Source organism: Macaca thibetana, chromosome 5 (genome assembly GCF_024542745.1).
Source record: "Macaca thibetana thibetana isolate TM-01 chromosome 5, ASM2454274v1, whole genome shotgun sequence".
Taxonomy (NCBI): domain Eukaryota; kingdom Metazoa; phylum Chordata; class Mammalia; order Primates; family Cercopithecidae; genus Macaca; species Macaca thibetana.
In genome coordinates, this window is record NC_065582.1 from 171,212,056 (window position 1) to 171,459,184 (window position 247,129).

Consider the following 247,129-nt stretch of genomic DNA (forward strand, 5'->3'; position numbering starts at 1 on the left):
GAAATGTAAAAGATCTAGTATAGCCAAAACAATTTTAAGAAATCAGAACACAGTTGGAGGATCTATACTACTGTCTAATTTCAAGACTTACTATAAAGCTACAAAAACAAAGACATCATGGTATTAGTGTAAAGATAGATGTATAGGTAAATACAGCAAGAAAAAGTTCTACAAATAGACCCACATAAATATGGTCAATTGCTTTTCAATAAAGACATCAAGGTAATTCAGTGGAGTTATAGGTAGTTTATTTATTTATTTATTTATGAGACAGTGTCTCACTCTGCTGGCCAGGCTGGAGTGCAATGGCATGATCACAGCTCACTATAACCTGACCTCCTGGGCTTAGGTGATCCTCCCACCTCAGCCGCTATCCCCACCCCAGTAGCTGGGACTACAGATGTGTGCCACCACACCCAGCTACTTTTTCTAGTTTTTGTAGAGATGGGGTTTTTTCATGTTGCCCGGGCTGTCCTCCAATTCCTGGACTCAAGCAGTCCACCTGCCTCGGCCTTCCAAAGTGCTGAGATTATAGGTGTGAGCCACAGTACCTGACCAAGATGGTCTTTTTAAACATATGGTACTGAATATCTGCATAAAAAAAGAAAAAGAACCTCACACCATACATAAAAATTAACCAAAAAATATGTTATAGGCGTAACATAAAATCTGAAAATATAAAAACTTATAAGCAAAAATGTCTTAGTTATAACACCTATGAACCTAAGATATCTAAGACAGGTCTCAGTCAATTTAGAAAGTTTATTTTGCCAAGGTTAAGGACAACACCAGTGACACCTGTCACACAGCCTCAGGAGGTACTGATGACATGTGTTCAAGGTGGCTGATGACATGTGTTCAAGGTGGCTAAGATATCTAAGACAGGTCTCAGTCAATTTAGAAAGTTTATTTTGCCAAGGTTAAGGACAACACCAGTGACACCTGTCACACAGCCTCAGGAGGTACTGATGACATGTGTTCAAGGTTGCTTTTGTACTAGGGAGACATAATACATCAGTCAATACATGTAAGATTTACATTGGTTCGATGTGGAAGGGCAGGACAATTCAAAGCTGGGGAGGAGAATTTCCAGGTCATAGGTAGGTTTAAAAATTTTCTGCTTGGCAATTGGTTGAAAGAGTTACTATCAGTCGAAAGGAATGTCTAGGTTACAATAAGAAGTTGTGGAGAGGTTTTATTATGCAGATGAAGCCTCCAGTGTTAGCAGGCTTTAGAGAGAATAGACTGTAAATGTGTCTTATCAGACTTAAGGTCTGTGTTGATGTTAATGCTGGAGGGGTATAATGTCCAAGCCCCAGATTTTCTAACTCTGCATCATGGCCTGAAAACCAGATTCCTCCCATCAGAGTAACTCTGGAATGCCCTTCGGGCTAGAGCTCGAAGGTATCCTTGTATTCCTTGATGGTTGAAGGCCTTAAAATTTAATTTTTGTTCTACATACTAAAAGCCAAAACACAAATTTATGTATTGACATTCATCAAAGCTAAAAAATTCTGCTCTTCAAAAAGCACCACTAAGAAAATGAGCAATCCACAAATTGGGAGGTACTTGCAATACATGTATCTGACAAAGGTATGTATCCAAAAAACAGGGTTGTCCAATCTTGTGGCTTCCCTTGGCCACACTGGAATAAGCCACACATAAAAAACACTAACACTAATATAACACTAACTTCAGCCACACATTAAAAAACACTAACACTAGCTGATGAGCTTAAAAAAGAAAAAAAAGAAAAAGTTCTGTGTGTTACATGTAATTAGGCATGAGTGGGGCAGGAGAGGGTTCTTCCCCTGCCCACTAGGAATGTTGGGTGATGGTCTGGCGGTTATTACATTTATTACATTGCCTCTTTAAAAGTGATAAATTGGCAGCTGACACCAGGGAGAGGCCATTTCCTGATGGTCCACACCTGCGGCACTAAACTGTTAATTGAATGCAGAGACCAGGGAGAAGCAACTTCCAGGTCATGTACATTAAGAGACAAAATGGTGGAGTATGACCTTCCAGGGGCACTCTCCTGGAAAATGGAAGAAAGCCTCAGATGGCATGCATACAGCTTCCTAAACACATTGCGCATGCTCACCTCCCAAGCACATTAAATAAAAGCAGTTGTTACGCTTGTGTGCACGGCTAGCTGGAGGGCCAGAGAGTCCCCTTTCCACTTGCCCCCCAGTTGACCAGGAATGGGCTGCATGGTAGCTCTCTTCCAGGATTCTATGGCTTGGGGCAACAAATCATGCCAAGCTCTCTCTCTGCTATATCCCGAAGTCCAACACCCTGCAGATCAGCCCCCGAGGACCATTCAGCTTCCTTTTCCCAATGTCAGTTTCACCTTGTGTCTGTCACGACAGGGGGATAATGTTGCATTCCTTGGAAGCTTAACAGGATGCCATGAGCTTAAGAGTTTCCAAGAGCTTGCCCATCAGTCTGCCCTTAGTCATCCTCAAACAGATGTATGGTGGTATTGTGGTGGACACTTACTGGACACTCTGCCAGGTAATTGGAGAGTAGTACTTATGCTCTTATCCAATTGGCTATCCCTTTAACCCTGGCATTTCACCAACCAGAAAAAGAAAAACCAGAACACACACAAAAAATAGACTCTCAAGTTAACATAGTCATCGGAGTTCCACAAGAAGTGCCTAACAGATTCAAAGCCCATGACCAAATAGCTGCAGGATTTAAATCCATATTTCCACAGGTAACTATTAATAAAAATGTAGCTTGGATAAATTACATCTATTATAATCAGCAGCAGTTTATTAATTATACCAAGGATGCTATCAAAGGAACAGCCAAACAATTAAGGCCTACTAGCCAAATGGCTTGGGAAAACAGAATACTCTAGATATGTTATTAGCCAAAAAAAGGTGGGGTTTGTGTTATAATTAAAACCCAACATTGTACCTTCATCCCAAACAACACTGCTCCCAATGGAAGTATAACAAAGGCCTTGCAGGGATTTACTGCTTTATCCAATCAATTAGCTAAAAATTCTGAAGCCGATGACCCTATTTCAGAATGGCTAGGAAAGTGGTTTCGTAAATAGAAAGGAATCATAGCCTCAATTCTTATTTCTCTTGCAATCATAATAGGTGTACTCATTAGGTGATGTGTCATACCATGCATCCACGGGCAAATACAAAAAATTGTACAAACAGCACTTACTAAAGCCTCCCTTAGTTCTCCTCCACCTTATTCAAGTAAGCGTTTCCTGTTAGAAGATCAAAACAAACTGCAAAGCCAAGACATGTTAAAAAGTTTGAAGAGAAAAATCATAAGAAAATTTAAAAAGGAGGAATTGTAAGATACAATGAATTTCTCTGAGTTTCTCTTCAAAAATTTAGCCTGCTAACTTCCTTGTCTTTTGTTCTCAAATTCAACTTTCCTGTTCCTCCTTGCCCCTAGTTACTGTAAAACAGCCTACCCCTTTTCCGTCATCCCTAATCAATAACTCACATCTGTTCCCTTGGTTACCTGCACCCATTGTGTCCCCGAAACTGCACGTCTCACATGTTCTACCTCTGCACCTCACGTCCCCCTCCCCTTTTATATTTAGAAAAATACGTACAAGTAGCCAGTCGGGTCAGTTCAGATTGTGCAGTCGGACCCTAGCCCATGGGGGAGGGACACAGAGGTAGGAATTGCGTTAAGGATATAAAAATCCCCTAGTCTCCTTTGTTCTCTGTGCTCTTGCGATCTTAATTGGCACAGGTGGCACCCTTCTGCAGAAGTCAATTGCCTTGCTGAGAGGATTAAACTTTTGCCCGAGTGCTGGTTTTACTTCGTGGCACCGGGCATTTATTTCTGGAGCATTTTATATCCAACAAACACAAAAATAAGAAAAACAACCACATCTTAAAATTGGAAAAATAGTTGAGCAAATACTTCACCCAAGAAGATATTCCACTCCTATGTATTTACCAAAGGAAATATGAAAATACATCTATGCAAAGATTTGTGCCTATGTTTGTAGAAACTTAATTCATAACTCAAAACAGTAAATAATGCAAATGTCCAACGAGAATAGATTAATAACTTGCAACATCATCATACAATAGAATATTATTTAGCAATACAAAATAATGACAAATCTTTTAAAAATATGCTAAATGAAAGAAACTAGATGTAAAAGAACACAAACTTTATTACTTCACTTATATAAATATCTAGAAGAAGAAATAGTAGTATGCTGATATATACAGTTGGAGGAAAAGAGATTTCAGATGGAATGAATTGCCTGAGCAAAGGCAGAAAAGGAAAAACTATGGAACTTCTGAAAACAGTTGAAAGTTTAGTTCGATTGGTAAACAGGATGCAGATGGAGATTGGACAGGAAAATTACTGTTATAACTTAAAGCAATTGAGCACAATGCTAAGGTATTTTCACTTTGTTCTTTTGATCATTATGAATTATCAGTAATTTCTGAGCTTCCTTATTGAAAACTGTGTTTCTTTTCTTGGCCAGAATTCTTGACTGCCAGAGAATGAAGAGAGATTACGCATTTAAAGGCCTTAGAATAATGTGTTCCATAGGGTGCTCTCAATGATGGTTTTGAATGCTTATCTTATATGTTCTGTATGTTTATTGTCTGTTGTGGAAGGTTGAAAAATAACCCAGCAAAGATGTCCATGTCCTAAACCCTGGAGCCTACGAATATGTTACTTTACATAGTAAGAAGGCCTTTGCAGATGTGATTAAATTAAGGATCTTAAGATGGGGAGAATAGACTGGATTATCTGGATGAGTCCAATGTAATCTTAAGAGTCCTTACAGGAGGAAGTCAGGTAAATCAGAGACACAGAGAAAATAATGAGATGGCAAAAGCAGAGAGATGCTTGAAGATATTATGCTGCTGGCTCTGAAGATGCAGGAAGGAGCCATAGGACAGGGGATGTAGGCAGACTTCAGAAGTTTGGAAGGGTAAGGAAACGTTCTTCCCTGAATAATCCAGATGTAATGAATACTGCTGACACCTTGACTTTCACCCAGTATACATTTGACTCCAAAGAAGAATAAATTTATGTTGCTTTAAGTCACTATGTGGCAATTTGCTAAAGCAGCAATAGGAAACAAATACAGATTTGGGTACCTGAAACCGTCACTCTTTCTGCCCCCTTTTCTCTTCATTTGTAAGGTTGAACTTGGCAGTCACCAGGAGTAGGACTATTATTCTTGTTTAATCCTGACCGGAGTCCATGAGGAAGGCACCCCAAAGAAAAAGCAAGATTGGAGAATAGGTGAGTTCAGTCAAGAGAAAGATTTTTCTGGCCCCAAAATTATGACAACTTTGCTGTAACAAACACTGAAGTTATAGAAATAATTTGGGTTTGGATAATCTGTAGAAAGACTGGAAAAATTCTTAGGAATGTGATAGAAGAGGCCTAAATATGCTTGAATAGGCTGTTAGTAAAAATATGGGTGTTATGAGGGCTTGGAAGTAAGTGAAAAGCATGGTAGAGAAAACCTGTATCATATCAGAAAAAATCTTCACACACCACAAACTGTAGAAATATAGATGTTAAAAGCGCTGCTGGTGAGAGCTCACAAGAAAATGAGAAACATATTTTTGGAAACTAAAGGAAAGAGGGTTCTTATTATACAGTGGTAGAAAGCTTAGATGAATTGTGTCCTATAATTGTAAGAAAACAGAACTTTTAAGCAATGAACTTGTATAGTTGCAGTTTCCAAGCAGTGATGAAGGTCTGACTTGGATTTTTCTTGTTGCTTTTAGAAAAATGAGAAAAGGGATAAATTGAGAGAACTGTTAGAAAATGAAACCATGATTTAATGATTTGAGAAATTCTCAGCCCATCCAGATTGCAAAAGATGCCAAAGCTAAGAGATCCACTGTAAGGAAAACATGCTCTGGTGAGAAAGCCAACAATGTGGCTGCATATCCTTCTTTAAAAAGTTTTTGATTTTTAAATTGTAGTAAAATATATACAATATGAAATTTATTATCTTAACTATTTGTAAGTGTGGGTAGTCTTTTGCTGCTGCTTAGGAAGCACAAAAGATTACAGTATTCTGATACACAGAGGGCTCTTTGAAGAGGCATGTGACTCACAAACCACCTCAACCAATCTCAGCAGAAGCCCCAAGTAGAGCTAGGATTATTCAGGAAACATCTGTTGAGGAGCCTCTCTCTCAATGGAGTGAATCCCTATGACTCACAATGTTTTGTTTACCAATAGAAACACTGTGAAATTCGACTAAAAGAGACAGAGTGGTTGAAATGAAAGAAGGCAATCGAGCTCCCTAAATCCTACCAGCAGGAAATGGGCTGATAAAACTATTCAGTAGCAGACATGTGGTACTCCTCATCAAAAAGGATGGCTCTGAGGGTTGGAGCCCCAGCAGAGGGCAGGGTAGGAGCCACAGCTATTCTCAGGCTTAGTAACCTAGTGGAGTTTGCCCATGGGACTTTAAAAGGGATTGGTGTTTTCTTTTTGGCTTTCATTTTCTCCCTTTTTGAATGGGAACGTCTATGACTGTCACCGTATTTCTGTCCCACTACTGTTTTACAGCACAGAACTTGCTTTCTAGTTTCACAGGTCCTTAGATATAAAACTTTGCCCCAGAATAGATTTACACTCAGAACTGCACCCATATCTAATTTAGATACAAGATTTGGGACTCTTTAGTTGAAACTTAGATGAGATTTGCACTTGAGCTGATGCTATAATGGGTTAAGATTTATGGGGACCTTAGGATGGGTGAATGTATTTTTCACATGGGATGGATGAGTCTTTGGGGACCAGAGGGTGGACTACAGTAGGCTTAACAATGGCCTCCCCAAAGATGTCTACACCCTACTCCCCGAAACCCATGAATATTACCTTACATGGTAAAAGAGATTTTACAAAGGAGACACAGAAACACACAAACCTCTGGATCAGAGACACAGTTTCTTATTTACAATAAAAACAGCAGCCAGAGGCCGGGCACGGTGGCTCACGACTGTAAACCCAGCACTTTGGGAGGCCGAGGTAGCTGGATCATGAGGTCAGGAGATCGAGACCATCCTTGCTAACACGGTGAAACCCTGTCTCTACTAAAAATACAAAAAAAAACTAGCTGGGCGTGGTGGCAGGCACCCGTAGTACCAGCCGCTCCAGAGGCTGAGGCAGGAGAATGGCGTGAACCCAGGAGGTGGAGCTTGCAGTGAGCCGAGATCGCGCCACTGCACCCCAGCCTAGGAGACAAAGCCAGACTCCGTCTCAAAAAAAAAAAACAAAACAACAAACAAACAAAACACAACAGCAGCCAGAGTAGCATTGTGTGTGTTCCCCATGCTCCAATTCCTGTACTCTGCATGGAGTGGGTTGCACTACAGAACAGGAGCCCCAAATTTTAAGTTTCTAGGCTTTTATAGGGTTGCTGACATGTCTGCCCATCTTCTCCAGAGACATTACTCATTATTTCTGGAATGTAGGCAAATTCACCTCCTGGTGTGAGAAAAGAGAAGGCTTTATCTTTACTTCCCTGGGATGTGTTTACGGGAGGTGCTATCTCTAGCTTCACTATCCTGGAATGTTTCCTTTATACATTCTTAATTTGGATGCGAACATGGTCAAACACGGGATTCAGACTGTGCAGAAATACGAGCTATTCACAGAGAATTGTTTTTTTTTTTTTTTTGAGACAAGAGTCTGGCTCTGTCACCCAGGCTGGAGTGCAGTGGCCGGATCTCAGCTCACTACAAGCTCTGCCTCCCAGGTTTACACCATTCTCCTGCCTCAGCCTCCCAAATAGCTGGGACTACAGGCGCCCGCCACCTCGCCCGGCTAGTTTTTTGTATTTTTAGTAGAGACGGGGTTTCACCGTGTTAGCCAGGCTGGTCTCGATCTCCTGACCTCGTGATCCGCCCGTCTCGGCCTCCCAAAGTGCTGGGATTACAGGCTTGAGCCACCGTGCCCGGCCGAGAATTGTTTTTCAACACTTTATTTCAAGCATCAAAAAAAAAAAATCAATTACCTTCAATAGAATAGAAAATCTGAAAAATTAAATAAGGCTAGGCACGGTAGCAGATGGAAAGGTACTGCTACGCTGTATGATTTTAATGAGAATGACCATGCCAAATGATATCACCCAGTGGGATAACGGAGTACACAGAGAAGCAGAGATTGAAATTAGTTTGAAGACTATGTTGTATATTACACAATATACATTGCTTAAGCATCAGCAACAATGTGAAGAAGTAACATCAATGTCATTTCTGGATGGTTACAGAAGTTATGTCAAAGTTAGATTTTTGAAAGTAAAAAAGGCAAAGAAAATTGCCACATATTTAATAATTACTCTTGGGAATGACTGCAAATTAGAGATGTTAGGTATTATTGATTCATGTATTCTTTAGCAAATGTATATTGAATACACACTATGTATCAGGCAAATGGACATCATCTCCCCCACTATGGAAGAATAGTAATCAAATAATTACAAATTATATACTCCAAGGTGGCAGAATGACAATTAGCAATCAAAATTATTACATATTATACACTACAAGGAAAACAAATAAATAAAAGTAATAATGGAGGATTTACCCTAGGGTGGTTAGAAAAGGTTTTTTTTAGGGAAGTAACATTTAATTTTTTTGAGACAGGGTTTCACTCTCTTGCTCAGGCTGGACTGTCGTGGTGCAGTCACAGATGACTGCAACTTCAAACTCCTGAGCTCAAGCGACCCTCCTGCCTCAGCCTCCCGAGTAGCTGGGACTACAGGTGTGCACCACCACACCTGGTTTATTTTTTTAAAAATTTTAGTAGAAACAAGGTCTCACTATGTCGCCCAGGATGGTCTTGAACTCCTGGGCTCAACTGATCCTTCTGCCATGGCCTGCCAAAGTGCTGAGATTACAGGTCTGAGCCACCATGCCCAGTGAGGGGAAAGTAACATTTAATTCAGACTTATCCTAAGCATTTAAAATAGTGACCAGAGTGTTTATTAAAACCTAGCTCAGATCATTTCTCTCCTTTGCTTAAACCCTTCAATGTTCTCTAGTCCACTGACAAAAGCCAGAGGCCCAATAATGGTCTTCAGAACCCTTCATGGTTTGGTTCCCCAATACTTCCCTGATCTTCCTTTTTACTACTCTTTCTGTAGCACTTAATAGCTTCTAGATATTATAAAGCTTATTTATTAGGTTTATTTTCAATTTCTCCTTGCCAGGATATAAACTCTACTAGGGAATTATCTGTTTTGCTCACTTTTGTAACCCAAATGTCTCTGGAATAATTCCTGGCCTCTAACAGAAATTCATTAAATTTTTGTTCAATGAACATAATTTTATTAAATACAACAAAAATTAAAACATAACAAAAGTATCACAATGTTATAGTAGCATTTAAATATAACAGAAAAATACTACAAAATAAGAAACGCAAAAACAAAAACTAGGTAAGATTTTATTTACTATGATGGGTGTGCTTGCCTGTTCATGAGTTCATTCCAGTCTGGAACACAGGAAGATAATGCTACCCGCATAGCTGCTGCACCATTCAGCCCATTTCTTTCCTTTGTTTTGAACTGGGTTAAGATGGAAAACCCTAGTTCACACAAACTAGTTGTTGTGAATGGTAGTAATAGCAGGACACTCTTTCTACTTAACAATGGAAAGTCTTCCTTTACCTTAATCCAAAATGCTGATAAACTTAAGGTCTCATAATCATTCTTCAACGTATATGAAGAACTAAGCTGCAATAATTCATTCTCTTCTTCAGGCACCAAGTTTAGCTCAATTATTGATTCAGGGTTTCGAAAAGCAAATGGATCTTTTACCCAACTGTTTTCCCTTAATGTTTCAAATTTTTCTTCTGGAAAGAAATGGTTAAAAGTTTGAGATAGAGAAGTGAGATGCAACAATATCTCTAACTTTATTTCTTTCAAAATGTTTTCATTAATAATATTCTCTTCAATATGTTGCAAAAATCTTGGAAACATGTAGTAGCTAGGACGATTACTTTTAAGTCTTACTTGCCATAACAATAACGTCTTTCGAAATCCCTGAATACGTTCAACATGTTGGAATACATCACTGTTTTTCCCCTGTAGTTTTAAACTCAGTTCATTAAGAATGCTAAAAATATCAGTTAAATATGCCAATTTTGTTACCCAAGTATCATCTTCAAAAATATTTGCCAAATGAGATTTTTTTTCAATGAGAAAAAAGTGAATCTCATTCCTGAGCTCATAAACCCTGCTTAGTATTTTCCCTTGAGACAACCAGCGAACTTTGGTATGATAAAGTAAGTGGGTATGGTTAGTTCCAATCTCTGAACAAAATGTTTCAAGAAGCCGGCTATTCAATGAGCTTCCTTTAATAAAATTAACAACTTTCACTGCATTTTTCAATACTTCCATGAGAGACTGTGGAATTTCTCTGGATGCTAAACCTTCACGATGTATAAAACAATGATTCCACACAGCACCATTATTAGTAACTTCTAGTAATTTTTTAATTACTCTGCTATGTTTTCCAGTTATGGTTGCTGTGCCATCACTTGTAATTCCTTTACAGTTTTTCCAGTTTAATTTATATTGGCCAACTATGTGTCTTTCTAATTCTGTAAAAATATCTAATCCACTTAGGTGTGAGGTTAAATTTAAAAAACACAAAAAATCCTCCATAAAATCATCTTGCCACGCATATCTGACATAAACTAAAAGTGTTGTGCAGCTTCCAATATCAGTGCTTTCATCAAGCTGGATTGCAAAATCTATACCAGACTGTAACCGAGTAATAAGCATTGTTTCTAAATGTTCTGCAATAGTACAAATTCGAAGAGATACTGTGTTATCATTAGGTATAGTTTTTAATTTATCAGCGGATTTATCATCAAATATTGTACGCACCATATCCAAACACGCTGGAAGAATAATTTTTTCAGCAGCTGTGTTAGCTATTTTTTCTTTTGCCACACGATATGCAACTAAATATGACGATAATAAGGCTTTCTCACTAACAGTAGTAGAACTACTAAGAAATTGTGTTGATAACTTTACATCTTTTTTCTTTCTTTGAAAATATTCAAGAGGCTTATCAATAAGTTCAGCATGCTGAGTTTCTAAGTGCCTTTTTAATTTTGAAGGTTTTAAGCTTTCATTTGCAAGAATATTATTACAAATAACACACTGAGGTCTGTCATTTTCAAAGGGTTTTTCACATTTGATAAAGCCGTATTTTAAGTAATCTTCATTATAACGTCTTGCACTTACTTTTTTCTTTTTGAAATGCGGCTCAAATGAACTTGAAGTTTGCAGACTGGAGTCAGTATTTTTCTCAATATTGTCACTATTCACAATTCCAGATTCAACAGATGAACTTGAACATGCTTCTGTATATTTCACTTCACTATTCCTCTTTCTTTTAATAAAGAAATGATCCATTTTAATAGCAATTTGTTCCAGTTTGATTAAAATGTTATAATTGGCATTAACTCAAAAAAGAAAAAAATATATATAGTCTAAATAACATATTTTCAAAAACTACACTCAAAGTTTGCAATTGAATCTCAACTGAGTATCTCAGACTTCACAACTAGTTGCAAGTAATTGTAATATAAAATGTGACTGTACAACATTAACCTTGCTATTATAAAAATCAAGCAAGACACCCCTGAATAAATGACTGAAAACCATTTCTTAGCCAATATACATTCTATTCATCATATCCCCTCCATCAAATAACCCTCTCACATATTGAAATTGAACTCAGCATTCCTTGTAATGTGCACAATTCAGGCAAAGGATTCAACACTTTGGTATTTTACATTTTATTTTGTTTTTTTTTTTTAAAAAAAAGTTCATTGTGACTCACAGAATTGATTTCATGCCTCACTAATGGGTCTCACATATACTGTGAAAAACACTGATATAGAGACATTTTGTGCCTTTGCTGTGTTGGTACCTTGAGTATGTCTGCTTGATGATGAAAGAGACTAGCTGATCTGCTAGACTGTTGACTTGTATAAGAACATCTTGAAGTGGTGGGAATTTATCTTAGATTTTCATTCCTGAATCATTTTTATGGTCTGATCTAGTGAGGAGCCAATGAGGTTTTCCATGGCTAGGTCAAATATCGGGTTGGAGCTGATGGTATATTTTTATGGAACTTTCCTGGAATGCATCCTTGACCTGGGAATAAGACCAGAGATAAGACATTAAAGAATCACTGTACAAAGTAATATTACTGCCAGCTATGGGGGCCTTTATGACATCCGAGATCATGGACGGTGAGGCAAAAAGTCTATAGCTCTCTTTATCACTATCTTATATTGGCTTAGGCCTATTTCTGTAAGGCAAACCACTTCGAGATTAGTAAATAGAAAAACAGTAACAGTAAAACCCAGAAGTTGGCATCAGGAGTTGGAAAGTATATTAGCAACACAGAATACCGCAAGCCATGAAGGACTATAGCTTACTCGCCATACATACTTCCTTTTTGCTTGGCTGCACCTATCTTGGTCATGCCTGCCTTGGTAGTGATGCACTGCTCTCTTGGATCATAGTATATTTCAGTCTTATGACCATAACAGTAGTTTCAACTTTTCCTTATATAGTTTTCCATCAAAATGCCTCAAATTTTTTGGGAGGGGTGCAGTCTTACATTTACTGTAGTGTTTATTTATTAAAAATTCAACATGTCTTAACTGTGTTAATACTGTATGTTTATTATGACTGTTTACATTAATTGTATTTTCTTATCTTTGTATTGTTAATGATCTGGTATCTAGGTGGTTCCTTGATGACTGCAGAGGTACTACCTCTCCCAGGGTTAGCTAATTCCTATGCAAACTAACCAGTCCAGAATCCCCCCACCCCCAACACAAGACATCTTGGGTTCTTACACTCCTGGCCAATATTGCCCTGTCCTAATCACTCCAGGACGAGCTACCAGGCAACTAGGGATATCCCCTATGTCCCAAGTCAGCCAAAATTATTTAAACTAGCCAATTTTAAACCTGTTCAAGCCTGCTTATCCAGTTTTGCCCACTCCTTCCTAAGAAAACCGAATAAAGGCTTTCCTGCAGATTCCTTGTACTTTCTCTCCCCAGTGACCCTGCTGCTTCTAGGTATGGCACCCTTGCATGGTGTAAGGTGCTATATGCTTCCCGCTTCTAGGGATCCAGGAGTATAAAAATTTCTTCTTTCATGATAATCATTTTCACATCTGCATATCTTACCATATCTGATTAAAATAAATCCTGGGTACATTTAAAAACACTGTTATTTTGTGTTATTGGTCTAGTTACAAAGTTGTACAGTTTGGCCCTAAACCTCTTTTTCCTGATCAGGTTTTTTACCTTTTAACACAATTATTTTGCGGACCATGAGTTTTTCTAGGAAATCAAAGTCCTAAATGCTTTATTGATGGTTAAATAGCTAGAGATTTATTACATATGGTACCTGATTGTACCTTAAAAGGTGTGCATCTGGGAGAGAATTCAGGACCTGGTAGATGCCTTTGACTTAATCTTGGTTAGATGCTTCCTTGAAAGATGACATGTTACAAATTCCTAACCTTGGCTGGAAAGGGAAAAAGATTTTCTTATTAGGTTTTATGTCCTCTGCCAAGGACAATAGCAGGACTAAAGAGTTTATGGTACATATGTCTTGGATGTCCCAGCACAGTGGGTGGTCATCAATATCAGAACTACACTGCTGAAGGCAAATGCATGTAGATCTCTTTTTAATGCATAAGAAAAGTTGAAGGGCAATATACAGCCTTGAGGCAGTCTAAACCAGATAAACACCTGCCTGAAAGGGAATACTGACTCTTCCTTCCATAGTTAAAAGTTCATGTACGGATGCTAACATGTTTTAATGCTTCAACTTTCCCCCAAGAAACCTCAAACTACTACAATTTTGTCCTTCTGCCACCTCTCCCTAGATATTTATCATATATAGCTCAAGAAAAACAGTGCTAAACAAAACATGCTAAACAAAACGTGCTACAAAGTCTTTTGTTTGACTTTCTTTACTTACATCTCTGAAAGCAGCTTTAATGAGAAGCCAGAGGAATTTTAGGAGAGAAGTTCAAACCTGAGGTTCTGGCCCAACCATAAGTTCTGGAACTTTAATTTAAATAGACATTCTCAATTAGTACTCAATGTAAATCAGAGCATGTTCATACCTGAACACGATCAAGTACACCAGTGTGATTCCATAACCCAGGTAGGTTCTGCTGGTCAAAAACACCAAAGACCTATAAATGTGTACACTGATGCTTAAGATGTGTGCACTGAAATTGGCTCCTGTGGCTACATGGCAATATTTCCAAGTAATAACTTTATTCAGCTATCCATCTATTTAGCCTCCCTTAAGAATTACAATTAAGGTAATCAAATATTTGTAGCTGAAAGTTTCCCATACACCAAGGTGCATTAACATGGTCATATGATTGGTTTCAGGTTAGTGATTTTCCACTAATAAATCTTATCTACTTGTTCCTAGAATAGTGCTTGCTGTATGGTAGTTACTCAATGTATTTGAAAGAATGAGAAAATTAATGACACCTGTAGTAAACTGTACAATGTACATTCTATTTTTATCACAGTCAGTAACAAATAAGTTATCCAACTATATTTGGACAATTTGGAAATATGTAAGACAAAGGCTAATACAACATATTATTTAAAATAGGATTGTCGAAGATTCTATTTCATAATAAACTGCTTATGTTAAGAAATAGTAGAAACAAAGATCCTATAAAAACATACATGTAAATTTAGATTTAGCTTTTAAAGCTTAGAACCTAAATCTACCTGAAAAAAAGAAACATACATTAAAAGAGTATCTTATTTTTACATTACTCCATATATGGATCATTATTCTCTTAGAAGCAATTGTCTTTTAACCATTCTATTCTTTCATATTCTTACTTTTCATGTTTCAATGCCCCCTTGAAAGTTTATAACACTAGTTCAGTTACTATTGTATTAAAAAGTTATTTTTAAAGGGTTTACTCTCCCTCCTAAATCAGACAGTTCACCTACAGTAATAGCAGTGGCAGTATATTAGGGAACGGATCTCGTAGATGTGGTGATGAAAGCATGGGGAAGTTCTTTTTTAACTGAATAGGATGAGAGGTATCATCTAAGCAAAAGGCCCAAGTAGAAAATGTTGCAAGTTTGTCAGAAGAAAATATGAAATATTAATAATTGTTTACGAATGTGATAATATGATGGACTAGGAGAATGTTTTAGGATTTTTAGTCTGGCTGGCTGTCTTACTTGCTTAATGCAATGATTGTTGTTATAATGCTTGATAGTCTAAAATTCCCTATCTCTAATCTTTTATATCCTAAGATATATCTCTAGTGTGCTGTGAGTATCATCTTCTGAAAATACAGCTCTAATCAGCTTCTTCATAACTGGAAAAGCACTTAATGGCACCGAGCTTGTGTAAGCTCTTCAGGATAATATCCTCTAAGGTTAAGCCTCATCTTTCCAGGTTTCTCGTTCATCACATGATCTCCATACATTCCACATTTCAGTACTAAAAGTATGGACATTCTTGAAATAGTTCATGCACTTTCATGTCTCTGCTTTTGGCTACTATTCCCTTTGCCTGGAATACTCTTGTTGGGTCACATGAAGTCCTATTTATTCTTTTTTACTTAGTTCAAATGCTACAGCAGTCATACATTCAACTAACATTTAGCTACCTACAGTCCTAAAGTATGTCAGGCACTGGAGATACTTAACAGTGACATATTAAAATAATAGAATATCCGTTCAGCTATTAAGATGAATGAGGTGGAGTTATACAACACTGACAAATCTCAAAAACATTATGTAAAACAAGCTAGCTGCAAAAAGATGTACACATTACTGATTGCATAAAGGTGGTTGGGAGAGTGGTTTCCTTGGGCAAAAGGGAAGAGAATGAGATGGGGTAGAGCTGACAAAGGACTTCAATCACTTAATATAATCATTTATTTCTCCAATTCAGTGGTGAGTACACATGTATTACAGTTTCGTTTCTACTTTTGTCTGTCTGAAATCGTCTATTTTAAAAAAGGATTTATAAGGCTGGATACCTTCCTGAAGGCACTGCGAAACTGTCATACAGCCACTAACTTAAAATTACCTTCCATCTCTTGCATTTCCCTTTGTTTCCTGTTTTGATATTACGCACACATTAGTTAGTACACTAGGCCTTAAGAGTGGAAACTGCCAGGTACCAGCTTTAGCTAGATTAAAATATGACCCTCTTCCCAGGAGACTCCTGACCGGTTTTCTCGTCCTCCAGGTACCCAACTAGGATTTCAAAGAACTTTGGCCTGAACCCCTCGGCCGACCCCAGCATAATCGCCCTTCAGGCCCGGATTGCTGCTGCTCTCACCTTCCCTCAATTCATACGGGGGGCAAAACCAGACTGTATTTCCCCGCAACGAACCCTGGAATGTTTCGCTTTAGCGGACTCCGGTCCACTCCCATCAGAGGTTGTCCTTCTTTCGCCTCACCTCCAGCCCCGACGCAGCAACCCGGCCGGGCCCAGCGCCGCAAACCTCAGGTCTCTGCAGCGGAGGTACACCTCAACTCTCCCCACAATTCCCTGCGCAACACCACTTCCGGCTTACCTCACAAATTTCACATTCCAGCCGGAAAGACCTGGATAGGCCCTCTGCGCATGCGTGAGACCGGGGCGGTGTCCGGGAGTCCAGAGAGTCGGCGGTGCACCCTCCACATTTCCACTTCCCTAGTCAATGCCGGCAGTCTCGCGGGATTTCCTCCTGTCGCGGGAGTTATTTGAATGCCTGCGCGGTAACGACTCCTTAGGGGCCTGGGGCCCTCTGACAAGAAGCCTGAGGAGACGCCGCGGAGAGCTCTGCTTCTGGATTGGTGGGCAGGTTGGCTGTAGCTGAACGCCGAGAGGGCTTGTCCGGACAGAGTCCCAGAGCCATGGGAGCGTAAAGAGACTGCTGCGGATTAAGGAGGCCTTTCGGCTGGCGCAGCAGCCGCACCACAACCAGGCGAAGCTGGTGGTTGCGCTGAATCGCTCCGGCGGCGGGGTAAGCGCTCCCGGCCCGCGCCCGCCCCAGCCCGGAGCTGGCGGGGCCAGGACGCTGGTTCATACACTCCAAGGTGATTTTCACAGTCTTTGTGGAAGAGTTAGAGAATTTTGAACTCTGATATCATTTCACCTATTTACTTCTTTAGAGAATAGCATTGTGTTTAATAATCATAGTATTAGTGTGCGACTCTTTCAGTTAGCAGGTCATTGGTTTTTTAACATAAACCTGTATTTCATTACATAGATTTAAATATGTATGTATACTTCTGTCCTCTAATGATTGTAACAGAGCACATTTCTTGGTCATTAACAAGATAGGTTCGTGCAAATAAGTGCATCTTTGTCACAAACCAAGTATTTTTCTGGAGTTTATATATATGTGTGTGTGTGTATATATATATGAGACAAAAAAATATATAAAGGAGAATATATATATTCTTATATATTTATAATATATACTTTATTTTTTGGTTTGACATGTATATGTCATATATATGGTTTTTTTGGTATTTCTACCTTAAAGAAACAGGGAAACAAATGTTAGATACCGAAGCTTGAATTTCAACTCTGAAACTTAATGCGACTTTATCAGCATTTCTCTTCCTCAAGCTACTTACTTCTTGTAGGATTACACAGTCAAATTTTTAAAAAATTTTGATTCTCCCACTGGATTTTTTTTTTTTTTTTTGAGACGGAGTCTCACTCTCGCCCAGGCTGGAGTGTAGTGGCACAACCTCGGCTCACTGCAACCTCCGCCTCCCAGTTCAAGCGATGCTCCTGCCTCAGCCTCCCGAGTGGCTGGAATTACAGGTGCCCGCCACCACGCCCGGCTGATTTTCGTATTTTTAGTAGAGACGAGGTTTCACCATGTTGGCCAGGCTGGTCTCGAACTCCTGACCTCAGGTGATCCATCCGCCTGGGCCTCCCAAAGTGCTGGGATTACAGGGGTGAGCCACCACACCCAGCCTCTCCCACTGGATTTTTAAAGCTTTTAATCAAAAGATTAGCAAATATTTATTTTACATGGCTCAAACTACATGAAAAGAAATGCAGCGAGAAACACTTCCTAGTCTCTGTACAGTACCATTTCTAATAGTCTTCAACGGGTAATCATTTTAAATTAGTTTCTTATTTATCCTTCCGGTCTTCATGCAGAGATACAAGCAGATGAGAATATACAGTCTCATTTCGCTGGGTCTGTCCTTCAATATTTTCTGCACTGTTCATGTTTTTTTTTTTTTTTCCCCCCCGTTTTACTGTATATTCTGGATATTCCTCCTTATCAGTATTCAATTAAACTTATTTTTTCTGTCACATACTCCATTTTGTAGATATACTCCAGTTTATACAGTAAATCACACATAGGTGGACACTTGAAGTTGTTTCCAGTCTTTAGATATTAGAAACAATTGTTCAGTGAATACATGTCATTTCTACATTTGCAGGGGTAACTGTCAGATTCTGAAAAGAATTAAAGAGTTGCTGGATCCAAGAGGAAATGTGTTTGCAAATATGATAGATATTTACAATTGCCCTTCATGGAGTGATCCGTTCTACACTCCTATCGGCAGAGAAGAGCATGAGAGGTATTGCTTTTTTTTTGTGGGGGGTGGGGGTGTGGGATTGGAAAGAACAGGAATATAATTGGGATTTTTTGATAGATAAGTAAAATCCTGAAAAGTTTGGGAATATGAGTTAGAATGATAAAATGTTTAACAAAAACAAATCGTTGTGTGATAGCTTAATTTTAAAAAGCAGTGTTGAATTGGGACCATTGGGTGTTGGGTTTTTTCTTTTTTTGTTGTTGTTCCTGAACTGTACCTGTAGCACATTTCTCCAGATAGATTCAAGGATGTTTAGAAAAATCAAAATCTCTTGTGATCAAAATCTGTGCCACCTTGCTCCATGACAGAAGCAATTCGAAAACAAGAGACTTGGGTAAATATTACCCAGGTTTATTTTTCTCAGTTTTTTCTACTGGATGGATAATTAATAATTATTAAAGAGTAGAGATAAGAGATTTTAGCCCAGCACGGTAGCTCAGGCCTGTAATCCTAGCACTTTGAGAGGCTGAAGCGGGCAGATCATGAGATCAGGAGATCCTGACCAACATGGTGAAACCCTGTCTCTACTAAAAATACAAAAATTAGCTGGATGTGGTGCCAGCTACTCAGGAGGCTGAGGCAGGAGAATCGCTTGAACCCAGGAGGCAGAGGTTGCAGTGAGCCGAAATCACGCCACTGCACTCCAGCCTGGTGAGAGTGAAATTGTTAAGATTCTTGAGAGTTATGATAGTGTTAGGGACAGAGACTTTTATCAGTGTAATTTGTGAAGGGTTTGTTTTTTATTTCTGCTGGCCAGTAAAACAGTTTTTTAAGAGGCATTTGTTCATTGTATCAATTAAGCTATGATGATCTGCAAATACGAACCAACAGCAGAGTGAGAAACAGAATTTGCAGCAGTTTGTTATGTCATTTCACCAAACAGAAGGAAGATAAAGAGAAAAATGAAGACAGTGACATTTCAAACAAAAGGACCTTATACATATTTTTCTGTAGGCTAAAATAAGATTATAATTAAAAGCTGATTTGTTAGGTAATAGTAGCTTACATTTAAAATAAAATTATAAGAAACCAATTTTAGGTAAATAAATTAATGCCCTACCTAGGAAGGAATGCAAAAGATCATTTTTTTTGGTCAAAAAGTTGTTGCATTCTTATTATTTAGCAAATATTTCAGACAAGGACTATTTTGAGACTATATAAATGTGTATTTAGTATACCTATGCATGAAAGTAGCATTGTAGCTTTTCTTAGTTTGCATGAATTGTAGCCCCTTTTGAGTTATTAAAGTCTTCATTCTGAACTTGGGGAAAATCAAGCAGTTGTTATAATGCCACTTGGGAATAAGTTTTCGTTTGTTTTTGTTTCAGTACTGTGGTAAACAGCAATGAAGTTTTTGATGTGCCAAATTCTGAGTAAGTTATTGGGAAATAAGCCAGAAAATGCCCACATTGATAATGTTTTGTGTAAAAAATTAATGAAGCCATTCTTATTTGATTGAAAGATAAAATTGCAAATGAGAGAATCCAGGCAATCCTGCCTCTTTTGAGACTTAAGACCTATGAATAATGACTTGTCCCATAAGTTAAAAAGTATGTGCAACTCCATAGTTTTTTGTTTGATTTTTAAATTCACAGTAGTTGAATTATTCCTATTAAATATGTCATTTATGAGAAAAGAAAGTATGTATGAAACACACCCACCTACCCATTTAGTGATACATCATTCCAATAGCAATTCCCTGACACCAGCTGGATGTCCTGCAATGCAATTCAATTTTGATACTAATTGCCTGAAGTTAGCACAGATGCCACAGGTTAAGTGCTCAGTCCCACAAGACTGCCTCCATTTCACATGCCCGGCCACAAGTCTCAGGTATTCCCAACCTACTTGGACTTCTTCCAGGCTGACCCCATATTTGGGCATTCCCATGACCTACCCCCCAGGTTTGATAATTTGCTAGAATGACTCACAGAACTTAGGAAAGCGCTATTTTACTACTACAGTTTTTGTGTAAAGGATACAACTCGAGAACAGCCAAATGGAAGAGACACATCGGGGAAGGTATGGGGGACAGAGGATGCAAAACTTTCATGTCCTCTTTGTGTGTGCCACCCTCCCAGCACATTAATGTGTTTGGAAGCCCCTTAAGCCAGATGGTTTCAAAGTTTTTTTATGGGGTTTCATTGATCAGACATGATTCATTAATCATTAATCACTAGTCACTTATTTGAACTCAGTTTCCAGTTCTCTCCTTGTCAGAGATAGTGAGATGGGCTAAAAGTTTCAGTCCTATAAATACCTAGTTGGTTTTTCTGGTAACCAATCTCCATCCTGAAGATACCTAGGGTCCCTCTCTATCTCCCAACCCTTATGAGTCATCTCATTAACATAAACTCAGGTATAACTGAAAGGGATACATTATGAAGTATAAAAGACACCTCCTATCAGGAAATTGTAAGGGTTTTAGGAGCTTTCTTCCAGGAACCAAGGACAAAGAATAAATATATTTTTTTATTATACCACAGAAGAGTAATAAGATGAACATATATACCCAGCATCCAAATTAAGAAACATAAAGGTATCTTTTAAGCCTCTTGTGTTCCTTTGTGAATATATTTCCCCTCCTTCCCAGGGGAAACCATCATCTTGAATTTCATGTTATCTATTACCTTGCTTGTCTTCAGAGTTTATTATAGTTTTAAGGCTGTCTAGCGGTATATCCGAAATAAGCCTCTTTTTGACCTTAATATAAATGGAGTTGTATTGCATGTATGCTTTCCATGGTTTATTTTGTTAATAAATATAGAACATATCATTTGTTAGATAATTATATTGGGCTGTTAGTGACTACTTTTTTTGTCTTTTTGTTTTCTTAAGATTTTGTTCTTAGCTTCGAGAATTTCATTTCCTTAACATGGACTAGTGATATATTAGGTAATGTGTACTTAATAGAATTGAAAATCATACTTTAATATACACAAAGGTAAAGAATTGTATAATGAACCCAACAACCCAACACCTAGCTCCAACCATTATCAAGTCCCCCCCTTCCCCCTACCGTAATACTCATTCACATATACACGCACTCTACCCTTCTGTCAGCCAGAACTATTTTGAAGGAAATGTATGACGCTGTAACATTTTTATCTAATATCTAATATTGAGTGTTAGGATTTTTATAATTATTGCCAAAAAATGTTTTTAAACTTGTTTCTTTGAATTAGAAGCTAAACTATGTCCACATATTTCATTTTATTGATATATCTTTGTCTCTCTTAATATATAACAGAGTCCCCCTTTTTTGTGTTGACATTTATTTGTTGTAGAGGTTAGGTCATTTGTCTGATTGAATTTCCCATATTCAGGATCTGGCTGTTTGTATCCTCATACAATCATTCAACCTATTCTCTCATGTTTATTTTCTGTAAACTAATAGTAAAATTTAGATGCTTGATTAGGTTCAGGTTTGACTACTTGGGCGCAAGGGCAAAAATACTACTTATGTGGTAGTTTATAAACATCCTATTGCATCATACCAGGAGGTTAAAGGCTTCAATAATATTTTCGAAACAGTGTCCTAATATATATGGATTAAGGATTATAGAGCAATAATGCATAATTTCCATAAGCCGTGTTCTGCTATAGTCATATCTCCTCTAACCTCCTTTCTGGTTTTAGATGGAGAAACTAAGTATTTGCCAAAGGTCAGACAGCTAATTTAATAGTAAAAGTAGGGCTCTTTTTCACCTTTTGCCCCTTTTAAAATTTTGTCTCATAAACCTTTGATATCTGTGGATCAGAAATAATTCTGTTTGATGTAGTCAGAATAGCATTTCTGCCTATTCAACTAGAACAGGAGTTTTGGCCGGGTGTGGTGGCTCACGCCTGTAATCCCAGCACTTTGGGAGGCTGAGGCAGGCGGATCATCTGAGGTCAGAAGTTTGAGACTAGCTTGGTTAACATGGTGAAACCCCATTTCTACTAAAAATACAAAAAATTATCGGGGCGTGGTGGCGGGCGCCGGTAATCCCAGCTACTTGGTAGCCTGAGGCAGGAGAATTGCTCAAACCTGGGAGGAAGAGGTTGCAGTGAGCCGAGATGGCGCCATTGCACTCCAGCTTGGGCAGCAACAGCAAAACTCCGCCTCAAAAAGAAACAAACAAACAAACAAAAAACAGAATAGGAGTTTTGTGACTGAGAAGTTAAGACACAGTGAAGGTTCATCTCCTTGAGTGGTTCTGTTTTTGCACTGCCTGTGTGGTAGCTGAAACTTAAGTTTGAAAGCAATAGTTAGAGAGGTTAGATAGGATCTAAGCCTGAAGCCTGGTAAATCCAGGATAGGAACAATGCAAGAAAATCTTTATAGACTATAATAGTAGTTGGTCATTTAGTTCTAAATAATTTTTATTTGTGGTACTTATTCACCTCATTTTTATATACTAGTATGCTTTGCTTCCCGTGTTAATTTCTACTTGTCTTATAAATGTTAAGTGTAAATTAATCTTAATTTGAAGAAAATGAATTATGGAACAAAATATAGGAAGTGAAAACTAGAGGGAGGTAGCTTTCCTCTATAAGTTATGTGACTTAACATAAAAAATCAATGATGTGGAAAAGTCTTCTACAAGCCTGGTTACACATCACAGAAATACCTTATGGTTGCTTAATCTGTTTGATGCATAAAGTGTTTTGTAGTGGCAGACGCACTGCTTTTTTTTCTTGTGATTCCTAGTGAACTGATGGGAATTTATGCAAACAATGATTGTAGGTATATGACAAATTAATTTATCATTAAAAGCCATAACTGGGCGGGCATAGTGGCTCATGCCTGTAATCCCAGTACTTTGGGAGGCCAAGGTGACCGATCATGAGGTCAGGAGATCGAGACCATCCTGGCTAACATGGTGAAACCCCGTCTCTACTAAAAATACAAAAAATTAGCTGAGCGTAGCGGCACGTGCCTGTAGTTCCAGCTACTCCAGAGGCTAAGGCAGGAGAATAGTGTGAACGTGGGAGGTGGAGCTTGCAGTGAGCCAACATTACACCACTGCACTCCAGCCTGGGCAACAGAGCGAGACTCTGTCTCAAAAAAACAAAAAAAATATAACATTGATAATCTTCTAAGATGAAAGAAATGAGTTGATAAGGAGAAAAGGTTTTAAGATTAAAATGGGCCGGGCGCGGTGGCTCAAGCCTGTAATCCCAGCACTTTGGGAGGCCGAGACGGGTGGATCACGAGGTCAGGAGATCGAGACCATCCTGGCTAACACGGTGAAACCCCGTCTCTACTAAGAAATACAAAAAACTAGCCGGGCGAGGTGGCGGGCGCCTGTAGTCCCAGCTACTCGGGAGGCTGAGGCCGGAGAATGGCGTGAACCCGGGAGGCGGAGCTTGCAGTGAGCTGGGATCCGGCCACTGCACTCCAGCCTGGGCTACAGAGCGAGACTCCATCTCAAAAAAAAAAAAAAAAAAAAAAAAAAAGATTAAAGTGAAAGTTTCATGAATAACTTTATTTTGTAAGGAAAAAAGTTATGATTACATATAATTTCACTAATTTTTAAATGTAAAATGGAGAAATAATCCCAGATAAATAACAATATATTAAAAATTGGGGAACATTTTATTTAATGTGATGAGTGTGCTATGTATTCATAAGTTTATTTCAGTTTGGGATCTCAAGTGCAGTTCTCACATACCTGGTGCAGTGTTAACTCTGTTTCTTTGTTACTACATTCATTCTACTTAGCAATGAACAATCCTGTTTCCTCCAAAAGAATGATACATCATTATGACATAGGGCTAGAAAGTTTTAAAAAAATATATACATTTGATGTTTCGTAATCATTCTTTAATATTTACAAAGAAGTAAGCTATAATATTTCCTATTCTTCAGGTACCAAGTATAAATCAGTTTTTGATTCAGAGTGGTGGAAAACAAATCTATCCAGTTTTTTTCTTGAATGCATTAATTTTTGTTCGGGCATGTAATGGTTAAAAGTTTGAGACAGGCCAGAAACAATAAAAAATGGACAAAATATATAAAACAATGTTTTCTAAGATATTGGATATCAGGCAATGAAGGACAGTGAAGCTTGATCAACAGAAAACAAAGTGAGTCCTATGTTTGCCTCAGTTTAGTGCCTTGGGAGAATTTCTAAGCCATAGTACAAGGAGAGAGGAACATATCAGCCTGATGGAATCCCTCTGTTGATAGAGCCCAGAGCCTGGTGAGACCAATGCAGCCAGAGTTTGCTAGAAGGGAGAAAGCTGCATAGAAAGAGAATTCTCGTGGTCTGGAATGAATCGCTCCTGATTCTTCAGGTAAGTATTGACCACTGCATGTGAGGAAATGACCTGAGGCCAAGGAAAGGATCATCCAAAAATATTACAGTACAGTCTTGGATCACATAAAGACATTTTGTTCAATGATGGACTGCATAAGATTATAATGGGGCTGGAAAATTCCTACCACCTACCTAGTGATGTCATAGATCTCAATCATGATGTCTTATGTGTCTGTGGTGATGCTGGTCTACTGTCTTGCTGATAATATTCTTATCTTTTTTTTTTTTTTTTTAACATGAGGTCTCACTCTGTTGCCCAGGGTGCAGTACAGTAGTACAATCTTGACTCACTGCAGCCTCAACCTTCTGGGCTCTGGTGATCCCCCACCTCAGCCTCCCAAGTAGCTGGGACTACAGGCACGTGCCACCATGCCCGGCTAATTTTTTGTATTTTTTGTAGAGACGGGATTTTGCCATGTTGTCCAGGCTGGTTTCAAACTTGTGGGCTCAAGTGATCTGGCTACCTTGGCCTCCCAAAGTGCTGGGGTTACAGGTGTGAGCCATTGCACCTGCCCTATTGTTATTTTAGAGTATACTTTTTCTACTTATATATTTTTTCAGAAGTTTACCGTAAAACAACTTCAGGCAGATCCTTCAAAGTATTACAGATGAAGGCATTGTTGTCATAGATGACAGCTTTGTGCATGTTACTGCCCTTGAAGACCTTCCCATGGGACAAAATCTGGAAGTGGAAGACAGTGATATTGTTGATTGTGACCCTGTGTAAGTCTAGGCTAATGTGTATGTATTTGTGTCTCATAAAAATAAAGTTTTAAATACAGTTTATAAAATAAGGATATAAAAAATATTTTTATACAGCTGTACAACATGTATTTTAAGCTAAATGTTATTACAAGAGAGTCAAAAAGTTAATTTAAAAAAATTTTTTAAGTTTATAAAATAAAAATTTACTATTGAAGAAAAACATTTTAAAAATAAATTTAATGTGTTTAAGCCTAAGTGTGCAGTGTTTATAAAGTCTACAGTAGTGTTATAATAATGTCCTAGGCCTTCATATTCACTCACCACTCACTGACTTACCCGGAACAACTTCTAGTCCTGCAAGCTCCATTCATGGTAAGTGTCCTTTACGGGTATACCATTTTATCTTTCATACTGTATTTTTACTATACCTTTTGTATGTTTAGATACAAAAATACCATGTGTGACAAATTCAGTATGGTAACTGAATGCTGTACAGGTTTGTAGCCTAGAAGCTATAGGCAGTGCCATATAGCCTAGGTGTGTAGTAGGCTGTGCCATCCAGGTTTGTGTAAGTACTCTATCATGGTTACATAATGATGAAATTACCTAAAGGTGCATTCCTCAGAACATATCTCTGTCATTAAGCAACACATGACTATAATTGTGTTGTGTTCAGAGACAGCTGGGAATATTGGCTGTTTCCACAAGACAGACTGGAAAGCCTCATTCATGGAGCATTGGGTAGAGTACATACAATGGGTCTTGCCTCAGTTGTGGGAAACAGCCCTAGCCTGAACACTGTCCCTGTTCTGCCTAACAAGCGTTTAAAGCAAGGCCTGAAAGCATCAAACTATTTCTAAGGAGCTTAACTGAATTCTAGAACAAACCTCAAGATTTATAGGGATACAAAAACATCCAGCACCTAGAAAGGTAAAATCCACAGTGTCATCTCCAAACTAGCAAGGATGCAAATAAGCAGTAAAATAGGACCCATAATGAGACAAAAAGTGACATGTTAGAATTCAGACAGTATTCCATATTTTCAAAAAGTTAGGTAGGGGCCTGGAAGATAGATGCCAATCCAACTTCTAGAGATGAAAACTGCAATGTGTGAAATGTAAAACATATTGTGTGGGATTAATGGCAGATTGCACATTGTGGAAGAAAAGATTCATGAGTTTGAAGAAGACATAGCAATAGAAACAAATCAAAGTCACACCAAAAAAATAGTCTATCAGTGAGCTGTACACAAGTTTAAGCACCCTAGTGTGTAATGGGAGTAGGGGAAGGGAGCATACAAAGTATTTGAAGAAATGATAGCTTAAAAGTTTGATAGAAACCATAAACCCACAGATTCAAGAAGATATGAACTCCAAGCACAAGAAGCATAAAAAACCCATACTACCCAGGCGTGGTGGCTCATGCTTGTAATTCCAACACTTTGAGAGGCTGAGGCAGGAGGATTGCTTTCAGGCTGGGTGTTTGAGACTAGCCTGGGCAACGTGGAGAGACCCTGTCTCTTACACAAAAACCCAAACCAGAGTACACCATAATCAAATTGTTTAATACCAATGATAAAGATAAAATCTTAAATGGACTAGCGGCAAAAAGGTACTGTTTTCAAGTGACTTGGAAATAGTTACAAAGGTGAGAAGTTAGATTTCTTAAAGGGAACAATTTGACAAGCCAGTAGAGCAACATATTTCAAGTACAGAACAGAGAAAAACCCTGTCAACCTAAAATTATGTGCCCAGGCCAGGTGCGGTGACTCACGCCTGTAATCCCAGCACTTTGGAAGGCTGAGGCTGGCAAATCACTTGAGGTCAGGAGTTTGAGACCAGCCTGGCCAACATGGAGAAGCCCCATCTCTACTAAAAATGCAAAAAGTAGCTGGGTGTGGTGGTGGGCACCTGTAATCCCAGCTACTCAGGAGGCTGAGGCAGGAGAATCACTTGAACCCAGAAGGCAGAGGTTATAGTGAGCTGAGATCACGCCACTGCATTCCAGCCTGGGCGACAGAGGGAGACTTGGTCTCAAAAAAAAAAAAAAAGTCTATGCCCAGAGAAAATATCTTTGAAATAAAAAAGCAGCATACTTTTTCAGACAAGAGCTGAAAGGATTCATCAGTAGATGTGTAGTACAAGAAATGTTAAAGGAAGTTAAGTAAGGCAGGTAGAAATACACTAGGGACCAGCAACCCATGGTCTGCAAGCTGCTATTTGACTGCCTGCAGGCTAAGAAAGTTTTTTTTTTTTTTCCTCCTTTTTTCAAGGGTTATAAAAGAAAACCAAAAATAACTCCTGATGTTGCCCACTGTTTCTTTTGTGGGGGGGGGGAGGGGAAAGGGGCAGGGGACATACAACTGCCTTCAGTTGAGAACCACTGGCTATATATGCATCCCAGTTAAAAGCTAGAGGTTGTTGCATTGGATAAAACAAGATCCAATTTTATGCCTCTTATAAGGCACACACTTTAAACGTAAAGACCCAAATAGGTTAAAAGGTTGAAAAAAGATACCGTGGTAACACCAATTAAAGCTGGAATGTCTGTATTATTAGACAAAGCAGATTCTAGAGCAAAGAATATTGCCAAGGATGAAGAATGCAAAACGTAGCAACCACTGGAAAATACTTTGACAGTTTCTTGTAAAGTTAAAACATGCATCTATCATATATATGATCTAGCCATTCTACCTGTAGGTATTTACCCAAGAGAAAATGAAATATTTGTTCAAGCAAAGACAAATGTCCATTGTAGCTCTATTTGTAATGACCAAAATTTAGAAACAACCAAAGTGCCTATCAAGTGAATAAACTGGAATACAATGGAACACATGAGAATACTACTCAGCAATGAAAAGGAATGAACTGTTGATACGCATGTACAATTCATTTCAAGTATACCTCCATAAAGCTTGTATAAGCTTGAGTCAGGAAGTGAGATATAACAATACAGTAGCTCTGATTTTATTTTTATTTCAAAATTTCTATTATAATGTCCTTTTCTATATGTTGCAAAATTTTGGGAGCATGTAGTACCTAGGGTGATTACTGCCTTTAACAATAATGTCTTTTGGAACCCTTGGATAAGTTGGAATGTTGAAATCCCTGTAATTATAAATATAGTTCATAAAAAATGCTGAAAATATCAGTAAAATATGTGGTATTATTAGGTATTGTCTTTGAAAATGTTTGCCAAATAGTAATTGCTTTTCAATAAGAAAATAAGTACTGACCAAGGAGTATTGAGTATTTAATAAAAATAACTTTTCATAATGTAAAATCAGCAGACTGTCTTTGGATGCCAGAGTTTTGTTGCATTTTCTGTGGGCTGATGATCATTGATGCCAGGTATTGGGTAAAAGGAGAGTATTTATTACCATTCTTTCTACTTTTATGTTTGAAATTTTTTATCATAAAGCTTTTTTTTTTTTTTTTTTTTTTGAGATAAGGTCTCTGTTGCCCAGGCTGGAATGCAGTAGCACAACATTTAAAAAAATTTATATTATCTAGCAATAGATATTCTATTCCTGAAAATACATTTCTGTTGTCTGATATATAATGACATTCTGTTAACAAAACACTGCATATATGATGGTGGTCCCATGAAGTAATACTGTATTTGTACTGTACCTTTCCTAGTTTTGAATACATTTAGATACAGAAATACTTAACCATCGTGTTACAATTGCCTACAGTAAAGTGACATGCTGTACTGGTTTGTAGCCCAGGAGCAAGAGGCTATATTTATAGCCAAAGTATGTAGTAGGCTATACCATCTGGGTTTGTGTAAGTATGCTCAGATGTTTGGGCAGTGACAATCGCCTAATGACACATTTCTCAAAATGTATCCTGTTGTTAAGTAACAAATACTTAACTGTATATCTAATTCAGTTGTGTCTGAGGTTATATTTAAACAACATGGTGTATCCTGTACTAACGGATCTTCCTACATTTCTCTACAAGTGTTATGCAGCTTATTTTCAACGAGGTGGATTATGAAGTCTGTACAGACTTATAGTAAATATTGCTTCCAAATGTTCTGCAGTGGTAAAAAGTAAATAAGCTACTGTGTTGTCACTCTGGATAGTTTTTAATTAATTAGCTGAGATTTAAAGTTGTACATATCATATCCAGACATATTAGAAGAAAATACATGAGTTGTTTTCTGTCTCACAATATGCTTTAATGATGATAATAAGGCTTTATCACTAACAATAGTGCAATAACTAAGAAATTAGTCTGGGAACTTGAATGTATTTTTTTCCTTTGTCAATAAGTTCAGCTTCTTGTGTCCAAATAGCTTTTTTAATTTTGAAGATTTTATGCCTTTATTTCAAGAATACCATTGACACATTTGATAAATGCACATATTAAATTAACTTCATTATAATCTTTTATACTTTCTTTTTTCTTTTTAGAATGTGATTTGTATGATGTTGGCTGTTGTTTGAAATAAACAAAAGAACAATACAAAAACCAAGTACAAAAAAAATTTAAAAATGTGATTTGAATAAAGTCAAAATTTGCTGTTTAAAAACTCAACACCTTTCTCTGTTTTGTCACTTATTTTACATCCCAGATCCAGCAGTTGAACTTGAGTGGTTTTTACTTCATCATTCTTGATTATCTTTATTTTTAAAAATGTGGTTCAAGTGTAATTTGTAGTTGGATTAAAATGTTACAAGTTATAAATTCGAAAATACCATACTAGATAATGTGTTTTGACAAATGAACTGACCATTTACAACTGATACTTTTTTTTGTCTTTATACTTCTGTTAGTAGCAGATGAAATCCTTCACACATGAAGTCACAAATAATTGAATTTTATTAACCAAAATTTTAATTGTTACAATCATTGGCTTTTCAATTAAGTTGATAGTTAAATTGACTATCTGTTTTTGTTTGTTTGTTTTTTAGCGATGGAGTTTTGCTCTTGTTGCCCACGCTGGAGTGCAATGGCATGATCTCGACTTACCGCAACCTCCAGCTCCCGAGTTCAAGTGATTCTCCTGCTACAACCTCCCGAGTAGCTGGGATTACAGGCGCCTGCCACCACGCCTGGCTAATTTTGTATTTTTAGTAGAGATGGGGTTTCTCCATGTTGGTCAGGCTAGTCTCGAACTCTCGACCTCAGGCGATCTGCCCACCTTGGCGTCCCAAAGTGCTGGGATTATAGGTGTGATAAATTGACCATCTTATACCAGGAAATCAAATGAGAAGACATCAGTAAAAATATTCTGGCCAACTCATGTTTTATTTATCATATCCTCTTCATTAATTGCTTCTCATAATGCCACAGTTTGTCATGGTATTTGTGGCAGCAGGCAAAGTCCTTGCTTAGACTTTGATTAAATTGCTGTGGCATTTTTCTATTAAAAAGATATCGTGGTTTCAATCTATAATTTGCCTGTGATCTGCGGGTTAAAAAAAAGAGCACTATACTATTCCATTTGATTCAGTGTTTTCAGATAATACATCATTTTGCTTAGTCTCATTTGGATGAAATGAATATTTCCAGATCTACATGTCAAATAAGAGGATACTACAACTTAGTATGTAACTCCTAAAAAATAGAAATTATTTAATATGAGTTAAACTTCAATTTTAACAGATGTTGAGTGCCTATATCATATGCCAAGCATTGGACTAGGTACTTGTACATGTTTTCTCATGGACTGCCATCAAGGTTAAAGAGGTTGCCCATGATCATGTGACTGTTTAGTGAAAGAGCCAAGAACCTAAGTACTACGACATGTATTCAGGTGCCCTTTGCACTGTCCCATGTTTCAAATCATTAAAGGTGGGATGCGATTTTCAAGATTATTTAATAGCTGCAATTTGTAATGGGTACAAATATGGTTTATAATGTTAACATTAAACTAGAAACTATGCAACATTTAGTAATTTTTATATTATGATTATTCTGATTGATAATTTATAATTGTATACATTTATAAGATACAATGTGATGTTTTGATATATGTCTACAATGTGGAATGATTACATCAAGCTAATTAACACATCTAGCACTTCATTTGCCTATCTTTTTTTTTTATGGTGGGACATTTGAAATTTACTCTTGGTTTAGTTTGTTGAGACAGGTGGCAGCTCTGTCACCCAGGCTGGAGTGCATTGTTAGGATCACAGCTCACTGTCACCTTGACCTCCCAGGCTCAAGCCTCAGCCTCCCAAGTAGCTGGAATCACAAGCACACACCACCATACCTGGCTAGTTTTTTTGATGTTTAGTAGAGACAAGGTCTCACTACGTTTCCCTGGCTTCTCTAAATATTCATTATTATTGACTGTAGTCACCCTGCTGTCCAATAGATCTCAGAACCTATTCCCCTTGTCTACCGGATACTTCACATCCTTTGATCAACAACTCATTCCCACTCCTACAGCCTCTGGTAACCATCATCCTCTCTTTACTTCTATGAGTTTAACTTTTTTAGATTCCACAAATGTGAGATCATGTGGTATGTGTCTTTCTGTGCCTCGTTTATACTAATTTCTTTTTAAATGAAGTTTATTTAATACCATTGAATGAAAACACTACCAGTATTTCAAACCATAATCTAGTCAGCAATTGGAGGGGTACTACATTAATACTACATTCCCTAAAAGTCTTCAGTTTCACCAAAACCAACACAGCACAAAGCAACAAAAGCTCATATTTATATTTTATTTTGTTTTTAGAGGCAGGGTCTTGCTCTGTCTCCCTGGCTGGAGTGCAGCGGCGCCATCATGGCTCATTGCAGGCTGGACCATCCTGGGCTCAAGCAATCTTCCCACCTCAGCCTCCTGAGTAGCTGGGACCACAGGGATGCACCACCATACCTGGCTAATTTTTTAACTTTTTTGTGGAGGCGGAGTCTCCTTATGTTGCCCAGGCTGGTTTTGAACTCCTGGGCTCAAGTGATCCTTCTGCCTTGGCCTCCCAGATGCTTGGAGTATAGGTGTGAACCACCATGCCCAGTCCCAAAATTCATATTTTTAAACTGAAAAGCCAAATCACCCTAAAAGGTTTCTATTACAAGAACAAGATAAGGAAATGGTCATAAAAAAAAAAAGGTGTCAGTAGAAAATTGAGGCAATTCTGTTTATGCATTTGGCCTCAAGGAAGTGATTCAGCTTCCTCTTGCATTAGCCCAAGGGTGTGGCTTATGGTCTTGGACAGTTCACTTGTGATCCAGATTCCTTTGGAGGGTGTCAGAACAGGTGCAGGTACACTAGTCATCGGATTCCTACCAACAACCAAATCCATCTCAGTTGAGAACCATGTATTTTACTGGTTCTTTTTTTTTTTTACTGGTTCTTTTTTTTTTTACTGGTTCTTTTTTTTTTTTTACTGGTTCTTCTTTTTTCCCCTTAAATTGAATAATTTTGGTGTAGTTTTGGACTTGGGCCAGATACTCTCATCCTATGTTTGTGTTTCTTTTCTCAGATAAACTAGTTCTGCTCAACTAGCATAGAATTTTATTTTTTATTACATATTAAAAAACACATATTGGGCTCTAGTATGCACAATGCTCTAGGCGAGGCAGTGGAGTTGGGGAGAGGAGTGGGAAAGAGTGAAACAAATATAAGCTTGGTTATATTTGAATATTAGCTGTGGATGCTTTAGCATTCAAACAATTTTAGATACATCTCGCAAGTTTGTAAGGTAGTTCCAAATTAAGTTTTACTGAATTGGTTGGGGTAACTCCTGCAAGGTAGACCATCCTAAGGGTAGAAGAAATGAGCTGTACTAATAATAAGCCGTTGTTGGAGTGAAGGAGGGATTCTGATTATAGTGGTATGGCTGTACCTCAAGTTTGCCTTGACTAAGATCCCTGACACCATATCTGATGCCCAGGGAGGTAGGGGGCTCTAAGTAAATACAGTTGAAAGCTACTTCACATAAACACATGAGTTGAAACAACCCGCCACTGGAACCCCTTTAACAATATGTCACAAGAAAGCCATTCTTTCCTACATTGGCAGCTAAGCTCATAATGGCTACCTGAAAATACAGGGTTCAAGGAAGAATGGGAGAGAGAGAGTGGCTCAGTTTTCATATGGGGTAGCAATGTAGCTGTAGCGGGAGTGAATTTATGACTGAGCACATGAAAAACATTTCTGATAATTCAGAAGCCCTTTGCATTAAGGGTAGGGAGATTTTGCTGAAGTTTAAGTTCTAAACTTCAACCTTAATGAATCATTAAGATTCACATATTAATGATATTGTGACCTCATTTGTACCTGTAGGCTGTTGGGGACTGCAGAAATAAGGGTTATATAAAGATGAGCAGGCCGGGAGTGGTGGCTCATGCCTGTAATCCCAGCACTTTGGGAGGCTGAGGTGGGCAGGTCCCCTGAAGTCAGGAGTTTAAGACTAGCCTGGGCAACATGGTGAAACCCCGCCTCTACTAAAAAATACAAAAATTAGCGGGGTGTGGTGTCAGGCGCCTGTAATCCCAGCTACTTGGGAGGCTGAGGCAGGAGAATTGTTTGAACCCGGGAGGCAGAGGTTGCAGTGAGCTGAGATGGCACCATTGCACTCCAGCCTGGGTGACAAGAGTGAAACTATCTCAGAAAAAAAAAAAGATGAGCAAAACTGTGTCCCCACCTTCAAAAAGGGCCCACTTTGGTGGGGGGAAAAATGTTTGTGTCAATAAAATAAAAAGCAGTATATTCAACTTTATAAGTGAGGTACTGTAATAGGTACCTCATCGGACGACACGTAAGAGTGTCTGAGTCCTGTTCAATAGGAATTAGTGTGCCAATATGTTTTTAACTGAGCGAGAGTCATTAGATTTTTTGTTTTAGAAACATTGCTGGCTAGCTGGTTTGGTGCAAGGATTGAAATGAGAAGCTAAAAGCAGGGAAACTAGTAGTTCAAGCAGAAGGTAAGTAGGGCCCATACTAGGTCTGTATTAGTGTAAGCAGAGAAGGGGTGAATTAGAGATGTTTGAGAGGACTATGTGTCTTATTAAGATACTGAATGATGGAAAAACGAAAGCTTTTAAGATAACTCCAAAATCTCTAGAAGCAGTATTGTGTGTTTACCTAAAAAGATAGAAGCTCTGAAGCCAGACTGCCTAAGTTTGAATCTTGGCTCTGCTATTTCTTTTTCTTTTCTTTTCTTTTCTTTTTTTTTTTTGAGCCCTTTGTAGCCCAGGCTGGAGTGCAGTGGCCTGATCTCAGCTCACTGCAAGCTCCGCCTCCCAGGTTCACGCCATTCTCCTGCCTCAGCCTCCCGAGTAGCTGGGACTACAGGCGCCCGCCACCACGCCCAGCTAATTTTTTGTATTTTTAGTAGAGATGGGGTTTCACCGTGTTAGCCAGGATGGTCTCAATCTCCTGACTTTGTGATCCACCCGCCTCAGCCTCCCAAAGTGCTGGGATTACAGGCGTGAGCCACCGCGCCCGGCCTCTGCTATTTCTTAATGGGGTAGTCTTGGGCAAATTATGTACCTTCTTTAAGTTTTTCATCTCAAAAATCACGATAAGAGTGCCTACACTTCATGCAGTCATTCTGTGAATATAAATACTCTAAAACCAAAAAGTCTTTAGAATGGTGATTTGCACTCAGGTTTGTTTGCTATAATTATGTTAGCCAGGGTAACTAAATGAACAGTGATGGAAATGAGATGAGAATACAGAAAGCTTGGCAAACTCAGAGGATAGAAAATGGTGAGTTCACTTTTGGACTTACTGAATCTGTAGCTTCTGGCAAATGATAGTCACCTAGTGTTTGTTGAATAGTGACAGAAATAAGCAGTTTTTTTTTTTTTTTTTTTTTTTTTTGAGACAAGAGTGTCGCTCTGTCGCCCAGGCTGGAGTGCAGTGGCCGGATCTCAGCTCACTGCAAGCTCCGCCTCCCGGGTTTACGCCATTTTCCTGCCTCAGCCTCCCGAGTAGTTGGGACTACAGGCGCCTGCCACCTCGTCCGGCTAGATTTTTGTATTTTTTAGTAGAAACGGGGTTTCACCACGTTAGCCAGGATGGTCTCGATCTCCTGACCTCGTGATCCGCCCGTCTCGGCCTCCCAGAGTGCTGGGATTACAGGCTTGAGCCATCGTGCCCGGCCAGATTTTTCTTTAAAAAAAAAAAAAAAAAAATAGGCCGGGCGCGGTGGCTCACGCCTGTAATCCCAGCACTCTGGGAGGTCGAGACGGGCGGATCACGAGGTCAGGAGATCGAGACCATCCTGGCTAACACGGTGAAACCCCGTCTCTACTAAAAAATACAAAAAACTAGCCGGGCGAGGTGGCGGGCTCCTGTACTCCCAGCTACTCGGGAGGCTGACGCAGGAGAATGGCGTAAACCCCGGAGGCGGAGCTTGCAGTGAGCTGAGATCCGGCCACTGCACTCCAGCCTGGGTGACAGAGTGAGACTCCGTATCAAAAAAAAAAAAAAAAAAAAAAAAATGTACCAGGTATTGTTGTAAGCTCAATCTCATTTAATCTCTACCACAATCCAGTAGGATAGGTAGTATTATTTCCATTTCACAGATGAGTGAACAGAATAGTGAACAGGTTTATGGCTTAATGGTAGTAGCAAAGTCCTCATTCCCAGAAGGCAAAAGAGGTTCTGTTTCACCCTGCTGGTAGTAAGAAAGTGGACCAGCTGAGATTTGAACCCAATCGATGCAACTCCAGTGTGCTGAACCACTACAACAGGTCAAACCATTTTGAAACCTCTGGCCCTAATATCTCAATAGAGATACTGAGACTAGAGTCTATTATGGTATGCTGTTTCATACAGTGTTAGGTGTCTAATAATAAATATACCTATCATTTATTGAATAGCTACTATGTCCCATGCAGTGAAGTACCTAGTGTATTGTTAGTTTTTGAATAATTAATGACTAGTATCAATATATAATATTACCCCTATCTTTGAAGAGGAATATCATAGAAATATTATGGTATATGCAAAGGAAAGGATATAATTTCTAGGAATTTTCAGTAAAAGACTGGCAAGAATAAACATATGTGAACTTGTAATTCTTCATGAATAATAGCATTCCTTTTTTTGACCCATCCTAAAAATACCCAAATTAGAAAGTTACATTTGGTAAATATTTTACAATCATTTCTTATTTACTCATTGCTTACCCTGCACACTAGGTCAATATGCCCTACTGTTTTATGGTCAGTTATTCAGTGACAGAAAGATTATTTTGACAAAGATCTGGTAGTAACAATTGTGCACACTTACATTTTTTAAAATCTGGGAATAATGTTTAGCCACAAACTTGTTCACTATTCTGCTGTTCCTTGTCAGCAACAAGAACACCTTTGCAAAGACAAACAAAATTACATCTTACTATAGTATCAGCTACCTAGGAATAGATTACATAAAGATAATGGATTGAATAGATTGATGCAATTTTAACTCCCTCTAGGATGATATTGAAGAAAACAATTTTTATCCTTCACCATTTCTGGGCTGGGAATGGTGATGAGAGGCTTGCTTGAATTATTCAAGTAGAGCTTTTTTATTACCAGTGATTTCTAAGCTTGACCTTTTCAAGGAACAATGCATATCTGATGATCTCTTGGGATATTCTCATTATTTAATGTATATAGCAATATTAAAAGATAGTATTGAGTGCTAAGTATGCCAGGTACTGTGAAAGCCTATTACACTTATTCAGTTAATCTTTACAACAACACTATGAAGTATGTTTTACTCTTTTTCATAATTTATTAAGTGAGGACCCAGAAACTCAGAATACATAATTTGCCCTGGGTCACACAAATGCCACCACCTTTGAACTTAGATATGAAGACTACCCTCTAGAGTTGGTAGAGCCGTGGAAGGAGCCTATGCCCCTAAATAAAGTAGAGCTGTCAAACCAGTTCTGGACCACTTACATGGTGTATATGTAAGTTTAGTAGCCAGCTTCAAAGATAGCCCTCAATTAATCCCTGAGTTTATTAGGTACACTGTTGTGTAAGTAATCCCCTCCCACACTGTACTGGGGTTGTTCTGTACCACCAATAACATAGGCATGAATGATGGGATGTTTCTTCTGAGATTACGTTATAAAAAATTGACTTATCTTGGGTTTGAAATCACTTGCTCTCTCTCTTTCTTGGCCCTCACCTTGAGGAAAGCAAGCTACCATATTATAAGTAACCCTATAGAGAGTACCATGTGGTGAGGACCTGAGGTCCTTATTCTAACAGCCTGTAAGGATGTGAGGCCTCCCAACAGCCACTTGAGTGAACCTGAAAGCAAGATCCTTCAGTCCCAGGTTATGTCATTAGATGATCGCAGCTCTGGCTGCTAACTTGACTGCAGCCACATGAGAGAACCTGATCTAGAATCACCCACTAAGCCACTCTGTAATTCCTGATTCTCAAAAACTGAAATAAAGCCATTTAAGTTTTAAAGGGTGCTTAAGCCATTCAAGTTTTTGGTTAATCTGTTATGCAACAATAAGTAACTAACACATGAGAAAAAGGAAAAAAAAGACCCTATCTTGTTTAAGGCACTGTTATTTTCTATTTTCTGTCACTTGCAACTAAATGTAATAAGTCCCTTCTCCAGTTAATTTGTAGAATTAACCTAAAGAAACAGTTTTGAAATACTATTCCTAAGGTTCCCAAACACTGAGAATTGGCAGAGACCAAAGAGAACATCATGTCCAATCTGCTCATTTTACAGGTAAAAGTAATAGCTAACATTTAGTGCTTCCTATGCCAGGCTCTGCTAAATTCCATAAAACAGTTAATTCTCAGGATACTTTGTGAGGTAGAAACTCACTATCCCTTTACAGATGAGGATATTGGTTCCACACTCCAACCCAATTTTGCTTTACTGTCTCTTCACTGTAAGAGAACACTTTTAAAACAGTGCAATTACAAGCACATGCCAAAGTTTTGTTACAACCCCGCACACAGGGGAAACACCTATAGTAGTCCAAAGAATCACCTTGGTAGAGACATTTTAGGGAAAGAGAATGGAACTAATCACAGTTAAATCGGTTACACAAATAACATAATGATTCATTAAAGGTTACCTAACTTTTTTTTGAAATGGAGTCTTGCTCTGTCACTCAGGCTAGAGTGCAGTGGCTTGATCTAGGCTCACTGCAACCTCCTCCTCTCAGGTTCAAGTGATTCTCCTGCCTCAGCCTTTCCAGTAACTGGTACTACAGGTGTGTGCCACCATGCGTGGCTAATTTTTGTATTTTTAGTAGAGATGGAGTTTCGCCATGTTGCCCAGGTTGGTCTCAAACTCCTGACCTGAAGTGATCCACCCACCTCGGCCTCCCAGAAAGTGTTGGGATTACAGGCGTGAGCCACCGTGCTGGGCCACCTAACTCTTCACTGACTTATCTGGATGACTGGTGACTGATTTCCCATAACAAGTCAGCCTGAGAAAGTCCTTTTTACACGTGTTGTAGATTAATTAATATGTATTCATAATTTAGCACCTTTTATCACTCAAAAGTGTCCCAGACCAAGTCTGCACAGTTGAGGAAATGAAGGTTCCAGAATGGCCAAGTGATTTGTCCTAGATCTTGTGGGTACGTAGTGAGAACTGGGATTAGAGTTCAAATCAATGTTTTATGTATTAGCCAGGCTATTAGTCAGTGAACACAAATGAGATGTATACATGACATCTCTATTTTTAGGTAGCTCTCCGCAGAGGTGTCTTGTGTAATGGGGGATGTTTTTGTACTCTGTTTTGAGTTTTTAAAACAATGTCAGAGGCTGGGTATGGCAGCTCATGCCTATAATCCCAGTGCTTTGGGAGGCCAGGTGGGAGGATTGCTTGAGGCTGGGAGTTCAAGATCAGCCTGGGCAACATCATGAGACCACACCTCTACAAAAAATAAAAATAAAAAATTAGCCTGGTGTGGTGGCACATGCCTGTAGTCTTAGCTATTCTGGAGCTGAGAAAAGAGGATCATTTGAACCTAGGAATTTGAGGCTGCAGTAAGCTATGATTGTGCCACTGCACTCCAGCCTGGGTGACAGACTGAAACCCTCCTAAAAAAGAAAAAAAAAAAAAAAAAAAAAAGTCAGAGGTAGGGAGGAAGGAAACAGAACTGATACTTTCCTAATACTTTTTTTTCCTCTCTGTAGGCAGGGATTAAGCAATTGCCTGCCAGATTTCATCATTACAATGAATGTAACTCTGACACTTTACAGGAAACTTATCATTTCTTTCCATTCCAGAAACTTGTGATACTTTCTCACTACATGGTGCAAACAGCTGAGTCAAGTTGTCCTTGAGAGTAGCCACCTTTCCCTCAGGTCATACACACGGAACCATTCTTTCTCCCTACAACTCAGCCCATTATAGAGCCTTTGACTGAAAATCAAGATTTTGGTGTTCACTTGGCAATATTTACTACGAGGTAAATGACACAAGGTAGGTGACACAAAGGTATATTTGGGAAATGGAAGGCTCATCTCTGTCTGAAAATGTTGCAAGGAAACTTTATGGACCACTATACACATTATATCTCCAGATTTAAAATGAAAGAAACTATGGTTTTAGCATTATTTAAACTTCTCTTCAAAAGGAGATCTAAGGAATGGGACTACTCTATATTTGAACAGTTAACGTAGTTTGTGGTGCAGCTCACATTCTCCTGGTAGAAGGAATTGGAAATCTGAGTAAAGAGGTTCCCAGAGCTGAATTTCACCCAGTACCCAGTTTAGGAATCAAGTTTTGCTTATGAGGTCAAAATGAGAACCCTTTAAAGGAGGGTAACAATTGTTGAAAGTAAGAAGGACGTTAAATACAGCTTGTTTGGGTTAGTTTTCCTTAAAAACCATATATGTATATTACTGAATAACAGGAGTATTTTGGCTTGTAAAAACTTTTCAAATTATCATTCATGCAGCAAGAAATATTTTATGCTTGCTATGTATGCCTACTACTTGTTCAGGGAATGTAGATAAGCATTATTACATAATGTCAGGTACTTAAAATGGCTAAGAAATTATTTTACTGGATACCTTTTCATTTATGACATTCTTCTGATTTTTTGTCGTTAAATATATTTAGTTAAAGCACAGGAGGGACTGGAATTAATGAGGAAGAAACATTGATCACTGCAGCTCATTCAGAATGGGGTAGATAGTATGAAACTTTGAATCTAAAAGCTGGGAGATTTCCAAGAACAGTAATCTGGATTTATTCAACTTTATATCTCAAGCTCCTGCTGCATAGTGGGTGTCCAATTTAATGCTGAATATGAGAAAATTAAGTCTCCGGACTCCCAGATGGATAATTTTTCTGAATATTTAATGCTGAGCTTAAGGGCCACTTCCACCAGAAAGCCCTCTGTGGCTATCTAGAAAGTTGATTAAGACCATCCTATATGTGCCCATCTTAGTCCGTTTTCTGTTGCTTATAACAGAATACCTGAAACTGGGTAATTTATAAAGAAAAAGAATTTATTTCTTACAGCGTGGGGCTGAGAAGTCCATGGTCGAGGGGCTGCATCTGATGAGGGCCTTCTTTCTGGTGGCGACTCTGCAGCGTCCCAAGGCAGCGTAGGACATTATATGGCGAGGAACTGAGCATGCTGGCACAGGTCTTTCTTCCTCTTGTAAAGCCACCAGTCCCACTCCTCTGATAACCCATGAGTCCTTTAATCCATGAATGAATTAAGCCATTCATGAGGGCAGAACTTTCATGACCCAACCACCTCTTAAAGTCCCCACTTCTTAATACTGCCTTATTGGGGATTAAGTTTCAGCCTGAGTTTTGGAAAGGACAAACATTCAAACCACAGCAATTCTTAAATCATCTTAGCTGGCTGCAGCAGTTGTCGATTGACTATTTTAATGGACAGTAAGGATCAACTCTGGTACTGAGAGAGGACTATGATTCCAGCTGGGTCAAAATGGAAACATTCTTTCATTGCTTGTTTTCACAACTAATCCGCTATTGGGGAAAGTGCTGTGTCACATACTCAAATAAACCGAGTTAAATGCCTTAGAATTGACCTTCCCTGGCCAGTAACCCTTTCCAGGGTTCCCAAATTAGGCTTGGAAACTACTATAGAAGAGGCCTATTGATAACGGAAGAAGTTATATTTTTAGGTTGCCAGAGACAGAGTGAGAGTAGGTAAGAGAAACGACCAATTCTACCAGTCATTCTACAATGTGGGTTTTCACTGCTCTGTTCACATGCCTTATTCAGACTTCTTGTGGTGGTCAATTGCTAGATGGTCTGTTGGAATTATCTGCTGTCATATATCCAAAGAAGTCTCAAAGAGAGTTAAAATGACAACCTTAGCCTTTATAAACGTTCCAATCTGTTGTAGTTGCAGTAACCTGTGGTAATGATACTACATTGATCAATGACCTCTCTAGAGCTAAAGTTCAGTATAAGTCAGTCATTTATTTTGGATATATCAGGTGATTAATTGCTACATCATTCAGCGTATGGAGCTAATGTTAACAGCTTTCCATGGGAAAAATTACTCACAGGGCTTACTTTTAAAATCACTTTCTTTCTTTCATTTTGTCATCTAAAACAAATTCCTTGAAAAGGCCAGTGTCCAAAGTGGCTGCTATTACTTTTCAGCTGACTATAGAGCTTCAAATCTGGGTGACAGTGAAACTGTGTGGATGGGCTTTTTTTGTTTTTGTTGCCAAATACCTTTTTAATGTGTCTGGTTCTAGAGATGGATACACTAGTGAACATCACAAACACAAACAGTTGATTGGAGAAGACAACATAGCATATTAAACGTTAGTAAAAATGAGGAAATTACACAGTGCTATGAACTATCCTCATTCTTTTTTCCAACAAGTATTTACTGCATACTCACTTTATGACAGACATCATTCTAAGTGCTAGGATAAAACAAAGTGCATGTTCTCATGGAGTTCATTTCTCTATATAACTGGTTAACCTGAGGTCTGATTCTTCATTCCAAGATAGCTGGAGTGAAAGATTAGCATGAGGTAAAGAAATAGAGGGTAAATAAGAAAATGCTCTCTGAGGGTTATTAAAAAATATAGAGGCAAAGTCCTGGGGAAAGAACAGAGAAAGAGAGCGAGAAACAGGGTGAAAGGGAGAAGGAGGAAGAGAGAGTCAACATCTTTATGAAGGACTTTATTATTCCATTTCTTAAGCATTATTCCTGCTTCTTAAGACACATTGTGTATAAGCCATCTCTGTATCCCAACTAATGCAATGCCTGTGGGGGTATTGTCAAATCCAGATTTATATGACCAGATTTTTCACTTACTAATTTCTGGGACCCTAGGCAATTACTAGAATGTCTTGAAGACCTAATTTCCTGCAGCACTACCTCATAGAGTTGCTTTTAAAAAGTATTGATAGCTTACAGACGGTACTATTATAAGTGCTTCAAATATATAAACTCAATCCTCATAAAGATTCTGAGGTAGGTATTACTAGCCTCATTTCATGTAAGAACAAACTGAGGCACAAAGAGGTCATATAGCTTGTTAACGGTTGTATAGCTAGTGTCTGGCAAAACCAGGAATCTTAACTTCATTTCCAGAGTCTGTGGTTTAACCACTGTTTACACTGACTGTCTATAATAGCATATAGTAAGATAAGATTAGAACTAAATAGGGTGCATTCCACTGCAAAGTTCTTTCTCACCTCCTTCTACTCCATTATTTGTTGAATATTTACTGATCCCCATGTTGTCTTGCAACTGTGATAGATAATAGAGAACAAGGGTGAACACAGCATATCTGGTTCTTGCTCTCCTGGAGGTTCTGGCCATTAAGCAAATAACAATTCCTCTCAAGGTTCTCAGGCTTCCCTGTTTTCTCCTGTTTCCCTGTCTGCCCAGCAGTACTCCAGCCAACCAATCTAAGACTGACAAGCGTCAGTCAGAGAACAGGGTCTCCAGGAGGTCTGTGGCGAGGGCCAGGCTATTTATGGGGAAGAGACAGACATTTCCCTGGTTTAGTGATCTTGTTTTCTCTCCGAACCTCCGCTTAAAATGGCGGGATTTGTACCGAGGTTCTTTACCGCACTAACCTTCCATTATTCACCCTTCTTCCCACCCCCAAGGCCCGTCGGGCCTATCCCGGACCCGCGTTCCAGCACTTGAGGTGCATTTCCGCACCTGGATCCCTAGATACTGTTTTTCCCCGCGTTGAGACTTCCGAATTCCACCAGGTCTCTCTCTCGCGGTCTCTGTCCCGCCCCTCGCACCCAGGCCCCGCGCCCGCGGTGGGCTGCCGCCCGGGACCGAAGCTCTCAGAGCCCGCAGCCCTGGTTCACCAACCGCTGGGCGGGAGCCAGGCCCGACCTTTGACTGGCGGGCGGGGTGGTCTGCACTTGGCCCCAGAAAAAGTCTGGCACGGGCCAATCGCAGGGAGGCAAAGGGTAGCTCTGGAGGTCCCGGCCAGACGCATTGGTCACCCAGGCCAAGCAGGCGTCGGGGCCTGGGCACAGGCAGAGCTCGCGGCCCCGACTGCGGCCATTGTGCTTGGCTGCCTCTCCTCAACGCCTGGTGGGCTGGGCAGAAATGGGAGAAGCGCCGAGAGCGCCACTGAAACGACTTTCCCCTACTCTCAGATACTGTGCTTTCATGTAGTGAAAGAGACAGGGTAAAGGTTTGGGTTCTTTCTGCTGCATAGGAAGAGGACAAGAAACGAAAAGAGTGGGGGCGGGAGGCAGAAGCCGCGAGCTTCTGCGCGCGCCCGGTCACGTGGGCCGCAGGGACCGCATGGCGGCGGCCTGCGCGCCCCCGCGTTCCTGCCGGCCAGGCTGACCGGGCGCGCGCGCCGACGGGGCGGGCGCATGCGCAAGGGGGCGCGCCGCCTCTGCCCCGCGGCGAGGGTGTCTATGGAGAGGCGGCGGCCGCGGCTGCTGAGGCGGAGGCTGAGGCAGTGGCGATGGCGCCCTTCCCTGAAGAAGTGGACGTCTTCACCGCCCCACACTGGCGGATGAAGCAGCTGGTGGGGCTCTACTGCGACAAGGTAACGGAGCGCCGAGCCTCCTGCTGTGGGCGGTGCGGGCGGCGATCGGGAGCTGGCTGGGTTACTGGGGCGGCCTGGCCTGTGCCGCGCCCGCAGCCCCGTGCCGTCGCCGCGCGAGTAGCCGCCTGCGCAGCTGTCAGCGCTGCCCGTTCCCGCAGCCTCCCCGCCCGCTGCGGGGCCCTCGCAGAGCCGGCCTCCCCGCCTGGCCGCCGCCTCGGACGTGCTCTCGGGGCGGGCGGCGTCCCCTGCCGAGGGCCTGGCGCCTGAGGAGGGGCGCTGCCGGGGTCACTGGCCGCCCTCGCGCCGGCCCCACCGCCGCCCTGGGCCTCCCGCTACTGCCTCTAAGGAGAGCGGCCCTACCTCCCCGAAGCCCTGGGTGCCCCGGCCGGCCACCTGCGGTGGACTCCCATCCGCACCGAGCAGTTGTTCCCGTTCTCCGTCACTCCCCCGGGCCTGTTCGGGGCTCTCCGTGCAGACACCCACCCATCCTCTGAACCTCTCGCTGGCTTCCTGGCTGGAACTGCGGCGTCTCCCAGCTACCGGGTTCCTTTTACCCCCAGCTTTTTTCACTGGTTTGATTTGGGGGAAAAGCCAAGTTTAGAACTGAAGAACCTTCACTCTTCATATGTCGTTATCGTTTTCTTTGCAACTTTTATTGCCTTGACCACTTACTAGATGTAGATTTTGTTATAAGACAGCAATTCTTGGAATTCTTTACATAAGCTCGATTAAAGGGGGCCTCGGGAAAAGTTGGTTTAACTGTGAGAACCATTTTGGGCTCATAATTGGTGCAGCATAAGCTGAAGAGGCACTTTTGTGGAGATGATTCAGGGCCCTTTGCTAATGATTTTAAAACAATATTTAACATTCCACATATTTGTCAGTTTATGTTGGGGAAAGTCACATGGATATCTGCAAACCTCAGGCAGTCCCGTTTCTTGTGGAAATGATCCAACTACATAAAGCATTCAAATGACTACTGTTTAAGCATAGAAATCAACTTTTAGGAATTCTCAGAAATTGCATAGCATTATGCAGAACCATTGTCTACAGAAAAGAGGGGTGTTTCATAGTTAAGCCAGGCGATTGGAGAATGCCCAGGGTGTTCACTGCTAGGCCACACTCAAGACCAGCAATTTAAAGCAGTGACGTTGAATTTCAAATCTTAGCACTCCATCTTCTCCCTCCCTCCATTCTGAAAATTTAGAAATACCCAGTTCACACGTATTTGGAAACACCAGGACTGTCTAGGACAGTGGTTTGCAACCTCGGATGCTTATTAGCCTTAACCTAAAAACTATTAGAAATCCTGATGTTTATGTGACTAAAATTAGGATTTCACCCAGACATCAGTTATAGATGATTAAAGCTCTCCAGTTGAGTGCAGTATGCAGCTGAGGGTGAGAACCACTTATCTAGGAGAAGCATGAGGAATGGTTAAGCCATTAATGGAAAGGGTATATCCCTGAATTTTTTAGTTAGCAGTATTGTTGTGTTTTTATCCTCTCTGGCTTTTGAATTTGGTTCATTCAGACAACATTCTTTAATAGCAGGAAAGAAAAAAATTGGTCTCAAAAATCGAAAGTGGAAGTTGAGACTAACAGAATCCAAGTTTTCTCTCCAGTTTAAACTGTGGAGAGGTAGCCTACGATCAACTGAAATTATATGGAGAATTTTGTGCATGTGCCCATTTTCCTAGGGGGTTTGTAGCTTTCATCGATTTCCAGATGATTGTGACCTCCCAAAATAATCACAATTTAATTTACTTGCAGACTAGGCTCACCAGCCTTATTTTAAAATTTTCAACAAATTAGTCACTCTTTTTCTGTGTCTCTTCCTGGTGGTTGAGAATATTTGAACAAATTTTGAAAATGCAGTTGCTTTTTTACAAAATATCTGAGTCAAGTAAGGTTCTTTTCAGTAATGTTCCTATTTGCATAACTAGTTTAATAAAGCATTTTCAATTTGACATAGTGTAAGTCAAAATTATTACTAATTTTGAATTAATTAGATATAGTTAATGAGATTGTTGTATATGTTTATGAAGAAGATTAAAAGTCCAATTTTCTGAACTGAGACCGAGGAGATTTAGGGAAAAAAAAAACTGCATAGGAATTTTACATCCAGATTTCTTCTTGATAATGATAGCCAATGGAAATCTCTCTTAGGATGTCCTTTGGGAGCTAGAGTGGAAAATAATTATTTTGTAATGGCTCAGTAATCTTAAAGGAATTAAAGGAAGAGTACCTTGTTTGTTTTTATTCATTTATCATCTCACGTTTTGCCATTATCCTTTGGTTGTATAGACCAAGGATATCCCATTGAACACAGTTTACAATAAAACTATACAAAATGAGAACTAGTTTTTATGCTCAAACTAAAAAGGTACAAAATAGTTATTTCACTGTACTGTAGTCCAAATTTGGGCTCTGAATGCCCAGTTATTATAAAGAAGTCAGTTACTATTTTCAATACTGAACTTCTCAAGTACAATGTATTTTAGAAGCATCCATTTATTTGCTAGCATCAAGTAAACCACTTATATGCTTAAACTAGTTAGTATAATGTGTTCCAAAGTTATCTTAGTCTACTTATTTTTTAGGTAGAAAGTTGAATAGGATGAGAAAATAAAACAAATTTTCAAAAGCTGACAGATGTATGTCTTAGACCATTTTAAATATTGCTGTCTAATACCTGATTTAATACTTTGCCCATAGATTTCTTTTTACATTTGTAAAAAGTTTTATGGAAAGGATTTTCACCTTTGTTATCCAGACAACAGTGCTTTGAGTTATGTAAAGACAAAGTATTTCTGTTTTATTGCTGGGGACTTACAGGCCTAGATTAGCTAGGCCAAGGTTACATAAGCAGCTAGTGGTAGATCCGGATGGAAACCCAAGTCATTGTTAGGATTCCTAGTTTAATTTTCTTTATATTAAATCATAGTAGTTTATTTTTTGGGGAACAATGTGCTAAAAAATCTGTTAATTCACTGACCTTTCAAACTGGGATGATGTTAGTAAATATTTATATTGAATGACATCCTTTTTCCATTTTACTTCAGTTTATCAGTCTTTTCTCCAGTTCTCCAAGGTTAACGCCATTAATTCTGTCAGTGAGCATTGGAGTTTCTACCATCTACCCTGTAGTAGCTTGTACTACAGAAAGACGTTGGCAATGTGACATGTGGTCTCTACTCTCAAAAAGTTTACAGTCCAGTATGTAATAACATCTATGCTAGGATGGAAATCCAAACACGGTATAGTGGGAGCAAAGGGAGTTAGGTGGTCAGTTCCACATTAAAGTGTCAGGAGTGGTCTCTTTGAATTGATTTCTGAGGGAAGAGTAGGCTGTGGTTGTAAGGATGTGGTTAGTTCAGAGATTCCCAGGCTTATATATAAACCAGTTATTAAAAACTCAAGTAATGGAAGCCTTAAGGCGTGCCCAAATTTTTCAGGTAAGGGTATTAAAAGTGCTATTTACTTTTATTAAAGGATTTAATATATTTATACATTTATTTATACATATAGGACATTTTGTCACCCAAAACTCTTAGGTGGGAAGAAACGTAGAGTAATTTGAATATATTCTTTTTTTTAAAAAATGAGTGAGTATAACTTTATGGTCAGTTTTCCTTCCCCACCTCCCGGCCCCCCCACCCCTTTTTCTGCATACCTGTAACAATTTATTGACTGGCATTTGAGAAGATTGGCTTAGTGGAGAAAATATTGAATTGAGAGCTGTGGAAGAAGTAAAAGGGAATTTAATGAGTTCTTACTACATGTCTACATTGTTTCTTTTAATCTTCACAAGAACTAGGTAAGACAAATATTATCCTTCATTTAAAGTTGAGGAAACAGCTTTAGTGGTTAAGTAACTTACCCAGCTCATTCAACTAGTAATTAGTAGAGCCTCAATTTTAATCTTAGGATTTTTTTTCCCCTTCAGAAGCCCATGGGTTTTGCATTACCTTACTAGTTCGGCTACTTATTGGAAGCTCTATGATTTTTATGCAGAACAGTTTACCTGTGGGTCATTTTTTCCATCTGTAAATTTGATCAGATACTTACTAAGGTTTCTTCACTAAGTATAAGTCTCCCTTGATTAAATTAAAGCATTGTCTGAGTGAGTAGACAAAGTAAAAATGTATTTGGGTGAAGAATATTGGTGTTTTTGTTATGCATTTTTTTTTTTTTTTTTTTTTTTTTGAGACGGAGTCTCGCCCTGTCGCCCAGGCTGGAGTGCAGTGGCACGATCTCGGCTCACTGCAAGCTCCGCCTCCCGGATTCACGCCATTCTCCTGCCTCAGCCTCCCGAGTAGCTGGGACTACAGGCGCCCACAACCGCGCCCGGCTAAAAATTTTGTATTTTTAGTAGAGACGGGGAATAATATTGGTCTCGATCTCCTGACCTTGTGATCCGCCCGCCTCGCCTCCCAAAGTTTTGGGATTTTTTTTTTTTTTTTTTTTTTTGAGACAGAGTCTCGCTCTGTCGCCCAGGCTGGAGTGCAGTGGCCGGATCTCAGCTCACTGCAAGCTCCGCCTCCCGGGTTTACGCCATTCTCCTGCCTCAGCCTCCCGAGTAGTTGGGACTACAGGAGCCCGCCACCTCGCCCGGCTAGTTTTCTGTATTTTTTAGTAGAGACGGGGTTTCACCGTGTTAGCCAGGATGGTCTCGATCTCCTGACCTCGTGATCCACCCATCTCGGCCTCCCAAAGTGCTGGGATTACAGGCTTGAGCCACCGCTCCTGGCTGCCATTTTCTTATCTATTTTTGAATGTGCTGTATTGTCTTTAAGTGACATACCACTTTTGAGAATCAGTTTGAAACCAGGCTGTAATACTTGATTTATCACTGTAGAATGTTTGAGACAGAAAGTCAGTTATAGGTTGGGCGCAGTGGCTTATGCCTGTATCCCAGCACTTTGGGAGGCCAGGGCAGGTGGATCATGAAGTCAGGAGTTCAAGACCAGCCTGGCCAGAATGGTGAAACCTCGTCTCTACAAAAAATACAAAAATTAGCCGGGCGTGGTGGCGGGGTCCTGTAATCCCAGCTACAGGGGAGGCTAAGGCAGAATTGCTGGAATCCAGGAGGCAGAGATTGCAGCGAGCTGAGATTATGCCATTGCAATCCAACCTGGGCGACAGAGCAAGACGCTGTCTCAAAAAAAAAAAAAAAAAAAAATCAGTTATAAATCCTTTTAAAATGTGGAAGGTACCATGTTACTATTTGTTAATTATGTGTGTCCTTTTATATATGTAAGTTCTTTGTTGAATTTGTGAGGCATCAGAGTATGTAACTTTATAGGTCACTAGGAACCTTTATATTTTACTGTAGAAGAGTGCTCTTCAAAATGTGACCTGTGACCTATTAGTAGTAGGTCATAAATTTCTTTTGTGGGTCAGGAACAGCATTAAAAATTTAAATGGAAAAGTAAGTATTAGAGTACATCACAGATTAGAGAGGGAAATACTGTTCCCTGAAATTTGTTTGAGTGTTTGTGATGGGTGTGAATCTGGATTACACTATATTTCATACTAAAGGTCATGGTTAACAGTGTTTGAAAAACAGTTTTCTAGAGCAACATTTCTGAACCAAAGCACTGTTGACGTTTTGAGGTAGATGCGTCTTTTTTATGGGGGCTATCCTGTGCCTTGTAGGCTGTTTAGCCACCATCCTTGACTTTTATCCACTAGGTGTCAGTAGTACATTTCCAGTGGTGACAACCAAAACTGCCTCCAGATTTTGCCTTTTATCTCTGGGGGATGGGTAGGGGGGTGGCAAAATTACTGCCTTGGTGAGAACTGTTGCTTTGGAGCAAATGTTCTTTCTAACAATTTACTCTCTCGGATCTGAAAAGATAGCTTTATTAATGGGACTAACGTTGTATCTGTAGAAAAGCCATAGATGTTAGAGTTTTAGGGACTTGGTCTTGGTTTTGTTGTTTACTAGTTGTATGATGTGGGGTAAGTTTTTTTCCTGAGCCTGTTTGTTAGACTATAAAATGAGGATTTTAATACCTACTCTTTAGATGTGGACGGAGTAAGTTGCCCAGGCTTTTTGGCGCGATCTCGGCTCACTGCAGCTGTTTTCTCCTGCCTCAGCCTCCTGAGACTGGGATAAAATTTTTTGTAGTAGAGACGGGGTTTCATTGGTCTCGATACCTATCTCCCAAAGTTTACAGAGCCACCGCGCCCGGCCTTGTTTTAATAATTAAATATATAACAACACTAGGGTAATTTCTCACATATCTTTGGCTTCAGTATGTCCCAGAAATTATTAGTGTCCAGGTTTTTTTCCTCTATAAAGTCTGTATGTGAAGACAAACAATTTTAAAAACTATTCATATAAACAGATGTCAAAAAAGTTAGAATGTGTATATTCTGGTATATTCTGGTTCTTTTTTTTTTTTTTTTGAGACGTAGTCTCGCTCTGTCTCCAGGCTGGAGTGTGGTGGTGTGATCTTGGCTCACTGCAACCTCTGCCTCCCAGGTTCAAGCCATTCTTCTGCCTCAGCCTCTCGAGTACCTGGGACTACAGGCGTGTGCCACCATGTCCAGCTAATTTTTGTAGTTTTAGTAGAGATGGGGTTTCACCATGTTGGCCTAGATCTCTAGACCTCGTGATCCACACGCCTTGGCCTTCCAAAGTGCTGGGATTACAGGTGTGAACCACCGTGCCGGCCCTGGTTATTCTTTTAACTGCTAAATTTACTAACTTTAGGTACCAGGTTAAAAACATTTGCACTTTTCATCGCGCCACTGCACTCCAGCCTGGGCAACAGCGTGAGACTCCGTCTCAAAAAAAAAAAAAAAAAAAAAAAAAAAAAAAAACAACAAAAAAAAACATTTGCACTTTTCATATGGAGAAAAACTGAGTTGGGTAGTATCTTTAAGGACTTTTCTGTCTGTTGCTCTTTTTTTTTTTTTTTTGGCTTTGTTTTCACTTCATCAAATCAACAAACATGTTGAGGATTTAATGTAGATAAAAATCTTATTTCCTCAACCTGTTGTACAAAATATTTTATATTCTCCACCAAGAATTTAACTTGATCTGTTAATCTGTTGATCATTTTTTCCCAGCTTTATTGAGGTATAATTGACAAATAAAAATTATATATATTCAAGGTGTACAATGCGATGGTTTGATATACATGTACATCGTATAATGATTACCAAAATCAAATTAACACATCCATCACCACAAATAATTACCCTTTGTGTGGGAGTGGTAAGGACACAGAAGATGTACTCTCAGCAAATTTCAAGTACATAATACAGTATTATTAGCTATAGTCATTGTACTGTACTTTATATCCCCAGAACATACTCATCTTAGAACTGAAAGTTAGTGTTCTTTGTTCGGCATCCCCCATTTTCTCCATCCCCCGCTCCCTGACAACCATCTTTCATACTCTCTGCTTCTATGAGTTCTACTTTAGATTCCATATATAGTGAGATCATACATTATTTGTCTCTCCGTATCTGGCTTATTTCACTTAGCTGTTTTCCAGGTTCATCTGTGTTGTTGCAAATGACAGGATTTCCTTTTTTATGACTGAATAATATTTTGTTGTATATATCACATTTTCTTTACCCATTTGTGGTCAAGCACTCCAATTGGCTCCATATCTTGGCTATTATGAATAATACTGCATTGAACATGGGAGTGCAGATATCTCTTAGAGATCTGAATTTTATTTACTTTGAACATATACTCAGGAATGGGATTGCTGGAACTTATGAAAATTACATTTTTGATTTTTTGAGGAATTTCCATACTGTTTTCCATAATGGCTGTACTAGTTTCTTTGTAATGATATTTTATTTTAGTCTGAGTACAGAATTAATAACGGAAAAGCCTACTAAGTAAGGCTTGCAGATGCCTAGGTAGTGTTTATATTCTGTGTTCTTTATATTATTAAATTGTCACAGGTAGCCAGGTGCAGTGGCTTGTGCCTATAATCTCAGCAACTCAGGATGCTGAGCCAGGAGGATCACTTGAAGCCAGGACTTTTAAGACCAGCTTGGGCAACATAGTGAGACCCCATCTCTAAAAGATAAAGGAGTAACTAGGTGTGGTGCACACCACACCTGTAGTTCCAGCTATTCGGGAGGCTGAGGCCAGCAGGAGGATCACTTGAGCCCAGGAGTTCGAGGTTGCAGTGAGTTATGATCATGCCACTGCACTGCAGCCTGGGCAACAGAGCAAGACCCTGTCTCAAAAAAATTCTCACAAGAACTCTGTGAGGTAGTTAATATTATTAGCCCTGTTTTACAGATGAAGAAACTGAGGTACAAAGAAATGTAATGACTTGCTGGCAGAATGGATTACACCTAGGCAATCTTGCCCCAGAGTCAGTGCTTTTAACTACTGTGCTAGATTAGCTGGATATAGATTCTCTCTGTAGTTTAGAATCTCTTTATATAGTTACTATAGTTAATTTGGCTGTCAGTTTGTGGCACGAAACAAATCTTTACCTTAGTGTGTTATTAGATCTAAAAGAATTTCTAATAGTCTAATGAGAATATATGCAAAATTCCCTGTATGTCTTTTAAGATATTATTTTTCTTAACTCATGTTAGGGCCTTACAGTCTTCCTTTGATATCCTCCTATTTTGTGGGAGATTGTTTTCAGGACACCCATGGATACCAAACTCCATGGATGCTCAAGTCCCTTATATAAAATAGCATAGTACTTGCATGTAACTTACACGTCTTCCCGTATGATTTAAATCATCTTTAGATTACTTATAATACATAATACAGTGAAAATCCTATGCATATAGTTGTTATATTGTTTTTTATTGTTATTTTTACTTTTTATTTTTTTCAATATTTTCTTTTCTTTCTTTTTTTTTTTTTTTTGAGAAGGAGTCTTGCTTTGTTGCCCGGGCTGGAGTGCAGTGGCATGATCTCGGCTCACTGCAACCTCCGCCTCCTGGGTTCAAGTGATTCTGCTGTCTCAGCCTCCCGAGTAGCTGGGACTACAGGCATACACCACCACTGCCTGCTAATTTTTGTGTTTTTAGTAGAAACAGCGTTTCACCATGTCAGGCTGGTCTCGAACTCCTGACCTCAGGAAATCCACTCACCTCAGCGTCTGAAAGTACTGGGATTACAGGTGTGAGACACCATGCCCAGCCTTTTACAATCCACAGTTGGTTGAACCTGTGGTTTCTGTATCCCCACGGAGGCTGACTGTGTTTACTTTTTGCCATTAAAAAAATAATACCTAGCGTTAATGGTTTCTTTTGATTTGTGCCCTGCTTCTACTAAGGCTATTTTTAAGTTTGCTTTTTTTTTTCCCCAAAAAATGATACATGATAATGTTTGTAGAGATTAGCCACTAATGAATTTTATTGTAATCTTGTGTGGCATTTCTTATGATTTAAAAAAAAAATCTATAATATGTATTTAACCAAATCTGTCTTACCTGTGTTTTTTGTGTGGCTTAAGAGCCAAGCATCACTTTTACATTTTTAAATAGTTGGAAAAAATCAAAAGAAGAGTAGTATTTTGTGACATGTGAAAAACATATAATTTTGAATTTCAGTGTTTATAAAGTTTTATGAAAATATAACTACAGTCATTCATTTACATATTGTCTATGACTACTTTTGTGCTACAACTGCTGAGTTAAATAATTGCTACGGACCACATGGCCTGCAAAAGTTAAAACATTTGTTATCTGTCCTTTTATAGAAAAGTTGCCAATTCTTGCTCTAGATGATTTACTTGTGTATTGCAGTTAACTGTTCATTGTCTTATTTGCCTTCACTGGAATGGAAACTCCATAAAGGCAAGAAATCTTTGTTTTGTTCATTGATATATCCCAAGTACCGAAGAACAGTGTTTACCTCATAATAGCTACTCAGTAAATATTTGTATAGAGTAAAAAATGTATGACTTTATAAAAAATGAATATTTAATTTTCAAAATGATAATAGCTAATGTTTATTGAGTACCAACAACCATGTGAAATACAGATGTTTTATTATACCCATTTAACATCAAGGTTAAACTAACACATTAACAAAAGTAGGCCAGGCGTGGTGACTCCTGCCTGTAATCCAGCACTTTGGGAGGCCGAGACGGGTGGATCATGAGGTCAGGAGTTCAAGACCAGCCTGGCCAAGATGGTTAAACCCTGTCTCTACTAAAAAATACAAAAATTAGCCAGTCGCGGTGGTGGGCACCTGTAATCCCAGCTACTTGGGAGGCTGAGGCAGGAGAATCGCTTGAACTTGGGAGGCAGACTCTGCAGTGAGCCGAGACCATACCACTGCATTCTAGCCTGGGCGACAGAGCAAGACTCCATCTCAAAAAAAAAAAAAAAAAAAAAAAAAAAGAAAGAAAAGTAACTTACCCAGGGTTGCACAGTTAAATAATGGTAGAACCGGTATCCCATCCTAGAGAATCTGACTTTAGAACTGGTTCACTGTAAGTGACTCTTAAAATGCATAATCCATACTACCTTTTATAGAAGATAGTTAATTCTGTTATGTATAGTACGAATAATTTTGTTTTAGGAGCTTGTATGTCATCTGTTTTGATGCTGTGTCATCAGACTGTCATTCCAGCTGATGACAGGCAATAAGCTTAGATTATGTTCCATTTTAGGAATACTAGATACTTTAGAAAGCAAGTCTAGGAGGTATGGTGTTAGTAGCTTTTCCCCTTTCATCTACTTGTTGTATTTAACCAAATCAAGTTTCCCTCTTTAAAATATCTGCCTGCCTGTATTTAGCATACATATAGAGTAATGAAATTTTAGGTTTAGAAGGGGCGTGGTTTAATCTCTTCTATTTAAAGAAACGATGATTTGTGCACGTATCGTTTTTCTGTATCACCAAGCCCTCCAGACAGCAAACCAACATCTTCCTGGCCTAGTGTACTTTTTAATATACTATTATAACTTGTTAATTTATGAATTTCCTTTATTTGTACTTTAACCAAGTGTAAGGGAAGTATCATGCTGTGTGCAAAAGTGAATAGGGATGTATTTGAATATTTTTTATTTGTGCATATTTGCACGTATTTATTACACTTTTCTTTTTAAATTTTTATTCAGCTTTCTAAAACCAATTTTTCCAACAACAACGATTTCCGTGCTCTTCTGCAGTCTTTGTATGCTACTTTCAAGGAGTTCAAAATGCATGAGCAGATTGAAAATGAATACATTATTGGTTTGCTTCAACAACGCAGCCAGACCATTTATAATGTACATTCTGACAATAAACTCTCTGAGATGCTTAGCCTCTTTGAAAAGGGACTGAAGAATGTTAAGGTAAGTTTTCAAAAATGGATATTTAACTGTCAAAACTTGTGCCATCTTCTGGTATGTCATTGGCAAAACTTGTCACTGTTTTATAGTAAATGATGTAATGTTAAAAAAAAATTATTGCCGGGCACGGTGGCTCACGCCTGTAATCCCAGCACTTTGGGAGGCCGAGGCGGGCGGATCACGAGGTCAGGAGATTGAGACCATCCTGGATCCTGGCTAACACGGTGAAGCCCCGTCTCTACTAAAAATGCAAAAAATTAGCTGGGCATGGTGGTGGCAGGTGCCTGTAGTCCCGGCTACTCGGGAGGCTGAGGCAGGAGAATGGCGTGAACCCGGGAGGCAGAGCTTGCAATGAGCCAAGATCGCGCCACTGTACTCCAGCCTGGGCAATAGAGCGAGACTCTGTCTCAAAAAAAAAAAAAAAATTGTTTTGTCACTTGTGAAAGATGGCAAGGAAGACTATTTAAAAAGAACTGCTGCAGTGGGGAGTTTGCAGTAGTGGAGAGAGAGATCAGGCCCAACATTGAATACAGTAAGGACAAGTAGGGATTTATATCCAAGTGGCAAAGTGGGAAGAGTGGGTGGAAAACTACTGAGGAAACATCAAGGCCAAGGGGATTCTTGCTAGACTAACTATAAAATTCTTGCTGAAGGCAGGAGGATAATAACATATTGAAGGATGAGTAGTTTGATCAGATGTAGAGAGTGATCAGATACTAAGACTGAGAGATTTTTCACTAAACCAATTCAGCAGGATTTTTGCTAAAACTGGACTAAGCAGGACAAGAACAGAGTATAAGGTCAGGCCTAAGTTGAGAAGAGGGCCCAGAGGAGCCTGATTCAGGTTTGATGAGAGTCTTTATCAGTTACCTCTTTATTATTGTTTAATAAAATTTTATAATGAATACTACTCACCAAGTCTTAAAGCTGTTTTTCTAAGTTGAAGTTTTAATTAGAAAATTTTTACATTCTGTTAACATTTGCTGAATTATTAAAGGAAAGCTATCAATCCAGTTAATGGTGACCAAAGGTATAATTATTACTTAGAATGAATAAACACTTTAATTTTGTAAATTGTACTTGTTTTAGAATTGAATGCCAGCCAGGTGCAGTGTGCAGTGGCTCACACCTGTAGTCCCAGCACTTTGGGAGGCCGAGGCTAGTGGATCACTTGAGGTCAGGAGTTCTAGACCAGCCTGGCCAACATAGTGAAAACCTTTCTCTCCTAAAAATATAAAAATTAGCCAGACATAGTGGCAGGCGCCTATAATCCCAGCTGAGGCAGGAGAATTGCTTGAACCTGGGAGGTGGAGGTTGCAGTGAGCCAAAGATGTTACTGGGTATAGTTTAGGATAATGATGTAGAGAGACTTTCTTCTTAATTACATTTATATATTATAGGATTTTGAAATTTGATCTCAGTTATTTCCCTTCTGGCTTGGTGAAGCGTAAGCTTAAGTTATAGCTCTTTTAAGCCATCATATACTCTTCACCTAGAGATTTATGTTCTGGAAAGGCTGTTCTGCAGGTTAGGGAGGATGGATTAAAGATAAAAGACTAAAGGAGGAAGACCATTATTAAACATTATTCTAATAGTTTCTGGAAGAATACTCAGTAGCTACTTGGTGGGGAGGTGTGGGAGGTTTGGTAGGGGTAGGGTACTAGATAGTAATATTAATAGAAGGGAGATTTACTTTTTTATTGAATATTCTTTTATATTCTTCAAATTTTTTATCATATTATGTATTGCCACATGAATGCACCTTCAATAAGATCTGAACTATAGTTATGACTAGTGGAAATAAAGGGGAGGGGATCAGACTTGAGAGTTATGTAGGAAATAAAATTGATAGAATATAGTGATTATACTTAAAGGGAGGAGGAAAGAAAAGAAATAAAAATGAGGATTCAGCCTGACTTTCTAGAGCATATAGAAGAGGGTCAGGAAATAAAAAGATTCATTCTTGACATATTAGGTTTGAACTGCTTGTGTATCCAGATGGGCATTTATGAATAGGAGGTGATAAAGATGAATTTCATGGTCAGAAGAGTGACCCAGTATGAAAAATCAAATTTGATAGTTATTATTAGCATATAAGTAGGAATGGAAGCCATGTGGATACGCTTAGGGAAAATGTGTAAAGTCATAAGAGAATAAGACATTGGATTGAATATTGGGAAGCAGTTGAATAAATTAGTTCTGGAAAAAGAGACCAGAGAGGACTTAACAGAGATGAAATATTTTCATATTTTAAGTTTTCATAGGCTGGGCATGGTGGCTCATCCCTGTAATTCCAGCACTTTGGGAGGCTGAGGCGTGCAGATCACTTGAGGTCAGGAGTTCGAGACCAGCCTGGCCAACGTGATGAAACCCCATCTCTACTAAAAATACCAAAAAAATTAGCTGGGAATTGTGATGTGCACCTGTAGTCCCAGCCACTCAGGAGGCTAGATGGGAGAATAGCTTGAACCTCAGCTTGCAGCAAGCTGAGATTGTGCCACCACATTCCAGCCTGGGCGACAGAGCAAGACTTGTCCCCAAAAAAAAAAAAAAGTTTTCATTATTTTGTAAATTTCCTACATGCTTTGAGAGTGCTGATATAGAAGTGGGAAAATGTAATTCTAGGTTATGAGGAAGAACTTTATAGTTCCTTAGAATTGCCCAGAATTAGAATGATTTGCTTCAAGATACAGTGAGTACCTTGCCTTTAGAAGTGTTGATATTGATATATATGACCTTACATCAAGTAAAATTTTTTTTTTTGAGACAGAGTCTTGCTGTGTCACCCATGCTGAGGTGCAGTGGTGTAATCTCGGCTCATGGCAACCTCCTTCTCTCAGGTTCAAGCAATTCTCCCTGCCTCAGCCTCCCGGATAGCTGGGATTACAGGTGCCCATCATTATACCCAGCTAATTTTTGTATTTTTAGTAGAGATGGGTTTCGCTGCATTGAGCAGGCTGGTCTTGAACTCCTGACATCAGGTGATCCACCTGCCTCTGCCTCCCAAAGTGTTGGGATTACAGGTGTGACCCACTGCGCCCAGCAGCATAATGTTAACAGGTACAGTTGACCATTGAACAACATGGGGATTAGGGTTGCCAACACCCTGTGCTGTTAAAAATCCATGTATAACTTTTGAATCTCTCAAAACTTATAGCCTGCTACTGTTGACTGGAAGCCTTACCAATAACATAAAACGATTAACAATTATTTCATATATTGTATGTAATATATATATACTGGATTCTTACAATAAGGTAAGCTAGAGAAAAGAAAATGTTACTAAGAACATCATATGGAAGAAAAAATATATTCACTATTTATTAAGTGGAAGTGGATCATCATAAATGTCTTTATCCTCATTGTCCTCACATTGAGTAGGCTGAGGAGGAAGAAGAGGTGAGGTTGGTCTTGCTGTTGCAGGGGTGGGAGAGGCAGAAGAAAATTGGTATTTAAGTGAACCCGCACAGTTCAAACCTGTGTTGTTCAAGGGTCAACTATATTCTGAATTTTTTAGTGGAGGAGACACTAGATGACCATAAAGGGATTCCGTAATGATACAGTCCATTAGGCTTGGAGATACATTAAGACAACTGACATTTATAAATTATATAAATATATGATTAGAAATCAAATCAATAGAAGTTATGGGCAGATACTTGCTATTTTTAGGCTTTTTGTGATATTTTAAAAATATAGGGTTACATACATTACTAAAGTAATCCAAAGCTTACTGTTTTACGGCATCTTTTATGCTAAAAGTAGAGAAACCACTTTGCAATTTCTCTATTTTTTTTTTTCCAGAGGTTTTATGTCACATTTTAAACTGCCTTCCTGGGACCAGACATAATTAATGAAGCAAAACTTTTATAAAAATGTATTTTTTTTTGGTTTCCAGAATGAATATGAACAGTTAAATTATGCAAAACAACTGAAAGAGAGATTGGAGGCTTTTACAAGAGATTTTCTTCCTCACATGAAAGAGGAAGAGGAGGTAAGCATACTTTTTCCCTCTTGTGATTTAGATTTATAACATTCTTAAAATACTATTTTGCTTCAGAGGATCTTCAAAATAATGCATAGGAAGATGTGTCTGGTTGATGGAGAGAAGAACTCAGTTCTTTTTGGGAACTGAAGAAAACCCAAGGGGGAAAAAAAAAACATTTGTTTTGTTTTCTCAGAAAGGTTGTTGCTTTTCATTGAATAGATGATTTAATTAATTTACTCAGGAAATAATTTTCTTTTTTGTAAATGGCTCTGTCTTAAATGTTAATAACTTATGCTACCCTAATGTCTTTTCAGAACCTTTAGAGGATTCTTTAAACTTCTAAATTTTTTTTACATTTTCATGCTGTGTTTAAAGATTTTTTTAAGTTTTGGTTTTTTTTTTTTTTTTTTTTTTTTTTTTTTTTTTTTTTTTTTTTTCCAGTAGTGTACTTTAGTATTTAAATGGTGGTTTTAAATTTATTAGCCTTGACTGGACATGGTGGTTCACATCTATAATCCCAGCACTTTGGGAAGCTGAGGCAGGAGGGAGGATTGCTTGAGCTCATAAGTTCAAGACCAGCCTGGGAAAAATAGCGAGACTTCATCTCTGCTAAAAATTTAAAAAATCAGCTGGGCATGATGGCATGTGCCTGTCATCCCAGCTACTTGGGAGCTTGAGGTGAGAGGATTGCTTGAGCCCAAGAAGTTGAGACTGCAATGAGCCGTGATTGCACCGTGGTACTTCAGCCTGGGTAATAGAGCAAGACCATGTCTCCAAACAAACAAACAAAGACATTTATTAGTCTTAAGCCTACTATACATGTATTAGGGTATCATTGAATGAATGGGCAAAACGTTTTCCCTTTTTCTTCTGTCTCTAAAATTTGGGATGAATATCAGAGTTAGAAATAGATAAATGATTTTATGAGGAACTGAATACCTGTTCAACTGTAAGTCAGTTATTGTAGAGATTCTCAACTATAGCTTCACCTTATAATCAAATTGATATTTAAACAAACAAAAGAAACCCCAACAGTATTTTAAGCCCTTTACAGACAAATTACATCAGAGTTAAATCAGAGGACATGCATTGACTTGGGTATTTTTTCAGGGCCCCCCAACTCATTGTAATATACAGCCAGTGTTGAAACCACTGAATTAGTAGACTGACCAGTGTTTTTGAACTGTATGATACCCATCACAATTATCTGTGGAAGTGAAAACAAAACAAAAAAAGCCTTGTTTCCAACCTCTAAAGATTCTAATTCTGTAAATTGGAGGTTGGGACTAAGCATCTGTTTAGCAGAAGAAATCTCCATGGATAATTCTTATAGGAACCACTGTTGTAAAATAAGGATTTGAGGGAACATTTCTAAAATCCAGAAACAGTATTGAAAAGTTAAGTGTTTCAGTAGAGTTCTGACTTTTATGGTTCCAATACCCTGGGAACCATTCTCATGTGAGGCAGAGGCCCAGTTTGGGTGGAGTTCGGTTACTCTAGTACCAGAAGGCAGTTAACTGACCTAAACATCTAACAGAATGATTAAGAGTGTTTGACAGATTCTATAAAGGGAAAGCCTTCTGGTCCTCATACTTTAAAATAGTTTGGGATTGATTTATTAACTGGAGAAACCATAACAAGAGGGATATATTTTATTTATTTATTTTCTTTGAGATGGAGTTTTGCTCTTGTTGCCCAGGCTGGAGTGCAATGGCACAGTATCGGCTTGCCGCAACCTCTGCCTCCTGGGTTCAAGCGATTGTCCTGCCTCAACCTCTCGAGTAGCTGGGATTATAGGCATGCGCCACTATGCCCGGCTAATTTTGTATTTTTAGTAGAGACAGGGTTTCTCTATGTTGGTCAGGTTGGTCTTGAACTCCTGACCTCAGGGAACCTACCCGCCTTGGCTTCCCAAAGTGCTGGGATTACAGGCGTGAGCCACTGCGCCTGGCCAGGATCTTCTTGATATACTTTTCTCTGCAATTTTTAGATAAACTAACTCAGTGGTAACAACTACAATTTTTATCTTTTTGAGATATATGATCATAATACGACATTTGAGCTGTTAATAATTTAAAAGGGTGTAGAGTGAAACAACACGAATTAAGCATCTTTCCTCATGAATATTTTGTTTAATTTAGGTTTTTCAGCCTATGTTAATGGAATATTTTACCTATGAAGAGCTTAAGGATATTAAAAAGAAAGTGATTGCACAACACTGCTCTCAGAAGGACACTGCAGAACTCCTTAGAGGTCTTAGCCTATGGAATCATGCTGAAGAGCGACAGAAATATTTTAAATATTCTGTGGATGAAAAGTCAGATAAAGGTGAGATTCATATATATAGATAAAGAACAATTTATTACTTATAAGGTCATTGACATCTTACTGATATGAATTGTAGATTTTGGTTGAGGAATAATTTAAGTTAGGCCTGTACTGTGGTCAGTTAAAGGCGTTATTTTCATGTATCAATTTAATTGAAGACAATGGTTCTCATTTTAGAATTCAGTGTTGTGTATGATAATTTAACATATACTTGGGACGTATTCAGTGTAGTGTTTCTTGAATGAATTTATATATGAGTGAATCCAAATTATTGAAAACTACCAGTACAGAGCACTGGCCTGCTCAAAACTGAGCAGTCAAAATTGTTGAAAACTACCATTACACAGAGCACTTTTGTGGTATCATCCTGCTTCCTGAGCTTTATTGACCATAGTGGCTGCTTTTCTCTTTCCTTGTGTTTTTTCATTGGTTTTCAAAATCAGTTATGTTTATAATTTATTTTCATCCTTTCCTGTGTATCATTTTTTCAGCTTGTATCCAGTAATATTCAGAGGAACAAGTACTAGAGGCAGAGTTTTTCTGTGTTGTTACTCTGAAAATACAGATGAGAAAGGCAAATAAAGTTTATTTTTTAAAAAATAAACTACTTCCTCAGTAATTATTTATGTTCACTTCTTCAAGATTGGCGGCAGCAATGGGATTTCTGTTAAAATAGCTTGGAGTTTTTTGAAATTGGTCCTTTTATTTTTATTTAACAATGTAGGTGAAATGCATGTTGAAACAAATAATTTTACAAGTTAAGCAATAATTAATCCCATAAAGCTTGTATGCCTTACTCTGAAATATAGCTTGTGCTTTAGTTACCAAGCTAAGACTTGTTGTGTCTGGTTTAATTGTAATTATAACATGGGATTTAAAAGCATCACACTTACTACATTTTATTTTCCCACTCCTTCAAAGCAAATTGTAGCTGTATTATGTTTAAAATATTTGGCATTTTAAAAGTGGTAGTTTAAAGAATGTGATCATAGCGTTTCTATATTTAAGTTACTTCGTGAAACAAATCAGGTATATAAAGTACTCAAATTCTTCATATGACTTTAATGATGAATCTCTTATATTTTTTATTGTAACACCTCATTTTCATTTTTATTTTGGAAATTATTACTGAAATAATAGGTTTATATATCCATAAGTACTTCCTGCAATAGTTGCTGACAAAAGATTCCTTATCAACGTGAAACAACATCAGAAATATTTGCATTTTGTCGTGTCACCTGCGACATAAATAATTGAAGTAGTTTAAAGCACCTCTAGGTTAAGGCAGTCAGATTTCGCAGACCTCTTGTATGAAATGTGAAAATCAAAGAGGGAATACAAGGAAGATTATTGACAGGAGTCATAATGCATAAATGGAAAAGGTCATGAGATTTGTGTGTGTCATTAAAAATGCCTTGGAGATCTCATAATCTGGCTGACTCTATACTTGTTGATTTAAAGCTGTATAACCTGTTTGGTTCCTTTTTCAAGTGATGCTACTTAATGCTACAAAGTGAGTATTGTTTTCTCTGTGATGCCTTTGTAAGAGGAAGTTAATTCTGTGTTCATTATTGTAGCTCCCACTGATGAAGTATGATTTGGGCCATGATAGTTTAACCCTACTTGTTCTTAACAAGTTTAACATCCCCATGTTACCTCTAATACATGTTATTTCATTTTCACATCTTGCAAGCAGGAAGGAGTTGACTTCAGGCACTGGATTTTGTTTATAGAAATGTGATTGTAATTTCTTATTGCATTTGCTCTTTAGCCTTTACTGGTCAAGTTTTTCTTTTTTATTTCAGAAGCTGAAGTGTCAGAACAATCCACAGGTATAACCCATCTTCCTCCTGAGGTAATGCTGTCAATTTTCAGCTATCTTAATCCTCAAGAGTTATGTCGATGCAGTCAAGTAAGCATGAAATGGTCTCAGCTGACAAAAGCTGGATCGCTTTGGAAACATCTGTACCCTGTTCATTGGGCCAGAGGTAGGTAAATGGGTTTTAAAAATATTTTCATTTTTTTTTGTAAATGAATATTTATTTACATGAATCAGCAATGCCAGGGAGGGAAACTCTGAGAGATTCATCAAAAAGTAGATTTTATAGTTAGATGATGTGTTTTTGGTATATATATTTTTGGAAAACTAGCAATGCTGAAATTCATGGGTAAATTATAATGGTGTCTGCAATTAAAAAAATTAGGAAAATATATTTGTGGGAGGGGATGCAAAAAGATTGACAAAATGATAATTATTGAAGATAGGTGATAGATACATGGGGATTCATTATGCTAGTTCTTTCTGCTTTTGACTGTTTTTCAGAATTAAAAGTTAAAAATAAAATTAGTATGCTTTCGGCCGGGCGCAGTGGCTCAAGCCTGTAATCCCAGCACTTTGGGAGGCCGAGACGGGCGGATCACGAGGTCAGGAGATCGAGACCATCCTGGCTAACACAGTGAAACCCCGTCTCTACTAAAAAATACAAAAAACTAGCCGGGCGAGGTGGCGGGCACCTGTAGTGCCAGCTACTCAGGAGGCTGAGGCAGGAGAATGGCGTAAATCCGGGAGGCGGAGCTTGCAGTGAGCTGAGATCCGGCCACTGCACTCCAGCCTGGGTGACAGAGCAAGACTCCGCCTCAAAAAAAAAAAAAAAAAAAAAAATTAGTATGCTTTCAAAACTGCTTTAAGTAATTATGTTTAATAATAATTATATGAATATTTTAAAAATACAGAATAAATTCTATAAAATTTAAGGGTGATATACCATTATGGCTCCATTTGGGTGATGGCTCAAAATAATTGTGAATCTGTTTCTGTCTTTGACCTATCTTTATTTGATTGGTAATGCCACATTCTCTGAATCACAGTTTCATATAATATCATTATAGTAAATTACTTTCACATGTGAACAGTTAAAGACAATTTTCTTTTCATCAGCATATAATGCAGTTATGGGTTAAATACAACTAATATAGCATACATTTTTTCTGTCACTGAATTAAACAATTTCTGCTAGGTGAGTTTTTTTTTTTTTTTTTTTTTTTTTTTAAAAGGCAGAGTTTCGCTTGTGTTGCCCAGGCAAGAGTGCAATGGCACGATCTTGGGTCACTGCAACCTCTGACTCCCAGGTTCAAGCGATTCTCCTACCTCAGCCTTCCAAGTAGCTGGGATTACAGGCGTGTACCACCACACCTGGCTAATTCCGTATTTTTAGTAGAGATGGAGTTTCACCATGTTGATCAGGCTGGTCTCAAACTCCTGACCTCAAGTGATCCACCTGCGTCGGCCTCCCAAAGTGCTGTAATTGCAGACGTGAGCCACCGTATCCGGTCCGGGGGAATATTAGCTTCCAAATTCACATAATTTTAAAAATTGTTTTCTGTTTATGACTTTATGTCTGATTTAAATTGTGAGTCTAATTTAAAAGCAATTTTATTCATTACAATAACATATAGCACTTTTTTTTTTTTTTTTTTGAGACAGAGTTTTACTCTCGCCTAGTGGAACTCAGTGGCACGATCTCGGGATCACTGCAACCTCCACCTCCCAGGTTCAAGCGATTCTCCTGCCTCAGCCTCCTGAGAGCTGCGATTACAGGCGCCCACCACCATGACCGGCAGATTTTTTTGTATTTTTGCTAGAGACGGGGTTTTACCATGTTGGTCAGGCTGATCTTGAACTCCTGACCTCAGGTGATCTACTCTCTCAAGGTGATGGGATTATAGGCTTGAGCCACTGTGCCCAGCCACATATAGCACTTTTAAAATAAGCTGTTAGATTTTTTTTTGAATGAAGCTATTTGGAATATTAGGTAGACTTATATCATCTAAATAATTAGAGTTGTTATGTGGGATAATTTTTTCTGTTAGTTGTAAGATAATGAAATATTTAGTGAAAAGTCAAGGCCAACATGGATGCAGAAAATATTTTCTCTGGGCTATTTTTAATTCTTAAGAATTATGTCATGATTTGATATGAATGTCAAATGTGATAATGCTGTGCTAACTTTCATGAATTCACCTAAATCTCAAATATACTACTTTTTTCTGTTTTTAATATGTTTAAACAAAAAATTCCAATAAGCCCGGGCTCTACTAAAAAAATTTAAAAAATGCCTGGGCACGGTGGCTCACACCTGTAATCCCAGCACTTTCGGAGATTGAGGTGGGCAGATCACCTGAGGTCAGGAGTTTGAGACCAGCCTGGCCAACATGGCGAAACCCTGTCTCTTCTAAAAATACAAAAATTAGCCAGGCGTGGTAGCAGGCACCTGTAATCCCAGCAACTCAGGAGGCTGAGGCAGGGAGAATTGCTTGAACCCGGGAGGCAGAGGTTGCGGTGAGCTGAGATGTGCCATTGCACTCCAGCCTGGGCAACAGAGTGAGACTCTGTCTCAAAAAAAAAAAATTAACAAAAATAAAAAAATTAGCCAGACATGGTGGTACATGCCTGTAATCCCAGTTACTTGAGAGGCTGAGGTGGGAGGGAGGATCATTTGAACATGGGAAGTCAAGGCTCTAGTGAACCATGATCACACAATCTTGGTGACAGAGGGAAGACTCTGTCTTAAAAAAAAAAAAAAAAAAAAAAGAACCAGTAGAAATCGGATTTTATTTATTTCTAGTATGTGCTTTGAGTGGTTCTCAATCAAATTGATTTTTCCCCCTTCCAGGGGATATTTAAAATATGTGGAAGCATTTTTGTTTGCTCCATCTTTGGGTATCATACTGGCATCTACTGGGTAGAGGCCAGGATTGTTGCTAAGCACCTGTAATCCACAGGATAGCTCCCAAAAACAATTACCCAGCCCAAAATGTCAGTAGTGTCAAGGTTGAGAAACTTTAATTTAGATGTAAAGAGTTCAGTAAATTGGCTGGGCACGGTGGCTCATGCCTTTAATATCCTAGCACTTTAGCAGGCCAAGGCAGGCAGATTGCCTGAGCTCAGGAGTTCGAGACTACCCTGGGCAACAAGGTGAAACCCGGTGTCTACTAAAATACAAAAAAAAAAACAAAACCCAGGCGTGGAGGTGCATTCCTGTTATCCCAGCTACTTGGGAGGCTGAGGCACAAGAATCACTTGAGTCCAGACGGCAGAGGTTGCAATGAGCCGAGACTGCGCCATTGCACTCCAGCCTGGGCAACAGAGTGAGACTCTGTCTCCAAAAAAATGAGTCCAGTAAATTGATTCTGCATAATCTGTCATTTCATGATCATATAATTTAGTTGCAGTACATTCTCCAGGATCTATGAATTTATAGTTTAGCTTTAGATTAATCTTTCCCTTTGCTTCTGTTCCCATCTACTTCTGACTACTGGTTGACTACAGAGTAGACAGTCCTGCTTCCTTTTATTAATTAGCTGTTACCATAATGAGGCTATTGTAGGAACCAGTGTGAAACAACAGCAGGGGAGAATGTTTGCTCGTTGTGATTTCTAAAATTTTATGCAAGACTTGATAATCATTAAGCTTATTTCTATAAAAGATAAAATTGAAAAACTTTATAGAGAGTAGGATACATAGCAGGTACATAGCAGACTCTATACATTTTTGTAGTTATTGTTCTGTTTCTATAGTTTGAAAGAGAAGGATTTACTTTGGGAAAATATGAACTATTGGTTAATTGATTATTATTGTTAATTGAAGCCACCTGTCATAGTTCTTTTCAGTATGTCTGAATGGAATCCTTTGCTGATTTCAGCGTAACTTTTTTTTAACCATAATTAAATATTTCTAAAAAATTGCCCATTGCCTGGGCAAAAACTGGAAGCATTCCTTTTGAAAACCGGCACAAGACAAGGATGCCCTCTCTCACCACTCCTATTCAACTTAGTGTTGGAAGTTCTGGCCAGGGCAATCAGGCAAGAGAAAGAAATAAAGGGTATTCAATTAGGAAAAGAGGAAGTCAGATTGTCTCTGTTTGCAGGTGACATGATTGTTTATTTAGAAAACCGCATCGTCTCAGCCCAAAATCTCCTTAAGCAGATAAGCAACTTCAGCAAAATCTCAGGATACGAAATCAATGTGCAGAAATCACAAGCATTCCTGTATACCAATAACAGACAAACTAGAGAACCAAATCATGAGTGAACTCTCATTCACAATTGCTACACAGAGAATAAAATACCTAGGAATAAAACTTAAAAGGGGATGTGAAGGACCTCTTCAAGGAGAACTACAAACCACTGCTCAACAAAATAAAAGAGGACACAAATGGAAGAACATTCCATGCCCATGGATAGGAAGAATCAATATTGTGAAAATGGCCATACTGTCCAAGGTAATTTGTAGATTCAGTGCCATTGCCATCAAGCTACCAATGGCTTTCTTCACAGAATTGGAAAAAACTACGTTAAAGTTCATGTGGAACCAAAAAAGAGCCTGCATTGCCAAGACAATCCTAAGCAAAAAGAACAAAGCTGGAGGCATCATGCTACCTGACTTCAAACTATACTACAAGGCTACAGTAACCAAAACAGCATGGTACTGGTACCAAAACAGAGATATAGACCAATGGAACAGAACAGAGGCCTCAGAAATGACACCACACATCTACAACCATCTGATCTTTGACAAACCTGAGAAAAACAAGAAATAGGGAAAGGATTCCCTATTTAATAAATGGTGCTGGGAAAACTGGCTAGTCATATGTAGAAAGCTGAAACTGGATCCCCCCTTCCTTACACCTTATGCAAAAATTAATTCAAGATGGATTAAAGATTTAGATGTTAGACCTAAAACCGTAAAAACCCTAGAAGAAAACCTAGGCAGTACCATTCAGGACATAGGCATGGGCAAGGACTTCATGTCTAAAACACCGAAAGCAATGGCAACAAAAGCCAAAATTGACAAATGGGATCTCATTAAACTAAAGAGCTTCTGCACAGCAAAAGAAACTACCATCAGAGTGAACAGGCAACCTACAGAATGGGAGAAAATTTTTGCCATCTACCCATCTGACAAAGGGCTAATATCTAGAATCTACAAAGAACTTAAACAAATGTACAAGAAAAAGCCCCGTCAAAAAGTGGGCAAAGGATATGAACAGACAGTTCTCAAGAGAAGACATTTATGCAGCCAACAGACACATGAGAAAATGCTCATCATCACTGGTCATCAGAGAAATGCAAATCAAAACCACAAGGAGATACCATTTCACACCAGTTAGAATGGCAATCCTTAAAAAGTCAGGAAACAACAGATGCTGGAGAGGATGTGGAGAAATAGGAACGCTTTTACACTGTTGGTGGGAGTGTAAATTAGTTCAACCATTGTGGAAGACAGTATGGCGATTCCTCAAGGGTCTAGAACTAGAAATACCATTTGACCCAGCAATCCCATTACTGGGTATATACCCAAGGGATTATAAGTCATGCTACTATAAAGACACATGCACACATATGTTTATTGTGGCCCTATTCACAATAGCAAAGACTTGGAACCAATCCAAATGTCCGTCAGTGATATACTGAATTAATAAAATGTGGCACACATACACCATGGAATACTGTGCAGCCATAGAAAAGGATGAGTTCATATTCTTTGCAGGGACATGGATGAAGCTGGAAACCATCAGTCTTAGCAAACTATCACAAGGACAGGAAACCAAACGGTGCATGTTCTCACTCATAGGTGGGAATTGAACAAAGAGAACACTTGGACACAGGGCGGGGAACGTCACGCACTGGGTCCTGTCGGGGGGTGGGGGGCTGGGGGAGGGATAGCATTAGGAGAAATACGTAATGTAAATGATGAGTTGATGGGTGCAGCAAACTAGCATGGCACATATATACCTATGTAACAAACCTGCATGTTGTGCACATGTGCTGTAGAACTTAGAGTATTAAAAAAAAAACTGCTTATTGCCTAGGGCTCAGATGTTGTCTCTATGTAGAGATTTTTATTGTAAATAGCTTAGTTTTCCATTATTGCAGGCAATCTGATATTATTTTGATCCTTTTACTTGTTTATTCATCGTGTAGGTGACTGGTATAGTGGTCCCGCAACTGAACTTGATACTGAACCTGATGAAGAATGGGTGAAAAATAGGAAAGATGAAAGTCGTGCTTTTCATGAGTGGGATGAAGATGCTGACATAGATGAATCTGGTAAGCTTGTTTGAAATTAAAATTATTACATAGTGTTTTAATAATTATATATTAAGTACTTATAATTAATAAGTACTAATAATTAGGTATTAGATTTATGTAGTTTGTATTTTCTAAAGAAACGTGTTTCTACGCCTACTACTTTTTAAAATTTGAAGGAATAATAATAACATTTTAAATTAATTGTTTGAAGTACTTTAAAGAGTGCATAGGATTATTTCTCTTGTTTTTATATTAAAATAAAAAACCAGAAAATGGTACCTTTTTTTCTTATGGAAATAATGTATGTTTATTATAGTGCTTTATAGTTTACAATGTGATTTTAGGGCCACTTCAGATGATCAGTTGTGCAGCATCTATTGAGTCATATGTGACTTGAGGGAAATAGGATGAAACTGTTAAGTTGACTTACTCATTTGTAAATAGTCTTAATATTTGCCTAATAAGGTTATTGTAGAATTAAGAGGTAATATACATAAATATTCTTTGTAAATGGTAAGAGATTACAAAAACTAATGTAGCCATTCATTAAACACTGTGGGAGAGTTCAAGGGTGGATAAGCCTTAATCGCCACTCCAAAGAATTCACAAACGAGAGAGAATTTAGAAAACATAATTTTTTTTTAAAATTTATTTTTTATTATTATTATACTTTAAGTTCTAGGGTACATGTGCATAACGTACAGGTTTGTTACATATGTATACTTGTGCCAAGAAAACATAATTTTTACTTTAAGGTACATGTTGGAAAAATGCTGTCATACTTGTGCAGAGAGATGCTGTTTGAAAGTGTGAGGAGGACGACAAATTCTGTCTTGGATATTCTAAATAATACTTACTAAAAGATGGTAAAATAGTAAAAAATGAACAGATGAGACATTCTTCTAGTTGGTAAAACTGAAACTATAGGAACTTTTTATAAAGTTACCTGCTTAAAGTAGTTTGATCTGGCAAAAGAACTAAATGTGGAAAAAAGAAACATGGAAAGTAACAGTGCAAGTATAAAGATTGTTATATCAGCAGCTAAAGTAGTTTATTTTTATGAAAAGCAGATGCGCTACATTTTGATAAAAAGATTCAAAATGTCATATATAAGGAAAAGGTCTATTCTAGTTATGATAGATTTGGTGATGTGCTTACCTGTGGCAGGCATTGTTTTAGGTATGAAGGATCTAATGGTGAACAAAATGGAAAAAAAAAGAAAAAACTGGCGCTTGTTGAGCTTAAAATTTAGAGACAGGAGGCAGACGATAAATACAGGTAAAATATATTCCGTATTAGATGGTGACAAGTGTTGTGGAGAAAAATAAAACAAGGAAAACATGCCAAGAAGAATTTAAAATTGTAGTTTTAAATTGAGTGATTAGTTAAAAGTCCTTTGAGAAATTTGAGTAAAGACCTGAAGGAAATGAGGTATTTGCTTAGATGTCAACTTAAGGAAGTCTCAGTTTATTCATTCTGGAAAATTAATTCATAATACCTGTGGTAAGAATTTTGAAGGTTCTAACAAATTCAGTATATTTGTCTCAATACTTGAAGATGGAGCAAAGACTGTCAATTTCCTTGATACCGAAAAGGAAAAGTTAAGGGTATAAAGATTGAGCCTTTTTAGATAATGTATCTGTTGATTATTAAAGACTAAACTGCTATTTACTTCAGTGCTTTTTTCAGTTTAGCTGCCTTGTCTTTACTTGTCCTAAGAAGTTATTGTTTTTCATAGAATGTTTAACTTTCTTAAAAAAGATTTCACAGTTCCAATTACCTTGATTTGATCATCACACATTGTATACAGGTATCAAAGTATCACATGTACCCCCAAAATATGTATAATTATTGTATATCAATAAAAAATTAAAAATTTAAAAATTTCATAATAAATAGTGTACCTTTAGATAGTGAGGGCCAAAGTAATTTTTATTTCCTTATATTTTATCTTCGTGTGTGTGTGTTTGTGTGTGTCTGTGTCTGGCTAAAGGACGAATTTAGGATACTATCTAAACAAGGAACCATGAGTAACAAATTCTTTTAGTTTATATCCTTTTGTCTGCTATACTTAGTTTTGTTTTAAATGAGACTTCCTTAACTTGTTCTGTTAAATCGTTTTATGTTTAAAGACATTCAAATTGGTCTTTAGGTAAGAATAATAACAATAGGATCCTGAGAAAGGCAATACAATACAGTTATTCATTCTTTTTAGTGTAGTTTGTTTTTTCCTTTTTTCGAATTGGAGTGTATAGTGTTTTCATGGTGGATGTTACAGTAGTACATTCTGTTGTAAACATCCAAGCTTTACAGAAGTTATTAAGTAAAACCAAAAGCCATGTCATTTTTAACTTCTTAGAAATTCTTAACTACCTTCTTTTGCTTGATTCATTATGATCAGGCTAATTTAGTTGAGTTTCAAATCTTTTCTAGCTTTGTGTCCTTTTTAGTTATGTGGAATCAATGATAGTACGTTTTACTATGGATCATTTTTCTTTTAATATCATATTTTTCTCTTGAAAACTTTTACTGTTCTTTTTAGTTTTCACATTTTTTTCCGAAACTTTCTCATTGCCTAAAAATGGGATTATTTACATAAGAAAGTATAAGGATAGCACAAAGTATTTCATATTTAACAATTTGGTGAGTCCTTGAGTTGCTTAATTATTATCAGTTTATCAAGTTCTTAGACTTTTTAATTCATGTTACAGAAGAGTCTCCGGAGGAATCGATTGCTATCAGCATTGCACAAATGGAAAAACGTTTACTCCATGGCTTAATTCATAACGTTCTACCATATGTTGGTACTTCTGTAAAAACCTTAGTATTAGCATACAGCTCTGCAGTTTCCAGCAAAATGGTATGTTTAAATTAACACTAGTTTGGGTATTAAGAAAAATTGCATGATAAGACTTTGGTTTGCTCATTCCTGAGTTTAATTAAGGGCAAACAAACCCCCAAAATGATTATTGAGTGCCTTCCTATGGGTAGGCATACACTGCTAGGTTACTTATTATTTCATTGCGGTTCTCACAACAATCTTTGTAGCATAATTATCATTACCTATATGTTATAGATGAGGAAACTGACTAGAAGAGGTTAAACATTTTATTCAGTTTCACAGATGTTAAGTGATAAAGCCCAGTTTTATGTAATTTTTAAAATAATATGTAAGACATGGTAAGATGGGCAAATGAGATGAAAACACTGTTTTATGAAAGTAGATCTTATGACTTCCTACATCAGAATCTTGAGTGTTCCTTAAAAATGTAAATTTCTTGGTTTAGTCTCATAACTGCTAAAACAGATTCTTGGGTGGGTGCGGTGGCTCATGCCTGTAATCCTAGCACTTTGGGAGGCTGAGGTGGGCGGATCACAAGGTCAGGAGTTCAAGACCGGCCTGGCCAATATGGTGAAACCCTATCTCTACTAAAAATACAAAAATTAGCCGGGTGCAGTGGCGCACACCTGTAGTCTCAGCTACTCAGGAGGCTGAGGCAGAAGAATCGCTTGAACCTGGAAGGCGGAGGTTGCAGTGAGCCGAGATCCTGCCACTGCCCTCCAGCCTGGGTGACAGAGTAAGACTCTGTCTCAAAAAAACAAAAAAAACACAAAAAGATTGTCAGGGATTTGAGCCCAGAATTTTTTTTTTGTACTCTATTCAAGTGTTTTTTTTTTTTTTTTTTTTTATTCACGAAAGTTTGTGAACTAGATTATGTTTACTAATAGTCATCTGTTACTTAGCTAACTGAAGTTCTGCAGATCTTCACAGTGACAATTTTTTCCCTCTTAGGTTAGGCAGATTTTAGAGCTTTGTCCTAACCTGGAGCATCTGGATCTTACTCAGACTGACATTTCAGATTCTGCATTTGACAGGTTAGTTATTTTAAACAATTTAAATATAATGAAAAACTATTTTGTAAGGTTTCATTTATATAATTGCAATTTAATCATACTATTATTTTTTACTATCAAATATCAGTCATGTCTGACTATAATTTGATAGCACCCTCCAGTTCTTCACCTCTTGTTCATGGGTCCCAGCTGATCCAAAAATTCCATCTGTATCATCTTACAATCTGTATAGTCCTATATTTTGTCTAGGCCCTTGAGCCCTGCTGTGCAACCATGTAGATTGGTATTATATGTTTTTAAGAAGTTTTAGTTTTAGTTGGGCTCTAAGTGCCATTTGGCAAAGCTCCCTGTTAGATTCTTCACAGTTACTCTGAAATAGTATAACTTTCTTCAAGCCACCTCCTTCCCAGAGTATATCTCTTTGACCACCAATTCTCTGTATTCTTGCTCACTCCTTCTTTCCCACCCAACCATTTATATCAGCACCTTTTTTCCTGCTGCAGAGGAAGAGGTATACTCTTCTCTGGTTAAAGCTAACCCTCTATCTTCCTAGAGCTTGTTTCTTATGGATCTTCCTCATTAACCATTAGTTATTATTCTCTTTCTTTCATGTGTTTGCACCCTTACTTCTGCTGATTACTTTTAGGGTAATAAACTTAAGTCTTCCCATCCTTACCCCTCTCACATCCTACCTTTCTGTTAGGTTAGGAATACTCTGACTTCCTAATTACTCTCATTGAGTTTTTGTATCCCTAGTGTTAAGAATAGTACGTTAACAATAGATATTCAGTAAATACTTAAGTGATTATATTAGATGTAAAATCTTCTAGTTTTAATCACATACATGTAGTCAAATGCTTTTGAAAAATTTAATAATATTCATTAATAGTCTTGTCTTTTATTTATAGTTGGTCTTGGCTTGGTTGCTGCCAGAGTCTTCGGCATCTTGATCTGTCTGGTTGTGAGAAAATCACAGATGTGGCCCTAGAGAAGATTTCCAGAGCTCTTGGAATCCTGACATCTCATCAAAGTGGCTTTTTGAAAACATCTACAAGCAAAATTACTTCAACTACATGGAAAAATAAAGACATTACCATGCAGTCCACCAAGCAGTATGCCTGTTTGCACGATTTAACTAACAAGAGCATTGGAGAAGAAATAGATAATGAACACCCCTGGACTAAGCCTGTTTCTTCTGAGAATTTCACTTCTCCTTATGTGTGGATGTTAGATGCTGAAGATTTGGCTGATATTGAAGATACTGTGGAATGGAAACATAGAAATGTTGAAAGTCTGTGTGTAATGGAAACAGCATCCAACTTTAGTTGTTCCACATCTGGTTGTTATAGTAAGGACATTGTTGGACTAAGGACTAGTGTCTGTTGGCAGCAGCATTGTGCTTCTCCAGCTTTTGCATATTGTGGTCACTCATTTTGTTGTACAGGAACAGCTTTAAGAACTATGTCAACACTCCCAGAATCTTCTGCAATGTGTAGAAAAGCATCAAGGACTAGATTGCCTAGGGGAAAAGACTTAATTTACTTTGGGAGTGAAAAATCTGATCAAGAGACTGGACGTGTACTTCTGTTTCTCAGTTTGTCTGGATGTTATCAGATCACAGACCATGGTCTCAGGTGAGTTATCAATTCCAGAATATTAAGAAGTAGATGTGTTCTCATTTCCAAATGGAATATAAAAATTTTGATCTAAGTCATTCTTTTCAGTTGATTTACTTAAGCAAAAAGAGTTAACCAAGATCTGCTCTACTTCAGTGTTGGACCAATGTAACTTCTGTTATTAGTATGAAGTTTCATTTCTGTCAGTTCAAATCCATTGTGATATATGGAAGAACATAAATTTGAAAGTTTAATAAATAGTAAATGGCTACATCACATATTTTAAGGTACTTTAGTGGATGAATAAGGTACAATTTTTTCTCAAGAACATGTAACAAGAAAATGTGCATATTCTGCTGCTGTGTATTATTTCTGTATGTTACAGTTTTATATTGAGGGTTTTGGAAAATGTAGGCTGTCTATGGAAGTCATTTAGTCCAACTACATGGCTGTTAAGTGTTTACCAAAGCCAAAGCTGAGCTACAGTTTCATATGTAGCTAGAGTTTAGAAATTTTGCTCTTTGATCATGATCAACTTACCTTCTGTTGCTTTTTTAAGTCATAAGGAGGACGTGTGGAAGAAGTTCTGCAGTTTCTTTTCTGTGTTTTTTTTTTGTGAGCATAATCTTTAGCAGATTAAACCGACTTTTTTTGTTTGTTTGTTTTTTAACCTCCTAGAGGAAAGAAGGGCTGGAGGTGACACATATATCAGCCCAGACAGGTAGCTCTTTTCAGCAGCTAGGTTCTATATGTTTTATAGGACCCACTTCAAGATTTGTTAGGTTATGAGTTACTCTTATGCACTGTTGGAGAAAATACCATGGTTCACTGACTTGGGAGCATGGCAGACTTGATGTAGATTGATCTTGTTTTTTTCTGTATAACTGGCTTTGTGTACAATACTTAACCTTATGCTTTGAGGCTTATGTAAGAGGAATACTTATAAGGCATCTAACAATGATACAGAATAGATTTTCAGTAAGTGGAAGCTGATGTGCAGTAAGCGATTATCTTTGACATGAGCCTTTGGAAATTGGATACATGTTTTTCTTTGATAATGGGATGTCAAATATTTTATAATGAAAAATTCTGCCAGCATAAAACTTAATACCCCCTACTATTATAAAATATACTTAACATGAAATTATTATAAAAGTTTTTCATAAGTCATATACAGTAACCAAAAGTGTTTTCCCTGAGGTAACTGGTATAACTGTGCTTTGACTGCTGTGAATCATTTCATTAATTTTCAGTTTTCTCAAATCCAAGTGCATATGTTGTAATTTTAAAAAATAAAGATAACTTTATTCTGAGTTTTATTCTTTAAAATAATTTTATTACAAGTATGTATTCCTAACTGTAATATGATTTTGTTTTTGAATGCAACTTGATTTTAGAAAGTAAAAGCAATTTTTAGTTCAATTTAAAACCTAGTAATTCATTTTTCATTGTCGTTTTTTCACTACCATCATACCTTATTAAAATTTATTTATAACTGTTCAGTTTGCATTTTCAATATGACCAGTTTTTGTGTTTTTTTTCAAAGAATGAAGTAATACATGTGACCTCTCAGAGCTGCAATGACTTCTGACCATGTGGCAGTTTTCTTATCTTTTAGTTTTTTAGGATGTTTTTAAAAATAACCCAGAACTTATTAAAATTTTATATAATTAATTGATTTCAAGGTTTTTTTTTTTTGCTTTCAAAGTATTTAGAAACTCTTCTAGTATAAGGTTTTGGAAAACACTAGAAGGGAGCACACTTTTTAAAAGCAGGTGACCCCAGGGCAAACTTGTATCCTCACTGAACTACTGCAGCTGATGCTTTCTTGAAAGCAGCACCTCCTGGCTGGAGGCCAACCAACACACTAAAGAAAACTACACACAAGGACCCTCACAGAGTCCACTTCACTCCTGTCCTATCTCTACTGGAGCAAGTGCTGGTACCCATGGCTGAGAGACCTGAAGACAGATCACATCACAGGACTCATCACAAACACTCCCCAATACCAGCCTGGAGTCCAGCAGCTCTGCTGGGTGGCTAGACCCAGAAAAGAAATAACAATTATGGCAGTTTGGCTCTCAGGAAGCCCCATCCCTAGGGGAAGTGGGAAGAGCACCACATCAAGGGAGCACCCTTGTGGGACAAAAGAATGTGAATAATAGCCCTTGAGCTAGATCTTCCCTCTGACATAGTCTACCCCAATGAGAAGGAACCAGAAAAACAATTCTGGTAATATGACAAAACAAGGTTGTTTAACACCCCCAAAGGAACACACTAGCTCACCAGCAGTGGATCCAAATGAAGAAGAAATCTCTGAATTGCCACAAAGGGGAAATCAGAAGGTCAATTACTAAGCTACTCAAAGAGGCACCAGAGAAAAGTGAATACAAACTTAAAGAAATAAAAAAAAAAAGTTATAGGATATGGATGGAAAAATCTCCAGAGAAATTTATAGCATAAATAAAAAACAATCTCAACGTCTGGAAATGAAGGACACACTTAGAGAAATGCAAAATGCACTGGAAAGTCTCAACAATAGAATTGAACAAACGAAAGAACTTCAGAGGTTGAAGAGAAGGTTTTCAAATTAACCCAACCTGACAAAGAAAAAAGAATTAAAAAAAAAAAAATGAGTGAAGCCTCCAAGAAGTTTGGGATTATGTTAAATGACCAAACCTAAGAATAATTTGTGTTCCCAAGGAAGAAGAGAATTCTAAAAGTTTGGAAAACATATTTGAGGGAATAATCAAGGAAAACTTCTCTGGCCTTCCTAGAGATCTGAACATCCAAATAGAAGAAGCCACCTTTTAATTTTATCCTGTTTACGTAAATACTGCTTTTATTCTTCTAGGTGTGCCATTAGGTTTTATTTTTTATTGAAATGTAATTAACATACCATAAAATTTACTGCTTTTTGAAAGTATACAATTAATTCAGTGATTTTTTAGTATATTTACAGGGTTGTTCAACCATCCACCACAGACTAATTCAAAACATTTTCATCATCCCAAAAAGAACCCCATACTTAGTAGTAGTCACTTCTCACTCCCCCTTTCCCCAGCCTCTGGTAACCATGAATCGACTTTGTGTCTATGTGGATTTACCTATTCTAGAATGATAATATTAATGGAATCATTCAATATGTGGCCTTTAGTATCTGGCTTTTTAAAATTAGGTTTATGTGCTCAAGGTTTATGCTTATTATACTATATGTCAGTACTTTGTGGCTGCAGATTATTTAATTGTATGGATATACCACATTTTATTTATCCATTTATTAATGGACATTTGAGTTGTTTCCACTTTCTAAGTGTTACGAATAATGCTACTATGAACATTCATGTGCAAGTTTTTATGTAAACATATGGTTTTAATTCTCTTGGGTATATACCTAGGACAGGAATTGCTGGGTCATATGCTAGGTGTATCTATGCTTTTTTTTTTTAGAAACTGCCCAACTGCTCATTAGGTTTTAAGCTTCAGTAATTTTCTTGATAATTTTTACTTACTAATACAATTGGGTAGGAGAAGGAACATTACAACTCCAGGGTTCAGTACTTCCTCTAAGAATTAAGTTATCATTATGTTCTTGTAAAGAACAGTTTTATAGATTTCTTTATTGAATGTCATTAGGAAAAATGTTGAACATTTTCATAAATGTATTTCTGCCTAAGGATGAGGTTAGTTATCAGTGTTTTACAGAAATTCTTACATTTTCTCATTACCATATTGAAAAGTATGTAAAATAGTGGTTCAGTGGACCATAGGAATACAAACATTTTTGTAGATGAATATCTTTTAACTGTCAAATTATTTTTCTTACAGGGTTTTGACTCTGGGAGGAGGGCTGCCTTATTTGGAGCACCTTAATCTCTCTGGTTGTCTTACTATAACTGGTGCAGGCCTGCAGGATTTGGTTTCAGCATGTCCTTCTCTGAATGATGAATACTTTTACTACTGTGACAACATTAACGGTAATGCCTTTTAACAATGCAATAATTTTGAAGGAATTAATTTAAACTTTTTTAGCAGTTCTAATAATTTTTCCATTTAGTTTTCTAGATTGCTAATTACCAGACTGCCTTACTTTCAGATTTAGTTAAATTTGATAAAATTTTAAAATTACATTTTCATTAATATCTTGAAAGGTAAGTTTTTCTTGCAGATGTATATTCTAAATATCCATTGTGTCAGACTTTTGAGGCATGTAATAGTGTAATCAAAAATGGTAACTTAATGGAAGTACTAAAATTCTTGTTTAAAAGTTTTGGATATTCCTCTAGAGTTCTGTAGCGCTCATTAAGAATTTAGAACTATTTATGTTCTAGATATACTGCTTTCTTAGGGATGATAGACTCATTTTTCTTGTAAGATGGCTTTATCAAATGTAGAAAAATGAGGACTTTAGTAATGTGGACTTCTAGAGTTTCTGGATCTGATGTCAACTCTTACTGAAGATTGAAGGGAGTTGTAGTATTGAGAAGAGGCTGAGATGCTTTAGACATGATTAGGATTCCTATAGTGTTTTGGAAATTGATTCCTGAACCTACTTTCAAAAATCACAAGAAATATTTCTTGATTTTGTTCTTTTAAACATATTCTACCCTACAGTGGGCTTATTGAACATGCTTTTTCAAAGTATGTTCAATGCCTTTTTGCACATTTGATAGTCACTGATAGAGATTGAATTTCCCAGAAGCATAAGAAGCTGCTCTTCTGTTATTAATAAGCAAATCAACCTCCTGTATTTATAACTGGAGAAAATTTTAAATGGCTCAGACTACTGTGTACTTGTCTTTTTATACTACGCCCTATTGTCTTTGAGTGCCCAATTCACCTTAAGTGACAGGAAAATCAACAAAATTTTTCTCAGGCAGAACAATTGACAGGAGTCAGGAAGACCAGAGGGAGTAATGACATACCAGAAAGTGGAGAAATGAACAAATCTGCTATTTCTCGAGATTAGATTTTCCTTAAAATATGTAAGAGGAAACTGAAGATTGCAGCTCTCTTATTTCTGGAATCACATTGTTATACAGGAGATGACCTCCCATGTTCTTGATATATCAACACTAAGTTGGACATTTCTTGTTTTCTGTTGCCTTCTGTGTATAATCAAGGGATGGCCAAAGGGAATGTCATCGTAGTTGGTTAAAGTGAATGTCACTGTAGTTGCAACATGCTAAGCCTATGAAAACAGTGTGATTGATGCAGTGAAGCTGTTACTTTTGTGGATGCTCTGGATTTGAGATAGGAGTTTTGTTTTGTTAACATAAAGTTATTTCATTGTAGGTTTAGTGCTATACTTTCTAAGGCTTATAGGACATATTATCAAGAGTAATTAATAAGCAATTTTTTTTTATCAGAAAATTTTATTTGTATGTTGCACTTGAATTTTTCATACTGATTTCAGCATAGGTTATGCTTTGGAATAAATCTCACTATCAAATTCATCATTTATTTTTGGGTACATAGATGTTACTGGGTAGAGGGAGGGGACTGGGTTTCAGATTGTTTTTATGCTTACTTGTTTTATGTTTATATGTTTTTAAACTTTGAAAAAATTTAGACGATGGGATAAAATGAAATACTTAAAATCTTTTGCACTTTGTCCTTATGCATTTCCTCTAAACTCGTTTTGAATATGTAGTTTCAGAGGAGCTACTATATTCCTATTGTTGAATGTAAAATTTTTTTGGATAAATGACTGATTTTTTAAAATAAATGAATTGTAATGAAGATATCTGACTGAAAGATTTGAAAGGAAATTGCAGTGCTTGTATAATCCAATATTAACTCTCCTTTTATAGCTTATTGAAGCATGATTTGGGGGAATGGAAAGCCTTTAAAATTTACAGATGACTTGTTATATAACTTGTGTCTGAGTTCCACATAGGTTGTTGTTAAAGCAATGCTCTCTTATAGTCTTTTCCTTAAAAGGATATGTGGACAACCTAGAAAGTGTTAGAATGTAGTTGTGTTGTATCCAGTTTTGCAAGATGACACTTGTTCCAGTATCTTTCAAAACAGCTCAGCTTGTATAGTAGATATCTAGTGAATGCTCAGGGTCCTCCTTGTTACTATTTTTATTATTTCTGAAAGTGGTCAGTGTGTTTTAATACGTGGTATTAGAACAATGGAGAAATGTATTTAGGTGACAAATTACATTTCCAATATTTGAAAGTAACATTTAACTAAAAATACATTTTTTAAAAGAAAACATGTATAGTTAACTATCAGATTACTAAATATAAAAGAAGTAAATACTGATAAACATTAGTCATTAAGTAATACATAATAAGTAAAGCAGAATGCACTAGCAGAGATTTTGGAGATGATAAGTTAGTTATCATGTATTCAAGCAGTAACTACCTTGAGCAAGACACTGTACATAAAGTGTCTTGATATAAAATGCAAATCTAGATTCTTCTGAATGATTCTTTATGACTTAAATTTATTTGATAAGATTTGAATATAAAAGTCTTCTTAGCCATAACATTAAAATTTTTTTGTTAACATTTAAGAAGTGTTAAATGAAATAGCATAGTTGTAGAGCTGTGAAGAAGGTATGAACAATGACACAAAATAAACTTTTTTACTGATTTGCATTTCAATGTGTGTATAATTTATAAATTAAGATAGATTAGCTCATAGTTTTAGAGGTGACCCAGTCTCAGATGATGTGCTCTTTTATGTTTCTAATTTAAGTTAAAGAGGAATTAAAGGTAAGTGAAGGTAAGTGCAGATATACAGCATAAGTAATATACTTAGAACCCAGTAAAAACAAGTTATTCAGTAATAAAAATCTGGAGAAATAATAGCTAACCTGATACTTCCTATCATCTGATACTTAAAAATGCTTCTTATAAGATTATTCCTTACCATGCATTTAAATATTTTAATGATTATTATATTTTTCTATTTTCTTTATTATTCTTTAATGTAATTTAGGCTTTATATATCTTAACCATTTGGGTTCTCTATCCTACACTGAGATGGAAGTTTGCTGGTGATAAGTCAAATATTTAAAGGGAACTACCTTGTGAATTGTCTTTGTCTATTAAAGCATAGCTGTCTACCTGGCAATCCATCATATCTTCGTCATATTTCTTTCTAATGCTCCCTCACCTTTTCTGTTGTCCATTTATTCTGTTGTCCATTTATTCATTTTTCTGAACAATCCTTTTGTGTTACTTTAAGGATTTTATTGTTGATGTTGCTTATACTTTCCATGTTTTGGAAGGTGCTAGTCTCCTGTTTCTATAATGTGATACTGAATTTAAAACAGTGCTTGTCTTCATTTTTGTTTTGACTCAGGCCTTCAGCAAATCCTTTAATGGATGCTGTCACTTTTATGATTATTGGGATCAAATACCAGTAACTACTCTGTTATTAACCTTATCAAAGGATTGTAGTTTTGAGTCATTTAATATTACAGTTACTGATTAAGTTCCTATAGGCTTCTTTAAGCAGATTCTGCTTTCAAATTTGAAAACAATATATTAATTCTCTCTCTTTACTCTGTACACTTAGAATCTCACTGAAACTCAATTCTAGTGAACTTAGAATGTATTCAGAGTTCTTGCTTATATTCATGTAAAATGTGCCTACTCAGTGAGTGGGCACATTTTACATGAATATAAGCAAGAACTTTGTTTTGTGATAAATAAGGAGATGCTGACAGTAGGTTTGTGCTTTTTACTTAATACAGGGTAAGAACTTTTATTCCTACATTTTTCTTCCCCCATTATCTCTGCAATCATCCCTTAGACTTCAAGAGCAAAATGACCCAGGTAGCTAGGGTAGAAACTGAGCATGTGGACCCTACATCTTTTGAGGAGGATGGTGAAAAACTGTGTCGTGTCAGGTTAGATCTGAATCTCTAGGAGAATAGCTTTTTTGATCTGTTTGCTCCTTTGAGTCTCCCTTTTACTTTATCCTTTGAAAATCAGTTGCATACTTCACTTCCATTGCTTGCAGGCATGGCGTATGATTTTTCTCAGGCTACTGTTGAAATTTAGCATAATATTTCTCCTTTATCTTTCTGTCCTTTAAAAAAAAATAGGACTATAGTAAGTCCTCAGTGTTGGTGATACGTTTTTGGAAACTGACTTTAAAGAAAACAACATACAGGAAGTCCTCAAATAGTGTCATTTCATTATAATGATGCAAACAAAACAGCTAGCTTTGTTATACGTTATTTTGCTTAGAGTCGCAGTTTCTAAGAACCTATCGATGTTAAATGAGAACTTAACGTTATGGACATTTTGAAATATTTGAGGAGTTGCAGTTTGGAAAAATTGTATGAGAGTCTTCATGTCTCTTCTTCTTTAAAAAAATTTAGAATGGAATTTTAATCTGATAAAATGATAATCAGATCCATTTTGGCAAAACCCAGTGAATCTGGCATTTCATGATGGACTATGGGTCAGAGCAGGGGAATGGCAGTGAGGCAGGGCTTGTGTCTTGAGGTGAGGCACTAGGTGATTGGTGGACAAAACAGTGAGCAGTGTAAGGGGTGAGGAAAGACAAGCTAAGAAGGGGAAAGATGGGGATTGGGTGGTGCACAGTAGGTAAAGCTGGCATTATATTCTAAGGAAAAACTTGGTTAAAGATTGGCAGTGGGAGAAGAATTTCAGATCATAGGGTTCCTTCTCAGGGCATTTTTAATAAGTATTCAATACATACTAAAACATTTTATCTTGATTGTGATTAAGATGATTAACATTGTATCTTATTATAAGGGAAAATAATTTTAACACAATGCCGCTTTTTGAATTTTAAATATTTGACATATTTCACTTTTCATTTAAAGACTAGAACAGATTGTTATTTTGATTAAATAAAAATTGGCTTTAGTAATTCAACTTTATATATAAAATAATTTTAAACTTCCTGTTACGGAAAAATTTAACGTCGAATAATGTAACGAACCCTCATGTACCATCAACTTCAGCAGTTCCCCTGTGGCCAGTCTCTTTTCATCTATACCATTGCTCATTCCCATATCTGCCCCCCCCATTAAGCTAATCACAGGTGTCATATCAACGTAAAAATTTAATATGACCGAAAGCATAAGCTGTGGTAGTTCCACATATGTGCGTAATGTTTATTAGTTTCTTTCCTAAGACTGTATGTCTTAAGAAATCTGCCCTTTGTATTTTGTATGTGCCATTTGGGGAATATAAGGAAAAGTTAAATTTCTGGAAATTAATGTGTTCTGTGTGTTTAGTTGGAAGTAATTATTATGGTGGTATTAGCCTAGTTGCTTTTTTTTTTTCTTTTCAATTGAGTGCTGTTTTAGAAAACAAAAATAAATTTAAAATGCGTTTTTGAGTTAATCTTAGATATCACACCAGAGTACTGTGATTTTTCAGTTACAATCCATTTGATATATTCTGTAGTAAAATTATATTTCATGTACAGTTTTCATTTTGTATTGTTCCTTATATCACAATTTGCAAGTATTTTGGTTGTTCTTGTTGATATGTAAAGAACTAATTAACTATTCCTTATTTGTTCATGGTGCAGACATACTGAAAGACTTCAATATAGTTGAAACAATCTTTCCCACATGTGCCTGCTTTTATGAAAATATTCATTCAGAGTACTTGACATTTGAATATGTGCTATGAAACTTCTTCTTTGATACTTTCTAATTCTCAGCTATGTTTCCTAATGGATCTTGTATCTAGTGCCTAGGTAGCATAGTGTGACTGGGATAAAATGTCAGTTATTCCACAAATGTTTTATTATTCTTTGTAAGTGAATGATAATTTTTACTATGTCTTAGATAAAGTTTAATTGATCACTCATTATATATTTAACTTTGGATATACATTTAACCCTGCCATATATAGATATTTTTGGCTGTAAATACTAAATAAAAATATGGCAAATATATTAAGTCTTTGTCCATATAGTTTATTTTGCTGTAAAATTTGAATGTAATGTTTATTGTAATTGCTCAATAGTGAATTCTTTAGCTGATCAGTTAGTTAGGGCTGTTTTTTTGCCTTTATTACATTTCTAGGGAGGATGTTCAGATTATAAGAATCTTTTTATAAGTTAGCTTTGCAGTCTTCTGTGGATTGTCTCCTTTCCATTTTGGATTTTTATATTGTAAAGTTGTTGCTAAAAATTATTTTTTTCCCTTCCACTTACCTTTTGGACCATGAAGGATATATTAATTAAAGTCAAGCTGCTGTTGATTTTTGTGTCTGAATAATTTCTTAAACACTCATCATGAGATTTACTTCTGTGATATAAGTACTGCTAGTAAAACCAATGAATATTTTGGCTCCTTCATAAGCAAAATTTTTTTTATGTGATCTCTAAGAAATTCCTCCTTTCACATTTTTCTGTTTTCATACAGGTCCTCATGCTGATACCGCCAGTGGATGCCAGAATTTGCAGTGTGGTTTTCGAGCCTGCTGCCGCTCTGGCGAATGACCCTTGACTTCTGACCTTTGTCTACTTCATTTAGCTGAGCAGGCTTTCTTTCATGCACTTTACTCATAGCACATTTCTTGTGTTAACCATCCCTTTTTGAGCGTGACTTATTTTGGCCCCATTTCTTACAACCTCAGAAATCTTAATTTACCAGTGAATTGTAATGTTGTTTCTCTTGCAAATTATACTTTTGTTTTAGAAACGGATTAGGTCTTTTCAAAAGGGTGAGAACAGTCTTATCAGTTTTCTTTTAAATGAAATGCTTTAAAGAATGTTGGTAATGCCATGTCATTTAAAGTATTTCATAGATTATTTTGAGTTTTAAAGTCCATAAAGGTGATTGGTTCTCTTTATACATTGACACTGTATCAAGCTTTGCAGATCTTTTCCGACATACATGTCTGAAGAGTTATTTTCAAAGACAGCACATTTTTGGAAACTAATCTGTTTTCTGTAATATTTCCTTTATTTCAACAATTCTCAGAAGACCAATTCAAACAAACCCACATTTAAGATTTTTAGGATTATAGAAAAAATTGGCTTCTGGGTGTTAGCTCAGTGAGCTAGGAAAGCACCAATCCATATTTGTTTCCATTAAGGATACCTTGTTCTCACCACTGTCCCTATATCGTCAAATTTGGGAGAGATTTTTTAAACTACCACAATCATTTGAAGAAATGTATAAATAAAATCTACTTTGAGGACTTTACCAAGTAATACTGTTGTGTTGTGATTTTTATTATAAATCTCAATCCAGGTTTACTTTAGTATAGAATAGGACTAAATACTTTGTCTTTGGAGCTCCCATGAACTCATTACCCTGACAAATAGTTTTAGACAGATACTGAATTTTGTTGAGCTGAATTTTCTTTTTGAAATTAGTCAGTAGTCAAAATTTGAATCTGTAAGTTTATCTACTTTGCTTTGTTAAAACATCATGAGAGTGGAGGCCTGCCACCCAGAAAGGCACATACTAGTGCCTTTTAGTACAATTTTATGTCATGCAGAAGAAAATGGCTATGTTCCTCCTATTGATATAGATGTAGGCATACGTCATTTTATTGCGCTTTGCTTTATTGCACTTGGCAGATAATGCATTTTTTACAAATGGAAGGTTTATGGCAACTCTGTGTTGAGCCTGTCTATTGGTGCCATGTTTCTGATAAAACTTGTCCCTTCACGTCTCGTATATTTTGATAATTCTTGGAGTATTTCATAGTTTTTCACTGTTATTAAATCTGTTATGGTGATCTTTGGCCAGTGATTGTTGTTACTATTGTAATTGCTTTGGAATGCCATGAAGTGTGCCCTAATAAGACAGATAACTTAACTGATAAATATTATATATGTTCTGATTGCTCCACCGACCAGCGGTTCCTATCTCTCTCCTCCTCAGACCTCCCTCTTCCTAGAGACACAACAATATTGAAATTAGGCCCCAGCTAATAACCTTGCAGTGGCCTTTAAGTATTGAAGTGAAAGGAAGAGTCATGTCTCTCACTTTAAATCAAAAGCTAGAATTGATTAGACTTAGTGAGCAAGGCATGTTGAAAACTTAGGCCCAAATCTACACTTCTTGTGCCATACAGCGAAGTTGTGAATGCAACAGGAAAGTTCGTGAAGGAAATTAAAAGTGCTACTCCAGTGAACACCCAATGATAAGAAAGTGAAACAGCTTTTTTACTGATATGGAGAAAGTTTTAGTGGTCTGGATAGATGAAACTAGCCATAAAATTCCCTTAAGCCAAAGCCTAATTTAGAGTAAGACCCTAACTCTCGTCAATTCTATGAAGGGTGAGAGATGTGAGGAAGCTTCAGAAAAGGCTGAAACTAGCAGAGGTTGATTCATGAGGTTTAAGGAAAGAAATCTTCTCTATAACATAAAAATACAAGGTGAAGTACCAAGTGCTAATATAGAAGCTGCAACAAGTTATTCAGAAGATCTAGCTAAGGTCATTGATTTGAAAGTGGCTACACTAAATATCAGATTTTCAGTGTGTGGACAAAACAACCTTCTATTGGAAGAAGATGCCACCTAAATCTTTCATAGCTAGAGAGGAGAAATCAATACCTGGCTGAAAAGGGCAGGTGGACTCATGTTAGAGATTGGTGCAGCTAGTGACTTTGTTGAGAATGCTCATTTGCCATTCTGAAAAACCTAAGGCCCTTAATTAATGCTAAATCTACTCTGTGCTCTATAAATGGAACAACAAAGCCAGTATGACAGTACATCTGTGTACAACATGGTTTGCTGAATATTTTAGGCCCACTGTTGAGACCTGCTCAGAAAATTTCTTTCAAAACGTTAACTGCTTATTGACAAGGCTCTTGGTCACCCAAGAGCTCTGATGGAGATGTACAAGGAGATTAATGTTTATATGCCTATTAACACAACATCTATTCTGCAGCTCCATGCAGAATTACTCCATGGATCAAGGAATAATTTTGATTTTCAAGTCTTATTAAGAAATACATTTGGTAAGGCTATAGTTGCTATAGATAGTGATTCCTCTGATGGATCAGGGCAAAGTGAATTGAAAATATTCTGGAAAGGATTCAATTAGAAGGATTCACCATTCTAGATGCCATTAAGAATATTCGTGATTCATTGGAGGAGGTCAGAATATCAACATTAACAAGAGTTTGGATGAAGTTGATTCCAGCTCTCAATGGATGTCTTTGTAGGGTTCCAGACTTTAGTGGAGGAAGTCACTGCAGATGTGGCAAAAATAGTAAGAGAACCAGAATTAGAAATAGAACCTGAAGATGTGATTGAATTGCTGCAATCTCATGATAAAACTTGAATGGATATAGAGTTGTTTCTTACGGATAAGCAAAGAACATTTGTTTCTTGGTCAGGCGCAGTGGCTCACTCTTGTAATCCCAGCACTTTGGGAGGCTGAGGCAGGAAGATTGCTTGTGTCCAGGAGCTCAAGACCAGCCTAGACAACATAGTGAGACCCTGTCTCTACAAAAAATAAAAAATTAGCTGGGTGTGGTGGTGTGTACCTGTAGTCCCAGCTACTTGAGAGACTGAAGTGGGAGGATTGCTTGAGCCTAGGAGGTTGAGGCTGCAGTGAGCCATAATCACACGACTGCACTCTGCCTGGATGACAGAGCAAGTACCCTGTCTCAAAAAAGTTTTTTGAGATGGCCTCTACTCCTGGTGAAGATGCTGTGAACATTGTTCAACTGACAACAAAGGATTTAGAATGTTACATAAACTTAATTGATAAAGCAGTAAGGGAGTTTGAGAAGATTGACTCCAGTTTTGAAAGACATTCTGTGGGTAAGATGCTGTCAGCATTTCATGCTACAGAGAAATCTTTCATGAAAGAAAGAGTCAGTCAGAGCAACAAACTTCATTGTCTTATTTTAAGAAATTCTCACAGCCACCCCAACCATCGGCAACATCGAGGCAAGACCCTCCATCAGCAAAAAATTACAACTTACTGAAGGCTCAGATGGTCATTAGCACTTTTGAATAGTGAAGTATTTTTAAATTAAGGTATGTACATCTTTGTGATAATGCTTTTGCACACTGAATACACTATAATATAGTGTAAACATAACTTTGCACTGGGAAACCAAAAAAATTGGTGTGACTCATTTTATTGCAATATTCACTTTATTGCAGTGCTCTGGAACCAAGTGCACAGTATCTCCGAGGTATACCTGTACATTGCAAACCTGTGGAAGATGAAGTAATCTTGCAGTCTTAGATATTTATTTGTTTTATTTATTTGGAGAGAGGAGGAGGAGTAGCAATAAAAACGGGTAAACATTCAGTTCAGGCGAAGTGTCTTAGTGTTGTCTAAAGATAAAGGAAGAATCATTTGATGGAATATAAATAACTCATTACTGCTTTTTATTTCTACTAACATTTGAATTAAACACGGCAAAGGAGGAGGAATTCTGAAGGCTCTAATGATGCTCTCTTTAAAGCTTTACCTTGCTCTGAGGTAAAACTTGGTAAGTTTCTCTCACTTTCATTCCATTGCTGTTAATATTTGCCCAAGCAAAAGGTAAGTAAGTACAAACGAATAGAGGCAGGAAGCTCATAATGTACTCTACTGTGGGTAGTCTCAATTGAATTTCAGGGTCAAGTAGCAGAGACGAGGCAGACTACTAAATAAAACACTTTGCACAGTTTGAAAACATGATAATTTTATTATTTGCCAATAATATGTTCTTCTGATGTGATGCATATAATTTAAAATTTTCTCATATCCTGTGTAGTTTTTACATGATACAAAAAGTACAGTGAAAAAAATTACCTGTTGCGTATAAGAGAGGCAACATAGATCCAAACAGACAAAACATTTTTGGGGTATGGGTGTATGTATACAGCTAAAGCAAATTCAACATTAGGAACATCAATATTATGTACTCCAGTACTATACACAGCGTCAATTAAAGGCTTCACTTCAGAATAAGGCATGTGAAGGGGAAATCCAGAGAACTGAAGGGAAAAAACATTTGTAGTCATTAGTGAAGTTTGAAGATTTAATACATTGTTTCCTATGTAAATGTATGCCATTAATATAATAAGTCTTCTGGATCTCAGTTATTTGCTTGTGTTTTTCTACTCAGCTATTTATTAGCAATACAGAAAATGGAGTTGCTTAATACCCATTTTGTTTTCCTTGCTAGCATATAGGTGTTAGTCACCCCATCAGTGTTCCCTCTTTTTGGAAGTACCTAGTACGCATAGTAACCATTCTAATTCCAGAAACATAGGTTAAACTAACAAATACATTTCTTTTTTCTTTTTTTTTTTTTTTTGAGACAGGTCTCACTGTCATCCATGCTAGAGTGCAGTGGCGTGATCATGGCTCACTGCAGCCTCGGCCTCCTGCTGGGCTCAGATGGTCCCCCCACTTAGCCTCCTGAGTAGCTGGGACTGCAGGAAAGTGCCGCCATGCCTGGCTACTTTTTGTAGTTTTTGTAGAAATGGGGTTTTGCCATGCTGCCAAGGCTGATCTTGAACTCCAGGGCTCAAGCCATCCGCCCACCTCAGCCTCCCAAAGTGCTGAGTTTACAGATGTGAGCCATGGCGCCCGACAATAATTTTCGTCCCCTTGGCTACAATGATTGATCCATAGGGATGGGCAAGAGATCAAAGGGAGTCTCAGAGGGGATCTCGGGAAACTTGTTAGGAATAATGGCACATGACGTTCTCCTGCTTTGGGTAGTATGTGTGCAGATGTGAATTCTGTAAGTGTTCCAGCATTTGCTAACATGAGGAAACCCAGTCTTAGGATGATGCCATCATACGGAGGAGGAGGGCAGAATGGGAGGACTTGAAGGAGAATGGGAAAACCCTGATAGCTACCCTCTAAGCTTTACTTAAGCTGGTGAAAGTTTTCTGACACTTGAACTGAAAATATCCTGACTGAGAACCTGCCTTATAAGTTAAAGGATAAATTTTACTCAGTGAGTGATCTAATTTGACCTTCACACTGTTTAGCTAATAAGGCTTACTGTTAAGTCTTAGTTACAAGCCTGCTTTCTAGGTTTTATTATCCAGCTATAGCATGTGAACACAGTACTACAAGCAGGCAGTAGAGAGGGTATATCGTCTGTTAATAACCACCTTTCTTAGCAATGAAAAGCAATCAGTGTAAAACCTTACATCCTTTAAAAAAACTGTTCTAGAGTGTTTTGATCCTTGTGCACAGTTGAGTCTAACATGATTTAGCCAGATGTTTTCATTTTATTTGATATGTAAATGTATTTCATAAAAGGTATTTTTCATGGGATACTTATATGAAAAATAGTGGTATTTTGCTATTTAGTGATTATTGAGGTTTAAAACTTATAATCACAGTTTTTAGTTTATGCTGCTTTAAATATGTACTTCTGGGAGCAATGTGGGTCTTTTGATTCCAGAAACCTGTTGTTGGCTAATTTCCAATTTGAAACAAGGAAATCCACAGTCAGTTTAGGATCCATTTGTAACTTACCCTGTAGTCTCCCAGCTGCTTTAGCAGTTCTGCTCTGTGGTCATCTTCTACATCTTCTCCTTGACTTTTTTCTAACAGAGGCAAGAAGTGACGCAGAGTAGAGGTACAATATCTATTCCACCGAGTCAGATGGCGTGGCCTCCAGTCCATGATTTTTTCTTTTAGTATTTTTTCAATCCTGGTCACAAAACATAAACTCCATTTTTTGGTGACTCACTTTTCCCTTGTTAAAAAATATATGTAGTATGTAGTGGGGATTCAGATGATTGTATAACTACATTTTTGTTGATGGAGTTGTGATCCTCCAGGCATAATTAATGTCTAATGGCTACTCCCTGGAGATTCAGAATTAACATGCAGTCCTGTCCTTAAGGGTTGTATATGAGTTGAGATGGGAAATAGGCCTATAAATAGAAAGTATGTGTATCCTAAGAGCTATAACAGATACTTGAAATGTAACACAGAAGCACAGAAGAGGGAGTACTGAATGACTTGGGGATAGCAAAATTCAATACATGCAGCAAAAGTTTATTAATATTAATTTTTTTTAAGGCAGGATCTTGCTCTCTTGCCCAGGCTGGAGTGTAGTGGTACAATCACAGCTCACTGCAGCCTCAACTCTCGGGCTCAAGTGATACTCCCACCTCAGCCTCCTTGGTAGCTGGGACCACAGGTGCATGCCACTATGCCTGGCTATTTTTTTTCTTTTTTGGTAGAGACAAGGTCTTGCTGTGTTGCCCAGGCTGGTCTCAAATTCTTGGGCTCAAGCGATCCGCCAGCCTTGGCCTCCCAAAGTGTTGAGATTATAGGTGTGAGCCACTGCGCGTGGCCATGAAATGTTTTTTGAAATGTTGTACAGCTATACTCATTGGTAGCATATATACGGACAGATGAATTAGACACAGGCATAAGAAGTAGGGCTTATGTTGAAAGCCTCAAGTATTTGTGGGGCTGTTAGTGTCTTGTGATTTATTCATATCATGAATAGTGAATTCTATTCATGATGATGGATTTTTTTTCTAAATTGCCTTAAAACTGCCTTTAAAATACCAACATCATGGAAACTTTATTTGTGGTAAGTACAGGTATTGGGTTCATAGGGTGTGAAGTTTAAGCATAGAATGAAGGAAAATAGCTACTATTTATTGAGCCATTATTTACTAGATACTGCGCGAAGTGCTCTTTGTAGATTTTTATTTAATCTCACTAATAACCTTATGAGGTAGGGATATTGTCCTGATTTTACAGATGAGAGGACAGTTTGAGGCAGGATAAGTGATTTGACTAAGGCAAAGGAGCTGGGATTCAAAGCCTCTTGTACATACCCTAACTAATTGCAGGGTTTAGAGACCTAGATAACTTCTCGTTGTTCAGTAGTCATAGGGATCATTTCTTTTTTGGCACTTAACACATCTTTGTTTTGGGTTTCAAGACGGTCTGCACAAGAAAGTATGGACGAATTGTCAGGCATTTTAATATTGGAGAAATAAATGACTTGGGTCCAATCAATAGCATGTTGAAGCTATCAGAAAAAAACAAAATGTTTGGAGATTAGTTGTTCTAGTTGGGGATCTTGAATAAGGCATTATGGAGAAATTGAGAGTAAATGAGAGTAAACCAATATTTTCTAGTAATAATGCCTCAAGAGGGGTCACACAGCTTAATACAGTAGAAACAGTACACATGCCTTGAAATCAGAAAGGTTGGGCTGGGCTCAGAAGCCCCCTTTAACACTTAAACAAGTATGTGGACTTCTCTGACCCTCAGTTTTCACACTGTGAAACCAGGAGAATAATTTCTATTTTACAGGGTTATGAGAATTATGGAGACTCACATAGGCTCTTACTGATCTTTTCCATGTGTTAGGTCCATAAACTAGCTGCAGTTCAATAGGACCAAAGAGGTATATTTAAGCTAAGGATTATGATGTGCCTCAACAATACCTATAACATGATGTTAAACTCATGTTTCACTCAAAGTGGAGTCTCTGTAGAAGTGTGTATTACTGGTCTTCCACTCTGGTTGGTTCCACAGCATGCTGATGCTAAAGGTTCCTTTTGAGTCATGGGATTTAGAGATCACATCTGTGTTTAGAATCTATAAACATGAATTAAAGTTGAGTTGCCTAAATTGTTTCACGTTCATTCAGGCTGACAGTGGTTTAAAGTTTGGTATTATACTCCTAGTGACAGATTACATGTGGATTTATGGATGTTACGTTACCTGTCTTGTAGCTCAGCTGCAGCTGCTTTGTCTGAGCGCTGGTAAATTAGCTCTTCAGGCTATAGAAGAGAAAATAGTTCAGAAAGTATAAAAATCACCTACAGTTAATTTGAACAGCTGTCCATCCTTTTAAAAATCTTTCAAAAAATCAATGAAATCTCAGACATTAAGATATAGAAAATAATATAATGCATGCTGATGGACACATGAACCACCATAAGTAAAACATCATAATATAGTGCTCTGTAGTTCTTTCTCAGTTTCATTTTTCTTCTCTCTTAACAGAAGTAACCATGACCTGAATTTGTTTTAGCACCCCTTCGTTCAACAAGTACTGATTACCTGCTGTGTGCTAGGCACTTTCATAGGTGAGAGGGATAGGGATTTGGCTATGAATAAAAATTCCTGTCTTCATTAATACAATGTGTTTATGTTTTTATTACAGATATATGTACCCCTAAACATTTTATTGTTTTGTATGTTTTCTAAACTTTACCTAATTGTTTTATGAACATGCAACTTGTGCTTTCTCCCTTAACTTTATATTTAGTGGCAGCAACAAACATATTTTTAGAGGGCTTACTAAGATTCATTAATGCTGATTGTTCTAACTGCTGTAAAATATTCCATCATGTAACATAATTTTTCTCTTCTGTCATTCCAACTCTTTTGCTATTTCAGGCAATGCTTCTATTAAAAATGTTGTATATATCACCTTATACACATATGGGAGAATTTCTCTAGGGTAATGTTCTTCAAAGCGTTTTCTGAAAGGTAGATTCAGAGTATAAAATACATTGTATTACAAACCTAGTACACACATACATATATCTATCAAATGAAAAAAAGTTTTAGTAAACTGCTTATGCTTACTACTTACAATCTACTACTGGTCAGGACCCTGTAAGTTAATTTTATGAGCCCCTAGTGGATCACACCCTGCAGTTTAACTTGATGTTTCATTAAAAATCATGAAATCTATTTAGTAAATTGAGATGAGCATTTAAAAAATTTAGATGGAATACATTTTGTGGTACTTTTATATGTCATGAAACTTTTTATATCAAAACTTCCACATATGTGTAAGATGTATATACTGGTCCTTTCACATATATGTACATATATATGTCCATTTCTTGTTGTGAGTTGAACTCAGATGCGTTTGATAAACAAATACTGTTCTAGACTACCCAGGAGTAAAAAATATCTTGTAAGCCAGTATAATGATTTCCTGTCTTTTACTTTGTCTACATTTAATTGTTAATAAAAGATTTATACCTGAACACTGGAAAGGCCAGGGTATGGAAGGCTTCTTGAAAAGAAAGATTTCCATAGCTTGGGCTTGGTGACATCAAAATTTATCCTTAGTGGAGAATCATATCGTTGAATATTAAACCAAATCTAAGAAATACAAGACTATATTAGCATATATGTTAGCATATATACATACACATGTGTGCATGGATGTATGTGTGGCAGAGGCAGCAGAGAGACAGCAAGTGTTCATACAGGCCGCACACTTTTTGTCATTTTTTGATTACAAAAATTGTGTACATTTTACAATCAGTGGCATCATACAGTTGTCATTGGCCATTTTTTCACATTTTTTATCTGAAGTTGGGGGTGGACCTTAGTGTTGACTATAGATTTGATAAAGTGAGGTGGTTTTTTGTTATAAAAACCAAGGCCACTTCTTTCTTAGGCTAACCTTAACTGACCCTTCTTTTCCCAGCCTCCTAATTGAATGAGTGTTCATTCATCTCTTTGCATCCACAGCAACTGTAGTCTCTGAGATAGCCCTTGTCTTGGTGAGGCAGCATAGCATGTTGGTTCTGGAACCAGACCACTTGCGTTTTAATTTTGGCTCCAACATTTACTAATTGTGTGACCTTGGATGATTTATGTCACTCTGTATGCCTCAGTTTCCTTCTCTGTAACAGTGGGTTAATAAATAGTATCTACTTCATAAGGTTGAGTTGATTCAGTGAGTTAATCTGTACCTCTTAGAAAAATGCCTGGTATGTAGTAAATGCTCAATAATTGTTAGCTATTTTAAAATTATTATTAGTTAGCATTGTTTATAATTGCCTGTCTATTCATGTCTACACTAGGCTGTTAGACTTTTGTCCTGAGGACATTCACCATGTGCCTTATTTAGCACCTAGCATAGCTCCTGGCATACAGTAGTCATACTGAAAAGCTATGTACATGTATTTGTCCATTCAGTATATTTAATCAGCTACCTACTATGTTGAGGCTCAGTTCTAATTACTGGGGATAAAGCAGTGAATGAAATAGATTTTCTACCCTCATGGAGTATCTAGTAAGAGAAGGTAGCAAACAAATAAGCAAACAGGCAGGCACTGAGGCTCACACTCATAATCCCAGCAGTTTGGGAGGCCAAAGCGGGAGGATCACTTGAGGCCAGGGGTTCAAGACCAGTTTGGACAACATAGTGAGACCCTCATCTCTAAAAAAAATGTTTTTTTTTTTTTTTTTTTTTTTAAAGAAGTAGCCAGGTGTGGTGGGGTGCGTTCCTATAGTTCTAGATGCTTGAGAGGCTGAAGTGGGAAGATTGCTTGAGCCCAAGATTTCAAGGCTCCAGTGAACTGTGGTCACACCACTGTACTCCAGCCTGGATGACAGAGCAAGATCTTGTCTAAAGCAACAACAACAACAAAAACCAAGTAAACACATGGGATATCAGATGTTGCATGGTGTGGTAAATTGTATCATTAGCCCCAATTCTACACTCCTTTCTATATGCGTACCCTTTCTCAAGTTACTTTGCAGTTCCTCCCACTAAAAGAGAAGAAATATACTTCTGCATTCCTTGACTTTTGGCCAATGGACTGGGACAGAAGTCAGTGCATGGTTTCTGAGTCTACGCTTAAGAAGCTTTGTGTGCTTCTGCTTGTCCTTTTGTGCCTCTGCCATTGTCACTACACTGCATCCCAGAATAAACACACATGAAGCTGAGCTCTCTCAGTTGACTCACAGATCTGCTGTAAGAAGCAGAGCTTGTCTTGCTACCACAACTTGCAGCAGAGTTGCCCAGCCTCAATTAGCAGAACCTCCCCAGCTGACTCAGATCCCTGAGAATAAATGTTTGAAGCCATTTAGTTTGGGGGTAGGTTTTTACTGTCTTTATTGTGGCAGTAGTTAATTGTGCAAGGGCTATGGAGGAAACAAAAATGGAACGTTTTAAGGCAGGCAGGGAAGTTCTAACTGGAAAAATGACTTTTCATCAGAAATGCAAGAAGTGAGGGAGAAATTTATGACGATATCCAGTAAGGGGGCAGTGGTCATTTGTGCCTAGGAAACAGCAAATGTAAAGTGTGCTTTGTTATGTTTGAGGAATAGCAAGGAATATGAAGTAGTTTTAAAGAATGAGCAAGCTGGAGACAGCAAGTAAGAAATGACATTATCAGATGAAGGGGGAGAGAGGTGGGTAGGGTGGGTATCAGATCATGGAGGCCCCGTGGGCCATTTTGAAGATTTAAGCTTTGACTCTTAAGTGAGATAGGAAGTCACTGGAGTATTTGGGTAGAGGAGTGACATAATTTGCCTTTTATTTTAACAGGAATTTTCTTTGCTGTTTTGAGATTAGACAAATGAAGGAGGGTCAAATGGTGAAACCTTAGTTAGGACGCTTATTTTGAATAATCTGGGTAAGAGCTACAGTGACTTGAACGAACATGCTAGCAGTAAAAGTGGAGAGATGTGGTTGAACTCTGGGTGTACTGTGAAGGTAGAACCAGTAGGATTTGGTTTGGATGTAGGAGAGAGAGGAATCAAAGATGACTCCAAGGATTTTGGTCTAAATAACTGGACTGATGGAATTGACATTTATTGAGATGGGAAAGACTGCAAAGGGGAATCAGGAGTTCAAGTTTGGGCATCTTAAGTTTGAGTTATCTGTCTGACATCCAAATGAGGATGCTGAGCAGGTGATTGGATATTTGAGTCTGAAGTTCTGGGGAGCTAGGTGAGCTGGAGATATAAACTTGGGAATCATCGGCATATATATGGTGTTTTGGGAGGAAGTATAGATAGAAAAGAGGTTTGATGAACTTTGAGGATCTCTAATGTTTCAAGTTTGGAGAATACAGAAAAAGTAGCAAAGGACATAGAGAAGTAGAAGCCAATAAGGTAGGAGGCCTTGACTTGGAATCCAAATCAGAAAATTGGCTTAAGACAAGATCTTTAAGAACTACAGTTTGGCTATAGAGTAGGGAATGTTCAGAAAAGTAGTGGGAAATTGCACTGCATACATGGGGTTTGAAATCCAAGGTGTAAAGTTTACTCTTAAATCTGTATGCAGTGAAGTTCCCCTAGTACTTTCTGAGCCAGAAAGTGATGAAAGCTTAATCAGGTATCAGTGTATCAAAAAGTGAACTCAATTGGGGGTACTATTTAGTTAGTCATTTATAGAAATGTAGGGCAAAACCATAATGGCATGACCTGGGAAACAGCAGAGATGGCATCTATAAGATTTGGCCTCTATATTTAGGATTGAAGTAGAATGAAGTAAGGGAGAGGGAAAATCAAGAATAATTCTAGGGTTTGAATCAGGATAAGTGATAACCATAGAAATAGGAAGCCAGGAAGGGACCTGGTTTTGGGGGAAATGATTTGAGTTTTGCATGTGCTGTGTTTGAGATTTTGATAAGGCACCTGGGTATCTAGCAAACAGTTGAAAATTCAAGACAAAGGTTCTGGGGCTGGTTACAGAATTATGACTTCTCTACCAGGATAAACTAGATAGAGCCACAATTAATAATAATAGGTGTGGTCCTAGAAGAATCTAAATACAGAATCTTTAGGAACTTCTATTTTTAAGGGATGGGAAGAAAAGCCAGTGAAAGAAACAACTGCAGAGTAATGAAGACCAAACTATCCTTTATCAGTAAACTACGGAGGGGGAAAGTGTTTTTTCATGAAGAAAGTTAGTGATTTTAATGTTAAATGACAGAAAAGGGGAGGAGTGAAAATGAGAAGCAGCTATTGGATTTATTTATTCATTAGCAAGACAATGGTGCTTCTCAGTTTAATTTCTGCAGTATGGTCAGGAAGGAAGAGCTAGATTATAGTAGGTTAAGGTCTGAGTGTGCTTATAAAGTGAAAGCAAGAGATATAACTAGTATTTGAAGAACTTGGGGAGGAGAGGAAAGAAAGGCAATGCAGTTTTGGGTATATAGCCAGGTTGGGAAAAGGGTATTAGAATTGTTGGACCCCTGAGCATATCAATAGATAGAGAAGGAGAGAGAAAAAAAAAGAGGAGCTAGTTGGATGGAACAGTGGAGCGTGGAATGGGAATGGAAACAAGCACAGTGGAAAGGGAAGAGACTTATTCCTTGGAAAAGGAATGAAAGGAGAAGGACTGACATCCAAAGAAGTGTGGCGGAGTAGAGGGCAATTGAGGTTTTAGAGTGCCAGGCCAACAAAGCCAGGAGGAGGTCCTCTGCTGAGTGGCCAAGGCTTAGAGCAGGTTTAGAAGAGCTACAATGGGGGATGCATAACATCATAAGCTACTATTACCCATCTCAAAGAAGAGGAGAAAAGAACGTTCTTTCTTCCTCACAAAACCTTAGCTTTATGAGAATTAGTCAACCATACAGTAATTGTTTTGAGAGCTGGTAATAATTTTGACAGATAACAGAGTTATTTGAAGGCTTTTTCAGTGACTATTAACCCTGCTTGATTACTAATGACCTTAAAATGATCCCCTAAATGTAGATCAGGCTTAGCAGATCACTTTTGATAATGATAATGGATTTAATTAAAAATAATAATTAACGTGAGAACAGTGTTCCACAGTGCTCTTTACATTTGTAATTAATAATGCTGTAGTTGCTATTTGCTGAACACTTATCAAAGACAGATATTTTGCTGGGTGCTTGGCATATATTATCTCTAATTTTAGCAGTAACGCTTAAAAAAATAGGCTGATGGGGCCGGGCACGGTGGCTCACACCTATAATCCCAGCACTTTGGGAGGCTGAGACAGGCAGATCACCTGAGGTCAGGAGCTCAAGACTAGCCTGACCAACATGGAGAAACCCCGTCTCTATTGAAAATACAAAATTAGCTGGGTGTGGTGGCATGCCTGTAATCCCAGCTACTCAGAAGGCTGAGGCAGGAGAATTGCTTGAACCTGAGAGACAGAGGTTGCGGTGAGCCGAGATCTCTCCGTTGCACTCCAGCCTGGGCAACAAGAGCGAAACTCTGTCTAAAAAAAGAAAAAAAATAGACTGATGGTCTTCAGAGAAGGGTGGATACCCCAGGAGGATGGGAAGAAAAAATTAGATTTTCTAATTATTTCTTTCTATGTTTAAAGTAGTTTTTGGTATATTGATACAAAAATATATATAATTCATAAAAATATGCATGTTGGGGATGGATGTGCAAACAGTTTTTATAGACAGAAGCACATAAAAACCATCATTCAATAATTTGCCGGGTGCGGTGGCTCATGCCTGTAATCTCAGCACTTCGGGAAGCTGAGGAGGCCAGGAGTTCGAGATGAGCGTGGTCAACATGGTGAGACCTCATCTCCACTAAATTAGCCAGGCAAGGTGGCACGTGCCTGTGGTCCCAGCTACTCGGGAGGCTGAGGCAGGAGAATCGCTTGAATGCAGGATGTGGAGATTGCAGTGAGCTGAGATGGCACCACTCCAGTCTAGGTGACAGAGCGACACTGTGTCTCAAAAAAAAAAAAAATAAATAAATAAAAATAAAAAAAAGAGTTGTTACTCTGTTAGGTGTTTAATATTAATTATCTCATTCACTTCTCACAACTACTCTATAAAGTAATGACTTTACATTTCTAAAGTAATGACTTTACTATTACCTCCATTTTACCAACGAAGAAGCTGATGCTGTGAGAGATTGACTTTCCCAAGCTCACACAATTAGTAAATGATAAAATTGGAATTTAAACTGAGGCAGTCTGATCCCATAACTCATTTTTCTTTGAGACAGTCTTGCTCTGTTGCCCAGGATGGAATGCACTGGCTCCATCTCAGCTCATTGTAACCTCCGCCTCCCGGGTTCAAGCAATTCTCCTGCTTCAGCCTCCCAAGTAGCTGGGATTACAGTGGCACACCACAATGCCCAGCTAATTTTTGTATTTTCAGTAGAGATGGGGTTTCACCATGTTGATCAGGCTTGTCTCGAACTCCTGACCTTAGGTGATCCACCCGCCTTGGCCTCCCGAAGTGCTGGGATTACAGGCATGAGCCACAGCGCCCAGCTCTGTAACTTATATTTTTAATCGCTACTTTATTTAATACCCTTCACAATAAAATCACGCAGCCCTTAAAACTGGCTGCAACCAGAATTACCTGGGGATATTGCAGGTCAGGTGAGACTTGGGACTCTCCCTTGAAAAAAGAAAGAGAGAGACAGAGAAACCCAATCTGCTCAGGTGACAAATTTGCCTCAGTTCTTAAAACACTATGAGTTAGAAATTGTAAACTCTGTTTTGGATGAGAAAACTAAGGCAGACCCAACGCAAACTCAGGTCCTCTGAATCTAAATCCTGTATTCCTTTGTTATTCTGCTTTGTCATTCTGCTTCTCAGGCAGGTCAGGTGACTAATTGAACCAAAAGTTTTATTTAGCACAGTTCCGCCACTGTGTTTGACACTGCATTTCTTTAACGTGTGTGTGTGTGTGTGTGTATATATATTCATTTATATAAATATTTTGGTACACAAAATATTTAAATCAATAGGTCAGTTATTTAAAAGAAACAACAGCTAACCATATTTAAGAAGAAATGTTAATACTTACATTATCAGGACCTATTAAACAGCCCACATTTTTCAAGGGACAGAATGTATCAAATTGTCCATAAAAATGTCCACTGCAGGGATTCCATATTAAATAATGACCTTGCTCCCAAGTTAGCACATAGGCAGTTGGACCCTGAAAGAAAATGGCCCTTAAAACTAGTTTTCAACTATTTATGCAATGAAGGCCAATAGTAGTTTGCACAGACAATTCAGTATTTTACTTGGACCCCTAATTTCTGAAATTTCATGGTTAATGGTGAAAACTACTTTGAAGTTCTAGGTTATTTTGAATTTAAAAGTAAAGTCGAATGCTTAGTTTTGCAAAATTCTTGCATCTGATACTAGTACAATGACCAAAAAATGATAGTCATCATCTTAACCAATATATCTTAAGATTAGCTGAAGAACTATTATTAGTGGAAATAAGCAGTCACTGGCGTTTTCTTCTTAGAGTCAGTAAGACTGCCATTTAAGTCTATAGAAGGCTGATTATGTCTGAATAGAAATATTTCTATTTCTACTATAGTAACTTACATTTGGTAAACATTTGTAACTATGTAAATGCATAGTAGATTTTAAAGGACATATACCAAACAGTTAAGAATGACTGTACCTGGGGAGGGGAGTGGAATTGAGGGTTGGGGAAGTAGAAGTCTTGTTAAAGTATTCTGGGTCTTCTGACAAGGGACTTCTACTTTTTACACAGAATACTTATGTATTGTTAGATTCTATTTTTACAATGAGAATTTATTCATTTATTCCCCGTGTATGATTTCACTTGATGCTTACAACAGTTTTCTGGGGAAGGCAGGGCAGAAATTATCCCAGTTTCCTATAAAACCCAGAGTTGCTGAGTGACCTACTTAGTGTCACACAGCTAATGAGGAATGGGCACAGAATCTTGAACTTCAGCCTCGTGACTTCCAAGCCCAGTGTTCTTTTCTTGGGACCAGACTATCTGGGAGATAATGATGGAGAATGAATTTGAATATGAATATGGTACTACTTTATTACCTGCCTTGCAGCAACTCATGCTATCGAATTTCCAAGGATTCCTAGAGCCTTGTGGCCTCTTTGGATAAACTGCTCTAATCCATGTGAATTTTCTAAACTTACCTATTTGTATCCCAAATGTAGGGATATTTGTGGTGGGCTAGGGAAAAATTCGAATAGTCTCCAATCTAATAAAAATAACGATGTTAATATAAAAATAAAGCTGTTAATGTTCTTTTCATTCCTCCTTATCTGGCTTGTTCCTCTTTGCATGCCAGGCTAGCAGCAGATACCTATAGAAGCACTAGGCATGAAAGGAGAGATCTCTAACCTTACCACACACACTCCTTTGGATCCTCTTCATTGCAAAGCATGAAGAATACCACATCATTAAGGGAATCTGAATTCTTGGGAACATAGCTGGGAAGAGGCCCATACTAAAATGACAGAGCTAGGTGGGGGCTTTGGATGGTAAAGGGTTCGAGTTTGCCAAAAAACAATCTGAAGTGTTGCATGGGGCCCTGAGGACCACTGAAAACCATTTCATGTCTTATCACTGGTAGTTCTCTGTGCCTGTTATGGCATCTGTGGGCCACTTTCCTAGCAACCCAAAGGATCGTTATGAAAATATGTCCTGTGTGTAATCTGGAACACACAACTCGATTAGACAAGTATACTCCTCTGTTAAAGGCAGCCTACATGATCTTACCTCAGGAATAGCGTTGCCCATCAACAGCCAGGCCTTCTTACCCAGAGACAGAAAGTAATTACACAATAGTACTGCATGTTCTTCTTCATCCCCTGCCAGGAGATCAAGAAATTGCTGACAAAAAGAAAAAATATGTCGTATAACTAAATGCTTTATTCTGGATTGGTTGTGCAGGATTCTAATATGTCATAGTTGAGATTAGTGCCTTGAAGTGTAAGACCTATAATCTTGCCCCAAATTTTGATACTATGTTGATAATTCATTTTTTTAAAAAACCACTTTTAGTGGACATGGCCTTGTCTCTGACATTGATGATATAGATTTCTAGAATCAATAGTCACTATGATTGTGGTAGGGTCGGGGAGACAAATTTCAAAGTTTCATTTTTATTTTTAATGTATATATAGTTCATTATGTACTAAACAATCTTTAAAGCATATTACTTCATTAAACTTATTTAATTCTAGAACAATCCTTTGAGGGAGGTACTCCTATTTGCCTATTTTACAGACGAGCAAGTTGAGGTACAGATTAATAAGGTAACACTTAGGAAGCAGTAAAGTCAGTCTAGCTCTAGAGCAAGAGTCCCCAGCCCCCTGGCTGTGGACTAGTGCCAGTCTGTGGCCTGTTAGGAACTGGGCTGCACAGCAGGAGGTGAGTAGCAGGTGAACAAGACTTACCACGTGAGCTCTGCCTCTTGTCAGATCAGTGGTGGCATTAGATTCTCATAGGAGTGCAAACCCTATTATGAATTGCACATGCAAGGGATCTAGGTCATGCAATCCTTATGAGAATCTAATGCCTGATGATCTGAGGTGAAACAGTTTCATTCTGAAACCATCATTCCGAAACCATCCCTGACTCTACCACTGACCCATCCGTGAAAAAATTGTATTCCACAAAACTAGTCCCTGGTGCCAAAAGGGTTGGGGACTGCTGCTCTAGAGTACATGAATTCTAGTCTTTCAGTAACTTCTTACAGATGTCTCAAAGTTGTAGAAATTTTCTCTCTAAAATTGTCAACATTTATGTTGCCAAAATGTATTGGGGAACAAAAAATGTAAAGTGCACTTAAATTTCTTCAATTTAGGGCTATACTTCAAAGGAAGTTGTATAATGCAGTTCAATTTTTTGCAAAACCAGTACAACATGAGATCCAGAAGCAGAATTAATACCTGTGATAATATATGCTTGTTTCATACTACCTATGATCTGTTTGAAAGATTATGCAGCATACATAGATTGTAAATTCCATGAGGGCAGAGACTATGTTTATTTCACTTATAGCCAGAATTTAGTACAGCATCTGGTATGTGGTGACCAAGAAGTACATACTGAATAAATAATAATATGCCATGCCTTACAAAGCCCACAAATTAAGGAATATATCATTTCTAATTATAATATAGAATGCAATTTTGGTATTTTCATGAACAAAACCAAGAAGTTTTACAGTAATACTGGGAGAGTAAATCAGCATTAAGACACCTGAAGTGTTATTTTTAAATTTTGTGTGAGTAATTAATTTTTTGTTAACTTCTGAACTTTGGGAAAATTGAATCAGGAAGAAAAAATACTTCAAAATTTAGCTCATATTACTAAACAACAGCCAATTAGATTTTTATGGCTAATGAATGTTAGAATTTAAAATTATGCAAGCCAGTTAGCTAATATTTCATTAAGTCAGCTCAAGTTAGTAAATCTGTGAAGAAGAACTACTTACATCAGATGTGCTCCAGAGGTCACAGATACCACCAAATGAGACAGTGTCAGGCAAGAAGGGAATCAAGGACACGTATCGAGCCACCAGTTCCTATATAATCAAAATGAGCTTTACAAAAATAATTTCTAATAAAAGAGAATGCTGCATCCCCTACCTCATTTCTTAAATCTCAGATATTACAAACATTTACATGTACAAAATGAAACTAATGCTCACTAAGTGCTTACTAAATATTGTATTAATAGCATCTCCATCCTCACCAAACATCCTATATGGAAGGTTATTGTTATTACCCATCCTTTACAGATGAAGAAACTGTGTCCCTTTGACAAGTCTTTTTTTTTTTCTCTCTTTCATTTGGCACTACTTTACTTTCTGATATAACAAAACTTTCTAGAATCATCTTGAATTTTCACTTGGCCCAGTCTTGAAAGCAGTCACTTCTCTAAGGAGCCCTGGTTGAGAGGATGATAGTACTTGGGAACCAAGACACGTGATTCCCAATAGTAATTGAGAACCAAAACAGTGTGACGTTTCAATGCGTTTATACATTGTATAATGTTGAAATCAGGGTAATTGGCATATCCATCACTTTAAACATTTATCATTTCTTTGTGGTGATAATATTCAAAATCTTTTAGTTAGCTGGAAATACACTATACATTATTATTAACTATATTCATCATACTGTGTAATAGAACACCAGAACTCATTCTTCCTAACTGTAACTTCGTATCTGTTGAACATCCTCTCTCCATCCCCACTCCTGCCTTCCCTCCCCAGCCTCTAGTAAACACTATTCTACTCTCTACTTTGAGATAAACTTTTTTAGTTTCCACATATGCGTGAGATCATGTTGTGTCTGTCTGTCTGTGCCTGGCTTATTTCATTTAACACGCCCACCAGGTTCACCCATGTTGTCGCAAATGACAGAATTTCATTCTGTTTTGTGGATGATTGGCATTCCATTGTGTATATACACCACATTTTCTTTGTTCATTCATCCATAGATGGGTACTTTGCTTGATTCCATATCTTGGCTATTGTGAATAGCACTGCAATACACGTGTGAGTGCAGATACTTCTTTGATATACTGATTTCATTTCCTTTGGATATATATCTAGTAATGGGATTGCCAGATCACATTGTAGTTCTGATTTTAATTTGTGAGGACCCTCTATACTATTTACCAGTATTGACTGTATTAATTTACATTCCTACCAACTGTGTATAAGAGTTCCTCTTTCTTCAGACCCTTGCCAGCATTTGTCATTTTTTGTCTTTCTGAAAAGAGCCATTTTAACTGGAGTGAGGTGGTATCTCATGGTTTTGATTTGCATTTCTCTGATGATTAGTGATGTTGAACATTTTTTTCATATGTTTGTTGGACACTTGTACATCTTCTTTTGAGAAATATCAATTCAGCTCTTTTGCTAATTTTTAAATCAAACTATTTGGGGTTTTCTGCTATTGAGTTGTCTCAGTTCCTTACATTTTCTAGATTTTAACACCTTGTTAGATACAGTTTGCAAATATTATCTCCTACAGGTTGTCTCTTGACTCTATTGATTGTTTCCTTTGCTGTGCAGAAGGTTTTTAGATTGATGTCATCTCATTTGTCTGTTTTTGCTTTTGTTGCCTGTGCTTTTGAGGTCTTATTAAAAAAATCCTCCCCAAATTTCATGAAGTACTTCCCTTGTGTTGTCTTTTAATAGTTTCATAGTTTCAGTTCTTACATTTAATTCATTAATCCTTTTAGAGTTGATTTTTGTATATGGTGAGAGATGGGGGCTCTCATTTTATTCTTCTGCCCATGGATATCATTTTTCCAGCACCATTTATTGACCAGACTGTCCTTTTTCTCAATGTGTGTTCTTGGTTCCTGAGTCAAAAATCAGTTGGCTGTAAATGCATGGATTTTTTTCTGGGTTTGCTATCCTCTTCCGTTGGCCTATATGTGTTTTCAGACCAGTGCCATGCTGTTTTAGGTACTGCAGTAGTATATTTTGAAGTCAGGTAGTGTGATACTTCCAGTTCTTTGTTCTTTTAATCAAGGTTACATTGGCTATTTGGAATCTTTTGTTATTTCCGTATGAATTTTAAGAGTTTTTTTTCTATTTTTGTGAAGAATGTTCAATCTCATTACTTGTTACTGTTCTGTTCAGGTATATTTCTTCATGATTCAATCTTGTTAAGTTGTATATGTTAATGGATTTATTTGTTTCTTCCAAGTTTTATAATTTGGTGTGTAGTTGTTCAAATAAGTCTCTTATAATCATTTGCATTTCTGTGGTAATAGTTGCAGTGTCTCATTTTTTATTTCTGATTTTATTTAACTCATCTCTTTTCTTATTCCAGGTTTGTTGATTTTGTTTATCTTTTCTAAAAATCAGCTCTTTGTTGCATTGATCTTTTGCATTTTTAAGTCTTTATTTTGTTTATTTCTGCTCTTATTTTTATAATTTCTTCCCTTCTACTTAATTTGGGTTTAGTTCTCTGTGCTATATTCCAAATAATTTCTTTGCATGTGTATTCCAGTTCAATAATTCTCTCTGTATTTAACTGTATGTAATTTACCTCCTATTTAACTGTATTCAATGTTTTGTTTAACCTGATTAATTCCTAATTTTAACTATTATATCTTTTATTGTTATAAGTTCCATTTGTCACTTTAAAAAAATCTGCCTGTCAATTACAATGCTCTATTGTTTTTTAATTATACTTTAAATTCCCCAAATTTCTTAAACATATTAAACATGTCTATTTTATATTTTATATCCAATAATTCTCCTGTCTGAAGTTACTATGGCCTGATTCTTCAGTTTGTTGTTTTTGTGAATGAACTCTTACCTTCTTTATGGTGACTTACTTCTTCATTGATGATATTTCATTGTATGTTCATGTTGCTTGGAATTTTTTTCTGTGGAATTTTTTTGAGGCTGAGTTAGAGGGGCATTCTTCTAGGAATATTTGTGGTATTTGTGTTTGCTTTTGACAGGGATCTAGGGGCATTATCAACAGGAAATACTTTCAACTAGATTTTCAGTTGAGGTTTTTTTGGGTTATACAGGTGGTATAAATTCCAGTCTCAAATGTGAGTAAATACAGAGTAGGGGTTAGAAAATTTTCTTTTTTTCTCTTCCATCCAAAGTCAAGACTGAGACAGGCAGGGTTTCTTCTGAAGACAGGGCATTTCCTAGTTTATCCATTGATGGTATTATCCTGAAGAGTCCCAACTGTGCGTTTGAGTCTCTAATTCAATCTTCCAGGCTGCTCTAGCCCCATGCATTATCCCTGTCTTCCACAGTCTTGTGGCTCATTGAAACCCAGCTGTAGTCATTAGGAATTATCAGATGACCTGAGAGCAAACATTGTTTCAAGCTTTCATCCTTGTAGAATCTTGCTTTCTTATTTCTTGTCTCTTATATTTTCCCTTTCACTTTACTTTCATTTCAGCTATGACTTACTAGATATTTTATTCATCACTCTTAAGTGTTCTCTACTGGGAGACGTTTTCTGTACATCTACTGTGCTAGGTAGAATAGAAGTCCCTATTATTGTTTTCTATAAAAATTGAGTAATATAAAAAGCAAATGAAATGTAGAACACAAAGTGGGGTTTTTTGATACATCTATATCTACAAAAAGATATATCATTACCTTGTTTCTAAATTACTATATTAGTGACTAATAGTAACAATAACTCCCTATATTATCGACTCTCCAAAGGCAGTTATGGGTTATGGTATCCATGTAAAATTAGCCTGGTTAACATATGGCTTCTGATTCACACAAGTTTGTGATGGGTATATGGTGCTCTGAAGCCAGAGAATGGTGCATACATATTTAATGGCCCAGTGTGGAAGTACTTTGGAATAATGGTCTAAATGCTGAAAATACTTAAATATTTGAAATAATTTTTGCTTAATTTGAACTCAGTGTATATATAGCATTAGGCATAATACTGTATAGTTATCTTAATACAGTTGAATGTGTATAACTTCTGAAGTCAAAGGTATCAGTTCAAATCGTAACAGAGTTATTGAGAATACACAATGAAAACATGTTTATGTAATACATTTTGGAAATGTAAAGTCCAACATATGGAAACATAGTGCCAGGGACACAGTAAGCACTCAATAATTTTTTGTTGAAACAGTGAACTAAGGATTATTATCATCCCTGGTACCTTTAGACTTTTTTTTTTTTTTTTTTTGAGACAGAGTCTTGCTCTGTCGTCCAGGCTGGAGTGCAATGACATGATTTTGGCTCACTGAAACCTCTGCCTCCCGAGTTCAAGCTATTTTTAGGCCTCAGCCTCCCAAGGAGCTGGGACTACAGGCATGCACCACCACACCAGGCTAATTTTTGTATTTCCAGTAGAGATGGGGTTTCGCCATGTTGGCCAGGCTGGTGTCAAACTCCTGGCCTCAAGTGATCTGCCTGCCTTGGCCTCCCAAAGTACTGGGATTATAGGCATGAGCCACTGCCCGGCTGCCTCAGACTTTTCTAAAGGAAGAAAACCTCATGTTAATAAAAATGTTTTAATCATTACTTTTATCATTAATGATCTTGATACAGTTAATATCTTAAGCACTATGAAATATAGTAATTAAAATGGCAATATATTGAAATGTGAAAACAGTTTTAGCACAGCACTTACTGACTATGAAATACTTACTGCAGTTGCCTGTAGATTATTGGGGTAGACATTAAGGAGCTCCTGAGGAGGGTTTAAAGGTTTGAGATAACGTGTGATAAAAACAGTTTTTCCGGTTATATCAATTACTGTTGTAAGACACTGACGATTTGGAAACTTTAAGGCACATTCAGCTTGAAATTTCTCAGTTGCTTGAAGTAATTTCTCATCTTCCTGAGACTCAAACTTCAAAAAGAAAGACTTCATGGAGTTTATATATGATTACAAGAGAGAAAGTACATGTTCAGATTCCACAGTCAACATGCATGAAATGTATGGTTTGGGAATATGACTGACCCCTTACAAAGCTGTCATGTCCTGGTGTCCCTGCAGCTTTATTTAAATTAAATTTGTAGTTTGAAAATTAGACCGACTTATTAAATACTTAAAATATATTTGACAGGATTGAAAGAAAGTAGTCAACAGGTAAGCAATAATACGGAAACTACTACATTAATGAAATTATCTGTGAAAATTAAACTGTGATGTACTAATTCCGATTGATGAGGCTAGAATCAGGCAATAGAGTTGCGTGTGTATTTTGATGGTGGTTTTAAGTGTGCAGGCTGGGGGGCGGCCTCAGAAAATCTAACATCTCAAATGCAAATCTTAAGCAACTCACGTTAAATAGGCAGCAAATTTATGGATCTATATTGATGTGTTAAAATGTTTCAAGTCCATAAGCATTGTAATAACTAGTAGTAGTGGATCTGAGCAAACAATTCCTAGACTTTTTTTTTTTTTTTTTTTTTTTGAGACAGGGTCTTATTCTGTCACCTAGGTTGCAGTGCTGTGGCACAAATACAGCTTACTGTACCCTCAAACTCCTGGGCTCAAGTGATTCTCCCACTTTGGCCTCCTAAAGCAGTGGAATTACAGGCGTGAGCCACTACATCTAGCCACCAATTCCCAGACTTTAAAAAAGTAACTCAAAGCAGATAAAACAGAACGAATGTAAATTTCCTTTACACACATATTGTCATTTCCCCTGCTAAAGCTGCTACTAACAAAAATAACATGAAAAGGAGTGGGTATTTAAATATTTTAAAATGATTTTTTTGTATAAAAATATTTGCGTAGTTGGTTACATTTTAAGGGATTTCAGAACAAACTGAAAATTTTATTTTAAAAACTAATTTTTGGGGCTGGGCACAGTGTCTCGCACCTGTAATCCCAGCACTTTGAGAGGCCAACACAGGAGGATCACCTGAGCCCAGGAGTTTGAGACCAGCCTGGGCAACATAGTGGGACCCTGTCTCTATAAAACAAACAAACAAACAAAAAAACAGTTAGCCAGGTGTAGTGATACGTGCTTGTAGTTCCAGTTGCTTGGGAGGTGAAAGTAGGGGGCTCACTTGAGTCTGGGAGGCGGAGGTTCCAGTGAGCTGAGATTGAGCCATTGCACTCCACACTGGGCAACAGAGTGAGACTCTGTTAAAAAAAATAATGATTTTAAAATAGAATTTAGAGGCAGTGATTGAAAATGTTTTTGACATTGTAGTATATTTGTTTTCTCAGTCTTTCCCACCAAGTAAGATTCCTGACTTTTAAGGGATTTTGTTTTTTTATCTCCAGTGTGGAGAATACTACTTGGCACATAGTAAGTGTTTAACAAATGAGTGAATGAATGAGGCAATGGAAAACATTTCATTACTTTTTATGACCTCAAATAGAATCTAAATTATCCCAATTGTTCTTGTCTGCCCCTTATATTGGGGCTGAACTGTGGCTTCTATTTCAAATTTGATTACTATACCCTAAGAAGTTGGAGTAGTGGTTGTAGGGGTTATTTAGGATGGAGACATCTCCAGAAGCCTCCTATATATTCTCATAAAATGTTCCTTGACATATAAATCTTAACATCATCACAATCATAACTGCCTACTGCTGAGCATAGTGCCAAGACACAGTAGCTACCTAATAAAAGTTATGACGAATATATAACTAAGTGAAAGAGGTAAGCTCATACGGCTTTGGTATAGGTGTATCACAGATTTCTAATGTAGAATGGTCAATCCAGAAGTAATTGTAATTGTGGAAAAATGGAGAATTATAAAACAAGAATGATGTGCAAAAAAGCACACAGTTGAATTCATCCCTATTCCTCTAAACTATTTCATTTACTCATTCATCCAAGTTTTGAAAAATGTTTTTGGGAGTCTGAAAAATTCCAGCACTCTGGATAAATGAGTATGAAAGAATCCTCCAAAAGAACTTTTAGTCTACAGGGGAACATTAATAAGCAATCAGGGACTTGAGACCTACAGTGCTGTGGGAGCATTTAAGAGAGGCAGCTATAGGCACTGTCCAAAAGAACAACAACAATCTTGAATCAGTACTGATTATTGGTCTTCCAAGTTAAAAAAAAAAAAAAGTGTGTCTGAAGCTTTTTCTGCCTCTTTGATTGGAATGTTCTGTTGAGTCACTTGCCTCTATAAGCAGTGCTTCTTGAGGCCTGTGTTTGAATATTCCTTATGTACACCTAGCATACACATAGTAAGCATTTAGTCTTTAATACTTGTCCAGGTCACCAAGATGCCATTTTATGGTGTGAAACAGGAATTTAAAGATTAGTAGTATGCTCTGTTAGTGATCTAAGAAGTGCCAAGAACAAGTTAAATACTGAAAGAATTTGGGTCATTTATGATGAAACAAATTAAGGTGGAGTTGACTATTCAGTTTGATTCAACAGAAAATTTGAAAGGTTCTTGACTGGTTCAATTCTTTGACCTCTAATGTAAACATGTATAAAAAACTGAATGGGTTTATGTTGCCTTTGAAAAGCTACACTGGCCAGGCGCAGTGGCTCACACCTATAATCTCAGCACTTTGGGAGGCTGACGCCGGAGGATCACTTGAGCCCAGGAATTTGAGAGCAGCCTGAGCAACAAAATGAGACCTCAACTCTACAAATAAATAAGTAAATAAATAAAATTAGCTGTGCCTGGTGGCACATGCCTGCGGTCCCAGTACTTGGGAGGCTGAGGTAGGAGCATCGCTTGGGCTGAAGAGGTCGAGGCTGCAGCAAGCTGTGATTGTGCCACTGCACTCCAGCTGGGTAACAGAGCAAGACCCTCTCTCAAAAACAAAAAACAAGAACAAAAAAGAAAAGCTGTACTGAGACAGCCCCAACCCACCAGAAATAACTTCCAGAGATATACTGTAAGAAGCAACTTGTGGATTTTACAGATTTGCAAAGAGTGGAGCTAGCTCCCAGTATGCAGGTGACATTCAGACTCATGACTTCTTAGATTCAAAGCTAACAATCTTTCTCGTAAAATGAAATGGGTCAAAAGACAAGGCAGGACATTCCTCATGGAGCTGGAGACATCTGTAATTCAATGCCCAGGCATTACAGATACATGAGGACACAACACCTCTCCTTCAGGTGGCAGTGGACAGAAGCAGCTAATTAAAGCCTAATAACTATTGACCAATAAACAGTAAAACAAAATAGTACCTTCTTAAGCATGTTACTCATCTATCAGAGGCAAGAAAGAAAGAAAGAAAAACAAGAGGCAGGCTTTATTAACAGAAATAATCTTTTTTTAAAAAACGTATTTTTAACCAAGATCATGTAAGTGATATTAAAATAAGTTTCAAGAGTTTCCACAATGAGGTACCATCTCACACCAGTTAGAATGGCAATCATTAAAAAGTCAGGAAACAACAGGTGCTGGAGAGGATGTGGAGAAATAGGAACACTTTTACACCGTTGGTGAGACGGAAACTAGTTCAACCATTGGGGAAAACAGTGTGGCGATTCCTCAAGGATCTAGAACTAGAAACACCATTGGACCCAGCCATCCCATTACTGGGTATATACCCAAAGAATTATAAATCGTGCTGCTATAAAGACACATGCACACGTATGTTTATTGCAGCACTATTCACAATAGCAAAGACTTGGAATCAACCCAAATGTCCATCAGTGACAGACTGGATTAAGAGAATGTGGCACATATACACCATTGGAATACTATGCAGCCATAAAAAATGATGAGTCTATGTCCTTTGTAGGGACATGGATGCAGCTGGAAACCATCATTCTCAGCAAACTATCGCAAGAACAGAAAAATCCAAACACCTCATGTTCTCACTCATAGGTAGGAATTGAACAATGAGATCACTTGGACACTGGAAGGGGAACATCACATACCGGGGCCTATTGTGGGGAGGAAGGAGTGGGGAGGGATAGCATTAGGAGATATACCTAATGTAAATGACGAGTTAATGGGTGCAGCACACCAACATGGCACATGTATACATATGTAACAAACCTGCACGTTGTGCACATGTACCCTAGAACTTAAAGTATAATAATAAAAAGAACAACAAAACAAAAAAAGAGTTTCAGGAGTTTCTACCCATCTTTAAAAATTTTCCATTAGTAGATATGTTTAAAATATCCTGTGGAATGGTTCCATATAGCATGGTGGTAGAGGAGAGACTCTAATCTGCTAATCCAGGAAGTATTGCTGTAAGTGGAAAAACAATTCCAGATTGTGGACCCTATAATTTTAGGATGAGAACTTCTCTCTCCTGAATCGTCTGCAAGTGAAACACTGAGTGGTGTTTTTTGCCACTGCATGTTTTGGACATAAGGGTTTTGTCAATCAACATGCCTTCCTTATCAAACAGCCACAAAAAGTCTGCCTTCCACAGGGGTTTTCTAAGCCCTCATTTTAGAGGTCTAACAGTGCAAAGGCAGAATCTGACTGCCATTTAACAGCTTTAGGGAAGGAAGGTTGCAGGACTTGAGGACTGTGGTTCAGAGCCCTGGAGGCCTCTTAAAAGTCCTGCAGTAAGAAGTCAGGGCCCGTGAGGGATGCCTAGTGTGGAGGAGTCTTGGGCTTTCATCCTTTCTGCCAGGATAGACTGCTTTCACATGTTTTAGAAACACACCCCCAAGGTGGGGTCCTAGCTGACTGCCTGTTCCTCAGTTATATATACATAGAAATAGCAAAATCATCTTTTGTCTAGAAGTATTTTTGTGTATATACATGTTTGTTGGTGTTCATTTGAATTTATATTATACATGAAGACAAACATTCAGAATATATTTTTCCCTTTCTAAAAATATTTTGAAATGCATATATCTAGAGAAGCACTGTTTTACTGACAAAATATACAATTAATTTAAATTTCCGTGCATTGCAGATGGGAGATAGTGATAATATTTTTCTCTGGGAACCAAATTGTAATACTGGAAGAAAAGGAGTATGTTTATTTTTTTCCATCTCTGTCTAAATCTTAATTATAATGGATAGACTAGAGTAAGCACAATGATCTGTGCACTATAGGTTAGTAGTTAACAACTTAGGCTTACACGTGAATGTAAGCTTGGAGGAATTTTTATCTCCTTTTCTAGCCTACTGTACCCCCAGTGCCTAAGAAATGTCTGTCACATAGAAGATGTGCAGTAAATATATGCTGAATATATACAGTTTAGAGTCAGACAGACTTGTGTTACCTCTGCCTATGTCACCCTGCATAAATCGAACCTTATTTTCCTCTTCTATAAGTTGGAAACCCCTTGTCTAAGACACCTATGCGTATTCAGGTGAGAACATGTATCCAAAGTTTGACGTAGTGCTGAGGACAGTAAGGATTCAGTACATTATGGTGGTGGTTGTAGATGTTATTACTGTATTTGTTTACATATGAATAAGAGGTCACCATCAATATATTCTCCCAAATCCAATGAGGGCAGTATATAAATGCTGTACAGGTATGTTAGAAGAAGACATTTATTTCTTAACGCATTTATGCCTGAAGTTGCAATTTTTTTGAATTTTTGCAGTCAGACCTTGGCAATGACCTTGAGAGGTAGGCTATAAATAACTCCCACATGCTTACTGTTCCAGTAATGGAAGACTAGGCATAAATGGGTTTAATGAAGGTTCGGGGACAGTTGCTAACCAGTGAAAGTTCTGGAAACTCTTTTCTAGAGCTGTTTAAAAGCATACTTGTACATATATTTATTTGTTTCATGAAATGAATTGAGGTGACTCATGAAGGTCATCTAGTCTTGTGATCCTGTGAATTGATTCAATGCATACCATAGCCAAGGATGTAAGATCAGACATGGAAATGTATTCTTGCCAATACTTGTCATATAAAAGAGCAATCTGATTTTCTAGTTTGTGATATTTTATTTTCTTCACATTGAGAACAGTCTTCTAGAAGTAGAGCATGTTTATATTTGTCTTGCTTTGACTAAAAGTCTTAAGTTTTAGGCAAAGCAAGACAAATATAAACATATTGCTGATTGACCCAATTACTGGTTCAGTGAAAGTACAGACCCACACATCTATTTTCTCACCACCATTCTGTCTAAACTGAAAGAATAATAAATGGAGATTGAAGTAAGGAAACCTCTGTTTGTGGACTACAGTCAAAGTTCATAAAAGCATAGCCTAGCAAGCACTTCTTGCATTTTATCAAGATAGACATGGGTTTCCAAATTGTAAGCAGTTACCTTTTCTCGAATGGACTCTCCGGGAACCAGCTGGGGCTCAATGGTAATAAAGAGGGTAATGTAGGAGCCTTCACTTAAGCTTCGGACAGAATCAAAACCCCGCTCAAGAATCATATTTCGCTCCTTATTGTAGCCCAGAAGAACTGGGGGAATATCTATTTTAAATGTTCCATCAATCTGTGAAGAAAATATGACTTGGTAAACATCCTGATGCTCTTTCCAACAGAAGTTCAGAGGCAAGTATCAGCTCCTCATTGTCTAATAAATTGAATCAAAACTGCTCAGACTGGCATTCAAAGCCACTCCCATCTTTCTGACCTCATCTCTCTAAGCACTCACTAGAAAGGGCTCTGTACGTCATTGCCTTCTTTTCATTGTTTAGCAGAGGGTGTACTGAATATATAATTTGCTTCAGTTCAAATCTTGGTTTAAATGCAGTTTTGGGTTCAAAACTTGGTTTACAGATGAGGAATCTGAGGCTTCCTCATTAGTAAAAAGAGACAATAATGGTATCTACTTTGTGGGGTTGTTATGAGTAGTGAGTGAATAGATATAAAACACTAAGAAAAACGTCCAGCATACGGTAAGCAATCAGTAAATATTGGCTACTGGCCATTCCCCATTTCTAGAATGCTCAGCTTCCCATCTCCATTTTTCAGAATTTTAATTATTTTCCAAAGCTGAGATCAAATGTTATCTAAGGATACAGGAAAACAAGAGTATAAAAACTATGGCAGGCCAGGCACAGTGGCTCACGCTGGATATCCTAGCACTTTGGGAGACTGAGGCAGGTAGAGTACTTGAGGTCACAAGTTTGAGACAAGCCTGGCTAACATGGTGAAACTCCATCTTTACCAAAAATACAAAAATTAGCCAGGTGTGGTGGCACACGCCTGTGGTCCCAGCTACTTGGGAGGCTGAGGCAGAGCAATTGCTTGAACCTGGTAGGCAGAGGTTGCAATGAGCTGAGATGGCGCTACTGCACTCCATCCTGGACAACAGAACCAGACTCTGTCTCAAAAACAAAAAAAACTATGGCATGGAAGGTACAGCTGAAATAACCAAGCTTGTTTATTCTGTAAAATAGATTACACAGGAGGGAATGTGTGCCATTTTTGAAGATTTGAAGTATAAGGATTTAAGACAGGGCTTCTCAGCTTGGGCACTGTGGTGGTTAAGTGTCAACTTGATTGGACTGAAGGATATAAAGTATTGTTCCTGGGTGTGCTGCCAAAGGAGATTAACATTTGAGTCAGTGGACTGGGAGAGGCAGACCCACCCTCAATCAGCACCATCTAATCAGCTGCCAGCATGGCTAGGAGAAGTGTAGGCAGAAGAACGTGGAAGGATTAGACTGGCTAAGCCTTCCCCCCTTCATCTTTCTTCCATGCTGGATGCTTCCTGCCCTCAAACAGACTCCATGTTCTTCAGTTTTTGGACTCTTGGACTTACACCAGTAGTTTGCCAGGGGCTCTAGGGCCTTCAGCTACAGACTGAAGGCTGCACTGTCAGCTTCCCTACTTTTGAGGTTTTGGGACTCGGACTGGCTTCCTTGCTCCTTAGCTTGCAGATGGCTTATTGTGGGACTTCACCTTGTGATTGTGTGAGTCAATTCTCCTAATAAACTCCCTTTCATATATATATCTATCCTATTAGTCCTGTTCCTTTAGAGAACCCTAATACAGGCACTGCAGATATTTGGCCAGATCATTGCGTGCTATGGAGGGCTGTCCTGTGCATTGTAGGATGTTCAGCAGCATCCCTAGCCTCTGCACACTAGATGCCAGTAGCAGTACCAACTCTTACTAGTTGTGACAGCCAAAAATGTCATTAGACATTACCAAATGTAGGTACACTTAAGAACACGCGCTTTGGAGTCAGACAAACTTTTTAAATGACAGAAGTAATAAAGTCATTCTCCAAAATGTACTGAAACATAGAAATCAAAAAGTTCAATAGTTTTCTCTGCTTTTACCAACCTCATTTCCCAGGGATAAGCAATGATAGTATATAGAAAGCCAGTACAAGTTGAATCTCACCTCTATTGTAAACTTTGTGATTTGAGCAAGTTCCTTAACCTCTGTAGGCTTCTGTTTCTTCATTTATAAAATGTGAGGTTTAATTGAGGTGATGTATAAACTACCTAGCAATAACATATAATATGCACCCAATAAATATTGTTATTAATATTATTATTGTTGAATCAGGTTTCTACTTGTTATGTGTGGCTCCAGAGAACTGAGCCAGGACCTAAGAATAGGAATTACAGGGAAGTATATAGATTATGGCACAGTTCAAAGAAAACCTTTATGACAGAGCTATTGGGAAGAGAACAAACTGCCTCAGAAGGTAGTGAGTTTTAGAGACATCTACACAGAGCACAGATATTACCAGAATATAGTGAAGGAAATTCACTTGTCAAGGAGTTTAGAGTAATTCTTTTTGAATACCTTCCCAAATGTGAAATTTAGCAATGCCAAACAACTATCACAGGCAGTGTGATTTGCAAAATAATGTGCTTTTGAATTTTTCTTTTTTCTGTTTAAAATCTATTCAGAGAAGGAAGTGTAAATTCTTTTGACAAACATGTCACTGTATAACCTGTAGCCAGTCCCTTTTGCTTAGGGAAGATTGCATTTCCAATTGATCCTTGGAATACAAACCAATTCAAGCCTCTCAGACTTGAGTTTTGGTCTTGGTCTTTTTTTTTTTTAGACGGAGTCTCGCTCTGTTGCCCAGGCTGGAGTGCAGTGGCGCGATCTCAGCTCACTGCAAGCTCCGCCTCCCGGGTTCACGCCATTGGTCTTGGTCTTAATGGAGAGTTTGTGGTCCAGACAGCATTTACCCTGTGTGGACATCACGGTGATTCAAAGCCTCCTGTTGCCATGGACTTAATACTGGTATGTTAAAGCGATTTCAGAATCTTTAACTGTCCTAGATTAGAGCTACTAAGTCATTCAAGAGTTGTCAACTCAATGGATCCCCTTAATCAAAACCATTAACTCTGCAGAATGGTGTCTTTGTTAAGCATGTCTCTGCACTTTTCATGTTTTAAATAGTGAGTACTTGTAGAAATATTAATGGAAAGCACTTGATTGAATAGGCTTTCAACTGACCTGATTGTTTTCTTCAAGTTACTTTCAGGCATCTATCCATTCCACCTTTGTTGTTTTGACAAGTTTCCACTTTATTCTACCTTATTCTTTACTTTTATTTAATATTTAAAAATTCTCAGATTTGAAAAGTCATACATTAACTACTAATTCTAAGGAACATAGATACTTAATGCAAATGTGACAGAATATCAATGGTTTTAGAGGTTTGTTTCTTTTGAGCCTTCTATGGGCTTTGCATGTATATTCTTCCAGTGTTGAGGATGTACCACACAAAGGAAGTTTTTTCTTTTTTTTCTTTTCGACATGGAGTCTTGCCCTCTTGCCCAGGCTGGAGTGCAATGGCGCGATCTCGGCTCTCTGCAACCTCTGCCTCCCTGGTTCACGCTATTCTCCTGCCTCAGCCTCCCGAGTAGCTGGGATTACAGGTGCACGCCACCATGCCCAGCTAATTTTTTGTATCTTTAGTAGAGATGGGGTTTCACCATGTTGGCCAGGCTCATCTCCAACTCCTGACCTCAGGTGATCTGCCCTCCTTGGCCTCCCAAAGTGCTGGGATTACAGGCCTGAGCCACCGTACCAAGCCACAAAGAACGTTTTAATAGGAAAAATGGATAGAGAAATTCCGTGCTGTCGTGGACCTCTGACTTTAGATACTCACCCTTGCTTGGAAATATATTGTGCTAAATGGAATTTTCACACATCCCAGCCAGTGTCTCTCAATACGGGTATGGATTCCACTTCCTCTTTCACGGTCATCCTAAAGGAAGGGTGGGAAGTAATAGTTGCTTAAGAACTCTAGGAACTCATTTAATTAATCTGGCAGCAGGAAAGCAGCAAGATTTTAGCTGAAAGCAAGTGAACTTACATTAGACGGACCTAATCAAATTCTGGTATAGATACGTAATGGCTTTGTGGCCCTCGGAAAGTCATTTGACCTCTCTGAACCTCAGTTTTCTCATCAATAAACTAGAGATTTAACAATCTATAGGATTATTTAGAATAAAATCAGACAATGTGTGTAAAGCACCTAGTACAATTCCTGGCACAGAGCAGACACTCAAGTGAAAATAAAAGAACTACCTCCTTCTCCCTCTTCCCTTTCCTCATTTATACATGTCAAGTTTCAAATATTTCAAACACAAGAAAGATGGAAAATGTTATCAGAGGTGTTTGAACCAAAGCGACTCCATCTTGAGTAAGGGCTAGGAAACATGAGGCTGGTACTTGCTGGGCTTTCCCAGAAAGTTAGGCATTCCTGGCCTCTAGATGTTTACAGTTAAGGGAACAGACTGATAACATTTACTAAACAGGCCCAGACTTAGGAGTGTCCTGATATCCTGATATCTTGAGAACAGAAGCATTCCTAATTTTGCTTTAAATATAATAATATAGATTCTTGCAAAATACAGTAATTTAGAAAATTAATACTTTATCACAAACTCTTGTAGCAGAGCACATCTTCCCGTGATCTTTTTTTTTTAATCCTATATCTAAACAAGGGTTCACCCAGGGTGAATGCATTCTTCCTCTTACTTTCGAGACCACCCTGTTCTGTCTATGGAGTAGCTATTCTTTCACCACTTTACTTTCCTAATAAACTTGCTTTTGCTTTGCACTGTGGACTTGCTCTGAATTCTTTCTTGTGTGAGATCCAAGAACCCTCTCTTGGGGTCTAGATCGGGACCCCTTTCTGGTAACAATGTGATTGGAACTTACGTAGTGGGTAGATGATATGAAAATGAATACAAGTGTCTTTCTTAAAACTGAGAACATACCTCTAAGACATCATGCAGTACTTCATCAAAAATGTTAATGAACACAATGTCTTTCACTGACTGCAGACTGGCTGTGCTATAATCTCCATTAGGAGCCCTGCAAGACAGCACATGACCAGGGACTGTGAAAATAGGCAACATAGAAATTATGAGCATTCAAATGTCAGCATTTGAAAAATACCCAAATATGAGCATAGACGTTAGAATTAAAAGCACTGCCTTCATTTCTAGGATTTCTCTTGTACAGGGATACTATAATACCTACATTCAAATGGACAGAGCATTAGATTAGAGACTGTGCAGAGACAAACCCTCTGCTGGCTTGTCCTGGTGAGTCTCATATTCCCCCACACCCTTGTGGTAAGCTTTTCAAGGAGGCAGCTTGCCAGGACTGAGCTGGCTCAGTGGACAGGCTACAAGGTTTCCAGCTGACACTGGAGCTAGTATATGGACTTTCTAAGCAACTGGGCCCCAGAGGGGTGCTTCTCCAGCAAGACCACTCTCCAGTGATAAACTTCCTACTGGCTGGTTAGTTGCATGGTCCCTGCCTCACACTCACTTTTTCTGTATATAAGTAAAGCAATACAAGGGTGAGGTCTCCTGTAACATAACCCAATCTGAGTCTAGCTAAGCCTGGAGCAACCATGCCTCTGCATGGCAGGGCTGGTGACTGGGGTACTAGGTGTATTTTGTTGAACATTTGCCTTTATGTTTTCTTGTTCTTTTTGCTTGTTCTGTGCATAATAGTTGTAGCTGTTATGCACAGCTTCTGACTTAACTAGTTCTTATTTATTTATTTATTTATTTGAGACAGAGTCTTGCTATCTCACTAAGGCTGGAGTGCAGTGGTGTGATCTTGGCTCACTGCAACTTCCACCTCCTGGGTTCAAGTCATTCTCCTGCCTCAGCCTCCAAGTAGCTGGGATTACAGGCATGTGCCCTGGCCTCAAGTGATCTGCCTGCCTTGGCCTCCCAAACTGCTGGGATTACAGGCATGAGCCACCATGCTCGGACTGACTTAAGTAGTTCTAATCCTTGCTCTGTCTCTAATTTACTGTGTGGCTTTAAGTAAGTCACCTTCCCTTTTTGGGTTTTAGTTTCTTCTCCATAAAGGTAGAGGTTGGACTAGATAATCTCCAAGCTTGCTTCAAGTACTGAAATAATAATAACCATTTAAATACCTAAAATCCTTTGACCAAACTTCTGAAATGCCTATTTATTTCTGGTGGGGAAGAAAGTATGATTTATGGGAACTAAGGAGTTTCAGATTTACTTGAGGGGACAGAGGAAAAAAGGAAAGCAATGTAAGTCATTGGGGTCAAGGGAATGAAAAACTTTGGACTTTAAGAAGCCAGAGCCTGGAGGAGTGTAGGATGTCCCAACAATGAACCTGGGGTTTTAAAAGTTGAACATTTTTCCATTTTTATTCTTGAAGGGAGTCAGCTGTGGTACAAGAGGAAAAGCATGGGACTTGGTGTCAGGACACCTGGATCTTGTTGCCGCTCACTAGCTACAAAACCCTTCACCTTAGCTATTTCTCATGAGCCTGCTTTCTTCACATTTCTTCAAAATGTCCTATAGTTCTTTAAAGAGGAAAATATGCTTACTTAAATGGAAGTTCTAGTTCTTCATTCCAGCTGGGGTTTGGTCCTTCAGCTGTAGTTGTATGGCAAACTGTTCGTTGAAAAGAGACTTCTACAAAGGGACGTACTAAAACCTTAAAATCAAAAGCAAATTCTGAGTTCCCAGTGGTTAGTCAAATTATTTTTTTGTTAGCAAAAATATAGTATATTTACTAAATAGTATATTTCCAAAGAAAATGAAGCAGAAAGCAGACCATCCATGAAGTTTACAGGCATTTCTTAAAAACGTAAGGGACAAGATGGAAAGCTGAAGTCCAGCATCTCTCACCTGGCCGAGGGGGTAGTCAGCATTGTGGGTTGGGCTATGTGTGCTTGGGGAAGCAGCACGCTTTTCACTGAACATCCTTGAAGACTTTGACGGCTGCTGGAATTTGCTAGGAGGGAAAATGTTTGAAGGAAATTAATGATGGGGGAAGTCTAATTATATATTGAGAAGATGATTATTTATTTATTGAGACAGGGTCTCGCTCTGTCGCCCAAGCTGAAGTGCAGTGGCATGATCTTGGCTAGTGCAATCTCACCTCACTGCAACCTCTGTCTCCCAAGCTCAAGTGATCCTCCCACCTCAGCCTCCCAAGTAGCTGGGACTACAGGTGTGAGTCACCACACCTGGCCAATTTTTGTATTTTTAGTAAATATGTGGTTTTGCCATATTGCTAAGGCTGGTCTCAAACTCCTGAGCTCAAGCAATCTGCCCACCTTGGCCTCCCAAAGTGCTGGAGTCACAGGCATGAGTTACTGCACCCAGCCTTATTTTTATTTTTATTTTTTAAATTTTTTGAGATAGGGCCTTGCTCTGTTGCCCAGGCTGGAGTACAGTGGCATGATTATGGCTCACTCCAGCCTCAACCTCCCAGGCTCAAGCAATTTTCCCACTTCAGCCTCCTGAGTGGCTGAGACTACAAACACACTCCACCATGCCCAGCTAATTTTTAAAATTTTTTGTAGGGACCAGAGGTCTCAGTATGTTGCTCAGGGTGGTCTTGAACTCCTGCGTTCAAGTGATCCTCCTGTCTTGGCTGATATTACAGGTGTGAGCCACCATGCCCAGCTTGAGAAGATGCTTTTTTCCAAAGATGTATGGCCCTGGTGGCTGTGGTGACAAACATTCTCCCTTAAGCTTGTTGACATTGCAGAAGGCTTTAGTATGCTCTGGTCCCCACCGAGTCACCTAGAGATTGCTAGAGCCTTCCCCAACTTCCATTCCCAGGCCTATGTGCTAAGAACAAAGGAAAATGTCTCCTTTCTCCTCCCCTCTAGGGGGCGCCCGAGTGGGGGAACCTGCCTTTCCCTCCATAGATGAGAGCCTCGATCCCTCACAGGTAGGAGATCTGAGCTTCCTGACCAGCCTGCGCCATCTCCATCCAGTCCAGGTTCTCCCCACTGTATGTTTTTTGTACCTGTACCCTCCAATAACCCCAAGCTACACATGTCAGGCAAGGAATCTCTTGGGGCCTGCCAAGCCTCATCAGGAAAGGGAGGTGCAGGGATTCCTAGCTTGAGTTAGGATCAGCGAGTCTTACCTTCTCCCTTCTCAACTGCTGTTCTAAGGAACAAATGAAGGTCAAATCCAGAGAGCCTCTTCTGGATACCTCCCCCATCACCGTAACAACATACTTGCATATTTGTATTGAACCTTATGGTTTGCCAAGTATTTCACATTCATTACTGGGCAAAATACAAATAGTCTCTTTCTATAGACTATCACCTTTCACAGCTAAAGTTTCAGACAAATGTAAGTGGAACATTTAACACAACAGCTACCATAGAAAAGCTCTTTTCTCTTTGGAAAACCATCAGTTACTTTATTAAACAAACATTTGTGGCTGGATGCAATGGTTCATGCCTGTATTCCCAGCACTTTGGGAGGCCAAAGTGGGAGAACCGCTTAAGCCCGGCAGTTCAAGACCAGCCTGATCAACAGAATGAAACCCCATCTCTAAAAAAATAATAAATTAGCTGGGTTTGGTGGTGTGTACCTGTAGTCTTAGCTACTTGGGAGGTTGAGGCAGGAGGATCTCTTGAGCCCAGGAGTCCCAAGTCTGCAGTAAGTTATGATTGCACCACTGCACTCCAGCCTGGGTGACATAGGAAGACCCTGGCTCTAAGAAGTAAAATAAAAAAAAACCCAAACCCATTTTTTTATTACCTGTATTTTAGGCCCCATGTTAGACTTTGGGCTTTTAAGATGAAGAAGATAACACTTCAGTGCAGATTAGACTGGAAGGCAGACACATAAACAAATCATCTCAGTAAAGTGAGATAGGTATTAGACTAGAGGGATGGTCAGAGGCTGTATGAGAACAGTGAGGGAGGCAAAAAAAAAAAAAAAAAAAAAAGAAAACAAACCCTATGTGGATGAATGCAAAGGTAAAGGGTGAAGACTTGGGCAGGTTTAATGGAACAGTTGATGTCTGAGCTGTCTCGATCCATCTGCATTGAATGTGTAGCGTGTAGGATCAACTGTGCTCCCTTAATTTAGTTGAATGAAGTGATTTAACACTTAAAAATAGTCTATGGAGGTGAAAACTACAAGAAGCACCTCTATGTTCTTTAAAAAATAGTTTTTCACCCCAGTTGAGCTTTGTGGCAATCAGTGTGAAAGGGTAGGCTGTGAGCTCAGGAAAGCAATGCCACAGCAGATTCAAGAGCTTATATGGGCATTTACAAGTAACAAAGCATTAGGAATAGTTGATGATGGTAGATGCTTTCTAATAGGTTAAAGACTTAAAAAAAAAAAAAAAGACACACACACACACACACACACACACACCCCAATATGTAGGGGCCGGGCGGCAGTGGCTCATGCCTATAGTCCCAGCACTTTGGGAGGTAGAGGCAGGAGGATCACTTGAGGCCAGGAGTCCAAGACCAGCCTGGGCAAAATTGGGACACCCTGTCTCTACAAAAAATAAAAAATTAGCCTGGCATGGTGGGGCACACCTGTAGTCCCAACTACTTGGGAAACTGAGATGGAAGGATCCCTTGAGCCCAGGAGGTCGAGGCTGCAGTGAGCTGTGATAGCACCACTGTACTCAGCCTGGGCAACAGAGTGAGACCCTGTTTCAAAATAAAAAATGTAAGGCAAAATAATGGGGTGAGAGGAAGGAGAGAGACAGAACTAAATTAAACGGTAAGAACCTAGGGAGAAAAGACGGCAAGGGCTGGAACAGTTTTCCTCCAAGGAAACAGGTAGGGCTGAATGACCTTAGCCAAGTCACTTATACTCTACTTCCATTTCCCCTTTTGTGAAATGGAGATAGTAATAGCAGGAACAGTTAAACGAAATCTTTTTTTTTTTTTTTGTGAGACAGAGTCTCACTCTGTCGCCCAGGCTGGAGTGCAGTGGCGCAGTTTCCGCTCACCACAAGCTCTGCCCCCCAGGTTCATGCCATTCTCCTGCCTCAGCCTCCCCAGTAGCTGGGACTACAAGCGCTCACCAACATGCCCGGCTAATTTTTTTGTATTTTTAGTAGAGACGGGGTTTCCCTGTGTTCACCAGGATGGTCTTGATCTCCTGATCTTGTGATCCGCCCACCTTGGCCTCCCAAAGTGCTGGGATTACAGGCATGAGCCACCGCACCTGGCCTCGAAATGAAATATTACATGTGAACCTGCCTACCATGGTGCTTGAAACATGGTGAATACATGTTAAGTGCTACTTTTCTCCCATTACACTGGTAAGGGCACCACCAAAAAGAAGTTTCAGGCCAGGTGCATTGGCTCACACCAGTAATCCCAGCACTTTGGGAGGCTGAGGCAGGAGGATCGCTTGAGGCCAGGAGTTCCAGACCAGCCTGGGCAACATAGCAGGACCCTATCTCTACAAAAAAAAGTAGTTTTAATTTTTGGTCCTTCCTCCTCTGTTTCCTCAGACTCATCTTCCCAATGGCTGAAGGCTCCTTGTTGTCCCTGGTGTAGTGAATTCTAGTAGTCATAACACATTACTCAGAACAGATGAAAGGGAAGCCACATTTTTATGTTCACGGCACACATGTTTCAGAGCCTTGGATAGACACCTTCTGTGACTCTCCCCAGCTCATACCCACTTCTCTGAGATCTGTTCCTGTCTTTGAGGCTGGTGCTTCTGACCCTGTCTCTCTGGTTATCGGCGATTAGACCATGGATCAACACCTGACCAAGTTAGCGCCTTCAGATTTCTCTGGAGAAAATGACGCTTAGTTGGTGGTACTCTGGCTGCATGGGCCACTTCCATCACATGGAGAAAAATGAAGCAAACTCAGAGTGAGGCAAGTGAGAGGCCATGGGGCCTCAGGAGAACTATCTTATCCCTGTAGTCTACCATGTAGTTCAGCTATACCTCTTGTCCTTGTCCTGAGTTATTCGAGATGTTCCTAATAAATCCCCCCTGTAGCCTGAATTGACGGAATCAACTCTATTACTTGCAAACAGTAGGGCCTTGGCTTTGCAATGACCCTCAGCCCCCTGCTGAACAATAACCATGTTAAGAATGAGAGTGAGTGTGCTGTAAAGGAGTGATTGACTTGGCTGGGATGCTGCATACTGCATCTCGGGCTGTTGGGAGGGCTCTCACCTCACTGCCGGCTTCCTCACTGGAATATCGTAAGCTCGGACAATGTTCACCAGCAGCTTTATGTCTCCATCAGACAGGTTTTGGGCTGTCACCTTCTTCCGACCTTTTCTCCTTGGCCGCAATGGTCGCTTTTGTTCTGCCAGCTTGAAAAGGCTTAGGCCCAAAATGCTAATGATTACAGAACAGGATCAGGACTCTAAGAAAAAGAAAGGTCTGCAAAATTATGAGACAACTTCCTGAACTCTGCCCCACGGTCCTGCACAGGCCCCTGAAAAACTCTTTGTCCTTTGAAGGTGGGTGGAAATAGTCTAGAAATTCTCCCAAATGGGAGAGATCCTACTGCATGGATTGTTAAAACTTACTCTAGCTGCTGCTTATCCAAGGAAAAAAAGCCATGCTCTGGCCCCTATGTTTCCTGCCTAATCTCTACCTTGCTCATCCACCAGTTCCTCAAACATGCCTATGGTCTCCCACCCTTCACATTTGCTTGGGCCAGTCCTGCAGAGGGAATGCCTCCCTGCATCTTCCTTGTCTGCCTAGTTGGTTGCAGTTTTACCCATTCCTTGGGGCCAGTGTCTTCACCTCCCCCAGAGACTCAGCTACACTGGCTAGAAGGGTTACTCTCTCTTTCAAACCCCTTGATCTCCTATTAGTCTGCTCTCTTCACATGGCAGTGGGTGTGTACGGCTGCTTAGGCAGTTGCTGGGTTATCTCTTTCTCTCTGGAGTTAGAACTGGGTGTGAATCCTGGCTCCACTCTTTGCCCTTGGGCAAATTATTTCACCTCTTTAAGTCTCTGTTTCATCATCTGTAAAATGTGGATAATGATACCTACTTCTTTAGGTTGTTGAAGGGATTGAAGAAGAAAGTGTGTGCAAAGCACCCTGACACTGGTCTAGTGTTTAGTAGATGTCCTAAAATGGTAACTATTGGGTTGAGGCCAGTGATTAAGGTGGAGGAAGAGGAGGAGGTATAGGGAGGAGGAAGCGGGTAGGGGAGAAGCAAGAGGCTCGTTCTCTCATGTCTCTACCTTTCACGGAGATGATATGCAAGAAACACTTCCTGGAAGATGAAAGCAACAGAGTCAGTGAATCATAGGAGAAAGGTTCATGGACCAAATAAATTCTGACCCAGAAACTAAACAGAAACAAAGATGTGACTTTGTATCTGGAAGCTGATGTTCATGGCTGTGTGAAACAAAGAACAAAGCCAGCTCTGCAGAGCTGGCCACAGGCTACAATGCACATGGTTCTCTGCTTCCTTCCTGAGAATCAGAGCTGGCTAAGTGACCTCTTGACTGGAGCCCCTTTTTGCAAGAGGCACATGCCAGCTGAGGCTGAGGTCTCTGCAGCTCCTGTCTAGGCACTGCTGACAGCTCCTATAAGGAATCCCAAGGAAGTTCCAGGATTCCAGGAGCTGTTGTTCCTGTTTGTTCTCCAAGGTTTTGCACAGAATAGCTACCATTTATAAGCACCTCCTATGTATTGAGAAGAGTGCTGGGTGCCTTACATATAACATTTCTAATGTTTACACAGATGATATTTACCCCATATTTCAGATGAAGAAATTAGAGGCTACGAGAGGTGTTATGATTTGCTGAAGGTTCCTTAGTAGTAGGAGGGAGAGCAGGGTTCAAACTCAGGTCACTGTGACTACACAGCTCATGTTTTTAATCACTCTGCCAGGACACTTACCTAACCCAAACTAGGGGGCCTCAGAGACAGAACTTTGTTAGAGGTCCTAACATGACAACACTTCCACTGTCAATGCTTCCTCCCTCCCCTGGAGGTAAGTCCTCCCTGAGACTTTGATGTCTCCATAGCAGTCAGCATGGGAGCACCATGTCAGCCAGGACCATCAAATACAGAAACATCTTAAAGCCAAGAAGGAACTGAAATTAAAAGAAGAAAGAACATACCCTGAGCCTTCAGAACTTAATGCAGAAAGTAAAGCAGAAAAAAGGAAAAGAAAAAAAAAACAATATGAAAAATCATCATCTATTCTAAGTGTACTTTTCATGACTTTGAAAACATTCAGTGACTGGACTGTGGGCCTGGAATAGAGAGAGAGGTTTTGCATGGATTTATGTGGGTGTAGCCTCCTTTCTATATGTGGAAAGGGGCTGCTATGGATAGCACATTTTTTTTTTTGTCTCCTTCCCAACTTGATGGTGGAGAGAAAGTATGTGCATAGAAAAAACCTTTTTAGGAGACCAAGAGACTTAATCACAGAAAAGGTCATGTGGCCTGCACAAGACCACCAGTATGGGAAATTATCTTTCATCTTTTCTGTATCCACACCCCTAGTTGAAGCCGTATGACAGTTATCCAAACTAATGAGTCAATCAAGCAAATACAGTCAATTCCCAATATCTATGTGAATATCAGATCTTCCCTGCTGTTCTGCCCTCTCACCAAGCACATGCACCAGCTCTCTGCCCATCAGCTGTGGTGCTGGAACCAGGTTTCCTCGTGTACCCCAGAAGCTTGTGGGTGGGGTTTCAGCCACCTCTACTGCCATGTGACAGGAGAGAAAGGGAATGTCTGGCACTGGGAGACTAGGAAGACAGGAGAAGTACTTGCAGGAGGGAAATGCTGTCAGGTTTAGTTCAATGAGAATGAGGAAATGGGAAAGGCTAATGAAGTTGATTTGGAAGTAGGGGAGGTGAGATGGGCTTTATTGGAATGTGATGGGAGAGGCCCTAGGAAGATTTGTTCTAATAGAAATTCCTCAACTAATGTCATCATCAGGTATTAACCAGGTTTAACCAGGTTTAACACATTATTCCTGGCCCAAATGCATACCATACAATGATTTTTAAAAATCTTATATGATACCTTTCATACAATAAGAGTACAAATAATTTTTATAAGAAGTGATAATAGTGGCTTTGATTATTTTTACCTGATATTGGGAACTTCTTCTTCTACTATCATATCAGCAAGAAGAAAATACTGTTTTGCAATTAAGAAACGATTTATCACTGATTCTCTAACCTGGGGAAAGAAATCAGCTTATTTAAAATGTTCTTATTATTTAAACTTCATAGTTCACTCTCCACACTCCAAGTTTTTACCCTAATGTCATCTTAGTGTCCCCCCGACCCTCCAGCCCAACTGTTACTTTCCTCTGCAATGCTGGTCTCCTCTTGCTGTAAACCCTCTAGGTTTCTGTACTAGACTGTAAGCTCCCTAAAGTCAGGGGTTTTCCTGTTTTGCTTATTGCAATATTGGAGTTCCTGGTAAAGTTCCTGGCATATAAGATGGCAAACTTTTGCTGAATTAATGAATTAACCATTACAAAAAATAGGGCCAGTCTCAAAACACACATACTTAAGAACTGATTCTTAAGTTATTCCCTTATTCAGAATGATTCACTTCCTAATTCCAGAGGACCTCTGGCTGGGCACGGTGGCTCACGCCTGTAATCCCAGCACTTTGAAAGGCCGAGGCGAGTGGATTGCTTGAGCTCAGGAGTTCGAGACTAGCCTGGGGCACATGGTGAAACCCCATCTCTACAAAAAGTATAAAAATTAGCCAGATATGGTAGTGTGCACCTGTAGTCCTGGCTACTCGAGAGGCTGAGGTGGGAGGATGGCTTGAGCCCAGGAGGTGGAGGTTAGAGTGAGCTGAGATCACACTACTGACTGCACTTCAGCTTGGGCGACAGAGCCAGCCAGCCCCCTGTCTCAAATATATAAAAATAAAAATAAATAACCTCTTAAATAGGTTTTTTTATATGTTTTTTTTTTTTTTTTTAAATAATACATGAGCCACAGGGTAGACACACTGGATAGGGAAAATGCACTGTAGTCACTGTGGCATTTGTGGCAAGTTAAGGTTATTGAAGGAAGGAAGGAAAGAAGGAAACGAAGGAAAAAGGACAAATGAAAGGATGTTTCAGCTTTAATTTTTAGTTTTCTAGTGCATAAGGGCAGTTAGTATATGGTTTAAAAACTTTTGTTTTTTTCTGATTACGAAGGTAATCGTTGTAACGCAATGCAACATTCAAATATTGGAAAAAACATGACTTAGAAATTGAATCCCTTGTAATTATGCCCCATTAAAAGATAACCGCTGATAATAAACCAGAACATAACCTAGTGGTTTCATATATTTGAAAGGTGATGATAGTTGTCAATCAATTGTATATTTGTATTTATGAGGAAATTTATGCCAGCTAAGTGGCTTGCATAAGCTCACACAGATATTTATGAGTAGAGGACTTTCCACCTTAGGATCCTGGCTCTTTTCTCCCTATGAAGACAGTTTTATATGATTTTTCTTACCTGCTGGAGGTACTTGGCTACTATGGCCCTATGGGTGTCTATGTGTTCCTTGGTTTCAATTACACTTCTGTCTCGTAACCGTTTCTCATAGTCCTAAAATTAAAAAGAGGCAATGATTTTAAAGCACTCTCTGGTGCTTTTTTTAAGATCAGGGAATTATTTATCACATATGATTTAAGTTATAAATTGTGGTTCTACAACATGGCACATGTATACATATGTAACAAACCTGCACATTGTGCATGTGTACCCTAGAACTTAAAGTATAATAAAAATAAATAAATAAATAAATAAATAAATTGTGGTTCTAAATATTTCTTCCACCTTCTTTCTAACTTTTGTTTCAGAATTGGTCTTTGATGTAGTAACCAGGATTCTGAGACAGGTAGCTGAAATGCCTTACTAGTAGAAGAGAATTCTGTACAGTAGTTACAAGTTAAAATGTTAAGTCAGGAAGAAATAGACGCCACAGAGAAGCTCTTCCAAGCAACTTAGGCGAAGCCCCTGCTTAAGTTTTGCCTTTTCTATTTTAAGTAAACTTTCAGTTAAAATATTACCATAATCATATAACATCTGGCTGTAGCTGAGTCAGGTCATCTGCTTGGAGGAGAGTGATGCATACATTTGGCTTTGTCTGCTCAGGCTTCTCCCCTTTTCTGTCAATAAAATTATGTGTGTGCCCTGGGAACTGCTATGTTCTCCTCCAATCCCACTCTCTGGTCACAGTGGAATGCCTGGTCGTGGTACCTAACTCAGGCTCGGAGGACACATCTCTGCTGGCTGAAGATACTAGATGTGAACTTGTATGATGTTGGTGACCATGTGGCCAAGTAGAGAAAACCTGTCTGCAAATGATGCCAACACCTCAGAGAAGCTGAGAGAGGATGGAGAAGGTTCCTGGCAGCAGGCCAGGCACAGATGCACTCATGCCATTCACACGTTTTTAGATATTTAATGCTATTTTGAGATTTCATCATCCAGTAAACTTCCATTCGTACCTAAGGTAGTTCAAAATCGGCTTTTATCTCCTGTGATCAAAGTCCAGACTAATACAGAGAAGAACCAAATAACCAACCATATTATTCAAGAATAGTTTTGGCATAAAAAATCTTCGTGGTACTAATTCCTGATGGCTCTCCATTTACCTTGTTAAGTATTAATAAAAGTGCATGTGTCTACAGTTCATGAAAAGCAGGAAAAAAAAAAAAAAGTGCATGTGTCTGGTTTCACTGGCCTGCCGCACCTGCACGGGCCTGTTACCTGCAATTCCTCAAAGGCTCCTCCGCCCCACGCCGGGAGATGTGATCTGCCCTCCTCTGAGTCTTTGTTCCTCCTGCTGCGCTTGACCAGGATGGATGTCCAGCCCTGTTCCTTTACCTCCTTCCTGCCCCACCCACCCCATGGCTGTTCAGATCCTATCCCTCTAGTTTTCCCTGCAGTGCTTTACCAGTGTGCTGAGTACACGACACTTAGTAAATACTGCATTAAAATGGAATTGAATTCCTAAGGCATTCAAATATTATTAGCCATATTAAACCCTAAGATATTTTTCAACCCTACAATTCTAATTGTACGCAGTTCAGTTGACTCAGAATCCTGGTTACTGATTAGTTTATATATCATTATATTGAGGCAGAGAGATTATTTAAATGGTGAATTCAAGAAAAAGCATAGAAAGGTTATGTATAAAAGTGCAATAAAAGAGAAACCGCTATTGCTAGTGACAACATAACAAAACAAAATACGTATACAGTAGTATACCTAACAGCACAGCAGGTACTTTATTATTTTATTAACCCCTCTATGGCAATTTCTTACCTGGAATACCTTTTCCATAATTTCTCGGTCATAGACTGGAACTTGCTTATAATTTCGGAATTCTGGCACCTCTTGGCTTCTAAGACGAAGAAGCCTAAATCGTTTGGATCTATTTAATTCTTGATCTGAAACAAAGTTAAATTCCTGTTGCAGCTGCTCCAGTCTAAAGAAATCAGGGACATAGGATTCACCACTGGTAGCAACCTATAAAAAATGGAAAATGCAAAACTCCAGATGACAGTCAGATCTCATCCAAAGAAACTTGGCACTGAGTGTCAAGGAACATTTAAAAGTTTTAGATTAAAAGACTTGAAAGAAAAAATACTTTAAAATATAGTAATAATGAGTCACACGCTATTATATTCATTTAGTAGCTGTGAACAATACCACAAATCATTTTTCCAAACAATAAAAATTAGGTTTCATTTTTGGTGTTCATGCTTCCCTAGTAGTGTTATTATGCAAATATACAGACTGAAAAAGAAGAGATTTGTGCCAGACTGCAGTGTATTACTAGGTGCCTACTAGAAATAAGATTACTCATATACATATTGTATATAAAATCAAATATATGACTTTTTAATGTCATGCACATATGCAGATAAAGGCCTCAGAGGCAGATGGTCAGCTTTACTTGGCTCCACAGCCATGCTTTCCTGTCTCTGAAGAGCACCTCACAGGCTTGGTCATTGAGAAAAGTGAGCCAGAGATGGATCCAGGCCAGACAGCCTCCAAGGCCCCTGTGCATTGTTTCAAGATGGCCAGGTCCAACACCTCTGAGAAGCTGAGCAGATGGGGACTGCACCTCACCCAGGTGCTGCCCGCCTCTCTGCTTGGTGCTTTGCTGGCTGTAACCTCCTGAGCAGAGGGAAAGCCAGTGCCCCAAGATGTGCTGGGGCCTTGCATGGGAAAGGCAGTTCTGCTGTGAAAATCCTGGTTCATAATAAGAGACCAGTCAAGAAGGCAATCTCTGTTTTGTTCTTTGATGGGAAAACATATAGTTAAAAAGAAAATAATGAAAGTGATGTGTCTATTGAAATGTGATTTGAAAACTTTACATGGAATAGACTACATTTTAGGTAATAATGACCCAATCTTCCTAATATTTCTATTAGGCAGACTAAGGTGTATCATGTTGAAGGAGAGTTCATAAAGATAAAAGTCAGAATAAACCAAGGTTTGTTACGGGACTTGGAAAAACTAGAACCAAAATGAAAATGTTCATACTGGCTACAATTATCCTATTGATAAACGCATATGGATAGCCATAAGGATGTGTTGCTAGGGCTACCCTCTGGATTACCTACTTGTTTATTATGGTTTTGTGTGAATAATGAAGTTGCCAATAAAACCAATTGTATATGATACCAAGAAAAATAAACTAATGTTCCAATTTATTCATAAATTCACTGAAGACAATTTTGAATATTATGGTAGATATGAGCAATTTATCTGGTAAATACTTAAGTGAAACCTAAATGGTAACCTAATTAATCAACAACAAGAAAACAAAACAAATTTTTCTTAAAATGCCCCATCAATGCTTTAAGTTATGATGAAGAAAGCAAGTGTCCTGAAATCAGATCAACTTATTAGCCATGTGACCTTGAGCAAATAACGCTGAGTTTCTGAACTCAGCTTCCTCTCTGTAGAAGGGAAAATAAAACCTTTAGGAGTTTTACAGAGGTTAGAGGTAGGAGTGACAACAACAATATTTACTGCTCACGAATTGTGTGCTCAGAAAAAGGGGTTTTGTTTGTTTGTTTGTTTTTGAGATGGGAGTCTCACTGTATTGCCCAGACTGGAGTGCAGTGGCAAGATCACAGCTTACTGAAGCCTCAACCTTGTGGACTCAATTGATCCTCCCACCTCAGCCTCCTTAGTAGCTGGGACTATAGGTGTGTGCCACCATGCCAAGCACATTTTTACATTTTTTGCAGAGATAGGGTTTCGCCATGTTGCTCAGTCTGGTTTCGAACTCTTGGGCTCAAGTGATCCTCCTGCCTTGGCCTCCCAAAGTGCTGGAATTACAGGCATGAGCCACCGTCCCTGGCCAACTTAAGTGTTTATATGCAGCTGTTCATTTCCTCATGACCACACTATGACAGCAGCACAGGGCTTAGAAGCACCGAATGCTTGCCTTGGTCCCGTAGCCAGGCAAGAAGCAGAGCTGGAATTCAAACTTGGCATTCAACCCAGCACCCATGTTCTTAAACAGTATTGCATAGGAGAAGACAGCGTAAAGGAAAATTGTGTAAAAGGCCAAGTCAAAAAATGGCATGTGTTCCTCCTGCTACATACCGAGATTAGCTGCATCAAAGGGGCATTGTTGGGGTCATTTGGGTCGAGCTTGGACTCTGCTGCCCACTTGGCCAACTTTTTCATATCCGTCAGTCCTGATGTGCCAATAGATGAGATGGCATCTGCTCTCTTCAAAGCACTGAAAAGAATAGTTGATTCCATGAGACTGACTTGATCACAAAACAGTTTGCATCAGGACCTCAAATTCTAGAGATAGCATCACTTAGGGAAGCTATTATGCTCCATGAGAGAAAATGTTATCATAAGGAAGAATTTTGTCATTTTTCTTTACTTGATGATGGCTATTAAACATACAATAAGGACAATAAATAAATAAGAATGGAAGGAGTGCAACTATGACTAATTCCTACACTCTGTCCAGTGCATAAAAGTGCCCCTCAGTCCCTGGATTCTGGCAAGTAAAGAGGAGCCTCTGTATCTGGTGCTAGAAAACCACAAACCCTCACATCCCAGGCCACTGAGGCCCACTATAGCTGAGGACAAACCAAAAGAAAAAGAAACAAAACCAACTCTTTTTTTGAGACAGTCTTGCTCTGTCGGCTAGGCTAGAGTGCAGTGGTGCAATTTCAGCTCACTGCAACCTCCACTTCCTAGGTTCAAGTGATTCTCATGCCTCAGTCACCCAAGTAGCTGGGATTGCAGGCATGCGCGATCATGCCCAGCTAGTTTTTTTTGTTGTTGTTGTTTCAGTAGAGATGAGGTTTTGCCATGTTGGCCAAGCTGGTCTCAGACTCCTGACCTCAAGTGATCTGCCTGCCTCAGCCTCCCAAAGTACTGGGATTATAGGCGTGAGCCACCATGCCCAGCCTAAAACCAACTGTTAAACAACCAACTTAAGCACCAGCTTTGGACACACGGAAATCAAAGGAAGCCACGGTCAGCAAGGTTAAGCTAGGGCTTTATTAATAGTCCTGCATATCTTGTTAATCACATTGTGTTTTACCTGCTATCCTGAGGATTTGAAGCTTTACTCCCCAGGAGATTTTTCTAGCACTAAACACAAGTGAAATAAATGCAGACTTCTTACATTCAAAGGCATAGTCAAGCCTCCACTGAAAGTGGCTTCTGACTTAGCACAGAGCAGCATCTCCTTGTGGTTTTTATCCCATGGACATGGGTGGTCATTATGGGGATGCAGGGGGCATCAGGGGAACCAAACGAGCCCCATTCTGTTTTTCCACAAGTTGAACATCACAGTCTGTGACATGGAAAGTGTCTTCTTGATGATTACAATGAATCCTTTTATTTTAGAGGTGAGGCAACTGAGGCCTGGAATGGTGAAATGATTGACTGTAGACACATTTACTGTGGAATGACAGAGAGAGGCTCTGACAGAGGAAGACCCAGGCCACGGGCGAATACAATCCAGGCTTCAGGGACAAGCATCAAACACAGGGAGGGGCTGGCCTAGGTTGAGGCCCAGAGTGCCTTTCTTCTGTTCTGAGTAGAGACTCAAGGATCTAGCAATCAAGGGAGGAGACTGGAGAATGGGTACTTTCATGTAAATAGCAGTTCCTACACCAATCATCATTAGCAACAAACCTTTACTAAGGGCCAAGTGTATACAATTCTGTGATGCTGTGCACCTCCCCCATCTGTAAAATAGGGGAAAGAGTACATCCTAGAGTTACTGTGAAGATTAAATTCTTTTCACTGTATCTAATACTGATAAACACTTAATATTTGTTAGGTTATTAATATTTTAATTTTTTTGGACTAGAGGTTGTTATAAATTTTTTTTGTTTTTACCTTAAGAATAAAAAACTCTTAAAAATACTGGCACCTGACAATAAAGGAAAGAATATGATATTGCAAGCTTTCTTTCCCCTTCATTATCTTTAATGCTGACACTGACATTGCTCATCAATTTACTCTCACCATGTATTACCTCCGAAATCCGATGTTCTGCTGTGACAGTGGAGGAATTAAAGGTATCCCGTTTTCTCCGATGGCCCACGCCACACTATGAGACACTTTCCCTGAGGTCATCAGAATCAACTGGTTACTGCCATCAGCTTCAAATGAGAAGGGCACTCCTAGGGAAACACCAGATTAAACAGGATGCTGTTTAGAAAGAGGGACTGAGCCTAGTCCTGGCAAGAAAGCAGATAGTAGACAAATGGAACATGGAGTGGGTGGGGGTGATGAAGATGGAGCACGTGATTCAAGCTGGTGTCACTGAATTTCTTCAGGTGATGATGCTGACAGCTACTCAGCTCTGTCTCTGATGGCAGAGAGTAGATGTTCTCATGACGCACTCTCGAGTGGCTCCACCTGCTTCACAGCTTTGTGACCTTGGACAGGTTAGTTAACTTCTCTGAGCCTTAGTTTTCAATGTATAAATCAGGGATACTAAATAGCACCTTCTTTGCAGAGTTATTTCAAAGACATTTATTTACTTAGTCATTCAAAATACTTATTTGAGCTTCTACTTCATGCCAGGCACTATTGCAGGCACTGAAGATAGCGGTAAAGAAGCAAAACTGATAAGAATCCCTGTTCTAAAAACTGAGAAAGAAAAGAACTTCTGTTCTCATGGAGTGTATATATGAGTCAGGGAGAGAAGCAATACTAAGAGAAATGCTTAGTATGTTAGAGACTGTATGTAAGTCTGTTAGTATACTAAGAGAAATACTTAGTATGTTAGAGACTAGTATGCAAGTGCTAAGGAGAAACAAATTAGGGAAGGTATATAGAAAATTTGTGCTTTGGAGGGTGGAGAGGGGATAAACTTTTAGATGGGGTGGCCAGGAAAGCCTCAATGAAGGTGACTTTTGAATAAATGGCTGAAGAAAATGAGGAAATAGAGGTAGAGGTGTATTATTTTGGGAAAGAGCATTACTGGCAGAAGGAACAAGTGCAAGCACCCTAAGATAGAAGTGAGGAACAGGAGTTAATTAAGTTAATATTTGCAAAGCACTTACACAATGCCTGGCAAATAGTGATCGCACAACACATGTTAATTATTACTAAGCTATTGTAGCTACAGTAAAGTCTCATTGATTTGGCCTCTAACTGAAATTTAATGGTAAAAACACTCTGGGCAGTTATTTAATCAACTAAAGGAGAAGATTTTCAAGCACTAAATGAAGTAACTCTAGATCTTTCCTTCGTATTGAATATCCTATCTTGATCTTCAAAATAACCTTATAAGACATTAAAGGAGTTACTAATAGATCCATTTTATAAATGAGGAAAATGATATGCAAAGAGGTTACATGACTACCAGAGTCTCACAGCTTGCCAATATCAGAGCTGGAACTAAAACCTAAGTCTCTAGACCTGAGGATTGGATTTGGCCTCAAATAAATAATGCAAATAAAGTTCTAGATATAAGTCACAATAAAAAAAAATCAACAGATACATGAGGAAGCAAGCCACCATAAACAAGAGGCAACAAAATCAGACCAGTAAGTAGATAGGTATTGGAATGATCAGATATCTAATATTTAAGAATATTTTAAAATATTTGAATGAATGAATGAATGTATAAAAAGAAATGATTGAGAGTCTGAGGAAAGGAAAAAAAGCTGTCAGAACTGACAACACTGATTGGGAAATAACTAAACATAATTTCCAGAGTTGAAATATACAGTAATTGGAAGGAAAAACAGAAAGGATTAGTTCCAATAATAAGAGACAGCCAAAAAGTGAATTCATGGCTTGCAGGACAAATTTAAAGAAATTACATAGATCGTAGCAGTGAAAGAAAAAGACATCAAATGTAATAAAGAAAGGTTAAGAAACATGGAAGAAGGAGTGAGAAGATCCATCATATATCCAATCGGAATTATAGAAGGAGATGAGAGAATATTAATAAAAATCTCCCTATTAAAATTATTTATTTCAAACTTTTTGAGCTTATGAACAACACTGTGATGTTCATTTTTATGCGCAAATCTTTGTCCTCATTTCAAATTATTTTCTTAGGAAAGATTCCTAGAAATAAAAGTAAGGCACCAAAGGTCATTTTCAAGGTTCTTAACTCACACTGCCAAACTACTTAGTAGTTGCATAGTTATATGCACTTACATTGTCACCAACAGTATATAAACAGTAACTTGGCCAAAAGTTGCATAGCATTATTTGTTTGAATGTGAATTTTTGATATCAATTTTACAATTCTCTGGTTGTCTGGGAAGTGAAATAGATATATACACATTCAAATCTGACAATGAAACAGTGAGCCATTGAAGATACTAGCTTTCCATACCACTTCCAACTCCCTCGTGGTCCAGTGTCACATGCTGATTACTGCTAAACTCCACTTCTTCAATAGGAGCCCTTCCAGTGACAACAGTAGTCTCAGGAATAGGCAGAAACACTTCAGCTAGCAAGGTGGGACTACTATGTCCAATAGTTTCATAGACCTGAAAACCAGAGAAGAGAAATAGCCAATAAAAGCAACAATAGTGTGAGCTCACACTCACATAATCAGTCCATGTTGTTAGTATTTGTGCTGGTCACTGTTCCAGCCCAAAGGACTTATCTCAGTGTGGAAAGTTGAGTTGTGTTACTATGGTTTCCATGGAGACGAGCTTACACCTGTTTGTGGTCAAGTTGTTGACACCCGGCTTTCTTGTCTGAACTAATCTTCTGGGTAGGGAGGTTAATCGAAGCAGCAGGCAAGGATAATTGTTTTTATTCCGAACCAATATACAGCTTACTAGGAGAATGGGCCTCCTCTTTTTCCAGGTTCAGGTTGTATTCAGACAGTAATGCCATCAGGAGGAATGGGTGGGACAGTAAGGACATGCCCCCAGATGGCTTATTATCTGTACCAATCTCCAAGTCAGTCAGAGAAGCTCTGTATGCAGAAGTACTCCAGAGTGTTACATTTTTAGTAAATCTATCAAGTTCTTCTCTTTCAGGCCTCATTTTATTTGTTAGCTGCTGAAACTCCAGATTTTTCTCAGACCTTCTCCTAGATGGAGCCAATTAGACCACCAGCAGCTCTGCTACCGATCACTGTGGTGTGTCTCATTATGATGCTATCACCATGAGGAGAAGGGCCCCACTGCAGGGCAACCATGGTTTAAGAATGCCCAATCCAGCCTCAGTTGGACTCTTGGCTCCATTCGATCCCCTGTATTCTTGGTACACTTCACTTTTGTGACAATATGACATAATATTCCACAGTTCTCCTGGCTTCTTTCCTGTGTTTTATTCTTTCTCTACATGAGGTCTCTGTGACTGGTTTACATTTTTTGAAAAATGCGGATGTTGCTACTTTTATTTCTACTAATTAATCTTTATATTTTTCTTCTTATGTAATAGTCCCCCACTAGTCAATATTTTCCACTTACCAATTGAATGCACAAAGATGACACCATGGATCCTTTACGCCCACCCTCCCTTACAGGGCATATGATCTGAACTTTTTTTTTTTGAGATGGAGTCTCACTCTGTCACCTAGGCTGGAGTGCAGTGCCGCGATCTTGGCTCACTGCAACCTCTGCTTCCTGGGTTCGAGCGGTTCTCCTGCCCCAGCCCCGCTAGTAGCTGGGATTACAGGCACCCACCACCACGCCTGGCTAACGTTTGTATTTTTAGTAGAGACAGGGTTTCACCATGTTGGCCAGGCTGGTCTCGAACTCCTGACCTCAGGTGATCTGCCCTCCTTGGCTTCCCCATGTGCTGGGATTACAGGCATGAACCACTGCACCCAGCCTGATCTGAATTCTTGTCCAGGAGTGAGGATGAAGTGGTGCCTGGCTACTATCCTGGCCTTGCTTCCCCCGTATCCATCAGCTCACCTTTGCAAGATGACTGGCTGAGCATGGAGGGTCACTGGGTCAAAGACAAAGGCAGAAATTGCACAGGTACTAAATTCAGGACCCCAGACTTAATTTTGCTGTGAGCTATTCTAATAGGCAGGAGTTCAGCAGGAAGCCCGTAAGTGGCACACTTAAAACACACTCTCCAAATTCATCTTCATCAGTTAAAAAGGTGATATTTTGATCTATACTAAAAAGTCTTTTATGGAAAATTTCAAACATATATAATGCAAGAATAATAATATACCACAGACCTGTCACCCCGTGCTTCAGTGATCACTATTATTATGACTAAAAAAAAAAAAAAAAAAAAAAAAAAGAAAAAAAAAAAAAAAAAAAAAAAAAAAGAGAAAAAAAAAAAAAAAAAAAAAACTTATTTCATCTATACTCTCAACCATTCCCCTCCTCTCCAGTATCTTGAATCTAGACATCATTTTATCTGTAAATATTTCAATATGTATCTGTAATAGATAATATTTTTAAAAAGCATAATTACAATACTGTTTTTATAATAATTCCTTAATAACCTCAACTATTAGTAAGTTTCAAATTCCCTCGTGAGCCTCAAAAAATTCTGTAACATTTCGTGTGAATCAGGATCAAAATGTATTCCATATGTTGTAATTGACTGATACGTTCCTCAAGCCTCTGTTAATTTGTAAGTGACCCCTCCTCTTTTAAAAAATTTTCTTTATATTTTTATTGGTTCACAACTCTGATGTGACAAGGAGTGTCATTTGTTGCTTGACCCAACACTCCTTAAGAGGCTATAATTCTATAATCTTACACAGCTTAAAGAACATGTAGTAGTTATCATTTATTGCAGTGGAGACTTTGGTTTGACCTCTTAAATTACAAGCTCATTGGCATGAAGTCTTGTCCCAAGAAAATGATGTGTTTTCTTTAATTTTGTTTGAAATGAAAGAAACCACATTTTTAAAAGAATTTTTTTGCCAGAATTAATCGAGACAAAAATTCATTGAGATTTCCTTTTGTAGGAAGCACAGGGACTTAAGGGGCCTTTCAGTGTGGTACCCTGTTTAATCTTCACCACAATCCTATGAAAGGCTATGAAAGGTGGCTTTTATTCCTCATGGGTGTTCCCTGGGCTGGTCACCATGCCTAGTGATGACCAATAAAACATAAGTGATCACATAAAGGGTGTTTCTGAGGACATCAGTGGAAGGCGGCTTATTCCTAGTTTCTGGAGCCACATTCCTAGCTGGTGTCTAGAGAGGAACTGAATGGGGGCTCTTGGTGCCAAGTCTGTAGGCAGAGGCAATCATGGACTCTAGGGGAATGGAGGGTTTACTAGTTGGTGTTACTGTCTTAGGAGATAAGTATCAGATTTTTTTAATGAGAAAAAAATGGATTCCATCTGACAAAGCCAAAAAAAATCCAGAATTTCCCCAATCTTTATTTCCTACTCTCTTAAGATAGCAGAAGTTATTTTATTTATTTTTATTTTATATTTTTTTGGAGATGGAGTTTTACTCTTGTTACCTAGGCTGGAGTGCAATGGAGCAATCTCGGCTCACAGCAACCTCCGTCTCCCGGGTTCAAGTGATTCTCCTGCCTCAGCCTCCCGAGTAGCTGGGATTACAGGCATGCACCACCACGCCGGGCTAATTTTCTATTTTTAATAGAGACAGGGTTTCTCCATGTTGGCCAGGGTGGTCTCGAACTCCCAACCTCAGGTGACCCACCTGCCACACCTTCCCAAAGTGCTGGGATTACAGGCATGAGCCACTGCACCTGGCCCAGAAGTTCTTTTAAATGCTAGGAAGAAATGCTATTTTTAAAAATTAGGAAATGGGTACTTTGGGCTTTAAGTAGGCATTTATAAGTAGATCTCTCTATAATTTAGTTTCATTTTTGTTTTCTCTCAGTAGTGCTGAGGGTTCTCAGTCTCAGCATTATTGACATTCTGGGCCAGGTAATTCTTTGTTGTTGTGAGTTGTATGCTGTAGGATGCTTAGCAGCACCCCGGCCTCTCACTCATATGTGGGAGCTTAAAAAGCTGATCTTATGTAGGAAAAGAGTAGAATGATGGTTATCAAAGGCTGAGAAGGGAGGAGGGAGAGGAGGAGGATAAAGAGAGGTTCATTAATGGTATAGAAATATAGTTAGAAGGAATAAGTTCTAGTGTTTGATAGCACAGTAGGGTTACTATAGTTAACAATAATTTACTGTATGTTTCCAAATAGCTAGAAGAGAAGATTTAAAATGTTTGCAACACAAATGATAAATGTTTGAGGTAATAGATATTCTAAATACCCTGATTTGATCATTATACATTCTATGTATGTATCAAAATACCACATGTACCCCATAAATACATACAATTATTACATATCAATAAAAAAAGTTTTTAAAAATCACAGAATATTGTAAAGGAACAAAAGAAAAGTAATCACATGTTTTGTTTTTTCCATCTAAAATGACAGCATGGAATCAGCATGTTTTTTCCCTGCAGACGTTTCTATACCTGTCGTTTTGTCAGAGAAATAAAGCAAGGAATATTTTTTTTTTTAATGGGAATTCTCCCATTTAGTACCCGTGGTTTTCTTCAGGATAACACGAGACAACATGTAAATATTGTGGTCATGCAGTAGACACTTAGTAAACATTATTTCCTAGAGATTTCCCAGTTTCACAGGCCCTGTCTCATTCAAGCCCTCCTCGTCTTACCTTTAGATGACCACACCTGTCTTCTTGCCTCATGTAACCTGTCCTCCCTGCAGCCGCCACCTGGCTTCCTTCAGGCCCTCAACCACCTGACCTTTCCAACTGCACACAGCAGGGCTTTCTGGGATCAGCAATCTGACTTGCTATCATCCAGTTTAAAAGCATGGCAAGTAAGATGTATGTGAAAACATCTGTTTTGGACTTGGGTCCATAAAGAACCAACAGCAACCACAAAATGAGGTAGGCGAGGGTAAACAAGGACAGTTCTCCAGATATGACTGTTATTCCCCCTCCGATAGAGGAGTTATTCCTCAGATCAGCCAGAGAAATTAGGAAAGGCCCTGAGAAGAGAAAGTCGAGCCATCACCAAGTAGGTTAAAAGGAGAATTTCCCTATCTCAATCCACATGCCAGGAATATAAACGATTAACAGGATTGACTAATAAGGAAATATGATAATGTTAAAAAATGTAAAAGGCACCCAGCAATATTACACCACTGTTGCTAGTTGTTTTGGTGTTGAGAAGATGAATGTAGGATAAAGTTACATATGTGAATGACACAAAAATGAAGGCAAAGCTTTTTAAATTTCTAAGCCAAATTTTTTTTATAAAACCCTACACATTTATTTTGGAAAGGCCTCCAAAGCCAAGATTTTCAAGACCTTTCTGGAAGGACTGTGGCCTGGCTCCATCTCCCCTGTCCCATGAAGTCCAATCTCATCCTTCTCTTGGGGCCAACTTTTTTTTTTTTTGAGACAGGGTCTCACCCTGTCTCCCCGGCTGGAGTGCAGTGGTGTGATCATGGCTTACTGCAGCCTCAAACTCCCAGGCTTAAGCAATCCTCCCACCTCAGCCTCCTAAGTAGCTGAGACTAGAGGTATGCACCACCATGCCCAGCTAATTTTTTAAAATTTTTGTAGAGATGGGGTCTCACTATGTTGCAAAGGCTGGTCTCAAACTTTGGGTCTTTTAGTTTAAAGGAAGACTTTTAGTTTAAAGTAAGACTTACTGCACACAAAACATTGTGTGAGCTATGAATAAAACTTGACTGAGAAAGTAAAGAAAAGAAAGCAAAGAAACACAAACTCCAGAAGCACACTTGCTGCTCCTCTGTCACCTGCCCTGAATAGAGGAGGAGCTGCAGGGGCCCACAGGAGTCCCTCCCTTTCTACAGGCATCAATAGTGAAGATGTCAGTATTCAGAGTTCTGCCTCCTAGTTTGACATCCATCATCAATTCATCCTCCCTGTTCCTCCCCTACAAAGGAAAAGATGATATCAGGAAGACCAAGATTAACATGAGAAGACCAGATAGAGAGCTAGAAGGGAGAGCAGAAGACAGTAGTGAGGCAGGCAGGAAGGAGAGGAAGTGGGCCAGGAGACACCCACTGGCAGAGTCAGAAAGAAGGGAGAGAAGGCGAGAAGGCCTCCCCTCCTGCAGGTGCCCAGCCATGCCTCCACTGATGGTGAGAGCTCAGACTACCTAGGCAGCCTGTGAAACACACTCCCACTATGGGCACTTCTGAATGTTCTGAATTACTTTAGAGGGAGAGACTATCTTCTGTCTCGCACAGCACAACAGTATTTTATTTCACATGTATTCTAAAATGTAAATAAAGTCTCCAATACTATCTCCTGCTTATTGCCTTGAATATTAGCTTGCTGTGGATGTCATAGTCAAAATAATTTTTGAAAAACCAATGTGACAATACTATGAAATAAATTTTTAAACCAAAAAGCAAAGTTATCCAGAATATTATCCAGAATATATTCATAGGCAATACGTGACCAAGTGTTCCAGGCCATCAGCCTCAGCAGAAGCTCCAGAGGAGATGGAATAGAGAGTCAACGTGGACCCCGCAGGGAGGGCAGGGACCTCACAGGGGCTCTGTCCAGTGACCACGTATCTGAAGGCTGCCCCAGCTCTCCAGTGCAGAGTTGGGCAACTCTCTACTTTTACGTTCAGACAAAATCACCTCATTTCATTCTCTTGTGTTCATTCAGAGTTATACATCAAGAAAGAAGTAAACATTAATAGAAATTATTTTCCCCGTTTGATATTCAGAAAGGGAATTTCCAGGCTTAAGAAAATCTCAGGTTTTCACCAAACCTCCAACTCCAATCCCCTTTCTAAAACCATTTTATACTTGCTTTCTCCTCTCACCCATATTATGTTTAAGTTAGCAGCCAAAAATTTTGGTTTTTTTTTCAAGTTTCAGAATACACAGACATTAAAAAAAATTAGATGGCATTTTAAAGAGTTATACGAGTGACAAGACTAAACCAAATTCTAAAGTTCTAAAATTTCAAGAAAAAAATTTCAGCTGTGCAGATATCAATCCTGTTATCAATATAGCAAAGGAATTTTGCTTGAGTCTTGATGCTTGGCACTTTGTAAATGAGGACCACCCTGCCCTCACCCACCCCCAGATCACAGATTAAAAGGTACAGGACAAAACTGCCACAGGCTCTGGAGGAATTCTAAGCCAAGGTGGTTGACCTTGGGTGTCCAGTGCCAGCCCTTTCAGGTTCTGCCTCCCATTTCTTGGCACCACCTCGTCTCTTTCCATGCAGTTCTGTGCTTCCTTCCCACTGTCAAAAGAATACATCCCAGCTGTTGCGAATGTCCTCTACAGATCGTAGAAGGTTTTTAACTACTGAGGTCTAGGCGGGGCTTGATATTCAAAATACTGAACTATACACAGTATTGAACCCACCTCCTGGGTTCATTAGAATAGCGGCCCACCACAGCTTGGGAACAGGACCCTGGAGGCACTGGCCTTGGTCAGCCATTCCCTTTAATTGGTCAATTGTGGGAAGGTCCAGGGGATCTTTGAAGTGGCGCTTATGTGGCCAGGATGGCATCTGGGAAGGTCAGGGCAGCAGCTATTTATCAGTCAGTACAGAAGTATGTAAATATTTTATTAATTATACAGCAGTGATGGTACCTGCAGACTTTGTCAGTTATACTCACTAGGAATAGGTAGTGGCTGCCTGAAGTACTGTATTGAGAAGAGTTCTAAAATTATATTCGGGCTCAGTGGGAAAACACAACAAAAATAGCACCATCAATTATTGCTTTCTGGCAAGGGTGGTGGAGGGGAGTGAGACATTTCTGCCTGAGTGAAGGATGAGGATCTGTGATTTCTGCCTGGGTGGTGGTGGGGAAACAAGGGCATGCATGCCACAAAGTTGCAATCCTTGTTAACAAGCCTGTTAGGATTATAAGAGAGACCCGTTAGCATTGTGGGAGAAGAGTCACCGAAAGAACAAGCAAGACTGAAGACACTATGATGGGTTAAATAGCATCCTCCACATATTGATGTCCACCCAGAAACTCAGAATGTGAACCTAATTTGGAAATGAGGTCTTTGCAGATGTCATTAGTTAAGGATGAAGATAAGATCATATTAGATTAGGGTGGGCCCTAAATCCAATAAGAGTGTTCTTATAAGTGACAAAAGAGGACCCACAGAGAGAGACACAGAGAAGGCTATGTGAAGATGGAAGCAGAGATTGGAGTTATGCTAACACAAACCAAGGAACTCTAAGTGCCAGGAAGAGCTGGATGAGGCAGGGAAAGATACTCCTCTAGAGCTTTTGGAGGTAGTATGGCCCTACTGACACCTCGATTTCAGACTTTAGCCCTCCAGAACTGTGAACAAATACATTTCTGTTGTTTTGAAGCTACCAAGTTAGTGGTTCCTTGTTATAGTTTAGTTTCCCCAGGAAACTAAAATAAACTCAAATAAATATGTTGCTAATGGTGGGATTTAGGCTAGTGGGAAGATTTATTAATTTGTGGGGGGAATCCTAGCACCTGTATCTTTCCGACATTATAACCTCCCATGATTGTGGCGTAATTGATTTCTCTGTTATATGACGCTAGAGTCCCTGTAGAGGGTGATATTGAAATATGTCTTCAATGAATGAGCTGGAGATTTCCCTGTGCCCCACCCCCTTCAGCACCCCTCTTCCATCTCAAGGCAGACACTCCAGAGCACTGTGGCCAGAGTTATTCTGCCAGCATTTTCAGTAGGTGAGTTGGGGAACAGATCTCTTTCTTCTAAGACTTTAAGAACAGATGTGCCAAGGAAGAGGCTTGAGACTCTGTCAAGACGTATGTATAACCAATGGATGATTTAAAATCATTTCACACCTGTAATGAACAAAAAGTTATTGGGGCAGTAACTATAATAATATTAATTATTATTACTATTGTTTTGAGACAGAGTCATACTCTGTTGCCCAGGCTGGAGTGCAGTGGCGTGATCTCAGCTCAGTACAACCTCCACCTCCTGGGTTCAAGAGATTCTCCTGCTTCAGCCTCCCGAGAAGCTGGGATTACAGGCGCCCGCCGCCAGGCTGGGCTAATTTTTTTTTTGTATTTACAGTACAGATGTGGTTTTTGCCATGTGGCCAGGCTGGTCTCGAACTCTTGGCCTCAAGTGATCTGCCCACCTTGGCCTCCCAAAGTACAGGCATGAGCCACAGTGCCTGGCCAGTGACTGTAATTAAAATGTGTACCTGAAGTGTTAAACTCTCCGGCCAGTTGACTATTTGCAAATTGAAAATCTGCCCAAAGTGAACTCGGAAGTCTGCTCCTAGTGGCCGACTGACTGTCCTGGACACCTCCTTGTTGTTGAAGAGCACTTTTAAGTACACTGAGCGCTTCTTTACATCCTCCCTTCTCGAGACCTCCGCTCTGCAAAAGGAGATCATTCACAGTTGGAGTTAGTAATCATTTACTAAGATCACCAAAATATATGATAAATAAGAACTGAACAGAACAAGGCACACTGCAGGCAACTCTCCCAGTCATGTCAGCCCTCATTTAACCAGAGGAGCCACAGGTCTTGCAAAGTAACGTGGAATTTATGGAGAAGCCATTAACAGACACTGAAAAGGGCACAGAGGATTTAAGAACTAGAGTCCATTCATCGTTGTACTACAGTCTCCTCAGGTTTTTCAAGCAAGCTTTACATTTGTGTCCCAAAGTTTTAAGTTCATATATTCCTTGTTAACTGGAATAAATTCAAGACATAGGGGATAATAATGATTTATATTTGGGTAAGAAGTTTTATTCTAAAAATACAGCAGCATATTGTAGCAGTTAGATCAAGTTCACTTTTCCGAGATACCAAGTTTTTCTCAGTGTTTTCAGACAGTAAGTGAATGTTCAATAGATGCAGAGTATTAATAAATGTTCCTTATTTTTAAAGATAATCTGACTCAGAAAGTTAAAAAAAAAAAAAAAACAACCTGCTGGGCGCGGTGGCTCACGCCTGTAATCCCAGCACTTTGGGAGGCTGAGGCAGGCGAACCACGGGGTCAGGAGATAGAGACCATCCTGGCTAACATGGTGAAACCCCGTCTCTACTAAAAATACAAAAAATTAGCCAGGCGTGGTGGCGGGCGCTTGTAGTCCCAGCTACTTGGGAGGCTGAGGCAGGAGAATGGCATGAACATGGGAGGTGGAGCTTGCAGTGAGCTGAGGTCGTGCCACTGCACTCCAGCCTGGATGACAGAGCAAGACTCCGTCTCAAAAAAAAAAAAAAAAAAAAAAAAACAACCTCACATTGGTCTTTAATTTTATTGTATATATGTGTACAGACATCCACCAAAAAATGCCAGTTATTGGTTAAGTCAATAGCAATTCAAGCTAATTAAGGAAAGCAAAAGGTTAGGGCATCAAAATTTGAAACAAGCTCAGGTTTTTTTGGGGGTGGTAGTTTATTAAAAATTGTTCCATTGTGGTAAATATATATAACATAACATAATGTTTATCACCTCAACCATTTTTAAGTGTATGTTTCAGTGGCATTATGTACAATTACTATGTTGTGTAACCATCACCACTATCCATCTTCAGAACTTTTTCATCATTCCAAACAGAAATTCTCTACTCATTAAAGGGGGTGGTAGTTTTAACTTTTTACAAGTCTGTAATTTAGACTTATTCTAGATGAAATAGCTCAAATTACTTCAGCATTTTTTTAATAAAGGATACTTCACAGCAAATTTGCAAGAAGTATCCAAGACACCCCAGACTTAGACTCCACTCATAAAAGATTACCAAATCAAGCCCAAATTTTCCTTTTAGAAAGCATGCTCTGTCATCACATATTTTGAACGTTCATGTCAAAATTATAGGGTATGGTACTTGTGCCTTGAAAACAGCTTACTTAGTACAGGGGAATAGTTTATGTATAACATCTTAATATGTGAAGTTGAGAGAACACATGAAAATGCACAAAAAGCTATAATTTGAAAATAAACATTAGAACATTAGCAGAAGTTTGAAACCAAGACTGTCAGAAGTCTTATAATGACATCCTAATTAACTCCCACATTTTAATGAACTCAGAGGCTGACTGACTTCATTTGAATTCTCATTTTTCACGTTGGGATATTGAAGATTCCAGTGTACAATAGTCCCTGTATTCACAATAGATCTTCTGTGTACTAGAGAATTAAGTCTGGGATTTTGTGGTATTGATGATTTTAATGGACTCCCTTTAATTAATGATGATATACCATAACATGCATCAGAATCACTTGGAGACCTTGTGAGGACAGTTTTCTGGGCCCCACCTCAGGGTTTCAGGTTCAATAAGTCTCAGGTAGAACTTGCGAGTTTGCATTTCTTTCTTTTTTAAAATTATTTTTAAAATTTCTGTTTAGTTGGTTGCCTTTAAATAATTGTCTGGCTAGTTTTTATTAACCTTTCTTAAACATATTTATTTCAACGTGAGGTATTAAAAATGTTTGGGGTATTTATTTATTCAATAGAGGCGAGGTCTCATTTTGTTCCCCAGGCTGGTCTCTAACTCCTGGCCTCAAGCGATCCTCCCACCTTGGCCTCTCAAAGTGCTGAAGTTATAGGCATGAGCCACCATGCCTGGCCTGAGTTTGTGTTTCTAACAAGTCCTCAGTGATGCTGATGCTGCTGATTCCAGGGCTATACTTTGAGAACCATGGCTATACAGTGAAGGAAAGAATAAATAGGAAATATAAAAATATTTTTATTATGTTATAATTTTAAAAAAGATGATGAACTTATAAATGTATGTTTATGGATTTATTATATATACAAATGTATATAAATCAAGTGATGTTTCTCAAGTAAGAATGACTAGACATGTATTTTTATCAAATCTGGAGGGTATGCTTCAGATGGCCTGACTTAAATACAAGCTATAGGGCACACCCACAGTGTTTTGGGGGGTCTTCAAGGAGACAAGCTGAAATCAAGGAAGGGGCAAGGAGAGGCATCCATGCCTGTGCCAGAAAGGTGGGACATGCTACCAGTGGACTGAAGACTCATTGAGGTTACAGATAAGGGACTCAAATCAAAAGCCACACAGCCAGCCACTGTGAAGAGCAGGCAGAGATTTGCAACTGGGATGCTTCTCCTACAGGGAGCTTTCCAGCGCGCTCCTGAGTGGCCAGTGCACATGCATGAGGTAGGTGAATCAATGAAATCACCTAAAGTGGGCAAATGTCAGCAATTTCATGTGGTTCAGCCTAATATTCATTCAGAGTTGATGATTCTCCTGATGCTAAAGTAGGTCGGTAAGTGTACACTCCCCATAGTGTGCATGTGCCCACATGAACATGTGTATCAGATGTCAGCCTCATTTATGGTCAGAGCATCCACTCACCTGGGGCACTGATCACTGGGTGTTACACTTCCCGCCAGGCTTAGCTCTGGAACCAGCGTGGGCTCCCAAGGCCTCCTCCTGCTCTGGGCTGCTCTCTCCCTCACCTCATGCTCTATCACTGCCCGATCAGTGGGCTCCGGAGGGGTGGGCTTCACAAGGTCCTCCTCAGGATGTGGCTCCTCAATCTCATCATCGGGATGATCTTCTGCTGCTTGTTTCCTTTTCTTCTTCTTGGCCCTCTGTTGGGTTTGAGGCAACATGACATCAAACAGGAATTTTGGAATTTCATTTAAGAGCACAGTCTTCAGAGCCAGATGGACCTGGATGCAAACCCCAGCCCCATTTCAAACAGATGTGTGTAATCAGGCAGGTCACTAAGCCACCTGACCTCTCTGTGCCTCAGTTTTTTCATCTACAGAATGGAGCCCAGGAAGTATCTCCCAGGGCTGTTGAAATGAGACTGTTAAAATGCCTAAAAAGCATTTACCATATAGCCTAGTCCCTAGAAAGAGCTTAAAAAATGGTAAGTATTCATGTGATCATTAATTTTGGTTTTCAAGGCTAAGGACACATCTTGAAATATTAAAATAAGGCATGTAAGCACAATGAGCATTGCAGGTCCACCTGATCTATTATTTGTTGCCCTTGGACTCAGTTTTGTAGGGTCATGTCCATAAAGTTATATAATTTTCTGAAGGAAACTCCAGAGCATCAATCCCTACATTTAATGGAATAATGCATGTAAGATACTCAGCACAGTGCTGGACACAAGCATTAGTGATTACTACATTATTACTTAAATAGTCACAGAGTGCTACCATAGCATTCTCTATGGACAAAGCTGGCTCTGGTATCAATCAACTGGGTGGCTTTTTAAGCAAATGCATTAGCCAGTCAATTCATTCATCCTTTTATCCCTTAGCCAGGGGACAGGGGAAGAGACAGAGGGAGCCACAGGATACCCTAGTCTGCCAGTCTGGTTTCCCCACTCCTGTACTGGAGGCTGTCCTCCCAGACCCTTCCTGGCCAGCCCTATTCCAGGCTGAGTGTTTGTTTACACACTTGCGCTTTCCTCCAGGCCTTCCACTGGTGTAACGACGTTCTGTACTCTTCCATCTTCTGTGCGTACTCCTCCGTATGCTCTTCCAACAGTTCACTTATTTCAGCTTGAATTTCTGCTTCATATGCTTCTTCATCTGCTTTCTGGTCAACTTTTTCCCTTTAAAATAATTTGTAGTCCCTTGGTTATTTCTGGAAATTAAGAGAGCAATAATAACAGCAAATACTTCTATTGAACTTGCCATGTGCCAGTTCCTCTTCTAAAAATATCACACATGTAAACTCACAATCCTGTAAGGCAGATGCTGTTATTATCCACCTCTTATACATGAGGTGACAGAGGCCCATAGAAGTTAAGTAAGTTGCCCAAGAACACACAGCTGGTGAGTGGAAGGGCTGAATATGAGCCCAACCCCCTGAACACTAAGCAGCCATGCCTCTCTTCGTTAAATGATCTGTGTGGTGTGCTGACACGGGGCCTGTAAGTTCTCAACTGATAGTGGTGGAAATTTCATTAGTTATTTTATTACTTCTTCAGGTCTCTGAGGAACTGCTTCATTTTGTTGCTACTGAGTCCCTGAAACCACTTTAAGTTCTAGGGTACATGTGCACAACGTGCAGGTTTGTTACATATGTATACATGTGCCATGTTGGTTTGCTGTACCCATCAACTCGTCATTTACATTAGGTATTTCTCTTAATGCTATCCCTCCCTTAGCCCCTCACCTGCCGACAGCCCCTCACCTGCCGACAGGCCCCAGTGTGTGATGTTCCGCGCCCTGTGTCCAAGTGTTCTCATTGTTCAGTTCCCACCTATGAGTGAGAACATGTAGTGTTTGGTTTTCTGTCCTTGTGACAGTTTGCTGAGAACGATGGTGAAACTACTTTTTTGACTTTGGATGGAAGATTTGGGTTTTTCTTTGATGATTTTGCTTACACTCCACCAGGAGATCAGCCCAGTTCTGTTTCCCACAGTGTGTTCTGTAGGACATTAGTTCTGTGAGATGTCCCACCAGGAAAAGATATTGTGTCCGTATCAATGCTGGATTAAATAAGTGTGAAATGTTCCTTGCTGGTCATCTTTTCAGAGCCCTTAACATGTTGATGAACAGCATGGCTCTCCTGGTGGGCGGCGGCAAATGTGCAGTGACTGCATCCATCCCACCCAGCACTTTGGAGATGGTGCCGAATACTGACTGCACTATTTTCCCCAAAGCAGTTAAGCTTCGTAATCCATTTTACAAAAACCTAGACAAGTGCATAGAGCTGACAGATATTTGCTTATGGACACATGTTGCCTGGAGTTTAAGCAATTTACAGTCCCCCAAGGCACAAGCTCTTACAGCTCTCTAGGATGACTACCAAATAAATCACTTTGGATGCACAGTGGTACCCAAAATTTATAAACATCGGGGGAATTTGGCCTCAAAATTATGTCCCATCTCTGATATACAGAAAACCATTCACTTTTCTCATTGCTATTCAAAAGCATGAATAAACTTGAATAGTTTGTGTGTGTGGGAAAAACTATGCTTTCTCATAAGGTGGCTAGATGAATCAAGAACGTGAGAAAAGGGTTTTGGAAGATAGCTACTTATCAGGGGAAGGAGTGTTATGACCTCATGAGTAAAATGCCTGTAATTTAGTTTACCCTATAAACTCAAAAAGAAAGAGGGGAGGGATGGAGGGAGAGTTAGCAGCAGGGATGATGGGAGGGAGGGAGAGAGAAAATAATCTGGCAAGGATTTCTGTACTGCTTCTGTGGGAGGCTCAGCCTAGGAGATGGAATTCGAAAGCACAAACACTGCAATTTCTAGGAGACAGCCATTATTTTGTGAGGTAGCATATTTGAATTTGTCAACCAATATTAACTGAGCAGATACTAAGTGGCAGGTGCTCTGGTAGGGACCAGATATACAATGACAATAGGGCCCCTGCTTTCAAAGATCACACAGTCTTAAATACTTGTCCTGAAAACTAACATTTTTTTTCAATTTTATAATTACAGCTAAAGAAAAATCACAATTTGCAGTTATCTTTGGCTAAAATATGGCTGTTTTCAAAGCAATATATCAGATAACTGCCTAAATTTGTTACTATTGTTAACCAACATTAACTGAGCAGATACTAAGCGGGAGGTGCTCTGGTAGAAACCAGATATACAACGACAACAGGGTCTCTAGTCTCAAAGATCACACAGTCTTATACTTGTCCTGAAAACTACCTTTTCTTTTTTTCTCGATTTTGTAATTACAGCCAAAGAAAAATCACAATTTGCAGCTATCTTTGGTTGTACTATGGCTGTTTTCAAAGCAATATGTCAGATAACTGCCCAAATTTGTTACTATTTGTGTCAGTATATAGGCACAACACTTATCCAGGTGAAACAATCAGAAAGGGACCAACACCAGCAGCATAGATGCTCTTGCATTAACACACAGAACATGGTTGTGTTGTGATAAACTGTACTCTGAAGCATATATAAAAGTCTAGTGAATTAGGTAGCAGAAATATTATCAAAGCTTACTTTCTCCACACCACAAATGAAGGTCAATTCCAAATGAATTAAAGATGAAATGTGAAAGCTAAAACTATAAAGGTTATAGGAGACAATATCATGGAATATCTACATGACTCAGGGGAAGAATTTCTTAAGAAGCATACAAAAAGCACCAATAGTAAAAGAAAAAAACGAATGTATTTTATCTTTTTAAAGTTAAGAATTTCTATCCATCAAAAAGCAACAAAAAGAGAGTAAACAGACAACTAACGAGTAGGAGAGGATATGTGCAATACATGCTACTAACAAATTCCCATGTTATACGCAGAATGCCTCCAAATTACCAAAAAAGATAACAAGATAAATAATCCAGTCCAAAAAGTGACCAAAGCCTTGAACAGACACCTCACAAAAGTGGAAATCCAGATAGTCAGTGCATGTACAAAAAAATGCTCACCTTCATGAGTAGTCAGGAAAATATAAATTAAAACATGTCAGCAGGTTGGCAAAATGTTAATTAACACCACCAAGTAATCGGCATGATATGGGTGATATGGACCTATGAGAACCCCCGTGAAGGCATGAATCAGCACAACTTCTGGAATATGTTTGGAATCAGCAATGTAAAGTTGAAATGAAATCTTGGGCACATGTACCCTAAAAGACAAGTACAAAAATTCCTACAGAAGTGGTTTCTGTAACAGTTGAAAAATGGAATAAACTCAAATGCCCATCAACGGAAATGGACAAGTTTGGCTATATTTGTATAACGAAGTATTATAAAGCAAAGAAATCTAACTACAGCCATGTGCTGTCAAGTAGATGAATCTCACAAACACAGTACTGAAGAAAAGAAACATGTATATATTCACTAAAGAATACACACAACATACTTTCAGGTATGTAGAAGTCAAATACAAGCAATATTAAACTATATATTCTTAGGGATTGCACATAGTTGGCAAAACTATAAAGACAAGAAAACAATGATCACAAAAGTCCAGGTAGTTGTTATTTTGGGGATTGAGGAGGATGCCATTTGGGAGGGGCTGCTCAGGAACGAAATGTTCTATTTCTTAACCTGGGAAGTGGTTATATGCATATTTATCTGTAATTACTTTTAAAACTGTATCCAAGTTTTATACATTTTTCTTGATGTGTGATATATCCCAATAAAATAATTTTTCAAAAAAGCCTACTTTCTCAAAACAAGTTTCAAGGGAGTATTTGTAAATCTCTGGAACTCTCGAAGGGATTTCATCTCTTTCCAAACTTTTATGATGGTCTTAAGCAATGTTCGATCTTTTTCTTGTTCAGCATCACGGAATTTTCTCGTTTGTCTGCAACATATAATAACACATGAGTATATATTAAAAAGTTAGGTGTGTTTGTTTGCAAAAGAAATTAATAATGCACAGTGATTGTATATTCAATTTGATAGCTACCATATTTTGAAACAAGTACAGAAAACTAAATACAAATGCAAATGTAAAGACAATAGGATGTCAACCTGTTTTGAGAGGTTTACTTGATTTTGTTCTCTTTAGGCAGATCTGACTTTAATTAAGTACTTAAAAAATTCGTATTAAAACTATGCATCCTTCAACAAATAGTCACCTTTGAAGGTAAGAAAATAAAGGCAGTTCTCATGGACTAAATTATTATAAACATAGCAAAGTACACTGCTGTTCTAGTTAGCAACAAATACATTTAAAGTCTTTCTGTGTTAACACAAATCACAAGTTCCACACTGAGGAGATGAAGTATTGTTATCGCATGCCTTGGAGATTTTCAATATTCACTAGATTACCAATATTTTTGGTTTGATCTGAAGAGGCATCATTTGAAAATTCTTTCCTCTTTATTTTATTTAATACCTTACTTTAAGTTCTCTTTATAAATGATAGCTATGTTTAGATCCCAAATGCATTTTATTGCATAATGAGACCATTATTAAATTTTTGAACAAGTGCCATGAGTCATTCCAGGGAATTTAGAAGTGTCTAAGAGACAGAAGATATCTCTGTCCTCAGGGAGTTTATAGTTTAGCTCAGGGGACAGACACATACATAAATGATATCAGTGTGAGGTTTGTCTAAGAAAGTATCATGAGAAACCAAGGATGTAGCATTTCACAAATTAGCACCTCATGACCTCCAGAAGGCAGGCCTAAGTCTGGAGGTTGTACATGTGATGATTTAGTGGTACAGAGAAATAAGGGGGTCTAGGTTTCTAAGATCAACTGGTAACTGTAGAAAAGGAAGATGGCAGAAAATGATAGTGGTTAGGTAGTCAAGATCTGGGACTCTGGGAAGCCCTTAGAAAAGCAAAAAAGCAACAAACTAGAATAAGAAACATTCTCTTTGAGGAGCAGTAAAACATTGTGGTTAAAGGTGCAGTTGTTGCAACCAGACTACCCAGGTTTGAATCTCAGCTCTACTATTTACTAGCTGGATTGGATAAGCTACTTCCCTTTGCCGGCTCACATCTGTAAAATGGGTATGGTAGGAGTTGACCGCACTGGGTTGTTGGGAGGAGTTAATGAGATAATCCGCATAATGTGCTTAGAACCTTGCCCGATACCAAGCAAGAGGCCCACAAATGTTATCTGTCACCATCAGGTGATCAGTTCGTCTCCTATGCCTTTAGCTGTTATCACCCCTGCTTCAGTTTTAAAAACCACAATATAAAATTATTTTACTAGTTACATGACACCTTCAGGCTTTCTGATATATTTTCTACTTTCTTTTTTAGTACCTAAAAATAATAGTTTCCCAGAAATGCTAAAAAGAGCTCTTAGCAAGAAAAATTTGCATACAAACTAAAGAAGCAGAAAATTACAAAATAATATTTAATTAAAATTTGTGACCAGAGCTGGAGAGGAAGAGGGAAAGGCAATTTTGATTAGGGAGTTGGCAACAGTTTTCTGAAATCTGATGTAGATGGGGTCTAGACCGTGCAGTGGACTGCTGCTCAGAGATGACACTTTGGGAGCCACTGGCATCTGGATGATGTTTAAAGCCAAAAAGTGGATTCATTTCAGGAGAAAATGCAATTTTAAACAGGATTAAAAAGAAAACAACAATAACACTTGAGACTCAGAACATGTATAAGCTGGACAAAGGAGAATGATGGTCAAAGAATGATGAGAAGGACAAATGGCTGGAGAGGGACGAGGACACCCAGGAGAGGGTGGTGTATGGAGATGCAGGATGTCCTGACAGGCAATGTGTGGGGATGGTGTCTGCATTCAAGCACTGAGCAGGCTGAGTGGTTCCATTCCACTTTCCCAGGTGGAGGTCCCCAGGGGCTGTGGCAAGATTTGCTTCAGAGGAAAGGTGGGCACAGGAATGAGACAGGATAAGTTGGAAATGGGAGAGAGTGGAGATAGTATGAATAGCAAATGTTTACCTGGTGTTTGGCCATGAAAGGAAATATAGAGATAAAATGGTAGCTGGATGGGGACTTGGGGTCATAGAATTTTTATGTGTTCAAGACTGAGCACATCTGAGGGCAAAGATCCTACAGAGAGGTTAAGTAAAATGTTCCTATGTTGCATGACCATTCATATTTTCTTCCTTCTATATCCTGGTTCCCGTTCGGAGGACAAGGCATGTGGTCATGATGCTGCTATGGAAAATAAAATGGAAAATGCTTTATGGTGCTGGCCCAGGTTAACTGCAACCAGTGGAGGGCTCAGCAGATGCTTGAGGTGGGGAGTTCTTGGGGGTGGCTGATCAGATCCCGGGGGCTTAAGGAAATGGATCCATGTGATGAAACATCCAGCAATAGATCATCTGCTTAGAAATTGTTTTACCACCTAGTGAAAAGTCAGCAAAGGATGGAAATCTCTTTTACTGGGTCAGAAATGCTAAATCTCAAAGGCTTTCATCTCCAGAGGCACAGAATTATTGTAATGGGTCTGCTGTCCATGACTCCGCTGGGTATTGTCTCTAGATCTCACACACAGTTCTGGTGTTTTTCAAATAGTGACTAATAAATACAGCTCCATATAAAATCACATTTGCTTTCAGAATAGCTTTTTGTCACTTTTTTCTTAATGTATGCCAAAACAAAAATTATTCTCACAAGGAGATTGCAATATGTTTTCCTTTTAATATAAAAAATAATTTTTATTTAAAAATATACTCCATACTTTTGCAATTATAGGTTACAAACTTCACTAATTTCTACTTTGCTGGAAGAATTTCCAACTCATAGCTAGACTGTAAAAAGAAAAGTATACATGGAAATGCCTTCATTTATTATTTCCTGTTCTAAGGATTTGTTCTGTGGAAGTACTCATACAAATATAATATTTAGGAATTTTAATTACAGTAGAATTTAAATAATAAAAAACAGAATAGAAATGCAAATACATATCAGTTGAGAATTATACAAACTACAATAAATCTACATAATGCCAGGCTTTAAACCATGATGTAAATCTACATGCACTGTGACAGGAAAATGTCTAAGATGCATTGTATATAAAGAAGCAAGTTGCATATGATTCATGTTGATACCTGCAGATCTGATTCAGTCATTTTAACTGTGGTACAGAAATTCACTGTAAGCCTATACCAAGATGGGTTTACTCTGCTACTGGGTTATTTCTAGTGGCTTCCTTTTTTTTTTTTTGTCAAGATCTCACTCTGTCACCCAGGCTGGAGTGCAGTGGTACCATCCTAGCTCACTGCAGCCTCAAACTCTTGGGCTCAAATGATTCTCCTTCCTCAGCCTTCGAGTAGTTGGGACTACATGTATGTACTACTATACTCAGCTAATATTTAAAAATTTTTTGTACAGGCTAGTCTCAAACTACTGGCTTCAAACTGTCCTCTCACCTTGGCCTCCCAAAGTGCTGGGATTACAGGCATGAGCCATCGTGCCCAGGCTGTCTTACTTTTGAGTGATGCTATGCATATCTTTGCACATGTCCCCATGTACATGTGCACACATAGCTCCTTAAAGAACATCTTGTATGTGAATCAGAATTGCTGGGTCCAAACTGATGAGCCTCTTCAACACTTTAGGAGTTAGGGCCAAGCTGCTCTCTAAAGTGGTAGCTGTAGCAGTTTTCCCTTACACCTGCAGAGTGACCATTTCCCTCATCCTCATTCACATTACTGGACTTCAAATACTGTGTTAATATGATAGATGTATTTCATTGTTTTATTTGGCATAATTTCACATGTATTCGTTGCATTCAGAAAAAGTACCTGGAAAAATAAACTCTAACAAGTGCACATCTAACAGGGGAAAAAAAGTAGTTACACTTAACAAACTTTACTCACCGAATTTCAGATTTATACTCATTGATGGTTTTTTGGATGGTATCAAGAGACGAATGAGGTTTTTCTGGATCAACACCAGTCTGAACAGCATTTCTTAGAGCTTGGAGCTTAAAAAGATATGGATACAAGTTTTGAGTTACACTCTATTCCCTACTGCAGTGCAAGTGGACCCACCCACTTATCCTGGGCAAAATGGTGCCAGCAGTCTATGAATGGATGTTCAAGCATCCAGCTGTCTCCAGACTTTCACATAAATGAATTATGATGGAGAACTGTTTCATCTGTTCTTGAAGAAACTGGATTAGTAAAGAATAGTGTATGTCCATCCTTGTTCCATAGCCCAGATAATCAAGCTGCTCATGAAAATATTATTTTTATGTGTGTATCTTAGAACCAAGTTTTCTTCCAAAGCTAACAGTGGGTTTGCCTGGGTCCAGGACATACGGTGGTATTCTTGTGATACAAAGAAACTATAAGATTACAGACTCATAAAACGAGATATTGTGAAGTTATCTCTTCTTTGGGCAGTAAGGTTTTAAAGTCAGGGCATGAGACTAAAATTGCCTATAGTCAAAATTACCCACAAAAATCCCATGGGATAGTGTCACACTGGGAATAAATCCAAATTCATAGCCATTCCTTTGACCATCAGTTGAAACAACTGACTTGTGTTTAAGTGCCACACTATGGGATAATAAATATAAAGATGAGAATGTTTCTAACGATAGATAATTCTCAAGCCACCAATGGTTTCAAGTTCTGAGCTCACGTAAGCAAGTAATAACCACATATCTTCCACCTAACACCCACTTCTGGTGGGTGCTGTAGTGTTTACAGAAAGCCTTCTGTTTAGGGCAAGTGTGTGCCAATAAATTTGTACACATTACATGTATACCAACTCTGTCTTTCCCTTTGTCTCTAGCTGGATAATGCATCACACATCCTAGACAGAGGAAACATGTGAAAGAGGGGCATATTTTGCTGTTAGAAATTTTCATTGTTTGGGCTCATTGGAAGAACCAACTCCATTGACAATCATTATGGAAGAAATCACATGTACCTTATCAGTAAGAAATTTTGCCTTGTTTCTCTGGTGTCTTGCAAGGTACTGGTCATATAACTGGGCCAGCTTGGCTGCCAAAACATGCTCTCGGCTAAAACAGGGATGATGAGTGAAGATTAACCCCGAAATATCAATGTCCAGTTGGAAATTTCCAGGATGGTCTCCAGATCTGATCATATGCTGACTACTGTGAACATACTTTACTGCCTGCCAAGGAGAGCAGAGTGTAGACAGAACACAGTTAAAGCACTTACTAGATAATGATTCTCTAATCCACAATGGGAAAACAGTTAGATGCAAAATACCTTCTATACTGGACCAGTCAGGTGAAAAATGCTTGATTACCTATTTCCAGGTTTTAGAGGCCAGCTCTTTTTTGAATAGTTGAACAGTAAAATGAAAGACTGGGAGTTAGAAAAGAAACCATTTCAATCTTGCTTTCCTAAGTCTTTTAGGTTTTATTACTCGCCCAAGTCGTAGTTCTAATCCTTTTCATGCAGACTATCTTGTCTCTTGGAATCTTGGGTTTTGTAGCTGGTGACCTTGAAATTCTTTGAATGGGAGGAGCATAGATTCTAGTTCAAATCGATCATTATTTGGATCCCGGACATACCCCATGTATTTACATTTTAAAACATGTGGAGAAGGCTTCCTTTTGTAGACAGCAGCAAGAGACATTTACCTAACTGAGCATCATGCTGGCACTCAGTCTTCATGGGGAGGAGAGATATTGGTTTGCAAAATAAGAGTGGGGGCTGTGCAGCTGAGCCAAGCATGTAGAAAACAAAACAGAAGTATCCAACAGGAATTTCTTGGATCGTTTGCTATATAATGTATCAGATATATCTCTTTGCTTTTCTTCCGTAAAATCTTCAAGATATTTACTTTGATCACTACAGCTACTGTGGGTGGGAGCTCAAGGGTGGAGAGGAGACGTCTTGGGTTTTGTGCCTTTATTTTTTCTCATTATAAAGACGGACTACAGTAAGGATACGGTGGTTGAGACATCACTTGGTCCTTCCTTTTTGCAGAGATGAGCTATTTGTCTAAAAATGATAATGTATTTATTATTTTAAATGATAATGTGGCATAAGTAAATTATTTACAAATCATGAGCTTAAAGGAAAATTGTAAAAATTCTGATCAGAATGGAAGCTTTTATCTTCCCTAAATTATGGGTAACATGTTCAGCAACTCTTCATTTAATTATTTTGCATGGTATTATGTAAAGATGCTAGATCTGGGCTATGAGCCTTGGATTCTAGGCCTGGCTCTACCTTGAACTGCTCTGAGACCTCGGGCAAGTCACTATACATCTCTGGGCCTCTAATTTTTCATATGTAGAAATAGGAGGCTAAGAAAAAAGATTAAATTAGCATTTTGTAGATCACTAGGTATCATATCAGGCATTTCACATGCATTATCTCATTTACTCAACAAAGATTAATGGATGTGTACAGTGTGGTAGAGCCTGTCTTCAAGCAGCAATCAATTTAGAAGGGAAAACAGCCCTAGGATCTAAAAGCATGAAGTCTGGGATGTGTAGAGGGAGGTAGGGAAGCCCGGCCCAGAAGAGTGGATTCCAGCATTAAAATCTTATGATTATAAGATTTGAACACATTGTTTTATTTTAAAAAGGCCCTTGTAAAACTGGAATGTGTTTACCAATATTTTAGGCTCAAATCAGGATGAATTAACTATACTGCAGTACTTTCTGGAATATACTGTATTTCCCAAATCTGCATTAGCCCACATTACAATAATTGCTGGTGGTCTCTGCTTTTTGCTTAGCCCAACCAAGTAAAAAAGCTTCCAGGACTCGTTGCAGCCACTGGGCTAGACTGCTCAAAAGACCCCAACTCCCATACTATTAGAGAGAAAGACCTCTAGTTCCTTGTCTCTTCGTCGTATCTGTTCCCTTTCTTATATATTGAGAACTATTATGAACGCAGTAGCAACAATTTCTTTCAAGAATCTTCACTTGGATTTATAGGAGGAAAAACAACTGGGACATGGATCAGCTTCCACTGGTCTTTTGCATCTTATGAAAGCCCTGGGTGGCCTTTAAGAAATCAGATCTGGTCATTAATATACCTACACTTCAGACTGCAACAATGGCGCGCCATTTTTTTTTTTCTCTTTCATTCAGGTAAAAGTATTCAGTTATAAACTACATTAATATTAGAAGTTTTTAATCTCCATGTGACCACCCTTTTATAATCCAGATTACCTGGATTAATTAAAAATTTCCACCTCACAAATATATGTACAACTAGACTTCAAACCACAGACATAATGGAAAATTCCTCTCTAATTGCTTTGCAGCTGCTCGTTCTTGCCTTGCCTTGCCTCTTACCTATGGGGTTCCAGAGTTAATGGGATCGCTCAGGGTGTGGCTCTCACACACTTCTTGGTATGAGTAAATAACACGGGTAGAGTGGTTCTATTTACTTGTAATGTAACTTAAGTCACCTGTACTTTGCACCGCCTGCCACAAATCTGCATTAGCCTAAGTTCCAAAACTTGCTAGTGGTCTCTGCCTTAGGCTCAGCTCAACCAAGTATAATGGTGTTTCAGGACACTTAGTAGTCATTGGGCTAACCGGATCAAAAGACCCCAACTCTCTTCCTATTAGGGAGAAAGACACCTAGTTCCTTGTCCTTTTTTTCTGTTGCATCTGTTTTCCTTTCTTATTTATTGACAACTATCATAAACACAGTAGCAACAATTACTCCCAAGGAGGGATAATATTTAGAGTATATTTTAACTTTAAAATTCATTTGATTTTTTAGTCTTCAACTGAAAACCGAAACTCTAAGAGTTGATGAGTATGGATTATCTATTGATGTTCTCAGCATGTGCAGAGATGCATACCAAAGGAGAAAAAAAAATTAAAAACTGTACAGAAGACCAGGTGCAGTGGCTCACGCCTGTAATCTCAGCCCTTTGGGAGGCCAAGGCGGGTGGTTCACGAGGTCACGAGTTCAAGACCAGCCTGGCCAAGATGGTGAAACCCCGTCTCTACTAAAAATACGAAAGTTAGCTGGATGTGGTGGCGGATGCCTGTAATCCCAGCTACTCGGGAGACTGAGGCAGAGAACTGCTTGAACTCAGGAGGCGGAGGTTGCAGTGAGCCGAGATTGCGCCACTGTGCTCCAGCCTGGGCAACAGAGTGAGGCCCTGTCTCAAAACAACAACAACAAAAATGTACAGAAAATTAATAATCATTGGTAAGTTTACAATGCAAGTTTCTACATTTGCCCTGAGAAAATAATAGCAGCAAAGTCTGGGTCCACCTCAGAGCCTGCAGTAGATTCTAGAATTATTATTCTGGTCTTCCCTGGGAAGCCTTCTCATTTCCCATCTTCTGGAAACACGCCATGTTTCCTGGACATGAGGTTAGTGCATAATAATCCACTTGCCACTGACTAGAGTTTATTTTTTGGTATCGATAATGTGAACCGTGGGGAGAAATATGATTCTTTCCTTCTGGAGTTGTTAAGCTTAGGCTATCAAAGGACACATCCCCTAATATGTAGGACTTCTGTCCTGCCTGCAATTGCAGAGAATGAGGCCCGCTAGTATTCAAGACGAACCAGAGAAAAGAGAGGTGGAAGAGAGGCCTGCTGGCATCAAATCCCTGGTCCTAGCCCCTGAGATCTTGTTTCCTAAAGGTCCTCTTTCATTTTATGATTTATTCCCAGATCCTTTCCAGTTTTTTGAGCCACTAAGTTCCCTCTTTGCTTAAGCTAGTTTGCAATGGGTTTCTGTCATGTGCAACCAAGAGAGTCCTGTGTAGTGCAGTGCTTAGAATGCAGGAGATTAACAATGCTTTGGTGAAAAACTGGTGAGAATAATGATGGGAAAGTGACACTTTTATCTAGTAGTACCTCTGCAGGAGCTTGGAATCATGACACAGTCCTCCAGTGGGTATGCAGTTCTGAAAAAGGGGGGCTCCTACGTGTTGCAGGGGCTTTAACACTTGCTTCCATTTCTGTCTTTCCAGCCAAGGCACGAAGTCTCTCTATGGCCAAGCTAAGGTTGCTCCCTCTGTATTCCCAGAATTTAGCACAGCTAAGAATATCGTAGACTTTTAGTTAAAGATGGAAGTAATAAAAAGGGAAGGAAGGGAGGAAGGACAAAGGAAGGAGAGAAAGAAGAGGGATGTTTGTACTGCTTTTCAACAACTTTTGTTTTTTTTGAGATGGAGTTTTGCTCTTATCACCCAGGCTGGAGTGCAAAGGCATGTTCTCTGCTCACTGCAACCTTTGCCTTCCAGGTTCAAGCAATCTCCTGCCTCAGGCTTCTGAGTAGCTGAGATTACACCCACCCACCACCCCTGCCTAATTTTTGTATTTTTAGTACAGACGGAGTTTCACCATGTTGGCCAGGCTCGTCTTGAACTCCTGATCTCAGGTGATCTGCCCACCTCGGCCTCCCAAAGTGCTGGGATTACAGGTGTGAGCCACTGCGCCGGGCCTGCTTTTCAACAACTTTAACCCTACTTTGCGCCGGGCCTGCTTTTCAACAACTTTAACCCTACTTTGCTATTGTGATTAGGCAAACTGTATTTTATATTGTTTATGTTTTACCTGCAATGTCCTATCTAGCATTTTAATCTTTTACTTTTGCACTAATTACTTCTTAAGATGTGTTAAATTGTATTCTTTCTTATTTGATGTTTAACAGTTTTTCTTTGCATGACAGCTAATTCCTTTTTGCATTTTTCTATCTTTAATTGTCTCATCTCAATTTAAGAACATCCTAATATTGAGACAATATTAGGAACAGAATATTTCACTTTTAAAAACTACTTTTTTCCCCCTCTGTTATTAAAAAAAAAAGTTCAAAAAAGCAGAGCTGAATACCAACTCCCTTCTAAATAAAACTCTTAAATTCTCTAATGGGAGGGTGCACAATCCATCATTTGAGTCAATAGCGTAGTATTCCTAGCCAAAGAACAACTGGGCTTGACTCAAACGGGTGATCAGTGCTGGTTGATCCTGCTGGGTGAAGTTAGCATCAGACCCAAGCGCTCTGAGGCGTAAATTCATCAAGGCTCTGTTAAGGGCCCAAGGAAATGCCGACTTTTATTTTCTTAACATTTTTCCTTCTATGTATGTATGTATGCATGTATTTTTTAGAGACAAGGTCTCGCTCTGTCAACCAAGCTGGAGTGCAGGGGTGTGATAATAGCTCACTACAACCTTGCACTCCTGGGCTCAAGTGATCCTCCTGCTTCAGCATCTTGAGTAGCTGGGACCACAGGCCTGTGCCACCACGTCTGGCTACCTTTTTATTTTTTGTAGAGGAAGGGGGTCTCACTATGTTGTCCAGGCTGTTCTCAAATTCGTGGCCTCAAGCAATCCTCCCATGTTAGCCTCGCAAAGCTTTGGGATTACAAGTGTGAGCCCCTGCTCCTAGCTGTAATTGCCAGCTTTTGATTTGGCACTCTGACTTGGTTTTCCATTATGTGGATGCCAGGACTAAACCAGAACCTAAGAAAAGCTAGTATTTTGCAGGAGAGACAGTGAATCAGAGAGAGGCATAGAAAAAAGGAATTTCTTTTAATACACGCAGCAAAATCATTTTAATGACATTCAATTTGCACTTTTATTGAGGTATTTCTATGTGCCAGGCACACTGCTAAGTACGAATTAAGAGGAAGACTATAACCCAGTTCTTGTCCCTAAGTCACTTTCAGCATAGCCAGAGAGGGAGAAAGAAAATGGATTAACAGTACAAGAGCAAAACAATCTTTGCCTGCCGACCTATTTCTTTGCTCTTGCATCATGCCGGAAACTCCTAGGTGGAAGGCTGTTTGGAAGTAAGACTGAAAATAGAGGCTGTAGGCATTTAATTTTTTTTTTCTTAAAGGCAAGCCTGTTTCATGGAATAATGGAAAAACTATTTTTGGCAAGAGACAGTCTGAATAAATGAAGGAAAAGGTTAAAGTAAATAAATAAAATGGTAAAAATGTTAATTGTGAAAGAAAAGCACTGTGTTTTGAATAATTGGAAGGTTACATAATTACATTTTTAAAAAAGACTGAGGTATACAACTCAACAATAAACTTAGTAGGTGACCTGTTATGGAATAACAGATAGATATAATATCTCCTCCATTTAAGTTAATCCCCTTTGCTTCTTTCATGTGCAGTCTAAGACATTCTTCATGTTTTGTTGTGTTCAAAGCATAACCCTCCAATAAATGCCCTTGGAAGATGTCAGCCCCTTTAGCCTTCTTCCTTCTCTAACTTCCTTTGCTCTGTGATGCTTTATGACAAGCCCCTTTGAGTAGAACTCTTCTTTCTTGACTTTCCTATATCTGCTCGTATGATAGGAAGATTTCGCTTCTCAAAAGTATTGAAAAGAAACCCTCTGTCCTTCTCTACCCGCCCTTCCAGCCCTACTGGCTGCTTCCCAAGAGAGAAGGAAGGACATGTCTGACTGGAGAGTCAGCTGGAATCCAAGATCCTTAGTCCAGGTTACCTGCAAAGCTAAGCAGTGGCCCCTGGCTGTCCTGTCTTAGCTGTCTCCAAGGAGAGGTTGTTCACTGGCCTGCATGGTCTGCTTGGCACTCCACCTGGTAAATACACCAGAGCCGCTCAGCTTGTGTCTAGATGGGGAACAAAATTCGTGAGAAATGGAACAGGAAACCATCTGGTCTCCAGTTCAAGTGGCTTTCTGCCATCTGGTTTTACCCTTAGTGTGAGGGATATCTGGATCCCTCTCTGACTCCAGTGTATTTCCAAGTTGGTTTAGAATTTCAAAAGGAGACAGATGAGATCCATTGGATCCCTCATGCCCTACCCTCCATATTAATTACTCTTCTGTTTTCTAACTTTAACCCATAATTCAGTGTTCATCATATCTGTGTTTAATGGAATGGATAGGTGGATGATGATACACACTGATGGATTATTCAATAAATGCGTAAGTTGATATTGTTTTGATCACTAATTATATCATGTATTTTTGTCATGTAACCAAATAGATGATAAATTCATCATGGACTGGAACTTATCTTTACCCTTGTTTTGTAAATCTGCTTCCAGGATCACATTTCTGTACAAAGCAGCCATCCACTGATACTTGTCTGTAATAATATTTTAGAGAAATTTATAATTTTTAAAAAGGTCATACTCATATATCATCTCAGTACTCATGATGACCCCATGAGGGAGAGAAAATGATTATTATTCCTATTTTTCAGTTAAGGAAAAATATCCAGAGAGGTAAAGGAATTTGCCCAAAGCTGCAAGCTAATTAGTTAGTAGGACAGCAGGACTGGACTCAGTCTCTGTCTGGGCCTGTGTTTTCTCTGTTCATCATTCCTCTTTATAGACAAAAATGATGATTGTTATACGCACCCCATTCTGTTTCACGTGATCAGTGCTGAATGTTACAAATTTAAAATTATACAGATTTCTGAAGGAGGCAGTCCCAGTGATAGGTTTGGCTGTGTCCCCACCCAAAACTCATCTTGAATTGTAACTCCCACAATTCCCTCATGTCATGAGAGGAACCAGGTGGGAGTTGATTGAATTATGGGGGTGGGTCTTTCCTATGCTGTTCTTGTGATGGTGAATGAGTCTTATGAGATCTGATTGTTCTAAAAATGGGAGTTTCCCTGCACAAGCTTTCTCTTTGCCTGCTGCCATCCATGTAAGATGTGACTTGCTCCTCCTTGTCTTCCACCATGATTGTGAGGCCTCCCCAGCCATGTGGAACTGTAAGTCCATTAAACCCCTTTCTTTTGCAAATTGCCCAGGTTCGGGTATGTCTTTATCAGCAGCATGAAAATGGACTAATACAATAAATTGGTACAAGAAGTGGGGTACTACTGAAAAGATACCCAAAAATGTGGAAGCAACTTTGGAATTGGTAACAGACAGAGGCTGGAACAGTTTGGAGGGGTCAAAAGAAGACAGGACAATGCGGGAAAGTTTGGAACTCCCTAGAGACTTGTTGATTGACTTTGACTAAAATGCTGATAATTATATGGACAGTGAAATCCAGGCTGAGGTGGTCTCATATGGAGATGAGGAACTTGTTGGGAACTGGAGCAAAGGTGACTTGTTATATTTTAGCAAAGAGACTGGTGTCACTTTGCCTCTGCCCTAGAGATTTGTGGAACTTTGAACTTGAGAGAGATGATTTAGGGTATCTGGCAGAAGAAATTTCTAAGCAGCAAAGCATTCAAGAGGTGATTTGGGTGCTGTTAAAGGCATTCAGTTTTATAAGGGAAGCAGAGTATAAGAGTTCAGAAAATTTGCAGCCTGACAATGTAAAAGAAAATCCCATTTTCTGAGGAGAAATTCAAACCAGCCATAGAAATTTGCATAAGTAATATGGAGCTGAATGTTAATCACCAAGACAATGGGGAAAATGTCTCTGGGGCATGTCAGAGGTCGTCACAGCATCCCCTCCCATCACAGGCCTGAAGGCTTAGGAAGAAAAAAATGTTTTCTTAGACCAGGCCCAGGGTCCCCATTCTGTGTGCAGTCTAGGGACTTGATGCCCAGTGTCCCAGGTGTTCCAGCCATGACTAAAAGGAGCCAAGGTACAACTCGGGCCACAGCTTTGGAGGGTGCAAGCCCAAGCCTTGGCAGCTTCCACATGGTGTTGAGCCTGCGAGTACACAGAAGTCAAAAACTGAGGTTTGAGAACCTCTGCCTAGATTTCAGATGATGTATGGAAATGCCTGGATGGCCAGGCAGAAGTTTGCTGCAGGGGCACGGCTCTCATGGAGAACCTCTGCTACGGCAGTGCAGAAGGGAAATGTGGGGTTGGAGCCCCCACACAGAATTCCTACTGGGGCACTGTCTAGTGGAGATGTAAGAAGAGGGATACTGTCTTCCAGATCCCAGAATGGTAGACCCACTGACAGCTTGCACTGTGTACCTGGAAAAGCTGCAGACGCTCAACACCAGCTCATGAAAGCAGCCAGGAGTGAGGCTGTACCATGCAAAGCCACAGGGGTGAAGCTGCCCAAGACCATGGGAACCTACCTCTTGCATCAGCGTGACCTGAATGCGAGACATATTTACCCAATGCCTGTACCTCCATTGTATCTAGGAAGTAACTAACTTGCCTTTGATTTTACAGACTCTTAGGCAGAAGGGACTTGCCTTGTGTCAGATGAAATGTTAGACTGTAGACTTTTAAGTTGATGCTGAAATGAGTTGAGACTTTGAGGAACTTGTTGGGAAGGCAATGACTGATTTTGAAATGTGAGGACAGATTTGGGAGAGGCCAGGGGTGAAATGATATGGTTTGGCTGTGTTCCTACCCAAATCTCATCTTGAATTGTAACTCCCACAATTCCCAGGTTTCGTGGGAGGAAGTGGGTGGGAGGTGATTGAATTGTAGTGGCAGATCTTTCCTGCCCTGTTCTCATGATAGTGAATGAGTTTCACAAGATCTGATGGTTTTATATATGGGAGTTTCCCTGCACAAGCTCTCTTTTTGCCTGCCACCATCCACGTAAGACGTGACTTGCCCCTCCTTGCCTTTTGCCATGATTGTGAGGTCTCCCCAGCCATGTGGAACTGTAAGTCCATTAAACCTTTTTCTTTTGTAAAGTGCCCAGTCTTGGGTAGGTCTTTATCAGCAGCATGATAACAGATTAATACACCCAGGAAAGCAAGAGCAATGTAATTAAATATGAGAGCAGACAACTGTAATGATAGCCAGCAGTTACTAAGCTCTGTTTTAGGCACTTGTGTGGATTACCTCATTCAATTTACACAGCAAGCCTAGGAGGCAGACACTGCCATCGTGCCTACCTTACAGATGAAGACATTGAGGCATGAGAGACTAACGGCCAAGTTCACCCAGTGAATGGTAGAGCAAGGGCTGGAATTAGGCAGCCGGTTACCAGACTTAGGAAAATACGATATAAAGGATTTGCAAGGATAGAAAATCTCTAGCCATATAATAAAGAGACAACAAATGGGAAATGGTCCTGCAGCAAATGTGAGATGACAAGGGAAAAGAGAGGGCAAAAGAAGAAAAATAAGGGTAGCTAACCAGGATGCGTGAAAAAAGATGCAAACTCAGTCATTCCTAGCTAGGAAACTCACTCCTTGTTTAAGAAGGGATTCATTGAGTATAATTAGACTTACTCTTACGTAATATGCCTGATGTTTGTTCTTTATGTGTAAGATTGTGAATTATTTTAAAAAATTAAAGTGGAATGTTATAAACATAGCACCCCAAGCTATTCAAAAAGCAAAGCACTTTCAATTTCATGTAATAAAAGTGGAGAGAGGGGAGTGTCTACCTTTTTATATAGTGTTTCAAGCTCTGCCTTAATGCTCTGCTCCTGTGTTAGCACTGGCCGCCTTGAAGGAAATGGCTTGATGGGGTTTGGCAGAGCTAGGATCCTACCGTCATCTCCAAACCATCTTCTTTCCTGTAGGTGAAGCAGAGGGAATGACAACATTTTCTTCTAATTGAACAGAAAATGGTTTACAACACAAACAACGTTTCTTGAAAATTCTGTGTCAACATATATATTTCATGTACCTCCTCCCCCAACAGAACTGTAAAAGTCTGTTTCCATTAGAAATCAAGTCTTCACTAACACCTCTCACAACTGATTTAAAATGTACACCCTGGCTCCCTAAATAGTATTTTAAAGAACTTAAATGAATGCTTAAGAAAAATTTATTTTCTATTCATTAAACATTTAAGAAAAAAAAAAACCTGCAGGATAAAAACTCAAAATTGAGACTATTCTACCTATGGATAATTTAAAAATTCTGTCAAGTACGAAAAGGTTGCCAGCATCTGGTTTAGCAGGAAAAACACAGATTCAGCTAGCAAAGATGGATTTTGAGCAGTTGAGAAGTTATGTTATTTGAGGATCAATAAATGTACTGAGAGAGAAAGTTAAAAAAAAAATTGAACCACTTTCTGTGGATAACCTCAAGAGGAAATGAGTACAGTGGATGCAATGACTGCCCTGTTAGGAAAATAAAAGCTATGTCTAGTGCACCCAGGCCACACTTGGGAGCAGAACGTGCACACTTACGGGATCCTGCATCAGCAATCTGTTCTCCATGATGTTCTGATTGGTGCGTGCCACCTCTGGTCTTACCCCAGTGTAAAGGCCTTCATCTTCCAGGAACCTGGGCTGTACATTCTCAGGAAGCTTTTTATATGTAGGGACTAGATAGTTTATAAATAAATAAAACATTAGGACCAATCTAAATATCTCAAACTGCATTTTGGTGAATTAATCACTAGAGATTTCATTTATGTTTTTAGAAAATGCAAATTTTCCAAATTAATTTTTAAAAGCAGAACCAAGGGAAAGATGAATGTGCTCACTTATAGGAGTATGTTGTAGAATCAGGTATTTAAAGAAAATACCTAAATAATTTAATATGTAACTCATCAGTGTGGCATACTGAGAAGAAGGTAGTATTCAAATCATAGGACAAGGGACAAGTTTTAGCTTTATTACTTTTCAGCTGGGTGAATTGGGGCCAGGCACTTCTTTGAACTCTCTCCTCCTGTACAAAAGAGATAATAATCTACTTAACTGGGCTTCTGGGAGAATTAAATGAGGTAAAGTATGAGGACGTGCTTTGTAAATGAACAGGTTTATTTGAGTGAACGTGATCATTACCTCATTTATTCATTCACTACTTTATTCATTCATAGAACACATCTTTACTGACAGCCTCCTTGTGCCGGGCACAGATGAGACTCTGGGAATCCAGGCCAGTCCCCTGCTGCCTTGGAGCTTGGATTGTAGTGGGAGTGACAGGCAGCAACAGGAAGCAAAGGTCTCTACAAGATCACGCCATAGAGTAGTAGGAAAATACACGGGGAATGGTGACTTAGGGAAGGGTGGGGATAAACTTAAGATGAAAGAAAGGCTGTTCTCATAAACTCTCAGCCCCTGTAACTGATCACTGATTTGATAAAAGGCTTCCCACAGTACTTTGGTGTATCTTCCATTAGTCTATCAATAAGTGTTTGTTGAATGGATATTTTTCCATGTTCTGTGTTTTTTTTTTGTTGTTGTTTGTTTGTTTGAAGATATTTCTGGATTGTTAAATCAGATTAGAAACTGGAATCAGATCTGGAGATGAGGCATCCTTATGCACTAGCCATATTTCATTACAAAATAAGTGACGATTTCTAAACTGAACAAGAAAATAAAAAGAGCAAGTACCTGTCTGCCTACTGGGTATGAAGAGCATTTCTGTTTCCATCTGCAGCCGATCATGAATGCTTTCATAATCTGCAGGTCTGACTGCTACAAAATCATCAGCCATGTGATCTAAGCCCAATAGGAAGTCCTCGGCATCATCACCATTAAGCAGTTCTTCCTCATCCTGCATAATGTTAAAAAGTAACAAGAAAAAATCATGCTAAGATTTTTAGTTAGAAAAATAATTAACAATACCAAACTCATGAAACTTAACATTTCCTACAACTTTATCTTTTCCTTTTATAAAAAATGAAAGCATAGAACTATATAATCTTTCATATTTAACAAGTGGGTTTTAAAAAAAATTGTTTTGCACTATTCTGCACACCTGGAAGATGTCAAAATCAGAGATGGCTGTTTCAGAAGAGAAGTGGTAAGCAAAACAATCAAAATCCCAACAGATATGGCCTCCTTTGAGGGTGCTTACTTTTGGCCATTTATGTAAAGAATTGGGCTCATAATTTATGTAGCAGTTTAACCTTCCACCTGGCACTAAACCAAGGGAAAAGGCACCAAGTGTATAGGTGCACAGTCTACACACCCTGTTCAGACTGCCTAGGTTTAAATCCCAGCTTCACCATATACTGTCTGAGGAATTTGAAACTGCTTATTTAACCATCTGATCCTCAGTTTCCTCACTTATAAGATGGTTATAGTAATAGAGTTTACCTCTAAGCACTTTGTGGGGATAAAATTAAATGATGCACTTAAAAATTCAAAGCAAAGAGGCTATAATCACAAATGTTAGCTGACATATATTGATTTTGTTTGGATATTTTCCAAACATCTTCTCCCCCTTCCTCTTTTTCTTTCTCCTTCTTTTAAAAATTTAAACCTGGTATCCATTTATGAGCAACATCTTTTAAAATCCTGTGGAGACTTTCAGGTAGCTGAAGACAACGATGGCAGTCTAGCTACTTGCCTCTTAATATTTCCTCCCCATGTACACGCAACAGTAGGGAAAGAAAAAGGGAATCTATGTAGAAACCATGCTTTTAACTTAGCTTGAAGACAGAGAATGTCGAAACATCGAACAAGTGAAAAGAGAAAGATCACCAGATGGCAGTGTGTAATCTTCCTTCTCCTGCCCCACTTCTGCTTTGTGGTGAGCAAAATCACCCAGAGAAAAACTGCAGAGAAGACAGAAAAAGGAAGCTAGCAAGAGGGGCTACAGAGGATCTAAAACTTTGTTCAAAAAGACTAAATCAACCTTGAAGATGAAAATACTTTAAAAGTGTCCGGGCAGAGCAGAGCATGGACTATAGGGAAGGGGCTTCAAAATGTGTGTGATTTAAAATGTGTGTGATTTTAGGAAAACAGAGTTTCTGGGGCAGTGAATAGGCAAAAGGAAGGGAGAAGTGGCCTTTGGTGGAAAGTGTCATAATCTCAGAAGATGTTCACAACTGGAGACTTCTATCAACAGGTGAAGCCCAATTCTCCTCCATTTGAGAGTGCACTATGCCTCGTGACTTGCTTCTCCTGAGTAGAATATGGCAGAAGTGACGGTGTGTGGCTCCTGAGACTAGGTCATAAAAGGAAGTGTGGCTTATTTTTTGGGTTCTCTCCTAGATCACTTGCTTTTGGGAAGTTAGCTGTCATGTCAGGAGGACACTCAAGCAACACTGAATGAGCTGAATGCTGATTTGCAGAACGATTGTTATAGTATAAGCTAAAATATTCCTGAGCTTCTATAAATCTAGGTAAAAGAAGTGCATTTCTGGGAGGCATTTTTCAAAGAAGGAGATTATAAGCAAAGCAGAGAATTAAGCCAATTATGCGAATACTAGAATATCCTAGGGTGTTTTCGTTATTTTTAATGTGGTAAAATATATATAACATAAAGTCCACCATTTTAACATTTTTTTTTTCTTTTTTTTTTTTTTTTTTTGAGACAGAGTCTTGCTCTGTCATCTAGGCTGGAGTGTAATGGCACGATCTCGGCTCACTGCAACTTCCGCCGCTCGGGTTCAAGTAATTCTCCTGCCTCAGCCTTCTGAGTAGCTGGATTACAGGTGCCTGCCACCACACCCAGCTAATTTTTGTAATTTTAGTAGAGACGGGGTTTCACCATGTTGGCCAGGCTGGTCGCAAACTCCTGACCTTAGGTGATCCACCTTCCTCGGCCTCCCAAAGCTGGGATTACAGGCCACCGCGCCCAGCCCATTTTAACCATTTTTAGGTGAACAGTTCAGTAGCGTTAAGTAAATTCACGTTGTGGTCCTACCATTACCACCATCTGTCCATCTTCCCAGACTGAAATTCTATGCCCATTAAATAACAACTTTGATTCCTTCCTTTAGTCTCTGACAACCACCATTCTACTTTCTGTCTCTATGATTTTGACTATACAACGTAGCTCATATAAGTGAAATCACAGAATATTTATTCTTTTGTGACTGGCTTATTTTTCTTAGTGTAATGTCTTCAAGGTGTATCTATGTTGTGGCATGTGTCTGAATGTCCATGCTTTCTGAGGGTGTATACTATTCCATTGTATATTTATGTTTATCCATTTATCTGCCAATGAACACTTGGGTTGCTTCTACCTTTTGGCTTTTGTGCATAATGCTGCTATGAACATTGATGCACAAGTATATGTTCAAGTTCTTGTCTTCAATGTTTTTGGATATATACACAGAGTGAAATTGAATTGCTGGATCATATTATAATTCTGTGGTTAACTTTTGAAGAACCACCATACTGTTTTTCACAGCAGCTGCACTATTTTACGTGGTTGCAAGCAATGCATCAAAGTCCAATTTCTCCATATCCTCTATGACACTTGTTTTGTTTTTGATAAGAGCCATTCTAATGGCTGTGCAGGGGTATCTCATTGTGGGTTTGATTTGCACTTCCCTTATGATGAATGGTGTAAAGTATCTTTTTATGGACTTATTGTCTATTTGCATGTCTTCTTTGAAGAAATGTCTATTCAATGCCTTTGCCCATTTTTAAATGGTATATTCTCCTTTTATCTCACACATACCACCCACAGTTGCAGAATTTGAGTTGTAGCCTGGGTGTGGTGTTTGGGCACAAAAAGCTGCTTACTTTGTAAGGTTGCGAAAAGAGAGAGACTGAGGTTTCATTTGCCTTGCAGAGGAACATACTTTGCACATGGAATAAATACTAATCATTTTGTGGAGTCTAGCAAGAAAAATCCACAAGCCACATTATTTAATTTTTTTTTTCACAAAAGAAAGATAAACAGGTTTAATCAAGGTTCTTCTTACCACATTGTAGGGTCTAACCCAGAGCACAGGGAGCCATGTGAATTCAGTACTTGGGATTTCAACTCATGTGGAGTGTCATTTTCCTGGTGGTGGTGGGTTTTCTCCTCAGCCACTTTCTTTCTTGCAGGTATATCACCCTTTTCCTCCTAGCCCTCCACCCACACATTACCATCCTGATATTAAATACCATTTCCTTTCCTCTTCCTCGTGCAGGTGGTTCTTCTTCTTCCCCTTCCTCCTCCTCTTGATTAGTTCCCGCTCTATGTCTTGCTTTTGGCTTTTCCTCTGATTCTTCTGGTTCGGGATCAAAGCTGAAAGTAAAGAAGTTGTAGGCCTCTTCTGGAGAAGGGAAGCCAGGTGGAACCTAACGAAAAGCAAGGAGCAATCGCAATTTCCCATTTATAAGCTGTAATGGGCTCTGCACAATTAACTGACAGCTGGCTTGATGCTAATGGGATCAGGCGTATTCCAGGCCTCCGAAGCATACTGTCTTAGTTAAAGGTGTGAGATTACTGGTAATAAACTTTAATACCTGCCACAGGCAGTGGGAGGCCTCCTTTAATAGTAACTCTAATCAGTGACTTTTAAAAAAACCCAGCAATTATTTACATTCCAATAAGTACATAAATATATTATTTATAGTAGTAAACACTTTAGATAAGGTTATTAAAATGACAAACAGTGGATTTATTGTTTTATCAGCCAATGCTGAGATAGTTTTTTGTTTTATTATGAGAAATACAGAAATTTTTAAACAAATGACCTTTTTTTTGTTGTTTCTCTTTTTGAGTTAGTACTCTCCTTTTTTCCTGTAATGAAAGCTGGGGCAACTTCAGAGCTGAACAAATTGTCTCATCACCAACATTTCCTGTCTTTCCATGCACCCCCTCTTCCTCAAGTCAGGCAATATTCTGATCTCTCCAGCTAGTATGAAAGTTGGAATCACTTCTCATACTTTTTTCTTGCAGACTGCATGGCAACAGGAGTCAGGTTGTGTATGTAGTCATTTATTTATTTTTAATTTAGAGATGAGGTCTCACTCTGTCACCCAGACTGGAGTGCAGTGGCGCAATCATGGCTCACTGCAGCTTTGACCTCATGGGCTCAAGTGATCCTCCCATCTCAGCCCCCCAAGTAGCTGGGACCACAGGCATGTGCCATCATGCCTGGCTAATTTCTGTATTTTTTGTAGAGATGGGGTTTCGCCATGTTGTCCAGGCTGGTCTTGAACTCCTGTGCTCAATCGATCTGCCTGTCTTGGCCTCCCAAAGTGCTGGGATTGCAGGTACGGGCCACCACACCCGGCCTGTAGTCATTTCTCATTGGATATTTGTAAAAAGCACAAACGAACAAATGGTTTAAAAAGACAAGATTTCTCACCTGGGGTTTAGGCTTGATTTTTCGTGCAGAATCACGGAACTTGACTCTTGAATAACTTCGGGAATCAATTTCTTGTTGAGTACTTTCTACCTCTTTCCCTGGCTATATGAGTGGAAAAAAATGATGCATAAGCCATTTAAACCAAGAAACTTAGGCTGTTCTAAAATGAAGGTTAACCCCCCTGCCCCAAAGGCTTATCTTCTGACTGCTGTTGCATCTTATCATTCCTAAGGCATGGAATGCTGGCAAATTTCAAATGCAGTCATGCCCTCCATAGCGACAACCTGCAGAACTGCATGCATGACAGAGGCCATACAGACTATAAATATGGTATTTTTACTCTACCCTTTTTATATTTACATAAAAAAATACGTACCATTGTGTTACATTGCTATGGTATTCAGAAAAGTAACATGCTCTTCAGGTTTGTAGCTTTGGTGTGTAGTTGGCTATGCCATCTAGGTTTGTGTAGGTACATTCACACAATGGTGTTCACACAATGACCAAAATGCCTAAGAACACATTTCTCAGGACATATCCCCATCATTAAGTGATGCATGACTGTGTATTTGAAGGTTGATGTTGCTGAATATTTTCTTACTCAACTGGTCTCTCTCAAGACTAAACAAATATAAAATTGTATACTCAATAAGCTTTAAAATGAAAACTGTTGGCCAGATGCAGTGGCTCATGCTTGAACTCCCAGCACTTTGGGAGGTCGAGGCGGGCAGATCGCCTGAGGTCTGCAGTTTGAGACCAGCCTGGCAAACATAGTGAAACCCCACTTTTACTAAAAATATAAAGATTAGCCAGGCGTAGTGGCAGGCGCCTGTAATCCCAGCTACTCGGGGACTGAGGCAGGAAAATCCCTTGAACCTGGGAGGCAGAGGTTGCAGTGAGCTAAGATTGCACCACTGCACTCCAGCCTGGGAGACAGAGCAAGACTCCGTCTCAAAAAAAAAAAAAAAAAAAAAAAAGTGTTATCTGATCCTATAAATTAAGATTATCCACTTCACAGAGGATCATTTCCAAATAGTCTATAAAGAAAACCATTAATCATGTCTGATTGTAAATAAGTCCAACATACATCCTCTAGGGCACATGGCCTGTCTTCACTCAGCCTCTGGTCCTGCTATCCACCCCGGGAAGCTGAGCCGTCTGCCTCTACTTGCTCTATGTGATAGTTATCATATGGATATTGCCTTTTGCCTCTGAAAGCTAATCTGCAAGGTGCTGTTTCCAACTTCTTACCCATCTCTCCTTCTAATCCACCCCTTTTAAAACCCAGATACTCCTCCTTTTTCATGAAGCACAATCTAAATGCCAAGCAATTGTGAGCAATTCTAAGCCATCCCAGTAGTACATATAGGTGTTCATAGCAAGAAGGAACATACTTATTCTACCTATGACAGAAACTTCATCATTATTATATGGACTGAGAATTATTTCATAGCATGGAGTAACTGTCACCCAACAACAGTAATGTAGTGTGCCATCTTCACTGGGGACCTTCAATATATCCTTCCTAAGTCCTACCTGTTCCTCAAGACCACACAAAGCTTCCTTTCTCCATCCTAAAATGAACTCTCTTTTTGGACTCAAATTGTTTGATTCATATCAGGCACTGTCCTGTAGAGCTTGGCAATTGAAACCATCGGCTCTGAAGTCTGACTGTCTGGCTTTGAATTTTAACTCTACCACTTACAACTTAGGCCACTTGAGTAGAGCATCAAATAAGGAAATGTACATAAAATATAACCAGTTAGGTACATTAATGGTAGCTGTTATTATCACATTACTAGCTTTTTCTTACATGTCTTTTGTTTTGGTCTATAGTTTGTATGCACATGATATGACTAAACATTTTAGTTTGGCCCGTGGGAAACCAGAGCCTGTGGCAAGGGTTTTTCTATGCCTGTAGTTGACTCTGAGAAGTGACACCAAAGAACAGGAATTGGGGACTGGGAAGAATAAAGCAGGTAGAAAGGGAGTGCAGGAGAACTTGATTGAGAAGTCTACCACTGTGGGCAAGAGAGTTTAACCCACAAGGATCCTCTGAGGAGTCATGCAGACTGCTTGTCAGAATTGTCCACCAGGGACACAGAAGAGGGGAATATTTGTCTAATGGCTTCTGTCCCCCAGGTGATTGGAGGGTTTCAGAAACAGATGGCCCAAAATAAGGTGCTTTGACATGCTGAACTGAAGAAGAAGCCTCAAGGTCTCTCTGACCTCCCCTACCCTGGATGCCAAATTCCCTGTCTCTCCTAAAGCACAGGATGAAGTTGTTCTCCGAAGTTCCCTTAGCTGCCTGAGTCCAAACCTGCCAAAGAAGAAGACAGTGACCTTTAGTCCCTCCCTTGAGTGTTCATTAACTGTACCCATATCGCAGGAAGAAAGACTGAAGTTCATCAACACACTTGGACAGACTTTAGTCAAAAACCATTGTCTGCTCTGCGGGCCCAATGGACTTTGTCTGAGGCCACTGTTATGTTCTTTGAGCCCATAGAATTCCCCTAAAAATCATTTGCTACTCACTAAAATCACCCACACTTCTCCACCTCTGTTTCCTCTAGGATGAAGGGTACATAACTATCTGTACTCCTTGCACATTAATAAATGTGTATGCCTTTTCTCCTATTACTCTGCCTTTTGTCAGCTGATTTTCAGTGAACTTTCAGAGGGTGACAAGGAAGTTTCCCCTTGGCCTCTACATAGTTGGTCATTGCACCAGAGGGTGTTAAGCTCCTGGTGCTTCCAGTCTTGCGTATGTGTCAGAATACATGAGTGGGCCTCCGCAAGCCTTGGCGAGGCAGGGATAGCCCTGGAATGAAACCTGGAGGTACGGCTAAAGTGAGGTGCTGTTAAATTTTACTTATGTGCAGCTAGATGTCCAGTAATGGCCAAAATAAAAACGAGGGTGTCAGTTGGGTATAATCTATCCTAATATCGAGCGACTATATATAGTTTCCTTTTATGTTGAATTCTATACTTCTCCTTCATTTTCTCATTTTGTAGTGTTAAGGTTAAATAGTTATCTACCAACTAAATTGTACAGAAGTTGAAGTTGTACTAATCAATACATTCCACAATGTAATGCTAAATGAAGTTATTATTTTTCTTGGTAAATTTCAGTATTTTAAATGTTTTTGAGGATGAGGAGAGAAGCAGATGAGTATTACCCAGTATAAGGATTATTTTTTCTTTTTTTTTTTGAGACAGAGTCTCATTCTGTCACCCAGATTGGAGTGCAGTGGCACAATCTCGGCTCACTACAACCTCCACCTCCCAGGTTCATGAAATTCTGCCTCAGCCTCCCGAGTAGCTGGGATTAAAGGCACCTGACACCATGCCTGGCTAATTTTTTTGGTATTTTTAGTAGAGGCAAGGTTTCACTATGTTGGTCAGATTGGTCTTGAACTCCTGACCTTGTGATCCGCCCACCTCAGTCTCCCAAAGTGCTGGGATTACAGGTGTGAGCTACTGCACCCAGCCTAGGATTTTTAAAAACTGCAGTAGAATAAAGATCAGATTCCTGTGCTTGGTCAGGAAGGCTTTTTAAGATTCTGCCAAGTCAGGTCCTCTTGTAAAATAGGGCTAAGACTTTCTCATGCATTGTCGATGATGCCATTCTATTCCTGTCTGCTCCACCTCCTATAGCACAGGAGAGAGACTGATGTGTTTGAAAACACACAAAACAAACCGAGAAGTCAACCCATGAGAGAGAAACTTGGCTCTGTATAGGCAAGCCTTGGGCTTTAGAGAGCTGTGAAAATGATGATAATAAAACAGAAGACCAGGCAGAAAGCTTAACATTAGTAATCTAGAAAATAATTAGCTTAAATTCCATGTGGCAAAATATGTGGAAATTATTATTTTTGTTTCTTTCCATTGGGTTGGTATAGAAAATATGCTCAGATAATATAATTTCATTGATGTGATTTATTGCAGTATTGATGGTTTTATTACAGTATTTACGGACTTGATTAAAAAGTATAAATGTAATTTTTGTCAAAATCTTAAAAAGTTTTAAAGTCAATTATGTTAATACATTTAAGGCCATTAATTATACTTAAAAACATTGAACATGCTGAATTAAATTTTAAAGAACTATAATACATTTATATAATCATAAAGTAATAATTACATTCAATATCAATCCAGCAATAAAATACTGAGTGCCTATCATATGTGCACATATCCATCTAGGAATTCTTTCTCACCCTTAAATTTTTTTGTATCCTACAAGAAGGCTTTGGCCCTTTCTAACTTGAGCTAGACCAATTCAAGTCTCCCTGCTTTTGTTAGAGCATAATTACAAAATATATTAGCTCTAGCCCTGATCTCTCTTCTAAACCATAATCTAAACCAATTTCTTAAAAGACACCCTAATCTGATTGTCTTGTAGACCCCTGAAATTTTTGTATATGCTTGATACTGGTCCTGTTACTAATGAAGATACATGATTTGCAAATAACTTCTCCATTTCATGTGTTCTTCTTACCTTGTTCAATGGTTTCCTTTGAAGCACAAGTTTTTAATTTTGATGAAGTTCAATGTAGCTATTTATCCTTTTGCTACTTGTGCGTTGGGCGTCAAAGAAAGCCATGGACTAATTTTTATATAACCTGATTTTGAGGCTGGGACGAGGTGCCATTTTGTTGGGCTGCTAACAGCACCCACCACAGAGCTGAATCCCCCTATATCCCCACTGGCTGTAAACCCCACTGAACTCCTCAAGGGTGAGCTCTCACTGCCATCACTATATGTTCTGAGCCTATTGGACACCTGGCAGGAAGGAGTTTCTCATAAATGCTGGCTGGGTGACAGGTAGATTAGGTTCAAGGATCAGATCTTGGCTAGTCTGAGACAGGGAACTAGGGCCACATGTAGAAAAATTTTGGTCATATCTAGTGGAGGCTAAGTTTTCAAGGTTCTGTGTTACTTCTACTTTGATGTTTATGTGTTCTTAGAGATTTGCATTTGTTCACGTATCACAAGTCTGCTGAGTATAAAGTGAAAGGAAATACAAAAGATATTAAGCAACGGTTTGCATTGGTAAATTTGGATTACTGACCAAAGTATTCCTAACTTGTTACCCCTTTTCTCTCTGAGTATACAGCATCTAACAGTCACTTATACTTTTAAATAGAGAGGGCTGACCATGTGCCCGGAACTACATGAAACACTATAACATGTATTCACTCCTTTAGTCCTCAAAACAATACCAAGAACTAGGTTCTAGAATTACCCCTATTTTATAGAGGCAGGAAGTGGGGTCTGTAGAGTAGCTAAACTCAAAAATCGCATCACTAGTGAGTGAGGTTGGCAGCCTTTAGCCCTGGGCAGCTGAAGTTCAGCATCTGTGCTCTTTGTGTACTCCATTTTTTAACGAATAGGATATTGAACCATTTTTTAGATATTCCTTCTAGATTTGAGGTATATACATGAAGAAATGTGATTGTGAGATGTTCTATTATGAATATGTGACTTGGTCTAAAGACAAAGCAGTTGATATTTGCCTCAATACCATAAGAATGGTACTTAGGGAATATGGAATATTATGAACACACAAGCCAAGTCTGATCACAAGGAGAAATAAACACCCTAGTAGCCAAGGGAGTATATTTTTACTTCTACAACTTCCAGCTTTATTTGAGATATCAGTATTTGTGGCCCATGGACGGTGACAGCTAATGAATTATGATATCTATTTTTTGAAATGATGTTGTGAAATGATTTTCAGTCAGAAGGTATAGAAAAAGCCAGATATAAAAGACCAGAACCTCCTATCACTTAGCCAACATGACCAGACGCTTAGCCTCACATGCCCATGAAAATAACCAAAGTACTTGTGTCAAGCTGATGGGATTATAGATATTTTTCTTTATTTTCCAAGATTTGTAAATTATGGCTTTTGTAGTAAGAAAATAAATGGGAATTAAAGGAAAGAAATGCTTTTTCAGTAGAATGGATCATGAAGGCGCATAACAAATAGTCATAAAGCCATTTCATTGGACTGATTAGGGTTCCTACTGAAGACCACAAAACATAAGCAAGGCTGCAACGTTCCTTATAATTATGCAACTTGTGACTTCTTTGGGGTGAATATAGGTAACATTTTATAACACCTCATCATAGAAAAAGAAAAGGCATCATTTAAAAAATCAGAAATATCCCTAGAGCCTGGGCTTCTTTGTCTTAATGGTTAAAAACAACCCAAACCAATAAAAACAACAAAAAACCAATTGGGTTGGAGTTGCAAACACCTCCTGAGCCATTTGCTGTTTTTCTTTCTGTTCCTTTTTTTGCTGTCATAGCGCTTACCCCTCTGTTTTTCTTTTCCTGGCTCCCTCTCCTCCTCAAGGGCTTTAACTCTAAGGTTTTCTCCAAAGGCACTCTCAAAACTTCAACACTCACCACAGTAGAAACACTTCCTAAATCTGTTTCTCCAGGTCTAGGCCCTTCCTCTGTGTCTCTGGAGGAACACATGTTGAGATTCCTCACCAGCACCTCAAATGCAAATGAAATTCACTCTAGTGCATTCAGACTGCCTCCCCTTCCTGTTGTCAATAGCTTTCCATGGCTTGTAGAAAACTACTGAGGCTCCTAAATGTGACATTCGAGGACCCTTAGCATCATCTGACTCTCTTTTTCTACTGCATTTTTATCTCTCTCCCTGCTTTCCGGGAAGATCCATGGATCCAGCAATGCTGACCCAATGAGAGAGACTGGAAATGATATAGAGCTGGGATCAAATCCGGATTCTTCTACATGCATGCTCTGTGACCCGGGGTGGTTTCACATCTACTGTGACCCTCGGTTTCCTCGTCTGTTAAATGTGAATGAAAATAATAGTACTTGCCCTGTAGGGATAATGAAATATGCTAACATGGGACAAAGGTAGCAAAATGCCTGGCACAGAGTAGTACCTTATAAATAGTAGCTATTGTAATTATTAATATTTTTGAAATAGGGTCTCATTGTTGCTCAGGCAGGACTGCAGTGGTGTAATCATAGCTTACTGCAGGCTTGACCTCCTGGGCCTAAGTGATCCTCCCACCTCAGCTTCCCGAGTAGCTGGGACTACAGGCATAAGCCACCATGCCCAGCTAAATTTTTTATTTTTATTTTTAGTAGGAGTGGGGACTTGCTCTGTTGCCCAGGCTGGTGTTGAACTCTTGGACTCAAGTGATCCTCCCACCTCAGTCCCCCACAGTGTATTATAATTATTAATAAGCATTTAATACCTCCTCTGTGCATAGCTCTGCTCTAAAAACTTTTGCTGGAAACTTTATATTCTGCTTTACTGGTTTTGATCACAAAGTAGAGAGAGTATTTCTCACCTCTGTGCCAAATTCGGTCTCCAGTTCTTTCTTACTGGGACTTCGTAAGCGCCTGGGCCGAGGAGTGGGGATTTCCTGCAGCAATGCACTTTCTGCTTTGGACTAAAAAGTCAAACAGAAATTTACTGCTACATGATGTCAGGAATGCTGAGAAATAATCAGTGAAAAATACATTCTATCCTTTAAGGGGTAAGAACAAGGAAAATGGTTTCGAAAAGTGACATTAAATTCTGAAGCATAATTTTCATCTGTGCCAATGCAAAATAAGACATTAGCATTTAAAACTTGAAAGACAAATTGAATGGCATTCAAATCCATGCAGTTTGGAGCATAAAAAGTAAGCTAGACAAGGCCTGGAAGATTGCAGTCAGCACTGAACAGAATATTCATGTGGTTTCTCTCACCCTCGCAGCCTGCAATTTCTCCCTCATGCGTCCCCTCATGGAAAATTCTGCAAAGCCTGTTCTGGAAGTTGAAGGAATTGGAGGTAAGCCTAAAAAACAAAAACAAAAACAAAAACAAAACAAAACAAAAAAAAAGAAAATAAGGAAAGAAAAAGGAAAATTACTTTAAAACAATTCCCTCCCCACAAAAGGGAAGGTTAAATTTAAAAAGAAATAAGAGAACATAATTTTATTTGGCACATTTAGAACTTCACATAAGCAAACATGAGACCATGCTGACAACCATCCTTTTGACATAGTAAGTACATGTCTTGGCTTTTCTGAAACTGAGAGCCAAAACCTCAGTCCTGGCTGGCACTGTCATCTTGACTTAACCAAGAATGAAATGAATGACATTTGACTGTTCAAGGCACATGAATACTTACCAGTTCAATTGCCACTGGGAAAAGGCTCTCACATTTGTTGATTTGAGAAACAGGCTTGTCAGGTGAATGGTTGGCTAATGAGTTTGGGGTTTCCGGGTTTAACTTTCAATTGCACTGGTATCTTTGATAAGAGAAACCTTTTCTAGAGGCCCAGACCTAGCCCTGGGCTATCATAAAGACAATATACATTTTGTATATATTATTGAATTTACCCATAAATACAATGAACTATCAGGCAGCTATTGTGTGCCAGGTTCTGTGATACCTGCATCAAATGCATTTCTCAACAGTTTTTCTGCTGTCTTTGTGAGGAGTACCCCAGGGATTATGATCACCAAGTATCACAAAGATGAAGGCTCTGCAGCCCTGTGTGATAAATGGCTCTACAATCACACACCTAGGATGTGGAATTCTTGGCATTTGGTCCCAGTCCCACATTCCCCAATTCTCTAAACCATTACAAAAGAGGCAGAAGTAAAATGGAGTCTTTGAGGAACAGAATGTTAGCATGGGTGGAGCAGAGTATCTCTACTGGGATGAAGAAGGACTCAAGATTACAAAAGGATTTTGGGGTCAAGTTAGGGAAAGCCTCTGATGTCACATTAAGGTGCCTCGGGTATATTCCCCAAGCAGTGTGGATGTCGTGAAGAATGTGCAGGGAGGAGGACATGAATGCAAGCAGCCTGTTCAGAAGCTGCACCACAGGATGGTTGGGGTGGAGTGGGTGAGGTGCCAGGGACCCCAGCCAGGATGCCCTGGTATGAGATAGGAAGGAAAGGGGGTCAATGTGAGTCAGTAAGACAGGCCACATACAATAGGGCCTAGTGGCGATTGGTAGGTATGGAAAAATGACCAGTAGCAGCGGCAGCAGTACTATCTTCTGGGAACTTTTTAGATACACAGATTTTCAGGCATACTCCAAAACCTGGAGGTACAGCCCAGACAACCAGGGAGTTTAAACACACACTCAACCTGGAGGACCCCAGTATAGAGAAATAAGGAAAGAGTGAGGGAATCTGAGGTTTCAACACAAGGAGTTTGATGCTGCTGAGAAAGAAAAATGAGAGGGGGAAGTCAGACTGGGAGGTGTTGGAGTGAATTTGTCTGGGGCCAGATGAGTCTGCGGTGCTTGTCCAGGACACCAAGCTCTGGGACAGGGGCCAGACTGAACAGTAAAGGCTTGGGAAGGCTTTCAACCATGGTGAGTGCTGAAGCTTTAAGAAAGGGGTTTCCTGAGGAGAGAAGGATCCTCACACTTGTAAACAATGACACTATCTTGGGAGGAAGGAAGCAGATGAAAGTAAGAGAGCTAGGAGGAAAAGTGGCAGAGAGAAGGCAAAGATAACAGGTCTGCAGGTTCCTCCTGAGCCTGCTTTATGCAAGAAAAGACAATAATCACCGGCCTCAACGCCCATTTCTGCAGCACAGCCACTCTGTTTCTTGGGTTGTGCCTTCTTCCATACGTGTGATAGAAAGCTATAAAATACTACTTATATCATGCCCCCAACTATCACTTAATGCCTGTATGGAGGCATGAAATATTTAGGGTAATGATTAGAGTCTGGCATGCATGTGTTGAGGTTCAAAGTTCTTTAAGAGAATCTCCATTAGCTTAATAAAATTTTTTGGCATTCTTTTAAAACTCACTTAAAATCAAGTCATTTTTCATTTTAAAGATAATATAACTATGGTAGATTATGTGATTATGTTCCTGTGACATATGCACAGAGTCATGAGACTTCCTTCATCTGTCATATTTTGAATTTATATATGGTTTTGTACTGCACAAAGAAGTTTTGGTCAATGGCAGACCCCATATACAACGGTGGTCCCATAGGATTATAATGGAGCATATGTAGAGATCTGATCTATGGCACCTGATATTGGCTTTGCAGATCAAGTAGGAGGAATAATTGATATTCAGTAATGATGCTGGGACATTTGGTTTTCCATATTGAAAAAATACAGATATATATATATATATATATATATATATACACACACACACACACACACACACACACACACATACACCATCTAGGTTTGTGTAAGTATGCTTTATCATAGTCCCATAATGATACAATCACTCAGCTATGCATTTCTCAGAATGTATCCCTGTCATTAAATGACACATGATTGCATTTGTTAGGCTATTTGATTAGTACCCATTTCCTCTCCAGGTTCTAATGTCCCCAGCTATGCAGGGAAGGCACACTGTAAGTATCAGTAAGCGTGTGTGGGATGCCTGGGTGGGTAAACGGGGGCTTCTAGACTGAAACCCTGCTTCTTGCCAATGCGTTCCTCTGGCTGACCATTTACTGTGCCACTGTCCCTGTCACCAACCCCCTCCATCACCCGTGAGAAGCCTTTTTCAAAACTAATAAGTTTTTATGAACATGAAGAATAATCTTGTTTACAACCCCTTAAAAAATTCAGGGTTTTTTTTAGTTTACATAAAACAGTTATTACTTGTACATGGTTTACTAGAACAATTTTATGAATTATTCTTTAAAAGAGAGACAACATATTTTATTAAACACTATCTCTTCTGAATAAAGAAACTGAAGTAGTCTTATTATTAGTTTAAAAAACATTGACAATTTTTGAAACCATAAAAAGTAGCTCTTGCCTGATTCCTTTTTGAAATTATGAAATTTATCACTTTTAATAGACATTATTTTTTAGAGCAGTTTAGGTCCTCAAAAAAGTTGAGGGGAAGTTGCAGAGACTTCCCATATATCCCAGCCCCAACATGCTTAGTTTCCCTGATGCTCGTACCCCCCCACCAGAGTGGCACATTCATTACAATTGATGAACCTGCAGTGACTCATCAATCACCGAAAATCCATAGTTTGCCTGGGGATTTAGTTCTGGTGCTGTATATTCTATAGATTTGGATAAAGCTATAATGATACATATCCAGCATGATCAAATGATACAGAGTAGTCTCACTGCCCTTCAAATCTTCTGTGCTCCACCCGTTCGGCCCTCCCTCCCCTCTACTTTCTGGCAACCACTGATCTTTTTACTGATTTTGTTTTTAAAGTCTGTGCTAGTAAAAGACATGTAGAGGATTTAAAGATTTCCAAATCAGGTCTGTACAACTAGCTGATGGCATGTCATCTCCCCAGCTAGACTGTGACCAGCTGAGAGCAAGAAACGTATTGGGAGACTTTTGAACTCGGTTTTTGTAGTATTAGATCAGTGAAGGAAAAACATAGAAAGGAACCATGATGATGTGAGGGATATTATACTTAAAAAGGTATTTCAAACAAGATGAATGTAATCTTCATTTGTTTGAAACCAGTAATGATGAAGACTTTTTTAAAAAGATAATATTACTAACATGACATCCATGGAAGCCAAAGGTACCAGTTCACTCCCTTTGACATCATAGCTAATGGGGTTAAGTACTTTCATTTTTGTCTTGGTAGAATATGGCAAACAGGGTTTCTTTAAACAGCTGGAAATACTAAGACAACCCTCATTAAACATTTTTCTTCTAATTTATTGTCAGTTGCTCCACTCCATTACTAATCAGCTACATGATCTCAAACTGGATCTCCCTTTCAAGCCCTGCAGGTGAGAACTGATCTGCCAGGCTCGAGGAAGGCCTTGATTTCACATTTACAAAAAGAGGCATATTCAGAAAATGGCCCTTTGACCCAGCTAGGAAAACCTGACATGAATAAAGTTTCTGTAGCATCAAATGCAAAGTGTGATGAAAATATTTTTTTTAATTAAGATGTGATTTGAGGGCATACAAGAACTTATGGATAATGACAGAATTTTAGGACATTCCATGAAAAATATATATATAATGTCAATGTAGTATGAAATGTGGATTTCTTTGGCAAAGTGATGTTTTTCATCAGACACAGCAAGAGACTAGATGTTCAGCAATGTTGCTCTTGCTGCCTAGCAAACCCATTAATCCCAAGGCTACGTGAGCCTTATGTTTGAAATGGCTTTCAGATCTTCTCTGCACTCTCGCTCCTCTTTTCTATCACCCATACTCATTGTTCCCCAGTTCTTTCTCTTTTCAGGCTTAGTAAAGTAGTGGACACTCTCTATTTTTCTCCTAAGCACTTCGGTTATACCTGATCCCTCAGAAAACACAACCATGTTTTCCTAACAAACAGGCATTTCGTTTTAGATAATTTTCTGTTCCTCTCATGTTATGTCCACAAATTGATGTGATCCAGAATCCTGATGCCTCACCTACGTTTTTCCTTAAAAGCAGTTTTATTGACATATAAGACATATGCCACAAAGATCCTGCTTTTAAAATGTGCAGAGCACATGAATAGGCATTCTCTGAGAAAGACGTACAATTGGCTAACAAGCACACGAAAAGATCTTTAACATCATTAGTCATTAGGAAAATGGAAACCAAAACCACAATTAGGTACCACTTCACCCCTATAGGATGAGTATAATAAACAAGAGAGATAATAACAAGTGTTGACAAGGATGTGGATAAATTAAAATTTCTGTGCTGGTAGGAATATAAATTGCTGTAGCTACTCTGGAAAACATTTTGGTAATTCCTCTAAATCTTTGGCAAATATTTAAAAGTATGATAAAAATTTATGTCAACTTAAAAATATGCAAGGAAAACCTAGTATTTCCATAATTATTGCAGGGGTAGTGGAAAAAAGAGTTACAGGGACACAGGCCTAAACTACCTTTTACTTCTGCTTCTCCATTCCAAATGCTCAAACCTCACCACAAAATTATCTTTCCCTAATGCAAAATTCCAGGATAGACTATAAAATATAGAGATAAGGGGGTAGGAAGAGCATGGGGCAAAAGCCAGCTTGACTTCAGTAGCAAAAATGGGAGAATAACAGGGCTGAGAGGAAAAATGTATTTCTGGGCTCTCTAGCCTGTTCCATTGGTCTGTATGCCTGTTTTTGTACCTATACCATGCTGTTTTAGTTACTGTATCCTTGCAGTATAGTTTGAAGTCAGGCAGTCTGATGCCTCCAGTTTTCTTCGTTTTGCTTAGGATCATATTGGCTATTTGGGCTCGCTTTTCCTTCCGAATGAATTTTATAACAGTTTTTTTTCTAATTCTGTATAAAATATCATCAGTAGTTTGATAGGAATAGCACTGAATGTTAAATTGCTTTGAGCAGTATGTCCAGTTTAACAATATTGATTCTTCTTATCCATGAGAATGGGATGTTTTTTCATTTGTTTGTGTTATCTCTGATTTCTTTCAGCAGTGCTTTGTAATTTCTCCTAGTAGAGATCTTTCACCTTCCTGGTTAGCTGTATTTCTAGGCGCTTTATTCTTTGTGTGGCTATTGTGAATGGAATTGCATTCTTGATTTGGCTCTCAGCTTGGACATTATTGGTGTACAGAAATGCTACTAATTTTTGTACATTGATTTTGTATTCTGAAACTTTGCTGAAGTTGTTTATCAGATCTAGGAGCCTTTGGGCAGAGACTATGGGGTTTTCTTTTCTTTTTTTTTTTGTTTGAGATGGAGTCTTGATCCGTTACCCAGGCTGGAGTTCAGTGGTGTGATCTCGGCTCACTGCAAGCTCTGCCTCCTGGGTTCACATCATTCTCCTGCCTCAACCTCCCGAGTAGCTGGGACTACAGGTGCCCGCCACCATGCCTAGCTAAGTTTTTGTATTTTTAGTAGAGATGAGGTTTCACCGCATTAGCCAGGATGGTCTCAATCTCCTGACCTCGTGATCTGCCCGCCTCGGCCTCCCAAAGTGCTGGGATTACAGGTGTGAGCCACCACACCCAGCCGACTATGGGGTTTAGAATATAGAATAGATATAGGTATAGAATAGTGTCGCTTGCGAATAGAGATAGTTTGACTTCCTCTCTTTCTAGAAATAAAGCCACACATCTGCAACCATCTGATCTTTAACAAAGCTTACAATAACAGCAATGGGGGAAAGGACTCCCTATTCAATAAAAGGTGCTGGGATAACTGGCTAGCCATATGCAGAAGACTCTTTCCTTTCACCATATACAAAAATCAACTCAAGATGGATTAAAGACTTAAATGTAAAACCTAAAACTTTAGAAACCCTAAAAGAAAACCTAGGAAATATCATTCTGGACACTGGCCCTGGCAAAGACTTCATGATGAAGTCTCCGAAAGCAATTGCACCAAAACCAAAAATTGACCAGTGGGACCTAATTAAACTAGAGAGCTTCTGCACAGCAAAAGAAACTATCAACAGAGCAAACAGATAACCTACAGAATGGGAGAAAATATTTGCTAACTATGCAGCTGACAAAGGTCTAATATTCAGAACCTGTAAGAAACTTAAACAATTCAATAAGCAAAACACAGACAACCCCATTGAAAAATGGGCAAAGAATGCGAACAGATAATTTTCAAAAGAAGATGTACTTGTGGCCAACAAACATTTGAAAAATGCTCAATATCACTAATCATTAGGGAAATCCAAATAAAAATCACAATGAGATTCCATCTTACACCAGTGAAAATGGCCATTACTATATTAAAATGTCAAAAAATAATGATGCTGGCAAAGTTGAGAATAAAAGGGAACCTTTATACACTGTGGGTGGGAATGTAAATTAGTTCCGCCACTGTGGAAAGCAGTCTGGCGATTTCCCAAAGAACTTAAAATAGAACTATCATTTGGCCCAGTAATCCCATTACACACAAAGGAATATAAATCATTCTACCATAAAGACACATGTATTCACATGCTCATCACAGCACTATTCACAATAGTAAATACATGGAATCAACCTAGGTGCCCATCAGTGGTGTACTGGATAAAGAAAATGTAGTACATATACATCATGAATACTACAGAGCCATAAAAAAGAATGAATTCATGTCCTTTGCAGCAACATGGATGGAGCTGGAGACTATTATCATAAGCGAATTAATGAAGGAACAGAAAACCAAATACCGCATGTTCTCACTTGTAAGTGGGAGCTAAATATTGAGCTACATATGGACAAAAAGAAGGAAACATAGAGGCTGGGCGTGGTGGCTCATGCCTGTAATCCTAGCACTTTGAGAGGCTGAGGCAGGAGGATTGTCTGAGCTCAGGAGTTCAAGACCAGCTTGGGCAACATGGTGAAACCCCATCTCTAGTAAAATACCAAAAATTAGCTGAGTGTGGTGGCATGTGCCAGTAATCCCAGCTACATGGGGGGCTGAGGCAGGAGAATCACTTGAAGCCAGGAGGCGGAGGCTGCAGTGAACTGAGATCATGCTACTGCACTCCAGCCTGGGCAACAGAACGAGACTCTGTCTTCCAAAAAAAAGAAAAAGAAACAATAGACATTGGGCCTATTTGAGGGTGGAGGGTGGGAGGCAGGTGAGGGTTGAAAAACTACCTATTGGATATTATGCTGATTACCTGGGGGACAAAATGATCTGTATACCAACCCCGCAATATGCAGTTTACCCATGTAACAAACCTGACATGTATCCCTTGAACCTAAAATAAAAGTTGGAAAGAAAATTAAAAAATAGATAATCTGTGAAGTCACCATTCTTTGTTTTTAAATTTATATATGCTTCACCCTGTTACATATTGTAACTGTATGTTGTCAATCAAAGCATGTAGTTGAATCACACTAATTAAAAACTTTCAAATTTTGAGGGTTAAAAAATGTAATTAGTGGACAAACTGATACAAGACCCTAGGATAGCCTTTAAGCCACAATTAATGCTCTGGGTACACAGGACACGACTTTACTGTCAGGCAGGTTTTTACCCAGGGCAAGAAATGGGCCCAAAAACCTATTGGTGGCTGTAACTAGAGTTTAAGAAAATAGGTCATTGATTTCTTCTCTTGATTTTCTAACTTTTATGAAATAGACCAGTATCACTTGTGAAAGTGTCACTACATAAAAAGAAAGTCAAAATGGGCTGAGAACAAATTGGCTGTCCCTATATGAGCCCCAGCACTGATGATAGTTCACATTTGCTGAGGTGTTCTAGAGGGACTTCTCTGATCACTGTCTTTTTTGCTAGTTCTCCCAGGCTCACTCTTTCCAAGTCCCACCAGCATTTTCATTTTATGTTAGCTGAAAACTCAGGAACCCTTGCTCTGGCACATGCGTCTCTTTCTCATGTGGGGTCTTGGGATCCTGGCCCTGTCTGGTGCCCCTTCCTCTTCTTCGTGCTTCAGCAGATGGTGCAGACTTGGGGACCATCAGCCTGGACAAGACTTGGTGCTCTCATGCTGTTGTGTTGGTGCACAGGGCACGAGGCTCCAAACAGGACTTTCAGAGACTCTCAGAGTTGTCAAGAATATCACAGATATATTTTGACATGGAGATTCTACTTAGGATTCAGTCTTCCACATTGTCTTCTACAGAGTGGAAAAAAATATTAACAGGTATTCAGGAGGGCCAAGAACTGTGTGAGAAATGCTGGGTTAAGTGTGTGTAGTCTCAGAACAAACTTCATGAATTTCCAAGAGTAGAAATGATATGAAAAGTTTCTCAAGTTGAAGTCTTTTTTGGAGCAGTTCATTTCTAAGAGGATACTAGTATTCTATAAACTCCAGTTTTGGAAATGCTGGATTATAGAATCTTGTCTTGACTCTTCAATCATTCAACCAACAAATATTCTTTGAGCACCTGTTATGTGTTCAAGGTATAGGGATGGGGCAGTGAACAAAACAAATGAATGCCTCCACTCTCATAGAAAGTGTATGCCAGTAGGGGAGATGGACCACAAACAAGTTCTGTAGTTAGTATGTCAGATGGTGATATTAAGTGTAGAGACAAATAACACAGGATCAGGGGATAAGGAGGGCCAGGAGGGAGGGGCGAATTGCAGTTTTAAATAGAGTAGGCCAGGCGCAGTGACTCAAGCCTGTCATCCCAGCACTTTGGGAGGCTGAAGCAGGCGGATTGCTTGAGCTCAGGAATTTGAGACCAGCCTGGGCAACGTGGTAAAATGCTGCCTCTACAAAAATTAGCTAGGTATGGTGGTGCACACCTGTAGTCCTAGCTACCTGTAGTCTCAAAATTAGCTAGGTGAGGTGGGAGGATGGCTGTGCCCAGGAGGCAGAAGTTGCAGTGAGCCAAGGTTGCACCACTGCACTCCAGCCTGAGCAACAGAGCTAGACCTTGTCCCAATAAATAAATAAAGTGGCCAGGTAAGGGCCTCCAGGTGACATAAGAACAGGTGAAGAAAGAGGGGGATCAAACCATGTAGACACCTAGGGGATGAGAATTTCAGGTACAAGTAGTACTAACTGATGCAAAGACTCTAAGATAGAACTAAGCCTGATGTGAGGCCAGAGCAGAAATGGGGAACCCAAAAATTGAGGGAATGGAATAGTAGATACTAGGTCACAGAAGTAAGGGGAAACACAACCACATAGGTCATCCTAAATAATTAGGCATTAACAAATATGATGACATCAAGAAGGTGGTGAAGCAGGCATCAGAGGGCCCCTCAAGGGCATCCTAGGCTACATTGAGCACCCAGGCTGTCTTCTCCGACTTTAACAGTGACACCCACTCTTCCACCTTTGATGCTGGGGCTGGCATTGCCCTCAACAACCCCCCCCCCCCCCCCCCCCCCCCCCCCCCCCCCCCCCCCCCCCCCCCCCCCCCCCCCCCCCCCCCCCCCCCCCCCCCCCCCCCCCCCCCCCCCCCCCCCCCCCCCCCCCCCCCCCCCCCCCCCCCCCCCCCCCCCCCCCCACCCCCCCCCCCCCCCCCCCCCCCCCCCCCCCCCCCCCCCCCCCCCCCCCCCCCCCCCCCCCCCCCCCCCCCCCCCCCCCCCCCCCCCCCCCCCCCCCCCCCCCCCCCCCCCCCCCCCCCCCCCCCCCCCCCCCCCCCCCCCCCCCCCCCCCCCCCCCCCCCCCCCCCCCCCCCCCCCCCCCCCCCCCCCCCCCCCCCCCCCCCCCCCCCCCCCCCCCCCCCCCCCCCCCCCCCCCCCCCCCCCCCCCCCCCCCCCCCCCCCCCCCCCCCCCCCCCCCCCCCCCCCCCCCCCCCCCCCCCCCCCCCCCCCCCCCCCCCCCCCCCCCCCCCCCCCCCCCCCCCCCCCCCCCCCCCCCCCCCCCCCCCCCCCCCCCCCCCCCCCCCCCCCCCCCCCCCCCCCCCCCCCCCCCCCCCCCCCCCCCCCCCCCCCCCCCCCCCCCCCCCCCCCCCCCCCCCCCCCCCCCCCCCCCCCCCCCCCCCCCCCCCCCCCCCCCCCCCCCCCCCCCCCCCCCCCCCCCCCCCCCCCCCCCCCCCCCCCCCCCCCCCCCCCCCCCCCCCCCCCCCCCCCCCCCCCCCCCCCCCCCCCCCCCCCCCCCCCCCCCCCCCCCCCCCCCCCCCCCCCCCCCCCCCCCCCCCCCCCCCCCCCCCCCCCCCCCCCCCCCCCCCCCCCCCCCCCCCCCCCCCCCCCCCCCCCCCCCCCCCCCCCCCCCCCCCCCCCCCCCCCCCCCCCCCCCCCCCCCCCCCCCCCCCCCCCCCCCCCCCCCCCCCCCCCCCCCCCCCCCCCCCCCCCCCCCCCCCCCCCCCCCCCCCCCCCCCCCCCCCCCCCCCCCCCCCCCCCCCCCCCCCCCCCCCCCCCCCCCCCCCCCCCCCCCCCCCCCCCCCCCCCCCCCCCCCCCCCCCCCCCCCCCCCCCCCCCCCCCCCCCCCCCCCCCCCCCCCCCCCCCCCCCCCCCCCCCCCCCCCCCCCCCCCCCCCCCCCCCCCCCCCCCCCCCCCCCCCCCCCCCCCCCCCCCCCCCCCCCCCCCCCCCCCCCCCCCCCCCCCCCCCCCCCCCCCCCCCCCCCCCCCCCCCCCCCCCCCCCCCCCCCCCCCCCCCCCCCCCCCCCCCCCCCCCCCCCCCCCCCCCCCCCCCCCCCCCCCCCCCCCCCCCCCCCCCCCCCCCCCCCCCCCCCCCCCCCCCCCCCCCCCCCCCCCCCCCCCCCCCCCCCCCCCCCCCCCCCCCCCCCCCCCCCCCCCCCCCCCCCCCCCCCCCCCCCCCCCCCCCCCCCCCCCCCCCCCCCCCCCCCCCCCCCCCCCCCCCCCCCCCCCCCCCCCCCCCCCCCCCCCCCCCCCCCCCCCCCCCCCCCCCCCCCCCCCCCCCCCCCCCCCCCCCCCCCCCCCCCCCCCCCCCCCCCCCCCCCCCCCCCCCCCCCCCCCCCCCCCCCCCCCCCCCCCCCCCCCCCCCCCCCCCCCCCCCCCCCCCCCCCCCCCCCCCCCCCCCCCCCCCCCCCCCCCCCCCCCCCCCCCCCCCCCCCCCCCCCCCCCCCCCCCCCCCCCCCCCCCCCCCCCCCCCCCCCCCCCCCCCCCCCCCCCCCCCCCCCCCCCCCCCCCCCCCCCCCCCCCCCCCCCCCCCCCCCCCCCCCCCCCCCCCCCCCCCCCCCCCCCCCCCCCCCCCCCCCCCCCCAAAAAAAAAAAAAAAAAAAAAAAAAAAGGCATTAACTCTGAGTTGAGTGAGAGCCATTGGAAGGTTTAAACAGAGAAGTGACATGACTTTATTTTCATAGGACCACTCTGGCTGTTGGGTTGAAAATGAAGGTTGAGAATGGAAGCAAGAAGATCAGTTAGGAGGCTACTGCAGTATTCTAGATGAGAGGTGAAAGTGGCTTAGATAAGGGTGGTAGCTGTGGAGAGAGTAAGAAGTAATCATTAGATCTATTCTGAAGGTAGAGCAGACAGGATTTGATGGTAAATAGGATGTGGGCAGACAGAAAGACAGGGGTTAAGGATGACTCCAAGTTTTTGACCCGAGCAATAGAAAAAGAACGTAAAGTCCATTTAATGAGGTGGGATGACTCTAGGAGAAACAGGTTTGGGTTGATAGAAACAGATCAGAAAGTCAGTTTCAGTTAAGTAAAATTTGAGTTATCTCAAAATACATAATAGATCTAGAGAAATGTAAGAGCTAAAACTATAAAATTTCTGGAAGAAAACATGGGAGAAAATTTTCATAATCTTGAGTTGGGCAAATAATTTTTAGATACAACCCCAAAAGCACAATCTGTAATAAAAATATAATAAATTTGAGTTTATCAAAATTTAAAACTTTTGTGCTTCAAAGACACCATTAAGAAAATGAAAGACAAGCCATTGACTTGGAGAAAATATTTTCAAATTATGTTATCTGATAAAGTACTTGTATCTAAAATACATAAAGAATTTTTACAACTCTATAGTAAGACAACTCAATTAATAAATGAGTAAAAAATGTAAATAGCTGGGTGCGGTGGCTCACGCCACCCAGGTGGGTGGGTCACTTGAGGTCAGGAGTTCAAGATCGGCCTGGCTGACATGATGAAACCCTGTCTCTACTAAAAATACAAAAATTAGCTGGGTGTGGTGGCGAGCACCTGTAAGCCCAGTTAGGAGGCTGAGGCAAGCGAATCGCATGAGCCCAGGAGGTGGAGGTTGCAGTTAGCCAAGATTGCACCACTGCACTCCAGCCTGGGTGACAGAGTGAGACTCTTGTCTCAAACTAAATAGTCATTTTACTAAGAAGATATACAAATGGCTAATAAGAATATGAAAAAATACTCAAATCATTAATCATGAGGGAAGTGCAAGTTAAAAGCACAAGACACCACTATACGTCTACTGTAAAGGGTATAATTAAAGACAGATAATACCAAGTGTTGGAAAAGATGTGGAGAAACTGGAACTTTCATACACTGTTGTCAGAAAAGTAAAATGATGCAGCCACTTTGAAAAGTGTATCGACAGTTTCTTAAAAAGCTACACATAAGTTTATCATATGACTCAGAGATTCTACCACTAGGAATCCTCCCAAAAGAAATGGAAACATAAGTTTCCACAAAGACATGTTGCAAGTGTTCACAGCAACACTGTGGATAATACCACCAAACTGAATATAATCCACATATCCATCAATAGGTGAATGAATAAACAAAATGTCATGTGTCCATATGATGAATTATAATTCAGCAACCAAAGAAATGAGATTGAAATGTGGATACATGCTACAATATTTATGAATCTCAAAAATCATTATGCTAAGTGAAAGAGGTCAGGTGCAAATCACTACATATCGTATGATTCCATTTACGTGCAATGTTCAGAAAAGACACACTTCCAGGAATAAAAACCAGATCAGTGTTTGTCTAGAGCTAGGGCTAGGAGTGGAGGCAAATAGGCACAAAGGAACTTTTTGGGGTGACAGAAATATTCTAAAACTGGATTGTAGTGTGATATTGCACGTTTATATATCTACCAAAAATTCCTTAAATTGTACACTAACAATGGGTGAATTTTATGGTATGTAAGTTATATTTCAATAAGCCAAAGATATGGGTTGTCTTATTAGATGTGCAAAAGTGGATGTTGAGTATGCCGTTGCATATTTAGTCTGGAAGAAGTCCATGCTGGGGATAAAAATTTGGAACTGGTCAGTATATAGATTGAATTTAAAGTCTTGAGATGACAACAATAATCGAGTATTGGTAAAGAAAAGAAAGCCAAGCACTGAGCCTAGGGTGCTCCAACATGGAGTCGTCAGGATGTGAATAAGAACACGCAAAGGAGAAAGAGGTACAGCCAGTGAGGCAGAAGGAAAACCAGGCAAGTGGAGTCCTGGAAGCCAAGTGCAAAAGTAGGAGAGAATGGTGAGCGCCATCAAATGCTGTGAAAGTCAAGTAAGATAAAGATTAAGAACTGACTATTGAATTTAGCAAATGTGTGAGTCATTGGTCACCTTGGCAAGGACATTTTCAATAAACGGGTGGGTGTGTGAGTTACACTGGAGTGATTTCAAGAGATGACTGGAGACAAAAATGAGAAAAAATGAGTTTGAAAGAATTTTGCTCTAAAGAAGTTTTGTTTTTTTGTTTGTTCGCTTTAAAGGAGGGTAGGGAATTGGGACTGAGTACAGAGTAATTGCGGCCTTGGCTTTCCTCATAACTAACAATAGGTAATATTTATTTATACGTATTAGTACTTTAATTTAGTCTTCCCAGTACTGTGTGAGGTAGTGAACGGCAGCGTTGGTGAACGTCTTGACATTTCCTACATTCTCCAGTGTGCATCCTTGGACTAGAATGTTCATCCCATTCTCCATCTGGTAGGTACTAAGGTAACTCCCAAGGCCCGGCTCCTTCAGGCAGCTTCCCTATATGCCTTATGCTCTGCTTTATAACATTCTCCCCGACCCCAGGCCAGTCTCTCCAAGTCCTCATGACTATTAAAAAGTATACCTAAAATAAACACTTTATTTCCTTTCATTTACATCATATTTCACTGGATTCTGAACTTTCTTTTCCACCAATACTGACAAATTGGCTCCGAAATGATGGTTTAATCAGAGAAACTAACATGAATGAATGGAAAACAGATGGTAGTAATGAAGAAATTTATGTTCCTAAGAAACTACTTAATGTGTGATAGTTACTCCCTCAAGAGATGGTGCAAGATGGAATCATGGGGGAATGTGTGTACTTTTAAACTAGATGTTTATTTTATTTGGAACTATTCCACATTCAGTGAAATGCTTTCTTTATTTGGAATGTCATGACTATATACATGTTTGAAGAGCAGATTAGAAGCCAAGCTTTCACTGCATGGGTTTGTGGTGCAGTTCATTAGGGAGGTGGCGCCTCCGGGCATGTGCCCGAAGCAGTCAGTGTGTGAGGCCATAGGTTAGGGGTGCTGGTCTCTGTGTCTCTAAATGCAGCCTGACCTTGACAATACTTGGAGCCTTGTAGGACAGAGGGTCACAGGTTCAAGGTGAGGGGCTGGGCTGGTATCACTGAGGGGCAGCCCAGACTCATGAGAAGTTTGGGAAGTAAAAGGTCAATGGAGTAATCAAACATGTGGATCCAGATGTTTGAGCAGACTTGGTTGAAAAGACACAATGGGCATGGTGGTAAGTAAGCACACCTAAGGCAGAACAATGCCTAGAGGGAAAAGCAGAGAGGCCACTTGGAGATACTGTTCACTCAGAGTGCCATCTGCATGCCAGCACTATGCTAAGCAGAGCTGAAAGTCAGGCTCTGCCCTCAAGGACTGCTAGTTTGGTGAAGGAGGGCAGGAGGCGTACCAATGAAAAGATGCCTCTGGATACTCACTCAGGCGCAAGGGCCATGGGAGCAAAGAAAATATCTACTCAGCTTACTCTGGGGAATAGGGGATGTTTTCCAAAGGGGGTGACATGTATATATTGATTTTTGAGAGATGAATAGTTAGAATAAGACAAACAAATAAATGAAAACCCCAAACAGGAAACAGGCTGTTCTAGGAAGGGAGAGATAGGTGGATGGTCTACCTGAGTATCATTCTGTTTTTTAAAAAATGAAGCACAGTCAGATTGTCGATCTGGTGAACACTCTAAACTTGCTTCATGCACCATGTTAAGATTCCTCTGTGGGTTTCTGGACTCACTGTTGACAGTGCTGGCTGGGACATAGCCTTGCCATTGTACCTTCCATGGGTAACTGTAAACCATCAGCTCCAAAGATCAAAGAGGGTTCGGTTTGAAGCTATGGAATGATGCTGGAGTACAGCAATTAGGAATATAGGTTTGGATGTTAACATATTGGAGTTTGAATTTTGGCCTCACCACTTCTGGCTGTTGGTTTCCTCTGAACTTTAGTCTCCTAATAAATGAAACAATGCCTGATAGTAGGACTGTTCTGAGATTTAAATAACATAATGAATGTAAAGACCTTAGCACGATGCCTGCAAGCTTTTTGCCTAACTCAGAACACGGTCTTAAGTTCTCAGAGTTCAAGATGTCAGATTCATCATCTGTTTGCCTGTCTGTCTGTTTGTCACTGCTTCTGTCCCCTACTCTGTGAGGGTAAACGCCTCAGGTAAATGAGTAAGTGCTTAGAGAAGAAAAATAAAATTGAACCATACAAGCTTAAAAAGTCCCATAGCTTTCTCAGTACCCATCTGTGAGCAAAAACTTTCTTGTTGTGGCTGGGGAGACTACTGAATCTGAGGTTCCACCTTGGAAACCTCACGTAAGGTAAGCAGTGTTTATAAGCTGGTCATGAGGAAGAGCTTCATGATCCATTTATAGAGTATTAATGTTAGCTCAGGTTACCAAGTCTTAACCTGCAGCATGCTTCCAAACATGCGACTCTCCCCTTAACATGTAAAAAAAGGGGAGGGGAGTGCAAGAATGGGCTCAACATTTGAAAATCAGTAAATGTAATACACTGCATTAACAGAATGAAGGACAGAAAGTGCACGATCTTCCCAACTGATGCAGAAAAGGCATTTGATAATGCTTTTTATAATTTAATGGCTTTTCATGATAAGAGCACTCCACAAACTAGGAATAGAAGGAAACTACCTCAACAGAATAAAGGCAATACAAAAAGCCCATCACTAACACAATTCTCAATGGTGAAAAACTGAAAGCTTTTTCTGTAAGATCAGGAACAAGGCAAGAATGCCTGTTCTTACTACTTCTGTTTAACAGAGTATTGAAAGTCTGAGAGCAATTAGGCAAGAAAAGGAAATGAAAGCCATCCAAATTGAGAAGGAAGAAGTAATATTATCTTTGTTCATGGTGACATGATCTTGTATATAGAAATCCCAAAGATTCCACAAAAACATTGTTAGAACTAATAAAGAATTTAGAACTAATAATTCAGCAAAGCTACAGGATATAAAATCAACACAGAAAAACCAGTTGCATTTGTATACATTAAAAATGAGCAATCCAAAAACAAAATCAAGAAAACAATTCCATTTACAATAATACAGAAAAGAATAAAATACTTAGGAATAAGTCTAACCAAGGAGACAAAGAACTTGTACATTCAAAACTATAAAAAAATTGCTAAAAGAAATTAAAGAGGCCGGGCACAGTGGCTCAAGCCAGCACTTTGGGAGGCCGAGACGGTCGGATCACGAGGTCAGGAGATCGAGACCATCCTGGCTAACACGGTGAAACCCCGTCTCTACTAAAAAATACAAAGAAACACTAGCCAGGCGAGGTGGCGGGCGCCTGTAGTCCCAGCTACTCGGGAGGCTGAGGCAGGAGAATGACATAAACCTGGGAGGCGGAGCTTCCAGTGAGCTGAGATCCGGCCACTGCACTCCAGCCTGGGCGACAGAGGGAGACTCCATCTCCAAAAAAATAAAATAAAATAAAGAAATTAAAGACACAAATAAATATAAAGACATTCTGTGTTCATAGATTGGAAGACTTAATATTTTTAAAATGTCAGTACTACCCCAAATTATCTACAGATTCAATGCAATCCCTATCAAAATCCCCATGGCCTTTTTTTTTTTTCAGAAATAGAAAAATTCATTCTAAAATTCTTATGGAGTATCAAAGGACCCTAAAGAGCTAAAACAAATTTGAAAAAGAAGAACAAAATTGGAGGTTTCACATTTTCTGGTTTCAAAACATATTACAAAGCTACAGTGATCAAAGCAGTTTGGTACTAGTAAAAGGCAGACATATAGACCAATGGAATAGAATTGAAACCCTGAAAATAAACCTTTGAGTATGTGGTCAAATGATCTTCAGTAAAGACCACTCAATGGGGAAAGAGCAGTCTTCAACAAAAGATCTTGGGAAAACTGGAGATCCACATGGAAAAAAAATGAAGTTTGTCCCTTACCTTATATCATATACAAAAATTAACTCAAAATGAATCAGAGATCTGAACATAATACCCAAAACTATACAACTTCTAGAAGAAAAAGGAAATTTTTATGACATTGAATTTGGCAGTAGTTTCTTGGATGTGACACCCAAAGTACAGGCAATGAAAGCAAAAATAAACAAATGGGGCTATACCAAACTTAAAAACTTCTGTGCAATTATCCCTCCCTTAGGAACAACAAATTGAACAATTATCTGTGCAAGAAAACACCATTATAAGAACCAAAAAATCAGGTGAGTGATCACAGTATCCAGTATTAATATAATAACAAGGAAAGATGCATTGAGGAGGGTCGGAAGGGCAGTCTTGCATTGCCTGCACCACCCTTCCCCCAAGCCCAAGCAGCACAGCACAGAGAAAGAATCTATGTACTTGGAAGAGGAAGAGTGAAGTGAGTGTGGGACTTTGCATTGGAACTCAGTGCTGTGCTGACACAGTGGAACACAATACTGAGCAGAATTCTGCTGGTGCCCATGGAGGGAGCATTTAGATCAATCCTGGGCCAGAGGGGAATCCTCCCCTCTTCCCAGTGGGAAAGACTCGAGTCCTGGCCAGCCTCATGACCAGCTGACTAAAATCATCTACTTCTCTAAATAAATTGCAGTGGCAGTCAGGCTACAAAGACTGCAGTCCTTGGGTAAGCCCTGGTGCCATGCTGATCTCAGAGGCAGTGGGTTTGGCATGCAACCCAGTGAAACATCAGCTTCAACAACTGTGGGAGTGCTTCGTGACTCCTTCCTAAATCCAGGTAGTGCAGTGTGGAGAAAGACTCCTTCCACTTGGAAGAAGGAGAGAGAAGAGTACAGAGGACTTTGTCTTGCAATTTGGGTACCAGCTCAGCCACAGTAAAATAAAGCATGAGGCAGATTCCTGAAGTCCTCGATTCCAAGATTTTGCTCCTGAACAGTGTTTCCAGACCCAGTTTGGGCCAGATGGGAATCTCAGTCCTGGCAGGATCTACTACCTGTTGACTAAAGTGGTCTTGGGCCTTGAATAAACAACAATGGCAGCCAGCCAGTAGTGGCTGTGGGTTGTGGGCAAGCCCAGTTCCATGCTAGCCTGAGAGCCTGTAGCATTCAGATGTGACCCAGCAAGTGTGATCAGCGAGGTGCCAGCTGTGGTGGCCACAAGAATGCCCACATTACCTTCCCCCAACTTTAGGTAGCCCAGTGCAGAGAAAGATTCCTGCTTGGGGGAAAGTGAGGGAAGAGAGCAAGAGACCTCACCTGGGAACCAAGGGAATTCTCCCTTATCTTCCCTAAGTTTATCAAAGCTGTGTTCCAGAAATGTGCAAGAGTTGCAGTGTTATTGGGCTTAGGGCTCCCCTAGTGCTGAAACAGCTGCAGTAGCCTCAGGCTTAGATAACTACATTCAACCCCCTTTGAGTTTCTGGAAAGCCCTCTTAAAAAGGATGGGTACAAGCAAGCCCAGACTACGAAGATTGGAATAAATACCTAACTTTTTGATGCCCAGACATCGATGAACAAGCATTAAGAACATCCAGGAAAACATGACCTCACCAAACAGACTAAATAAGGCACTGACCATTCCTGGAGTGATAGAGATATGTGCCGTTTCAGATAGAGAATTCAGAATAGTTGTCTTTAAGAAGCTCAAGGACCTTCAAGATAACATGGAGAAATTTAACAGAAAGATTGAAATAATTTTTAAAAATCAAGCAAAAATTCTAGAACTGAAGAATTCAACTGACAAACTGAAAAATGCATGAGTCTTTTGACAGCAAACTTGATCAAGTAGAAGAAGGAATTAGTAAGCTCAAAGACAGACTATATGAAAATACACAGTCAGAGAAGAAAAATGAAAATAACAAAGAATGAGGTATGCCTACAAGATGTAAAAACTAGCCCCAAAGGCAAAAGCTAAGAGTTATTGACCATAAAGACGATGTAGAGAAAGAGCTCAGGGTAATACATTTATTCAAAAAATAATAACAAGTTTTCAAACTTAGAGAAAGATATCAACATCCAGGTATGAGAATGTCAAAGAACACCAAAACATTCAACTCCCCTAAGACTACTGCGAGGTCTATAAAAATCACACTCTCAAAAATCAAGGACAAAGAGAGGATCCTAAAAGCAAGAAGAGAAAAGAAACAAGTAACATATAAAGTAGCTCTGATACATCTGGCAGCAGACTTCTCAGTGGAAACCTTATAGGTCATGAAGGAATGGGATGATATATTCCAAGTGCTAAAGAAAACAAACAAACAAACAAACAAAACTTCCAACTTAGAGTATTATATCCAGCAAAGTTATCCTTTAAACATGAAGGAGAAATAAAGACTTTTCCAGGCAAGCAAAAGCCAAGGGATTCCATCATCCCCAAACCTATCTTACAAGAAATGCTAAAGGGAGTTCTTCAATCTAAAAGAGAAGAATGCTAATGAGCAACAAGAAATCTGAAGGTATAAAACTCACTAGTAAACATAAGTCCACAGACAAATACAGAATACCCTAACACTGTAATTGTGGTGTTTAAATCACTCATATCTTTAGCCTGAAGACTAAAAGAAAACCTATCAAAAATAACTACAACAATTTGTTAAGAGACAGACAGTACAAAAAGATATAAGTAGAGACAACAAAAAATAAAAAAGCAGCAGGGGAGACAGGGTTAAAATAGAGAGTTTTTCAGTTTTTGCTTCTTATTTTCTTTTCATTGTGATCAGAGTTAAGTTGTCATTGGCTTAATATAACTGGTTATAAGATGTTATTTGCAAGCCTCATGGTAACCACAGAGCAAAAACCTATAACAGGTACAAAGAAAAATAAAAAGCAAAAAAATTTTAACATAATTCCAGAGAAAATCACTTATACACTAAGAAAGACAGGAAGAAGAGAGAAAGGAACAGAGGACTAACAAAACAACCAGAAAACAAGAAAATGGCACTAGTAAATCCCTCCCTATGAATAATGACGTTGAATATAAATGGACTAAATTCTCCAGTCAAAAGACTTAGATTGACTGAACAGATTAAAAAGATTAAAAAAACAAAAACAAAAACAAGACCCAATTATATGCTACCTATAAGAAATTCACTTCACCTGTAAAGATGCACATAGACTGAAAATAAAGGGGTGGAAAAAGTTATTCTATACAGTGGAAATGTAAAAAGAGCAGGAGTAGCTGTATGTGTATCAGATAAAATAGATTTCAAGACAAAAACTGTAAAAAGAGACAAGATCATTATACAATGATAAAGGGGTCAATTCAGCAAGAGGATATAATACTTGTAAATATATATGCACCCAATACTGGGACACCCAGATATATAAAGCAAATATTATTAGAGCTAAATCCCAATACAAAAGTCTCCCATTAATAATAGTTGAGGATCTTAATACCCCCTTTCAGCATTGGATAGATCATTTAGAGAGAAAATCAACAAACTAATATTGGACTTAATATACAAATAAAACAAATGAAACTAACAGAGATTTAAAGAACATTTCATCCAACAGCTGCAGAACACACATTTTTCTCTTCAGCACATGGAACACACTCAAGGAGAGACTATATCTCAGGCCACGAAACAAGTCTCAAAAAATTCAAAAAAGTTGAGATCATATCAGGTATCTTCTCTAACCACAATAAAATAAAACTAGAAATCAATAACAAGAGAAACTCTGCAAACTACACAAATTCATAAAAATTAAACAATATGCTCCAGAACAGCAATTGGGTCAATGATGACATTAAAAAAATAAAAAATTGACTGGAACAAATGATAATGGAAACACAACATACCAAAACCTATGGAGTATAGCAGAAACATTACCAGAAGGGAATTTTATAGCAATAAATACCTACGTCAAAAATATAGAAAGATTTTAAATAAACAACATCACAATGCATCTTAAAGAAACAGAAAATCAAGAGCACATCAAAACTTGAAATTAGTAGAGGAAAAATAATAAAGATCAGAGCAGAAATAAATGAATGTGAGACTTAATAAAAAGTAGAAAAGATCAATGAAATGAAAAGTTGTTTTTTGAAAAGATACACAAAATCGACAAAACTTTAGCCAGATTAAGAAAAAGAGAAGACCCACATAAATAAAATCAGAGACAAAAAAGGAGACATAACAACTGATACCACAGAAATTCAAAGGATCATTAGAAACTATTATGAGCAACTATATGCCAATACATTTCTTCTAGAAAGCTAAAAGAAATGCATACATTTCTAGATATATACAACTTACCAAGATTGAAACATGAAGAAATATAAAATCTGAATAGACAAAAAGCAAGTAATGAGATAGAAGCAGTAATAAAAAGTGTTTATCTTCAAAGAAAAGCCCAGGACCTGACGGCTACCCTGCTGAATTCAACCAAATATTTAAAGAAGAACTATTATTAATCCTACTCAAACTATTCCAAAAATCAGAGGAGGGAATACTTCCAAACTTATGATACAAGGGCAGTATTATGGTGATACCAAAACCAGACAAAGACATAACACCAAAAAAACCCTACAAGCCAGTATCTCTGATGCACACTGATGCAAAAATCATCAACAAAATACTAGCAAACTGTATTCAACAATACATTAACAACATCATTCTTCATGATCAAGTAGGATTCATCTCAGGGATGCAAGGATAGTTCAATATATGCAAATCAATAAAGTAATACATCATACCAACAGAATGAAGGAAAAAGGACAGGATCATTTCAATAGATGTGAAAAAAATTTGCAAATAATTCCTCTGAAAGGGGACTAATATCCAGAATATACTAGGACCTCAAATATCTCAACAGATAAAACATAAATAATCTCATTAAAAATAGGCAAAAAACATTGATAGACATTTCTCCAAAGAAGACACATGAATGGCCAACAGGTATATGCAAAAATGCTCAAATTCACTAATCATGAGGGATATGCAAATTAAACCACAATGAGATATCTTACTCCAGTTAAAACGGCTTTCATCAAAAAGACAAAAAATAACAGATGGTGGCAAGGATGCAGAGAAAGGGGAATGCTTGTATACTGTTAGTGAGAATGTAAATTTGTACAGTTGTTATGGAAAACAATATGAAGGTTTCTCAAAAAATTAAAAATAGAACTACCCTATGATCCAGAAATCCCACTGCTGGGTATATATCCAAAAGAAAGGAAATCAGTATATCAAAGAGATATCTGAACTGTTTTTATTGCAGCACTATTCACAACAGCTAAGATATGGAATCAACCTAAGTATCCATCAGTGGATAAATGGATAAAGAAAACATGCTACATATACACAATGGAATATTATTCAGCCATAAAAAAGAATGAAATTTTGCAGTTTGCAGCAACATGGATGGAACTGGAAGACATTATGTTAGTGAAGAAAGCCAGGCACAGAAAGACAACTAGTACATGTTTTCACTCATATGTGGCAGCTAAAACAATTGATCTGATAGAGATAGTGAGTAGAATGATGGTTACCAGAGGCAGGACCCTGTCTTGAGCATTTGTTGTTATGCCCATGGCAGTTTTTCAACTTGTTTATCAAGCTCCAAATATTGCACTGGGGAATAAGCAATGAATACAGTAGACAAAGTCTGGCTCTCAGGGAGCTTTCCTTCTAATGATCAAGATAGTCAGCTGTTGGGAGGCCAAGGCGGGTGGATCACGAGGTTAGGAGATCGAGACCATCCTGGCTAGCGTGGTGAAACCCCGTATCTACTAAAAATACAAAAAAAAACCTAGCCGGGCATGGTGGCGGGCGCCTGTAGTCCCAGCTACTCGGAGGCTGAGGCAGGAGAATGGCGTGAACCCGGGAGGCGGAGCTTGCAGTGAGCCGAGATCGCGCCACTGCACTCCAGCCTGGGCGACACAGGGAGACTCCGTCTCAAAAAAAAAAAAAAAAAAAAAAAAAAAAAAGATAGTCAGCTGATTGGAAAATGCCAGGAGGTGATGAGTGCTCTGAAAGAAAATAGAACCAGCTGAGAGGAAAGAGGACAGAGGTGGGAAAGGGACATTCTAGATAAAAGGTCAGGGAATCCCTCTCCACTCTCCACCTCTCCCCAACCACCAGATCCCTATATCCATACATTCATGTCCACTTGGATATTCAACAGGCATCTCAACTTTGCATGTCTATTCAATTTCTACCTTCAAACCTGCCCTTTCTGCCATCTTTTCTTTCTCTGAAACTCTATTGGGAAAATGGCAACTCCATTTTCCCAATAGCTCAAGTCAAAAACCATGGAGACAACCTTCCTGCTTTCATAATTCTTGTTCAATCAAGAAATATAACTGTTTGTCTCTAACCTTCTAAATACCCAGATTTCCCACACTCTTTTGTCCCCTTCCACTACCCACCAGTCCCATTCCGCAGTAACTCCCACCTGGATTTTTGCTGTTGGCCTCTACCTGGTCTCTGTGCTTCTGCCCTTGCTCCTTCCAAAGTCTACTCTCAGCACAGGAGCCTTCAGCCTTAAGTCTGATTATATCAGTCCTGGGCTTGAACCCTTCAATGACGCTCATCTAATTCGGATTAAAAGTCTAAGGGCCCACTAGGCTCGATACAATTCCCTTCCTCCCTTCTGATTTTATTTTTTTCCTTTTCCTTGTTGTTCACTCTCCACCACCCTTGCCCCCTGGCTGTTGCTGAACATTCCAAGCACATTCCTGCCTTAAGACCACTCACTGCCTGGAACATTCTCTCCTTGGGGATCACTCATTTCCTTTCACAAATGCACCTCATCCTCTCACTCCCACTGCAGTCCTGCCAGCTTACTGTTTATCTTTCTCTTCGGCACTTCTCATACCTGCTGTACTCTATGTTTATCTAGTTTACATTTGTTTTTCTCTTTTTTCCTCTCATCCCTCCCACAACTGGAGTATAAATTCTGTGGCACTGTTCACCCAATCTATTATTGTCCCTGTTTTACAAATAAGGAAACTAAAGTTTAGGGAGGTTGGAGAACTTGCCCAAGGGAGTAAGATAGGTAGAGACTGGTACCCACAGTTGTCTAAGCCATCTCCCATGGTCTTAACTGGACAGCTCAATTGCCTTTACAATCACAAGCTTAAGTAGAGAACTCTCTTTAAGTGGGAACCAAAGCCCAGGAATGCTCAGATGGTCATGAGGTATTCAGAGGCCAGTAAGGAGTCAATGAAAGTGGAGCACACGGGAAAAGACCGAAAAATACAACTGGAAGGGGCCCAACTGCATAGGGTCTTAGTGCCCAGAATAAATAAGAGAGTATGGATTTTATGTAATGTAATATAATAGATTTCTGAGTAGAAAAGTGAGATAAAGAAGAGTTTTAAAGAAAAATTAATGTGGTAGTAAAAATGTCCATACATTCTTTGACACTCTTTCTTTCAAAAGAAGGAGCTTGATTTCCTCCCCTTAAATGTGGGCTGGCTTTAGGGACATGCTTCTAACAAGTATGTTGAAAGCACTGATAGGTGATTTTCACGACTGGGTCATAAAGCACATGGCGGCTTCTATCTTGCTCTCGACCCTCTCTGTGTTTTCTGCGCGTACATCTGTGTGTTTCCAAGCCCTGAATCTGGAATCCTCCTCACCCTACAATTCCCCATGCAGACTCCTCCGTATGTGGAGGCTCCATTCTTCTGTCACCTCCCTTGCTACCCTTGCTTGCCTAGGGCAGTCCTGCGCTCTGCCGTTTCTCCCAGCACTCATCATTCCTTTTTACTTGTCTGTCTCCTGCTCTAATGCCACTGGTATAATATTTCCTCTGCTCTCTTGACTCTGTCTGCTGGCTTTGACTTCTCATTTCTGACAGATGCCTGGCTCCACAGGCTCCTTATCCACCATGTGCTCCACCCCTCACTGCTGGGGATGTTTTCTCTTAGGCTTGGTTCATCAGTGCTGCCGATTCATCAGCAGCTTCCAGCTCCACCCAGGGCTTCCCAGACACTGGCTGGTCATGGTGTGGCTCCAGGAGGCAGGTCTCAGTCTTCTGTCCATTCCATACCTCTCCATTCCCCAATTCAGAAATAGTGCCTTTTGTGGGGGAAGGGAATAATGGATAGATCATCTCCATGGTGATAGTGGACAGTATCTCCTTCATTTTAGAGGTTAGAAAATAATCCACTTTTTATGTCACAGAGCCTTGACTGGTGGCCACCTCTTCTGGCAGTTTTTCCCTTGATTTTAAAATAATTAAATATCCAATAGTTGTGCTAAGGACTGAATTGTGTTCCCCCTCTGAAAATTTGTATGTTGAAGCCTTCTCCCCCAGTATGACTGCATTTAGAGATAGACCCTGTAGGAGGTAATTAAGGTTGAATGAGATCATAAGGAAGGGGCCCTGATAGGATTAGGATTAGTGTCCTTATAAGAGGAGACACTAGAGCCTCCCCATCCCCCAATGCAGGCACACAGAAGAGGTCATGTGAGCACACAGGAAGATGGTGGCCACAAACTAGCCGGAAGGAAGGGCCTCACTGCAAACCAGCCATATGGCACCCTGATTTCAGATGTCCAGCCTTCAGAACCATGAGAAAACAAATGTTGGGTGTTTAAGCCCCCCAGTCTATGGTATTTTGTTATGGCAGCCTGAAATGACAAGTTGTAATCCTCGGTAATAAACGTTTTTGAGCATTTAGAAAAAGAAACAGCCATCTGAGATAAATTTTGGTTCTGTTTTTATTAATTCATAACAGCTCTCATTGTGTCACTGCTCTTAGATTAGAACCACATTTTTCCAATCTAAGAGTCAACTTGCTTCCAAGGTCCTCTAGTTTCCAACAGTTACTTATTTCCCAACTTTGCCATAGGGAAAACAGCCTAACAATTATGTAACAATTAAAAAGTATAACCACTTTTCCTCTTGTCTAATCCACTTTTCATGAAAAGCAATGCCTGAAGGGTGGTCATTTTCCCTACAATGAGCAGGTAATTCATGATGTTCATTGTACTGGGGAAGAAGAAAAGGCACGTATGTGTAGGGGGAGAAGCGTAGGTGTTCTCAATGGTAAGGTCACCAGCAGCCTCAGAAACCTCCCTCATTTCTTCCAAACATCTAATTCAAGCCTCACTACATTAACACATATGTCTTCCCTAACAATTTCATCTTCCTTTGAGTTTCAGCATATTTAATTTCTATTCTAATTAACACTCCCAAACTTATGTACTGTTAGTCCATTTTGCATTGCTATAAAGGAATATCTGAGACTGGGTAATTTATAAAGAAAAGAGGTTTATTTTGGCTCACTGTTCTGCAGACTGTACAATAAGCATGGTGCCAGCATCTGCCTCTGGTGAGGCCTCAGGAAGCTTTCACTTATGTCAGAAGGGGAAGGGGAGGCAGTCGCATGGTGAGAAAGGGAGCAAGAGAGAGGGGAGGAGATTCCAGCTCTTTTTGTTTGTTTGTTTTCTGAGATAGAGCATTGCTGTGTTGCCCAGGGTGGAGTGCAGTGGCCCGATCTCGGCTCACTGCAACCTCTGCCTCCCAGGTTCAAGCAATTCTCATGCCTCAGCCTCCCAAGTAGCTGGGATTACAGGCATGTGCCACCACACCTGGCTAATTTTTTTGTATTTTTAGTAGACATGGGGTTTCTCCATGTTGGTCAGGCTGGTCTTGAACTCCCAACCTCAGGTGATTCACCTGCGTCAGCCTTCCAAAGTGCTGGGATTACAGACATGAGCCACTGCGCCTGGCCTGCCCAGGCTCTTTTTAACAACCAGCTCTCTAATGAGCGAACGGAGCAAGAACTCACTCATTACTAGAGGACAACACCAAGCCATTCATGAGTTGTGCCCTCATGACCCAAACACTTCCCCGTAGGCGCCACCTCTAACACTGAAGGTCACATTTCACCTCTAACACTGAAGGTCACATTTCAGGGGACAAACATCCACAGAATATTATGTGGTTATAGAAACACATCCTGAAGCTATGTGTCCCATCTCCTTGGCAGGGATTAACCTAAAAGTCACTCACCAAGTTGGGATAAGGTGAGTGGAGCAGCAGTGGCAATGCATGAAAACTAACACCCATAAAAAATCCCCATACTGCTCTGTGCTGAACTCACAGTAGGCAATTCACAAGCACCAGCGAACCAGCTGAATGGAAGAGAGGCACTTACTCCGTGGGCCTCTCCGGACTGTCATGCTCAGGAGGTGGGTCTTGGGCTCCTCCTGCACAGGCTCCGGCTGGTTGCCAAGGTGGGACTCTTCGGACACCATTTCCTTGGGGAGAGCAGTTGGTGGCTGGAGGAAGAAGGTCAGAGGTTCAGAGACTCCCAGGACTTCATTTCAGTCTGTTCCTCTCTTGGGAAGATGGGTCACCAGTGAGGGGACATGCCTTCATACCATTCACACCTGGATAACCACAGTCCCCGTCACCTGACTCACTGTGGGTACCCCCCAGGGAAGAGGTGCCAACCCAGAGTTTCTCTAGAAATGGTTTCGTGAAATTATCAAGGCATCCCCAAATAGCGTGATTATTTTCACTTTTTCTAGGTAAAATGTATAGAGCTCTGCAGGACTTTGGAGGAAAGAGAAAGGGGAAAATCACAGTTGGTTCTCAACTTCAAATAGTTTGCAAACAGCAGCTAAAGTGTCACTGGGTAATTCAGGGCAAATATTTAGTCCACCCTTCGGGCACCCCCAAGAATAGCCTCTGGTTCCTTCCCCAAACTCTCAGTGAAGGAAAACAAGGAAGCAGAATTGGCAATAACACCTTTGAGGACAGATAGACTAAAGCTTGCCTCCAAACTCAGATTGACTGTGGGACTTTGGGCAAGTTATTTAACTTCCTTCTACACTACTTTCTTATCTGTAAAAGAAAAATATAATAAAAAGAGCCCATTTGTTGAGATGCTGCAATGTAGAGTCATTGTAGAAAGCACAGAGATTCTGATGTAAATAGATGGCCCGGGGTGGAACTTATTTAAAAAAAAAAAAGTCCCCATGTGATTCTGATTCTGGAGTGCAACTACATTTCTTGCAATGCTGCCAACCTATAAAGTTCCAAGCCTGGCCCATAAATTGCTCAGCATTTAATAGCCGTTATATTCCCTTCTCCATCCTTGCCCCTTTCTCCTCTTCAGTCTAAGCTCCATGGCAGCCTTGGCACTGGTCACCCACTGCTCACTGTGCCTGTGACTCTGGAGCTAAGGGCTGGAACCCTTTTCATCTAGTGCCACCTTGGCCCCTGGCCCTGGGCTGCAGAGCTGCAGACTGACCCCACAGGAAGGGGTTAAAGCTTCGGAGCTGTGTCTGGCTGTGGGTCTTTTCAGTCCCCAGGAGTGGCCAGAGAGCTAGCCCACGTGGCCAGGCAGTACCTCCCCGACCGCCTGGACCCTCCCGTAGGCGGCTTCATCTCAGCCTGCAGGAAAGGCTGAAAGTGACTCCTCTGCCCAGATTACCCCAACGAGTATGCTGAGCAAGGGGGTAGCTAGGGGGGAGGCCTCTTCTGTCTCCCTGTGACCTCCTCATCTCTCCTGGCCACCCCTCTCTGCAGCCCCTTCACGTGACTACTGGCTCAAAATGGCGCTTCCCTCCCCTCCCTCCCCTGCTGGCATCTCGATTGTTCCAAGCAGAGCTCCCATCCACAATAGCTGCTTCCCTGCCTCCCTTCTCAGAGGACAACTCCTTACCAAGGACTTACCTGGAAAAGATCTACCCTGCACAGGACGCTCCCAGCCTAGGAGGGGAACTCCTGTGGAGAGGTAGGGGAGGATCTGCCAGCAGGCTCGGGAGAAAGGAGTTGGCTTCTGCCTCAAAGACAGAATTTGGGCTTGGAGTTGGAAAAAGAGGGAGTTTTCCAAGATTTGTAATCCTTTACTGCCATCTACTGCCCATCATAGTCTATGGCCTTCAATGAAGCACTAAAACAGGCTCCTTTCATCTTTTCTAGACTCCTCTCTAGGAGATGGAGAAAACTTAGAGTAAAAATGCCCCAAGTATGGACCCCTGCCTTACTGTGAGGCTCATCTGTAAGTCTCTGAATCAGGCTCCTGCATCCTGGACCATCCCATCTGCATCCTCGCCTCACAGTCCCCCAGAGCAGGCCAAAGGTTGGTACCAAGGAAGGAAGGCTGCCCTTGTGGATACTGTATGGCCCTGGGGATGCAGGCAGGTTGTTGATCGGTGACACAACACACAGACACAGTTTCTTGTCACTTCCTACCTGTTTCTTTCTTGGCTGTCTTCGAACCTTTGAGTTCCTCTTCTGTCTTCCCATGTCTGCATCCTCATCATTTTCAATGAACTCCTTTGTTAAAATGCAAGAGGGAGAGAATCTTAAGACAGGGAGAGTGGTATGACTTTTAGGTATTAAAATTAAAACCCCCATCTTGACCCTGGGCTTCTATGCAGTAATGCTCAGTGGGAGTGGGGGAACAGTTAACAATCTGTGCGGCTATCATCATCCACTCTTCTCAACACAGACATGTTTTCAAAAAGTCATATCCATATTGGAACATCATACACGAGATGATGTTGCATCTTCCATGGTTCCAGGTCCTCGTTCATGCATATAACATTTACTGAGCATTTACTATGTTCCAGGCTCTTGCGACACAGAATTGAAAACCATATGCTGTCTGCTCTTAAAAGTCACAGTCTAAGAAAGGCGACCAACAAGTGAATCTGCTAGGACAGACAGAGAACCGCAGCCCAGGACAGACATCAGAATCATATTAGGGATTTCACAGGTTAAGTTTTTCTGCCTCTTGGCCTTACCGGCACAGGAAAAGGATAATAAGGATACAATGTTACATCATCACAAATGCTTCAGATTAAAGGAAATTTTGGCAGATTTTTTTTTGAAAAGGAAAAAAATCCTTTCACAGCGCAAACTTCATTTCCTCTTTCCACCTTACACTTTCTAATGTTTTAGTCATAAATTGTTAGAGCTCAAAGCTCTCAAGTCTACTACAAGCTGTAAAGTTTTTTAGTCCTAGAGTTTTATAAACTGGGGCACAGGGGTCCCTGGGTGAATAAGAAGTTGCAAGATCAACACAGAACCTCTCTGGAGTACACCAAACATACTAGAAATTTTTTCCTAAAACTAGGATTTTTTGTATTGTTTTTATACTGAAACAAATTTGGAACACAAAGTATGAATTTTAAAGATATATGATTTCAAAGAAATTTCATGCAGGTTTCCGGGGCAGACCTCAATTACTCCTGACTCCCCTTGGCCACTGGGGTTAGGGTAGACATGAACCGCAATAACAGAGGAGGGAAGTGAGGTCGAACGAGAGAATAGCCCTGGTTTGGGCCTTTCCTTCGGGTGTGTGACATGATCTCTGACTTGTCCTCTGAGCTGCATCCTCACTCTGGACTCCTTCTTTGGGCCTGCCAAATAGGAAGTGTTCTTAGTTCAGAGGATTCGCCAACTTAGATTACAAGAAGATAATTATATTGTGGTGTGCAAGCATGGCTTTTAATCAATTCTAAGTGTTTACTGACTTAGAATGGACTTGCGAGAAGCCTACGTAATCTTTTGCTTTTCCGCGATGTTTTCATCCTCTATTCTAACTATCCAGTAGGACTTCAAATAAGATAGAATGTAAATTCCATGAGGGCACAAGATTTGTTTACTGCTGTATTCCCAGGGACTATAGGCACAAAACATATTTGGTTACATGAATGAATAAGCAAATATAAATTTATGTGGGTTTGTCGGTACTTGATCTTGCTTAAAAGTTATTTATGTATTTATTTATTTTTGAGACGGAGTCTCCCTCTGTCGCCCAGGCTGGAGTGCAGTAACATGGTCTCAGCTTACCGCAACCTCCGCCTCTCGGGTCAAAGTGATTCTCCTGCCTCAGCCTCCGGAGTAGCTAGGATTACAGGCATGCCCCACCACGCCTGGCTAATTTTGTATTTTTAGTAGAGATGGGGTTTCTCCATGTTGATCAGGCTGGTCTCGAACTCCCAACCTCAGGCGATCCACTTGCCTCAGCCTCCCAAAGTGCTGGGATTACAGGCCGGAGCCACTGCGCCTAACCATCTTGCTTAAAGTTAATCTGCATGGTTTTATAATGAGTTTCCTCAGGCTTTTTGGAGCACTGCATTGGACAGCACATATATTCTCTATTTCTGTCTTTGTTGTCTCAAGCCAGTGAGCCCTTGAAATGAGAGAGAAGTAAGGATTGAGAGGAATACTCTCTTTTGTTGGATGGTCTGCAGTCTCCAAACTAGACAGCCTCCCTTCTCTGGTGTGGGCAGTGCTTTAATGAGTTTTTACGTACAATGAGCCAGAAATTGCAGGACTCCATGGACAGAGGCTTCTATTAGCGGGTGTCTACAATTGTTACCTTCACTCTGAATGTCTTTAGAAATCAGCGTGCTTCAGGCAGAGCTAGGCCCAATAATAGGTAATAACTTAGAGCTGCTATGTGTCAGAGTTCATAGAACAGTGACAAAACAGCTTCAGAGCATTCAGGTAGAAGTAAGATCTCGGAATGTCAGCAGGACTGCATTTCCTTCACCATCCACCTCCCCTTCTCCACCACATATCTGATAAGCACCCTCAGGGTGCATTTAGTAGGTGTGTGTTAAACTAAATGTGGGTTGAGGATAACTCTACTTTGAGTTCTTACATAACAAACTGCAATCTTGGTAAACTAACTGAAAGCCTGACTTAAAGTGTACTTCTGTAGCAGATAGCTGAGTCTCAGCCAATCACAGCAGCTGAGCTTCAGTCAATCACAGGTGGCCTACTGATCAGACCATGTTTAAATAAGGCAACGCTGAGGTGTAGCTAATCCAGCCGTGTCTGTACTCCACTTCCATCTTCAGTCCATAGATGCTGTCTGCCCACAGAGCAGAGCAGAGCAGAGCTCTCTGAGTCTCTCTGAGTCTGACTCTCTGAGTCTCTGAGTCAGGTTCTGAGGGCTGCCCAATTCACAAATTGTTCTTTGTACAATTAGACTCTGCTGAATTTAATTCATGTTAAGCTTTTCTTTTAACATGTGCAATAGATGCTGGTTGGCCTAACTTCCTCATTCACAAGCAAGTGTAACATAAGCGTGCACACACAAACACATCCCTAGAGGACATCGAAGTGGCCACTTACCTCTGTAATTATTTTTACTTTTTCTTCCCTGGGATTCATTTTGGCTGGGATGGGTTCCTGACAAAGAATAATGAAGAAGTCAGGCATTTTGAAATCAATGAAATACTGCTTCTCTTACTATGGATATATATGAGGCTGGCCGTGATGGTAAGTGAAGTGTTTGAGCTGAGTAGACTTTCCACTCACAGGAACCCTGGCAGACCCCAGGACTGGTGGAGATAAGTGCCAGAGGAAAGGAAGGATGCCAGGTCTCCCTGTCCCCACATCTTTACTGTGCCCATAGAGTTGGATGGCACTGGTTGGAATCCAGCTCCAGAAGGACCATTTTACAGCTCCTCTCCGCTACTGCCCCTCCGCACTCTCTGCCCTTGACCTTGGCCCTTATTTCACTAAGTAAAAAGACAAGACCAGAGAGGGCTTCTGCATCCCCTTCCCCCCCTACCACATTGAGCCACCGCCACCTCCTCTGCTTCCACTTGCTACTATGAACCCCCATGTCCCCATGGGGCCCCTCCTTCAATAGTGCACTGGCCCCTATCATTCCTCCCCCTCCAGGCCCTTGATCCTGACAATTCTTCACTTTCACCTGGATTTTCTTCCTGCTCTATTGGCTCATTCTTACCAGTGGAAAAAAATACTGTAATTTTTCCCTTCCTTTAAAAAAGCCCCCCAACAGGTTTTTTTTTTGTTGTTTTTTTTGTTTTTTGTTTTTTTTGTTTTTTTCTTTGAGACAGAGTCTCACTCTGTTGCCTAGGCTGGAGTGCAGTGGCATGATCTTGGTTCACTGCAACCTCCGCCTCCCAGGTTCAAGCGATTCTCTTGCCTCAGTCTCCTGAGTAGCTGGGATTACAGGTGCGTGCCACCACGCCTGGCTAATTTTTGTATTTTTAGTAGGGTCAGTTTTACCATGTTGGTCAGGTGGGTCTTGAACTCCTGACCTTGTGATCAGCCTGCTTTGCCCTCACAAAGTGCTGGGATTACAGGCGTGAGCCATCGCTTCCAGCCAAAAAAAGCCCTCTCTTAACTTTACTTCTCTTTCTAGCTGTTGCTGAAGTTTTCAACAATTATAGAAAAATCCCTCAAAACATTCCCTCTCTTTCCAGTTTGTTTTTATTTTTGGGGTCTAGCATGCTCTTCAACTCCTCTTGCCAATGATTCATCTCCAGTGACCCCGGCCTTGCCATGTCTGGTGATCAATTCTCGGTCCTCATCTTACTTGACTTGGTCAGAGACATTTAAAACATTTTCTACGTTTTTAATTTTTGTGGGTACATAGTAGGTGTATATATTTATGAGGTACATGAGATATTTGGGTACAGGCATGCGAAGCTTAATCACATCACGGAAAATTGGGTATCTATCCCCTCAAGCATTTATCCTTTGTGTTACGAACAATCCATTTATACTCTTTTAGTTATTTTTAAATGTACAATTAAATTATTATTGACTATAGTCCTTTCATTGTGTTATCAAATACTAGGTCTTATTCATTCTTTCTATTTTTTTTTTTTTTTGTATCCATTAGACAACCTCCCCCAACCCCTGACTACATTTCCCAGCCTCTGGTAACCATCCTTCTCTTCTCTATCTCCATGAGTGCAATGATTTTGATTTTTAGATCCCACGCATAAGTGAGAACATGCCATGTTTGTCATTTGCATCTTCTCACTTACTTGTGGGTGAAATCAGCCAGGCACGGAAAGGTCAGAGACATTTAGTGATGAAAGTCACCCATCCCTTTCTTTGGAGATACTTTCTTCAGTTGGCTCCTGGGACAAGTTCTTTCTTGGTTTTCCTCTTACCCATTGACTGCTCCTTCTCAAACTCCTTTGCTGGTTTCTCCCCATCTCTCAGACCACCAAAGGTTGGAGTGCTCTGGGGCTTAGCTCTGCCTGTTTTCATTCCTCTGGCCGTCTCATCATGTCTCTTGGCTTTAAACACCGTCTGCATGCTGATACTTCCCAAATTTACATCCTGGGTCCAGACATCTCCTCAGAATTCCAGACTCAAGTATCTGCTTGATGGACACCTTCACTTGGCTTGACATACCTCAGATAAAGTTCTTTGCTTTTATTCCTGAGCCTGCTTTGTACTGCAGTTTTCCTGTTGTAATACACAGAAATCCATTTTGCTCAGGCCAGAAACCTTGCAGTCGTTCTTAACTCCTTTCTCAGTCTCACATGACACACCACACTCAATCCATCGGAAATCCGGCCAGTTTTGGCTTCAAATTATATTCAGGATCTAATCACTTCTAAACATTTCCACTATTATCACCATGGTCAAACACCATCTTCTCTCTTGAAATCTACTGCAAGTACCTCCTAATTTCTCACCTTCCCACATTGCTGGGCTACCATATTCTCTGCATTGAAGCCAGTGCAAATTGATAAAAATTTGAGTGACATCATGACGTTGCTTCACTCAAAATCCTCCAGTGATTTCCCTTTGTCCACAGAGTAAAACCGAAAGTTTTCTCCAAGGCCTACAAGCCCTGTGTGATTTGCACTTGAATCCTCTTGCCTCAGGACCTTTGCACCTGCGGTTCCTGCTACCTAGTTCTCCTTTTCCCCAAGATATCTGCATGGCTCTTGCTCTTTCACTTTCTTCCAGTCTCTGCTGAAATTTCATTATCAGAGAGCTCTTCCCTGACCATTCTCAACACAATGATCTCCTCCCAGCACCCTCCTGGAATTCCTTAACTACCTTACAATGATTTTTTCATAGTACTTATCACCACTCAACATACATACTTGTTAATGTCAGCCTATATCCATTAAAATATAGCTACAAGAGGGCAGAAACATTATTTTGTTTATTGTTTACCTCCAGAGACTAGGATTATGGGACATCATGGACATTCAATATATACTTGTCAAATGAATGACTAAGTCACTGACTTATTGCCTGTGGTTCCATAGCCACATTCTGGGACTATTTAAAGCTCCACTGTTTTTTCTAGTCTTCTGTGAGGATTAAGTGAGAAACCATGTGGAGAAACAACAGGCATATGGCTGACAAATCATAAGCCCTTTCTAATATCCATGGAACCCAAATCTTAACTGGGACTTGGTCAGGTCATTTAAGCAGCTCATCTGAGCTCAAGGTTTCACTGACCCTACAGGGGAATTACCATGTTAAAGGGAAATAAAACATCTGAAATTCTATTGGCTTCTCTACAAACTTCATCACAGTGTACAAAAAATAAAGGAAGGAAAATGTAAAAGCTGCTAAGAAAATAGAGAGGCAAGAAGGTAACCTAGAGTGAATGAGGGGGCGGATAATAAGGATGAAATGTAAAAGTACACAAGAGTTCTCTAATAAACAACTCCGGTCATTGCAAACTGAAAGAAAACCAAAACAAACAAACAAAAAATCTGTGAAATATTTTAGTAACTAAAAAAAGTTCTCTATAAGTTAAAAAATGCTTTATATGAAATAAAAAATAGAAGTAGAAAATGAAAAATGTAATGGGATTTTCTTTTCTCCTCATTCTTTCCTGATCATTTCCTTTAAATGAGTTTCTAAGGAAATCAAATGACAACGAAATTTACTTTTTATATGAACACTGTTGCTAAGAAAACATAAATCAATACTGCATGGTTTTAATATGCAGCTTGCCATCATCTTATGCATTGGTACTTGTTAATATATTCCTACTGACAACATCAAAATAACTATGATTTACTGCACACTTATTTTGTGCTAACTCTAGACATATGTTCTCTTTAGTCCTCACAATAACATGTCTGGCTTAGCAGTATGTGCCCCAATTTGTGTATGAATAAACTGAGGCTCTGACAGTTTGCATGATTTGCCCAAGGTTATAATTATTAAATGTCACATCCAGAACTTGACCCCAAGACTCTGATTCCCAAGTCCTCCCTCACTCCACTCTACCCCTCTGTCTCACCATTTATTCTTACTTTTGTAATGGCATCAATAATTATTCTATGCTTTCCAGAATAGCCCACTATTCTGGAAATATTTACAGTTGAAAGCTGTGAAGCACTGGTGAGAAAAGGCTTAGGCTACATTAAGTCAATTATTTATTTTACTCAGTGCAGAAAACCAAACATTTTTTTCAAGGAAAGTACTGACACCTTCATCTGAATAAATGGTCTATTCTTAAGAGTCATCAGTGGATCAGAGCCATACCTGTAGGTTGAGATACAATGCATCTCAACTCCATATTGGTTGCTTAAAAAATCATGCAATATATATGCCCTACTCCAGGATGGCAAAAACATGGGTTTATAGGAAGAGTGGCCCATGTATTTCTTTGCCAAGGAATATGTGGACCTGAGTTCCAACTTCAGCTTTTTTTATTAGCTGTGTGATCTTGGAACAATGTCCTCCCTTCTCTGAGACACATTTTTTTTTTTTTTTGTCTGCAACATTGCAATCATACTTCCTATGTATGATTGAAGGATGATTAATTTATAAGGGCTAAATGATGAAATGTGTGTAGCAAAATGCCTAGCACACACTGGGCTCTCAATATTGGTAGGTTTTGTTAATAAGAAAAAGTGATTGTGGGGAGGGAAAGTGGAAAAAAGGAATGAGGAGGGAAAAGAGCTTGGGGGATAGAAGAGGAGTCATGAAAAAGACCTTAGGTGATTTTCAAGCCCACCCACCTTTGGCTCCAATCTTCAACCCCCAGCTACCATAACTCATGTTCCATCTCTCGTTGCCTTCAGCCAGGCCCAGGGCAGTTGCCTTGCTGTTTCCATGTATGGTGCTTCTGCAACCTCCTGCACTTCTACCCAGGAGTATTTTCTTCCTCACACCGTGAGAATATTTTTCTGTTCCATCCTGGAGCTTGGACACCTGGGGAGGTGCCACATACATTCTTTTGGAATACATTGTCTTATTCTATAAGTTATTCCAGCTGCAGTTTCCCTTAGCATAAGGTTAGTGACAAATAGCTTTATAGAATCATTGAATCAGCTCAATATAATATACATTGGCTTTGAAGAGTACATATGGGGACCATATTTGAGCTGTGTTATATGATATATGGCCAGTGCATTTACACAATGTGGTAAGTGCTGGAAGTCCCTCCCTGGATGTCATCCCGCTGTGCTTTCAGTGTTTTATAAATCTCTTATGGCACTTAGCTCATTGTACTCTTATCATGTGTTTATAGGTCTATTTTCCCAGCAAACTCTGAGCTTCTGACCTGGTCTAATTTATGTTTGCACCCTCTAAACTTAAGTTCATTGCCTGGTGCATTGTTGATGCTCCATAAATGTTTGAATGAATGACTCTATAAGTGGGCTCTAGGAGATATATATATTTGTGTATATATAAATATATACAGAGAGAGAGAGAGAGAGAGAGATTTCATGCTGGCACTGAATTTATTTGCAGAAAAGGTTATATGAAAATGCAATAGCAAACATATATCTTATTCGACTTTATTAGCTTTTCATAGCACCTCTTTGCAATGAGAGGAAACAAACAGTCAGCTTAAGTTGTAGCCAGTAGATTTTCTTGAAGTCTTTGGACAGCACAGCAACTCTCAGCACTGTGGTTAGTAGCCCTTTCTCTGTCTAATACCAAGAAAAGTGTATTTCGCAGTAACTAGTGCTTCTCACCTTAAGCCAGTTTGAACTAAAAGGCCCGTAAGTGCAACATGCAGCTAATGGTTCACAGAGCTTTTCACTCAGGGCTTGTGATGAACTGGACTTACATTTCCTGCAAACCAGATACCAGATAGCAGCTCAAATCAAAGCTGCCAAGTAATGGTCTATGTTCCCATTTCAGAAAGTAAAAACATAAATAATGATGAGAGCCCCTAAATTTACAATTCATTAAATCCAGTCTCATGGTATCCGGGAGAGACTGAATTTCAAGCCGGGTAACTGAAAACAGGAAATCATTGTTGCAGCCCAAAGTCCGGTTAGGGACTGATTTACCTTAAGAAACTTTACAAAAGGCACTTTGCAGATTCTGCTTTCTAGGATGGAAGTGGAGAGAGATGGTGCTGTAGAATCTTTTAAAAGGGTCCGGAGGGAAAGGCTGAGTGTTGGAGATGCCCCTGGGCTCCTCCCTGGGAAGCTGCAGCCATGTCTTGGAGCAAAAACACCAGCTTAGCAACCCGTTCCTAAGGAAGGTCACTCGGTGGCTTTTTTTTTCTTTTAAAGTGACAGGTTACTTCCAGTAGTGGAGTACAAGCATGCTGGGTAAGCAGAGACGCACAGCCTGCTGGAGAAGGACTGAGAGAAATCAACATGGGCAGCACTGGAAATTAGATTAAGCCTTAAGAGCCGCCCCTCCCTCATGTCATCTGGTCGTCTTGCATTTCCAATGAAGAACAGGCTCAGAGGTGGGGCGATTTAGAATCTTAAAAGATCATCATTACATGGTGAAGCTGTCTAACGTGGCAGCAGCAAAAGCTCTGTGGAGGTCCTGCAGGGTACCAGCAAATGTTGCGCTCAAGTGTTTTCCAGTTAAAAGTGGAAGGTTGAATGCACAAGTTTAATTTTTGCCTATTCTCTGAATCCCACTGCAATTCCTAAAAACGGATATAAATGTTATGGCTCAAAACAGTTGAAAAGAAAAAAAAAAAGAGAGAGAGAGGAAAGAGGCAAAGTAGCTGGAAGAGTAATAGAATGAATGGAGCCAAGGAAACCACACTCCAAATAGACTAGTGTGTATGTGCACATGTGTTTGTGTGTATCTGTATCTGTGTGTATTTTGTGTGTACGTTTGTGTGTATGTGTATTGATTGTATTCTTGATGCTCTGGCATTTGGAGCCTTGATCCCGGAGAAACTGATTCTCCTAGGTTAGCTAATTTCTAGAGATAGCAAATGATTCCCCTGAAATATGCAAAGTCTCATATACAAGCCAACCAATCCAGAGCCCACACAACCAACCATCTCCATTTTCAAACTCTCACACACTAAGCCAATATTCCTCCTGTCCCAAGTCACCCCAGGTCCAGATACCAGACCACTATAGCCCAGAGAACACCACGATTATTCAAGCTATCTAGTCCTAAATTTACTCAGCACCCTACCCTGTGTCACCTATTCCTTCCTGGGAAAACCCTAGTAAAGGCTCTGCTCTGTACTCTGCTGTCTCCCTTCTGCCTTCTGACCAACACTGGTTCTTCCCTATGTGGTCCTGTGTGGCATTCCATGTTCTATGATTTGTATGTGTCTCCCCAAAAGCATGTATTGGAAACTTAATCCCTAATACAATGTTGTGGGGAGGCGGGACCTAATGAGAGGCAATTAGGCTGTAGGACTCTGCCCTCATGAATGTATTAATGCCATTATTGCAAGAGTGGATTCCTTATAAAAGAAATGAGTTTGACCTCCTTTTCTCTCTTTCTCTTTCTTGCTCTCATGTTCTCTTGTCTTGCACCATAGGATGGTGCAGCAAGAAGACCCTTGCAGGATGCCAGCCTCTTGATCTTGGACTTCCCAGCCATCAGAACTGTGAGAAATAAATTTCTGTTCATTATAAATTGCCCAGTCTGTGTATTCTGTTACAACAGCAGAAAACAAACCAAGACACCATGCTTCTTGTTTCTAGGGATCTGTTAAGTATAAACTTCTTCTTTTATGCCAGTCATGTTTGTGTCTGTGTATCTTACCATACTGAATTAAAATAAATCCAGAGTACTTTTTTTGACTCGGCCTGTATGCATGCATATGTGTCAGTGTATTTGTGTTTGTGTCTCTGTATGTGTATGTATGTTTATGTATCTGTGTGCATGTATGATGGGGTATGCAGGTAGGCATGAATACAAGGAAATGAGCTGATTTACTCTGCAGAACTTCAACAGCTCAGGATTTGGGGCAGCAGTGTCATAGCTGAATCGTGTTCTCTCTCACCCCCAAAGATGCTGAGGTCCTAACCTCAGTATTTCAGAATGGGACCTTATTTGGAGACAGGGTATTTACAGAGGTAATCACATTAAAATGAAGTAATTAGAGTGAGATCTAATCCAAGATGATTGTGTCCTTACAAAAGGGGAAATTTGGATTCAGAGATAGACACAATAGAAGAAAGGCAACGCGAAGACATGGGGAGAGCACCATCTCCAAGCCAGGGAACACTCAAGGCTATCAGCAGCCAGGAGAGAGGCCTGGAACAGACTGTCTCTTGAAGCTTCACAAAGAATCAACCCTGCAACACCCTGATTTCAAATTTCCAGTCTCCTGAATTGTGAGAAAATTTCTGCTGTTTAAGCCACTCAGTGTGTGCTACTTTGTTACAACAGCCCCAGGAAACTAATACAACCATAGACTAAGGAAGGTGGGGAGAGATATGGGGCTGAAAATGCAGGAAGATTTGAAAGTCTGTATATTAAAGGATTGATCCTCAGGATCCTTTTTCTTGGCAGCCTGAAAAATGCCCATTCCTCAGGCATAATTTCTGTCCTCCACATCTGCCTCATCTTCTGCTGCCCATAGGAGATTTTTTTTTTTTCCCCTAGGGAAGTTAAACCAGAGACTCTCTGGTCTCAAGTTCACAGTTACTGCAGAAAGTGAGTGTGTCTCAGGACTGAAAACTGATATGAAATGGAGATGTTGCAGGGCCCTTTCTGAACTTTTCTCAAGAACTTAGACAACCAAGAACATACCATTGGCTCCCCCATCCTACCTCTACCTATACAGAACTGGAGAAAGTAGAAAATTATTTTCTGGAAAATCTGAATGATTATAAAGCACAGACCCTACATACCAACATTTCTGGATCCTCCAATAAAAAAGCTAGCATATTGCCCTTACAGAAAGGCATTACAAAAAACATTAAAGGATCTCAGGCTATGAAATTTAATGCTCATAGTTATAAAAAGAGAGAACCATGAAAATGGAAAAGTATAATTTACCAAAGGAGTAATACAAGAACAACAGTATGAAAGAATATATTTTCCAATTGAAGGGGACTATCTACTATCTAGTGCTGGTACAAGAAGACAATAAGAAAACTTGTCTGTATTGGCTTGTATTCTGCATGTGGTGAGAAAAACGTGAAGAATTTACAACCATTGGTTTGCACCATGCAGTTTGCTTTATTTATGCTCCTTATATCTTTTAGGAGGCCCCTAAGTGACAACTTTTGAAAAGTGGCCTTTGGCTACTGTATCCCTGTGGAGTGCCAGGCACAAGTTATTACAAAACTTTTCTGGAGGAACACACCTTCAAGTCCACAAATAAGTGTAGAGGAAGATGAGCTCACAACCCAAAATTAGAAAACACAAGAGAAACACTCAAGAGTCCACAGACAAACCAGAGGACACTATTAGATGCTCAAGAGTTTCTTGCAATACAATAATCAGATGAAGAATGGAAAAATAACAATGACCAGCTATTCAAGAAGATAAAAGGAGGATTTGAAAATATGAAAGAAGAGTGAGACACTATCAAAAAGATCAGACAAACTCAAAAAGGAACCAGATAGAACTTTTAGAAATAAATAATACAGTCATGAATTTAGATAAAAGTCAAAGAATGTGCTAAACTGTAGATGAGAGAGCTGAAGAGATGCAAAAGATAGGTTTAAAAAATTGAAATGTGGCACAGAGAGATGGAAAACAGGAAGGAGTAGGTAAAAGATACAGGGAGAAATTGATGAGATCCATCATATCCAGTACAGTACCAGAAGGAGAGGAGAGAGAAAGAAGTTGAATGCTCTATCTTACAACTGAGGGATCTTGGTCAACTTCCTTAACCTTTCTAGGTTTCAGTTTCCTTCTCTGTAGGAAACTGAGGTTCAATAATAGTAACCATTCCAGAGGGTTGTTAGGAGATTTGTTAAGTTAATAATTGTAAAGTGCTTAGGACAGTCCTGGCACATAGTAAATGTTGTAAGGCTTATTAAGTGAAGAAAAATATGAATGTTTACTGTAAGAGATTATCTACTTGAAATGGTCAACTGCTATGAGAGGGAGGACTTATTCACCACTCTTATGCTAATTAACCGTATGATTATTACCTCTCTGATCGTTTTAAAAGTTTCATGCTCTGCCAGCTGAGCTAACTGGGCATGTCCTCTTTGATCTTTAATACTGAACTAATTCATAAGAATTATACAACTTCTTGTTAAGTTCCAAAAATATTAAAAAGTATCATTCCAAAACACCATTACTTGCAAAAGTTCTTATGTAAGCAAAATAAATGAATCTAGCAAATTTATTTTAAAACATAACGCAAAAATCTCATTCTTTTGGTTAAGTGTTCCTAGTTGGCTAAAGAGTTTTTAATCAAGGATAAATGTTAATCACATTATCACAAGCTTTTTTCTACATCTTTTGAGATAATTAAATATTATTTTTATTCTTTCATCTGTTAGTATAGAGAATTGCATTCTCAGGTTTTTTAATGTCAAATTCTGCTTGCATTCCTGGGATATACTCAATTTTGTCAAGATACTTCAAAAATTAATATTGGATTTAGTTACCACTTTCTAGAAATTTTTGATTTATGTTCTTAGCTGAGATCAGCCTTGTATTGTTCTTGTCTCATTTTAGGATAAAGGATAGTCTAACCTCAAAAAAAAAGCAGACTAATGTTTCTCTCTCACTCATCTCTGTAACAGTTCAGCTAAAATTAGCTTTATCATTTCTGTGAACTCTATACAATTGTCTGGGTCTAATAACTTTTTAAAAATTATGGTAAAATGTATATAACATAAAATTTGCCAGTTTACCCATTTTAAAGTGTATAATTTAATAGTTTTTTTAGCACAGTTGCAATGTTGTGCAACTGTCACCACTATGCTTCCAAAACTTTTTCATCACTCCAAACAGAAACTCTACACCCATTAAATAATAACTCCCTATTCTCCCTTCCCTCATTACCCCTTGGTAACCTTTAAATGACTTTCTAGCTCTATACATTTGCCTATTGAAGATATTTCATATAAGTGGATTATTACAATATTGTCCTTTTGCGTCTTGTTTAGTTTACTTAGTATAATGTTTCCAAGGGTCATCTATGTTGTAGCATATATCAGTATGTCATTCCTTTTTAAGGCTGAACAATATTCCGTTGTATATATAGACCACATTTTGTTTATCCATTCATCTGCTAATGGACATTTGGGTTGTTTCCACCTTTTAGCTATTTTGAATAATACTGCAGTGAACATTTGTTTCAAAGTATTGGTTTGAGTATCTGTTTTCAATTCTTTTGGGTAAATACCTAGAAGTGGAATTGCTGGATTGTATGGCAATTCTGTTTAACTTTTGAGGAGCTGCTGAATTATTTTCCACAGTGGCTGCACCTTTTTACATTCCCAGTAGCCCTGTACAAGAGTTCCAATTTCTGCACATCCTTGCCAACACTTGTTGTTTTTATTTTTATTTTTTATTATTTTATTTGAGACTGAGCCTCTCTCTGTTGTCTGGGCTGGAGTGCAGTAGCACAATCTTGGCTCACTGCAACTTCTGCCTCCCGGATTCAAGCTATTCCCCTGCCTCAACCTTCTGAGTAGCTGGGATTACAGGCACCTGCCACCATGCCTGGTTAATTTTTTTTTTTTTGTATTCTTAGTAGAGACGGAGTTTTGCCATCTTGGCCAGGCTGGTCTTGAACTCCTGACCTCAGGTGATCCACTCACCTTGGCCTCCCAAAGTACTGACATTACATGTGTGAGCCACTGCACCTGGCCATTTTTAGTTTTTTAAATTATGGCCATCATAGAAGGTATGAAGTGGTATCTCACTGTAGTTTTAATTTGCATTTACCTGATGAGTAGTGATGTAGACCATCATGCTCCATTGTATGGATTGGCCATTTGTATATCTTTCTTTGAGAATTGTTGTATGTGTGTGGGTGGTTGTAACTAGCATTCTGACCACAGACTCAATTTCTTTAGTCCCTACAAATGTATTCACGTTTTACATTTCTTCTTATTTCAGTTTTAGTATATTATATGTTTTTAGGAAATTGTCCTTTTTCTTTTTAAATTGATTAACATATGGTGTTTCAAAATATTCTTTATTATTTTAAAACTCTGATAGACTTTCAGTCATATTCCTTTTATTATTCCTAATAATAAACATCCTGTGCTCTATCTTGGTGTGCCTCTATGGTGGCTTTATAAACAAAACCCCAAATTCTTTGACACCCTTTTAATCAAGAAGTGGGGTCTATCTTTTCTCTATTTGTAACTGAGTGGATTAGTAACTGTATTGACCAAGAGAGTATAGCAGAAGTGATGCTGGCTTTCTGGCTGAATCGTGAGGCTAAGCCATAAAAGATGATGTGGTTTCTATGTTATTTGCCCAAACTTTTATACTTAGAACCCTGACCCACCATGTGACAAGTCTGACTACTTTGAGACCACCATGCTATGAGGGAGCCAGGCCACATGCGAAGGCCACACATACACACTCTGTTGGCAGTCCTAGCCTGGATCGTCCTAGCCAGGGCTCTAAACATGAGAGTGAACAAACATTCAGATGATTCGAGCCCCAAGTTGTTTTGTTGCCTCCTCAGGTTCAAGTTCTCTCAGCGAAGACTCCAGACATTGTGAAGCAGAGATTGGTGAACTAGGTGTGCTCTGTTCAAATTCCTGTCTCCCAGAATCCATGTGCGTTCTAAAATAATTATTTTAAACCACTACATTTTTGGGTCATTTGTTATGCAACAATGACAACTATAGGAGTTACATCTTTAAATAAATGAAACATATGAATGAATGAATGAATGAAATACATTCATGATTTTTTTACATGGAATTCTGAGGTACATACTTTTTACATGTTGCTATAGTTTAAATGTTTTTTTCCACAATTCATGTTGAAGTTTAATTGCTATCATAACAGTGTTGAGAGGTGGGACCTTTGAAAGGTGATTAGGTCATGGAGGCACCACCCTTATGAATGCATTAATGCTATCATTGAGGGAGTGAGTTAATGATCACAGGAGTAGTTTTCTGGTAAAAAGGATGAGTTCTGCCCCCATCCTCTCTCTGTCTCACAGTTTGCTCACCATGTGATCCTTTCAGTATGTTATGATGCAGCAAGAAGACCCTCACCAGATGCCACTCCTCAATCTTGGACTTCCCAGCCTCCAGCACTGTGAGCCAAATAAATCTGTTTTCTTTATAAATTACACAGTCTGTGGTATTATTTTATAGCAGCAGAAAATGGATTAAAGGACATGTTGTCTTAGTTGGCTTGGACTGCCATAACAAAATACCATAGACTGAGTAGCTAAAACAACAGACATTTATTTCCTGCAGTCCTAGATGATGGAAGTTTGAGAACAGAGAGCAACGTGGTCAGGTTCTGGTGAGGGTTCCCTTCCTGGCTTGTAGATGGTCACCTTCTATCTATGTCCTCACAGGCTAGAGATCAAGTGAGCCCTGCTCTCTCTTCTTATAAGGACACCAATCCTATCATGGAAGCCCCACCCTCAGGATCTCGTCTGAACCTAATCACCTTCCCAAGACCCCAATTTCAAATACCATCACATTTTGGGGTAGGTCTTCGACATATGAATTTTGCAGGGAACACAAACATTCAGTATGTGACACACATATACCTAAAAAAATAAGCAAATGCATTCAGTGCCTTCGAGGATAATGCCACTAAAGCATGATGCATTTGAAGCCTCTTTGGGAGACTAGGATACTGTACAACATTAAAAATTATAGAGCCCAATATGAGACTACTATGCTACATTCTCTTTGGGGTAAAGCTGCAATGGTGCATTATTTAGGTCAATAAATGGCTAAAGTATGCCTTTCACACCTGTACATGTGAAACACAATCGTAGCTTTGGATGAATGTGTCATTCTTACGGGTTCTTTGAATTTTATACTACTTTTGATTATAGTTGATTTATTCTCTCTGAAAGAAAAATTTATCACAAGGGAAAATCTCACTAAAATAAGGTTTAGGTTGGATGCTGAATAATGACTTTTGAATCATAAATTTTGTAAAACCATGCCTTTTGATTTTGGATTTATCTTTTCCAGTTTACTAAATTATATACCTCTCTCCCTCAAACATAACTTGAACTCCAGCAAATTGGAACCTCTTGTTTTATAGTAAATAGAGAGAAATACTTATTGACTCAGATACATTGACTGTGTAGCCCATTTTTATTTTATCGATACTAAAGCATTTAATTTTCTTCCTCTAGTGCTATGATTTTCAAACTGTTTTGAATTGCGCACTTTCTTCTTATTTGCTGCATTTCACAACATTCTCACTTTCTAAGAGAGCTGTTGGAGCTATGGAGAATAAAATGCTGTAAGACTCATTTTATTTAGAGAGTCATGCCATAATTTGAATTAACTAGAGATGCTCTTACATATCAGAGAAAACTGCTGTTCCAATATAAGTAGTGAATTTTTATTATTTTTGTTGAAAAGGATATATTTTTTACAATTTTTATATTCTCTTCTCTCCAGCTACTTCCCTTAAATGCATCTCACTGGCAGGACCTGCTTCACCAGCTTAGTGTACAAATATCATCACAACTCTTTCATTTTCTGTGTGGTTGCTTGAAAATGTTCTTTCCTTTTTTAGCAGGACATGTAATGTCTCCATCTTGAAGCTTCATTGCTATCTAGAATTGCTCATAAATATTGAGGGGCTCACTTGATTCAAAGGGTAACCCTTTGTACAAATGCCAATGGAGAGAGAAGTAGCTAGTCAATTACTGCTGGAAATGTTTCCCAGGAAGTCTAAGCAATTTTGCTGTCAGCTACACGTATACACCTGCTAGTCCATATACTCATACCAGCTGCCTCACATTTGAGATTCCAGGTTTACCCTCTTTCAGGTTATACTAGTGCTTTTCAACCAGTGTTGACCCTCTTGGACATTTGGCAAAGTTTGGGGATATTTTTGGTTGTCACAGCTTAGTAGGGGGAAAGGAGTGCTACTGACATCTCGTGGGTAGAAGCCAGGAATACTGCTAAACATCTTACAATGCATAGAACTGTCCCTGCACTGCCATTCCAACATAAAAAAAATTATCTGTCCATGTATGTCAAGGGTGCTGAGGTTGAGAAACCCTGTTTCTCCAATATAGTTTACACCCATATGATCGGCTTCTGCTTCCAGAATTTGGCAGGTTTTAAGACCTCAATCCCAGGTTAGATTTAAACCAGGAATGGACCCTCCCGGAGCCCAACATTCTCTGAGTTCTAGTTTGAACCATGGTCACCAATCCACAGCCCACAAACCCCCTTTTCTCATGTTGCATTCCCCTCCATAGAGGCAAGTATCCTTTTTGGCTGATCGATCTCAGTTTTAACCAACCAAGTTTATCACTGAGTTTTTAATGCTATTGACATTCAGCAGAAAAGAAATTAGTATCAAAATTTACTTTTCCCCTACGAGGTTTCTTGGCTCCCTTTGCAGTTGTATTCAATGTATGTCAAAGAGCACAAGGGGCATTTGGAAAATTGGGAAGCATCAGTCATGCCACAGAAAATGATGTTATATTCCCATTTTCCAGGGCAGTGGGTGTCCACTTGCCTTACATCTGCATAATCAAGATGAGTTGCTCACAGGACTCTCCATTGAAACAAGATCTTGTCCAAGGAGACTTACTGAGCCTACTAGACAGAGGATTAGCTGATCATACCCTCCTGATTAAAAAGTAGGTTTTGCTTTCCTGCAAAGCCTGATCCATCTTTCATGTTCTTGTGCCCTGTGATGCCACAAATTGTACTGTATTTCCTTCCAATGCAGCAATTGCTAAAGATACTTGGGAAAAAGGCAGTTTGCTAGATTCAATATAAGAATGACCTCTCTGCTCTTCCAGCTCAAGAATTTTCAAGTCTTTGCTGTTTGTAGCCACAGCTCCTGGTTGAGACAACTTTGCTTTACCCTCTGATGCAGAAGCTTGGGGACCTGTGAGAGTTTGGGGGTTTATATTGGTACAGAGGATAGGTTGGTTTTAAAAAAGTACCCAGGAGCATCTATACTTGTTTCCTGAGTTCTGCTAAATTGAGAAGCTATGTTTCCAGCATCCTTAGATGGACTAGGGTATAAATAGAATTTTCGTGGACTTGCCTCTGATCTCAGTCACTGTTGATGTTTTTGGAAATGCATGGCAGATTCCAAAGAACTGACTAGCAAATAGATTTCTGGAGTAAACTCTATCCATAAATTGGTATCTGCTTGTGTTCTCACTATTTGAGAGATGGAATTTGGAGCAGAGGACAAAGGGTTGCCTGCCACTATGCACCATTCTGCTCTCTGGGGCTTGGACTCTGAGGGGATTTGCCATAGTAGAGGATTTTCCTGGCAGGAAAAGATGGACACTGCCATGTACTGTCCAACAGTAAGCAGTACAGGGACCCAGCCAGCTTCATGAGGGTGGACTAGATTTTGTGGATCACAAGTGCCATCATATCTAGTTGCCAGCTTTTAGTAATTCTCTGTGTTATAATTTTTCCCTCTTATCTCTGACACATCTGTAAAATCTTATAATTGTTCCCTTAGAGACTCATCTATGCTGTGGGGGAATTACAGAAAGAATTTATATCCATGCTCAAAATGAGAGGGTAAAGTAAAGAAGAATAATTTCAGGAGCAAGAATGATGGGATCAGTGGAGATTGCTAAAATTCTCAAAAGGCAAGTAAATTTTAGGAATAATGATTGGGGATCAGTGTTGAGCGTAAGTTTGCACCTTCCTATATGGAGATTTTCTTTCTTCACTGCCAGCCTGGGATATTTTTCCAAGGGATCCTGAGAATCACTCACATTTTCTCCATGATACTAATGTATGCTTGAGACCTTCAAGACACCCTCCTAATTCAAGTCTCTGCTGACACCGGAGAAGGATCCATCATCATTAACAAGGCTTTCTTCTTTCTTTATCCTTCCAGTGCTTACCACAAGCATAGCTGTTGACACATCATTTTGTCTTTCCTGCTGAGTTTCCATTGCTCAGGAAAGCTCCTGGTGCATAGTAGACACTCAGTAAATATCTTGTGTGAGTGAAGGAACAAACCAATACACAAAGCAAAGCCTTCACTGAGTCCTTATTTAAGGACAAAAACTTATGACTGAGAATCTAAAAAACATATGACTGAGAGTCTAAAAAACACAAACTTATGACTGAGAGTCTATAAAACACAACCTACTTTCGAATCAGCTGTGTGGATTCAAAGAGCCAGAAAGGCTGCATCTGTTAAATCTGGGAAAGTCATCACTAGTAGGAGGGGGTTCCTAGGGCCAGTGAGGGGGTCCTTTAGGAGTGGTAGCATTTAGTGTGAAACTGAACTGCTGGCCTCAAATCTTAAATCTGCCGTTTGCTAATTGAGTAGCAAGGCAGGTAGCTTTTGGTTTTAGTTGATGTTTAATTTCAAATTAAAATGTATCTTTCCATCAATTGATTCATCCATCTGACATTTATTTAGTGCCTGCCACATGGTAGATGTGGTGCAAAGTACTAGAGATTCAAAGACGATTAAGAAAAAAATCCTCACCCTCTAGCTGTTTACCATCCAGTGAGGTTGAAACCTCTTGATATGGTTTGGCTATGTCCCCACCCAAATTTAATCTTGAATTGTAGCTTCTATAATTCCCGTGTGTTGTGGGAGGGACCCAGTGGGAGATAATTGAATTATGGGAGTAGTTTCCCCCATACTGTTCTTTTGATAGTGAGTAAGTCTCACGAGAGCTGATGGTTTTATAAGGGGAGATCCCTTCGCTTGGATCTCATTCTCTCTCTTGTCTACTGCCATGTAAGATGTGCCTTTTGCCTTCTGCCATGATTGTGAGGTATCCCCAGTCACATAGAACTGTGAGTCCGTTAAATCTTTTTTTCTTTATAAATTACCTAGTCTTGGGTATGTTTTTATCAGCAGCGTGAAAACGGACGAATATACGTCTATTCACACTTATCCAATCAAGCTTTGCAGGAAACCACAGAGGGATTATCAGATACCAAAATGTCATTTTTACTCTAATTGTTTATTAATTACAGTGTATATGGATAAGTAGCTTTAATAAATGTATACTAGGCAATGAGAGGGGATCCAAATGGAAGACAGAAGACCTTGACTCCAGTCCCATCTTAGTGACCACTGACAAGGCCCTCATCCTTTATGGATCTCTGTTTCCTCTTCTGGAATATGAGGTGGGCAGAGAAAGTTGAGTTCTAAAGTTTCTCCTAGCCCTCTCTTGGATTTTACATAATCTCTGGAAATTGTCTCTAATAGAGTAGTTGTTGTTGCTGGCCACTAGAGGTCAGTACCTTAAAAAGTAAACGGAATTCTCCTGTCATCAAAGTATGCCTTAAAGCAAAAGCAAAATTACTGTTTTCTTATCTTGGTTAGGAAGAAACATTCCCAAAGAAACAGTTTTCTCCTTGACATGTTAGAGCTTGTAAGATGACATTTCCAAACTCTGGCTGAGCATTCACTGCAGAGTTCACTAACAATTGTAGCATGAGAGATGGAAGGAGCAGAAGGTCCAGCCCTAGTTAGTGAAGAACGTATGGTTTCTGCACAGACCTGAATGCATGGATAGCTGTGTAATAGGAGGAAAGTGGAACTGAAAATGACTCTTCTTTAGAGCAAGCGCCTCGCTGTATCCAGTGGTGCTCTTGCCCCTATCTGGTCACTGAGAATTAAAAGGTAAACATGTTTTCAGATCATCTCTTTTCTCATAGATGTGGTAGGGAAGGCACAATGTTTTTCCTTTCCCTGAGTTCCTGCCGCTCTGAAAGATAGGAACTTCCACTGCCTTAATAACGAGTGGCTTACCTCTCAATGACTCCTTCTGGTGGAGGGAGGAGGAGGGATTTCTCTGATTGGTGAGATGGCAAGAGTCTGGCACCCCCTGGGCTCTGTGTCACTGTTGGGAGTGGGCTGTGTGTAAAAAGTCACTTGCACATGTGGCCTCTCTTGGGTTCTATGAGCTTGATTTGCGGGGAGGCAGACCTCTGTTCTCTCTGAGGCTGAATGGAAAAGTTTCCGTTCTGGGATGCTCATCAGGTCTAGACCTGGAGGCAACTACTGGGAAGTTTGTTTCAGCCTCATATCCAAGTTGCTTTCTCTAATTTGGTGCTGCCAGTAGGAAGACCAGTATTTTGGTACATATGTGGCTTCTGTGTGCATTTCTCAATTGGCTTGGCACTCTCAGGAGTGAGGAGTAGGATTAGATGGAAGCCCTTCTCAAATCCTATCAGTGGAGGTGGATTAATATTGTCCCCTCACAACTCTAATGACTGCAGCCTTGTTTGTGGTGTTGTTGGTGTAGGGTTTAGGTAAGAGTGGGGCTCAGGGTTGTCCTTGGGGACACAGGTCCAGGGAAAGGAGACAGATATAGCCCTTCTTCATTTATCAACACCTTGTGCAGCTGAAACCAAACTGAAATGAATGTAAGGGGCAAATAGTAGGAAAAAAATCATTAAAATTCAACTTGAAGAGTGTGTAGGAGAGAGATGTTTTGTTCTGCTTTACCTGAGTCATGGTAGTTGTGCAAAAAGAGTTGGTCTTAAAACTCAGGCCTCTTTTGGTATGTGGTGGTTCTGTGTCCCCCTAGCTGCTCCCCTTTACCCTCTCCCATCCTGTTACCTCTTCATTCACAAGAGAAGCAAAACGAATTGAAAAGATCTCCAACAATTGTCCCAATAATTCATTCATTTATATAGACATTTCTTCATTCATTCATTCATGCATTCATTCATTCATCCTACCAATATTTACTGAGCTTTGATTATGCACCAGGCAGTTTCAGGTACAGGGAATTAAGCATACAATACCCCCTTCCCTTGTGGGGCCAACATTTATTTGAGGGTTGACCAAGTACTGTGGCAGGTGAAGCTGTTGCCTCTTCCATATCTCTTGCATTAACCAATTCAGGGTGCTTTGGTAGATTTTTAACTGTCTTATCTCCATTTCTGTGTCTGAAGCCCTTTTTCAGAACCCTGAAAAGCCACTTTACCTGAGCACCAAAGGCACCCCCAAAGTGCAGGAAAAATATTGTTCCTGAGAGTGGTCCTCAGCCAATGACTCTTGGGAGCTGGTCTTTAAACACTCCAGCTTCCTCTCTTTTTGGATGAGTGTTATCCCGTTCTCCCGGCAGCTCCTTGGGATGAGCTTCAGTCAGCCACCGTGGCAGTTAGCTTAGAGACACACACTTATCGTTGCTCTGTTGCTTCCTCACTATTGGTGTTTCCTGCAACTCCCAAATAACCACTGATACTCAATTCCTTGTCTCAGAGTCTGCTTTTGGGGGACACCTGCTAAAATTGTCATTTTTTACATGTATTACCACATTTGTTCTTGCAAAGACCCTATGATATTATGAACTGAACATTGCAATGCCTACCTGATGACACACTTTTGGAAAAAACAAAACAAAACTGCCTACATCTCCTGCCGATGGGCTTTGAGCAGGCAACTGTGCTTTATACCAGTATTCACTGTCCTAGCTGATGGGACCAAAGGAGGGTGTGGATCAGCTGCAGCCAGTCCCCAGGCTGGCTCTTTGGTAAACAGGGGCCTGCCAAGCATGAGATCCTCACTCTGGGGATTTGAACTGAGACATGAAGAAAGAGTCAGCAGGGATTGAGCAATTGGAGCTAAAGCAAAGAACATGTCATGAACTAGAGCTGGGCTGGGAGATGCCAGCAGAGATTGAAATGATGAGAAATCAGAACCCATGTACTAGAAAAGACAGAGACAGGGTGAGGAAACCTGTGAGTGGTATGAGAAGCCCATGGATGCAAAAGAAGCAGAGACGTGAAGCAGAGTGGAGTCAAGTTCTTCACTGGGGGACAGTGTCAGGATCTACCCTGGCCTCCACCAAGGTCCTGGAGGGCTGTTGAAGCCACTCAGCTTGAAGTAATGCCCTATTAGGCCTGGTGCAAGCAGAACTCCAGCACCCATTACTCTTGTTCTGATTTTGTAAAATATCGATCTCAGAAGGCAGTTGCCAAGTTTTGCTTTTAATTGGGAGTGCAAAACTAGGTATATAGCCTTGCCTATTGAATTAGAATACAAGAAATTCCAAACTTTTGTTAGAACTGGAAGGGAAACCAAAGGCTCCTTTAATTCAGGGGAGGCAAGTCGATTTCATCTCAAGGGTGCATGCTTATTGATGGATGGACCTTTCTTGAGAATTCTGAGGCTGCCCTGGGGCACAGTGGGAAGAAATGCTGCTATCTATTAGCAAAGTCTGTCACGAGTTTGGAGAAAGACAGCAACTTACTTTCTACCACCCATCCAGTGTGGAATCAGAGGCTTAAAGATTTAGGTGATTTGTCTAAAAGTCACACAAAGCTGATTATTGGAATTCCTGGGGCTAGATCTTGTCTTCTGACTTCCTACCCAAAAGATTCTCTTATGGCTTTCTCATACAGCTAACTTTGGCTCTTTAAAACTGTTTTAGGAAGCTAAGAATCCTTTCTCATAAGACCAATTTCTTCTTGTTATATGAGAAATTGTATGCACGGCCCTCCAAAAAGTTAGTTGGACTCACATTTATGTTTTTGTAGGCGAGTTTTAGTTCATAATTTAGAGTTGCCAAATTTAGCAAATAGGAACACAGGACACCCAGTTAAATATTTGAGACAGATTTCTGCTAAATGATTATGATGTGAAATTTATATTTGAATCTTCTGAATTTTATCTGGCAACCCTAAAGGGAAATCAGGTGGGCAACTCCTTGTGTGGACACACCTTGATATATTGATGGATATATGGCTTCTGGGCCCCGACTTTCTAGTTATTGTTTGTCAATATTCTGACCAACTGGGACATCTCAGGAGGCTGTGTTTTAATTTTAGTTCTGCATGTAGTAAGACCTGGATGTTTTCTGTAGAAAATCCTTGCAACTCTCTGTATTGTTTTGGAGTAAAAACAATAGTAGGACCTGAGTGTTTTCTGTTTCAGTAACAATGGGGATGCTCAGTGGTGCCAAATTTGTTATCTGAAATTGTGGTTGGAATAGATCACTGAGACTTTGTTTTTTCTTGTTTATTTCCGCCAAGGCAGCATCTCACAATCTTGTGAAAAATAGCACTTTTGTAATGAAAGAGCATCTATGCAACCCCTTAGAGTTCATGATTTTTCTCCTTCTAGTGCTAGCAGATCATTTTTTGGAACCCTGACTAGATTGGGCAAGTCTTTACCTCAATAAGTTCTGCCAGCTCCATGATGGCACTGGAGTAAAGCCATGAATTCAGTCTTCTTCATATAGCTGCTCATAAATGCCTTTGCCATCTGACAAATGCATTGGCTCTGAATGACTTCATACTGTAGTAACCCATTGGGTTTATAGTTCTGGACTAAGAGAAACTCAATAAAATGATGTCAACTCAAGACTCATTTCCCTCCCTGTTCAAGTTAGGAAGAAACAATTTAAAAACATATAAAGTAGTATTATTTGGTTGTATTCTTGCTTTAAAAAATCCTCTGGAATAGACATTCAGGTATGCCACCAGGAAACTTTAAGAATGATATTGTGTTTTACAATTCAACTCCTAAGAGTTTTATTTCTCTGTCCTTAGATATTTTCTCTGCAATTTTTGGAAACAAAATAATATGCAACTAGCCTGAGAGCTTACATAAAAATATTTTATGTAAAATGAGTAAAATGTTTATTCTAAAAATTAAAAATAAAGATTAAAAGAGTAGAGATTTAAAGTTCCCCATTAATATTTTAATTTAGACTTTTTCTATGCATATGGGCAAACAAACTCTAAAAATGAAATGAGTACTGAAAGTATTCCTTAGTCATCTACTTTGTTTAGTTAATATTTTGTGAATATCTTATGGTGCTAATACATTTCCATCCTCATTTTTTTAAAGACAGGATTTCCCTATGTTGCCCAGACTGGCCTCAACTCCTGAGCTCAAGCAGTCCTCCCCAGCAGCTGGAACTACAGGTGCAAGCTCTTGTGCCTGGTGGTGCATCCTTATCATTTTTTATGACTCTATTTCACTGGATGAGTGTATCCAGCTCATTTTACCCATATTCAGGCTATTTCTCAATTTTCCATATCGCACGCTTTGCTGCAGGGCTCTTCCTGCAATTAAACCTTTGCACACATTATTATTTTCTTGGAGTAAATTCTTAGAAATGGAAGACTTGGTGATTTTTGTGTCTTAGACAACATTTTAAAAAATCCTGGCTATAGTAAAAGAGAATTTGGATGAGGGAACAGTTTCTTGCTCTTCCTGTACACTTTCCAGGTTGGAGTCTCTTTAACTTGGGACTCTCACAAGGGAACAGATATCATACCTGAAATGAGGAGCAGCTATGGGGTCATTTCTGTAAATAAAGGTTAGTTTATTTACAGGTCAGTTGGAAAAAGTAGATTCTGGGGGCTGAGTAGACTCTCTCACCATGACAAGACTGTACAGATACGGTTCACAAGTGGTTCTCAATTTTGGCCCCCAGGAGATATTTGGCAATGATGGGAGATATTGTTGCTTGTGATGACTCATGTGGTTGGGTGGAGATGCTACTAGCATCTAGTGGGTAGAGGCCAGGGATGCTGCTAATGTCCTGTGATGCACAGGACAGCCCTTAAAGAAAGAAGGATCTGGCTCAAAGTTCAAGATTCCTACTGAATTTAGGAAACAGTGATGAGGAGCAGAAATAAAAAGTGATCAATGAGTCTCTTGAAAACCATGGAACAGCACTGCAAATTTTATGGTTTTTTTTTTTTTTTTTTTTTTAAATTTTCTCTTTCAAAAGACTCTTCAGTTACCCAATGTATTTGGCATGTCTCAGGCTGATCTACAAACCACATTAGGGGACACACAAGGCTTGTGGAATGTGTGGTCCTACTTGCTCCTGGCTTCTGTTAGGATTAATCTTGATAAGAATGTGTAGTATGTATAGAGGAATTTAGACTGCCTGGATTTTTCTAAGCATAATAGTACAACGATGATGCTAAAAGATTGCCTGAGTTCCTTTTGTGGAACTAAACCAGATGCAAAGGGTCAGCATCCGTCCTTTGAGGCCAGTCTCTGTTCCTTGGGCAGAGCAAAGTAGGTTGTTATATTTGGGACTCCTTAGAGTTTGCTGAGCTGCATGTTCTGGCCGCACTGAATATTTTGATCATGAGTAAGCCAGTCATGATTGTGACAGGCTTAGCTCCCAGCTAAGGTCACAGGAAAAAGATGTTTACTAGGATCAAAGGAAGATAATTGAGGATATTGCATTTCCTCCATAATGCAATGATTTTACTGTGAAAACATGTCTTAAAGAAGAGGCCTTGAGAGACACGGGAGTGCAGGTGTGTGTGTGCTCATGACAGGGCATGGGCATTGGAGGGGGATGGGCAGAGCTAGAATATCCCACATTTATTAAGGCTTGTCATGGGCAAATTGCTCAATTGCTCTGAGCCTCAGTATTCTCACCTCTAAAGGGGTAAGAAGAGCATTTAACTCATGATGAGCTGGAAAGTTACTAGGTTAGAATCTTGAACTCCTAAATCTCCACCAGCTGCTTGTTGCTGTTGCAAGTTTAGGAGAGGGATTTAGAGAGGGACACTCTGGCAAAAACCCTCTGTTCATCAGTCCAAGGACTTCACTCCAAAATCCCATGCAATTTTTTTGTAAGTGGAGCTGGACCACTTCTGAGACTCAAGGGTTCCTTGTGCATAAATTACACACAGCTCTGGAAAAATGTCCCTTCTGCTGTATGCATTCAAGGAACCAGTAAAAACAGAGAGCCAGTTTTATTGCATAAGCTGTGTGGAGTTTTAGAGAGACCCTGGAGAAGGAGAGATCTGGGAGGGGAGCCCTGTGCTGGTTGATTGCCGTTGCTCCCACCGTCTCTCCTGGCTCCCATGCATTTTGTATCCCTGTCTGTTCTGCATTTTGCCCAAGAAGCTCATCTCTGTGCACTGCATCAGCAAGACTCTCTGGGCACCTGGAGTCATGGGGTTTGACCAGTGAGGGGTATAAACAGGGGACTGAAAGGTAGAAGAGGGTGGTCAGGGGATTCGCAGTCCTGGCTGCTTCCCTACTTCTGGCAGTGGCTGAGCTCTTCTGCAGATGTAGCTCCTGTAGGCTGGTCCCTCTCCCAAGTCTCTAGCTCTTCACTGCACTTTGTAACCACCACTGCCTCTCCTCCTTATGGAGTCTCACTCTGTCGCCCAGGCTGGAGTGCAGTGGCGCGATCTCAGCTCACACCATTCTCCTGCCTCAGCCTCCTGAGTAGCTGGGACTACAGGTGCCTGCCACCACACCTGGCTAATTGTTTTGTTTTGGTTTTTTTTTTTGTATTTTTGGTAGAGACAGGGTTTCACCATGTTAGCCAGCATAGTCTCGATCTGACCTCGTGATCTGCCCGCGTCGGCCTCCCAAAGTGCTGGTATCACAGGCTTTGGGATGGTGAAACATTCCTGCTGTTGCTAGCCCTGGGATACTTCAACATCCCTGCGTGGTTTTTTTCACCCCACCGACACCTTTAATACAGTTGTTTCGTTCAACCTTCCATAGTGAAATCGTTTTGAAAGTGTTCTGCTGCCTTCTGCCTGAACACTGATAGGCACATCCTGGAGAGAGAAGAACCCCTAGAGAACTTGATATGTAGCCTTGAGAGTCTTTGAACTTCTCCATTCTGATGCTGAAGCAGCATCCCAGAACTTGGGAAGCTTCCATCCCAATGTCCACATTCTTTTCAGTTTTTTTTTTTTTTTTTTTTTTTTTTAAGAAAGGAAGAAGGTGAGAGTGGTGCTGAATTCTCTCTAGAGGTTAGAATGCGCCACTGACAGGGGCTCTTCCTGAGGATAAAATAAAGTACCATGCTGAAAGGATCCAGTATGGTGCCATTTACTAGGCACACAGTAAATGGTAATTGCTGGTATCATGAGGCACTGACTAGTGGTCTCTCAAGGAAACAAGAAGGAAAACATGAAGTCAGCAATGCAGTTAACAACTGAGGGTAACTTTTCAATCTCGCCTTTCAGGGCTGTCATTATGTGTTGGCCAAGGAATGAATTGGATTTACAGGCTCCTTTTTTTTTTTTTTTTTACAACAACAACAACAACAACAACAACAAAAAACTTTTATTTTAGGTTGGAGGGTACATGTAAAGGTTCGTTACTCAGATAACCTCATGTCACGAGGGTCTGTTGTACAGATTATTTTATCACCTAGGTGTTAAGCCCAGTACCCAATAATTATCTTTTCTGATCCTCTCCCTCCTCTCATCTTCCACCCTCGAGTAGACCCCAGTGTCTCTGTTGTTCCCTTCTTTGTGTTCATGAGTCCTCATCAATTAGCTCCCACTTATAAGTGACAACGTGTGGTATTTGGTTTTCTGTTCCATGTTAGTTTGCTGAGGATAATAGCCTCTGGCTCCATCCATGTTCCTGCAAAATACATGATCTCATTCTTTTTTATAACTGCATAGTATTCCACAGTGTATATGTACCATGGATTCTGTCATTGATGGGCAATGACAGGGTCATTGATTTAGATTGATTCCATTTCTTTGGTATTGTGAATAGTGCTGCAATGAACATTTGCATGCATGTGTCTTTATGGTAGAATAATTTATATTCCTCTGGGTATATACCCAGTAATGGGATTGCTGGGTGGAATGGTAGTTCTGTGTTTAGCTCTTTGGGGAATTACTGTACTGCTTTCCATAGTGGTTGAACTAATTTACACTCCCATCAAAGTGTATAAGTGTTCTCTTTTCTCTGCAATCTCAAACTGGCTCTTTTTGATACCATAGAGACTCATCTCCAAGGATGCTCTTCCTCTTCTTTTTATAATTATCTAAAATGGCTGCATATGTTATTGCCTATTCTAGGGTATTGATGTCAAAAATCAGAGAGTTTGAGGGGAAGAAGAAGTATTTCAGTTGAAAATAATTTATTCTTTCATTAAAAGTAGCCATTGGAGATCAGCATTATGACAGCCTGTAGAATGAGATCATCACAGATGCCAGGCTTTTATAGTATGAAATATTTAGTCAATTCTGACCAAATGTTATCAAAAATTAGATTATTTCAGGGACAAACCATTCTAGCAGAACGTTTATTTTGCATCATGCAGACACAATAAATGTGGTTTTGATTTTATATGAAAACAGCTTAGGAAATCTCTAGTTAATTTTGTCTGCCAATTAATTAATCTCTCTTTTTCTTGACCTGGAATCTTCATTTTCCTTTGGAAAATAATCTCTTCCTCCTCCTACCACCTCTGTCCATGTGAT

The 247,129-nt window shown here is 39.7% G+C and overlaps 4 protein-coding genes across 15 annotated transcripts; 2 read left to right on the forward strand and 2 right to left on the reverse strand.

Annotated features, from left to right (window-relative positions):
* Positions 1-8,354: 8,354 nt before the first annotated feature.
* On the reverse strand, positions 8,355-16,751 carry FAM200B (family with sequence similarity 200 member B). 9 transcript variants are annotated; one of them, XM_050791658.1, is made up of 3 exons: positions 16,614-16,724; positions 13,446-13,555; positions 8,355-12,163 (listed from the first exon to the last, which is right to left on the reverse strand). In XM_050791658.1, exon 3 carries the CDS (start codon positions 11,414-11,416, stop codon positions 9,443-9,445), a length of 1,974 nt encoding a protein of 657 aa, XP_050647615.1. In that variant the 5' UTR covers positions 11,417-12,163; positions 13,446-13,555; positions 16,614-16,724; the 3' UTR covers positions 8,355-9,442. The 9 variants fall into 9 exon arrangements, 8 of the variants coding, with proteins under 8 accessions (XP_050647615.1, XP_050647611.1, XP_050647614.1 ...); XM_050791654.1 differs by lacking the exon at positions 16,614-16,724 and adding an exon at positions 16,497-16,598; XM_050791657.1 differs by lacking the exon at positions 16,614-16,724 and adding an exon at positions 16,430-16,592.
* Positions 16,740-31,488, forward strand: LOC126954465 (uncharacterized). The gene is made up of 5 exons (XM_050789969.1): positions 16,740-16,875; positions 16,968-17,118; positions 18,493-18,633; positions 19,980-20,024; positions 30,583-31,488. Exons 1-5 carry the CDS (start codon positions 16,740-16,742, stop codon positions 30,743-30,745), a joined length of 636 nt encoding a protein of 211 aa, XP_050645926.1. The 3' UTR covers positions 30,746-31,488.
* Positions 31,489-39,906: 8,418 nt separating this feature from the next.
* Positions 39,907-86,939, forward strand: FBXL5 (F-box and leucine rich repeat protein 5). Of its 2 annotated transcripts, none has more exons than XM_050791652.1 (11): positions 39,907-40,043; positions 55,677-55,892; positions 59,788-59,883; positions 62,019-62,205; positions 64,011-64,193; positions 70,189-70,314; positions 73,008-73,156; positions 74,090-74,172; positions 75,060-75,785; positions 79,596-79,744; positions 86,146-86,939. In XM_050791652.1, the coding sequence occupies exons 2-11, from the start codon at positions 55,758-55,760 to the stop codon at positions 86,220-86,222; spliced, it is 1,911 nt and encodes a 636-aa protein (XP_050647609.1). In that variant the 5' UTR covers positions 39,907-40,043; positions 55,677-55,757; the 3' UTR covers positions 86,223-86,939. The 2 variants fall into 2 exon arrangements, with proteins under 2 accessions (XP_050647609.1, XP_050647608.1); XM_050791651.1 differs by lacking the exon at positions 39,907-40,043 and adding an exon at positions 44,400-44,602.
* Positions 86,940-90,367: 3,428 nt separating this feature from the next.
* Positions 90,368-226,552, reverse strand: CC2D2A (coiled-coil and C2 domain containing 2A). Of its 3 annotated transcripts, XM_050791641.1 has the most exons (38): positions 225,920-226,552; positions 219,999-220,055; positions 217,101-217,184; positions 215,053-215,176; positions 186,970-187,058; positions 186,566-186,667; positions 179,223-179,324; positions 178,030-178,206; positions 174,571-174,733; positions 173,419-173,555; positions 172,666-172,797; positions 162,376-162,585; positions 161,316-161,422; positions 157,218-157,358; positions 153,522-153,678; positions 152,460-152,698; positions 149,323-149,500; positions 140,544-140,700; positions 138,219-138,366; positions 136,310-136,448; positions 134,009-134,212; positions 132,191-132,283; positions 130,807-130,898; positions 127,904-128,071; positions 123,617-123,722; positions 123,313-123,422; positions 121,706-121,802; positions 120,589-120,687; positions 116,815-116,991; positions 113,794-113,814; positions 110,316-110,519; positions 105,635-105,724; positions 103,912-104,025; positions 102,208-102,342; positions 95,690-95,812; positions 94,412-94,470; positions 92,189-92,366; positions 90,368-90,684 (listed from the first exon to the last, which is right to left on the reverse strand). In XM_050791641.1, exons 2-38 carry the CDS (start codon positions 220,035-220,037, stop codon positions 90,496-90,498), a joined length of 4,884 nt encoding a protein of 1,627 aa, XP_050647598.1. In that variant the 5' UTR covers positions 220,038-220,055; positions 225,920-226,552; the 3' UTR covers positions 90,368-90,495. The 3 variants fall into 3 exon arrangements, with proteins under 3 accessions (XP_050647598.1, XP_050647599.1, XP_050647600.1); XM_050791642.1 differs by lacking the exon at positions 113,794-113,814 and having other exon boundaries at positions 225,920-226,551; XM_050791643.1 differs by lacking the exons at positions 217,101-217,184; positions 219,999-220,055; positions 225,920-226,552 and adding an exon at positions 216,579-216,677.
* Positions 226,553-247,129: the final 20,577 nt, after the last annotated feature.

Coding starts and splice junctions, on each gene's coding strand:
- FAM200B (XM_050791659.1), bottom strand. CDS start 11,416: ATGGATCATTTCTTTATTAAAAGAAAGAGGAATAGTGAAGTGAAATAT.
- LOC126954465 (XM_050789969.1), top strand. CDS start 16,740: ATGCCGGCAGTCTCGCGGGATTTCCTCCTGTCGCGGGAGTTATTTGAA. Junction 16,876..16,967: donor AGAGCTCTGCTTCTGGATTG/GTGGGCAGGTTG, acceptor CTGCGGATTAAG/GAGGCCTTTCGGCTGGCGCA. Junction 20,025..30,582: donor TTTGATGTGCCAAATTCTGA/GTAAGTTATTGG, acceptor TTTGTTTTTTAG/CGATGGAGTTTTGCTCTTGT.
- FBXL5 (XM_050791651.1), top strand. CDS start 44,519: ATGGCGCCCTTCCCTGAAGAAGTGGACGTCTTCACCGCCCCACACTGG. Junction 64,194..70,188: donor CCCTGTTCATTGGGCCAGAG/GTAGGTAAATGG, acceptor TTCATCGTGTAG/GTGACTGGTATAGTGGTCCC. Junction 70,315..73,007: donor TGCTGACATAGATGAATCTG/GTAAGCTTGTTT, acceptor TTCATGTTACAG/AAGAGTCTCCGGAGGAATCG.
- CC2D2A (XM_050791641.1), bottom strand. CDS start 220,037: ATGAATCCCAGGGAAGAAAAAGTAAAAATAATTACAGAG. Junction 186,668..186,969: donor AGAAATTGCAGGCTGCGAGG/GTGAGAGAAACC, acceptor TTGACTTTTTAG/TCCAAAGCAGAAAGTGCATT. Junction 116,992..120,588: donor CAATATATTTCCAAGCAAGG/GTGAGTATCTAA, acceptor TTTTCTTCACAG/ATTGATGGAACATTTAAAAT.